General features: G+C 23.7%; 23 protein-coding genes, 1 long non-coding RNA gene, 1 other non-coding gene and 1 pseudogene across 30 annotated transcripts; 8 read left to right on the top strand and 18 right to left on the bottom strand.

The window, feature by feature from the left end:
- Positions 1–7,082: 7,082 nt before the first annotated feature.
- Positions 7,083–13,545, bottom strand: LOC127277447 (uncharacterized). Of its 2 annotated transcripts, none has more exons than XR_007842370.1 (4): positions 12,917–13,545; positions 9,552–9,631; positions 8,046–8,133; positions 7,083–7,436 (listed from the first exon to the last, which is right to left on the bottom strand). It is a non-coding gene; the product is annotated as an uncharacterized LOC127277447 (long non-coding RNA). The 2 variants fall into 2 exon arrangements; XR_007842369.1 differs by lacking the exon at positions 12,917–13,545 and adding an exon at positions 10,179–10,259.
- On the top strand, positions 11,256–16,860 carry LOC127277446 (testis-expressed protein 10). The gene is made up of 4 exons (XM_051298560.1): positions 11,256–11,596; positions 14,341–15,508; positions 15,711–16,112; positions 16,689–16,860. Exons 1-4 carry the CDS (start codon positions 11,393–11,395, stop codon positions 16,790–16,792), a joined length of 1,878 nt encoding a protein of 625 aa, XP_051154517.1. The 5' UTR covers positions 11,256–11,392; the 3' UTR covers positions 16,793–16,860.
- Positions 16,861–16,998: 138 nt separating this feature from the next.
- On the bottom strand, positions 16,999–29,516 carry LOC127277445 (polyamine-transporting ATPase 13A3-like). The gene is made up of 19 exons (XM_051298559.1): positions 29,001–29,516; positions 26,253–26,387; positions 25,766–25,824; positions 25,339–25,506; positions 24,996–25,066; positions 24,610–24,876; positions 24,269–24,473; positions 23,907–24,105; positions 23,672–23,783; positions 23,196–23,385; positions 22,398–22,598; positions 21,979–22,164; positions 21,015–21,389; positions 20,679–20,820; positions 20,399–20,547; positions 20,073–20,301; positions 19,760–19,841; positions 18,908–19,684; positions 16,999–17,337 (listed from the first exon to the last, which is right to left on the bottom strand). The coding sequence occupies exons 2-19, from the start codon at positions 26,266–26,268 to the stop codon at positions 17,049–17,051; spliced, it is 3,717 nt and encodes a 1,238-aa protein (XP_051154516.1). The 5' UTR covers positions 26,269–26,387; positions 29,001–29,516; the 3' UTR covers positions 16,999–17,048.
- An 8,130-nt stretch (positions 29,517–37,646) lies between these two features.
- On the bottom strand, positions 37,647–44,091 carry LOC127277582 (myb-like protein D). Its single transcript, XM_051298830.1, has 5 exons — positions 43,906–44,091; positions 41,475–43,191; positions 38,875–39,400; positions 38,319–38,594; positions 37,647–38,041 (listed from the first exon to the last, which is right to left on the bottom strand). Exons 1-5 carry the CDS (start codon positions 43,936–43,938, stop codon positions 37,897–37,899), a joined length of 2,697 nt encoding a protein of 898 aa, XP_051154787.1. The 5' UTR covers positions 43,939–44,091; the 3' UTR covers positions 37,647–37,896.
- A 2,125-nt stretch (positions 44,092–46,216) lies between these two features.
- LOC127277579 (transformation/transcription domain-associated protein) lies at positions 46,217–73,580 on the bottom strand. Its single transcript, XM_051298827.1, has 5 exons — positions 73,349–73,580; positions 53,839–59,578; positions 47,343–52,382; positions 47,053–47,266; positions 46,217–46,931 (listed from the first exon to the last, which is right to left on the bottom strand). The coding sequence occupies exons 2-5, from the start codon at positions 59,536–59,538 to the stop codon at positions 46,582–46,584; spliced, it is 11,304 nt and encodes a 3,767-aa protein (XP_051154784.1). The 5' UTR covers positions 59,539–59,578; positions 73,349–73,580; the 3' UTR covers positions 46,217–46,581.
- Positions 60,851–74,551, top strand: LOC127277581 (NACHT and WD repeat domain-containing protein 2). The gene is made up of 26 exons (XM_051298829.1): positions 60,851–60,966; positions 61,039–61,127; positions 61,895–62,011; positions 62,176–62,379; positions 62,483–62,627; positions 62,748–62,973; positions 63,267–63,465; positions 63,965–64,207; positions 64,280–64,477; positions 64,590–64,729; positions 64,959–65,561; positions 66,014–66,119; positions 66,219–66,391; positions 66,857–67,076; positions 67,223–67,435; positions 67,595–67,796; positions 67,937–68,060; positions 68,241–68,594; positions 68,741–68,959; positions 70,117–70,263; positions 70,397–70,602; positions 70,822–71,021; positions 71,282–71,451; positions 71,975–72,133; positions 72,866–73,055; positions 74,029–74,551. Exons 1-26 carry the CDS (start codon positions 60,864–60,866, stop codon positions 74,179–74,181), a joined length of 5,103 nt encoding a protein of 1,700 aa, XP_051154786.1. The 5' UTR covers positions 60,851–60,863; the 3' UTR covers positions 74,182–74,551.
- A 2,182-nt stretch (positions 74,552–76,733) lies between these two features.
- Positions 76,734–79,986, bottom strand: LOC127277578 (protein LSM12-like). Its single transcript, XM_051298826.1, has 3 exons — positions 79,830–79,986; positions 77,949–78,325; positions 76,734–76,965 (listed from the first exon to the last, which is right to left on the bottom strand). Exons 1-3 carry the CDS (start codon positions 79,948–79,950, stop codon positions 76,870–76,872), a joined length of 594 nt encoding a protein of 197 aa, XP_051154783.1. The 5' UTR covers positions 79,951–79,986; the 3' UTR covers positions 76,734–76,869.
- A 593-nt stretch (positions 79,987–80,579) lies between these two features.
- Positions 80,580–85,577, bottom strand: LOC127277454 (mitochondrial basic amino acids transporter). Its single transcript, XM_051298576.1, has 5 exons — positions 85,294–85,577; positions 84,154–84,890; positions 83,558–83,685; positions 82,794–83,155; positions 80,580–82,198 (listed from the first exon to the last, which is right to left on the bottom strand). Exons 2-5 carry the CDS (start codon positions 84,185–84,187, stop codon positions 81,658–81,660), a joined length of 1,065 nt encoding a protein of 354 aa, XP_051154533.1. The 5' UTR covers positions 84,188–84,890; positions 85,294–85,577; the 3' UTR covers positions 80,580–81,657.
- An 800-nt stretch (positions 85,578–86,377) lies between these two features.
- On the top strand, positions 86,378–91,845 carry LOC127277444 (kelch-like protein 10). The gene is made up of 9 exons (XM_051298558.1): positions 86,378–86,809; positions 87,668–87,987; positions 88,546–88,861; positions 89,093–89,545; positions 89,743–89,912; positions 90,025–90,194; positions 90,366–90,524; positions 90,692–90,896; positions 91,340–91,845. Exons 2-9 carry the CDS (start codon positions 87,761–87,763, stop codon positions 91,656–91,658), a joined length of 2,019 nt encoding a protein of 672 aa, XP_051154515.1. The 5' UTR covers positions 86,378–86,809; positions 87,668–87,760; the 3' UTR covers positions 91,659–91,845.
- A 534-nt stretch (positions 91,846–92,379) lies between these two features.
- Positions 92,380–101,269, top strand: LOC127277555 (vacuolar protein sorting-associated protein 54). Its single transcript, XM_051298770.1, has 13 exons — positions 92,380–92,635; positions 94,352–94,796; positions 95,343–95,463; positions 95,589–95,752; positions 96,087–96,286; positions 96,523–96,708; positions 97,202–97,328; positions 97,472–97,726; positions 97,979–98,404; positions 98,644–98,921; positions 99,132–99,349; positions 99,571–99,787; positions 100,801–101,269. Exons 1-13 carry the CDS (start codon positions 92,538–92,540, stop codon positions 101,060–101,062), a joined length of 2,997 nt encoding a protein of 998 aa, XP_051154727.1. The 5' UTR covers positions 92,380–92,537; the 3' UTR covers positions 101,063–101,269.
- A 2,647-nt stretch (positions 101,270–103,916) lies between these two features.
- Positions 103,917–106,630, top strand: LOC127277554 (cytoplasmic dynein 2 light intermediate chain 1). Of its 2 annotated transcripts, none has more exons than XM_051298769.1 (7): positions 103,917–104,111; positions 104,220–104,337; positions 104,448–104,549; positions 104,892–105,218; positions 105,521–105,678; positions 105,932–106,166; positions 106,429–106,630. In XM_051298769.1, the coding sequence occupies exons 1-7, from the start codon at positions 104,095–104,097 to the stop codon at positions 106,498–106,500; spliced, it is 1,029 nt and encodes a 342-aa protein (XP_051154726.1). In that variant the 5' UTR covers positions 103,917–104,094; the 3' UTR covers positions 106,501–106,630. The 2 variants fall into 2 exon arrangements, with proteins under 2 accessions (XP_051154726.1, XP_051154725.1); XM_051298768.1 differs by having other exon boundaries at positions 104,217–104,337.
- A 1,936-nt stretch (positions 106,631–108,566) lies between these two features.
- Positions 108,567–210,394, top strand: LOC127277519 (protein numb). 3 transcript variants are annotated; one of them, XM_051298711.1, is made up of 14 exons: positions 108,567–109,078; positions 128,066–128,127; positions 134,928–134,976; positions 140,927–140,991; positions 163,769–163,809; positions 194,665–194,829; positions 195,439–195,510; positions 196,191–196,409; positions 197,030–197,216; positions 198,345–198,599; positions 200,057–200,239; positions 201,034–201,473; positions 202,856–208,325; positions 208,556–210,394. In XM_051298711.1, the coding sequence occupies exons 6-13, from the start codon at positions 194,692–194,694 to the stop codon at positions 203,183–203,185; spliced, it is 1,824 nt and encodes a 607-aa protein (XP_051154668.1). In that variant the 5' UTR covers positions 108,567–109,078; positions 128,066–128,127; positions 134,928–134,976; positions 140,927–140,991; positions 163,769–163,809; positions 194,665–194,691; the 3' UTR covers positions 203,186–208,325; positions 208,556–210,394. The 3 variants fall into 3 exon arrangements, with proteins under 3 accessions (XP_051154668.1, XP_051154667.1, XP_051154666.1); XM_051298710.1 differs by lacking the exon at positions 134,928–134,976; XM_051298709.1 differs by lacking the exons at positions 108,567–109,078; positions 128,066–128,127; positions 134,928–134,976; positions 140,927–140,991; positions 163,769–163,809 and adding an exon at positions 177,711–177,854.
- On the top strand, positions 114,135–114,310 carry LOC127277596 (U1 spliceosomal RNA). The gene has a single exon (XR_007842382.1). It is a non-coding gene; the product is annotated as a U1 spliceosomal RNA (small nuclear RNA).
- Positions 121,239–123,910, bottom strand: LOC127277526 (proteoglycan 4-like). The gene is made up of 4 exons (XM_051298735.1): positions 123,755–123,910; positions 122,523–123,587; positions 121,902–122,159; positions 121,239–121,563 (listed from the first exon to the last, which is right to left on the bottom strand). Exons 1-4 carry the CDS (start codon positions 123,797–123,799, stop codon positions 121,354–121,356), a joined length of 1,578 nt encoding a protein of 525 aa, XP_051154692.1. The 5' UTR covers positions 123,800–123,910; the 3' UTR covers positions 121,239–121,353.
- LOC127277545 (uncharacterized) lies at positions 125,208–127,013 on the bottom strand. The gene is made up of 4 exons (XM_051298759.1): positions 126,867–127,013; positions 126,481–126,708; positions 125,899–126,156; positions 125,208–125,519 (listed from the first exon to the last, which is right to left on the bottom strand). The coding sequence occupies exons 1-4, from the start codon at positions 126,909–126,911 to the stop codon at positions 125,304–125,306; spliced, it is 747 nt and encodes a 248-aa protein (XP_051154716.1). The 5' UTR covers positions 126,912–127,013; the 3' UTR covers positions 125,208–125,303.
- LOC127277547 (uncharacterized) lies at positions 128,131–129,932 on the bottom strand. The gene is made up of 5 exons (XM_051298761.1): positions 129,825–129,932; positions 129,583–129,722; positions 129,059–129,155; positions 128,694–128,927; positions 128,131–128,456 (listed from the first exon to the last, which is right to left on the bottom strand). Exons 1-5 carry the CDS (start codon positions 129,864–129,866, stop codon positions 128,250–128,252), a joined length of 720 nt encoding a protein of 239 aa, XP_051154718.1. The 5' UTR covers positions 129,867–129,932; the 3' UTR covers positions 128,131–128,249.
- Positions 129,987–132,082, bottom strand: LOC127277550 (uncharacterized). The gene is made up of 4 exons (XM_051298764.1): positions 131,922–132,082; positions 131,649–131,852; positions 131,237–131,497; positions 129,987–130,510 (listed from the first exon to the last, which is right to left on the bottom strand). Exons 1-4 carry the CDS (start codon positions 131,964–131,966, stop codon positions 130,313–130,315), a joined length of 708 nt encoding a protein of 235 aa, XP_051154721.1. The 5' UTR covers positions 131,967–132,082; the 3' UTR covers positions 129,987–130,312.
- Positions 132,235–134,703, bottom strand: LOC127277544 (protein PF3D7_1417600-like). The gene is made up of 4 exons (XM_051298757.1): positions 134,573–134,703; positions 134,208–134,438; positions 132,698–132,973; positions 132,235–132,603 (listed from the first exon to the last, which is right to left on the bottom strand). Exons 1-4 carry the CDS (start codon positions 134,618–134,620, stop codon positions 132,391–132,393), a joined length of 768 nt encoding a protein of 255 aa, XP_051154714.1. The 5' UTR covers positions 134,621–134,703; the 3' UTR covers positions 132,235–132,390.
- LOC127277548 (uncharacterized) lies at positions 135,467–137,101 on the bottom strand. Its single transcript, XM_051298762.1, has 3 exons — positions 136,974–137,101; positions 136,457–136,648; positions 135,467–135,958 (listed from the first exon to the last, which is right to left on the bottom strand). The coding sequence occupies exons 1-3, from the start codon at positions 137,016–137,018 to the stop codon at positions 135,482–135,484; spliced, it is 714 nt and encodes a 237-aa protein (XP_051154719.1). The 5' UTR covers positions 137,019–137,101; the 3' UTR covers positions 135,467–135,481.
- On the bottom strand, positions 138,590–140,544 carry LOC127277543 (uncharacterized). The gene is made up of 4 exons (XM_051298756.1): positions 140,404–140,544; positions 139,940–140,176; positions 139,090–139,374; positions 138,590–138,971 (listed from the first exon to the last, which is right to left on the bottom strand). The coding sequence occupies exons 1-4, from the start codon at positions 140,446–140,448 to the stop codon at positions 138,768–138,770; spliced, it is 771 nt and encodes a 256-aa protein (XP_051154713.1). The 5' UTR covers positions 140,449–140,544; the 3' UTR covers positions 138,590–138,767.
- Positions 140,873–143,328, bottom strand: LOC127277538 (uncharacterized). The gene is made up of 4 exons (XM_051298751.1): positions 143,198–143,328; positions 142,655–142,855; positions 142,268–142,555; positions 140,873–141,404 (listed from the first exon to the last, which is right to left on the bottom strand). Exons 1-4 carry the CDS (start codon positions 143,243–143,245, stop codon positions 141,153–141,155), a joined length of 789 nt encoding a protein of 262 aa, XP_051154708.1. The 5' UTR covers positions 143,246–143,328; the 3' UTR covers positions 140,873–141,152.
- On the bottom strand, positions 143,840–147,121 carry LOC127277537 (uncharacterized). The gene is made up of 3 exons (XM_051298750.1): positions 146,858–147,121; positions 146,149–146,622; positions 143,840–144,180 (listed from the first exon to the last, which is right to left on the bottom strand). The coding sequence occupies exons 1-3, from the start codon at positions 146,903–146,905 to the stop codon at positions 143,911–143,913; spliced, it is 792 nt and encodes a 263-aa protein (XP_051154707.1). The 5' UTR covers positions 146,906–147,121; the 3' UTR covers positions 143,840–143,910.
- On the bottom strand, positions 147,485–151,614 carry LOC127277539 (uncharacterized). Its single transcript, XM_051298752.1, has 4 exons — positions 151,462–151,614; positions 151,063–151,284; positions 148,122–148,409; positions 147,485–147,833 (listed from the first exon to the last, which is right to left on the bottom strand). Exons 1-4 carry the CDS (start codon positions 151,504–151,506, stop codon positions 147,606–147,608), a joined length of 783 nt encoding a protein of 260 aa, XP_051154709.1. The 5' UTR covers positions 151,507–151,614; the 3' UTR covers positions 147,485–147,605.
- On the bottom strand, positions 152,288–154,709 carry LOC127277546 (uncharacterized). The gene is made up of 4 exons (XM_051298760.1): positions 154,577–154,709; positions 153,563–153,772; positions 152,873–153,154; positions 152,288–152,549 (listed from the first exon to the last, which is right to left on the bottom strand). The coding sequence occupies exons 1-4, from the start codon at positions 154,616–154,618 to the stop codon at positions 152,346–152,348; spliced, it is 738 nt and encodes a 245-aa protein (XP_051154717.1). The 5' UTR covers positions 154,619–154,709; the 3' UTR covers positions 152,288–152,345.
- Positions 160,361–186,213, bottom strand: LOC127277540 (uncharacterized). Of its 2 annotated transcripts, none has more exons than XM_051298753.1 (4): positions 161,978–162,479; positions 161,600–161,824; positions 160,918–161,211; positions 160,361–160,660 (listed from the first exon to the last, which is right to left on the bottom strand). In XM_051298753.1, the coding sequence occupies exons 1-4, from the start codon at positions 162,026–162,028 to the stop codon at positions 160,448–160,450; spliced, it is 783 nt and encodes a 260-aa protein (XP_051154710.1). In that variant the 5' UTR covers positions 162,029–162,479; the 3' UTR covers positions 160,361–160,447. The 2 variants fall into 2 exon arrangements, with proteins under 2 accessions (XP_051154710.1, XP_051154711.1); XM_051298754.1 differs by lacking the exon at positions 161,978–162,479 and adding an exon at positions 186,034–186,213 and having other exon boundaries at positions 160,364–160,660.
- Positions 162,957–166,546, top strand: LOC127277587 (probable serine/threonine-protein kinase clkA; annotated as a pseudogene).
- Positions 210,395–212,520: the final 2,126 nt, after the last annotated feature.

Genomic DNA, 212,520 nt, shown 5'->3' with positions numbered 1-212,520 from the left:
CAATAAAATATCTATCGTGATTAATTAAAATAATTATAATTAATTAAAATTTTTTTATATATATATAAATATAGTTGCAATTATTTCCTCACGTTATTATTAAAAATTCATTTGTAGATAACAGAAAACTCGTAGTATAGAAAAATTTTTTTTATTACTTTTTAAAATAAATCGACAAAAAATGTTTTATTATAAAAAAAAAAAAATGTCATTAATTATAAAAAAAATACATTTTCAAAAAATCGAATTTTTAGGTGTTTTAAAAAAAAATTTCAATTTTTTGAAAATCGAAAGACAATATATTTACGTATATAATAATTTCAATATATTTGTCTTGGTGTGTATTTTATCTTGTATATAGAACTGATTATGTATGTTTTTCAAAAAAAAGAAAATTATATTGATAATAAAATGATATTATATAATTTTATTACAAATTTTTGATTTTTACTTTTTTCGAACAATTTTTTGAAACTACTTTAATTAATTAATTATTTATTTATTGAAAATATATTTTTCTTTCAAATTTCACAAAATTTTACTTTGGAAGCGCTCATTTTTAAAATTCAAATTCTAAAGCGCTGGTAATTTTACAAAAAAAAAAAAATTTTTTGTTGAATTAAAAAAATTTAATTATAATAAAAATTAAAAACTTAAAAAAATATGTGTAATTTTCTCCTCAAAGAAAAAAGAACACACAAAAATGCAAAAAACAAAAATTCTCGTGAATAGAATTTCAGATGCTATTGAACCTAAATCCCGTTAATTGGTTTCGAAGGAGAGTCGATAAACGAGAATCACGAGGTTGGATTACTTCCGTCTCGTAGTGCTTATGCAAAATAAGGAGACACAGTCGTGAAGGCCCTTGACCCAGAAAAGCCGTTTCGAAAAAAAAAAAAAATAGAAATGCAGGACTCGAGAGAGCCCCACACACACACACACACACACACACACACTTCCCACGATATTTCCTTGGCGCACGATTCACGATTCAAATTCTATTTAGATTTTTAACGGTAATTTTTTTTTAAATTCATAAAAATTAGGGAATTTTTCTTTTTTTTTTTTAATTTAAATTTTAAATATAAAAAAGGGTTTTTTTTTAATTTTCCAATTCTAATTTTTTTTTTTCTTATAATTTTGTATCCCATATTCAAATGTTTAAAAATTGATAATTAAATTAAAAAACATTTTACAATTTATAAATTCAAATCAAATTTTCTAAACATTTCGATAAGTCACGTTATACTAGAATTTAAATTTAAAAATATAATATAATTAAAAAAAAAAAAAATTCGTAATGAAAAATTAAAAAAAAAATCGGTCAAGGGCAATTAAATGTCCGCGTCATACATAAATTTTATCAAAATGATTATTTTTAAAAAAATTATTTTCAAATATTATTATTAAACAATGTTTAAATTTCTTAACGTTTTGTTTTATATTTATATACAAAAAAAAAATGAAATTACTTTTCAAAATAATAAATTTTGCTTTGTATAAAAAAAAAGGAAAGACTTTTTTACATTTTATTAAATTGCAAGCGATATACATATAGAAGGTCGACAATAAATAATTTTTTCAATATTAAAATTTTTAAATAATTACACGCGAGTGAAAAATGAATTTATTGCTAATGTTTAATTTTTATAATTTAATTATTTTAATAAATTGCCGAAATTTTTCAGAAAATCAAAATAAGCTTTCAATTTTAAATAATAATAATAATAATAATAATAATGAAAATAATAGTAATAATAATAGTCAATATAAAAATAATCAAAAAAGAAACGATATTAATTTTCGTTTAAGTGTTAATGATGAAAAAAATATCAACGAAGAACTAAATTTGTCTAACGAGACATGGATAACAAATTCATTTCCAGAGAAGGTAATAATTTTTTATTTACAATAAAAATTTTAAAAAAAAATTGTATTTTAAATTTGAAAAAAATTGATTCGTTTCACTTTTTATTTATTAATGTTGTAAAATTTATTTATTTTTCTTTTATTTATTTATAAATATTAAAACAAGATTTACAGAAAAAATTTGTTTCAGCCAATTTTGAATGAACAAATAAAAAATACAATAACAGTTGTTATTAGAAAAAATCTAACTGAAATGGATGAAAAATCTTTTCGAAACGAACCATTGACAATAAGAAAAACAATTACAATGATTAAAAATCCAAATACAAACTTTAGTACAGAAGCAGAAGAATAAATATTTTATGAGCCAATTGTAATGGAAAATTTTACAGAAATAAGAGAAATTGGATCACAATTTGATCAGGCAAATTTTAGTACAGATGAACAAATAAATTATAAACCAATTGTAATGGAAAATTTTACAGAAATAGAAATTGTATCAGAATTGTATCAGGCAAATTTTAGTACAGATGAACAAATAAATTATAAACCAATTGTAATGGAAAATTTTACAGAAATAGAAATTGTACTAGAATTGGATCAGGCAAATTTTAGTACAGATGTACAAACAAATTATAAACCAATTGCAATAGGAAATTTTACAGAAATAGAAATTATACTAGAATTGAATCAGGCAAATTTTAGTACAGATGAACAAATAAATTATAAACCAATTGTAATGGAAAATTTTACAGAAATAGGAGAAATTGTACTAGAATTGGGTCAGGCAAATTTTAGTACAGATGTACAAACAAATTATAAACCAATTGCAATAGGAAATTTTACAGAAATAGAAATTATACTAGAATTGAATCAGGCAAATTTTAGTACAGATGAACAAATAAATTATAAACCAATTGTAATGGAAAATTTTACAGAAATAGGAGAAATTGTATCAGAATTGGATCAGGCAAATTTTAGTACAGATGAACAAGTAAATTATAAACCAATTGTAATGGAAAATTTTACAGAAATAGGAGAAATTGTATCAGAATTGGATCAGGCAAATTTTAGTACAGATGAACAAACAAATTATAAACCAATTGCAATAGAAAATTTTACAGAAATAGAAATTGTACCAGAATTGGATCAGGCAAATTTTAGTACAGATGAACAAATAAATTATAAACCAATTGTAATGGAAAATTTTACAGAAATAGGAGAAATTGTATCAGAATTGGATCAGGCAAATTTTAGTACAGATGAACAAACAAATTATAAACCAATTGCAATAGAAAATTTTACAGAAATAGAAATTGTACCAGAATTGGATCAGGCAAATTTTAGTACAGATGAACAAATAAATTATAAACCAATTGTAATGGAAAATTTTACAGAAATAGGAGAAATTGTATCAGAATTGGATCAGGCAAATTTTAGTACAGATGAACAAACAAATTATAAACCAATTGCAATAGAAAATTTTACAGAAATAGAAATTGTACCAGAATTGGATCAGGCAAATTTTAGTACAGATGAACAAATAAATTATAAACCAATTGTAATGGAAAATTTTACAGAAATAGGAGAAATTGTATCAGAATTGGATCAGGCAAATTTTAGTACAGATGAACAAACAAATTATAAACCAATTGCAATAGAAAATTTTACAGAAATAGAAATTGTACCAGAATTGGATCAGGCAAATTTTAGTACAGATGAACAAATAAATTATAAACCAATTGTAATGGAAAATTTTACAGAAATAGGAGAAATTGTATCAGAATTGGATCAGGCAAATTTTAGTACAGATGAACAAACAAATTATAAACCAATTGCAATAGAAAATTTTACAGAAATAGAAATTGTACCAGAATTGGATCAGGCAAATTTTAGTACAGATGAACAAATAAATTATAAACCAATTGTAATGGAAAATTTTACAGAAATAGGAGAAATTGTATCAGAATTGGATCAGGCAAATTTTAGTACAGATGAACAAACAAATTATAAACCAATTGCAATGGAAAATTCTACAGAAATAGAAATTGTACCAGAATTGGATCAGGCAAATTTTAGTACAGATGAACAAATAAATTATGAACCAATTGCAATAGAAAATTTTACAGAAATAAGTGAAATTAGATCAGAATTAGAAACTACCACAAGGAAACAATTATTTACAATTCAAGTACCTTTATCGACAACAACGAAAGGAATATTTACAACCTTAGGTACTTTATTTGTTACAAATGAAACGATAGAATCTTTTTTAACAACAGATTTTGATGCAGCACTAAACACTACGAAAGTTGGAATATTTTCTACAAATGATACATTAGTATCTTTTTTAACAACAGATCCTGATACAGCACTAAATACTACTACTGAAATATTTGGTACTATAGAACCTTATCCAGCATCAGTTGCCCCAACAGTAGAAGGTCAAGTTGCAACAGAATTTACATCTGATACAAATACAGAGGCAGTATCTTCTTCAACAAACGATTTTGTTGCAAATACTACCAATGATGAAATATTTGGTACAACAGAATCATTACCAGCTGCAATATTATTAGAACCAGAATTTATAGCATTCGATACAAATACAGAGATAAATTCACCAAAAAATATAACTACAATATCCAATGATAAATCAATTTTAAAAACAGATAACCCAAAATCGGAACAATCAGAAACGACAGTATCTCTAAATTCAAAACAGGAAACAAAAATTTTATCAGAATCAAGAATTAAAGAAGAGCAACTTGCAACAACCAAACTAATATTTACTAAAGAGGAATCATCAACACTAAGGGAATTTATAACTGAGATCATTTCTTTATCTCAAGGGGTTACAACATCAAAAAAAATCAAGGATAGTTCTGTTATTGTTAATTTGAGAAATGATTGGGATAATAATGACAATGTTTATGATGAAGAAATACCAATGACTTCTATTCCAAAAAGACAAACTGTTTTGATAACGACTACCGAAACAATAATAAAAGAATCATTAATTCCAAAAGAAAAATTCACAGAAACATTTAATAATTCTTCGAATACAATTTCGTGTATCAAAGAGGCTGTTAAAAATTTATTTTGCTATTTTACGAAAATTTACATTTATATTGAAAATTTTTTTGAAAAATTCTTTGATACTGTATTTAATTAACTTAATTGTTTACTCGATAATTTTTATTATTATTAATAATTACTATTAATTACTAATAATTTAATTAAAATATTAATTTATTAATTCCTAAAATGTCCGATTTTTTCATTTGACCGAAATTGCAAATATAAACATAACTAAAAAAGAAAAAAAAATTGGCGCCATTTTCAAATTTCGGACATTTGTAATTTCGGTCAAAAGAAAATTTAGGACGTTTTTTTTGGGGAATTTTTTATGAAATAACAATTTCAATATTGGAACTATATACAAATAAATCTTAATTAGAATTATTTTTCAATTATTAATAAAAAAATTTTTTGAAAAATCTTACCACTAGTTCCATTTTTTTCCGTTTGTTTCCTCCAATGTTGCCAATCTCCATTCCGTAGTGACGCTTCCAGTGTTTTCCAAATTGAAAAAAAAAATTACACACGATTTTAAAAATCACAAGTACACTTATAATAAAATTAAAATATTAAATTACTTTTTTTTAAATCGAACGAACGCGATTTTAAGAAAAATCGAACACTCCCGAAATCACGTTTTTTTTTTTAATTTAATTTTTAGAGATTGAAATCGAAAAAAAGGAATATTTAAAAACTTAGAAAATATATTCCAAATAATTGCAAATTAATAATTAAATTTTATCACTCTCTTGAAATAGAAAAAATAATTTTTTAGAATTCATTCAATTATGTTAAATAAATAAATTATATTTTTTATAATAAATCCTGAAATAAAAATTTTTTAATTAAATTATGTTAAATAAATTAATATATTTTGTATAATAAATTAAAATGGCTTATTCTCTAAATTCTTAAACGGTATAGTATATAATAAATATATTAATTAATTAATTAAGATTAATTAAAATTAAAAATATAATTAATTACACAATATTGAAAAAAAAATTATTAAAATTGAAAAGAAAATATTATTTTCTCACCACGATGATTCAACTGAAAATAATGATGAATTAAACAAAAACATTCATAAGAAACAGTTAGAAAAAAATTTACAAAAACATTTAGGAAATATTTATCAAACGTTTAAGAAATATTTACCAAACATTTAGGAAATATTTACAAAAAATTAAAATATAAGACAACATAGTGACAAAAAATAAAATATTGAAATAAAATAAATTTTCACTGGTACTCCAGTTACTTTTTTTTTTACTTACATTTTTTTTCATACCCGTTTTCCCTACCTATAGCTATATTTAAAACGAAAAAAAAATTTTTTCCTACTTTTCCCGACTATATTAAAAAAAAAAAATTTCTTTACTATTTTTCCCGAATTCTCTACCTATACAGATTCGAAGACGAAAACGATTATCGAAACGAAACTAATATCGCCCAGGTGCAAAATGACCTACACTAGGGTTAACGTCCCGGGATGCAACCGTCACCTGAGCGATTTTTTCTGAAAAGAAAACAATTAATTAGTCCCTCATTAAAAAAAAATTATCAAAAAAAACTTTTAATTTTTAATTAACTTTTTTGAAAATTAAATACAAAAATTTACTGATATGCAAAATTGAAAAATTATTAAGATTAATTAATTTAATAAATTTTATAAATTTAGTTTAAATTACTTTTTTTTATAGAAAGAAAATTACTTTAAAATTACTTTGAAATTATAAAATATTAAAAATATTAAACATACATGAAATAAATAATAATCTAAACAGTGGAAAAGAAAACATTGACAATATTATTAATTTACGTTGTATTAAGGTAGTAAAATCCACAAAACGTGTAATGTATTTTCGAATTGTAGGAAGTGTTACAAATTTTTCAGGGGCTTTTCCGAAAATATCACACGCTTTTTTTTTAGATTATATACCCCTAAAAAAAAATACTAGAAAATAATAAATTTTTGTCAATGCTGTCACTATGTTGTCAGAATTACTTCCCTGTTATTTTTCATTTTTTTAAAAAATATTTTATTTGAATCGAATTTATTATTTACTGGCTCTCAAGTCCGAAATTAAATTATTATATATTTAATTTTTTTTAGTCAAGAAAATTGGACTTAAAATATATAAAAAAAAATTAATTTTCAACTTTAGAATCTATTTAAATTTGAATTTATCAAAAAAAAAACCGTTTTAAACAGGGAAGTGGTTTGAATAAAAAACGACTCATCGATCGGCGAATCATCCCACGTCGGGGCAATAACGTCATCGCCACTTCTCGAGCGCTTCAGGCCAACTCCCAAAGATCCCTTTTTTCTTGATCGCACTTCTGCGAAAGGTTGGGAGCACAAAAAAAAAAAATAAGAAAAGAGAAAAAAAATTTTAGGAAAAAAAAATTGTATGCTGGGGCCACTTTTCTTCTTCCACATCCTTCCTAGTCTTTTTTAGATATTTGCAAAAATTGAAATGGACCTGAAAACATAAAAAAAAGAAATTAAATTAAACTAAATTTAACTCTAAACACGCAAAATAATTCTAATAAATTTATTTTTCAAATCCGCCAAAAGTGCCTGGGCTTCCGTTTCCCGTTCCTTTTGGCTTTTTCAAATAAAATCGTAACCCACCCCTATTAAATTACCCTCACTATCCTCTCCTTTCTCACTTTCACTTAAACCAATATCCCAAATAACAAAATTCATTCACCTCTTCCACCCTTCTTTCATTCATCTTCAATATTATCTCATTCTTCTTTTTTCTCTTTTTGAATCTTACAACCTTTGTTTTTTTTCCACATTCACGCTCATATCTTTCTCTCTCACATACTTTCCAAACTCATTCAACAGTAACTTCATTCCATTCACCTCTTCAGCCATAAAAACCACGTCATCCGTATACGCTAACGAAAAAACCCTCCCCCTCCCTAAAATAACCCCTTCTTTATCTCTTTTTTTCATTTTCTCTTCCAAATCCGCAATTAATAAATTGAATAACATTGGACTTAGGGAGCAGCCTTGCCTCAATCCTTTCTATTTTTTTTTCATTTATTGATATTTTTTTGAAAAATATTGGAAAAAAAATCACCTATAAGGGAAAATTTCTACGTTGTATAAAAAATACGATGACAGCATCTCTTCAAATGGAAAAATCTTTCTTCAACTGAACCAATTGCCTGAAAAAAAATAATTTTGTTAGAAAACAAAATATTTGAGATCGTAAATAATTATCAATTATTACTACTTATTAGTTTTAGGGATTGTTATTAGATATATGATAGAATTATAATGATTTACAAATAACTATAATTTTATTGAATAAATCAATATAAAATTTTTTACAAAATACATAATAAGTAGTCTATTACAATAATAATTTTAAATTATATAGTTGTTCATCTTGTAACCACATACGACACAATAACTTCCAGAAAAGTTTTTAAATACTTTTTAAACATAAAACTATATTATTCTTAATCCAAGGAATTCATCAGTTCACATCACTTCACAATGAAATTTATTACTTACAACACTAACTTACTCGCGAATTTAATACATACCTCTTCGGCAAATGCTGAAGAGCAACTGAGGATTCAAAGTCTTTTCAAAGAAAAGTTCTCAGAAAATATTTAAAATTTCGAAAAATTTTGAAAATTATCGAAACATTTTCTCTATATATTTCAAAACAAAAAAAAAATTCACAAACTTTCAATCTGGATACATCTATGAAAAAAATTAGTACCGAAAACGTCATAAAATAGTCCCTCTTACAATGGAAAACCCTTGTGACCCTTTTGTGAAAAATGTAATGCTATAATTTTTTAAAAAAGTTTTTGTAAAATTTGTTAAGATTTTTTGTATCATCTTTTTTGTTTAATGGTTTATTTTGTAAATTTATGTGAATCATTTCAGAAATCAGTCTCTTCTGCCAAACAGGTTCGTTGTCAAGAATATTAAAATTGTCGAAGTCAAAATTATGGTTAAGGGTATCTTTGTGTTTCGCAATTACAATTTTTTTGTAATTTTTTTGTAATTCTATTAATTAATAAATAATTTTTTATAGTTTCTGATGAGGACGGTCGTACCGTCGAAACGTCAAAAATGCAGTGTTTTTTTATTTTTAACACTTTGACTTGGAAGATTGATAAATTCACAACATATATAATTTGTCTCAATATTTTACCAAGTGATAAATTCTAATATATGATAATTATTATTACGATAATAAAATAAAAAAATATTACGATAAATTGTACAATAAATTAAATAAATAGAATAAAAACTATTTTTTATTGCAACTATTGAAATATTGGAAATATTTATAATATTATTTATTATTATTATTATTATTATTATTATTATTATTATTACTGGAAATATTTATACTATTTATTATTATTATTATTTATTTATTTATTTTATTATTATTTTTTAGTGATCGAACTTGATAATTTTCAAATTTTTGTTTTTTTTTTTAATGGTAGTTATTCTTATTTTTTAAATATTTAATAAAATTAATTTTGTTAATAAAAATTAATAAAATATTTTTAAATAGAAAATTTAAAGGAAAAAAAAAAATTTCTGATTAAATTACATTGAACTGCGACTCAGCAATGCAAGATCTCCTCCAGGAGCAGCTCCGCAACAAACACCCAACCTTCACATATTGAACACCTATAAATTGATTAATTAATTTTCATTATTTTTTTTTTATTGTTAATTTTATTGAAACTTTTGTCATTTTTTTTGTTTTTACGAAATTTTAATTAATTAACAATATTTAATATATTAATAAAGAAATTAATTGATTTACAAAAATTTCAGTTATTAATTACGAAATTAATTAATTCACGAATAATTAAAAAATTAATCAATTTTAAAATTTCAAATATTAATTTTAATATTTCTTTTTCTCGAAAATTGTTTAAATTACAAACTTTGTAAGCGAAAAAAAAAAAAATTTTTTTGTATAAAAAGAAGAAAAAATTGTAATAAATATTTACGAAAAAAAAAATTAAATAAACACACGATAGGAATTTTAATATATTAATATAAAAATTTTGCGTTTTAAATTTTCTTTGTAAATTATAAAGGACAAATATTCCAACAAATCTAGAATGGAAATATGAAATTGGTTGTGTGGTAATTTTAAGGTTAAATTTCAATGTCTCGGAAAATTTGACAAAAAATATTGAAATATTAAAGAAAATTTTATATTTACTGCAAGAAAAATTGGAAATCTTGAATATATTTAAATGAAACAGAAGTTAATTTTATTTCTAATAAACATGTAATTTATATTTTAGATTGATAGAATTTGTTTTTCAGAAATGTGAACAAATGTGAACTGTAGTACGCAGTGATGCCAACGTAGGCAGAAAAAATTTCCAATAACTAATTACATTCCTACCAACATAATTAGAAATTTTTATAATTATTTTTCTTTAATTGTAATAACCTTCTTTTTTATTTATTTTCAATTTTATTAATTATAAAAACTACTCGTCTAATAATAATAATTATTATTATTACTATTATATTTCTTTCCAATAAATTTTTGTTAACTTTATAAAAAAAAAATTCAAATCTGGCGAGAGAATGCAATCGATAAATATTACCTTAATTTGTTTTCTTTACGAAACTTTTTTGTATTTTCGATTATTCATATATAATTGCAAATAATTACCCGAAAAAAAATATGTAAAACTAACGTTATGATTAAAAAAAATACTATAATTAAATTTTCTCCAACTTTCTTGGCAGGCGACAACATTTGCGTAATGCCAATCCAAGATAACAAAAACTAAACTTATTTTCACTTCTACCAACATGGAAAATAATTTCCTGTTGAATATAGAGCCCTTTTTTTATCTCCAATTTTCATATTTATTATTAATCGAATAAAAAATGTATATTAATATCAATTATTTGTAATTTATACTTAATTATTTACATTAAATATTTGAATTATATATTTACCTTTATATTTTTTTGTGATTCTAATTATTTTCAGGTTATTTTTCCTGTGTCGAGTTTTATCTAAAATATACTAATTTTCCTATTGCCTGACAATAAATTTATATAATTTTATCGAAAATTTATTTAAAAACTGAATTAAATTAACATAAAATATCTATAAACAACATTATGATTCTACAAAAATTAAAGGATTAAAATTTCTTTTGACGAAAAATGTGTTTCTTCTACATTTTTGGCGACGCCATTTGCAATATTAGCAATAATGCCAACCCAAGATAATGAAAACTCAACTTTTTCATTTTTGCCAACATTAAAAAAAAAATTATTTTGACGGTCGTCATAACCTTAAAAATATCACGTGTGTGACTTTGTTTTTGTTTTAATTTCCTTTTTTTCAATGAAAAAATCAGATTAAATAACGATATTTATATAAATAGGAAATAAAAAACAGAAAAAATGGGAAAAAATAATAGGCACATAAAAAATTTAAAATCCGAAAAGGCAAAAATAAAATTGAAAACAAGTAAAAAATCCCGACAATTGCCAAAGGGACAAAATGTCACGAACACGAGTTTTAAGTCGAAAAAAATTGTTATTCAAGAACAATTAAAACAACAAGATTCATCGGAAATTGTCAGTCGACGAAAATTAAATGTCAAGGTTAGTAAAAAAAACAAAAATTATAATAACAGTTCTAATCGTTTTAATAATTATAACCTATTTTTTGCAAAATTTTTACTATTTTTATTTATTTATTTATAAAAATAAAACTTTTTTTTTATTTTTTTAAGAGAAAATAAAACAAAATTTTGATTTTTTTTTTACTAGACTAAAAATAAATAAAAATTTCAAAGTGAATTTATTATTTTTTCTTACGAAAGTTTTGTATTTTTTTTTTTTAAATACGAAACTTTATTTATTTATTTATTAACTTTCTTTGATTAATAAAAAATAATTAAAGATTTTATTAAAAAAAAAAACATTTTTTAAACTAAAAGTTTTAAATATTTAAAAATTTGAAAAATTCAAAATTTTTATTATAAATTTTTAAAAAATTGGAAAAATTCAAAATTTTTATTACGAATTTTTAAAAAATTTACAAATTAAAATTGTTTAAACACTAAAAATTTAAAAAATTTTCAATTTAATGTAAAAAATTGAAACTTACAAAAATTAAATTAAAAAAACATTAAAATTTTTAAAAGATTTTATTTAAAAATAAACATTTTTTAAACTAAAAGTTTTAAATATTTAAAAATTTTTATTTCGAGTTTTTAAATAATTTACAAATTAAAATTCTTTAAACACTAAAAATTGAAAAATTTTTCAATTTAATTTAAAAATTGAAACTTACAAAAATTAAATTAAAAAACATTAAAATTTTTTAAAGAATTTAGAATCATTGGAATTTAAAATAATAATAATAATAACAATAATAATAATAAATATTTTTCTTTAAAAAAATCCAATAAAACAAAAATATTTTTCAAGGTTTTTTTTTAATTTAAAAACTGAAAGAAATTTAAAATAAAAAATATTCAAAATAGGAAATTTTCGTAAAATTTCAATACTAGTTTTTAAAGAATTTAAAATTTTTTAAATATTTAATTAATAGATAATAATAATGTGCGATTCCAAGTGAGATTTTGACTTTTTCGGAGTAGGTTAACCGATTGCAATGAAACTTTGGAATTTTGTTATATATAGTAAGACTAATCTTTAACGTAAATTTCAGCCTAAAATATTTGTTAGTTTACGAGATTTGCAATAATAACAAAAAATTTAAAACTGCTATATCTTCCGTTCTAATAAACGGATTGAGGTCTACTTTTTTTAAAATGTCAAGGAAAATGAGAGGAATAAATCTCTTTCAGAACATTTTTTTATAATTTTACAACTAAAAAAATTATTAAATAATAATTGAATAACTTTCGCGCGACTAACTAAAATTCAATCACTTAAACGCTAAAATGATCTTACCTGTGTTTTCTTTAATGTTCCAAAGGATTTTTATTGTAAATGTAAGTTTAACTTAAGAAATTTTATTAATTTATTAGTATAAACAATTGAGATTTCTGCTAGTTGACGTGCAGACGACATTGCGCACGCAGCATTCTCACATAGCCAATTTAGTCCACGAATCACGTCAGTTGGCTATGTGAGAATGCTGCGTGCGCAATGTCGTCTGCACGTCAACTAGCAGAAATCTCAATTGTTTATACTAATAAATTAATAAAATTTCTTAAGTTAAACTTACATTTACAATAAAAATCCTTTGGAACATTAAAGAAAACACAGGTAAGATCATTTTAGCGTTTAAGTGATTGAATTTTAGTTAGTCGCGCGAAAGTTATTCAATTATTATTTAATAATTTTTTTAGTTGTAAAATTATAAAAAAATGTTCTGAAAGAGATTTATTCCTCTCATTTTCCTTGACATTTTAAAAAAAGTAGACCTCAATCCGTTTATTAGAACGGAAGATATAGCAGTTTTAAATTTTTTGTTATTATTGCAAATCTCGTAAACTAACAAATATTTTAGGCTGAAATTTACGTTAAAGATTAGTCTTACTATATATAACAAAATTCCAAAGTTTCATTGCAATCGGTTAACCTACTCCGAAAAAGTCAAAATCTCACTTGGAATCGCACTAATAATAATAATAATAATAAATTTAATTATTAAAATTTAAATTTTCAAAAAAATTCAAAAATTGAAATAATCTTTAAATTTGAAAAAAAATAAAACTTTCGAAAAACTAAATTTTTAAATGAATTGAGAATCATTGGAATTTTTTTTCCAAAAAAAAAATTAAATAATAATTTAAAACATATTTTTTTTAGAAAAAATCCAATAAAACAAAAAAATTCAAATTTTTTTTTTAAAGAATTTAAAAACTAAAAGAAATTTCCAAAAAAAAATCAAAACATAAAATTTTCGTAAAATTTTAACAAAAATTGTTTAAAAAAATTTCACATTTTTCAAATATTATTAAATTAATTAATTAATAATAATAATAATAGTAATAAAAAATTTAATTATTAAAATTAAAATTTTCAAAAAATTAAATTTTTGAAAGAATTGAGAATTATTAGAATTTTCAAAAAAAATCCAATAAAACAAAATTATTTCAATTTTTTCTTTTTTTAAATAAAAAAAATGAATGAAATTTCAAAAAAATAATTCAAATCACATTTTTTTTAAATATCAGCGCAATTTTTTTTTTTCTAAAATTTCATATTTTCAAAATATTAATTTATTGAATTATTAAATTAATAATATTATTAAATTATTAAATTATTAAATTATTAAATTATTAAACTATTAAATTATTTATTAAAAATAAAAATTTTCAAAAATAATGCAAAAATTGTTAAAAAAAAAAATAAAATTATTTTACCAGGAACTATTGACGAGGCTACAACATTACAATTCAACAGTACGTCAGGATGCAGTACGTGAATTAAAAGAAATTCTCAATCTTCATTCAAATGAAATATTACGTGTCTATTTAAATTCCCTACTACAGGGAATTTGTGCCTTAACACTTGATCGTGAACGTGCAATAAGACGTGAATCACTTAAAGTTTTATCAATAATATTAAGTCCAATTTCACGTGAACAATTAACACCATTCATTGATATTTTATTATCATATTTAAATTGTTGTATGACACATATTAATCCAAATATTAAAGAAGATTCCCTTTTATTTCTCGATGTATTAATAAAAAATTGTGGTAATTATTTAGCACAAAAATGGCGTAAAATATTACCAAATTTTTTGGAAATGATATCAAAATTAAATATTGAATCATCACCTGGCCGACAATTATTAATAAATTTAAATTCCCAAAATACAAGTTCAAAATGGCGTATAAAAGTACTTACAAGTCTTGTAAAAATACTTACTGGTTTATTGCAAAATTTACGTGCGAAAAAATTAAATTTAACAACAAATATAAAAACAATTAATGCAACTGATAAAATTAATTATGCACCAATTTATTCATTAAATTTACAAATATGTGAATTAAATTTAACAAATGAAAATAATTTTGATGAATTAAATTCATTTGATTTGGAGAAATATATTAATTCACTGTGGCCATTATTATTTGATAGTTGGTTAGAAATTTATCCAAATTGTAATGATAAATTAAAAATTAATGATTCAACAATTAATAATGAAGCGGGAGAATTGTTAAAAAATATTTTTGATATTTTTCAATTATTTATTGATATTATTGAGGAATTATTTGAATATGAAAGTAATGAGAAATTTATATTAATTAATTTTAAAATAAAAATGAAATTTTATGAGAATTTTGTGAAAAATTTCATTAAACCATTTCCATTTGAGAGAAAATTAATTAATGAATCAAGAAATATGAGACGTAGACAAAATGATTTGAATATTATGGAAAATAAATTAATTGATAATTGCAATTGTTTGGAACAAAATTTAGCAATTTGTCGTTTATTCATTTGGTTCACGACTATTCAGGAGAAAAAAAATCGTACGACAATCGATAGGGAATTGTGTGGTGAAATTTTACAATTTTTAAATGGTGAGTTGAATTTTTTTTTTTCAATTATTTAAAAAAAAAATTTTAAACTACTTTTTAAGTCAATTATTTGTAGAAATTGAAATATTTTTTAATTCAATTATTTAACAAATTTGATAGAATTAAAATTTTTGTTATTAGAAATTTGAATTTGAATTTGAATTTTAAATAAAAATGTTTTTCTCTAAATTTTTTTTTTTTGCAGAAAAAATGGATAATTGGTCAAATCGTGATACAATTGCATTATCACAATTATTGAGAACATTGAGAACATTATTTTTGCAAGCAAGCAAAATATGGTACCAAAATCGTTGCTCATTACGTGAAACATTGAAAGCATTAATTAATTTAAATGCAAGGCAAACAAATAATAATAATAATGAAATTCAATTACAATGTTTTGCATTATTAAGTGAAATTGCAATTAATCATAATTTAAAGGAATTGCATAGTGAAGTAGAATTTGTTAAATTCATTAAATCACTTCCAAGTCTTTTACTTAAGGAGACAATACAAGATAATGTTATACAAACAATTAATACAATTGTTCTTCGTTTTAGAAAATCAATTGAAAATGATTTAATTAAATATCAGAAGGAAATTATTGGTAAGATTTTTAATTTTATACACAAAAAAAAACGATTTTTTTATTTTGTTTTTTTTTCATTTTGTAACAAAAAACGATTTTTTCAATTTCGAACAATATTTTAGAATTTATTTAAATTATAAAATTAATTTGTAGAATTTACATTCCTTTTTTTGGAAAATATAGTAAAAAATTTACATTTTTGCCATTTTGTAAAATATTGTTTTTTCTTCAATTTGTAAAATATATTTTTCTTTCGTAATTAAATATTTCTTTTTTCAATTTGTAAATTGGTTCTTATCGGAATTTGTAAAATATTTTTTTTTTTCGCTCAATTCGTAAAATAATATATTATTTTCGCAATTTGTAAACTATATTTTTTTTATTCGCTATTTGTAAAATATTATTTTATTTTCTAAATTGAAATCTATTTACCTCTTTTTCTCTGAATAAAAAGAGAAATGTTAATAATTCAGTTTTTGTTTTGAATTAACAATTTCTATTTTCAAATTTTACAAATTTATTTCACTAAATATTCTAAAAATATATTTAAAAAAAAAATTTTTTTTTAATAAAAAAATACGTCTTTTGTTTCAGAAAATGCGAAAAAAATTGAAATTCATGGAACCGAAGACGAACGCACATCGCGTCTTATGATTCTCAATCTTTTCTATTTTATCGACAATGAAATTTATCATTAACAATAATAATAATTTAATTCTTACCTTTAATAATAAAAAAAAAAAAAAAAAAATTGTATATAAAATTATCTCCTCTCTTTTTTATTATAAAAAAAATACCTTTTTGGGGGCTGAGAAATTAATTTAAAAAAAAAATTAACAAAGAAAAAAAATTAATTGTTGAGAGAAGAAAAAAATTAATAGTTGAGGGAGAGAAAAAAAAACTATTTACAGTATTTAATTATAAAATATAAATAGAAAAAAAAAGAAAATATAATTAAAATTTCGTAATCATATTTTCTGAATTTGTCACTTCATCAACGAAAAATGCGACATTATCAATTCCACTATTATTCTCTTGATTATCATTTATCGACGAGTATTGTTGTCTATTATTATTATTATTATTATTCAAATTTGAATTAGACGATTTTTCCGTGAGCAATGATTTTTCGTCTTTTATTAAATTTTCCACATTTGAATTTTTAATTGATAACATTGGCAGTTCTTTACTTAATATTGGCCATTTTTCATTTTCACGTAAATTTTCTTCAATTTGTAAATATCTGCAAAAAGAAAAACAAAAAAAATGTGAAAAATTAATTTTTAACACTAAATTTTTATAAATTTATTTCTAAAATATTATTTATTTTTTAAGGGAAAAATTTTGTTTTTCGAAAATAAAATAAAGAATTTTAATAATAATAATAACAATTATTAGTATTATTATTATTTTTATTATTACTTTTTATTATTATTATTATTATTATTATTATTATTATTATTATATTCATATAAAAATTAATTATTTATAGGTATTATTTAAATTACAAAAAATAATTTTTTTCTTTATAAATTTTTGTAACTTACATGAATAATTATTATTATTTTAATTTTAAAATATTTTTAAAGTTTATTATTTGTTTAAATTCGATTTAAATTCCAAAATTTTCATTCAAAATCAACGAAAATTCAATTATTTTCAAAATTTTCAATTCAAAATCAACTAAAATTTGATTATTTTCTAAAACTTTCAATTCAAAATCAACTAAAATTCAATTAGTTTCAATATTTTTAATTCAAAATCAACTAAACTTGAATTATTTATAAAATTTTAAATTCAAAATCAAGTAAAAATCAATTATTTTCCAAAATTTTAAATTCAAAATCAACTAAAATTAAATTATTTTCCAAAATTTCGATTTAAATTTATCAAAAATTCAACAGTTTTCCAAAATTTCAATTTTCGATAAATTTAAATTGAAAATTTTGAAAACAATTCAATTTTAATTGATTTTGAATTTAAAATTTTAAAAATAATTTTGAATTGAAATTTTGGAAAATAATTGAATTTTAGTTGATTTCAAAATAAAAGTTTTGAAAATAATTAAATTTGAATTGAGTTTTTGGAAAAAAATTGAATTTTGGTTGATTTTGAATTGAAAATTTTGAAAATAATTGTATTTTAGTTTATTCTGAATTGAAATTTTGGAAAATAATTGAATTTTAGTTAATTTCAAATTGTAAATTTTGCAAATTATTAAAATGCAATTGGAATTTTGAAAAATAATTGAATATTAGTTGATTTTGAATTGTAAATTTTGAAAATAATTAAATTTCAATTGGAATTTTGGAAAATAATTGAATATTAGTTGATTTTCAATTAAAAATTTTGAAAATAATTGAATTTTAGTTGATTTTGAATTGAAAAATTTAAAAATAGTTGAATTATAGTTTATTTTGAATTGTAATTTTGGAAAATAATTGAATTTTAGTTAATTTCAAATTGTAAATTTTGAAAATAATTAAATTGCAATTGGAATTTTGAAAAATAATTGAATTTTAATTGATTTTGAATTTGAAAATTTTTGGAAAATAATTGAATTTTAATTGATTTTGAATAGAATTATATAAAAAAAAATTTTAATATAGAAAATCGTTTTTGTTGAAAATTCTACAAAATACTAATTCAAAGAAATAAAAATTCAACAAAAAATTAATTATGACAAATGAAAATTCTAATTAATGATTTTTAGAACATAATCATACAACTCAAAAATTCATAAAATCCGATGTCTGTAAATTTATAATTAAAAAAAAAAAAAATAAATAAAAAAATAAAACAAATAATCTTACCTCTTTCTTGAATTCTTGATCCGATGAAATTTTCGTTTACATCGTTTTTCAATAAGAAATTCAATAACAAATGTTTCGATAACAAAACAAATGAAAAAATTTCCAAACGCCATTGCCAACAAAATTACCCTCCAATCGTAACCAATTGGCATTACAAGTTGTAATGCATCAATAATCCATTGTGCTGGCGATAATGTTATATAAATACCAAAAATTGTCATTAAAATAATTGACAATGTAAATAAACGATTTGTATAAATTGCCATTCTATATGGTTTACCACGTGAAAATATTATTGCCATTGTTATATATTGAAACATTGATATTGAAAATACTGAATAATTCTCCCAGCATGCATAATTTAATGCCTCTTCATTTTTAAATGGTTGAAACCATGGGAATTGTTGTACGCCAAAAAATGCCGTCAATTGAAAACAAATATTAATCAACATTTGTAATGTTAATGATAATAATGGGGTAAAACTCAATATACTTGTCATTGGTGGTTTTTTTGATAATTTACCCTCATAAGCTTGTGTTTTACCAAAGAAAAAGGCAAAATTTACTATTAAACAAATGTCAATAAATAAAAATTGTAAATCAGTGACATTTGAATCAATTGAATAGAGAATTATCGCTGAGAGAAATTCGGTTAGCGAATAGGTGATCATAAATTTAAATATACCAAATGATGTAACGAGAGCGGCGCGACCCTGTTGTATTACTGTTGGAACGCATGTGATATTTGGTATTCGTGACGTAAATGGACTCGCGATACTGCAAACAAAAAAAAAAAATTAATAATTATTTTGGTAAATTTTTGAAATTTAAATTTTCTAATTAGTTTATTACCTTGATTCGGCTTCCGAGAGAGAAATTCCCACGTGAGCTGCTTTTAAAGCGCCGCAATCGTTGGCGCCGTCTCCACACATAACTGATGAACAAAAGAAAAGAAAATTATAATTCTATTTTTAAATTGAAAATATAGATTTTAATTTAGAAAAACAATTTTTCTTTTCTGAATTTGAATTAAATTAATTTAATATAAATTTATTTTTATTTAATTTTTCAGTTTTTTTGGTGAATTTTTTTAAAAATTAAATTCAATTTTAGATTCAAGAGAGAAATTTTGTTCTTCTTTTTTTTTGTAAGGAAAATTACAAACCTGCATAATAGCCAAGTTGCATTAATTGAACGACTAATTGTTGTTTTTGATCACTTGTCATTCGTGCAAAAACTGCGCCTCTCACACAAATTTTTGGCAATATTTCCGGATAATATTCATTGATAAGTTGCCACGTTTGTCCAGTGAGTGCAAATCGATAATTTTTTTCTATTTGTATTTTTTTCTCTACACTCTCGAATGCTTTTTTTATCGATTCTTCCACTTGGCTCTTGAAAGAAATTTAATTAATTTCACAAAAATGAAAATTAAATGCATTTAAAAAAAAATTCCATTGGGAGAAATGTGAAAATAAAAATTAAACTCACGAGTTTAACCGGAAGCCATTGAGCGTTGAAAAATATTTTTGGCGGTGATTTTTCATCACCTGGAATTGCAGTGACATTAATTACTGTTTCTTCATGTGAAACAATTCCACATTCTTTTGCAACACTAACGGCAGTTTGAATATTGTCACCTGGAAAAAGAAAATGAAAATTTTTCTATTTCAATTTTTTAAATTTAACAAAAAAACAATAACAAAAAAAAAATGTGAAGAAAATTTTTTTTTTTTTTTTTAACTAAAATAAATAAAAATAAATTAATTACCTGTAATCATCACTACATGTACATTGGCATCTCTCAATGTTTTTATAACTCCAATTGTTTGTTCTTTTAATCGATTATCAAAAATCACAAGACCAAGAAATTTCAAATTTTTTTCAACCTTTTCCCTCGACAATCTTTGAATCTAAAAAAAAGGAATTTCCATAAAAATTGCAAAAAAACAATTTTTCCAACTTAGAATAATAAAAACAGAAAATAAAAATAAATAAATAAAAAAATTACAATAAATAATGAAAATAATAAAAATAGTAAATGGAAACAATAAAACTAATAAATTTAAAAAACAGTAAAAATAGAATTTAAAAATCAAAAACCTACTTTGGCATAAGAATAATTGAGAGTTGCCGAACCCATGGCAATAACACGATATCCTTGTTCGGTATATTTTTTCAAATCGTCCATTAAACCCTTTGGAACTGTTTCTGGTCGACTGAGACTAAGAATCATTTCCGGTGATCCTTTTGTATAAACTTTAAAATTTTTCGATCCTAATATTCTAACTATCACAGACATTCGTTGCAAGGAACTTGAAAATTGATATTGATTTATTATTCCAATTTCGGCAATATCATTAACATTTTTCATGAAATTTTCATTATTCGATGGTTTCACTATTGTTGGCGCCAATAAATCATATTTACTAGTGTCCTCAACTTCCGGTTCCTCCAATATCCATCCGGTACTTTCAAACATCTTTAATTATAATTTTTAATTAATTTCAATTTTTTTTTTTAATATTAAAATTAATTAAATAATTTATATTATTAGACAAGAAAACAATTTTATTGTATTGACAGAAAAATAAAGAAAAAATAATTGTAATTAATTAATTTTTATTATTTCTATAATTAATTTACTATAATTTTTTTTATTATTTTATAAAAATCAAAATTGTTTTTTTTAAATTCTCTAAAAAAAATCTATTTTTCCGTATATGCATAATTTTGCAAAATTAAATTTAATTGCAACAATTAATTATATCGGAATTAAAATCTCTTTTTAGTTCTCTAAAACAGAAAAAAAAAAAAAAAGAAAAGAAAAAAAATCTATTTTGCTCTATTAAATAATGTTGTAAAAAAAATTTAATTGTAACTTTAATCGGAAATTAAAATATCTTTTTAAAATTTTCTAAAACAGCAAAAAAAAAAATATAAAATAATAAAAATTAAAATGAAACATTAAAAATAATTGAAAAATTAATTTTTATTGATATTTTACAAAATTCTACGAAAGAAAATTAATAAAAATTGAGAGTAAAAAAAAAAAAAATATATATAAATACCTTAACATCTAAAGGATCTCCACAAAGTTCACCTTCAATTAAAGTTAAACTATGGCATACGAGCATTCCCTGAAATATTTCATGATTTTTCAACTTTGGTATATTTTTTTCAACCTCTCCAAATTCATTATTTTCATTTGGAACAACTCCCCACATATCTAATCCATCTTCGGTAAGAGTTCCCGTCTATAATCAATGGAAAAAAATTCATTTAATCTAAATTTAAAAAATCCTTATTTTAAAAAAAATTCCAAAAAAGTATTTAAAAAAATAAAAATTTAGGATTTGAAAAATGTATTTAAAAAGAAGTATTCTAATTTAAAAAATAAGTATCCTAATTAAAAAATGTTTTTTTTTTTTTAAATTTGTAATAAAATAAAATATTTTCGTAATTTTATTTTAGTTGAAATAAAAATTACCTTATCGAAACAGGCACAATTAATACTGCCGGCAACATTTATGACACGATTATTAATACAATAAATTTGTCGCTTTTTTAATCTCGATTGAGCATATATTTTACCAACAGTCATTACTGCTGGAAGTGCAGGTGGAATTACTATTGTTATTAAATCTAATGATTTTACAGCTATTACCCATGCTGAAAATCCTCTTGATATCTTAAAAAAAAAGAAAAAGAAAGAAAAAAATAAGAAATAGAAAATTTTAATCGAAATTTAAAAAAAAATCTATTAAAGAACTTTTTTAAATTAAATTTTAATAAAAGAAATTAAAGAATTTTTATTCTAAAATTAAATTCTAAAACAAATTAAAAATATTAATAATTAATAATATTGAATTAATTTTTTTGTCATTAAAATAAACAATATTTATTTAAATAAAAATTAAAAAATTAAAAGAAATTTTAAATAAGGAAACAAAATTTTAATAATTAAAAAAATTAGTACAAAATTTTTAATAATTACAAAAATTTTAAATACAACATTTTTAATAATTAAAAAAATTTTAAATACAAAAATTTTAATAATTAAAAAAATTTTAAATATTACGTTTTTTAATAATTAAAAATTGATTAATAATTAATAGAAAAGTAAAAACTAACTTTTTAAATAAACAAACAAAATTTTTAATAATTTAAAAAGTTTTAAGTAAAAAATTTTTGAAGAAAGTAAAAATAATTTTTAATAATTAAAAAAGAAAAATTTTAAATATTCCATAAAATTATCCAAAAATAATAAAAAAAAATTTCAACTTACTTTACTGACTAATGCGTAAATTGAACCAAGTAATGCGATAAATGAAAGAATTCCAATAAATTTATATGAATCCTGATCAAATTTAAAATCCGCAGGCGGTGGATAAAGAATTGAAGCAACCAAACTTCCTTTACTTGTTTGCAGACCAGTTCTAATTACTCTAGCTAATACAGGTTTGTCTCTGTAATATCTAAAAAAGAAAATTTTTTTTTTTAATTTAAATTTGTTTTGTTAATTATTAATTATTAATTATAATTATTAATTAATTCAATTTAGTTTAAATATTACAAGTATTTCTGATAATTTTATAAATAAAAATAGAAAAAAATAGAAATAATAATAAAAAATAAATAAAAATAGAAAAAAATAGAAATAATAATAAACAATAAATAAAAATAGAAAAAAATAGAAATAATAATAAAAAAATAAATAAAAATCCAAAAAAATAACTAAATTAAAAAAAAAATTAAATTTACCTTGTTTGAATTATAAGTGTTCCTGAGTAAAGTGTATGATGAGCACAATCTTTAGAATTATAAAACATATGATCATTTGGTAACGGAGTTTTTGTTACTGGTACTGATTCACCTGAAAGGGAAAAAATTTATAATTTTATTAACAAAAAAATAAATTATTAATTTCTATAAATAAATAAATAAAAATATATAATTAAAAAAAAAAAAAAAATTTTTTTAAATTTAAATTTTTCACCTGTGAGCATTGATTCATTAACGATACAATTTCCAGTGAGTAACACAGCATCACAAACCACCAATCCCTGAAATCTAGGGAGTTCAATAATGTCACCAGGTACTAAATCAGAACTAGATACACTTTCAAATTCCCCATTGTCACGTAAAACACGAACAGTCTCCGTAGAAGCGACAGTATTACGAAGATTTTTTTGATTCTATGATAAAAAAAAAATTTTAATAAATTATTTTTAATAAAAAATTAATTAAATTTTAATTATTTAATTAATAATATTTTTAATTTTAATTAAATTTTTCAATTCGAAATAAATAAATAAAAAAAAAAAATTTCAATTATTTAATTAATTAATTTTCAATTACCTTACGAGTTTCAATGACAGACGTTGTGATACCACCAATTGACATAAAAAGAATTGCAGTCGCGTAATAATAATAAAATGACGAAAACCAAAGTATTAATGTGAAAATTTGAAAAATATAAAATGGATTCAAAATTTCTAAAATTATTAAAACACCAATACTTGTTACAGGTACGATTATTTCATTGTAACCATAGGTAATTCTCCTGAAAAAAATATATATATTTTTCTATTTGAAATTTTAAATTATAAGAAATTCAAATTTTCCCGCCATAAAAAAGTAGTGATAAATTTAGGGGAATCACAATTATAAATCGTGGGGGGGAAAACAATTTACAATACCTTAAAAGTTGTTCATTTTTCGATAATCCCTGTTTATTTCCTAGATGAAGTTCAGCGTTTGGGACATATTTTTCGAGGCCAATTAATTTTGAAAATTGACCAGTTTCTTCGTCCCAAATAAAACATTGTTTTTTGTACCAAAATGCTTTATATTCTACAACATTTTTTTCTATTCCATTTTCTAAATGAAAATTCAATTGTTTTCCTTCGATATTTTTTAGTAATTTTTTGTCCTCGTTTTTTAAACATTTTGCTATTGATTTATTTCTAGTAAAAAAAAAGAAAATAATAATAATAATTTTCAATAATGTGATTAATAAAAAAAAAAAATTGAAAATTCTAAAATATGAAAAAGAAACAAAAAAAATTGTTTTTTAAAAACTTACCCTAGATTTGTTGTTGAAATTGTCAGTATATTTTTCACAAAATATGTTTTATGCTTTTCTTGATAGTTACTCTAAAAGTAAAAATGAAAAAAAGAAAAATGTTAAAAAAATTTTGAAAAACGAATTCAATTTTATCGCCTTTTTTGGATTTTAATTTCCGCGGCAAATTTGAATCTTTAAACTTAATTTTTTTTTGTTTTAAACATTAAATAAAAGTAAATTTATAAATAATTTTATTTTAATAATTATTTATAAATTTTTTTTTATTATTTTAATTTTAATTATTTAAATAAATTTTAATTATCATTTTAAATAAATTAATTAATTAAAATAAAAATCTTACAACAATGAGAAGTTTTGTTGCTTCATTTAAAGGGCATTTTTTATGTGTTGCGTAAAGTTGTAAATGTGGATACCAATGAAAAATGAGTCTCAATAATCCTGCAGTAATAATGTAGGACAAATAAATGAAAAGTGTCGATAGAAAATTCTGCTTGAATCCATGTACGTACTAAAAAAAGAGAAAAAAAAATTTTTTTTTTCCTATTTTCCTTGTTTAGATTATATTATATAATTCAATAAATAATAATAATAATAATAATAATAATAATAATAATAATAATAATAACAGTAAAATTTATGAATGTTACAAAATTCATAAATATAAAAATATAAAAAAATAAATAATAATATAAGTAAAAATAAAAAAAGAAAAAAAAATTAAAACAAAATTTTTTTTTAAATAAAAATTTTTTAAATTCTCAACTTACCATAACATCATGATTGGCAAGGATTTTTTGAACTTCCGGTTTCTCTTTAAATTTTAGGCCTGGAAAAAAAAATAAAAAAAATATATTTCATTTAAAAAAAAAAACTGAAAAAAAATTAATTTCAAAATAATTATTTTTAATTAAAATTTATATATTTTCTTTTCTTAAAATTAAAAAATAATAATTAATTGTATCTAAGTAAATTATTCATTTTTTCAATAATAAAAAAGGTAATAATTATTTTTTTTTTTCTAAATTTTTAAAAAATAAAATATTGAGGAATTTGTTAAAATTAAAAATGAAAATTTATTTTCCGTCCTTCATGTCAAGTATTTTCTAGAATAATTGTTTTCTCGTCATTTAATCTTGATTCTGTGAAAATTTGTATTTTTTTTTTTTTTAAATTCATTGAAAGAATTCTACTATCTTGTGATAATTTTTTTTTTGTTTTTTTCTTTTTGTTTTCTGTTAAAATAAAACAAATTACCATTGACATCAGTCATAACTCGTGTATCTTCGATATTTTCTGACGCTGATGAATTTTTTTTTTCTTTTTCAGATGAACAATATTAGTCTTTGAGATAAACTACAAGTTGTGAATTTGTTTTCACAACTGCAAAGGCTGAAATGAAAGAAAAAAAAATTTATTCAAAAACATACACAAAATTCCACTTCTTTTTTTAATAGAAAAATTTATTCTCATTTTATAATTTTATAACAAAAAAATAAATTGTTTTTAATTTTAAAAAATTTTTATCGAATAACAATTTTTAGTTTTTAATTAATAATAAAAATTAAATTTTTAATTAAATTTTATTTAAAGATATAATAAAAATTTTAAGGTTTTATTTACTTAATAATAAAAATTAAAATTTGTATTATAAATTCAATTTAATTAACAAATAAAAATAGAAATTTAAAATTTTTATTTATAATTATACTTATAAAAATAAAAAATTTTTTTTCGGTAATTAAATTATTAAATAGAAAAAAAAATTAAATTTTAAAATGAATTTTTCAAATAAATACTAATTACTTGAAAAAAAAATCAATATTCATCATTTTTTTTTATCATTTCCATTGAAATATAAATAATTCACTAATTTTATTACGTAAATTAGAAACATATAAAAATATTGCAATCAATGTATTCTCAAAATTACCAATAATTATATGATACCTAATTATAAAAATATAATTTTCGAAAATTATTTTTCTATTTACATTAAGTCATTAAAATTTATATATATAATGACATAATTTGTAATAATTGCCAAAAAATAAAAAATCGAAAGAAAACAAAACTAATTTATTAGTTATATTTTGTGCTTTCATTAAAAAAAATTAAATACACATTAAATTCTAATTAAGATTTTTCTGTTTAATAATAATGGAATTCAATTCATTTAAATTATATGATATTAATTTTTTTTTTTTTTAATTTAAAATTGTAAATTATTCCTCCTAATGAGATTGACGACAACTTTCATTATTTGTATTGAATATCAATTTTCTCTCCACAAAATTAATTTATTTTCTTTTTTATTATCTGAATTTATCTTTTTTTGTAATAAAAAAATTTTAATTTATGAATAAATATTAAAACATTAATTTTATAAATATAAATAAAAAAAATTAAAAAAAAATAAATTATTAAAAATATTTTTAATTATCAACTCTGGGACTCATTTATTGTTTTAATCAAATAAAAAAATAGATAAATTATTAAAAATATTTTGAATTTTAAAATATAAAATTCTTTTTTAGCATTTAAATCAAATTTATTACAATTCAAAAAAAAAAATTTTTCCTTTTAATTGCCATTTACATTTTTGTCTCGTTATCATTTTTTATTTTTTCTCACTTTTTTTTGCGATAAATTTAAAAATCATTCGCAGATTAAGATTTATTGCGATTTATTTATTATTGTTATTATTATTATTTTTTTTGTTGAATAATCTACATTCATTTTACAATCGTAATAATTATTATCTTAAAAATAAAGAGAGAGAAAAAAAAAATTAATTTTCCTCTTTTTTTTTGCCCTGTATAAAAAAAATTACTTAATAATTGACAATTATAAATTATTATAAGCGTTAAATTAAAATTAATAAATTTAGTTTAAGAGAGAGAAGAGAGATGGAAATATATGATTTCATTGCATAAGTCCATTTAATCACAAATTAATTGACCTAGTTAAGATAACATTATAATAATATTATCAATTTAAAAAAAATAGATAATTAGAAATATTTGTTTTTTTTTTGTTTTCTTTGTTTGTTTGTATTTTTCTTTTTTTTGTTTGAAGTAAATTGTATTTAAAAAAAAAAAAAAATATTACAATTTCAAAAAACATAATTTATAAATATTTTTAAGAAAATCGTTCAAAATTTATGCTAAATATTTGCGATTATTGTTTATTTATTCAAATTAAAATTAAAAATAAAAGTAAAAAAAAAATAAAATATATATATAAAAAAAAATTTAATATATAAAAATTATTTTTGTCAATTTAATTATTTTTTTAATTTTAATAAATATAAATTTAATTTACATACCTACTTTGTAATTGTATTTAATTTATTTTTTACGAGGGAACTTTTTATTATTATTATTATATTATTATTTTATTAATATTATTATTATTATTTATTATTATTTTTATTACTATTTATTTTTAAATTATAATTTTTTTTAATAATACAATTTTATATAATTATTATTTTTTTTATAATTTATTTGTTATAATTGTTTTAATTTTAATTATTTATCATTTTATTATTATTATCATTATAATAAGTATAATAATAAAATAACAATAATAATAACTACATTTATTTTTCTTTTTCTTTGATTGAAAATGGGAGAGGAAATGTCATTTATATAATATTATATATTATAAAAGATTATAATAATTGCCTATATAATAAATAATATTTATTTAATGAGAAAATAATGATAAAAAAAATTATTTTTTTTTCTCCAAATATTTTAAAATTAAATTAAAATTAAAAATAAATTAAAAATAAAATAAAAATTAATTGAAAAATAAAAATAATAATTAAATTAAAAATAAAATTAAAATTAATTAAAAATAAAATTGAAAATAAAAAAAAAATAAATTAAAATACAAAAAAATAAAAGAAAATAAAAATTTTCAAATATGGAAAAAAAATTTCACACACAACATTTTGTGAAAATAATAATAAAAATTAAATATTTCAAAAACACTCACCAAAGAGAAAAATTACACAGTGGGGGGTGAAACGGATAAGGATGAGAAAAAAAAAAGTTTTTGCCTTTTTTTTTTCTTTCTTTCACAAAATTCTTCTCTTCTAAAAACAACAACACCAAAAAGGCAAATGACTTGGAGATGTGATTTTTAAGTCAATTCGCTTTCTTTTCGCCTTGTTCTTTTCATTCCCGATTATTTTTATTTTTTATTAATCACCAAAAAAAAAAAAAAAGAAAGGGAAATATTAAGAATTATCAAACACACACAAAAATATTTAAATATGGAAAAAAAGCACGATTTTTCGATAAATCTGTATATTATAATCGATGATTCAATGTAAAAATAATAATGAAAAAAAAATAAAAATGAAAAAAATAAATACAAAATGAAATAAATTTGAAAAAAAATTTTTCTTTTTTTTTCAGAAAAATATTTAACCCCCCCCAAAAAAAAGAAAAAAAATTTATACAAATAATATATATATATAGGTTTATGAAACGAAGCACCTGCGCGTCGTTTCAAGTATTGTAAGAAACTAGCAATATTTTAAAACTGAACGTGAGTTCTGTACATTCATTATAGGTTTACACAGAGAGAATTCCCCTCCAAATCATTTTTCTCTCTCTCTCTCACTCACTCTCAATATAGACACTATAATATCTTTTGGAACTGACAACGCAGCATTTAATACATTTCATGTTAATTGCCCAATACAATATAATACATATATGATGATTAATCAGTTTTCTTTTTTTTTTTTTCGTTTCGGCTTATGGGATTCCCTAATTTATTTATCTTGTTCTATTTTTAAATTTAAGGCTTAAGTACAAGGAGGAAAAAAAAAATTTTTTTTTTGTTTTTTCATTTAAATATTTTGTTTTTTTTTTAAATAATTTTCATTATCAGGTTTAACAAATTTTCAATTTTTAGACAAAAGAAAATGAAAAAAATAAATAAAGTTTAAAACGCCTTGAATTTAAAGTGATAAGAATTTTTTTTTTTTTTTTTTTGTTAGTATCAATGTTTAAATAGGTATAATAAACTTCAAAAATGATTGATATTTGCTTTTGGAATTGAAGTTGAAATTAGTTTCAATATAAAAAGTAGATTATTTTGAGTCATAGAAAAATAATTTGAGTCAAAGTAGAATAATTTGGATCAAAGTAGAATTATTTGAGTCAAAGATCAATTTAAGTCAGAAAAATAATTATTAAATCAATGTAGATAATTTTGAGTCAAAGTAGATTAATTTGAATGAGAATAACTCAAATTAATTTTTGAGTAAAAGTAGAATAATTTAAGTCAAAGTAGAATTATTTGAGTTAAAGATCAATTTCAGTCAGAATAATAATTATTAAATAAATGTAGATAATTTTGAGTCAAAGTAGATAATTTTGATTCAAAGTAGATTAATTTAAATGAGAATAACTCAAATTAATTTTTGAGTCAAAGTAGAATAATTTAAGTCAAAGTAGAATTATTTGAGTTAAAGATCAATTTCAGTCAGAATAATAATTATTAAATAAATGTAGATAATTTTGAGTCAAAGTAGATTAATTTAAATGAGAATAACTCAAATTAAATTTTGAGTCAAAGTAGAATAATTAAAGTCAAAGTAGATTAATTTAGATGAGAATAATTTAAATTAAATTTTGAGTCAAAGTAGAATAATTAAAGTCAAAGTAGAATTATTTGAGTCAAAGATCAATTTAAGTCAGAATAATAATTATTAAATCAAACTAGATAATTTTGAGTCAATGTAGATAATTTTGTGTCAAAGTAGATTAATTTAAATCAAAATAATTCATATAGGCTTAAAGCAGATTTTTTTTGAGTCAAAGTGGATTAATTTAAATGAGAATATCTCAAATTAATTTTTAAGTCAATGTAGATAATTTTGAGTATAAGTAGATTAATGTAAATGAGGATAACTCGAATTAATTTTTAAGTAAATGTAGATAATTTTGAGTCAAAGTAGATAAATGTAAGTTTAAATAACTACTATTAAATCAATTTAGATAAATTTCAGTCCAAGTAACTTTATATTAAATCGAAGTAGAAAATTTTGAGTCAAAGTAGAACAAATTAATTTTTAAAAAAACTCGTATTAAATCAATGTAGATAATTTTGAGTCAATGTAGATAATTTTTGAGTCAATGTAGATAAATTTGAGTGAATGAAAATCATTTTGAGTCAATGTAGATAGATTTAAGTTAAGAAAACTCATATTAAGTCAACGTAGATTATTTTGAGTCAATGTAGAAAATTTTTTGAATAAAAAAAGAAAAATTTTGAGTAAAAGTCTATGATTTTAAATAAAATTCAAAAAAATTATAAGTTATTTCTATTATAAGTCGTAATTAATCAATTTTAATTCAAAGTAGATTAACTGATTTATTTTCTACACCTAAGAAAATTTTTTGGTGTAAAAATTAAATTTTTTAAATCAAAATAAATTTTGCTCAAAAGCATTTTTTTTTTTTTTAGTAAACTGTAAATAATTCCAAATCTATTTAAAAAATAATTATAAAAATTAGAAATTAATTAATTAATAGTTAAAAATAATTTGTTATAGATAATAGTTTAAAAAAAAATAATAACAAAATATTATTATTTTAATACATATACATTAACCATAAAAATTACACAACATCTTATAATCAGTGAATTAAGAAGGAAAATTTACTGTGTTTTTATTTTTTTTTTTCTCTTCATTTTTCTTAATCTCCAGTGCAAGGTTAATAATTAATTAATTTTTTTTTCTTTATTTTTAGAAAAAGTCGAGGTTTGATGGCCTGTTAATAATTCTATGATATTTGCATAATTAATAGGAAAAAGAATTTTTCAAAAAAAAAAATTAAAAAAAAAAATATCGGAAAAATAAAAACTGATGATTTTAATAAACCGGTAACATTTATTAGCAAGTGGATATAATTTATTCTAAAACTCTAATCAGTTATGTAAAATTCAACGATTATTTACATTGAGAAGTCACTTTTATTCAATTGCAAAATTTTTATGTAAATTTATTTATTTGCAATGCATTTTATTTTTATTATTCTGATTATTATTATTATTACTATTTTTATATTTATATAATTATTATTCTTTTTATATTTATAATTATTCTTCTATTTATTAAAAAAATAGGTAACTTTTTTTTTACAAAATATTAATTTTTGTATGAAAAATAATTAATAAAGAATAAAATAAAATAAATAATAAATTTAAATAAATAACTGTAATGATAAAAAAAATTTTAATTAAAATAATTTGTCCAGAGTAAATTTGAATTTCGTGCCAAAAATGTATGGCGGGAAATTTAAATTAAAAGAAAAAAAATATATCAACATTGCTTTTAATTAAATTTACAATTAAAATGTCTTTTGAAAATCCTCGACACATAAATGTGGTTATTTACTTAAAACCACTCATCTTTAAATGAGATAAAAATGTGATTTTTAAAGAATATTCCTTTAGAAGAGCGCGCAAAATTGATAAAAAAAATTTTTTTTTTTAAAGTCATTACAAAATATTTGATGATAGTTTTATGTATTTATTATTTTATTACTGTGCCAATATGTATAAGGAGGAAAACACTCTTAATGTGAAAAATATAAAAATTAACATAAAACTAAATAAACAATATTAAAATGATAACTGAAAAAAAAATTGTTAAACAAATAAATAAAAGGAAAATTGTAAAAAAAAATAAAAATAAAGTAGTTTTATTTATTTATTTATAAAAAAAATATACAATTTTAATAAATAATACAAATAAAATATAAACTGCAACAAAGATAAATAAAAAATATAAATGATAAATACAAATAATAAATATAAATAATAAACATAAATAATAAATATTAATTAACAAATATAAATAATAAATAAAATATATTTTTTTTGCATTTATTTTGTATTTTATTTATTATTTTATTTATTTATAAATATACAATATCAATAATAATAACATAAATATAATTTAAAAAAAAAGAAAACAAATTTTTATATTCGCATTATTTAGAATTCAAAAGATTTGAATTCTTTTTTTTCTCTCTCCTTTTTTTTGTAAATTAATTTTTCATCATTTATTATGTGTTTAAATGGGATTAAACGCTTATCCAAGAATTATTGCATTTAAAAGAGATTTACAATTTGATGTCTATTCATATATATAGAGATAAGATAAATCTGCCGGGAAAATTTACCCATAAGAAAAGTTGTCATTTGCGGAATGTTCAAGATAATGTTAAAAGTTAAAAAAAAAAAAAAAAAAAAAAACAGAAAACAGAAAAAAAAATATTAAAATAAAATTTTTATATTAGAAAAAAAAATTTTTCCAAAATAAAAGTCTTTGGTACAAATAAAAAAAAAATTTGTTATAAAAAAATGAATTTTAATTTCAATTATTCATTTGAATTATTTTTTTTCTTTATAATTGTTATGTTTATTATTTTTATACAATAAAAATAATAATAATAAACATAATAATATTAATAATAATAATAATAATAATAATAATAATAATAATAATAATAATAATAAAAGTAACAAAAATTATTCCAACAATTACAAAAAATTTGATTAATTTTTTTAAAAATATATTAAGACTGTTCAGAAGTGTAAATGAAAAAAAATTTCAATAAAAAAAAAAATACTATATAAATATAATTATATATGAAATAAAATGAAAAAATGATAATAAATCCGTTCCTGGAGGAAAGACCTGAAGGTCAGAACTGTCTCTCTTACGCAAAACAATGTACTAGATTCCGTTTAGCCTCGTAATTAATTAATAACAGATATATATTAAATTAATCAGGTGTCATTGAGATAAATATATATAATTTACGTAATTTAATTTAATTGAAATTAGTCTTCAAATTTGGCGATAAATTAATTAATACAAGACAATTTCAATATAATTATAATTCTTCATTATTAATACTATTATTATTATTATTATTATTATTATTATTATTTTTATTTAATTTAACAGAAAAATATAATTTTTATTATAATGGTATTTTATAATTAATATTAATTATTAATTACATTATAATTATTATATTTTTATATTTATATTATATTATATTATATTCATTGTATTATAATAATTATTAATTATTGCCCTTTTAATATGTTTAGCATATTTGAATAAACCGCCAATGGCGCTGCGTGTTTGTTCCTTATACAACTACTCATTTCGTTTCTTTATTCTACTTCATCTATGGCCAAACTTTTCCCGCAGGATCTTTACGATCATGGAAGCAAATTTTTTTTTTCATTGTCAAAGAACCGAATAAGAAAATTCGGAAATATTTCCTGGGGTCTGGCTTTTGAAATCGTTACTAAGAAATTAATTAATTCATTCTTTCAAAAGAAAGAATTAGAAAAATAAAAAAAAAAAGTGGCTAAATTATTGACAAACGGCAAAATGCCACTGATGTCAATGCTTTTGTCACGTAGATTAGAACCGCGATTAGCTTTTATTTTAAAAAAACGCAGGGTAAATGTTCGTAGAGAGAAAAAAAAATGAATCAAAACTAATTTACATATATTCCTGAAAATTTTCCAACAAAAAAAACATCGCCGGCAAATGTAAAGTCAAAATTAGTTAATCATATAACCTCAAATATCAGGTCGAGAAAGATAAAATAAAGAGCAAACATAACCTTGAAATTTAGAATAAGTTATATAGGTCAATGAACAGATATAACCTCAAATTACAGATATAAAATATAAAAATTATAAAGCTAGAGTAAAAAATTAGATTAAAAATTACTTTTTATCAATATTTTACAAACATAAAAAAAAATACGTGGGAGGGGGATCACGCGTATATAATTTATGAAAAAGGACAGGAAATAATTATTTCATCTCGTCGAAATGGGTGCAAGTAATGAAATAAGTCATTGTCAAGGTTTCGCCAACGCGAGAACGCAATGTAAACTTTTTTTAAAAAAGTATGGTTATTTAATTATCGACCTGATAATATATATATATGAATAATTACAGTGACGATAAGATTTTCGATAAACATTTTTTTTTCTTCATTTAGAGAGATTTGTCTCTATTATACTGTCGTCGCAATTTTTCTTTGTTATTTCTTTTTTAAAAACACCACTTTAAAAGAATAAAAAAAAAAATTGTTACAATAATTATAACAATTTAAAAAATTTTTTTTTATTAATTACAATTATTTTTAAAATTTTCTTTTTTATAAAAAAATACTAATTTAAATTTATTATTTTTTTATATTTTTTATTTGTAAAATAAATTTTAATAAATTTTTAATCGATTTTTTGAAATAGATTTTAAAATAAATTTCACAAAAATATATTGAAAAATAGGTATTTAAAAAAATGGTTTAGCAATAATCGCAAAAATAAAGAGTAGAGATTAACGTCACTTTAAGCATACATGTAATATTTTTTTTATATTTTAAAAAATATGTCCATTGTAATCACTGTAAATTCAAGATCGTCGACTTTATGTAACAACGTATATAATAAAAAATTAAATTATTGTTGAAGGTTTTTTTTTCTAATTCCAATGGAAAAATGAATATTTCTATTCTATAAAAAGGAATAAATATTTATTTTAATATTACATAATTAAATATGTAATAATTATTATTACATCAATTATTTTTTTTAAAAAGGGATTTTTTAAAAAATTATTAATTCAAAAAATTTATTTTTGTCCTTAATGAATATTCGCAAAATAAAAATAAAAAAATAACTAAGAAACAAAAGTACACGTTACATATTATTATTTAGAAATTAAAATTATTGTTTTTAATAAGGGAATTTCAATTTAGAGAATTTAAAAAGTTTAATTAATTTTTATTAATTGGATTAATTAGTTCTTTTTTAAATAAAAAAAAAATGTAACTGGATGAAAGCAGATTTGAACGTAAGGAATTAATTAATTCGAATTGTATAAATTATTCTAAAGGCCTTCGATTCTAACGCGTTAATAATATTATTAGTACCAGCCAGGGAATGTCACTTTTTTTATCAATCAAAAAATCTACTTGTTCCTTTTTATCATATTTTTCTTTTACTCAATAATTATTTACATTTTATGTTTCAATTGATTTTTATTTTATATCGCTGTTTTTTTTTTTTTTTTTTTTTTTATTAGAGGTAAATTTTTTTATTTTATTTATGGGTAATTTTTATTTATTTTAGGAGTAAATTTTTTTTTTTATATTTATTTTAGGGGGAAAATTTTTTTTTTTTATTAGTAATTTTTTTCATTTATTTTAGAGGTAAATTTTTTTTCTATTTCTTTTTATATTTCCCTGAATTTTTTTAAACGTTTTTTTGTTAATGAGCAGAAATTTTGTTTTTTTTTTTAGTTTTTTTCTAGTCTAAGGAAAAAAGAAATTATATTCAGTTGTCATTATAATATCCGTGTTCAATGAAAAACAATTTTCCAATATGCAAAAATATTTCCGCAATAAAAGTATTGGTTTCCCATTTTTTTTTTTTTTATTCTAATTAGAGAGAGAGAGACCCAGGAATGGGGAGGGGGAGGATAGATAAGAAAAAATTATAAATTAACGTTAATTATTGATTTACCGCGGGGTAATCATCTCTTTTACGTTACGGAACGAGTTGAAGGTTAAGTTAAAAAAAGAAAGAAAAACGTTTTCATTTCAACCTTGAAGAACCAAAAAAAGAAAAAAGAGAGAAATACATAAAACAATAGAAAAAAAAAATTTATCGTGAGACTATTATTATTATTATTAATTATTATTAATTATTATTATTAATAATTATAATAAATTATAATTTTTTATGTAGCAGAATTATTTAAATAAAAAAAATAATTATAATAGAAAATTATTTTCATTATAATTATTTATAATTTTGATAAATAATAATAATAATATAGTTATAATAAAATAAATTAAATTTAGTTATTTTTTTACATGTAAAAAATTCACTGAATAAAAACTGAAATCGAGTGTAAAAATAAAGTTATTATCATTATTGTTTTAAGGCCATGTAAAAAATATCAAAAATAAAAATTAAAAAAGAATGTCAAAAAAATAGTATTATAATTAAATTAATTAATAAATTAAAATAATAGAATAGAATAAATAGAAACAATTGAATGTTTTTAATTAAAAATAAAGAGAAGAAGGAAAAAGACGATTAGTCAAATAAATTGAAAGCGATTTGAATCCATCAAATTAATTCAGGAAATTCAATGTCACAAACGTTTATTATGCTTGGAATATTAATTATTATTATTATCATGGCAATAAAAAAAAGAGAAATTTTCAATTGAAAATTTTGAATGAAACCCTTTTTATTAATATTTTAATAGTAGAAAAAAAAATAATTCAAATCAGAAAATTTTTTTTTAATATTTCAAGTTTATAGAAATTATTTAAAGATTCAAAAAAAATTCTCATTTCTTCTCGATACTGCGGGATCGTTGTGTAAATAAATAAATAAATACTATTTTTTTTCTTCCTTTTCTATGATTTCTATTTTATTAAATAATAATTAAAAATTTAATTTAATTTAATTAATAATTTTAATTTTAAAAAAATCGATTTTTAACGACAATTTGTCGAATATTTCTAAAATTAATTTTTGAAATAATTTCTATGTACAATAGAAATAACATGAAATAATTCTATTTATATTTATCAAAACTTTTTTAACATCAAAAATAATAAAAAAAAATTTCAAATCCACTTTTTGTGTGTGAATTTTCAATATGTGAAAAAAATATAAACTTCAAAAAACGAAAAATGAAAAAAAAATTGTATACAATATAAAATTCGCACCTTTTTTTTTTTTAGTGGACATTGAAAAATTCCAAATTGGCAGAATTTTTTTTTTTCCCATTTTGTTGTCCTCCACATATTTCAAAAATCATCAATATTCATTTGTGACAAAAATTCATCGTCATTGGGATCATTGAAAAAATTTCTCACCTCATCCCTTACGTTTTGTGTATTATCCTCAGATTCTTCCAGTTCATTATTTTTATTATTATCGACATTAATAACACTGAAAGCCAAAAGGAAAATCAAAACAAAGCAAAAAAACATTATTATTTATACATAATAAATATTTAATAAGAAATTTTATAGAATTTAATTTCTGCGGAAACTGAAATTTTTTTTTTTATTTATTTATAAACAAATTAATATATAATAATAATTATTATTGTATAAATTGTATAAATTTATTTATATAAATAAATAAATTTTATTTTTTTTGTTCAATTTTCAAAAATTATTCAAATTGAATCGAATTGAATTGAAAAAAAAAATAAATAAATTACCTTTCAATTTCCATGGCGTTGTTAATATTCAAAAATTCTGCATCAAATTCATCATCGGATTTAAGAAAATTGTCCAAATTTGAAATTTCTCGATTTATTATTGTTGCTTCAATATTTTTCTCCTCCAAATTATTGTCAACAATAATTTCTTCCGATTGTGTCAATTCATCGCTATGGCGAAATTGTTTTAATCGATTTTGCAAATTTGATGTATTTGGCGAATTTTTTTTTCTCTTTTTTTCAACAACATTTGTTTCACTATTTAATGTCGTGATTCTAAAAAAGAAAAAAAGAAAAAAATTTACGACTATTTTCCCACAAAATTTGTGAAAAAAATAATAATACTAAATAATATTTTAGCTTAAAAAAAAAGAAACTAAAATTAAAAAATAGAAAATTAAAAATGTTCGGTAAAAATAAAAATAAAAAAATTTATGAAAACAAAATAAAATTCTAAAGGTTTTCTTTTTTTGCTATAAAAAAATTTACCAAATGGTAAAAAGAAAAATACAAAATTATAAAGAAAAATAAATTAAAAATTTAGTTCGTTCATTACCTTTTTAAAGTCGTCAATTCCTCATTAATTGTTTCATCGTCAGAATCTAATAAATCATCAGCAAAATTTTTTCTTCTTTTTGAATTACTATCATTATTTTTATTATTATTCACATTTGTTTCTATTGCCTCTTGATTTTCACTATTACTTTGATTATTATAATTTGTAATATTCGATTGAGTGAAATTTTCCCTATGACGAAATTGTTTTAAATAATCATGTAATTTAGATGACGATGATGATTTTGATTTTTCATTAGATTCTTTTTCACAATTAGTATTTTCTCTTTCTAATTTTTTATCTTCCTCTCCACTTTTATCCTCATCAATTTGAATTTGACTACCAATTAATGTTGAACATGCAATATTTCTTGGCTCATTAAATGCGGAAATTTCATCTAAATTTAATTGCGATAATAATTCATTGTCCTCATCATTGTGAAGAATTTGCGTTGATAACATTGTTTCGCGTATGGAATTTTTTAATAATTTTTTCCTATCACCATTCGCATCAGTTTCTAAGAATTCTGTGTGAGAAAAAAAAAAGAACAAGAAAAAAAAAATTACAAAATGAATTTTAAAAAAAAAAAATAAAAATTTTATTTTTTCAAAAAAAATAAAAATTTTATTTTTTCTTTATTTGTTTGAAAATAAATAAATACAATTTTTATTAAATCAAATTAATTGTATTTACATTTGGCGAAATTTAAGTTTAATAAAAAAATTTTATTTAGCCGAATTTCAATTTAAAAAAAAAATTCAGTTTTAAACCAATTTTTATTAAATAGAATTTTCTTTTTACATAATTTTCTATTTAATCAAATTTATATTTAGCCGAATTTTTAATTATTCAAAAAATATTTTTATTAAACCAAATTTTTATTTCACACAATATTTATTTTTGGGGAAAAAAAATTTAGCATTAATAAAAAAAAATTTTATATTAAAATTTTCATTTAACAGAAATTCTGATTTGTAATATTAATTTAAATTTTTCATTTAACCGAATTTTTGATTAAATTAAATAAAAATTGCTCTGAATTTAAAATTTTGCTAAATTGTCATTCGTAAATAATAAAAAAAAATTTTGCGGAAAAGAAAATTCAATTTAATTGAAAATTATTTAAAAATTGAAAATTTTGATAAAATAAAATTTTAGTTAAATCGATAATCAGCTAAATAAAATTTCACTTAAATATCAGCTAAATGGAAATTCTATTTAATAGAAATTTCGCTAAATTGGAAATTTTTTTAAATAAAATTCTAGTTAAACATCAGCTAAATGAAAATTTTTTTTAAAAAGAAATTCTTCTACTAAAAAATTCCATTTAATGGAAATTTCGCTAAATTGGAAATTTTGCTGTATAAAATTTCAGTTAAATATCAGCTAAATGGAAATTTTAGTTTAATTATTTTGCTAGATAAAAATTCCATTTAATGGAAATTTAGCTAAATTGGAAATTTTGCTGCATAAAATTTCAGTTAAATATCAGCTAAATGAAAATTTTGTTTCAATAAAAGTTCCGCTAAATAAAAATTCCATTTAATGGAAATTTTTATAAATAAAATTTCAGTTAAATTTATAATCAGCAAAATAAAATTTCAGTTAAATTAATATTCAGCTAAATGGAAATTCCATTTAATAAAAATTTTATTAAATACAAAATTTAGCAAAATAAAAATACTTTTAAATAAAAATTCAGCTAAATAAAAATTCTGTTCAAATTAAAATGCTGCCAAATATAAATTCGATTTAATAAAAATTCCTTTTAATAGAAATTTAGCTAAATAAAAATACTTTTTAAACGAAAATTTATCTTAATACAAATTTGGTAAAATGGAAATTTCCTAAATATAAGGAAATTTTATTAAAAAAAAATTTTAAATAGAAATTTATTAAAATAAAAAGTCGGCTAAATGGAAATTTTGTTACAATGGGAAACTTTGCTAAATAAAAATTCTATTGAACTAAAATTCGGCTAAATGGAAATTTGATTTAATAAAAAATTTCTTTAAATACAAAATTTAGCAAAATAAAAATACTTTAAAATAAAAATTCTGTTGAATTAAAATTCGGCTAAATGGAAATTCCATTTAATTAAAAATTCTGCTTAATAGAAATTTATCTAAATAAAAATATTTTTTAAACAAAAATTTGGCTTAATACAAATTTGGTAAAATGAAAATTCCCTAAAAGAAGGAAATCACATTAAAAGAAATTTGTTTAAATAGAAATTTATCAAAATAAAAATTCGGCTAAATGGAAATTTCATTTCAATGGGAAAACCTGGTAAATAAAAATTCTGTTAATAAAAATAATAAAAATTCGGCTAAATGGAAATTCTATTTAGTAAAAATTTCTTTAAATACAAAATTTATTAAAATAAAAATTTAGCTTGAAATTTTCTTTCAATGGGAAACTCTGCTAAATAAAAATTCTGTTGAACTAAAATTCGGCTAAATGGAAATTCCATTTAATAAAAATTCAGAAAAATAAATTTTCTGATTAACTAAAATTCTGTTAATATTTGTTAAATTCAAAAAACATTTGTATAAAAAAATATAGAAAAAATTTAATTTTTCTAAACAAAAAAAACTCACTATTATTTCTTTCTTCTTCGGCTTCTTCTTCTTCTTCTTCTTCTTCTTCTTTTTCTTCGTCATTTTCATCATCGTTCGCCTGATTATTTTTATCATTATCATCATCATCAAGAATATAATTCGTCTCATCAAAATTATTCCCCCCCTTCTCTTGTGATTCAATTATTTTCTCCATTAATTTTGTCGTGACAATTCTTTCTTTTTCATTATAAATTGCAACAATATCACGCCAATGTATAAATGCAATAATATAAAATTTTGTCCTCTCAATTGTCACATCATTTAATAATAAAACAGAACCAACTTCAATTGAATTTGGATATTTAAAAAATATATCACGATGTATACTAGCGTCAATTTCATCGCTTGAATCTTTTAATATTATCATTGGATTAATAATTGTATTTGAATCCATTTGATGTATGAGTGCGGCAAAAAATTTTGTTCTCTTCATTTTGTATTCCCCTTTTTTTGCATTATGTTTAATTGTATGTAAATCTTGATTGGAAAAAAAATTCACAGGCAAATCATCAATCATCATTTGCCATGCTCCACTTGTAAAACGATTTTTTGTATTTTGTGAACAAAAATTTGATATTCTTGTTTCATTTAATTTTTCAATTGTTTCATTTTCTTCAAATGATGATAAATATGCCATTGGCATATTTGAAAAATCAATATTTTCCGGTAATAATCCCGCTGGTCCTGGAAAACGTCGACTTATTACTTGTTTTGATTTGGAATTATTTTTTGAATCATTACAATAACGGGAATTATTTGATTTTTTTTCCATAGCCATTTGTAATGTAATTTGTTTATAATTTTTATTTTTTTTTAATTTTTCATTATCATTATTTTCATTTTCATCATCAATAAAACTCACTTGTCTTTGTATTTTTTTCAAATTATTATTGTCATTAATTTTTGTTGTAATTTTTTTTTCATCTCTTTTTAAAATACTATTTATTAAATTATCACGATTTGATTGTTTTTTTCCCATATTTTCATTATTTACATTCAATATTGATGATTTGGAAATTATTTCTCTATTTGTACGATTTAAAATATTTTTTATTAAATTTTCACGATTATTAATGGATTTTTGAGGGGAAAATTCATTTTTTTGATTATCACTAAAATTTACATGATTTTTTTTTTGATTCTCAATAATTGAAAGAATTTCTCGATTTTCTGACGAATCGCCATTTTCCAATGAATTGTGAGGGGAAATATTTAATTCTTTTGATTTTTCCCGATTTTCCAATGAATTGCGAGGGGAAAAATTTAATTCTCGCAAATTTTCACAATTTTCCGCTAAATCACGTGGGGAAAAATTTAATTCCTGAGAATTTTCCAATGAATTAGAAATAGAAAAATTTAATTCACGATTTTCCGATGAGTCGTGAGATGAAAAATTTAATGGAGAAATTTCTGTTGTTGTTGTGGATTTTTCATTTGGAAAATTTGTCACTTTTTTACGACAAATTTGCAATAATTTTGTGAGACGTGAATTATTTTTATCATTATTCATTAATTGTTGTTCATTATCATCATCATTTTCAATTGAACGTAATGAAATTAAATAATTTTCTTCTTCTTTCGATGATGGTGATGATGTTGATGATAATGAATTATTAATATTATTATTTTTTGTTGCATTAAATGCAAATGATAATTGTAAATTTTCATCAGGTGGAATAAAATCGTCGAGAAAATCCTAAAAAAAAATTATTTCACGAAAAATTGAAAGAAGACAAATTTAAAAAATAATTCAAATATTAATATTTAATATTCAATAATAATAATAATAATAATAATAATAATAATAATAATAATAATACCTAATAATATAAATATTAATAAAATAGTTAATATTTAATTTTGTATTTTATTTGAAAAATTAAAGTCGAAAAAATAAAAAATAAAAGTTTATAATAATAACAATAATACTAATAATACTAATAATAATAAATAAATAAATAACAAAAAAATAGAAAGAAATAATAATAATAATACCTAATAATAATTTTTTCCTTTTTTACGAAATCGTAATTTTTTGAGGTTATTTTTTTTTAACACGCGCAATTTTTTGCAAATTTGTTTCTTAATAAAAAACAAAATTTTTCTATTTATTTATATTATCATAAAATTGTAATCTATGTGTAAAAAAAATTGTATATCTCTGCCCTAATTCAATTGTTCCATTTATAATTTTTTTAAGGTTATGTTCGTTACAATTTCTATACTTTATGATATTTATTTTTTTCGTTTTGCTTAATAATAATAATAATAATAATAATAATAATAATAAAAAAGAAATATTACTACATTTAAAATAATAAATAGACAAAGTACTGAAAAATAGATTTAGAAAAAAGAAATTACGAAATTGAATACAAAAAAATTATAATAAATATATATATGAATTTACCTCGGCAATATTCCAAACGTCATCTGGATCCATTTTTTTAAAACACTAATTAATCTGTGAATATTGATGAATAACGCTGTTTTTATATACAATTAATTAATTAATTACTAATAAACTTTACAAAATTGAAAACATTGCAAGCATAGACATTCACTACGCGCGAAAAACTTTTATTTGTTTACACTCGTCAATTAAAGCTAGGTTACAAAATGTCGTTGACCAATAAGATTGCAGCTGTATTAATTTGTCCAAAGGAGGTAATTTTTCATTCGTTAATGTAAATTATCAGTCAACGATGGATGGACAGAAGAACAACCAATAGTGTTGCTGAAAAATTAATTATTATTATTATTTGTCCAAAACGAAAAATTTCATTGATCGACAAATAATTATTCAAAAAATGCGGGAAGATTTAAAATTCAAAAGTATGAAAAATTAAATTTAAATTTTTATTAAATCGAAATTGTTGAAATAAAAATGGAAAAATAAAAATACTTCTATGTAAATAATAATAATAATAATAATACTTGTAAAATTTTGAAATTTATTTTATTTATTTATTCAAATTTCGTTTAATTTAAAAAGAAAAATTTCCCTTTTTGCCCTTCATTTTGAAAATAAAAAAAAATTCTAAAACATTTTCTTCTTTTTTAATTTGTCAATTCTTTTTTCTTCACAAAATAAAGTTGATAAAATGTCAAATAAAATTGTGGAATTATAAATAATGCAAAACCAGCGGTAAAATTATTTAAATTTCTTGGATTGCCAATTGGTAATGACTTGAAAATAAATCAAAAAAAAAAAAAATTAATTTTTAAATACAAAAAAATAAAAATTTTAATTATTTAATTAAAAAAATAGTTTTTAAATGCAAAACAAATTATTTAATTTTTTTTTAATACAAAAAAAAATAACTTAATATTTAGTAACAAAAATAAATTACTTAATTTTTTAATTAAAGAAAATTTTGAAATACAAAAAAATTATTGTATTTTTTTTTTAAATTTTTAACAAAAAAAACAACAACTTACTTCTAACCAACGACGATCAACATTTGGCTGATTTATTTCCCCATAATTTCTCACAACTATTCTCGAAATATGAGATTGAATAAATTTTCTCCCTGTTAAAATTCTCATCATTTTTTTTGGGGGGCTATGAGATGAAAAAAAAATCTATGAGAAAAAAAATAAAGTAAACTACTTTTTTTTGTCACTTGAAAATTTTTTTACAAAAAAAAACAAATGAATCATTTTTTTTTTAGAAAAAAAATTTTATTCTACATTTATCGTCCTTTTTTTTATAATTTACGATATATTTTTCTACAATTTATTGTACGTCTTAAAGTCTAAATTTTTTTTTTCTTAAATAAAATACAATCATCATTATCATTATAAATATACAGAATTTTCAAATTCTGTACAAAATTATTGTGAATTAATGTTTATCCTTCTTTTAATTTTTATTTTCTTTACTAAACCAATAATAATAAAAATAATAATAATTGTTATCACTTTGTTTAAAATTTAATTTATACGAAAAAAATTCTAAATTAATTTAATATTAAGATCCGCCATTTCTTTTTTTCTTTTTACACCACATGCTCTTATTCAATCTCATTATTATTTGTACATAAAAAAAAAATAAAGAAAAAAAAAAGAAATTCTATATTTACAGTTTTTTTTTTCTTGACGGATCTGTGAATTTTTTTTTTTTTTTTTTATAATGGAAAATTAAAAACGAGAAACATTACATTTTCTAAAATGTACAGTCATTACTGAAAAAAAAAAATATTGATTTGAAAAAAGAAAAAATCCAATTAATGACAAAACATACAAATATAAATATATTTTTATATTATATATGGAAAATTCATTAATTTCATCAAAAAAATTCAGTTGTTGCCGATTAATCAATTAATTATTATAAATAGAATAATAAAATTTATACAAGAATTATGAGAGGGGGAAAAAAATAAATTTTTTTTTTCTCCCACAAAATAAATAGAAAAAGTAGAAAAAGACAAAAATTCCGATAAATTTCCCAAAAAGAAAATGAAAATCAACTTTTTTTTCTTTCATTTAAAATAATTTTTCTCACTTAAAACAAATTTTTTTTCAAAAAGAAAAAAAGGTTTTCCTTCAAAAAAAAAAAATAAAATGTATGACAAAATCCAAATTTGGACTTTTTTTTTATTATTTTTCTTTTTAATTTTCTCTTTCGTTTTTAATTTAAAATATAAGGGAAATAATTTTTATGCAAAAAATTTTATATTATTTAGTAATTATTTTTTTTTTTTTTAAATTAATTATTTTTGTAATTTCTTTAATAATTATTTATTTAAATAACTTTCATTTTATTTATTTAAATTAAGTGAAAAAAAGGAAGGAAAAATTTTCTTTAAACTATTTCTTTTACCTTTTTACATTCAAAATAATTTCCTTCATTTTTTTTTTGTTTTTCGAAAGATTATTCCAGAAAAAAAATTTTTATTTTCCACCTAAAAAAAAGGGGGAAATTTTTTTTCTTCAAAAATTGAAAGAATCCAAAAAAAGGGGGAGAAATATTAGCAAAAAAACGAAGAGAAGAAAATATCTTTTTTTTTGAGAATTTTACCGGAATTATTGAAGAATTGTGTTTTTTTTTTTTTTTTTTTGTCATTTTTGGAAAAATAATTTACAACCATGGATGCCATGATGGATCCATTCGACACAAATTATCATGACTATTTGCAGCGGCAACAAGTGTACTAACTTTACTATCGGTACCATCAAAATTAGCCAATGAATTCAGTCTTGATATAATTGCCGTCACTGCTCGTGTTACCATTGTTATTAAAAGTTCACCCTTCATATCGGTTGGCGTTTGTTGTAATGTTGCATTCTCTGGATCGTCTTGTTTTTTATTATGATCAGCAATCACTTCGTCACGCAAAATTGCCCTTAAAATTGCATGCACCTTGAATGATGGTTGAACAAGACAACGTGCCGTTGCTATTGCACACGCCGTCAATGGACCTGAAACGCCTTTTTCCGGGCAAGAAAAAAAAAAAAAAATTAATTCCACTTCCCTTATTCAGCAAAAAAATTAAAATTTATTCCATTTCCTTATTTTTTTTTCCAAAAATTATAAGAGACAAAAATTTACCTGTATTTGTCAAAAATTCCAAAATATTTGGCGTCAATCTAAATGGAACCGGTCGATTTGCATCCAATTCGCCAGATGTATCGTCAACGTCAAATTTAAAGTAGGCAACGTTAATTAAACCCGAGTCCTGATGAACGTACATCATATCTGGATTGAGTCGAGTCAGATGCAAAACATATTCCGCAAAGCAAGCCAAAGAAAGTTGTAGTGTAAACTAAAATAGAAAAAAAAATAAATAAATAAAAAATTTTCCGCAAATGTAAAATTTGCAAATATAAAATGAAAATTACCATTTTTCTAAATGTCCAATAATCAGTGGCTGCTGGAAATGTTTTTAGGGCCCAATCTCTGAGCAATGTTCTTGGTACCATTGTTGTTTGTACCTCACGAAGAATATCGCGTAACACCTGATGACTCGCTTGTGTTCCACGTGCCTGAACAGTTGCTAATCTTTCATAATACCGTGCAATTGGAGCATCATGTTCAATACTCATTTTTGTACAACCCTGTTTATAAATATCAAGCAAAGAAACTGAAGCTGGATTATCCTCAACGAGACGCATTTGCGGTGAAACAGCAACAACTCGAGGTACAGTAAAATGTAAAAATCGTCTTGATGTTTCCTTTTGTCGAGTTAAATAATGATTTAACATTCTTAATAATTGTAGAACCCTTTCCTCTCGTCTAGCATCACCTAAACCAGCATCATTAACAACCAAATATGGATAAAGTCTTCCATTGTGTCCCCGAATCCTTAAACGTCTTGCCGCTGTATTATGTCGTTGAACCACTTCAACTCGAGGCATAAATCTCGCAATTCTCACATAATAATGCGAATGTTTCGGTAGTAAAAATTCTCCAGGCAATTCTACTTCCGCTGTTTTTAAACTAAAATTACTCAAAAATCTACATTTCTCCTCAATAAGAAATGATTTTGGCAATAATTTTGTTTTCGCCTCTAAAATTTTAATCCATTTCTTCAATTTATTGATAAGATTATGCAAAAGCCTTGCACCCGGTACAGTAAAATCAAAATCACTTGTAAATTGTCCCTTCATTCGTTGAAATACAGGATCCTGAACTGTCGCCTGTGCTCGTCGTGCCAATGATTCTGAAGCCGCTGATCCAAAGCTATTATTCACATTTTGCGATGATGAAATATTTTCAATACCAATACCAAATGTCGATACAAGTTTTTTAACAAAATTCAATGTATGCGGTGTTATTGTTGCCTCACTAACTGCTCCACGATTTTCAAATGCAATTGCATAACATTTTGCTAAACCCTGTCTCAATTGTCGTAAAACCTCCTCGTACCAAGTTTCACGAAACCATACCATTTGATCAACAATACCCTCTAAACTTGATAAAATTGTTGGATGAATATCACGCTGCATGTGCATAATTTTAGAACAACGCCACATTGGTGGTGTTGCTCTAATAGGTCCTGTTTCCGGTGCTCCCTGCTGTACTCGATTTTCCTCTTGTACTTTTAATTCAGCACTTTTATAACGTTCCCTTTGTTCAATTTTTAAAGTAAGATACAATGTTCTTATTGAAAAATAAACAGCCTGTGGAAACATTCGACCAACTTGGCTCAACAAATTTAAAATCACATTTCCCTCATGACGAACGAGGCACATCAATAGTTGCGGAATCCATGGTAACCATTGAATTGGAGGTACACCAACTGCATATTTATCAACAGCCTCCATTAATGATGATTTATCATCATCATAGGTAAGTAACCAAAGTACTTTAGCTAAATTTTTTCTCGATTTTGATTCATTTTGATGACGACTTGCGTGTAAAAAGCAAGTGATTGCCGATACTCCAATTTGTATTTGTCTCGCGTCCCTAGTGAATATATGCTCCAAATAATCCCCCCATAAAGCCCATGCTTTTATCGAAGTATCCGATAATTGTACCGCAGCCGAGAATGCCTTATTAGCATCGTCCGATCGTCCCAATTGTGCCAATAGCATCCCTTTTAGGGAATAGAATTCCGCAGTCATTTCTTTAGTAAAATATTTCAAATTCGTCGACTCTATCACTTCCAATCCCTCTTGTAATTCATTCTTTCCCGTTATTGACGCCATTTGCAAATAACACTTCACCTGCTGTCTTATCTTTTGAAAACAATCCACAATCGGCACACTTGGAATTGTATAAATCCGAGAAAGTGAATCCAAACAAACACCACATAAATTATGCTTTCTTGCAATTTTACCAAAATGAATTATAGCCTGCGCGGAAGCATGTACACCCAACATTGAATGATTTGTCGTTTGTTCTGGTTGTGAATCATAATGATTCGATACAAATGTATAATGATGTTGACGCCACGTAAATATATCCGACCAATGACTTAAATCATCAGCAATTACTGGTAAACGATTCCTCCAAGTTTTAACAATAGCCTTCATATCGTGCACCGAATTACTACGTCCATGAATCAAACCCTGATGAATTTGCATCGCTTCCTGTAGTTCCATAATCTGTTGAGCTGCTTGCAATAGCGGCAAATGTATATGACTAACGATATGTGGAAGTCTTCTCCATTCTCGCATACACAAACCAGATGCTAATTCCACGTATCGTTCAACAGCCGAGAGATGCTGATCGTCATTGTGGCAAATAACCAAAAAACCCCTATACAAATTAACCTTCCAAGCCATTTCCTTGGGGCAATTCTGTTCCACTTGAGCCAACGCCTCCTTCATTAGCGGCCAATTAGGAATACGCCAAGAACTCTCGAGGATTAAAAAAGGATTTTTTTCCGTCTTTCTTGTACCGTATTCCAACAATAAATCCCATTGATTCAATTCCTTAGCGCAGCGTATCCAACGTTGTTCCCAAAGTATCGCCTCTCGTTGAATTTTAAACGGAGCTGGTGTTGTGACAAAATCTTGTTTAAATTTCGTCATTGCAAGATCGTAGGCACCTTGTGCTTGTTCAAAAAATCCCTGTTGCTCCAAAGCGGTAGCCTGTAGAGTCTCTTTGTAATGAGCATGCTTTTGCCATAAACCCGACCACATATCTTCTTCGCAAAGCAAAGAATACATATCCGAAAGGGAATCCAAAATCTCCGTATGTGGACTATTATCCGGTTCAAAGTCATAACAATCCGCCTCTCTTTTAATTTTAAACTGATTATTACCATTGTCAAATGCCATTTGTTCCAAACTCAATGTCATTCTGTGCCAAAGATTGTGGGATTTTCCCAAATACTTCATAACTGCGGGTCTCATCGGCACCGGGGGATTGCAATGCGCTAGAGCCTCGACAAAAGTCGCTATTGCTGAGGGATGACAATCTTTTTGAATAACATGAGTACCACTACAGATAAATGGTACCATTTCCGCAATCAGAGTGTTTTGTTGATGCTCATCTAAAATCGCCCACAATCGTGGAAAACAGTCCAACCAAATCGCTTCCGCCAAATTTGTATCCATATGACACAATTGTGCCGCCGCGTTCAATAATTCCTCGGTCCGTATTTTTTTCGCATTCTCCAAAAATTCACCCTGCTTCGCTATCAATTGCACCAATGTCGATTTACGACTTTCAATCTCCTCAGCCACTGGATCCACATTTGATAAATCCAAATCCATCAACTCATCCTTCACATCCTCATTCATCTCCATTGGTTCCTCCTTAACCGAACTGTACATCAAAAAATTCTTCTGCTCCTCACCATCTGACATATTTATCAATGCCGTTGCACTTGGCAGCAATATATCCTGATTTGACATTTGTATATGAGTGGTACTATTCGCTGTCACTATCAACAATTCAATACACTGTTTTATCCAATAATGCGGACCCATTGCATCCCAACTTTGACTACAAATTATATACAATAATCGATCATGTAAACGCCTCTTCATCGATCCGTCAAATACTTCAAAAAATTTCGCTCTAATATGCGGCTGTATACAACGCAATCCACACAAAAATGCCGGCTCCAACTTCGATGTCAATTCACTTGATTTCAATGTATCGTCCCTATAAACAAAATTAACCAACTCCAAAAATTGACCATTCAATTCTAAATCGTCCGGAAAACGTTTCTCAACATACTGCATCATTTTAACCAACAATATTGATTTCTCCCTTAAACTCGGTGTCTGATTCATTGCTATTGGATTTTTATTCTTCATCCATTCTTCCAGCATTTTTGTTATTGCTTTCATTACTTTGATGTCTTGGGTTTTTTCAATAAGTCCCACGAGAATTGAACCGATGAATGATTTTCGCATTTCGACACCCATTACTCCTACACGATTTTTAACGAGGTCGAGACTTAGTATCAAAAGTTCGCTACCAATTTGATTTGTCTCAGTTGGTGTTGGATGAAGATGATCCTTAGCCATACGATGCAATACTTTCATAAATGGTGTAATTAATCTATCAATGTAATTTTGATTATTCGTACAAGCGGCTTTTAACATCATTAGAGTACCAAACAGAGAACTAGGAGTTGCTGTTGCATTTTTATCATAGGTGTTCAAACCATCAGCAACAAATTTACCAACAGTACTGTAAAGTGTATCAAGTTCTTCATATTTACTAGCAACTGTCGAAGCAGTTGGTTCTGTGGGAAATATTGTCATTAAACGTGACAATAAACCATGCACCAATCTTATTACTTTTGTATTTGTACTTCCAATACAAGCACCCAATCCCCTTTGCAGTGGTTTAAAACCCGATAAAACTTGTTCCCGCTTCATAACACCCAATAAAAATGTCAATAATTCCAGAGCTGTACAAATATTACCAAAATTTGGTTGTGAATTATCAACACTTGCAAATACTTTATCCAACCAAGCTAATTTTAAATCACACGATTGGGGCCAAACATCGGGTTTTAGGGCCATTTTCAATAAATTAACACAACGTCTCGATAATTGTTCTCCGGGATTTCCTTGTGTTGTTGTCGTTGTCATATCGTTAACCTGACACGCTAGACGTAGGAGAAAATTAAGTATCGCGTCCGCGTGTGCACGTTCAATTGGTTTTGTTGAGCCTGGTTCCATTTTTGGTTGAACTGTTGGTATTGGTGAATTAACACCCTGTGCCAAACGTTTTGATACACTCGCTGCATCGTCTATTGATAAACGTTTCATTGGTACAATCATTGTTCCTGTACCACCGGTTTCTTGATTTTCTGCCTCATCTTTAATTCTATGTAATTCCCATTTTATTATTACTTCCGCGAGTTCAACCGCTAGACGACGATGTTCAATTGATGCGGTGGGACTGAATCCAAGACGTTGAATTGAATTCACCATGTGTTGGAGCAAATGATGACGAACGGGATAGTAAACCTAGTGGGGGAAAGAAATTTCGATTTTTTAAAATTAGGGTTTTTTTTTAAAGGTTTTGATGGATTCAAAAGGGGAAAATTTTTAGTAAAATATAGGAATTTAGAGCTAGAAATAATCAAAATTAACAAGATTCAAAAATCCTTCAAGTTTCTCTAAAACGCTCGGTCACCAAAAATCGAGAATAGCTTTAATTGTCTCTGAATCTGGTTTTAAACCGTTTGACGATCAAATAAATTCTAAAAATGTTAATTCCGGATTAAAAATTAGGAAATTTAGGGCTTTTAACAATAAAAATTAACGCGAATCAAAAATCACCGAAGTTCGACTAAAACCCTCGGTCACCGAATATCAGTAATAGCTTTAAATGTCTCCAAATATGGTTTTAAACCGTTCGATGATCAAATAAATTCTAAAAAAGGTTAATTCCGGATTAAAAATTTATGGGCTTCCAATTATAAAAATTACCGCGATTCCAAAATCCTCCAAGTTCGGCTTTCAATTGTAAAAATTAACGAAAATTTAAACAATTCAAAGTTCCTCTAAATCCCTCGGTCTCCGAATCTGGTTTTAAATCATTTTAACTATCAAATAAATTCTAAAAACGTTAATTCCGGATTAAAAAATAAGAAATATAGTGCTTCCAATAATAAAAATTTTCTCTAATCAAAAATCCCGTAAGTTTCATTAAATTCGTCGGTCGTGGAAAATCATGAATAGCTTGAATTGTCTCCGAATCTGATTTTGAACCATTTTACTATCAAATGCATTCTAAAAACGTTAATTCTAGATTACAAAAATGAGAAATTTAGGGTTTCCAATTGTAAAAATTAACGAAAATCCAAAAACTCCGAAGTTCCTCTAAATCCCTCGGTAGCGGAAAATTATGAATAGCTTTAATTGAGGGGCTGATAGTAAAAATGGTTTAAAATAACATTGGGAGCAAAAGTGGGATAAGTGACTTGGGAGCAAAAACGGGTTAAAATGATTCGTGTAATTTATTGATAAATTCATTATATTATCGACTAAAAAATATTAACAATAGGAAAAAATGCATATTTTATTATAATTAATATTTTTTAATCGATAATATAATGAATTTATCAATAAATTATACGAATCATTTTAACCCGTTTTTGCTCCCAAGTCACTTATCCCACTTTTGCTCCCAATGTTATTTTAAATCATTTTTACTATCAGCCTCTCAATTGTCTCCGAATCTGGTTTTAAGCCATTTGATCAGTTAATAAATTCTAAAATCGTTAATTCCAGATTTAAAAATAATAAATTTAGAGTTTACAATTACAAAAATTAACGCAATTCGAAAATACTCCAAGGTCCTCTAAAATTCTCGGTCACCAAAAATCAAGAATAGCTTTAATTGTCTCCGAATCTGGTTTTAATATCATCTACCAATAAAATAGATTCCAAAAATTTTTTTCTAATAAACATCACATACCTTATAGTGTCGCACAACAAGTTGCAGTATATGAAACAGCTGCTGCATCGAATGTCCCTCCTCAACAATAATCTTCTTCGTCCAATGTGTCAGCATTGTATTCCCATCATCCATTCTCACTGGCATTGCCGGTGTTAATATTTCAAGTGCCTGCCTCACAACATTTCTCGCCTCAACAGCGTGTGCCTTCAATAAACTATGAAACACTTGCAATACAATTTTCTTATGAATTCCAAATTTCGCAATAATATGACTCAACAATAAATGACCATGATAACGCGTCGCTGGATCAACACAATTTTTTCCCAATAAACATGGCCATGCAAATGTCATTAATCTACGTAATTTATTTCCCTGTCGTTTATTTGCCTCATCATGTATATGTTGCGATGCTTGTTCAACCAATAAACATGAGAATTGTAGCAAAGAAATTCTCACACAATCAGCTGAACCAAATGGTTTAACTGGATCAATTATTTTTGTTATAAATGCCGAGACAACATTACTTGGAATATCTTGATATGGCATTGGTGCACCACCAACTAATTTTAAACCTTCACCACGTTCAAAACTTGTTGCAAAACATGGTATTATGATAAATTGCATTACTTTTGCCTTCAATTCCTGTGACATATTGTCAGTTGGAAAATGTTCAACAAAACGAAAGAATGCCTCTCTTTTCCATTCAACTGTATAGTCTTGTGCTACAGTATTTTCAAGAAAATCACGAAGAAATTGAAAATCAGGTATAAATCTTTCACAAAATGCACGTAGAAGTTGAAACAAAAGATCAATATCATTTGGATCATGTTTGAAGTAATGAAGAAGAATTTTTACAACTAATTTTGGTTCCTTCCAATGACAAAAATCAACACTGTCAACTTTTTTATGTAGTAATTGATAATCATCGTTACACCAAATTTGTTTCATTGCGGCGACCAATTGTTTTTGTGTTGGTAACCATTGTTCATCGAATTTTATCAAAATTGACACAATTCTAATAGCTTGATGTTGTAATTCACTTTTTTCGTTATTACTCAATGTTGTAATAATTTGCGACTGGGCTAAAAGCATTGTTATTAGACGATTTGTACTTCCATGAAGTACATCTCTAAATGGTTTACCCTCCTTGTGCTTGAGCAAAAATTCCAGAAATCTACTCCACTGTTGATCTTTGATATTATTATCCTGTAGAAATAGATTTAGTGTCTCCGTTGGATAGCGTAGTAAAAATCTCATTAACGGCACTCTAAATGGACTGGACGCTTCAACAAGTAGTGATTTCTCCGTTTGTAGAACAAGCCTGCACAAAACGTCAATAAATTTTGGTGTTGCCGCCGGTATTTGATGAAATATTCCAATAATTGTTGCAATTTTCTGTTCATTTTCACCCGATTTTGAAACACCCTTGTGCGCCTGTATTAAATTTTCCAAAAGTTTTTTCAAATGTTGTAAAAGTTGTTCACAAAGTGTTATACTAAATGTACTGGGAAATAATTGTGTTAGATAAGAAAGACGTTTGGCGCAATTTAAACTTAAATTTCGATGATCACCAAGGGTGAGAAGCATTGGTCGCATAATAGAATGAACCAATTCCATGTCAATTTGAAAACCAGCGATGAATTTTTGCATACATTCAAAAGCGGCGGCTTGAAGTTCTGCATTTGGTTTTTCCAATGCCTTGTAGAGGATGGAGAATATTTTTTCCCTATAGGCGCTGATGTAATGACAAGCGGCGAGGGCTCGTAAAGCAGACTTTTTTAAGGGGATAAAATTGGTCACCGATTTGTAGCAGGGAAGTTTAGAGAGTATTGTATCCTCGGCTTCGCTGAGATTATGAAGCTCCTGAAAGAAGACTTGATGTTCCCTAATGTTGAGATCAATGGTAAATAATCGAGGATTAAGTGTCGTGCAGAATGTGTTACCATCCATGAGACCGATTTGGGCATTTGCTGGTTGATGTCTGAGTAGGTGCTTTTTTGGTGGAATCATGTCGGCAAGGACTTCTTTGTGTGGTTCCATTACTTCGGTGACGGTTTTATTTTGTACATCCGCTAGGAGACGAAGAGAAGACATGGCTTGTTCCCTAACAAGAGTGTGGGGTGACGTGACTTGACGTACCAATTCGTGTGTTACTTCATAGAGACTTTTATTTTGTGCCTCCTTGAGTTCTTTGTTCAGCTCTTGAATATCCGGATTTACACAAACTCGAAGCATTTTTTCCAGATTTGCCTTTGCCATATCGATTGCTCCATTCGAGACTTCGCCGGTTAGATCCATCATAACGAACATGAGGGCTTTGAGAAAGATGAATAGATGATTTAAAACCCATTTGGTGGCCATACGTTCAAAGAGGAATTTAATGGCGATGCATCCTCCGAGTTTTGCGTACCAAGCACGTTCGTAGCAGAGGGAACACATTCTTTCGGCTAGGTATTCCATGAAAGGTAATTGACAGGCTCGTTCCTTAGAACCCAGAATGTTGGTCGCCGTTTCTAGTATTAGGATCAAAGCTAGATGACCGGGTTTACAAAGTTCCTTTTCCTCATGTCCCATTATGACCGCCAATGCATCGATCAGAACCAAAGGATCCTGTCCATGCATTCTTGCCTGCCGACCAGTAACTGCGAAAGGTCCCGCCTGTTGGGCAATAGCAATCATTGTGTAGTGCCTAACATACGAAACCATTGTCCCAAGAACCGATTGTCTTAATTCCTTAATAGCTGCCGCAACAAATAAACCCGTCAAAGCTGTCTGTTGAACATTTCTAGCTACCGCGTCACCGATTTTATAAAATGGACCCTGCTGATGTGGTATGTCTCCTTCCTTAAAACTCGGATGCATAAATAATTTATACAACGTTGTTTTGTCATCATCCAATCGTAGTGAAGCCGCCAAATAACAATTAATCACCTCCCAACACTGTTTACGATAAAACGAATCAGTTGTATTTAATTTTAAAGCTGTGAAAGCTGTCTCAATTACACGTTCGACAGGAAAATCAATAGGTTTCGATGGCTCTTGAAAATAGGCGACAACTGTCGGTGAATTTGTGTCACGATCATTGTACTCTAATTTTTGGGGTTCTATCATCATTTTTCGATTACCACCGCCAAATTTGCCGAGAACACGAAAAGCAACGTGTGCTACTTGATCGGTGGGATTACGTAGTGTTCTCCACAATGCCTGCATTAGATCAGCACGAACTGGTTGAATGTGTTCGTAGAGAAAATCCGGTTGTAAATTATCAACACACAATTCCAGGGTTCTTAAACCTTGACTCACTAAAGTATGACTTCCATTTAATGCCGAAACTAAAGGATCCATTAACATTGGTAAATACGGAAGGAGGGAACTCAAACGAACTGGCACCGTGAGACAAAGTTCAACGAATAAATCCTTCATATGCTGTTTATGTAAACCCGATTGAAGTCTATTGAGACTCTCCAATAAATTTGGAAGCAGGGGAAGAAATTCCTGATAAAGAAGATCGTGTGATCCACCGCCAATTGAACGGAAAAGTGCACGAAGAAGGAGAAAATAATTATATGGTTCCTTGGCTGACATTGCAAGTTCCATGGATCGATTGACAATTTGATGAAGATGTGGACGTAGCATGTGTTCATTCTCCGCTGGAAATAGAGAAACACTACCAAAGACAAGTTTAAATAGTCGTAGATACAAATTACTACGTTCGACATTCGAACCCATATCGTTCATTCGTTCAAGTAGATATTCCACAAGTACAGTTGCAAAAATAGGCGATGTTGTTGGATTTGCTAAAAATGAATTACCCACAACTTGTAGGGCACTATTTTTAAATATTCTCTCCACCATATAATCAATTGTCGTTGAAAATATTTCTTGAAATGTTTGTGGATTCATCATTGAAAATACACCGCTAAAATGTTCGAGAACTTCCTTTTCCTCCTTGGAGCGAACTGTTTGTGTTTGTGCAACTCTTGCTGGTTGGGCAATTGCTCCAACACCTGGTGGACCAATCATGTAGATATCTAATGCCTGAAGAGCCCATTTCACTAAACGAATAAAGACTAAAGTTTCTTTTGGTTGAAATTGTTTTGGTTGAACTGCTTCTATCGATTTACAATTAGCACAACCCCATGTGATAGTTTTTACTCCACAGACCAAAGTTTTAACGAGACTTCTATAGTCGGCGACATTATAGTTTGCTACTTGTGACGCTGGGAAGCCAAATTTCGACTTTCCACAATCTCTATCGTCTTGAAAATCAGGTTTAACATCTTCGATTTTAACTTCCAGTGTTGTCGCCGTTTTTGCTTTATTCAACAAAACGGGCATTTGTAATTTGGTGATGATTTTAAATTTCAGAACAAATACCTCGAGCATACGCATTAGAAGTTCTCGGCCTTGGATACTGTTCTCCAAATCGGAACGATGAGTAATACATTCGACGAGATTTAACAGTAATTTACAGGACATGGTTTGAATCGTTGTTGGGAGACTTTGATCGTGAACGTTTTTACTGAAAAGATGAACAGCCCTAGCAAGATCGGATAGTGGAAGTTGTTTACGAACATGATGGACTAAATCGGCAAGAGTTGAGTAAGCCAAAGGCCTTAGGGATTCGTGTGTTGTCCAACCGGAACCAAGAAGAATTTCCTCATTAAAAAGATGTTCCATGTGAGGAATGAATTTTGTTTTTAAATCCGTGGCAAGAATATGCCTCGTTGCGATAAGAAGTTCTTTTCTTAAATGTGCCACTTCCATTGGACAAAGTGTTAACAGACCAAGCATTCCTTGAACCATCATTGTACTGTGTTGTGAAACAACATCCTGATAAATTCTAATAATATAAGCAAGAAACGAAAGGGTTTTTATTTGTGCTCCCATAAAATCGACAAATACCTCTTTATTAAAACCCGGTGATGCTCGATGTTGGGGACTCGGTTGTAAAGTTATTGTTGTCATAATCAGGGGAATAAAATCCGACACATCTTGATGTACATTGAGCTTGTAAATTTGATACATTAATACAACAATAATTGGTAATTCCTGAAGAACTTTTAATGATAGTACAGCTTTTGGTATTAGATTATAAGTAACCGGTGTACCGTCAGGTCCTTTTTTCTCACTTTGTATCACAGTTATTGTAAATGTCTCCTTTAACAAAGCTTCAATATTAATTTCCGATAAATCATTAACTTTAAGCGGTGGTCGTGGTTCAAATATTTTTGGTAAATTCTCCGGTAATTCACTGTAAATTGATTTGACAAATTGAAGAAAATGTTGTATATCAGGATTAAACGTTGGCCTATATTGTTTATGTAATTCAATGATAATACGCAAACAAACAAGAATATTTTCTTCATTTTCAGTTTCAAGAAGTTTTAATACTAAACTAAGAATTTGTTTCACATATGGACGAAGGCACTCATTTGTTGGTAAACGATGAATCATTTCAAGTATTAATTTACGTACTTGTTGTATATTATATTCAGAGATAAAATGTGGTTCACCTTCTTGAAGAATTTTTAAAAAAATTTTCATCATATGATCGAGAAATGCTGGATATTGTGAGGAGCACATAATAACTTCAAAATTTTCCGATAGTTCTTGTGCGGCTTTTAATTTTAATTCATCCTTGGAATTTGGATCACCTAACATAGTCACATAGGACCTGTAGGTATTCATTTGGGCCACTGGCTCTGGCGGCGCCATTTTTCCCGTTGATTCCGATGATTTGCCGGTTAATCTCGATCTAGAATTATTTGAAATTTTTTTTTTAATGTTAAAACAATAATGCTGTGATCTACCTTATCCATAATCGATAATTTCTTAATCTACTTTACCGACAGATGATAATAATTTAAAAATACGTTAGTGATTTATTGGAAAGAGAGATAACAACACATATAACAACTAGGTGTTACCTGCAGTCGGTAAGGTAGATAGCTGTAAAATTAACGATAATCGACAGTTGGTAAGGTAGTTCGCTATTATGATTATGGTCGCTGTTGTAAGGACTTCGTTTTTAGGACAAATACCTCAAAAATGTTGATTACCGTTTGTCGATAAGGTAGATATCTGCAAAGTTATCGCTAATCGACAGTCGGTAAGGTAGTTTTCTATTATGGTTATGGTTGATATTGTGAGGATTTTGTTTTCAGGACAATTCACTTAAAATTTTCGATTACTGACTGTCGGTAAGGTAGATCCCGGTAATAATTACAGCAATTGTATTGCCCAATGCAAAATTTTAAGTTAAAAATGAAATTTTGCCAGAAAAATTGTAATTAAAATTAAAGTTTTTACATAAAGTTGCAAGTAACAAAAAAATCTTTTTTTTTTTTAAATATATTTATTCCAAATATTTGACATTGTTATTAAAAAAAAAATTTCGAGTATTTTTTTTTTAAAAAAATTATTTTGGGAGTTTTTCGGTGATAATTTTGGTAATCAATATAAAAGTACCTGGTAGCTGAGTAAACAAAGCCTTAGCAACATGATTTACCTCATTTTCACTTAATTCCTTGTTTTCGCGATATTTAACAAACAAAAATTATTGTTTTCATTATTTTTCTGTTTTTTTTAATGCCTTTTTCAATATTTTTGAACTGTTTTTAAAATGTTTTCAAAAATATGCAAATAAAGGAACGAAAACCAAATTTATTTGGAAAATGTGACTTTATATTTTAAGTGTGATGTGGACTTTACTATAGTCAAATTGAAACTATACATTTATTTGAGAAACGAAATATTGTTAATGTTTAGTATCAATGAATAACTCGTGGGAAAAGTATCGCGAAAAAATAAATATTTAAAATTTCCGACCATTTTTTTTTTCAAATGTGGGGAATTTTCAACTATTTTTGAAATTAAATTAATTAATGTCTATTTTAGTTAGGTAGTGAAATAATTTTTTTTTTAAATTAATTACTATTTAAAATAAAAATGTGTAAGAAAAAAAAGTATTTGAAAAAAATTTTTTAAATAAAAATATATTTAAAGTTATTTATTTTTTAGGGTGATATAATTTTTAAAAAATGGATGAAAAAACAATTGATTCAATTTTTGCGGGATCTTTGAAATCCTTGCCACCCGTGAGTTCGAAAATTGTTCGAATTTTCACAAGTTCAACATTTACTGGTAAATATATTACAAATTAATTTTTTTTTTAAATTTGTGTTGAAAATATTTTTGAAAAATATTTTTTTACAGACACAACAATGGAGAGAAATACATTAATGGCACAGTGTTATCCAAAATTAAAGGATTACTGTCGAGAAAAACATGGATTAGAATTTCAGGTAAAAAAAGAAAATTTAAATTTTTTTCAAAAATTTAAAAATTAATTAATACTTTTAATGAAATAAAATAAATTAATTATTACTGTTAATCAAATCAAAAAAATTAATTAATTTAAAAAAAAATTCCTTCTTTAAATTTAGTGTTCTATTTTTTAAAGGTTTTTAAAAAATCCTTATTTGGAAAATAAATAAAAATTGCAATAAATCAACTAACAATTAGATTGATTAATTTTTGCAAAGAAAAAACGAGGAAAAAAAATTTATGTGAAAAGTTTCTTCTAATAATTAGTTTGTAGCATATGTATATATATACAGAAGTTAAAAATTATGATCGAAATGACCTAGAGTTGAACTTTTGACATTCAATAGCTTATCACTATATATGCACTGACAATAAATTGATTTTTGATGGTGCCAGGTACCAAGAAATCCTAAAGTAATAACTACATATATATGTATATATATCGCAAATAACTATTACGAAACTTATTCGACTTAAGAAAAGTTGGGTCACAAAAAAAGTATAGTTAACAGTAAAATTTTTTTTTCAAGTCAATTTAAATTAATTAAGAGAAAAAAAAATGTAAAAAAAATCCCGAGGGTAAAATAAATTTAATTGAATATAAAAATTAAATTATTTTTTTCCCAAATTTTTAAAAATAAAATTTAAAATAATTTAATTTTAATTTTTAAAAATTATATTTTGCAAAATAAAAAATAAAATTAATTAAAAAGTATAAAAATTTAAAAGAAAATTTTTTCTTAAGGTTGTGGATATGAGATGGGGAGTTCGAGATGAAGCAACTGATGATCATATGACAACAGAATTGTGCATGAGAGAAATTGAAAATTGTCAACGATTATCAATGGGACCGAATTTTGTGGTAAAAAAAAATTTCAAATAAAAAATCAAATCAATAAAAAAATATTTCGAAATTTAAATTTTATAAACTCCTTTCAGTAAAAAGAATATAAATTAAAAATTTTTTTTTATTTTTTGATTATAAAAAGTTAGAATAAAAAAATAAATAAAAAACAAAAATTCCAGGTTTTTTTAGGACAAAAATATGGTTACCGTCCAATTCCAACTTATGTCCTAAGCTCGGAATTAGAAATGTTACGCACAGAATTAGATAGTCAAGGAATGGATGTTATTGTTTTGGACACGTGGTATAAAAAAGATAGCAATGCAGTTCCACCTACAAGCATTTTACAACCGATATCATCAATTTTGAAAAATTTCAACAATAAAGTATTTTTTTAATTTAATTATTAATTTTAATAACAATTAATTATTTTAGCAAAATTTAAAGCGAATTTTTATCATTTTTTTTATAAAAATATAAAATTTCTAGAGAATTCCAAAATTACAACAAGAAGATCAGGCAATTTGGTGGGACACAATGTGTAAAATGCAAAAATTATTTCGTAAAGGAGCACAATCACTTTATAATTCTGGAAAATTTGACAAAGACACAATGCACAATTATTTTATGTCCGGTTAGAAAATTTTTTATTTTAAATATATTTTAATATTCTGTTGATTTAAATTTTTTAAATTAAAAAAAAAATTGTTTAAAGATTTTTTAAAATTTTTTATTAAATAATTTTTTTTTCCAGTAACTGAACGAGAAGTGATTAATGGAGTATTGAATGTGAAAAATACGAAAAATCATTGTTTAGCCTACGTTCGTTACATTAATAATATTAATTTGCAAAATTTACGAAAAGCTGGTTTATTTTTGGATATTGCTAATCGCAGTTTGGATAATGAGGCTTCAAAATTATTAGCCGATCTCAGAGACGTTCGATTGCCAAATAAAATAGAAAGCGTTAATTTACAAAGGTTATTTCGATTATTTTATCATTATACCGACAAAGTTTTCTACATTATCGATAATAGTTTTCTACTTTATCTGTAATAGTTTTCTAAATTATCGACAGCTGTTTTCTACATTATCGATAATTGTTTTCTTCTTTATCAGCAATAGTATTTTAAATTATCGACAGCCATTTTCTTCATTACCGACATATAATGCCGTTTTAAAATTAACAATTTTTCAAATAAAATATTTATAGAAAAAAATTATTTTTTTACAGCTAAAATATAATTAAAAAATGGTTTTAAAAAATTTCTAGATACACCGTCGAATGGATTGGACGCGAGGGTTTAGACACAGAAACCCATAGTGAATACCTTCAGCATTTTATTACACATTTTTATCGAAATATGGTAAAACTTATCGACAGAGCAATGCGCAAGGAAGACAGTTCAGCTCAAGGTCAAATAATTACCGAAATTTTACAACATTTACACGCATGCAATAATTCCGTAAAGGTAATGTTTTGTAAATTTATTTATTTATTATAAGAAAAATAATTTTTTTTGATTTAATAGATAGAAAAATAAATGAAATAGCTTTTATTTTACTTATTTGGCAGTGAAAAAATTAGCTTTTTTACTTATTTGACAAAAAAAATAAAAAGGAAATCACGAAATACGGATTTATAACTAAATATAAAGGTAGAATCCCATATTACCGACAGTTACCTACTTTATCATCTGTTGATACGGATTACTGATAAAAAGGAATCTGTATTATCGACAGTAGGTAAAGAAAACGGGTTTTCTCTTCTTGTAATTAAAAAATTTAATTAAATAACTGTTTTGGGGAATCTATATTTTCTTCTATTGATCATAAAACTGCATTTATAAAAATTTTAATTTTTGTATTAAACAGTAATTTATATTTTCTTCTATTAATCATAAAACTGCGTTTATAAAATAAACTTAAAAAGTAAAATATTAATTTTTTCTCTTTTTCTAATAAAAAAAGGTGTTTTATGGTCGCGAAGATAGTTTGGAAAAAATTAAAGACTACATGTTAAATAACGAGGAGAAACCATTGGTTTTATATGGTGAAGGTGGTTGTGGAAAAACTTCACTTTTGTCAAAAAGTGCTGGACTATCAAGTAGTTCATGGCTATTGGGAAAAAAACCAATAAGTATTATTCGATTTTTGGGTACAACACCCGATAGTAGTGCACTGACACCGACATTAATTTCTATTTGTCAACAGGTAATAGATTAAAAAAAAAATTTTTACATTTAGAATCTTAAGTAATAAAATTTTAATAAATTTTATTTTTAGATTTCTTACAATTTTATGCTTCCCTTTGAGGATATTCCCGACGATCTTGTCCCACTGACAGCACATTTTAAATATTTATTAACATTAGCAACGTCCGAGCAACCAATTTTATTATTTTTGGACAGTGTCGATCAATTAACTGGCACTCAAGGAAATAAATTATCATGGTTACCGACTCGTCTTCCTTCAAATTGTAAGGTAAAAAATCACCAATAAAAAATGATTCAAAAAGAAAAAAATTAATAAATTTTATTTAATAAATTTAATTTCTTTAAATTTATAATAATTATTTTTTAATTTAATTTAACAGATGATACTTTCTTGTGCTGCTGAAGAATCAAATCCAATTATTTCTCGTGATTATCATCTTTTGAGAAGAATGATTGACACTGAGGAATGTTTTATTGAAGTAACAGCACTTGGAGAAGATTTAGCAATGGATGTTATAAGGTATTAAATTTTTAAAAAAATTGTAGATAATGCAGATTTCTACATTATCGACAAAAACTATTTTAACAATGTGTTTCCTATAATCGATAAAACAGGATTCTACCTAATCTACAATCGGTTAAAACAGTTTCCTAATCTATTCAAACCTACTTTATTTCAAATTGTCGATAAAAAAGAAATCCAAATGACCAACAGTTGATAAAGAAAATCTCTGTATTTTTTTTAACAGAATGTGGATGAAAACCGCTCATCGTGATTTAAATAATTATCAATGGCGTTTAGTGGCAAATGCAATATCAAAATGTTCATTGCCAATATTTGTAAAATTGGTATTCGCCGAAATATGCCGTTGGCGTAGCTATACAAAACCAGCTGATACACATTTGGCAAGTACAGTAATGGACAGTATAATGATGTTATTCGAAAGAATTGAAAAACAACATGGCAAAATATTAGTATTTCATGCATTAGCATATATAACAGCGGCAAAATCAGGACTCTCTGAATCAGAATTAGAAGATTTAATATCATTGGACGATAAAGTATTGGATGATGTTTATCAGTATCATTTGCCACCAGTACGTCGTATACCACCTTTACTTTGGACAAGAATACGAAATGATTTGCCAAATTATTTAAGTGAACGTGAAGCTGATGGTGTTAGTGTATTAAATTGGTATCATCGACAATTTAGAGATACGGCAAAGGAGAGATATTTTAAGAATATGAATTTAGCGACGTATTTTCATTCAATGATTGCCGATTATTATTTGGGAATATGGGGCGGTGGACGACCTAAGCCATTTAAGTATACAGAAATTCAAAGACATCGGTAATTATTAGTATTTTTATGTACAATAAATTATTACCATCAGTCGATAAATAGAAATCTACTTTACCGACTGTTGGTAACATTTTTCTACACTAAACTACCTTTTATTGTTACCATCAGTTGGCAAAATAAAATCTACTTTATCGACTATTGGTAATATTTCTCTAAATTAAACTACCATCAATTATTACCACCAGCTGGTAATAACGGGTAGGGTTTAGAAAAATGTTACCAACGGTCGTTAAAGTAGATTTCTTTTTATCAGCTGATGATAATAATTGAAGGTGGTTCGATTTGGAAATATATTACCAAAAATAAAATGTAGTTTAGTGTAGAAAAATGTTACCAACAGTCGGTAAAGTAGATTTCTATTTACCGACTGATGGTAATAATTCAAAAAACGTTAAATTTAGAGGAAAACTGTTACTGTAAAATGAAAAAAAAAATTTCAGATTCAATTTAACCGATAAAGAGGGCGTTGCCGATAGAAAAGTTCCAGAGCAACCATTGGCATTTTATTCAAAGGAGGGAAAAATTTCAAGATACAATTTAAGAAAGGTGGAATTTTTAATTTTGTGGAGCGGGGGAAAAATTTTGTTTTTATTAAAAAAGAATATTTTTTTGTACTTTATAAATTGTAAATTATTTTGATTTTAGTTTGGAGAACTTCCATATCATTTGGTGAGGGCTCATAGATTTAAGGATCTATTTGAAAATGTTTTATTTAATTATGAATGGCTACATGCAAAATTAAGTTCGTGTCCACTGCAGGCTGTACTCTCTGATTTTGAGGATGCCTGCAACAATATCGACGATCAAAATTTGGTCAGGTATATAAATACTTTTTTCTATAAGAATGAAAACATAATTTCCTAAAAAAAACAATAAAATTGCTTTTATCATTGGTGGCAAATATGGAATCCTGTATTACCGACATTAATTTTTTTTTAAGTTTAAGCAATGCCGATAAGGCAGAACAATTTCTGTCGGCAATGTAGATCGAAGTAAGGGATAATGTCGATAATATAGGACTCTATACTTCCCTCTAGTGATAAAAAAAACTTATATATTGTATTTTTCCTAAAAATTTAATTCAAATAATGTCGATAGTACAGAATTCCGTTTCTGTCGGCAATACAGATCGCAGTAATGGATAATGTCGATAATATAGGACTTTACAATTTTCTCCAATGTTAAAAAAAATTTCTAATATTGGTTTTTTTTCCTAAAAAAAAATTATTTTTCTTTAATAAATTAATGAAAAATCATATTTTTTGTTTCTCTTTTTATTCAAGGGAACTGATGTTAGTAGCTGATGCTTTAAGACTTGGTGGGGCAATTTTGGGAAATCATCCCGATATGCTAGCACCGCAATTAGTGGGAAGACTTTTACCCGAAATTGGTAATAATGTCAATGTAAGAATGTTATTAAAAGCATGTGATGCCGATGGTGTTAAAGATTGTTCCCTATTACCCCTTTATCATTGTCTCCATACCCCGGGCGGTCCCCTTAAGGTAGGAAAAATTTTTTTTTGGAAATTTTTTTTAAAAAATACATTAAAAATAATTTATAAATAATTTATCATTTTTTTATATTATTATTATTTTTATAGAATAATAATTATCGAAAAAAATATGTTATAATTAAATTAATTTCTTAGTATTCATTGGAGGGACATCAATTTGCAGTTTTTGGCTTTTGTTTAACATCGGATTATCGATATGTTGTATCGATTTCAAATAGATTTATCACTTGGGATTTAAGTACAAGTGATATGACGAGGGATGTTAATCCTGGAGTTGAGGGAATTATGCAACAATTAGTATTGAGTCCTGACAATCGTTATGCCGCTTCTTTTACAAACAATAATCAGGTTAAATTAATTTAATGAATTTCGTAAATTAATTATTGTTCATTAATAATTAATTTTCTTATTATTATTAAATAATTAAATAATAATTAGTAAATTAATTTTATTATTGAAAAATAATTATTTAATTAATATTTATTATTATTGAAAATAATTTTTTAGACCGTCGTTCTAAATACATTGACAAGTGAATTTGTTATTGTTGACAATCCACTACCAAATAATGAACCAGTTTGTGGAATTTATCTAATGAATCAATTTGTATTTATTTTTGGCAAAAGTGCATGGTGCAAATTTGATCTAAGAGGCAATTTAATAGCAAATTTCACAAGTCCCGAGGATACAAATCAATGGTCCATTTTGGGTAATTAATTATTATTATTATTATTATTATTATTACTAAATTAATATAAATCGATAATAATAGTAATAATAATTATTATTATAATTAATAAAATTTAACATATTATTTACGGTTAAGGAATTTTAATTAATTTAACACAGAAATTGAATATACAACATTGGATGAGTATAGAATTATTTTCTGGACCGGAAATCTTGACGATCCACTATTGTTGCTGCACACTTACAGAAAAAAAGGAACAATCGAATCATTTCATTGTCACAGGTTATTGTAAAATTTTCTTACTTTTTTTTTTATTTTTTTGGAAACAAATTAAATAATAAAAGGAAACTATAAATTTAATTTTTTTCAAAATTATAAAACTTAGAAATATTTTTTTTAATGTAGATGTTAAAATTTGAAAAAAAAATTCAGTAATAATTCTTTGTTTTTTTTTTTTTTTAGTGCAATGGTGATGACAAATGACAAAAAAACACTCTATGCATGTACAACAAAGGGAAATTATCGTATAACAAAATATATTATTGAAGAAACATCATCGTATTGGGAAAAAGTTTTGGATATTCCACGAACAAATAACGATGATATTGAATATATTTTACAATTAAAACTTGATAAAGAAGAGGAAATTCTTTTGGCAACAACTGGAAATGGTTTTGTTGTTTGGTTTTTGGAAAGTAAAAGTGATGCACACGTTCTTTCATTGCCAAATGGAGTGAGAAATATACGAACAAAAATGATGAATTCAAGTTCAATAATGATCAGTGGAACAAAAAATTACGCGGTTGCCGGTGTAAGGTGAATAAATAATTTTTTTTTTTAGTTTTGTAACTGAAAATCTTAAATTACAAAAATAAAAATTCATTTTATTTTTGTAAATAAATTAAAAATTTTCAGTTACAAAACTAAAAATTCCTCTTATTTTTTTTTTTTGTAAAAAACAGAAAAAATTTGTACGTCTGGAGTTTGGAGACAACGGAATTGGTGAAAATATTAGATGCTCATTTTGCAAGAATCATTCAATTGGAAGCGTTGACAATTGGCAATTGGAATAGTGTCATTACATCAAGTATTGATAGAAGTGTTAAAGTTTGGAATATTAATAATATTTTTGAGCAAGTTCACGTTATTGATCGCCATGAATTGCAAATCGATTCAATAAGGTTAGAATATTATTAGTATTATTATAATTGTGTTCTTCGTAATGAATAATATCATTTAGAGACGAAAAAATACAAATTTTTGAAAAAAAGTTGATAATCTTTATGGAATGACCCCAAAAAAATTCAAAAAAACGGTTATAACTTTGAAAGAAATTAACGGATTTTTATGAAATTTAGTAAGGATGTTCTTTGCAATGAATAACTTCTTTTAGAGGTAAAAAAGTAAAAAAAAGAAAACAAAAACGTATATTTATTACGGAATGACCCAAAAAAAAATTTTAAAACCAGTGATAACTTTTAAAAAAATTATCGGATCGTTAGGATACTTGGTAATTATGTTTTTAGCGATAAATAACATACTTTCATTGCAAAAAAATACAAAAAAAAAAAAAAATTTTTTTTCGGGACATTCCGTAATAATCATACTATTTTTTTTCGTAATTTTTATTTTTTCGCTTCTAACGGATGTTATACATTGCAAAGAACATAATTAGCAAGTTTCATTAGAATCCCATAATTTTTTTCGAAGTTATAACAGTTTTTTGAAATTTTTTGGGGTCATTCCGTAATAAATTCACGTTTTTTTTTCCTAAATTTGTGTTTTCCTGCAATAAGAAAAGTATATTTATCGCTAAGAATATAATTATCAAGTTTCATAACGATCCGTTAATTTCTTTCGAAGTTATAACCATTTTTTGGATTTTTTTTAGGGTCATTCCGTACTAATTATGTCTTTTTTTTCATAAAATTGTATTTTTTTGCAATAAAAAAAGGTTATTTATCGCTAAGAACATAATTATCAAGTTTCATAACGATCCGTTAATTTCTTTCGAAGTTATAACCGTTTTTTGGGATTTTTTGGGGTCATTCCGTAATAAATTTACGTTTTTTTCGCTAAATTTGTATTTTTCTGCAATAAGAGCATATTATTTATCGCTAAAAATATAATTACTAAGTTTTATACGCCTCTGTTAATATTTTTCACAGTTATAACAGTTTTTTGGATTTTTTTTTTTGGGTCATTCCATAAAGATTTTACAATTTTTTTCCCTAAATTTGTATTTTTTCGTTTTTAAAAGATATATAATTAACTGTAATATAATCTGTGATGTAAATTATTAATAATTTTTTTTTAAATATATTATTATGTCATGCAGTTTAGCGGAACATTCAAATTTGGCAGTAACCGTAACAAGAGGTTGCGTTGGTATTTGGGATTTACAATCAGGAAGATTAATTTCAAAATTAGCTGATAGTCCACTTGGTGCAATTGTTACACACGCAATTATTACTCCCGATGGAAGGCAATTATAAAAATTATATAAATAAAAAAAAATTTGAATTTATTTATATATTATTTAAAAAATTAATGAAAAATTTAAGTTAAAACAAAAATTTTCAAATTTTGGTTCATTTTTTTTTTTTTTTTTTTGGTAGATACATCATATCAACGGAATCTGGTAATGTTTTAATTTGGAATCGAATAACGGAACAAGTATTATTTAAAGAAGAACAATCGGGCGTAAGACAATTGTCATTTATTGAAGAAGCAACGAAATTTATTGCCGTTTCACGACCAAGTAATTTACCAGGTGTTGAAAGTACAAAAACAACAGCCACCCTCGTCACAAGAAATATTCCAGGTGAAAAAAAAAAAAAAAAATTTCCATATCAAAAGAAATTTTTTTTAAAACAATTTTTTATTATTAATAATAAATAATAATAATAAAATTAAAAATAATACTAATAATAATAATAATAATAAATAATTAATTAATTTCATTATAATAATTTTGTTCTTTTTCAAATAAAAAAAATTTAAATTATTAATTGAAATATGTAGAGAAAATATTTTTTTTCAGACGGAACTCAAATTTTTAGTTTTGAATATATTGTAAGAAGTCAAACTGGAATTCCATTTCGTAATGTTTCTGTGACTTCGGATGGGGCATTTTTTGTTGTTCCAGCAGCCGATAAAGGAAGTCGTGATTGTATTATTGTTTATAGTGCAAAAACCGGAACATTAATCAATAAAATACAAGTCAAACTTCCAGGATTTAAAGTAATTTTTCTCTAATTTAAAATTTTTAAATTCATTATTTTATTTACCCTATTAATTTTTGAAAATATTAAAAATTTTCAAAATAAAAAAATAATTTTACACTTTTATTTTAAATATTTTAAATTAAATATCTAATTTATCTATTTTTTAAAATATTTAAAACTTTTTTTAAAATAAAAAAAAAATTGTAACAATAATTTTTAATTAGATAATATAATTTAAAAAAAAAAAAATTGAAAAACAAAAATCCTTTTTTTAAGGATATTATGAGCGTTGTACCAATGCCAAACAAATCACAATGGGTGGGAATAATAGGTTCAGATAAAGGAAGTATAATGGACATTGGAAAGAAGAAAATAATTCGTACAATTCCAAAATGGAGTGGAAATATCAGCAAGGATGGAAAATATACTTTATACGCTCCATCAAGGTTTTTTGTTGTTGTTTTTTGTCATAATTAAAAAAAAATTTACAAAAACTAATTTTTTTGGAACAAAAAAAACCAAATTTTAATAATTTAATTCTTTTAGAAACAAAAAAAGAAAATTTTAGGGGGAAAAAAAATTGAAACATTAAATTAAATATTTAAAAAATTAAGTATTAATTAATAATAATTATTATTAATTACTAATTAATTAGTAATTAATAATTAATAATAATAAATTAGCAATTAATAATTAATAATAATAAATTAGTAATTAATAATTAATTTTTTAATATTTTATTTAATTTTTCAATTTTTTTTATTTCTAATAGAATTAAATTATAAAAATTTGGTTTTCTCGTTCCAAAAATTTATTTTTGTAAATTTTTATTTAATTATTAATTATTATTAATGACTAATTAATTAGTAATTAATAATAATAAATTAGTTATTAATAATAAATAATTAATAATTAATTAGTAATTAATAATAATAATTAAATTGCATTTATTTTCACTCTTTTATTTAGAGGTGGATTGGAACTTATAGAATTAAAAAAAGGGACAACTGTAAAAACTTATATATCAAAAGTTGCCGAGGGAGTTTTCACTGTAATTTCAATGTTTAATCGAACGGATGAATATGTTCTTTATTATCACAGTGGACGGAAAACAATTCGAGTTTTCAGGTAACAAAAATGAAAAATAAATAAATATAAAAAACAAACACAAAAAATTTCAAAACGAAATTGAAATAACAAAAAAATTTAATTACATTTTCCGAAGAAATTGAAATTTTCACTCGAATCGAAATTGATAAAAGAAAATAAAATTTTTAGAAACGAAAACAAAAAAAATTTATTTCATTTAAATCTTATTATTTTACTATTTTTAAATAAATATTTACTTGAAGTAAATTAATTTTTATTTTAAAATTAAATAAACTTTATTTTTGAATCAACAATTTTTGTATTTGAAAGAAATACACAATTTAATTGACTTAAATAAATAATTATTTGAACCAACAAATTTTTGAATTTGAAACAAATACACAATTTAATTGACTCAAATAAATAATTATTTGATATAAATAAATAATTATTTGATACAAATAAATTATTATTTGATATAAGTAAATAATTATTTGATAAAAATAAATATTTATTTGATAATAGTAAAAAATAAATAAATAAATAAATAAATATTTAGAAATTTAGAAAAATAATTTTTTTTAAATAAAAAATTATATTCGTTTGAAAATGAATTTAGTAAATAAATTTTATTCCAATAAAAAATTTACATACGAATGAATTTTTAACCTCCAAAAAAAACAACTAAATATTTCAAAAAAAAATTTCTTACAATAAAAATTATTTGCAAATAAAAAATTTCAAAAAAAAAAAATAAAACAATCATTACAGATCATCAGACTGTGAAATGATTGCAAATTATCGTGTACAAGCTGAATTAAGTGCAATCGACAGCACATACGATGGAAAAAGTATTGTTTTGGGTACAGTCGATGGTTGTGTATCAGTATTAGCAATTGCCGATCCAAAAAAATCCGAAATGAAAGTATATCTCAAAAATTTACCATCTCGCGATGAAACGGCAAGTATTTTTTCAATAATTATTAAAAAAAAATATATACATATATATATGTATATTAAAAACAAAAAAGAAAAACTTTGCGGAGAAAAGTGAGGTTATGTTTGACGTATATTTTTTCGCGGCGCTTCCAAATAAAAAACACATATACACATATCACAAAAATAATAGAAATTAAAACAAACATCCATTTAGAAAACATTATCAAATAATAGTGATTGAACAAAAAAGGAAATATTAATTCCAATATTTTGGGAGAAAAATAGAAAGAAAAAAAAAAAAGAAAATAAACTCACCTTTCCTTTAATTTGTGCCGCCGCGATTTTCCCTTCTTCGTCACATGGCAATTATTAATTATTGTCGATTATTTTATCACTTTTATTTTTATAAAAAAAAAAAAAAAAAATGTAAATTTCTAAATATAAAGAAAACTTGTTTTTATTTTTCACTGATTTATATATACACACAATAAATAAAAACACATACACGTTCTTGTTGGTTAATGGCAACAACACAAATGAAGTTTTTGGCGTGTCGTTCCGTCCACGTCCGTCATGTTTGCCAACGGTGAAAAAACAAAAAAATGGGTGTGTCGCGTTGCGCCTTAAAATATTGTCACCACTGTGGCGGGAAAAATTCAAATATTCAAAATTATATTTATTTCCGAAAATGGAATCGAAATAAAAAAGTAAATTTCTTTTTGTAAAAATAAAAAAAAAATTGTTCTTTTTTTAATTTTAGCGATCCTTTTCCCGTTGGTTTCGTCGTGTCCCACCAGTGGGACTTTTGCCGGGTGCGAGATTTTCCTGCCTCGTACAAAGGATCGCTAGAAATAAAAAAAATTACTACTATCCTCTACAATAATGAAAAAAAAAAAAAAAAAAAAAAAAAGAAAAAGTGAGAAATTAATTTTCTTATATATTATTTTGGGGGGGAAAAATAGAGAAAAAAAAATTAAAAAATTTTTGAATTTCAGTGGAAGAAAAAAATGGAGAAAAAACGTGCAGCAATTAAATTTAAAGCAGCCGCACGCATTGCAACTGTTACCAATGATTTGCATAATTTTCTACGTTTTGGAACTGCAATTGATGACAATTCACAAGGATCACACGACGATGACAATTCTTAATTATAAAAATTACAATAATTTAAAAAAGGATAATTCACTAAAAAATTAAAAAAAAAATATAATTTACAATTTATTTATTGAAAAATTATTTTAATTAATTAGCTAATAATTTGAATAATTAGCTAATAATTAAAATAATTAACTAATAATTTAATTAATTAGCTAAAAATTAAAATAATTGACTGATAATTTAATTAATTTGCTAAAAATTAAAATAATTGACTAATAATTTAATTAATTAGCTAAAAATTTAAATAATTAACTAAAAATTAAATTAATTAACTAACAATTTAATTTATTAGCTAAAAATTTAAATAATTAACTAATAATTGAATAAATTAGCAAAAAATTAAATTGATTTTACCTAATTGCTTATAATGAGATTTTAATGATTAAAAATTTTAAAAATAATGAAATTAAGTCATTGAAATTAAATAATTGAAAATAAAATTAAGAACCCAATTAAGTAATTAAATTAATTATTAACAGTAATTAAATTTATTTTTTTTAATTAATTTTCAGTAAATATAATTTTACACTACTTTTCTAATTATATTGTTAATTTAATTAAATTTCCATTTATTTTTATAATAAAAAGTAAAATGTAAAATAAAATATTGTAAAATGCACAAAAAATTATTATCATCGTTGTAATAATAATAAAAAATAAAAAATAATATATTGAAACTAATTTGTTAAAAAAAATTTTCATGCAACTATAAATAAGCTTTCTTTTACTTTAATTCATATCGAAATCAAAATCTCCATTCAAAATTTTTTCTTCAATTCATAAATCATATCGGAGTAATGTATTTTTTTCTGTGGGCTTTTTTGACCCTTTAAAGCTGTAAATAAATAAATAATGGGAAAATAAAAACAAAATCGTAGTAACGATTATGGAATTTATATTACATTTATTCTGTCTTTTGATGTACTTTTTAAACTTTTTTCTCCCACTTTTTTTTTCTTCCTCTCTCTCTTTTTTCTATCTATCTATTTTTCTCTTTCTTTCTTGCTCTCTTTCTCTCTCTCTCTATCTTTCTCTCTATAAGTCTCTCGTGATAATCGAATAATAAAATACACGAGGCAACTTCATTCCGCAAAAAAAAAAAAAAAAATTATCGCTCGACAATTTTCTTTTAATATTCCTTTCTACTAATTTTTTTTTTAAATTAAAAAAAAATCGTCCGGCGACTCAAAACATTTTCTTCTTCATCTTTTCTTCAAAAGAAAATTCTTTTCACGTTTCAAATTCACATCAATGACAATTTTTTTTCATTCTATTTAAATTTTCGTGAAATTGAGGATTCTTTTTTCGAGGTGTATTTTGAAAAAAAAAAAAACGGGACAATAAGATTCGCTGACACGGTTATTTTACATTTAAAAAAAAAGAAAACTAACGAACACAATAGAGAAATTTCTCTCTCGAAAAATAAAAAAATCATAAAATAGAAATTTAAGTCTTGGTTTATAAAAAAAAAATAAAAAAAAAAAAAATCCGGACACTTTTTTCGGGGGGTAAATATTTTTTCTCGCTGTTCAGTCTTTCAGATTTCAAAAATATCGAAATGAAAAAGAAGAAAGAAAAAGAAAAGTAGAATTTTTAAAACCGTTTCATACGGATCGTTTTTTTTTTTTTTTTGTTCCCGAGCTCGCGAATCATTGACCGTCTTTTTTTAACCCCCAACCCCCCCTCCTCGTAACAATGTACAACTAAAAATTGAAATTAAAAAAAAAAAAAGAAAAGAAAACCTAGCGGAAACTTCGATTTCCCAAAAAATTGTGACGTAATCACTGAAAATAGAGAGAAAAAAAAATTTCAGTGATTCTTTTTCTTTTTCTATTTGCAAGAAAAAGCTTTTTTTCGCTAATTTTTTTCACTGGCAGTCAAGCGCTTTCAGATTTGATTTATTTTTATTTAATCCCCCCCCCCCGCCCCCACTAACCCTGCGAAATTAGATTTTTTCCTTTTATTTTTCCATTCATTTGATTTTTATATATATAAAAAAAAGACACAAATTCGCTTCGATAATTATCTAATTTTTTTCCTTTTTTCTATGAAATTGAAAATAAATTTTTCATTTCCCCAAAAAAATATTTTAAAAACATTTCATTTCCAAAAAAAAATATTTTAAAAATCATTTTCAAAAAAAATATTCAATTTAAAAAAAAAAATATTTCATATTTATAATTTTCAATTTTTTTTTAAAAAAAATTTCTTTTTCGTAATCAACTATTTTAACTGAATTTTTTTTTTTGCATAATTATATTTTCTGTTAAAAATTCAATTTTTTTTTGTATTTTGAAAAAATTTTCCGATTCACAATTTTTTTTTTGAAATTTTTTTTTTCGAATTCTATATTTTTTTTTGTTCCGACTTAATTGAGATCAAGACACACACATTCTCACTCTTTCGCTCTCTCTCTCTCTCTCTCTCTCTCTCTCTCTCGCTTTCTCTCCCTTTTTTTTTGTTTAACAATTCTTTCTTATTTTTTAGGCTTCAATTATTTCGCAATTTTTATAAATCTGTTTTTTTCGCGCCCGATTATAAATTTTGTTTTTTTTTCTTCTTGACTTTGTTTTTTTATTTTGAATTTCGCTGAAGAAAAAAAAAATTTGCCAGCTGTTTTTTTTTCTTTACCCTCACAATTTTCTTTTTTTCAGCGTAAACTGCATATTTTTTTTTTTTTATTGGGCATTGCCACCTTTTTGCCCCTGTTCCTGTTGTTGTTGTTCCGGTTGTGGAATATCTGCCGCTGCCATATCCTTCATGTGTTTCTCGACCTGAGGAAAAAAATTATTTCAATTCTCTTCTTTTTTTTTGATCAAATTTTCTAAATAAATAAAAAATAAAAAAATAAATACAAATAAAATAATTAAATTTCCAAGTATCTAATTGTATCATATAATAATTGAATTTTTAATTAGTAAAATTTGTTCTAAATATAGCTAAAATTTTAAATTAAATTAATTTATTAATATTATTTAAATTTAATTGAATTATATAAAAAGTTTTAATTTAATTTTAAAAATAATTTAATTTACAAAATGCTGCTTATTTTCTTTATATAAAATCTAAAAATGTTAAATAAATTATTGAATTTATAAATAAATAAACTAATAATAATAATAATAATAATAATCATTTTCAGACAATAATAAAATTTTACAGAACTAAAAATAATTTATCAAATAATTTTCGACAACATTTTTATAAAAATAATTGAATTTCAAAGAATTTTATATGAAAATTTTTTAGAAATAATTAAATTTTCGAAGATTTTAAATTGAAATTTTTGAAAATAATTGAATTTTTTTTGCAAATAATGAAATTTTAATTGATTTTGAATTTAAAAAAATTTGTTGATAATTTTATTTGCTAATTTTTTTTTTTTTTTTAATTATAAAAAATTTTATTATGTAAATTTCATAAAAATTTTAATTTGAAAAATAATTTAAGTTTAATTGAATTTGTGAATTGAATTTCAATTAAAATTATTAATAAATAATTAATTTAGTGAAGAATTTTAGTTAAAAATTTGTTAAATAATTGAAATAAAGAAGATTTGTAGATGTGCATTATCTGGAACAAGCGATAAGTTTCACTGAAATAGCGAAAGTTTTTGCTATTCTAGAGAAACATATTGTTGTTCCAGGTAAAGATTTTTTTTCTCTGTAATAATAAAGAACTTTTAAATTCTAAAACTGGAAAGAAAGAAAAAACGGAAGAAAAAAAAAGAGAAAATTGTAAAAAAAACAATACGTACTACTTTTTTAACGTGTATATAGGCTTGATCATCGACTTTGCTGTGTACATTATCGACTTTATATGGCGGTATAATGGTGACGGTATTAAAAACAACGATATTTTGTCCACTCCAAACAATATCGTTAATTGTTTTTGAAATTGCAATAAAAAGCCTTTGGCCCTCGGGTGATACTCCGGCCTGCAGAGCTTTAACCATCCTTTTTTTCTCTTCAATTTGATTACGTACACGTGTATTTAGCCTATTTAAATTCAAACTTTGTGGTGGTTCACTCATTGTTGGACTTACTTCACGTTTTACATGTACATCTGATACTTTTGATAAATTTACTATATGCACATCATTTAACGATGCCCGATTACTCGACGATGGACATTCTATGATTTTCTTTATTAAGGAAATTTATTTTTTTATTTTTGGAAATTATAAAAAGAAATTTTCTCTACCTATTTGTTTTTTTTATATACACAGAAAATTAATTTTAAAAATTATTTTCATTTATTTTGTTTTATTAAATAAAAAATTTTAATTTTGAAAAAAAATAATTTAAATTTCTTTGGAATTTATTTTGTGAAAATTAAATAATTAATAATTCTGGAAAATAAATTTAAAAAATAATAAAAGGGGCATTAACTTAGTGTTTTTATAAAAAAAAAAAAAAATAAATAAATAATAATAATTATAAAACAAATAAATTTAATAATTAATAATAGTAATAATTGGAAAATAAATTTAAAAAATAATAAATGAGAATTTTCACTTCGTGTTTTTATAAAAAAATAAAAAAAACAAATTTAGAAATGTAAAGAAATAAATCTACAAAATGTAAATAACAAAATATTTTCTTTAAAAAATTATTTATAACGTAAAAAAAACAAAAATTATCTAAAATTTTTCCATTAGTAAATATTTGTTAATCATATCGGAATAATGTATTTTTTTCTGTGGATTTCATATCGGAATAATGTATTTTTTTCTGTAGGTTTCATTTTGGAATCAAAATTTCTTTTCAAGATTTTTTCTTCAATTCATAAATCATATCGGAATAATGTATTTTTTTCTGGCCCTTTTAAGTTCTAAATAAATATGAAAATATTTCTTTTCGATGATTTTTCTTTCAATAAATAAATTAATACTGAAAAAAGAAAATTAGTAATTAAATTTATAAACAAAAAAGTTACAAAACGAAATACAAAAAAATCACGTCTTTAAACTTTTCTTTTTAACATTTTTCCAGAAAAATATTTCAAACAAAAATTGAAAAATTAAAAAAAAACTGAAAAATTGACAAATACCGAAAAAACACTCAAAAAAAATAAATTTAGAATAAAAAAAAATCGTAAAACAATGTTACAACAATCGAAATAAGAACAACATTGACACACCTAACCTCAAAAAAAGTAAAATCAACTAAATACCGAAAAAAATAACGAAAGGTGTTTTCTTTTTTTTTTTTTGGTGGGAAAATGGAGATGCATTTTTCCCCCATTGAAGGGAAAGCGAACACTAACACACACACACACACAAACATAGATGACGAAACTTAACCTGACCAAAAAATCTCAAGAGTATTTTTAACGCGTTAATTTCACCGATTTTCACATTTGTAAAATTAATTTCAAACAATAAAAAAATGATAATAAATACAAAAGAAGAAATTTGTTTTCAAATGACAAAATTTTGTAAAAGAAAAAGAAAATTATTTACATTTTAAAATTGATGATGATGATGATGATCAAAGTAAGTGATGGGGAAAGCCAGTTGTGTTGATTGTAGGAAGGACGTGGGTGTGTGTATATACATGTGTGTGTGTGTGTGAATGTTTTTTTTACGATGAAAAAATGATTATTTAGATAAAATTTTTTTTTAAAAAAAGGATACTCAAGATGAGCATTTTTGTTTGTGGATCAAATGCAAGCACTTCGCCTTCGATATCTTTATTGTAACACGTTTTACATGCCACCGTACTACCGATGCTGAACCAGTCGTTGGCGCCGGCCATTTTTCACTGCAGAGAAAATTCATTGGACAATGAGTGCGAGTGAGATAGTTGTTGTTTGCAAACGCCATCTGTGAATTTTCCGCGGGAATATTCAAATTACCCACGTGCGTATATTTTACTTTTTTTTCTCTCTCTCTCTTTTTTATTTCAATAATTATTTATATTTTAATAATCACAGTTTTTATTTTTACTGTCATTTTTTTTTCAATTTGGATAATTAACACAAGTAATTATAGAAAAAAAAGGAAAACAATTAAAATTACTATATTATGAAGTAATAAATATTTTTTTAAAATTATTATTATTAATTAAAATATTTAACTAAAAAAAATTATTTAATATTAAAAATAATTTTTTTAGTCGAATATTTTGGTGCGTAGTTTAAATAAAGTTATATAATAATAATATACTGTATATATTTTAATTTCTGTATTACTTGAACAGGAACGTAGCTAGAAATATTTTTCGGGGGGGGGGGGGGCAAAGTGTAGAAAATTTATTTTTTAACGAATTTTTCAAATATGATAAAATATTTGTTTAAAAAGAATTAATTAACAATTACTGTTAATATTTTTTTAATTTTAATTATTCTTAATTATTAAAATGAAATTTTTTTCTTTTAAATAGGAAACTTTTTAAAAACATTTATTAAATGTTTATACATTTTTTAAAATAATTTACAGTTAAAAATGGTCATTATTAATAATTTGACAATTTTTGAAATTTTATTTTCTTTTTAACAAAACAGTAAACTTATTTTTATAATTATTATAATTACTATTAATATAATTTTATGATTATTATTATTATTATTATTATTATTATTGTCATTATTATAGTTATTATTGTAATTAACATAATTGTTTTATTTATTAACTAATTAAAGACTTAAGCAGAATAACATCCCTAATTAATTTTATTGAACGTGAAGCATGCGTGAGAAAAGGACAGATATTTGTGTCCTTTTCTTTCTCATGCATCTCGTTTGCGAATGGCCTTAGGGTTGGTTTTCATGGTCCCTACTCGCCATTTGTCATAATTTTCATCAACTACCGTACCCAGCTCTAGTGAAACTTTAGAGACTTTTATTGTTAAAATTAAAAGTTACAATTTTTATTAGAGCAGGGTGCGGTAGTTGACGAGAATTATGACAAATGGCGAATGAGGACAATGAAAATAAACCTTAACGAAGCTATTGTGCATTGGCCCTAATCGGCCAGGGACGGATCCAAACAAGACTTTTGGGTAAGGGAGGGGTTCATCTATAAAGGTACGATCACATCTCTGTTTTTTAATGCCCAATGAAATCTCTGGTGAAAATTTATTTACTTTCTACTAGGTTTCTCCAAAATTTTACTTATAAAAACTCACTCGAAAATAACTAAATTCCCACCAGATTTCATTACGAATCTCGTTTGCGAATAACTTTCACAAATTTATTGTGCATTAGCCCTAAATACTTAAGCCACGCCTACAACAAAGATCACAATATAGTGTTATTTCTTTCTCTCTCATCTAAGTCAAATCTTTCTACTCTAATGTGATGGGGGGGGGGAACTTTCCACTTTGAATCCGTCACTGACAACAACTAATTGCTAATTATTAATTAACTAAATTTCTCAATTACATTTATTATAATATTTCAAACCTCATTAAAATTAAATCATAATTAAAAATTAAAAAAAAAATTTTTTTTCCAAAAAATTGTTACTCCTCCTGACATTTCTGATTAACCAATTCATTTCCAATACCTCGAAAATTAATCGACGACGATGACAATGAACTATAATAAGACCGCGATAATTCAAATTGACGAATGACAATATTATTCAACAATAAATTCCATTCTTTAATAAATGTTTCTTTAACAGGTACTGATGACGTTACTGACAATGACGATATTCGATTAAAATTATCGCAATTATTATTATTATCAATTAATTCCTTTTCTATTTCTGGTTCCTTACTAAATAATTTTAATGTCCAAGTGACAACAGTAAATGTCACTGCATTAGTGGGAAATGCACGAATAATTGTTGAATTTAAACCACGAAAAAGTGATGTAACACCTTCGGATTTTAATGATTTTTCAAAACAATCCCAAGCACCTGTATATTTTCCCACTGTATCGGCTTGAATTCTTGATTTAACAACATCCACCGGATAGGTAAATACCCATGAAGCTGTACCTGCCAATCCCCCAGCGAGAAGCATGTACCATGTTGAAATACCAGTAGGACCTGATGATCTAAATATGAAAATTAATATTAAGGCGTGATTTTACGAAAGCCCCGCCTTAAATGAGCGGAGCTATCAAGGGTACAGCCCACTTAAGGCGTGACTTTATGAAAGCCCCGCCTTAAATGGGATAAGCCAACGAGGGTACTGTCCATTTGAGGTGTGAATTTACGAAAGTACCACCTTAAATGAGCGGAGTCAACGAAGGTACAACCCACTGGAGGCGTGACTTTACGAAAACTCCACTTTAAATAGGCAAAACCATTAAGGGTACTTCCCCTTGGAGGCGTGGCTTACTTAAGTCCCGCCTGAAATGGGCGGAGCCAACGAGGGTACTACCCACTGGAGGCGTTGCTGTACGAAAATCCTACCATCAAAGGGCAGAACCATCAATGGTACGACCTATCGGAGGTGTGACTTTACGAAAGCACCACCTTAAATGGGCGGAACCATTAAGGGCACGACCCACTGGAGGCGTGGTTGTACAAAAACCCTGCCTGAAATGGGCGGATCCACTAAAGGTACTTCCCATAGGAGGCGTGACAACAAAAAAAAATTCGAATGTTCCTCTATAAAAAAAGGTTAATTCTTGTTAATTAATTTACCTTGTCAATGCTTCGTAGGTGAGAAAATAAATTCCATAGCTGGGAATTTCACGAATGAGTGTGATTCCTAATCCATTGAAAATTCCTCTCGAACCCTCACGTTTATAAATATCTTTGAGACATTGTAGTGGTCCTGAACGATTATCAGAATTTTGTAGTTGTAAACGAGTTTTTGCTAATTCAATGGGACTGCAAACAGGTGTTTGTGCCATTCCAGCTGAAGCACCCGCTAAAAAATGTACACCCAAGTGTTCGGATTCGGCGAATGATCTGTGTGTTGTTCCATAGACACCAAAAACAATTGCATTCACTGCTGCCACGCCAGCAATTGGTGATGACATTCCTCTATAGAGTCCTGATATCTGCAATTTGAAAATTATTAAATTCTTTTTTGGATTGTTTTTTAAATATTGGACTGACTTGTGGACTGGAGTTTATGTGGGACAGGTTGCCATTTCTGCCGTCCCAACAAGAATAACCGTATCTGCATTTAGGATGAGTCACCTACTTGCCACTGCCACTGCCACCAATAAGTGACTTAACCAAAATGTAGTTACTGCTACTCTTGTTGGGACGGCAGATTTGTCTCATAATTCTCGTCAACTACCGTACCCTGCTCTAGTTAAAATTTAGTGACTTTATAGTTAAAATTAAAAGTTACTATAAAGTCATTAAATTTTCACTAGAGCAGGGTGCGGTAGTTGATGAGAATTATGAGACAAATGGCGTGTATAAATTTTTTTTTAAAAAAGATGTTTATTTACTGAATCTCTGGCCAAAATTGAACGAAAACAATGCCAAGTGCCTTTGTATTTTGGATTATTGTGATCTTGTGTTTGTATATGAACTTTTATTGTATCGAGTGGATAACCAACCAAAATACCTGCGCATCCTGAAATAAATTTGGTAAATATAATTAATTTCTTAATAATTAAGCCGAAATAATTAATTAATTTAAGAAACAAATAATAAAAAATTAATTGTGATGCTCCTCTAAAGAAATAAATCCAAGAAGGAAAAAAAATTCTAGGTTATGTTTATGATTGTTTGACCTTAATTAAAAGCGTTGATTTTAATATTGTAGAATTAGAATTACTTTTGAATGTTACAAGGAACTTAAACATCAAAGGTTAGTATTTTCACAGTTAATTCCTCTTTTGCTTTTTATTACCCCAAAACAATCATAAACATAACCTATAATTTTGTCCTTTTCTTTACTTTCCTTTCTTTAAAACGCGTCACAATTATTAAAAAATTAAATAATAATTATAATATACAATAATAATTAATCATTATGAATATATTAAATAATTTATATTATAATTTCTATATTAAAATATTATAATTAATAATAAATTACCTCCAAGGCATCCAGCGAGAAAATCAAGAGACATTTTTTTTCAAAAAAAAAAAAAAAAAAATTGAGGGAAATTCTTAAAAATAAATTTTTTTTAAATAAAAAAAAATTTCTTTGAATTAAACAAAAAAATTTTTTACTTTAATAAAACATTTTTAATTGATTTAAATAAATATTTTAATAAATTTTCTCCAAAAAACATTTATCTCGCAATCAATGAACAGAATTTTTTTTTTTATTTAAAAAAAGAAAATAATTACAAACACTTTGTTATTGTTTGACGCAAATGACATTGATCTATTTTCTTCTTCTTTTGAATTGAATTTATACGTAATGGAAAAAAATAATTTTTTTTCTCATTTATAATAATAATAACAATAACAAACGATTATGTAACATTTTTTTTTTAACCAAATGCTGTTAACCAAACGGAATTATTAAATGACCAAAATTGTTTTTCCGCTTGTTTTTTTTCTGTGACGGAAATTGATGAGATTTTGAAATTTTTACTGCATAAAAGCAGTGGTGGAAATATTTCATAAGCTCTTGAAGCTCCAATCACAAGCTCGGACTCCATGAAAGATTGACCAATTCTATTTCAGCTTACAATCCAGATTAAGAATTTTTTTTAAAAATAATTATTAAAAATAAATTTTTTTTTCTTTCTCTCTCTCTCTCTCTCTCTCTTTCTTTCACTTTAATTTGTCAATTATTGAAAATTTGCACTCTCTTCTATTTTTCTGTAATAATATTTGCGAATAATAAATTGCAATTCTATTGTTAATAAATGAAATAAATTATTTATTTAATTTTTTTGTTAAATTAATAATAAATTATATAAATTTATTTATTTATTTATTATTATAAATTATTATTTAAATTATTTAAATAAATAAAAAATTTATTAAAATTTTTTTGTTTTAATAATTATATAATTATTTATAATAATAATAATAATAATTAATAATATTTATAATAATTAAATAAATTATTTATTAAAATTTTTTTTGTTTAAATAATTAAAATTAAAAAACATTGTAATAAATTTTTTTAAATTTAAGTAATTAAAATTTTTTTAAAGAAATTAATAAACAAAATTTACAAAAATTTTATTTCAAAAAAATGTAAAAGAAATTGACTTACCTGTTATTTTTTTTCTTACATTTTAACACAATTTTTATATAATTTGTTTAAATAATTTTTACACCCCCGTCACTGATAATTATTTATATTATTCCACCCACATCCAGTTTATAAAATTTTTATTTAATTTACAAAAAAAAAAAAATATTTTTTGCATAATAAATTTAAATTTTTTTAAAAATTAATTTATTTTATTTTTTAAATAAATATTTTTAAAAAAAAATTAAAATTTTTTATTAAAAAATATCGTCTCTTCGCCTTAAACTAAACTAATGAAGAAACTAAACTTATGAACCTCGCAGTTTCTCTAACTTCAAAAAGTTCAAAGATCATATTATAAGCTTTATCTGAAATGATAAAATAAAAATAACAATAAAAAAAAAATTTATTAACACACTCTCGCTTATTATAGTTATCATTGACACATTGTTAATATACAAAATATAAATGTTTATATGTTAATAATAATAATAATAATATAATTCAAGAATATATATATATATATTGGCCAAACATATATACATTTTTTATTTAAAAGTTATTGCGGGTTAAATTGTGAGGTCAAATATGATAAGAAAATATTTATTAAATACGTTTACATGGAATATTTCCGTGTCAATCAAAACATTGCATGTGCCGCGCACGTTTTATTTAGTAAATAGATTTTTTTTTTAAACAGGACAAAATTTTATTTTTTTAATTTTAAAAATTGTTATTTAAATAAATTTTTTTTAAAATTAATTTATTATTTAATTAATTTATTAACAAATTAATTAATTAAAATTTTTTTTTAAATAAATAAATAATTAATTATTTTAAAACAATAATTTTTAATCTCCTTCCGTTTTAAATTTATTAATTTATAAATAATTTATTTATTATTTATTAAATTATTATTATTATTATTTATTTATTTATTTATTATGTTTATTATTTATTTTATTATTAATGTAAAAAATAAATTTATATATTCATAATTCCCGCCCAAAAAAAATATATCGATTATTATCGATAAATAAAAGAAGATCGTAGTTTTCAATTTTAATGAATATAGGTTTTTTTTTTGAGGTTTTTTTTTGTCGAATAAGAACTTTCGTAGTTTCTATTTTTTTTCTCAAAAAAAATTTCAGTGAAAACCAATGAGAAAAACGTGGCTTATTATTGACAATAGTATTGGCGAATTCGATAAAAAAAAAAAAAAAAAAAGTTGCTCGCTTGTTTGACAGTTTACAATTGAATGGCAGACATCTAAGATCAATGTCATTGCCTGGAAAGTTTATTTTTAAAAAAAGAACTCAACAATAACAATTAATATATACACAATTACATTTTTTTCAAAATCTCAAAAAAGAATTATAAATAAAAAATTACGCAAAGGAATAAGAAAATTTGTTGGAATTTATTTATAGTTTTCAATTTTCAAAAACTTCCGAATTTTGAAAGAAAGTAAAAATATTTTTTTTGCAACAAAACAAAAACAAGAAACTTTTATAAATTTCTCCAAAATTGTGACAAGGTTTGTGTATTAATTTTTTTTTATTGTATTTATTTTAATGTTTTTTAAATTTTTATGTAATTATTTTTGTTTACTTTTTATTTATTTAATTGAAAGGTTTTTCTTTGGAATAATTTTTTAGTTTGAGAATTTTTTATTTGATTAAATTTTGAAATGTTTATTTTTTACCAATTTTTATTTATTTATTCCTAAAAATTAAAAAATAATAATTAAATATAAGAAAAGTATTTTTTTTATTTAAATTATTTTTATTTACAAATAAATAATTGCGTAATAGATTATATTTTGTGATAAAAGTAATTTAAATAATTTAAAAAGCCCGCTCATTTTTTACCGTTATTTTAAAATCTCGACGCCTCTGGCGCCTGGTGGTGTTAAGGTGAAGCAAATCGATACCGCCAGACTGGGGACAATTTTATTTCAGGAGTGGGCCAACTACAAAAGTTACTTTAAGCTTAAGGCCCCATTTACAATACACCCAATTACATAAATAACGGTTGGTTTCCATTGTCCCCACTCGCCATTTGTCATAATTCTTGTCAACTACCGCACCATGCTCTAGTAAAAATTTAGTAACTTTATTGTTAAAATCAAAAGTTACTACAAAGTTACTAAATTTTTACTAGAGCAGGGTGCGGTAGTTGACAAGAATTATGACGTCATTTTCAAAAGTCGTGACACTTCTACTGTTCTACAATAATTTTATTAGTTAATGGCGAATGAATTGTACACCATAGACTAATAAAATTATTATTGAAGTGCCACAACTTTTTAAAATGCCGTCAAACCGTAAGGACAGTATTTATGTAATTGGTTATATTAAAATAGCAAAAAAAATAATAATTAATATATATTTAGATTAATTGAAGAAACTGGAGTCGACATCTCGTAACCGTGGCGAGGGCCGCACAGATTGGGAACCTGGGGAGTGAAAATACCAGGGTTCTTGCTATGGAAGTTGACACATCGAATGACAGTGCAAATGATGAAAATTCCGCCATTAATACACAACGTTTGGTGATTGAAAATGGAGGGCGTTGCATGAGTACTCAGGCAATGCAATCACTTTATGATTTACGACAAAATAAACTTCTTTGCGATGCTGTCATTCGACTTGAAGATGGAGGTGTATTTCATATTCATAGAGCCATTTTGTCAGCTTGCAGCACATATTTTAGGTTATTGTTTGCTTTTCGTTGCATTGTAGAGAGAGCTTTATAGTCCTTTCTAATCTAGGGGAAAGATGGTAATGTCCGCACTAAAGTTCCTATTTATCATAATTCTCCGTTAACTATCGCACGCTGCTCTAGTTTCAGTTAAAAATTAAAAATTACTAAATTTTTACTAGAACAGGGTGCGGTAGTTAACCGATAATTATGACAAATGGGAACTTAGTGGGGACATTGACATCTTTCCCTAGCGCATATTCTAGTACCCTTCGTACTTTAAAGTGTCACATTTCGGATGTTCCTCTATTAAACCTTGTGTATTGAACCTAACATCGTAAGGAGGAACATCCAAATAGCGACACTTCCCCTAGTACTTCTCTATATCGTAAACTGTAACATTTTGGAGTTTCCTACCACCAGTCGGTAAAGAAGATACCCACTTTTTCGACTGATGGTAAATTCTTCTTTTTACCTATAAAATACGACTTGTCAAAGATAACTCACTATTGAAAAATAAAAAAAAATTACTTTTCAATTTTCTTTTTTTGGTTCATAAATCCAATGTAGGGCTCTTTTTACAACAACTCTTCACTCATACGAGCAGACAGACGTTCTTCTTCCTGGTGTCAGTAGTTATACAATGAATCTTCTTCTTGAATACGCTTATTTACGAACATTGGAAATTAATTGTGAGAACGTTTGTCAATTATTGATTACGGCTGATTATCTCAATATTATTGGAGTTCTTGATCTTTGTTGTAATTATTTAACCGAAAATTTGGTACCTGAAAATTGTATTGGAATTCTACGATTTGCAAGAGAACACTTTTGTCAAGGTTTAGAGAACGATACCTATCGATATGTGATGCGAAATTTCGTACAAGTATTGTAAAAATTATAATTAATTTACGATTTCCACTTATTACCATCGATCGGTAAAGAAAAAATCTACTTTATCGACCGATGGTAACAATATTTAAATCTCTATTGCCAGCGCTTTTTTACTACATTCCAACTTATTATCATCGGTCGATAAAGAAGAAATCTACTTTATCGACTGATTTTTTTTTACCATTACAATTATTACATAGACATTATTTTTGCATCTATGTAGATTGCACAGAGAAGCATTGAAGTATTGGCATTACCGATCGAGGAATTAAAAACATTAGTTGGCGCCGATGAGCTTAATGTTAAAAATGAGGATATCGTTTGGGAATTAGTTTTACGATGGATTGATTATGATCCAATTGGAAGAAAAGGACATATTGTTGATTTAATGAAAAATATTCGTTTGGGCCTATTGGATACACAATTTTTTCTCGAAAATGTCAAAGATCATCCGTATGTGGCTGGCAATGAAGCATGTCGGCCAATTATCATTGAGACACTGAAATTTCTCTATGATTTGGAAATGATTGCACAAAGAGATGGTGAAGTGCCAACACCGGAAATTGCAAGACCACGTGTGCCACATGAGATTTTATTTGCTATTGGCGGTTGGAGTGGTGGAAGTCCAACTAATTATATTGAAACTTATGATACTCGAGCTGATCGTTGGGTTCAGGTTTTGTTTCTTTTCGTTTTTAGCCTATTTTGATAAAAGAGAGACCTTCTTTACCATCTGTTGGTAAAGAAGTTATCTACTTTACCGACTGTTGGTAAAGAAGATATCTACTTTACCGACTGCTGATAAAGAAGATATCTACTTTACCGACTGTTGGTTTTTATCGACGACACTTGCTTTACATTACCTTTCTTTAGGTAGATCAAGTCGATCCGACTGGTCCACGCGCCTATCATGGAACGGCAGTTGTTGGATTTAATATTTATGTGATTGGCGGTTTCGATGGAATTGATTATTTTAATAGTTGTCGTTGTTTTAATGCAGTGACTAAAGTTTGGAGAGAAGTGGCACCAATGAACGCGAGAAGGTTTTGTTTATTTAATTTTAATTGACAGTTTAAAAAAAATTTTGTCGGAAAAAGTTACGTAATAGTAGATAACGGTTACCACAGCAATGGTTTTTTTTACCATTTTTTACAGATGTTACGTAAGTGTTGCTGTTTTAAACGATATGGTTTATGCAATGGGCGGTTATGATGGCTATAATCGACAAAATTCAGCAGAACGTTATAATTACAAGAGAAATCAATGGTCCTATATTGCTCCAATGTATTATCAAAGATCTGACGCTAGTGCTACCACTCTAAATGGTTTTTGCATTAATATTTTATTTATTCTACTTAAAAAAGTTTAATTAACAATGATTTAAAAAATAACAATTACCATCAGTCGGTAAAGAAAATACCTACTTTACCGACTGATGGTAAAACAGTTTAATTTAAACCAAAACACGAGTTTATTCAGCAGAATTTGTTTAACAGATAAAATTTACATCACTGGCGGTTTTAATGGACAAGAATGCATGAATACAGCTGAAGTTTATGATCCAGACACTAATCAATGGACAATGATTGCACCACTTAGATCACGTAGAAGTGGTGTCTCATGTATTTCATATCACAATTATGTTTACGTTATTGGTAATATAATCTCTTCCTCCGAATCAGAGTTAAAAATTTAGTATTTAATAAATTTTATATCATCAGTTGGTAAAGTAAATATCTTCCTTACCGACCGATGGTAAAAAAATTATTAGCGTTTCCAAACGACAAAGTTTTTTTTATCCTTTTTTTTCTTGTTGTAAAAGGTGGATTTAATGGAGTTTCACGAATGTGTAGTGGAGAAAAATATAATCCCGAAACAGATAGTTGGACTCCAATACCTGATATGTATCATCCGCGAAGTAATTTTGCAATTGAAGTAATTGACGATATGATTTTTGTTATTGGCGGATTTAATGGTGTCACTACAATTTTTCGTGTTGAATGTTACGATGGAAAACACAATGAATGGTAAATGAATAATTCTATTTTTTTTTTTTTGATTATCGATTTTACTCGCATCGTGTAAATGCGCAGTAGATCTTTCTACATTTTACCGATGCGCAATAGATCTCTATGCGATTTGTAGCTGCACAGTAGATCTATGTGCAATGTACCGATGCGCAATAGATCTCTATGCAATTTTTAGCTGCGCAGTAGATCTAAATGCGATCTACCGATGCGCAATAGATCTCTATGCGATTTATAGGTGCGCAGTAGATCTTTATGCGTTCTACCGATGCGCAATAGATTTCTATGCGTTTAATAGTTGCGCAATAGATCTTTATACACTCTACAGATGCGCAATAGATCATTTTGCAATTTATAGCTGCGCAGTAGATCTGTCTACAATCTATCGATGGGCAATAATTTTTAACTCTCTTTTCTTGCAAAATAAATCATTTTTCTAATAGGTACGAAGCAACAGACATGAATATTTATCGTTCTGCATTATCGGCTTGTGTAATAATGGGTTTACCAAATGTTGAAGATTATATTCATAAGCATCGTGAACGATTAATGGAGGAGAAACGACAAAAATTACTTGCCCTTGAAATGACACGCGTACAACAACTTCAAATACAAAGACAACATCAGGGAAATACTAATAATAATAATAATACAACTACTACTAATGTTAATAATAATATTAATAATAATAATAATATCAATAGTGTCGTTAATCTACAAACGACGCAAAATAATCAAAATCAATCGACCCAACAGCGTTAAAAAAATTTTTTCGCACTTGTGAATTTTTAATATTTTAAATTATCATTCAAGTTTTGCATTATTGTCAAAAAAAAAAAATTGAAAAATGAAAAAAAAATCGAAACTATACACGATACACTTTTGATATGAATATTTTATAATATATTTTTTTTCGAAGATTTTTTTCTGATTTTTTTCGTTTTTGGTGGTTGGGTAAGAAAAAGTAAATTTTATTTTATTTTTGGAAAAAAAGAAAATTCGATTTCGAAAAATTTTATTTTTTTTTATTAGAAATAAACAAATTATTAAAATTATTTTTTATATAAAAATTTTTTTTTTTGGTGGTAAAAGAAAATTATTTTTAAATTTTGAGAATTGTAAAATACGAAAGAACGGAAAAGGGAATTAAATTTTTATAAATTGTTAATAAAATTATTGTATTTTATAATTAATTAATTTATTAACATTGTAGTTACAATTTTTTTTAATATTTATAAATAATTTTTTACTCGCATTTAAATTATTTTTCTTTATAATTATTAAATTTAATAAAATTATTAAATAATTATTCAAATAAATTATAATTAATTGTCTTTTATTTAAAAAAAAAAATTTCTCTTTAAAATAAAATTTGTCTCAATTTTAAATTTGAATTTAGCGCTTATTTCCCGCCTCGCAAACAATCACCAATGACGTCTGCGCAATATCCGGAACCTGCTGTCACATATTTTACTCACGTCTTTGGTGGTGAATGACATTTTTCGTATGTGTGTTAAATTTTTTTTTGATAAATGTGTTGTTCTTATCAAGTCGAAAGTTCAATGGTTTTTTAATTACACAAAAAAAAAATATATATGAAATCAACTAAACAAATATTGTATTAAAACTAATTGTGAAAAAATGTCAAAAAACGTAAAAAGTGTCGAATCCACTGGAACAATATTACTTTGCGAATATTGTACTAACCTCAAATTTAAACAAGTTCAAGATTTTGTTCGGTAAGTCCTTATTATATTATATATATTTCTCCATATAGTATATTATATCTTCTGTTACTTTTTTTCTTTATCAGAGAAAAATCTCGCCTATCTTTTTCTATTCACGTGATTATAATATTGTTCAAAAAAAAAAAAAAAAAAATAGGCCTGAAATTTTAATTTGTATAAAAAAATTATTTAATTTTAGGTTAGTTTATTCCTCGTATGTAAATTTTTAATTTTTTTAATTTTATTATTTTAATCTTATTTCGAGAAATTACGAGGTTCAGTTTTTTTTTCGAAATATATTTAAAAAATATATTTTTTTGGTTAATAAAAAATTATTTAGTTCATATAATTTTATTACGATTTTTTTTTTAAGGAAAAATTTTTCTTATATGTAAAATTAGAAAAGGAAATGAAATAATTTTACATAAAATAACATTCTTGTACTTATATTTCGTGACTACATTTTTTTTTTATTTAAATATTGCACAATCATTGAATAATATACGATTGTTATTTAAATCAGAAAAAAGAAAAAGTTAATGAATATTTTATTCCGTCATTTGTTATTATCACTTGCAGAGAAAATAATTTTAAAACAAAAATTATTGTTAAAAAAAAAGAAATTAAATATTTCAATTGTTTTTCTATTTTTAAATGATTTATTTTTTAAAGTTAATTATTTTCAAAAAAATCAATTATTTCGTAATTTACTGAAAACGAATATTTTTTTTGCTCCTTTTTCATTTTTTTTATATTCGTTTTTTCGAAAAATTTAGTATGAAAAAAAAATTAATAAATATCGTTTAAATATTTTTTTTTTTAATTAATAATTTAATGTTTAATTGAAAATTAATAAATTAAAATAAATAAATAATAAAAAATAATAATTAAAATAATAAATAAATTAGAAAATTAATTAATTAATTTTTATTTTTTTTTTTTAATTAGTTATAATTTTTTTAACTACTTATTTTTTCTATTATTATTATTATTATTTATTCTATTTTTTTATTATTTATTTATTTACACTTAAACGGGCCTTAAGCCCTTTTGTAATAATAATAATATTAATTATTATTACAATATTATAATAATAATAATATTAATTATTATTATCATTATTGTTATTTAATGAAGCGAATTTGTTATTCTATTTTTATATTTCGTATTTTTTTTCCTTTAATATTTATTAGAAAATTAAAATTATTTTAATAGTAATTTTTATTTATTTTCATATTTTTATTATTTTTTTATTCTCGTTTTTTTTATTATTTTTTTTATTGTCATTATTATTATTATTATTCAATGAAGCGAATTTTTTGTTCTATTTTTATAATTCGTATTTTTTTTTTTTTTTTGCTTTAAATATTTTTAATAGAAAATTAAAATTATTTAATTTTTATTTATTTTAATTTTTTTTTTTTTATTAATTTTTATTCTCGTTTCTTTAATTATTTTTTATTGTCATTATTATTATTATTATTATTTATTTATTTATTTCAAACATAAACGGATTTGAAATAAAATAATAATAATTATTATTATTATTTAATGAAATGAATTTTTTTGTTCTATTTTCTTTTTGGTTCGATTTTTTTTTTCTTTTAAAAGTTTGTGCGTAAAAAAAAATTATTAAAATACAGTTTGACATTTTTTTTTAATTAATTTTTCAATTATTAATTATTATAAAAAAATAATTTAAAAAAAAAAAAATTGCATTCTTTACAGTCATCTTCGTGATCAACATTGTTCACGTGAAGGTGGATCATTTGTTTGTCGTTATGGTTATAATGGTGTTTGTTCGAGTCTTCCGGTTGAAGGTGTTTCCGATAAAGATTATTTTGTTCATGCAACAAAACACGTGACAATGCAACAACAACAACAACAACAATATCAAAATAAAAAAACAAATGGCCAATTAATGGAAATTAAATCATTATCATCATCCTCGTCATCATCATTATCGTCAACATCATCGTCAACATGGTCAATTTATTCGGCAGCACAAAATTTACCTGCCGTATTAAATGATCCAAATCGTGGTAAACAGAGTAATTTTCTCACAAAAACATGGGGCGATTCGTTTATTGAAAAAATTGATATTCCAAAAAGTCCATTTTTACCCGATGTTACGATGCAACATTTTGAGCTTTATTTGAAAAAAATTGCACGGGTAAGTTAATTAATTAATTAATTAATTAATTATTTAATTAATTAAGTAATTAATTTTATATTAAATGTGAAATTCAATTTAAAAAAAAAATGATTTCATTCTTAAAATTATATTTTTTCCATCACTTTATTTTTAATACTTTGTATTCCATTTTTTTTTTACAATTCAAATTTTATTTATTTTTTATTTATATAAATAAATAAATTTTATATTTTATACAAATTTCCCCGTAAATTACAAATAAACGAATATTTATTATTTCTAATAAAATAATAAAATAAAGAAGCAAACAAATTTATAATCAAGAAATACTGAGTTTTATATATTATTATTATTATTATTATTATTATTTAACGGTGTGAGTGATTGCTTTCAATAATTGTCAAGAGAGTTAATTGTTCGTTTTGATAAAAAAAGGAGGCGAAAAGAAAAATATTGTTTCGCTGTTAAAAGTGAAAAAAAAAAAATAAAGAAAGGGAAATGAGAAAATTTATTGTTTTCTTTTTAAAAATAATTTTTTTCAATGAAATTATTAATATTTTTCAGCGATATAGAAAACATTCGCGTATGAATTCAAATCTCAATCGTTCAACATCACCAAATGAATTGTTGCAAAATTTTCCCAATTTACGAAAAACGAAAGGTCTCGCCAATAATGGACCAACAGGTAAGTTTCTATAAAAAAAAAAAAAAAAAAAAAATTTGACTATTAAATAATCCTTTTTTTTTATTTATTTATAAATTATTTTTTTTTTTAAGTAGAATAATAATATTTACATGTTTTTTTTCCAGAGCGAACGCAATTTGACGTTGCGAATATTCCAAAAATATTTTTAAGTCCACATCTTGATTTGTCGAAACGAGAAAATTTCGACGCAGTATTTTCATTTGCAAAAGATGGTTTATTTGATCAAAGTGGAAACGTCAGCAATCAGGCTAAAGTAATACAAGAACAGGTGTGTTTAGAAATCAAATTTTTAGTTTAAAAAAAAATAGTATTTTCTATTTTTTTCAATTTTTTTCATTTATGTAATTTTTTAAAATTATAATTTATTTTTATTTATTTTTAATTTGTTTTTCTTTTGGAATTTCTAATCTTTTAATTTAAATTTCTAATTTATTTCTTTCAATTTTATAATTTATTTATAATAATTTCATTTGAAAAATAATTATTTTGTTTATTAAAATAATAATAATTATAATACTATTTAATGGAAATAGAATAATATTTGCTTTTTGTTTTTGATAATTTTACAAAAATAATAATTTTCTTTTTTTTCGAATTCACAGTTGACACAATATTTAGACACAGTTGAAGTGAGAATAGCCGAACAAGTTGCATCGAAATCGCAGGCATTTTTTCATGCAATGACCTCACACGATGCACTAATGGAACAATTAACACAAACAATAACTGTTTTAAAAGCGTTAAGAAAAAATATTCATCAAATTGATGATAATTTGGTGAAAAGTTCCTTTCAAATTTTAAGGTAAAATAGAAATTTTTTTTCTCTTTTTCTATTCTTTACTTATTATTATTATTATCATAGTTTGCAAAAAAAAAAAAATAATAATTCTTCCTTTTTCGATTTTTTCATTCCTTTTTCCTTTGGGAAGAATAAAAATAGTTTAAAAAAATAAAAATAAATAAAAAATAATAAAAAATAAAGGAAAAAAAAGAAAAATTGAGGGTAATTTTGAATAAAAAAATAGAAAACTTTTACAGATTAGAACAGGCGCGATCAAATCATCAGCAAGTGCAGGAAAAATTGAAATTAATGGCAACTGTTCATCAAAGTCAACCAATGATACAATTATTACTTTCAACGCCTGATTACGTGGCTGCTCTTGATCTCATTACAACAACTCAGGAAATTTTATTACAGGAATTGAATGGCGTTCATAGTTTCAGGTAATAAAAAAACAAAAGACAGTAAAAAATAATTATTACTATTTTTAATATAATTTTATCGATAATTCTTTGTGTTTTATTTTCCAAAAAGAAAAAAATTTAATTTAACAGAAGAAAAAAGAAAAGAAAAAAAAACACTAATAAAAATTAATAATACCTAATAATAATTAATTTTAATTAATAATAATTATTATTCATTTTGTTTTATTTCCAAAATAAAATATTAATTCTTTAACTGAAGTATAAATATAAAGTAAATTATAAATAATTCTAAAAATAATGAAATAAAAACTATTTTTATAATATTTAAATAAAAAAAAATAGCCATAATTTTCTGTAATATAATTTAGAAAAAAAAATTAATTTTTATAATGTAATTTGAATAGAAAAAATGGCTATTTTTTGTAATATAATTTAAATAAAAAGAAATATCAATTAAGATAATATTTTTTTGATAATATAAAATTAATGTTAAATTTTCATTTTTCTATAGACATTTAGGATCACAATTAAGTGAAATGGAAAAATTAGTCGATAAAATGTTGTCAACTGAATTTGAACGATATGCAACGGCGGATTTAAATAGACCTTTAGGAGGAGATAATACCGTCTTAGATGGGGTAATTTTTCATTTTTTTTTTCAATATAAATATTTAAAAAAAAAAAAAAGATTTTTATATTTCTTAATGAAAAAGAATAGAAAAATTAAAATTTATAAAAAATAGAAATATTAAAATTTTATTTATTTCCTTTTTGCTTCTAGGACAAACTTGTTTCAATTATTTCGGGTTTATTGCGTCAAAAACATTTGCAATTTGTCGATACTTATAAAGAAGAATCAGTGACTGCAGTGAGAGCAGTGACAAAACAAAGAATTATTGAGGCATTAGCGGCAAGTGATTGTTGCAGTGATCAACAAGCAGCAGCATTGGAAGTTGGTGGTTTATCTCTTGCCGAGAGACTTACACTTTTATATAATACAATTCAATCTCTCACATATCTTCTTCATCGAATCAAGGTAGAATTTTTTTTCCTTTTTTTCCCTTTTCTTTATTATTTTTTGCATTTCTCCATTTTTTTCCCAAAATTATATTATATTATATATTATTATATTATATTAAATTTCCTCCTCCAATAAGTAAATTTAATTAATTATTATTAATAAATAAATAATTTTTTTTTCTATTGAATAAAAAATAATTTACAATGAGGAAAGAAAAAAATAGAAAATAAATAAAAAATTTTTTATTCATTAAAAATTTCTTTTAAGGCCGTACACAGTGTAATGCAAGAAACGGCGGATTTATCATCGGGACGATTACCCGATGGTTCAATGGATAATTCGTTAACTGATTATTTATTATCCGAGGAGGAATATAATCGAATTACTAATAAATTAACCGATATGTTAACGTCAATTTGTGATTATTGTCATGAGCGTTTGGGAAATTTATTATCGGCAAGTCCAATTGAAAAGGAAATAACAACAACAACAACAAGTAATAATAATGGTGATAATATAATGACAAAATTATCCGAAAAAGAAAGTCCATCATGGGGTGAAAAATCATCGTGGTTGGGCGATCGTGCAACGGCCGCTCAAGTTTGTCGTCTTGCAAATATGGTCGATGGATTTACTGAAACTTGTGAGAAAATTTGCGGTAAACAATCGACGGCACTGCGCTCTGCATTTCGCGTGAGTTTTTGATTTTTATTTAAAAATTTTTTCTATTTCAATTTTTGTCCTTTCCCTTTTTTTTCCTTTTCTTCGTTTTTTCTTCAAGTGATTAAAAAATTGAATTTATTTATTAAAATTTCAATTTTATTTTTCAAAACAAATTTAATGAAAATTTTATTGCTAATAAATTAGAAAAAATAAATAAAGTATTTTTTTGTTATTGAAATTAATTTTTTTTTTTTTTTCTCAAAAAATAGGCACAAGCAAGTAAATTTGTTCAACGTTTTCACAATGAGAGAAAAACAAAATTAAACCTTCTACTTGAAACCGAAAGATGGAAACACGCCGATGTACCAATTGAATTTCAATCACTCATCACATTTATTTATGAGAATAAATATTTTCCCGATAATTTTAAAATAGAAAAAAAAATGTCCAATGAAAATTCAACAAATTTCATTTTAATTGGAGATGAAAAATTTGCTGTCGTTGGCGCTGCACTTATTCTCATTCAAATAATTCACGAATATTGCAGGTAATTAGAAAAAAAAAAAGAAAAGAAAATTTTCTTACTAAATTTTGATTTATAAAGACAAAAATATTTTCTCTTTTTAAATTATATTTTAATTATATTAATAATAAATAATAATATTTAATTTTTTTTTTCGTAAATATTTGAAAAATTAAAAAAAAAATAGTTTTTTTTTCTTTTTGGTAAATTTAAAGAATATTTGAAAATTTTTAGAACCGCGAGTGAATTGACGACTCTTTCGGGAACAATTGGACGACAATTGGCGGAATTATTGCGGCATTATAATTCACGTTGTTGTCAATTGGTTTTGGGAGCTGGTGCAATGAAAGTCGCTGGATTGAAAACAATTACGAGTACAATTCTCGTTCTTGCTGCACGAAGTTTGCGTCTCATTATTTGGATAATGCCATTTGTCAAGGCACATTTTCAAGGTACTTTTATTAAAATTTTTCTTTTTTCATATATTCAATTTAATATAATTAAAAAATAATTACAATAGATAATTTATAATAATAATAATAATTACAATTTTGTTATTTTTTTCGAAATGTAATTTTTAACGTTAATATTCAAAATTTTAATACATTTTTAAAAATTTTATTTTCCTTCTGTAATTTTTTTTTTAAATCTATTTTTTAAAAAATTCAAATAGGTTTGGCGGAATTGAGTACAAATCGTTCGATTGTTGGAATTTCCGGTGTTACTGGCGGTGTTGCATTATTGGACACTGTCGAACGCGATATTCGATCACACGTCCATGAAATTGATACGAAAATTCTTACAATTGTGGATAATCTTCTTACAAGTCATATTTCAAATTGGACAGCAAAACCTCCAGTTCCATCGCAATCATTTAGAACCATTTCCAAGTAAGAGAATATTTTTCTTTCTTTCTTTCACAAAAATTTACGAAAAAAAAAGAAATTTAATTTACAACAAAAAAATTTTATTCACAACAAAAAAATTTTATTTATAACAAAAAAAAAAAAAAAAAAAATTGATTTACAACAAAAAATCGAACACCTAAAATTTTGGATAAAATTAAATTTTAGGCGAATTCAAAATCGAAACGATTATAAATTTCTAAATTTATATTTTGGATAAAAATTCCAAATTGAATTATTGAAAATCGAACGCTTTCAAATTTGGAAAAATCTAAATTTTTTGGACAAATTCAAAATCTAACGCTTCCAAATTTGTAAAAATCAAAATTTTGGATAAAATTAAATTTTAGGCGAATTCAAAATCGAAACGATTATAAATTTCTAAATTTATATTTTGGACAAAAATTCAAAATTGAACGGTTCAAAATCGAACGCTTCGAAATTTGGAAAAATTAAAATTTTTGACAAATTCAAATTCGAACGCTTCCAAAATTTGGAAAAATCAAAATTTTTGACAAATTCAAAATCGAACACTTCCAAATTTGGAAAAATCAAAATTTTGGACAAAATAAAAGTTGGGCGAATTCAAAATCGAACGATTCTAAATTTCTAAATTTATATTTTGGACTAAAATTCCAAATTAAATTATTCAAAATCGAAGGCTTCGAAATTTGGAAAAATCTAAATTTTGAACAAATTTGAAATCGAACGCTTCCAAATTTGGAAAAATCTAAATTTGGGACAAATTCAAAATCGAACGCTTCAAAATTTGGAAAAATTAAAATTTTTTACAAATTCAAATTCGAACGCTTCAAAATTTGGAAAAATTTAAATTTTGGACAAATTCAAATTCGAACGCTTCCAAATTTGGAATCATAAATTTTGAAAAGGCAAAATTGAACGCTTTCAAATTTGGAAACATAAATTTTGGAAAGACAAAATTGAATAAAAAAAAAAAAAAAAAAATTTCGAATAAATAAATAAATAATTATTTTCAGACATTTGGCGAAATTACATGAAGCTGTTTCCGGTATTTTGCCACCAGCTGAAGTTCAATTATTATATCGTACAGTTAATATTTCATTTAAGGAGAAATTACGTGAACAACTTATAAAAATGAATATTGTCAATAATGGTGGTCCGCAACATGGTGTTGTAACATCTGAATTGACATTTTATTTAGAGGCATTGAGAAATCTTAAAGTTTTACCAATTGAGGAATTAAATGACACATGGTTAAATGATATTTGGTCGAGATAACATGCAGAGCGTGTGGTTTATTGTATTTTAGAAGCGGTCAAATTTTATCGAAAAAGATGACTAAAATTTTTTTCGTATTAATGGAAAAAAATTATTGTAATAATACATGATTTTTCTTTTTTTCTATAATAATATAGGAAAATTATTATGGTTATTAGGTAATTTTTACGCTTTCTTAAATTGAAAATAAAAATTTAGTTAAAGAAACGATGAGAAAAAGAAATATAAAAAATGAAAAAAAAAGAAAAATAAGAAAGAAAAATACAAAAAAAATAAGAAAAACGAAAAAAGGAGGAAAAACAAAATAGTTTAAAATAATTTTTTGTTCAATGGCCTATGAAAAAAAATAATTATTTAAGAAAATATTCATAATTTCAATTTTAGTTTCATTTCTATTTTCTTCATCGAAAATTTTCTTTTATTTTCGTTTTTCTTTCTTTCTTTTTTTTCAAATTTTGTTCTGATTTTTTTTTGTTTTTCTTTTACATAAAACAAGGAAGTGTTTTTTTATCTTTGTAAATTTTAATCTAAAAGAACAAATTATTGTTCTTTTAAAAAAAAAATTTTTTTTTTTAGTTCACATGAATTATTTTTTGAAAAAGAAAATAATTTTGATTTTGGAATTTTCTTCGGTAATTTTGAAATATTTACGAAAGCCGAATTTTACAAATAGATAAAAAATTTTTAATTCTTTTATTCAATAAATTTAATTTATAATTTTTTTTTCTTTTACTAATTATTCAATATCAAAGAAATTTTATTTAAATAAATTTTTAATTTAGTGAAAAATTTTCAATTTTAATTGAAGTTAAAAATTTTTTTTTTCAATTTATTTTTTTAATTTGTTTTTTTAATTTTCTATTTATCGATTTTTTTTCCTTATTTAAGAGGAAAAGAAAAACTATAAATTATAAATATAAATATTATAAATTATAAATATCTAATTAATTAACTAGTTAATTAATTTATTAACTAATTATCTAATTTATTTAATAATTAATTAACTAATTTTCTAATTAATTAATTAATTTACAAATATTATTTACTTATTTTCTTTTTTTTTTATTGTTAATTTTTTTGTCAATTTCTCTCGACGGGGAAAAAAATAGACTGATTAAAATTACATTCGTGTACGAAAAAAGAACGAAAAAAAAGTATTCTAAAAAAAAAAATTAGAAATTTTAGATCAAAATAGTTTTTTTTTCTTTCTTTTTTTTAATACAAAGAAAAATAACAAAAATTAAATTCTAAATTTTTTTCTCCTTTTTTTGGATTAAAAAACAATTCCACTGCCAGGAAAAATAAATATTTCTACTTTACCAAAAAAAAAAAAAATAAAGCAAAAAAATAAAAAAAAATTCATAAATAGTTAGGCTATATTAATTTTTTTCATTGTATATAATTTTATATTATAAATATTATAATAATTATAAAATTATTTATCAATTTTAATTTCTAATTTATAAATAATTATTTATAAATTCTTAATTTATAAAATAATTAAAATAAATAATTATTTATCAATTATAATTTGTAAATAATAATAAGAAAATTTTTCGTCTAAATGGAAAAAATTTCAAATTTTTACTAAAAAATAGAAAAATGGATATAAAAAAAGAATAAAATCTCTCATTTAAAAAAAAGGTAACATTTTTTTCTTTTTTTTTTTTTTTTTGAAATGAATTATTGTACAATTTTTTATATAAAGAAAAAAAGTACAATTTTTGTTATCACTTTTATTTTTATTAATGTACATATTGATATTAGTGATGATTGATAACTGCATTGAATATTCGATAAATGTGTGGATATTATTTGTATTATATTGAAAAAAGAGGAGAGGGGGCTAGGAAAGAAAAAGAAAAAAAAAAGAGAAAAGAAAGCCTGTGTGTCTCTATCGTATATTGTGTTTCCTATTTGTCAAAGGTCATGGACCTAAACATTCCATTGTCTAGTCTGCTTTGTAAATAGAAATATAATCATGTATAAATAATTGTTATTATTATACAGGCTCTTCAGTAGTTTTTTTTTTGTATTTTTTTTTTTTTTTGGAGACTTTGCAATTTTTTTTTGTTATTTACAAAAATTGCGAAAAAAATTTTTCCTGTTTCATTTTAAGAAATATTTGTTTATAATTAGATTAAAAAAAAAAAAATAAAATAAACTATAGTTTTCAAATATTTTTTCTCTGGAAAAATTTGCAATGTATTTTATATGAAATATTTAATTTTTAAAAAATTATTTTGAATTAATTAATTTAATAAGCTTAAATTTGAATTTTTACTTCTAATGACGAAGCCATATGGAACGGGAAACGGAAATAAATATAATAATAATAATTACAATTGAAATAATTATTAAATACTTAAAATAATTATTAAAAAATTCAAATTATAATAAAATAATTAAATAGTTATTAAAGAATTAAAAAATTGTTAAAGTATTTAAATTAATTATGTGATTTTTATTTTCATATTGCGATTAAAGTGAAAAATAAAATAAATTATTCAAAAAAAAAAGAAAATTGGTGAATATAAACAAAATTTCAAAGTCTTCAAAAATTCGTTTTATTAAAAGTGAATTTTTTTCGAATTCACTGCTTTGTTTGTTTTATTTTTCGTCATCAGTCATTTTTAATTATAAGAATATTATTATAATTGTTAATTTTAGGTGGTTGAAATATTTTTATTATTATTAATTATTATTATATAAATAAATTATAAATATATATATTAAAGAAAATTATTGCCTGAAAGAAAAAGAATATTTTTTTTTGCACTTTGTAATATTAAAAAAATGAAAAGATAATATTTATTTCTATATAAAAGTGAAAAATGAATTGAATTTACGACGACGCGTTTCCATGGTAACGGGCAAGTGATGCTTTTAAAAACATTGAAAATCATTGCAGTTTGCTGGACATTTTTTTTTCCTTACAATCCACTTCGAAAAAAGGAATTTTTCACAATATCTCAAGAATTTTTTTTTGTATTTTTTTTTCCATTCTTCTTCAATAATTAACGGGGAGAAAAATGTCTGAGGAATATCCGTAAGTTTTTTCAATTTTTTTTTTTTTAATAATACTTTTTTTGTTTTTCTTTTGTTTTACAATTTTTGTTTTTTTTTTAATAATATTAAATTTCCTTTTTTTCAGTAGTTTAGAAAATACAAGAGAATTAGCGTTACGATTATCATTGGAAGAGGAAAATAAAAGGAAAAATGATGGAATTGAAACACACGAACGATCAATTATTCTTCTTGGTAGTCAAGGAGTCGTGAGTTTTTTTTTCATCTAATTTTCCCTCCACCTTCAAAAAAAAAAAAAGAAAAATTTTCTTTAAAAATTTTCTATTTTATTTTTTACTTTTTTCTCTCACACACAAAGGGCAAAACAACAATGATTTATCGATTTTTGGATAAAGACGATACGCCAAAATCAACAATTGCCATGGATTATTCTTTTGGAAGGAAAGCGGGAAAAAGTTTGGTGAGTTTAGACAAAAAAAAATAATTATTATTTTTAATAAACTTAAAATAAATTTAAATTATTTAGAAATATATACTTCATTGTAATATTATTTAAACAAATAAAAATTATTATTTAAAATAATAATAAAGAAATTACGAATTGGAAATAATATAAAAAATCACTTATAAATAATTAATATTAAATTAATTTTTTTTATTATTTTTTTTCCATGATTAAAAAATTTTAATATTTTTTTTATAATTTTTTTTTATAAAGAATTTTTTGTAATTTTTTTTCATAAAGAATTTTTGTAATTTTTTTTCTATAAATTTTTTTTTCTTTTTTGTTATTTCAATTCAGATAAAAGACGTGATTCACGTTTGGGAAGTGGGTCATTTATCATCGTCATTAATATCGGCGGCAATGATTGGATCAACGTTAATTCATTCTCCACATCATGTGACAATTATGATAATGTTAGATTTATCAAAACCCGAAATGATTTGGTCCTCATTGGAGGAAAGTCTTTCTGTTGTACGAAGTGCAATGAAAATGAGTTACAATGAAAAATTAATTGAATCAATGAATAATCGACGAATTAGAGAAAAACGAAAGGACACAGAAAAAAGTGTCGATCCATTTCCAATGAGACTTTGTATTATTGGTGGGAAATACGATGAATTTAAAGTAATTTAATATTTATTAAATTTTTTTTAAATTAAAAAAAATTCTTTTTCACAACAATTTTTTATTAATTTATTAAATTTATTTTATTAATTTTTTATTTAAATTATAAAATAAATAATTAAATAAAATAAATTTAATAATGAATAAAATATAATTTTTTTAAATTTTTAATTACTGTTTATTCTATTATAAAAAAAAAGAATTGCTTAGAAAAATTTGAGGAAGAAATTTTTTAAAAATTAAATTATTAAAAATGATGAAATTTTTTTTTTTTTTTTTATAAAAAGAATTAAAATTTATAGGAATTTGATTCGACGAAAAAAGGATTAATTGGTCGAATTTTGAGAGCCACGGCTCACGCTCTCGGTGCAACACTTCATTTTCATTCATCAAAAGATTCTGCACTCGTTCGAAGGACAAAAGATTTATTGTCCTTTTATGGATTTGGTTCTCAAACATTGTAAGAATAATTTTTTTTGCGTTATAATTATTATTATTTTTTCTGTTTATAAAAATAGTTTTAAATTATTTTTAAAAAATTATTTAAAATTGTTTTAAAAATTTCTTTAAATTGTTTTAAAAATATTTTAAAATTAATAATTATTTTTTTAAAATAATATTTAAAAATTATTTTTAAAAATTTGAAATAATTCTTTTTGCCCCCCCCCCAAAAAAAAATTTATTTAAAAAAAAAATCATTGAAATAATTTTAGAAAAGGAAATTGTGCCGATTACGAGAAGCCATTAACAATTATTGGTGGTACAGATTCTTTTATGGCAATTGAACTCGATCTTCCGGGACGATTATTGAATCTTGAGAAAATAAAGCAAATTTTTATAAGTCGTATACCCCAGGGTACGAGGGAGGAAATAAAATTAGATGATCCTGCCAATCATCCAAGTTTTAGTGAGCCAATAATTGATCGACTCAAAAATCAACGAGAAGAGGTAAAAAAATATTTTTTTTTTAAATTTAAAAAATATTTTATTAAAAATTTTAATTTTTCAAAAAAAATAATTTTTCATTTATTAATTATTATTCATTATTTATTATTATTATTATTTATTTGTTTATTTCATTTATTATTTTATTTTTATTTAAAAAAATTATTTCATAAATATTAATATATTAATATAGATATTTTTTATTAATAATAATATATTCTTTATACCCAATACTTATATTAATAAAATATTTTTTCTTCATTAGGAAATTAGTTTTCTTCTAAACGAAATGCTAGAAGGAAGATCGACAAAAATTCCAGTACCAGATCCAATTTAAAATTTTCTTTTTTGAATTTTCCCGCCAATATTTAAAAGAAAAAAATTTTTCTACAACTTTCAAATATATTTATTAACAATAATTAGAAAATATTTATTATCAATAAAAAAATAATTTTTGAATTATTAAATATTATTAATTAACTGTTAATTATTATTAATTTATTATTTTTTTATTATTAAATTAATTAAAAGAATTAATTGATAGAGAAAAAGAGAGCGAGAGAGAAAGAGAGCGATTGGGTCAATGATCCATAGTACAAACATTACCATGTGCAAGGTTCACGTGACTATATTTCAATGCCGGAGTTATTTTTGTTCGAGTCTGATCTCATAATAGAGAACACGAGGAACGATTAAGCAGATTAATACGCTCGCATCTTTCTCACTTTCTTATATATAAATACGCGTGAGTGTTTGTGTGACAAAAAAAATTGGAATTTTCCCGCGCAATTCAAGGGTATGACACAACATAACCACATTTTTTTCGTTTTAATCTCTATAATATATAAAATCCCAATATCAATAAGAAAATCGATTTCAACATCATGGAGAATATATAATGTAAGAAAAATAATTTTTTTTGTTTAATTTCGATATATCGCAATTCTTAATCGATTAATCGAAATTTCAAAGCGATATATCGAAATTTATAATCGATGAATCAAAATACTTAATATCACAACTTTTTAATCGATTAATCGAAATTTCAAAGCGATATATCGAAATTTATAATCGATGAATCAAAATACTTAATATCACAACTTTTAAATCGATTAATCGAAATTTCAAAGCGATATATCGAAATTAAAAATCGATAAATCAAAATTCTTTATTCGATATATCGTAACTAATGGAAACTCCCTTGTCACCGTTACGTTTTTTATTGAAACGTACTTTTTGTAAAATTGTCTTTTGAGGTTTTCTAAAAATCCTTGGTTCCAGGTTCAAATGTGATTTGAATTTAAGGTTTCTTGAAAACTCCCTGGTCACCGATACGTTTTTTTTGAAACGTACTTTTTGTAAAATTGTCTTTTGAGGTTTTCTAAAAATCATTGTTTTTAGGTTCAAATGTGATTTGAGTTCAAGGTTTTCTGAAAACTCCCTGGTCACCTATACGTTTTTTTCTTAAACGTACTTTTTTGGAAAATTGTCTTTTGAGGTTTTCTAACAATCCTTGGTTCCAGGTTGAAATGTGATTTGAGTTTGAAGGTTTTATGAAAACTCCCTGGTTACCGATACGTTTTTTTTGAAACGTACTTTTTGTAAAATTGTCTTTTGAGGTTTTCTAAAAACTATTGTTTATGTATTTCCAATAATGCAAAGTGACAAAAATTTTTTACCGTAGCTGTAAATGTATTTTAATATTATTGAAAGTTTCTATAAATACAGCCAGTTGTCATGACAACACGTGTGTTAGAAAAGGACAAAAAAGTGTATGCAAATTGTGTATACACTGTACATCACGAACTAAGAAAATTATTATAGAAATGTCACGAATTTTTATAAGAAATATCGATATATTTATACAGATGGCTTGTGTATCGAAATTTTTTTCGATTATCAATAATTTTCTTCCTCTCTATTTTGGGGGAAAAATTTCTTCAACGGGGCACTTGTATTTCTTCGTCCCGAGTGAATATTCTTGGGATTGATTCGATCCTTGTTGTTTAAAGAGCGCATGCTCAGTTCTTCCTACGAGCGTCCTTTCTCCCCTACCACGAACTATTTTCTTTCTTTCTCTCTCTATTTCCATCTTTCTCCTCAACTCCCACTATTTTCGTTCTATCTCTCTCATCACCCTCTCTCTCTTTCTCTCTTATACTTTCCCCCAACCTCTTCTTTTTCACATTTTCTATTTCTCTCCCTCACTCTCATTGATCATCTTTCTCACTTTTTCCCCCGCAAAGTAAACAAGTATAGGGGTTTTCTCGTCGTGCGGCTGATAAGAAACACACACACACACAAATATTTTTTGTATGTGTGAGTAGAAACGCGTGCGCAAGGTACAATTTTCTCGCGCATGCGCTTTATCAATTCACCGATAGGAGCGTTCAGTATTCAAGTTATATACGAATTACGAAAAGCAAAAATTGCGTCTAGTGAAAAATGCCGCTTTGATCATGACACGCGGTTCCTCGTGATAGACGTGTGTGTGTGTGTTTTATTTGTTTGTGTATATATTAAAAAAAATATATATATATATTTATGTGTACATATATATAAAAGTGTTGGTGGTCCTCTTTTATCGCATTGCCCTTGATTTTTTTTTCTCTTCAAAAATAATAATAATATTTCGCAGGTAATTTATTAAAAAAATGGTTTTTTACTCTCTCGGTTAAAAATAATTCACGGAAAAAAAAGAAATGACATCTTAAAATCCAAATATTGTTTAATAATAATTAATAATTTTCGCGTGTTTTTTTATTTATTTTTTTTTAAATTTATTGTTCGTTTATAATTAATATATATTTGTGACAAAGTGCAGTGATTTAATTAATATAGAAAACAAAAAGGAAACATTTTCATCGTGTGACTAATACTTTTTTTGCAAAAAAAGAAAGGACCTACTTTTTGGGGTGAGTTTTTTATAATTTTCTTTTTATTATTTATTTTTACACTTTTATACAAAAAACAAATATATACACTACAATTTATAAATATTTAGTAATATTTATTTCATTTTATTTAATAATTTATAAATACTGGACAAAATTTGTTGCGAAATTTTTTTTTAGAATAATTTATTCATATTATTATTATTGTTATTTTTATTAATTGTACCATTATTTAATTATATTATTTACATGATAATCCTGTAATTGGTCTTAGTAACAGTTGGATTTATATCAATAAACTAAATTATTATTAGCATAAATATTCTGTGGAAACACCCATAAAGTATGGGTACAATAATTTTAGAAGGATAATATTTTTTTAATACAAAAAATTCTTTCTGGGTTTCAGTATTTTTTTGATATTTTATATTATAAATAATAATAATTATTATTATAGTCATTATTAAAATAATAATAATTATAATAATAAGATAAAAATAATTGTAATAAGAATATGAAATTTTTGATGAATTTGACAAATCTATATGAGCGACACCTATGGTGAACGAGAATAGGGACTAAAAAACGGATGACATAAAAAAATAATGAGTGGAGAATTGATAAACCCAACTATATAATACGATACACCCAATTGTATTAATTGATGTCCTTTTGATACGTTTTTTTAAACGTACTTTTGTAAAATTGTCTTTTGAGGTTTTCTAAGAACCATTGGTTCCAGGTTCAAATGTGATTTGAGTTTAAGGTTTTCTACTGAAAACTCCCTGGTCACCGATGCGTTTTTTTAAACGTAATTTTTGTAAAATTGTCTTTTGAGGTTTTCTAAAAATCCCTGGTCACTGGTCCTATTTTGTCAACTGTTACACTCCCACCAAACTAGTCGTTATGATACTTCTATATGATAATTTTATTAGTTTTAAAGCGTAAGGTATCCGAACGAATGTAAACACCATAGACCAAGAACTAATGAAATTATTATAGAAGTATCACGACTTTTCAAAAAATATTGTCAAACCGGAAGTACACCATTTGTGCAATTGGATGTACATTTTTTAAAAAATTGATCTTTGAAACTTGTTATCTGGGGGTTTTCTGGGTCTCTGATTACGAATCCGTGTATTAGTTTTTCAAAAAACAAAATGACGGATCCAAAGTGGGGAAAATTTTTTTTTTTAAATTGATCAAATTCGCTTGAAAATCATTACTCGGGGGTTTTCAGGGTCGCTGATTACGAATTTGATATTGAAATTTCAAAAAACAAAATGGCGGATCCAATATGGCGGAAGTCTTTTGGAAAAATTTATCAAATTCGCTTGAAAATCATTACTCGGGGGTTTTTGGGGTCGCTGATTACGAATTTGACATTCGAATTTCAAAAAACAAAATGTCGGATGCAATAGGGCGAAAAAATTTAGTTAAAATTGACCATTCAGCTTAAATTTCATTACTAGAGGATTTTCACGAGCGCTGATTACGAATCCAATGTCAGTTTTTCAAAATTCGAAATGACGAATCAAAGATAGCAAATCGAAAATTCTATGTGGATGAAATACGGATGGGATTAATTAATATTTCTTTTTTTTTTTAATTAAAAAAAAGATTAGTTTCCTTTTTTTTATTTTGAAATAAAGGGTCTTGTAAATATTATTTAATTTTTGCTTTTTTTAATGTGAACATTTTTTATCTTATCGATTGTTGGCGGATTATATAATTTTAATGCGACCGATTTTAGATGCTGGTCAAGTGCGGGGGTCAACACACACATATATATATATTTTGCGAGTATACGAACCTCTTTTTCAGCCCGTTATCGATTCCCTCCTTTTGATACACCTCTCCCCGCGACTCCCCTTTAACACCCCCCCCCCCCCCGCCCCACTTCTAATGCTCCACTATATGACGTGATCTCATTTCATTCGCAATTTTACGCGATTCGTTATAGTAAAAAGAAACTTAGGGGGGAAGAAAGAAAGATGAAGAAGAAGAAGGAATAATTAAAAATAGAGAGTTTAATTAAACAATTTTAGAAAATTTTTTATAATATATATTTACTATAATATATTATATAATAATTATAATATTATATATTAATTTTGAAAATAATTTTTTTCGTTAGTCAATTATAATTTTTTTTTTCTTCTTTTATTTTTTCATCTGTGATAAATTTCCATTTTCAACGGAAGTGTCTGAGAATTATTACCATTCCGGTTTCTTGCGAAAATTGTATAGTGGGCGTCCTAAGGGTTGTATTACTAGTTTAGCTCGGGGGCGTGTGGGGGCGGGGGTCAATCATGAAATAGGGGAGGAAAAGTTCAAATGTAATTCCCTGCAGATGTATATATATATATATATTTTTTTTTTATATATGTGTAAATTCTTAACTGATACCGCATTGGCGTGCAATTGGTCCCTTGGTTCCGACAGGCACCACAAAATCACTATTTTTACTATATTATATATATGTAATATTGCCAAACTGTATTATATCTTAAAGTACAACAAAAAAATTATAGTAATATAAATCTTCCAAACTCGGTTAATATTCAGAAACATTTCCTTAGAATATTCTATATATTTAAAATATTTCTATAATATTTAGTCAATTTTAAATATTTAGTAAATTTTTTGGAATATCTTATTTTGGAATATTTAGTAATATTTTTGGAATATCTTTTTTTTTGTGTATTTAGAAAATATTTGGAATTTTTGATAAATTAATATTTTAGTAAATTTTTGGAATATCTTATTTTGGAGTATTTTGGAAGTATTGTGGAATATTTAATTTTGTGTAATATTTATGGAATATATCGAATATTTAAATTTCAATAATAAATTTTATTTCAAATATTAAAAATTGTTTGACGTAAATTTATTTATTTTTCTTTTTTTTTAAATATATTATTCTTTTATAGTAAAGTAAGATTTAAGACGCGATTTTATTAGTGCAAACACACACACATACAGACACACACACACATGCAGGAAACTCGTGAGGTACACACCGGAAATAAGATTGAAAGACGAGCTTTGACCGTGACGAATGGAGTTCAAGTCTTGGAAAACTTTGCAAGAGACCAAAAAAATATACAATATTATTACTAATTAATTAAGAAAAAAAATTTTAAACATTCAAAAAAATATATTTTTTCCACACTTATGAGTTTGGAATATTCCTAAAATATTACAGTGGAATATTCCTAAAATATTTCTGAAATGTTACATTGGAATATTCCTATAATTTTTTTTTTAAATTATTAATCTAAAATATTTCTAGTTTCTAAAATGTTTCTTAAAATATTTCATAAAATATTTCTTTGGAATATTGCTGAAATATTTTTTAAATAATCCAATAAAATATAACTAATATTCCTTATAAAATATTCCTTAAATATTTTTAAATATTATTAGTCTAAAATAATTTTTAAAATATTTAAATTTCCAAATTTAAAATTTCTTTTTTTTTATTGGAATATATTTTTAACGAACTATAGATATAATGAAAACCCTTTTCATTGCGATAATTGCGTGTGGAGAGTTGAGCACGTGGCAGATTTAATAGTATATATGTAGTCAATCTATATATATATATATATATATAACGAGACGTGTGCAGTCATTACTTATCCCGATGATGGTTTTTATTGTCCTTCTGCACGTTTTGTGAGTCACTTTCTACCCCGCAATCAGCTCTTTGAAAGACAATAATTTTTTTTTTGAAATACTCTTTTTTTTAAAACAAAACGGAAATTTTTTTTCTTTTTTAATGAAAAAAGAAAAAAAAATTTTAAATGAAAAATTAAATAAATTTTTTTATATTAGAAAAATAATATTGAATATTAAAAAAAGTACGTTTAAAAAAAAAAAAAAACGTATCGGTGACCAGGGAGTTTTCGCAAAAAACCTTAAACTCAAATCACATTTGAACCTGGAACCAAGTATTTTTAGAAAACCTCAAAAGACAATTTTACAAAAAGTACGTTAAAAAAAATAAATAAATATTAAAAATTATTTTTCAATAATAATAAAAAATAGTAAGAATAATTAAAATAAAAAAATTAATTTATAAGAATTAATAAATTTATTTATTAAATAAGAATAAATAATTTATTTGTTAAATAATAAAGAGTAATAAATTTATTTCTTTTATTTTTTGAATTTAAAACTTTAATATGAAAATAATTTTTTTATATAAAAACATTTTTATAAAAAATAATATTTTTTCCCATAAAAAAAAATTATTAATAAAAAAATTTCGAAAAAAAATAAATGAAAAATGATAAGACAATATAATATGTAGAGTAAATAGAATTGGCTTCTGGTGGTAAAATAACGACAATGTAACTCATTACGAAATGTGTTCTTGCATTGCCATGATCGTAAAAGCGTAACGAAAAATGAACTAACAAGATAGGAGAGGTTCAATTTTATTCTTCTCCACACAATATTTATTAAGTTTCAACCACTGCGTAATACAATCCTTCTTCACTCTCTTTTTTTAAGTACAAAAAAAAGGTAACGAGAAAAATAATATATGTATTTATTTTTTAAATTAAATATTTTATTAAAAAAAAACAAATTGAAAATGTAATTTAAAAAATTTTTTTTTTTAATTTAAAAAAAATTGTTTTTATAATTTTATTTTTTTATTTAAACAAATTTTTATTAATATTTTTTTAATTTAACAAATTTATTTTAATTAATTTTTTGCAATGTAATTTTTTATTTATATATTTTTTATTTTTATTTGTACCAAGAATAAATATTTTTTTTATTTATATTTATATTTAGAAACAATAGAAAAATAAAAAAAATTAATAAAATGTAAAAGAACTAATAAATAATTTAATAATAATAATAAAATTAATTTTTTTTATTTTTATGAAAGAAAAAAAATTATTGAGTTTCGTTTGTTTTTTTTTCGCGAATTTTCTCGCAGTGTATGTGATTAATTAATTTTTTAACCGCCAGAGTGCGTTATTGTTAATTTAACAAATCCACAATCGAAATGAATTTGTCGTGCCTATAAATACTGCTACATTGAACATTTAAATTTTCATAACTTACTTGGCGTGAAGGATATCCATGATCAACAAGGTGGTTCCTTCTGGGTGAGGCTTGTTCATTGCACCATATTAATCGAACAATGCTGAACCTTTCGAGTACTCCTATTGTGAGTATATCGAGCGCAAAATTTTTTGATTTATTCGGGATCTGCGTTCGCGCTGTCCCGTGATTAATATTTAAAAAAATAATTAATTAATTAATTAATAAAAACTAAAAAATATATAATGGGTAAAAATTTTAAATAACCTCCAAAAATTATTTTTCTTTTTTTTATTTTTGTCACTTTTTATAATTTTTTTGAAAATAAAAATATTTTTTTTGAAAATAAAAAAAATATTTATTTTGATGTTTTTTTATTGAGATTAAATTAATTAAAATAAATTTAAGGCGCTATTAATTAATTAAAATGTCATTAAGGAATTTTTATATTAATTAGTAGGTATACATTAGGTAAATTTTTAATTAATTACCTATTAATTACCAATTAACTAATTATTAATTAGCGAATTGTTAGTTAAATAATTAATAATTGGAAAATTATTAATTATGTAATTATAAATTTATTTATTATTAAATAATTAATTAGTTAATTATTGACTAATTACTAATTATTTAATTATTTAACAGAATTTCTCTATTAATTAAATAATAAAAAGGAGATTAATTAATTTTAAAAGAAAGTGTAAAACAAATTTTTTTTAAAAAGAAAATTGTTTTGAGTAAATTTTTTCTTTTTTTATACACAACAAAAGTGAAAGAAATTTTTAATCAGCTTTATAATGAAAACGAGACAGCGTAAATTAATGACAATTATTATTGTGGGAATACGACTCCTGGAGGCAATTAAAATATATATGTATAATATTGAAATAACCGGAAACCAAGAAAAAAAATTTAACCACAAAAATGAAATTAAAAACAATCAAGTTAAAAAAAATTGAATTACAGAATTAAAAAGTTGTGGGTGAAATTTTTTTTTCTTAAAAAAAGGAATTAATTACAAAAAACAAGAAATTTTTTTGTAAAATTACAAAAATTATATTTAAAAAAAAAAATTGTATTTATTTATTTTATTAAAATTATAAAAAAATTTATTTATAAAATGAATAGTGTTAAATATTTTTTTTTAAATTTATCGTAATTTATATATTAATTAAGATAAATAATTTTTGTTTATAATTTTATAAAAATTTTCTACATTTATTTATTATTATTTTTATTTAAATTTTTGAAAAATTATTTTATCAGATTAAAATTTAAAAAAAAATATATGAAAAAAAATCAATTAAAAATAGTGAATGCAGTATTGTTAATTATCTTTTGTAATTTATGCAGCATATAATTAAAGGGTAAACTCTGGAAGGAGAGGAAGGGAGGGGGGGGGAAGGTTGATGAAACGAAAGGGGGATATTGAATTTTTGATGAGTCTTATGTGAATGTTAAATTTATTTATAAAGTGAAACTTTGGTGATTTTCACTGAAATACTGCGAATTCAATTGTAGAGAAACGTTTTGCATAAATAGAAATACAGTTAACAAAAAGACATTTGAGATTTATGAACGTTCTATATTTTCATCATCTCAAGGTTCTTTTTGTTAATTTGATAAAATTAAATTAAATAACAAACAAAAAAAAAATTATAAACAATGAATTTTAAAAAATAAAATTATTCATTTTTTTATTTAAACAACAATTTTGGTCAAATTTTGATTTTTTTGCGGTTTTATTCAAATTTTGACATTTTTTAAAGTTTTATGTCATTTTGGACAGAAACTTTGTAAATTTTAAGCCAATTTTGCCCTAATTTTCATTATTTTTACTCTTTTAGGTCAATTTGGTAAAAAGAATGGGACAACATTGGACATTTGACCATTTTAGGTCATTTTTGGGTCAAAAAATTGAAAGTTTTAAACCAGTTTTGTCCTAATTTTCAATATTTTTACGCTTTTAGGTCAAATTTGTAAAAATAATTGGACTTTGGACATTTGACCATTTTTGGTCATTTTTGGTCAGAAACATTGAAAATTTTAAGCCAATTTTGCCCTACTTTTAATTATTTTTACACTTTTAGGTCAATTTTTTAGAAAGAATGGAACAAAATTGGACATTTGACCATGAGGTCATTTCTGGGTCAAAAAATTGAAAGTTTTAAACCAGTTTTGTCCTAATATTCAATAGTTTTACGCTTTTAGGTCAAATTGGTAAAAATAATTGGACAAATTTGGACATTCGACCATTTTGGGTCATTTTTGGTCAGAAAGATTGAAAATTTTAAGCCAATTTTGCCCTAATTTTAATTATTTTTACACTTTTAGGTCAAATTGGTAAAAAGAATTCGATAAATTTGGACATTCGACCATTTTAGGTCATTTTTGGTCAGAAACATTGAAAATTTTAAGCCAATTTTGCCCTAATTTTCATTATTTTTACCCTTGTAGGTCATTTTGGTTAAAAAAATATACAATTTGGACATTTGACCATTTTAGGTCATTATATTTAAAATTTAATGAAGTTTTTGCCCACTTTTGCTAAATATAGACACTTTTACCAAAAAAAAAAAAAAATTTTGGGTCATTTTAGACCAATTTTTTTTTCTTTCTTTAATAAGAAAAAAATAATATTTTTAATTAAAAAAAAAATTTTTTTTAATATGAAAAGTAGATTTATTTTAAATTAAAGATTGTCAGGGAAGTAGTGAAAAAAGTTCCAAGTCGAAAGACAAAGTGTCGACTGTAATTAACTAATTGTCTGAGAACTATGAGAGAGTGAGCTTCTTTTTTTTTCTTCCTTGTATTTTGGAAAAGCGTGTCTGGATGTATATAATATTTCTCTAAAGTTTGTGCTTGCCTTGGCTACTTGAGGTTTGTCGACAGTCTCTTTTCGCTCTCCAGACGTTCGCCAAGCATCACAAGGGAGTATCCCAATTAAATTTCACTCAGACGAAAGAAAAAAAAATAATTTTTTTTTTGTTTTTCAAAACAAATTACTTTTTAAGTAGTACAACGTCTTCTCTTCTTTTCATATTATGAATAAATATATCATTATTTTCTCTTCATAACAAAAAATAGAAAATAATAATAATAATAATAAATAATATAAATAAATAATAATAATACAAAAAAAATAAATTTTTTTTAAGCAAAAAGTACACGTTTTTGACACTAGGGCGGCGCTACAATAATTATTTCTCGCAAGCTGTGAATTTTTATCTATAAATTTATAGATATTAAAAAAAATTAATTATTATTATTATGTTTTATCTATATTTCGATTTTTTTTCTCCTCAAGTCATTAGAAACAAAATTGCGATAGAATTTGATAAAAAATAAAATATTTTAGTAAAAAAAAAATTACTGCTTGTGAGAGAAAATTACCGCAGAGCCGCTCTGGTGGCAAAATTTGACACTTTTTAGTCAAAAAATATTTTTTTGGTAAAATTTTGCCGGAAAAAAAAGTGAAATTTATAAGTAAAAATTAACCGCTTGCGAGAATTAATTATCGTAGCGCCGCCCTGGTATCAAAAACGTGTACTTTTTACTTAAATTTTTTTTGTCCATTCAAATTTTGACGATAATTAAAAAGAAAAATAACAGAAATAGTAAAAATTAAATATTCCAATCTCTTTTTTTGCGTAATGAATATTGCACTTGTAAAAATAATGATAATAATAATTATGTATATCTGAAGAAGAAATCGACATATTTCACTTGACAATCACGAATAATGAGATCTCAAGTCTAATCGAAAGTTCTGCTTGAAAAAACCCCCCCTCCACCACCACTTTCAGTGAATATAACAGCAAAAGTAGAATGAAAAAAAAAATAAAAGTGAAGTTTGGGGAAATTGATTTTATCTTATTTGTTCACTTCCTTAATAAATCGTAACACGTTAATTGAGTTAAAAGAAGAAAAAAAAGGCAAATTAATTAGTGAAAATAATAATCAAAAAGAGAAAAATAAAAAATATGAAAAAATAAAAATTTAATATTTATAAAAAATTAAATAATAATTAAAGGTATAACAAAATTTTTTGTTTTTTAAAAATTTTGCTATATACTTATTATTTAATTTTTTAAAAATATTAAATTTTTATTTTAATAATAATAATAATAATATTATATTATTTATAATATATTATAATATAATATTTTCAAAATAAGTAATACCAATTTTTTTTTTGAAATGAATAAGATTTTCCATTTTGGTTTTCTGGCACCTGAAAAAGTTGAGAGTGTAACACACGCTTGCCGATATTGATCCACAGGTAGCGCAATGTCAGATACGGATGCTGCGTTATCGTCTTCGACCAGTGGTGGGGGGGGGGATAAGAGGAAAAAGAGCTTTAAGTCTTTGTTGAAACGTGATTCTTTTTATTTTCTTTTTTTCAACTTCGTTTTTGTTACTTTTTTTTTTATTGCCACCAGACGCCAAATTTATTCATAATAAAAAAGTAAATAAAAAAAAAAATATATATAATATCCAATAAAATATTCGAAAATAGTTAGAAATAAAAAAATTTATTTTCCAAATTTAAATAATTTTTTTCAATTGTTGTTTATTATTATTATTTATTAAAATATTTAATTTTACTTGTTAATTTTTTTTTTAATTTGAAAAAAATACTATACTTTTTTTTCTTTTGCGATAAAAAAAAATCTCTAATGGTCTACTATATCATTTGTGAGAAATAAAAAGCCAATATTGTGAGACCTTTTTTTTCTTTTTAAAGTGGAAATCGAATGAACGAAGTGACGAGTTGGCACTGACGCGAAGAAGAAATTTAATTTGCTGACTAACTGGCTCTTTTTGCGATATGAAAAGGAATTCTGCAAACTTAAACATTTTTTTTTCTCATTTTATTTTCTATTTTTTTTTACAATTTGATTTGAATTTAATTTCATAATTTTGCCTTTCTCGTTAAAGTGCCACTTTTCATATTTGTTTGCATGAAATTTGAAATTTAATTTAAAATTTCGAAAAAATTAATAATAATAATTCACAAATAAAGTTTTAATGAGATTGAATATTTTTTTTATTTTAAAAAAAACTTTAAAAAAATATCACAGTTCGTATCTTGTCTAAATAACGTCAGTCGGTAATACCAATTTCTACTTTACCATTCGTAGGTAATACCGAAAAAAATATTCTCTGACATTTTAAAGTACATTTTTATTTTAAAAACTTCAAAAGTCACATGAGTTTAATCTCGGCTAATTTACCGTCAGTTGGTAATATAGATTTCTACTTTACCATACGTAGGTAAAACAGAAAGTAATGTAAAACATAATTTATTGACAGTTTTGTATGATTTGAAATTTAATTTTCTTTAATTTAAAAACTTAAAAAAATAAGTTTTTTTAATAAATTTTGAAATTTTTATAATTAGGGAATTTTTCAAATTTATTCTTTTAAAAAAATGGAAAATATATTTCTTTTTATTATCGTCCAAATTTTTTTGGCACAGTTGAAGAATTTTTAAGTTTTCTACTCTGTGCGCCTGAAAAAGATCTTTTATACATACCGTCGTGATAGTTATAAGACACGTCCGACAGGCTTGGTGAATTGCTTAATTAAACCAAGTTATCTTTAATTAGATGATAAAAAATCCAATTGCGTTCTCAACGTTCCTCGACAGAGAACTAAATTTTTTTTCTTTCCTCTATTCAAAAAAAAGTGAAAAAAATTTCTATCTTTAAAAAAATAAATTTTCTACATTTTCCCGTTGAAATTTTAAGAATTTATTTTGCTAATTATTATTATTATTGTATTATAAATATTGTCGTTTGTTTTTATTTTTAATTATTTTTTAATAATTTTTATTATTATTATTATTATATTTTTTAAAATTATTTTTTAATAAAAAAGTATTTAATTTTGTTTATTAAAAAAACGACTTTAATTAATCTAAAAATAAAAAAATATATATAATATATTTTTGTATATTTGTGACTAAACTTAATATTGTTGGTGAGCGTTTGGAAAAATGTTGGTTTCGCATATTCGTTAAAATGTAAAACGTCGCCACGACGATCGATGGCGATTGGATGATCGTACAACCTCGTTTGGTGTTGCTACTGCCTCGGCATCTTTCGCTATACGTATTATAACATACAATACGTTTTACTATATATATATATATATATATAAAGTTGGTCAGAAAATCGATCCGCGACTTGTTATACTTGACCTACCGCAACGAGTGATTGACTCGATTCCCTTTTTCAGAATTCCCATTCATTTAAATATATAGATCAATATTAAAGTAATTTAAAAATTAAAAAAAAAATTTCTTTCAAAAATTTTTTTTTTATATTTTACTGAATTTCTCGTAAATTAGAAGTATAGTTTTAAAAATTTTTATGCCACTCTATTCTTTAATGCTTAAACTAGGTGCCACATGTATTTTTTTCGAATTTAATTAAAAAAAGTTTCAGTAGAATTTGACATTACCGACTGTCGGTATAGTAGATGTCCTTTTAAACCTTTTAACCTTCTTTAATGTTTAAACTAGGGGCACATGTATTTTTTTCGAATTTAGTTTAAAAAAGTTTAGGTAGAATTAGACATTACTGACTGTCGGTATAGTAGATGTTTTTTGAACTTCAAGATTCAGGTGTTATTTTTTTTACTTAGGTTCTGGTTTAAATGTTACAGCTATTTTATTCCAAATTTGATTATGCAAAAAAGGTAGAATTTGACATTACCGACTGCCGATGTTGTAGATATATTTTTTTACCTTTAAGATTCAGGTCTTTTTCGTTTTCTTAGGTTCTAAACTGAATGCTACAATTATTTTGTTGATTAGAAATTTAGTTCAAATTTGACATTACCGACTGTTGAAATAGAAATTTTGTTTAATTTTCAATATATTCATGTTGTCATTTTAATTTATTTTTAGAATTCCCACAAAAAAAAGAATTTTTTTTTCAATTTAAGTACCTATGAAATTTTTTTAAATCAGATTTCTGAATTACCGACACACGAATAAGTAGATTTCGGCATTATCTACCGTCGGTAAATTAGATTTTATATATATTTAAAAAAAATTTTTTTGTTATTAAGGTTTTGAAATGGATTTTGAAATTAACAGTCACTATTGTTATTTTTAAATATTTTTTTATTTTTATTAATTAGTATTATAATTATTATTGTTCATTTTTAAATTATAATATATATTTTCTACATAGAAAAAAATTTTTTTTTTCTTTCTATTATCCACTTCTTTTTATTTTGTTGTTTACACAAATTTTGAACTTCATAATTGTTTTATTTGGTGATTCAAAAAATAATTTTGTATTATCAATAACTGAACAGTATTTCAATTTTGGATAATAGTAAGCTGATTTTACAGTGAATTTCACAATTTCTGCATTCATCACAATTACTGTTCTTCTTACTTTTTTCCTTGCAACATTTGATACCTACAAAAAAACAAAAAAATTAAAAATTAATTAATTAAATATTAATAAAAAATTTTCTAAATTAATTAAAATTAATTTTCGAATTTTTAAAATTATTTAAAATTAATTTTCAAATTAATTTGCAAATTTTGAAAATGGTTAAAAATTAATTTTTGAATTTTGAAAATTATTTAAAATTAATTTAAAAATTTTGAAAATTATTTAAAATTTTTTTTAGAATTATAAAAATTAAATAAAAATTTTTAAATAGTTAATTAAAAAAAATAATTAAAAAAGTAACTTACATAAATGTTTAAAAATTTTTTTGGAAAAAAAAATTAACTAAAATTTTTACTCACTTGTGTGACACATTTTTTGTCTTGACCGCATTCATTGGCTGATGTGTTGGACAATTCTAACATACTTAAGATGGAATCACTCTTTTTTTGAATATTTTGAATAAAATCATTAATTGATTTTTGTACTGAATTAATGCAATTATTTACTGATCCAACGGCTTCAGAAACTTTTCTCTCAAAATCTAATACATAATTGTAACAGAATGATACATCAACACCTTGAGCAGCATCTGACAATTTTTGTGCTTCGTCTTGTACCTGTTTTTTTTTAAAGAGAAAATTATATTAAAATTATACTAAAAAAATTTTAATTTCGATATTTGATTTTGTAATGCAAAATTTTTAAATAAATAAATTAATTTATTAATTAAATGTATTTATTTAATTAATTATTTATTAATTAATTTCTTAATTTTGCATTTATTTAGAAAATATTGTGATAAAATATTAAATTTTCGACAAGTAGTACAAAAAAATGGAGCGTTGGTGGCGATGGCTTAGTTGGTTAGAGTTAGTCAATATTTCAAAAAAGGTCTGTGGCAGAAGGATCGATGTTCAATTCCCGGTGGGGGTGAATTTTTTTTTTTTTTTTTGCAAAAATTAGTGGATATTTGCACTTACTTTTTTCACTTCAGCTGTATATTTGTCTTCAGTTGATTTTTTTATTTTTTCACCATCTAATTGAAGTCTTCTTGTCATATTGATGACGGTTGTTTTTTTCTTCATTATCGTTGTCTTAGCATCGGCGACAATTTTTGCAATTTCTTCATTTTGTACAATTTCCACTGGTTTTTCAGTTTCGGGTTCAGGTGTTTCAGGTGCGACAGTTTCAGTTTCAACAGGTGCAGGTGTTTCAGGTTCAGGCGTTTCAGGCACAACAGGTGCAGGTGTTTCAGGTTCTGGTGTTTCAGGTACAACAGGTGCAGGTGTATCAGGTTTTGGTGTTTCAGGTGCAACAGTTTCGGTTTCAGGGGTTTCAGGCTCAACAGGTGCAGGTGTTTCAGGTACAACCGGTTCTGGTTCAGGTGTTTCAGGCACAACAGGGGCAGGTGTTTCAGGTGAAACAGGTTCAGGTTCAGGTGTTTCAGGCACAACAGGTGCAGGTGTTTCAGGTGCAACAGGTTCAGGTGTTTCAGGCACAACAGGTGCAGGTGTTTCAGGTTCTGGTGTTTCAGGCACAGCAGGTGCTACTGTTTCAGGTTCAGGTGTTTCAGGTGCAAAAGTTACCGTATCAGGGGTTTCAGGCTCAACAGGTGCAGGTGTTTCAGGTGCAACAGGTTCAGGTTCAGGTGTTTCAGGCACAACAGGTTCAGGTGTTTCAGGCGCAACAGGTTCAGGTTCAGGTGTTTCAGGCACAACAGGTGCAACAGGTTCAGGTTCAGGTGTTTCAGGCACAACAGGTTCAGGTGTTTCAGGTGCAACAGGTTCAGTTTCCGGTGTTTCAAACACAACCGGTTCAGATTCAGGTGTTTCAGGTTCTACCGTTTCACGTTCAGGTGTTTCAGGCTCAACAGGTACAGGTGCTTCAGGTGCTACCACTTCAGATTCAGATGTATCGGGCACAACAGGTTCAAGTGTTTCAGCTTCTACCGTTTCAGTTTCCCTTTTTGCACGCGCAACAATAGGTGCAGTACTTTTAAGCACAGGCTTTACATCTTCACGTTGAATGACAAACGCACTAACAGTCTAAAAAAAATTAATACCACTAATTAATAAAAAATAGTAAAAATTAATAATCCACTATAAAATTTTTTTTACTATTATTAAAAAAAAAAAAAAAAAATTTTTTCTACCCCTTTTGTTACAATAAAAAATAAAATTCAATAAACAAAAATTAATTTTTTTCTACTTACGCTGACCAGCACGAGTGCAAGAAGTAAATTTAGAATCTTCGACATCTTTTTCTCTACTTTACAATTTGTTGAAAAATCATATGCCTGACGGTATTTTATATGCCAACAAAAATGCAAAAAAAAATTTTTTTTTTGCCAAATGAAAAGAAATTTAGTCTTTAAATTTACATATAAAAAAAATTATCATTTCAATGATGCCATTGATTGGAAATAATAGATTTCTATTTGCAAATTATCTAGAATTTATTCATATGTTATTGTGTGTATTTTTTTTGTTAAAACGTAATGTTTTCTTTTAATGATCCACCAAAAAAAAAACCATCTGTATTTACTGAAGAAAGTTTCGTGATTGGCTGTTAGATTTTTGTTGTATGAACTTAATTAAACACAAGTGGCTGTGATGAAATATTTAGATTAAGGTTTTTTTTACTACTTCTGGAAGTAAAAGAGGAATAAAAAAAATAATAATAATTGTGTTAAATGAGGAAAAATTTTCATTTTTGAATTGTAAATAAGATAATGTGTGATTATTAATTATAGGAATAATTATCATTGAAATTGTTTCTTATTATTATTATTATTTTTTAACCATTTTGGATTTGGAATTTTTAAAAAATTTTTAAAATAAGGATTTACAATTTTTTTTTATTATTTTTTTTTTAAATTAAAACTTTTATGTTAAATTAAAAAAAATAATAAAAAAGTAATCTTATAAGTTAAGTTAAACAAAAAAATAGTAATGAAAAAGTAACTTTTGCAAATAAATTAAAAAAATAAATATAAAAGAAAGTAGGTTCGATAGCCGCGGTCGTTAAAGCGCTTCAGGTTAGCTCTAAGATTAGGCCAAGTGTTGGGGTTCGATCCCTGTTGGGTTCAAATTTTTATTTAACTCTCGGAGTTTAATTTAAAACGTGAATTCGTATTGAGTCTTATAATAATAATAAAAAACAATAATAACCATAAATAAATAATTAAATAAAATAAAAAAAAGTTAAAATAATATTAAAAATAATAATACCAAAGTAAAATCTCAAGTTAAATTAAAAAAAAATAATAAAAAAGTAACCTCACAAAAATTATAAAAAAGTCACCTCATTCTAGTATAATTTGAAAAATATAGGAAAGTAACCTCAAAAAAATAAAGAATACCTATTTCTAGTTATAATTAAAAAAGAAAAAAAAATTAACCTTTAAGTTAAATTTAATAAAATAAAAAATTTAACTCACTGCAAATAAATAAATAAAAATAGTAAAAAAATTACCAATTTTCAAGTGAAATTAAAATTATAAATAAAAAAAGTAACATCTCAAGTTAAATAAACAAAAAATGAAATTTATAAAAAAGTATTAAAATTTTAAGACAATTCAAAAATATAGTTAAAAATAATTTTAAAAATAAACTTTTTCATTAAGGAAAGGATTTAGGTAATTGAAAAAAAGATTTAAAATCGAATTATAATTTTAAAAATTATTTTTCTTTATTTATTTTATTTATTTACACAATTTAAAAGTTTTTTGAAAAAATTGCAAAAACATTTTTTTTTAATTCTCATTGTTTTTTTGCTTCTTTTATCTTGGCACGAACGCACAATCTTACTTTATGAACAGGATAACCAGGTACTTGTAACCATAATTTAAAATCATCAATAGCAGGGCAGAATTTTAATTTTAAACTATAGTAAATTGATTTTAATTTAAACATTCGAATTTCCGAATTTATTTCACTATTTGTATCCTTGAATATTTTAAATGCCGTTTCTTTAACCTAAAAAAAAGTTGTCAAATTTTATATTATTTATATAAAAAAGAAAAAAATATTAAGAAAATAAAAAATTTTTATTTAATAATTTAAAAAAATTAAAAAAACTAACAAAAATATATTGAAAAATTAAAAAACATACAAAAATATTTTCAAAAATTAAAAAAACATACAAAAATATATTCAAAAATTTAAAAAAATAAATATTTAAAAAATTAAAAAAAATATAAAAATAAATATTTAAAAAAATAAAAAAACATACAAAAATATTTTAAAAGCTATAAAAAATATTTTAAAAAATGTAAAAATTATTTTTATAAATTTAAAATAATGTAAAAAAGTATTTTTTTAAATATTTAAAAATTATAAAAGATGAAAAACGGACCTTCGTTCTGCATTCTTTACTATCACAATTTTTTTCTAATGAAAACATAGCAATTAACACATTATCGTCAATAAATTTGCATTTTCGATCAATATTTTCAATAAAATTATCAACAGATTCAATTGTTGAATCGACGCATTCATTAACTTTTACAATTGCATTAGCAACAGCATTTTCATAATTTTCCACATATTTATGACATTCTTGAACATCTATTCCTTTTGCAGTGTTCATCCAGGCTTTTGACATTTCTGTAACCTAGTATTGCATTTGTAGAAAAAAATTTTTTTTTTCATTATTTTGTTTTAGCTCAATTGGTAAGAGCGAGTTAATGCGTCAAAAGAGAGACACAGCGGAATGAGATTTGAGTTCGAATCTCAGTGGTGTTGGAATTTTTTTTTTCATCAAAATAAAAAAAAATAATTTTTCAAATTGAATTAAAACAAAAAATAATAATTAGTAAAGTAATATTTCAAATTATAAATTTAAAAAAAAATTGTTTTAAACCTTTTGAATTAAGTTATAAATTTTTTTTTCTTTTTGAAAATGTTTTGAAATAAAAAAAAATATATATATATTTACCCATTTTTTTTGCTTAGCATGATACTCTTTAGTTGAATTTTTTATTTTTCCTCCATCTTTTTTATAACTTTCGGTTAATCTTAAAACTTCGCTCTTTGCTTTTTCTTGTACTTCATTGGCGCGATCAAAAATTGCTTTAGATTCCACTTCATGCGTCGCTTCATTTTCTTCTTTTTTAGTTTGAGATTCTTCAGATGTTGTTGCTAAAGTTTCATTTGCACTCACAGCCTTTGGTAAATAAAATTAATAATATAATTAAAAATATAAAAAAATATAGAATAAAAATATAATAATAAAATTAATAGTAATAATAATAATAGTAAAATAAATAAAAGTAAACAAATAAAAACAAAAAAAAAGTTATAATAGAAAAAAATGATACTTACGCTAAATAAAACGAGAGCAGAAAGTAAAAATACAATTTTCCTCATGATAATTATAATAATGAGTTCAAAATTTTTTTTTATTTTTATATACAAAACGTTTTATATTATGCAAAATAATAGTTATAAAAAGATATCTACGAAATGCACTAAAATTAATACAAAAAAAATTTGCAATGAAAAGAAAAAAATTATCATTACAATAAATATTTTACATATTAAAGGGAGAAATGTTAATATTTTTTTATATTGGCTTATTTTACGATTCAAAAAAAAACATCTGTATTGACTGAGAGAAATTTTAATAAAAATGTATTTACAATTGCAATTTTTTTCTAATTATCTATTCTTTAAAAAATGGAACACAATTAAGGAAACATGATTTTATTTTTGTTTGATAAAATTAACTGTGTAATATCGCACATTTTGTTGTGGAATTTATAATTTTTATCTTTTATTGCTTTCGAAATAAATTTAAATATATATTATTAATGGAGGAAATCCCCTATTTGATTGGTTTAAAAATAGATAAAATTTTATTTGTGGATTTTTATTAATAAATAAATTTTTATTTTCGTATTTTTATTATTAAAAAAAAATAAAATTTTTTTTTGTATTTTTATATATTAATAAAAAAAAATTTTTATTTTTTTTATTTATTAACAGTTTTTTTTTATTTTATTACAAGCTGCAACGTTATATATATTCAGTTACGATTTATCTTAATAAGAATCACCTTTTCTTCTTTAATTTTTAACCTCTTGATGCTCGGACATTATTTGAATGAATGAGCCGTATATGTGATAATGGCTCTGTATTTATAGTGTCCTTGCCTCATGAAACTCGTTCGCTATTGGCTTCGCGCGCCAAGAGTGGGGGAAGTCGAGTTTGCGCAGTGTTTCTAAATGCGCATGACTCATTAAACTCGTGCAAAAAGTAGCGCGCGTTAATTTAAAATTATTTAATCACTATACTCAAACATTTTAATTTCAATAAAAAAATTAAAATTTATATATATATATATTAAAAAGAAAGGAATATATACTTATAATATATTTCTTAAAAAGAATTTAATTTGTTTAATTTTAAATACGATAAAATCTAAAAATATATATAGTTAAAAAAAGGACTTTTTTAAAAAAATGGTTTTATAATTTATTATAAACAGAGATAATAACAACTATTAATTTTTTTTGTTACAGATTTTCGATTACAAAGCGGAATTGTTGTTTGGAAATTTGTAAACATCAAATTAAAAATGCAGGTATGTGGTAAAATTGATTAAAAATTATTTATTTTAATTATTTTATTATTATTATTATATTGTTATTATTGTTAAAAATTATAATTTTTTATAATTATTTATTTGCAATTATTTAAATATTGTTACAAATAAATTTCCAAATTTGATTTAAAATCCATTGTTATTTTACATTCTCTTTCTAAATGTGCTCTAAATTCCGGAATTTTTGGCATCCAAAAATTATGATAAAATTTTCGAAAGCAGTCTTGATTGATACAAGTCGACATACAATTTCGAAAACCATGTGATATGTACAAACACTGTATATAATTTTCTTTCTTTTTATGAGCCTGAAAATGTAAAAAATATTATTTTTTATTTTAATTTTAAAAAAAATTTTTTTTTTATTTTATTTTCTTTTTTAATTTTATTTATATTTATTTTGTTTCTAACTTTTTATTTTTGTTTTTTTTTAATATTTTTATTTTATGCTAAAATAATTTATTTTTTTTAATTTGTTTAATTTATTTATTCAAATAGAAAAAATTTTCATTTAATTAATATACAAAAAATATATTTTGACAAACCTCGTTTATGCAAACATCAGTTTCGTTTTTCTGACATTCTTTAGCCTTTAGTAATTCTATTCTAATATTATTAATATTGTCCCGATAAAACTGATCAAATTGATCTTCTATTAATTTAATACCATATTTTTTCTCATCCAAACATTTGGTATAATTTGTGAATGCTATTCTTCTTCTTAATCTCAATATATCAAGACAATTCTTTTTACATTTATTTCCATAGTCCGAAGTTATCTGCATAAAAAAATAATTATACTCTAAAAAATTTATTTTTTATTTATTTATATATGAACTATAAATAAATAAATATAAAAAAATATATAAATAAATAATAATAATAATAATAAATAAAAATAAATACACACTTGATTCAATTCATTCTCAATCCAATCTGACGTTTCCTTTACCATATCTCTAAGATTTTCATTTAAAACGTCTTGATAAGTCGGACCACCATTTGGGCTGAAATAAAATTTTAAAAAAATATTATTAAATTTTATTACCTATATTATTTCATTTTTAATATAAAATTTAATTTTTATTAACTATAATATGATAGTAAAAAAGTAACATTAAAAGGATAATTTAAAAAAATAACCTCTCTAGTTAAATTATTTTTTTTTAAATTTCTTTACTTATTAATTAATCTACTAATTTTTTTGCTTTTCTAACATTTTCTATCGATAGAATAAAATATATTTATGCTACATTTTTGATAACTGAAAGAAATATTGAACGTTAGTTTCGATAGCTCAATTGGTTAGAACGAGTCAATGTGACGAAAGAGCGACAGCGGAAAGAGATTCAAGTTCAAATCTCGGTGGGAGTAATTTTTTTTTTTTTTAATTCTTTTGTATAAAAAAAATTTTAGATTGTCATGAAAGATTACTTCATTTGTTTGATGCTAATTGCAGATACCGTTTCAGATACAGTTTTGAAATAAGATAAATCTTTAATTGCGTTCATCAAAAAACTATGCCAATCAAGTCCCAGCAATTTATTTATATAATCATCATTAGCATAGTTACTCTAAAACAGAAATTAATTCAATTTTAAATTAAAATTCATAAAAAAAATGCAGAAAAAATTTTATTGTATGAAAATGATTAAATAAAAATTTTGAATACTTACAGCAATAAATTGTGTAATACAAAAAAATAAAACTAATTTCATTTTTTTTTTTTATTAATCAAATTCTAAATGACAGTAACTAACAATTCTATTGGTGTTAATGTTATTTATACTTACATTTTATTTACACAATTGTAAAAAAAATTTAAATAATAACAGAAGTAGTATTTAAATATTTATTGAGTTACACAATATATACTTGAAAAAAGTATTGTTTAAAAATAATTTCTCTATAATATAATATTCAATTTTTTTGCCTCGAAATATATATATTTTTTTTATCGATTTGTTTAAATATATGTTTTAATTTAAAAATTCAAATAACCTAATTTATTTATTGAAAATGGAAATATTTTAATTATCTATTTTTGAATTTAGAAAAATTTTCTTAAGAGAAAAAATTAAAACCTAAAATATTTTTATGAAAAGTAATTTTTATATTACATAAATTGAAAAAAAAATTTTATTTTATTTTCTTGTAATTATTTTTATGACAAATCTTCAATTCTGTCATCAACAAGACATGAATGAACTTGATTCACAATAGTGGTACTATCTTTTATTGAAATTGAACAAAGTGTTGGTAAGCGATTGTAAGTTTCGATGTAAGAATTTCTGTATAATGTTTTTTTTATTGGAACAGAGGATTTATACCAATATTCCAATTGCTCTGTGTCATCAAGAATCTGAAACAATAAATAAATAAATAATTAATTAAATATGAAGAAAAATAAAAAAAATTGTGTGAATTAGTAATACTAAAATAATTTCAAAATTAATTTACGTAAAAAAATAGAAAAAAATATAAAACAAAGTTGTATTAACTAGTAAAAATAAAATAATCTCGAAGTTAACATAGATAAAAATAAAAAAAAATTTTAATTAAAAAAAAAAACAAAAAAAATTATAAAACAAAAAAAATTTTTAAAAACAAAAAAAAATTGCTTTAACTAGTAATTGTAAAATAATCTCAAAGTTAACATACATAAAAAATTTTTAAAAAATTAAAAAAAAATTAAAAATTTAAAAAAACAATGCATACAAAAAAAATAACTAGTAATACTAAATATTAAAAAATAAAAAAAAATTATTAAAATTAAAAAAAAATATTAAAAAATAAAAAAAAATTATTAAAATTTAAAAAAATATATTAAAAAATAAAAAAAAATTATTAAAATTAAAAAAAAATATTAAAAAATAAAAAAAAATTGTTTTAACTAGTAATACTAAAATAATCTCAAAGTTAACATATATAAAAATTTAAAAAAATTTTTAAAAATGAAAAAAATCAAATAAAAATTTGCTTTAACTATAGTAATACTTAAATAATCCTAAAGTTAACATATATTTAAAATTTTTGAAAATTTTTTTTAAATTTAATAAACTAAAAGAACTTTTTTTTTAACACAAACCTTGTTAAGACAAGTCCCACTGCCTAATGCAGAATAATCATTTTTTGAGTCACGCACACAAATTGTCGCTTCCACATGAATTTTATTTATTTGTTCTAAAATCGTATTTAAACTGTAATTAACATATTGAATAGTAATCTCATGAAGTTTATTTAATCCTTTTAAACAAGTGGAATATTCATTTAATTCATTAGGTATTTCTTTTTCAATAATATCTGTTAATTTTGCACAATCTTCAAAATGTGAAGTTTGATATTTTACCTATAAAATGAAGAAATGAAAAAAAAATTCTTACTTGAATATTAATTTGGTTTAAAAAAATTACATCTCAATTTATTATTATTATTAATATTATAATTTCTTTTTATTATTATTATTATTATTATTATTATTATTATTATATTTTTATTACCTCTTCTATTATTTTAGTATATTGATTATTTGCTAATTTAAATTTACGATTTATTCCCTCTTCAAGTTCTAATTTATTTTTACCAATTTCTTCATTTAATTCATTCTTTGCTTCATCAAACTTTTGTATAACTCTTTCTAATTTTGAAAATGAATCATTTTTCAATTTTTTTATTTGTTCCTCAACTGATTTTCCATAAATAGACTGAAAATTAATTTTATTGTTAAACTGCATTAATTTTTTTTTTTATAATAATTTAAAATTTTAACTCACACTGATGAAAAAAGTTGCACACAAAAAAAGAATTAGTCTTGTCATAATTTTGTTTCTTTTTTTTATACTTTAGACAATTATCAGTTAAATCTTATGTTAGAAGAAAAAAAATTGAATCTTACGTTTTTATATCAAACTTCTATACTATAATCATCATAGTTTGGTAAATAAATATTTGAAAGAAAAAAAAATTGAACAATTTATATCATATTTCCGTGTTAGAAAAAAAAAAAATTAAATTTATAAATAGGTACAATTGAATTTTTTTTTATTGTAAAAATATTTATTTAATGTATGATAAGGTGATAAAAATTTTGACATATGACAATAATAGACAATTATATTGCAATACGAACATTAATTACATCATATTTTTAATAATCTTCAGTTTGGTTTTAAAATTATTATTATTATTATTATTATCATTATTATTAATATTATTTTAAAATTACATTTAATTAATTATTTCTCATTTCATTTGATTTTTTTTATTAATTTTTATGCACTCGTCAATTTTATCAATGACATTGTTAGAATCGTCTTCAAGTTTCAATACGCCTTCACCTGCAGTGCATAATATCAATTTTGTAAAAAACCGATTAAAATTCAATTTAAAATTTTCTAAACGCACATGTAAATTTTTAACAATTTCTTTTGCTGCCACAATTTCATTATCAGCCACCTGTGTGTGTGTGTGTAATAATTTATTTAATTATTAAATGTTAATTAAATAATTAATTTAAAAAAAAAAGTTAAAAATAGAAAATATTACTAACCATATTAGAACAAGCTAATGCATTTTTAGATGATGTAAATTTATTGTTATATTTTAAACAATTTTCAGCTGTATTTTTTAAATTTGTCAAATATTTTACAGCATTGTTATAGTTATTTTTAATTTTTGTCATATAATAATTAATATTCTTTAATTTATAATTGATACAAGTTGATAATTCACTGCGTGCTTTGAGAACGATTTCGTTAAAATTATATTCAATATCATTGCATTCTTTTATATTGTATTTGTTTGCCAATTGAATGTAGCGATTAACCTGAAATTATTAGAAAAAATGGGAAATTATTTTTTATTTAAAAAAAAAATTAATAACAGATTCGTAAACACCAAACCCAAAAATCCCCTGGATTATGAATTTCAAGCGAATTTGATCAATTTTTATAAAATTGTGCCGCCATATTGGATCCGCCATTTTGTTTTTTGAAAAAATAATATCAGATTCGTAATCAGCAACCCCAAAAACCCCTGACTAATGATTTTCAAGCGAATTTGATCAATTTTTATAAAATTGTGCCACCATATTGGATCCGCCATTTTGTTTTTTGAAAAACTAATATCAAATTTGTAATCAGCGACCCCAAAAACCTCTTAGTAATGAGTTTCAAACGAATTTAATCAAATTTTACCAAATTCTGCCGCCATAGTGGATCCACCATTTTGTTTTTTGAAAAACTATTGCCTGATTCGTAATCAGCGACCCCAGAAACCCCCGAGTAATGAGTTTCAAATGAATTTAAGCAAATTTTACAAAATTGTGCCGCCATATTGGATCCGCCATTTTGTTTTTCAAAAAACTGACATCGGATTCGTAATCAGCGACCCCGAAAACCCCCGAGTAACAAATTTCATATCATATTAACAAACTATAGCAGCACTAGTAACTTTTTGAAAATTTTCAAGGTCATTGTTTCAGTCATGTTGGTCCGCCATTGTGAATTTTGAAAATCTGATGTCTGATTTTCATTCAGTGACCTTGATAACTTTGAAAAGTGGACAATGATGCTCTTGGACATTTATATGAATTGAAACTTGTTACTCGGGGGTTTTTGGGGTCGCTGATTACGAATTCGGTGTTAGTTTTTCAAAAAAACAAAATGGCTTATCAAATATGGCGGATAATTTTTAAAAATTCATCCAATTTTTTTTTAAAACTTGTTACTCGGGGGTTTTTGGGGTCGCTGATTACGAATTCGGTGTTAGTTTTTCAAAAAAACAAAATGGCTTATCAAATATGGCGGATAATTTTTAAAAATTCATCCAATTTTTTTTTAAAACTTATTACTAGGGGGTTTTTGGGGTCGCTGATTACGAATCCGGTATTAGTTTTTGAATATAAAAATTAACAAATCCAATATGATGATACATTTTTATAAAAATTGATCAAATTTTATTTAATTGTACAAAATTAAATAAAATTAAAAGATAATTAATATAATATTTTCTAATTATTAATAGTTATGAGAGATTTTTTAAAATAATTCTATACTCACTTCAATTCGTTTAGCAATAGTACGATTAGACAAATTTTGCTTGAAATTTTGAGCAGCTATTTTAATATTATAATTTTTGTTTTCTAATATTTTTTCAATTTTATTAAAATAATTCACAACTTCTGTTAATTCATTATTGACATTGTCAATAATATTTGTAAATTTTCCCTCTGTATTTGATGATATTTTTTGTTCATCGATTTCCATCTCAATTTCTTTTGTAAATACATTCTAAATCAGAAATTAAATTTTTTTTAACTTTTGTTAATTGAAAAATTTTTATAAAAAAATTATTTTTATTTTTTATTATTTTATTATTAAAAATTAAAAGAAAGAAAAATTAATTAATAAATTATTTAACTTACCCCTGCCAATAATAGAGCACAAAGGAAAAAATTAATTTTTGTTGTCATGTTTTTATAAATGTTTCTAAATTTCAAATAATAGTAAATACACGATTGTTTTCACTTTTTATATCAAAATTCCATCTATCATGTGATTAATTTAAAATTAGGCCTATAGGTATATATATCTTTAATTTTATTGCACATAAGCACTTGTGTCAATTGACAATAAAAAATTTTATAATTACGATAATAAAATAATAAAAAAAAAATAATAAAATTGTGAATTAGAAAAAAATTATAAGGAAAATAATTAAATATCAAAATTTTTCAAAAAACAAACATTATTTATTTATTTTTATTTATTTTGTTACAGGATGCAATTTTTTATTCACAATTATTACAACTTCCAATGGAATTCCCAGGTTCGTGCAAAATTATAAAAAATTATAATTAATTTTTTTTTGTAATTTTTCATTGAAATAATTTTTATTATACTTTTTCAAAAATTTTTTTTTTATTAAAAGAGGTGAAATAAGGTAAAAATACAAAAAAATTTCCCCCTCCCTGTTGAATTTTTCGAGAAAAAAATTCTGATTCTTTTTTTTCTAGATAAAATTTAGAAAAAATTTCTAGTTGAATAATTTTATTCTAATCTTCAGGTGTTTTTTTTAATCAAACGAATGACGTCAATAAAAAAGAAAAATATTTTAACAGTAATAATAATAATTTGAAATTAGAAAAAAATTAAATGAAAACAAATTTTTTTTAATTAAAAAAAATGTTTAAAATATTTTAATAATTAATATTAATTATTGAAATTTATTTAATTAATAATTAAAATTAATTTATTTAATAATTAATTTCATTAATAAAATTAATAATTTAATTAATTATTAAAATTTATTTAATTAATAATTAAAAAAAAAATTATTTCAATTTTACATATTCTGACAATTCTTTTTTGATTTTAATACAACCCTTGACATCGTTAACAACATGCAACGATCTTTCATTGAAAAAATGAATTTCTTTTAATTGATGACAAATTTCTGATTTCGTCAATAATTGCGTTATACTGAAAACAGTATCTCCTATTTTTTTGCTGAAAAATGAAAGTTGTGCCCCTATAAACGTCGAAAAATGATCGAGAGACGAGCCAAGAAAATTCTTACTGTCAATAAATTGAGTTTTTAAATTAATTAAATTTCTAAGAAAAGAAATATAATTATTTTTCAATTCTCGAGTTTTATTTTCGGCAATATGAATAAAATTCTCATTCATACAACTCCCGAATTTTTCCACAGCCTCCCATTTTGTTTCATCATAATTTAATTTCATTAATAAACATTCACCAATAGTGTAATTACTTTCCTCCTCTAGTGCAATTGAAATTTCATTCCACACCTAACGGAAAATAAAATTTAATAATTAAAAAATTTTTTTTGCTAATTATTTGATTAATTTAAAAAAAATTAATTAGAGATGTATGAAGTAATATTTATTTAAAAGAAATATTAATTAATATTAATATGTAAAAAATTATTAAGGAAATAATTAAAAAAATAATTACAAATATTAATTAAATAATAAAAACATTAATTAAATAATAAAAAAAAATAGCACAGGAGCAATGCGTCCGCCTGCTTGACTGCGGGCAGACTGCGAGCCAGGCAAGCGAGCGTGGGGATTATATACTGAGTCAGAGAGAGTGGTGGGGGAAGCGCAAAGCAGTGTGCGCGCCAGGCATGAGTGGAGAGACGCGTAGCACGTTACTCTCTAGTACCCCACGAAATAAATTGTACAAAGCGGTAGTAATTCCAAGAATAAATCATAAAAAAAATTAACAACTTTAAAAAATATTAATTAAATAATTATTTTAAAAGATAAAAGAAAAATAATCACCGAGCTTCTTATGGGAAAATATTTTTCATGAAGTTGATAATCAAAATTCGTTATTTGCAATTTGAAGTCTCCAATATTGGTATCTGCTAAATTTTCAGCTTCATGTAATACTTCAATGCCACTACTTAATGCTTCATTAACAATTTTCCAAGCTTGCAATTTTATTCCAGTACTATTTTCATTGCCAACAACCTTAAGAAATAAATTAAATATATTTTTTTATTTATTAAAATTTAAATTTAAAAATATTATTACAGTAAAATAGTAAACAATTTTTTTATTAAAAAAAATATATAAATTTTTTATTATAAAAAAGAGATAAAAATGTTTTATTATAAAAAGAAATATAAAAATTTTTTTATTACAAAAAGAAATTTTTTGTAAATGTAAAAAGTATATTTTTAAAAAAATTTTTTTAATTTGAAAACGTAAAAATGAATTAATAATTATATATAGTGAAATAAAATATTTATTAGAAATAATAAATTTTGAAAATTTAAAAAAAAATGATGCTTACCCCTGAAAAGAAAATGGCACCAATGAAAAATATAAATTTCAACATCTTGTTTCAGTTTTTCTCGTAACTTAATGTAATATATAAAAAAAATTTGACTTTTTATATAAAAAAAAATTTCTCATTAAAATAAGATTAGTGTAAATGGAAATTTTTTTTTAAACACTGGACAATTGTGTCAATTAAAATTAACATTTTTTTCTTTCTAATACGCAAAAAAATTAAATAATGTAAATGGTTATTAAACATAAATAAATTTGTTTTTCCATTGTTCAATATTATAATTTTACTTGCCTAGACGAAAAATGTTAAATAAACACATATTTGCAAATTATGTTTTATGAAAGTATAATTTATTTCTATTCTGATAAAGAAAAAAATGGCACGTGTTATAATATATATTCAAATTTTTAATTTAAAAAAATGTAATAAATTAATTAAATTTTCAAAAAATTTTTTTTATAAGAAATAATTTATTAAAAACATGTAAAAAAATATTTTACATTACATTTTTTATTTAGTTTTTATATTAACAGTCGGTAACTGTTTGGTCGGTAATGCAGATTTCTACATTGATAAGAGTGGGTAAAGTATAGCCTATATTATCAGTAGTCAGTAAAACACAAACATATCCCGACTATTCTGTCGATAAGGTAGAAAACAGATTTTACCTTCTGTTGATAAGGTAGGGATCTACATTAACAGCAGTAGGTAAAACAGAAGCCTACATTATTAATAAGGTAGGAAACGAATTTTTCCTGTTGGTAAGGTAGGGATCTATATTACCGATATGAAGAGAATGTTTAGAAAAAAGTATAAAGATGATTGATATTGACAAAAAGGATCGGAGGGAAGAAAAATAAAATGGTTCTTTAAAAATAATATTTTTTTGTAAATATTTATTTATTTCTTTTAAAATACTATTAAATACAATTTTTTATTTTCTTGTAAAATATAATTTGAAAAAATAAATTATTATTTAATCAATAAAAAATGGAAATAAATTTTCAAACCCTAGATGATTTGTAATGTGTACGGAAGGAACCATTTTTTATTTCTTTATATTTTTTTATAAAAAAATTTTCAATTTCACGTATTTCTTTCCAAATAGTTTTTCTTATTTCAGTAAAAGTAAAAGAAACAGTAGTGATAAAATTAAATGTATTTTCTTTTTCCTCAGTTTGTGTTCCAACATCTTCGGCAATTATTGTCATCTTTAATTAATAAATGAAAAAAAATATGTTAAAAGATTAAAATAACGTAAATGAAAATTTGAAAAATTAATTATTTTAATATTAGTATTAAAAAATAAAATTTTTGATAAATTAAATTACAATTTTACTTACCAATGACAAAATTAAAGTAAAAAGAAGAAATATTAATTTTGACATAATTTTTTCAAATTGAAAATTTTTTGTACAATGGAGAGAAGGAAGAAAAATTCGTTTTTTATATCAGATACATTTTTGTTAATTAAAACAGTTTTAAAATTTAATACAAAATTTTTTTTTACCTATTTGTTAAAAATAAATATTAACACACTTGTGTTATAGTTGAAAATAAAATTTTCTTTAGGAAATATGTAAAGACAAATATTGTGAAAAAAATAGAACATAATGTACATTATCAAATTGTGTAATTTTTTAATTTACATTTTAGAGCAAATAAATTTTTTTTTACAAAACATATGTGGACGAAAAAAAATTTTCCATAAATAGCAAAAAATTATATTAAATATTTAAATTTAAAAAAAAATTCCTTAATGGAATTTTTAGAAAAGAAAATTTTATTTTGTTTTCAATTATTATTGTGATTTTTAATACAAGTCTTGACATCATAAGCAAGATGTGTAGATTGTTCAATGAATTTGCGATTTTCTGTCAATTGAGTACAATTTTCTGATTCTGATAATAATTGTCCAATTTTCGCATTAATATCATCTGTGACGTTGGAGAAATTTGGCACACCTTTTTCTATATTATTTTTCGCTTTTAAATTCACCTACAAAAAAAAATTATTACACAATATTGTGAAAAAAAATTAAACTACAATTATTTAAATTAGAAAAAAAAAATTATTTATAAATTCAATTTTTTTATATTAATCGTAAAAAACTAACCGTGTTGAGACAAGTGACAACATTTTCAAATGTTGTTGAATTGTCATTATTATTTTTTACACAATTTTGAGCTTCATTTTTTATATTAATTAAAATACTTTCAAAATTATCAAAATTGTATTCAACTTCTTGTGTATAATTAACAGCAATATTAATTAAATTATTCATACAATTCATCGATTCATTGGTAGCTTGTTGTTTAGTTTTTTCATAATATGTTTCTAATGATAAACATTCAGTGTAATTCTTTTGGTCTGATGTCATCATGATATAATTAATACTGGCCTAATATAAAATAAAAAAGAATTATTTAATTTTGAAAAAATTATATAAATTATTTATCAAATTGGAAATAGTTATTGGTATTTTTAAAAAATAAAAAAAAATTATTACTGTACAATTATTTTATTCATTAGAAATATAATAATTAATATTTAATTTACAAAAATAATAATTGAGCAATAAATAATTTTAAAAAAGAAATATAACGCAGGAGCGATGTGTCCGCCTGCTTGGCTACGGGCAGACTCCGAGGCAGGCGAGCGAGCGCAGGGCTTATATACTAACTCAGCGAGAGTGGTGGGGGAAGCGCAAAGGAGTGTGCGCGGCAGGAGAGAGTGCGGCGACGCTTAGCTATAGTGCCACACGAAATAAATCGTACAAAGCTTAGTGGGACGACTGATGTTAATATTTTACAAACAAATTGAAAAAAAATATTTATTAAATAATTAAAAAAATTATTTATAAATTTTTATTAATTAATAAGTTATTTCAAATTATATATAAATTTTTTTTTTAATTTTAATAAATATTTTTTTAATTCATTCAATAATTTAAAAAAAGTACTCACCTGAAGACGTGTACTAAAAAAAAGTTGATGAATATTATTTCTAATTTCTCTTAAATTTGTTCTTAATTTTTTAATATTTTCATTTGCCACATGTCCAGCTGCTTTAAATGCTTCATCAACATTTTTTATTGCATCATTAATAGTTGTATCAATTTTATTCTTAATTATATCGAGTGACTGTTGGTTTTCTTCTTTTTTATCCTCAATTTTTGTCGCATTATTTTCATTGCATTGAACCTTAATAAATAATTTTAAAATAATAATAAAAATTAACTTTTAATTAATTGAAATATTTAAAATTTAATTTTTAATTAATTGAAATATTTTTAATTTAATTTTTAATTAATTGAAATATTTTTAATTTAATTTTTAATTAATTTCTATTTAATTCAAATATTTTAATTTCAATTGAAATATTTTAATTTTTAATGAATTTAAATATTTTTAATTAATCATAAACTTACCACTGCCAAAAGAAGGGCACCAAAAAGTAATAAAAATTTAAACATGATTTTGTCAAACTATTTTTAATTTGATAAAATAGAAAAAAAATTCAGTTTTTATAGCAACTTTGTCACTAAAATAACTTTCATATGAATAATTTTTTTTGACAATTGTGTTAATTAAAATTTATCTCTATTTTTTGTAAATACGACGCAATAGAATAGTATATTATTAAAATTTTGAAAAATTTACATTCCTCTTGTTAAATAAAAAATATATTATTGGTTTACGAAAAAAAAATGGTTAAATAAACACATGTGCAAAGTTATATTATATATAAAAAAAATAAATTGTATTGTAGAAAAAAATTAATTATTTTTCAAAATTTCATTAAAAAATTGATAATATTTTTTTTAAATTAAAAATTACATGCTAATTAAAAATAATTAAAATTAAAAAAATAATAAATTAAACGCACATATATATATATATTTTTTTTTAAAAAATATTTATTTATCATTCAATTTATTTCTTCTGTTACAGAATTCGAATCGACTCTTCCAAAGGGGATTTTAAGTCACAATTTTAACGTTCAATGGAATTCTCAGGTACGTGTACCTAAATTATTTACAAAATTGTCTCTTTCAAATTAAAAATTAAATTCATCACAATTTTTATTAGAAAATTCTTTTTAAATTCTCTAAAAATAATTTAAAGAATTTTTTTTTTTAAAGTAGACAATTTAAAAAATGCTTTCAAATATTTTTTTTTACCATGATATCAATGACCTTACCCACGATTTTTCTGATTTTCCTGTTTTTTCGGATATTTTCGCTTTAACGCAAGTGACAACATTTTTAAGAACACCCTCACTAGTTTCTTTGACTTTTTGAACACCTTTTTGTACAGCACAAGCTTTTAATTGTGGTGCAAATGTTTGAATTTGCCAATACAAATTGGTAATTTCTAAAATAATAGCCGGAACATTTGTTACTGTTTCCCATGTTCCAACTGCTGCAACCTGAAAAATAATTACAGAATAGGAAAATGTTAATTTATCCGAATTATTTTATTTATTTATTTTCTAAATATTTAGTTGGTTCAAATAAATATTTTTTTTAGTTCAGTTAAATATTTTGTTGATTCAGGTAAATATTTAGTTGATTCAAGTAAATATTTATTTAATTCAGGTAAATATTTAATTGTTTTAAGTAATTTTTTTTTTTTTTTTTTGGTTAACGTAAATATTTATTTAATTCAAATAAATTGATTAATTAATCCGGGTAAATATTTAGTTGTTTCAGGTATATATTTACTTGGTTGAAGTAAATTTTTTTTTTTGTTAAGGTAACTATTTAATTGGTTCAAATAAATAGTTAGTTGGTTCAACTAAATGTTTATTTAGTTCAGTTAAATATTTTGTTGGTTCAAGTAAATGATTATTTAATTCAGGTAAATATTTAGTTGATTCAATTATATAATTAGTTGGTTCAAGTAAATATTTTTTTTTTGGTTGAGGTAACTATTTATTTGATTTAAGTAAATATTTAGTTGGTTCAAATAAATATTTAGTTGGTTTAAGTAAATGATTATTTAATCCAGGTGAATATTTAGTTTGCTCAGGTATATATTTGTTTGGTTCAAGTAAATTTATTTTTTGTTAAGGTAACTATTTAATTGGTTCAAATAAATATTTAGTTGGTTCAAGTAAATGTTTATTTAGTTCAGGTAAACATTTAGTTGGTTCAAGTTAATGATTATTTAATCCAGGTAAATATTTAGTTGATTTAAGTAAATATTTAGTTGGTTCAAGTAAATATTTATTTGGTTCAAGTAAATATTTTTTTGATTCAAATAAATTTTTTTTTTCATTGAATATCTGACCTTAGTGACACAATAGGAGGCGCTGGTGGCACTTTGCCAAGTATCAATATTTTTCACACAAACTGTGGCTTCTTTTTTCACTTGGAACAAATTATCCAAAGCCTCTTGCGATTCTTTAAAAATATTATTCCAAGTATTGACAGCTTTATCGACAAGATCTGTCATACATTGAGTTGATTCCTTGAATGTTTCGCTTGCAATTGGCTTAACAGATGTTGCCATTTTTTTGCATTCCTCTACATCAGAGCCAGCAGCGTCTGATATTACTTTATCAATTTTTGGCAACACCTTAATATGAAAAAAAATTTTTTTTTTTTAATTTCTTTTAGAAAATAATTTTATTTAAAAAAAAAAAAAAATTTTTTTTTTTGGAAGAATTACACTAACCTCTTGTTCCACGTTGACAATTTGATTGTAAACACTACTACGAAGATTAGTTGCTTTAGTTTGTAATGTCGAAATTAATTTTTTAATTGGTTCTGAATATTCATTTAATTTTGTTTCAAGATTTTTTATTGCAGTTTCAGCTGCATCCACTACCTCATTTTTCATTTGCATTACTTTACCAACTTCTTCGCCATATACTGACTAATTAATAAAAATAATAATAATAATAATTTTTTAAATTTTATAATTTAAATTTTATTTATTACAAAAAAATTATATATTTATTAAAAAAAATTATTTTCAATTTAAAAACAAATTGAATTTTTTTTTCAATTAAAAAATTATTAATTAAAGAATTAAATTTCATTTAAAAATAAAAATATATAATTTTATTTACTAGAAAACAATTTTATTTATTGTAAAACATATTGTTTATTAATAAAAAAATAATTTTATTAGAAAAATTTATTTTTCTAAAAGAAAATTAAATTTTTTTTAATTAAAATATTAAAAATATATTTTATTAATTATTTTTATACTTACACCTGCCGCCAAAAGGAAGGCACAAAAAATGAATAAAAATTTAGACATGATTTTTTTTTCTAATTTGTCTTCTCAATTGTAATGATAGCATATTTGAAAATTTTTACCCTATTTATATGGGGAAAAAAAACAATTTAAAAAAAAAAAATTATAATAAAATGAAGATAGACAACAAATATTGATTTAATATTTGACGCTAATTATCGATTAATACGGAAATCTAAACAATATATTTGATATCATTATAATAATTTATTCATTTTCTATTTGATTTTAATTATAAAAAAAAATTTCAAGTCTCACATAGAATATTATATTATTTTTTAATATTCAAATAATATATTTTTGTTTCTTTTAAAAGTATAGGAAAAAAAATTTGTTATTTTCTTGTAAATTGAAAAATAGTCATATTTTATAAAGGTAAATAATATTATTATTTTTGAATAGATGTCAATAAATGTATTAGAGTCAAAAATTATTATTTGTCTTGAATATAATTAAATGTAGGAAATTAAATTTTTTTCTTTTATATTCGATAAAATTATATTATGTGAAAATAGTTTCAAATATAACTTTAAATAATATTTATCATAATTTGAAAATTTAATAAAAAATTTCATCAATTTTTTTTTTATTTTTATATTTTTTATTAACATTTTTTTTTCAAATTACAACATAAAATAATAAAAATTTTATTTTTATTCATATTTTTATCATTTTTTTTTCCAATCTATTTTATTAACTTCATCATTTGAAGAAGATTGCGATGTATTTCCAAATTCTAACGATTTTTGATCATCAATGCAAATTTTCACATTTTTTTTAATAATTTTAACAGATTTCCTAAGTTCAATAAAAGCTTTTTTTGCGGCGCAAACTTTCAATTTCAATGTAATTGTAGCAAAATGAAAACTTAATTTAGTAGTTTCATAGATAATATTTGGCACAGTTTTAACACTTTCCCGTGATCCCAATAATAACATCTGTAAAAAAAACAAAAAAATTTCTCATTAATAAATTTCTAAATTTTTTTTATGTCAAATTCGTAATCAACGACCCCGAAAACCCCCTAACAATGAGTTTCATGCGAATTTGATAAAAATTTTACGAAATAATTCCTCCATATTGGATCCGCTATTTAGAATTTTAAAAAACAAATGTCAAATTCGTCATCAGCGACCACAAAAACCCCCTAGTAATGAATTTTAAGCGAATTTGATTAATTTTTACGAAATTATTCCGCCATATTGAATCCGCTATTTGGAATTTTAAAAAACAAATGTCAAATTCGTAATCAGCGACCCCAAAAACCCCCGGGTGTTGAGTTTGAAACGAATTTGATGCTATTTTATTTAGAAATTCCTCCATATTAGATCCGCTATTTTGAATTTAAAAAATTCGGCGTCAAATTCGAAATCAGCGACCCTGAAAACCCCCGAGTAGTGAATTTCAAGCGAATTTGATCATTTTTTACGAAATTATTCTACCACATTGGATCCGCTATTTTTTATTTTAAACATCCAATATCAAATTCGTCATCAGCAACCCAAAAAAAATCCCCAGGAATGAATTTTAAGCGAATTTGATTAACTTTTAAGAAATAATCACGCCATATTGGTTCCGCTATTATTTATTTTGGGAATTAATTTTGGGGATTAATTTATACGATATTATTCCACCATATTAGATCCGCTAGTGTTTTTTTGATATTCCAATGTCAAATTCGTAATCAGCGACAGCGGAAAATCTGACATTCTCGAATTATAATAAAAGGTGTTTATAACATTCGAAATCAGCGACTCGAAAATTTTCTTAAAAAAAAAAAAACATAAAAAAGTTTATGTAAATTCAAGAAAAAAAAAAATTCCTCAAAACTTTAGGAGACGCTTAATAACGAATTTGATAATATATTTTCAAAATAAAAATAGGGTATCTAATATGGTGGAATTATTTCATAAAATATTATTAAAATCGCTTGAAAGTCATAACACGGGGGTTTTCGAGGTCGCTGATTACGAATTTGATGTTTCTATTATGAAAATAAAAAAAACCTATTCCAATATGGTGGAATAATTTCGTAAAATTTTATCAAATTCGCTTGAAATTCATTACTCGAGGGTTTTCGGGTTTGCTGATAACGAATTTGCCATTGGATTTTCAGAACAAAAAATAGCGGACCTAATATTGCGGAATAATTTCTTAAAAATTGATCACATTCGTTTATAAATCACAACTCGGGGGTTTTCGGGGTCGCTGATTACGAATTTGATATTGGATTCCCAAAATAAATAATAGCGGATTCAATATGGTGGAATAATTTAGTAAAATATCATCAAATTCGTTTGTTAGTTACTACCCAGTGGTTTTCGGGATCGTAGATTACGAATTTGGCATTTGATTTTCAAAATAAAAAATAGCGGATCGAACAGACTAGAATAATTTTGCAAAATTTCATCAACTTTGCTTAAAACATTTAACTCGGGGGTTTTCAGGGTCGCTGATTACGAATTTGACATTGGATTTTTAAAACAAATAATAGCGGACCTAATATGGTGGAATAATTTCGTAAAATTTCATCAAATTCACTTGAAATTCATTACTAGGGGTGTTTTCGGGGTCGCTGATTACGAATTTCACATTTGATTTTCAAAATAAGAAATAGCGGATCAAATAGACTTGAATAATTTTGCAAAATTTCATCAACTTTGCTTAAAACTTTTAACTCGGGGGTTTTCAGGGTCGCTGATTACGAATTTGATATTGGATTTTCAAAACAAAAAATAGCTGACCTAAAATGGTGAAATAATTCTGTAAAAATTGATCAAATTCATTTGTAAATCACTACTCGAGGGTTTTCGGGGTCACTGATTACGAATTTAACAATTTTTATTTGAAATTAAATAATAGCGGATCTAATGTAGTGAAAGAATTTTATTTTATAATGAACCAACGTTATTGACACATTGTGCAATTAATTTTCTTGATGTCTTGTTGTCATTTCCACAAAGTGAAACATTTTTTTTTATATTCACTAAAACATCCCATGTCTTTTCTGCTTTTGTAAATAATTTAATCCATGCATTATTAAGATTATCAATTATTTTTCTTGTACAATTTTTTGTCTTCTCAATTGTCTCAGTAAAAATTGGTTTAATATTATCGGCTATTTCTGAACATTCCCTTATATCGTATCCAATTGTTTTTTCTATTAATTTATCAATTTTTGGCATTACTTCTTTTTCTATTTCATCAATATTATTTGAAGCAATTTTTCTTATAAATAATGTCTTTAATTTTAATTTTGATTGATATATTTTCACTTTTTTAGAATATTTATTTATAACTTTCTTAAGTTTATTCATTGTTTCATCTACTGTTTCTCTTACTTTGGCTTTCATTTTTATTATTTTTTCATCATTTTCAGCCTAATAAAAAAAAAATTTTTTTCTTATATTATAAAAAAAAATAATTATTAGAAAAAAATAATTTTTTTTTCTTAAAGTTTAATTAAAAATATTTTTTAATTTAAATAATATATATTTTTTTTATTGTAATTAAAAAAGAAACAAAATTTTTAAATTAGAAACGACTAATTAATTAATTAATAACTAATTATTAATTATAATTATTAATAAATAATTGATAAATTATTTTTCTTACATTTGCAATAATGATGAAGGCACAAAAGATGATTACAACTTTCAACATAATTTTTTTTTTTTTTGCAAATTGTTCAATTCAATTAAATTACAATTTGAAATTTTTTCCACCTTTTTTCTAATTAAAATAAAATATTTTTTTTATTTTTTTTTATTGGAAAAATTCTTAAATCGAAATTTGTTTTAGAATTTTTTTTTTTTATTTTAATCATACATTTAAAAAAATGCACAGAAACATATTTGTAAGTTGTTTAAAATTTACAAATTAAAAGAAAATATATTTCTAAATGCAATGATTTTTGTTTTTCAAATTATCAACCGGGTAATAAAATTTTTTACATAACATAGAGAGTAGATTGTAACTTCCTTTATCATTGAAAAAAAAAAATTATGTTTCTTTGATAAATAAAAAAAAGTTTCACTTAATTCTTTTAAAATTTTGAAAAAAAATAATTATTATTTTAGAGAATTTTTTTATTTTTTTAGAAAATATTTTCTATAAAAAATTATACAAAATTAAAAAAAATTTCTTTATTGAATTTCTATTTTTTTTTTGGTAATTTTTATTTTCTAAAAAAAATTTTCGAACAATATTTTTTTTTAATTTAAATAATAAGAAAGAAACTAATTATTTTATTTGATAAAAATATTTTTATTTACTTAAAAATTATATTAATTACAAATTAATTATTTATTATAAATCATACATGTGAGATTCTAAAAGAAAAAAGAAAAAAATATTTTTTTTTTTATTCTCCTTTTTTCTTTGATTCAGCAAGTGCTTTTCGTGCTTTAATGCATTCTTGAACTTTTTCAACAACAATTTGTGAACCAGTATTAATTTTTTTAATTCCCTTAACTGTCGAACAATATCCCAATTCAGGCAATAGTGTTGTTATTTTCCATGTGAGTTTACCCAAATCACCCAATAAGGCCGGTACATTTTTTGTTGCTGCCCATGTTCCTTTGGCAGCAGCCTAGAAGAAACAAAAAATAGAAGAAAAAAAAAATTATTTTACCAAATTTTTTTTTTTAAACAAAAAAAAATTAATAGTCTAATTAGAAAGAAAAATTTTTAATTAACAATTTTTATATTAACTAAAATTGAATAATTTTTTTAAATTTTATTTATTTATTATTATTATATTTATTATTATTATTATTATTAATTTTATTTATTAATTATGTATTATTATTATTATTATTATGATGATTATTATTATTATTATCAGTAAAATTTATTATTGATGAAAAAATTTACTAACCATATTGACACATAAAAATGCTTTGGCAGCTGATCCGATATTTTTGACATTTTCCACACAATGCTCGGCCTCCTCTTTGATGGAAGTTAAATTTTTCAAAACAATATCAGCGCTGTGTTGCATATTTTCCGTGTAACCATCAGCGTCCTCTAATACATCGGTAACACAACGTGAAACTTCGGCAATTGCCTGAACACCAGTCTCATCAAATGCTTCAGCCATTTGAGCGCATTCTGTTACATTATAATTAATTGCCTCCTTTATTGCCTTATCAACTTCGGCTTTAATCTGTAAGAAAATTTTTTTTTTCAAATTTCCCACAAAAAAATAAAATAAAAAAAAATACATTAGAATTAAATGTAATCAATTGTAAATTATATCAAATAGAGAAAAAATTAAAAATAAAATTAAATTCAAATTTTAAATTTATTTGAAGCATTTTTTTTAAAAATTAATTATGAAACTAATGTTAAATTTGTAATCAGCGACCCCAAAAACCCCCGAGTAATGAGTTTCAAGCGAATTTGATGAATTTTCACCAAATTCTTCCTCCACATTTAATCCGCTATTTTTTAATTCTAAAATCCAATATCAAATTCGTAATCAGCGACCCCAAAAACTCCCAAGTAATAAATTTTAAGCGAATTTGATAAATTTTTACGAAATTATTCCGCTAGATTGGATCCGCTATTTTTTTTTACTTAAAAATCCATTATTAAATTCGTAATCAGCGGCATCAAAAACCCTCGAGTAGTGAGTTTCAAACGAATTTGATGAAATTTTACAAAATAATTCCGCCATGCTGGATCCGCTAATTTTTATTTTGAAAATCTATTGTCAAATTCGTAATCAGCGACCTCGAAAACCCCCGATGAATGAATTTCCAGCAAAATTTTTGAATTTTAACAAAATTCTTCCACCATATAAGATCCGCTATTTTTTGTTTTGAAAATCGAATATCAAATTCGTAATCAGCGACACTTAAAACCTCCATGGAGTGAGTTTCAAACGAATTTGATGAAATTTTACAAAATAATTCCTCCATGCTGGAGCCGCTAATTTTTATTTTGAAAATCTATGGTCAAATTCGTAATCAGCGACCCCGAAAACCCCCGATTAATGAATTTCCAGCAAAATTATTGAATTTTAACAAAATTCTTCCACCATATAAGATCCGCTATTTTATGTTTTGAAAATCCAATATCAAATTCGTAATCAGCGATACTTAAAACCCCCATATAGTGAGTTTCAAACGAATTTGATGAAATTTTACAAACTAGTTCGTTAATATTAAATCAGCTATTTTTTATTTTCAAAATCTATTGTCAAATTCGTCATCAGCGACCCCAAAAACCTCCGGGTAATAAATTTCAAGCGAATTTGATCAATTTTTACAAAATAATTCCGCCATATTATATTCGCTATTTTTTATTTTGAAAATCCATTGTCAAATTCGTAATCAGCGGCATCGAGAACCCCCGAGTAATGAATTTCAAGCGAATTTGATGAAATTTTACTAAATTATTTCACCACATAGAATCCGCTATTTCCTATTTTGAAAATCCATTATCAAATTCGTAATCAGCGGCATCGAAAACCTCAGAGTAATGCATTTCATGCGAATTTAATTTTTTTTAAATAAAATTATTCCGCCATATTGGATCCTCTATTTTCTATTCTCAAAATATAATATCAAATTCGTAATCAGCGACCCTGAAAACCCGCAAGTAGTGTGTTTCAAACGAATTGGATGAAATTTTACAAAATAATACCGCCCTATTACAACCGCTATTTTTTATTTTCAAAATCTATTGTCAATTTGGTAATCAGCGACCCCGAAAACCCCAGAGTAATGAATCATACGGTTTTTCCGCGGTCGCTTATAACTAATTTGACATTAGATTTTCGGAACAAAAAATAGCGGATTCCGTATTTGTGAAGAATTTTTTGAAAATTGATCTACTTCGCCTGAAATTAATTACTGGGGAGTTTTAGTGGTCTCTGATTGCGAATTTGAGAATGGATTTTCAAAACAAAAAATATACAATATAGCGGAATAAATTTGTAAAAATTGATCCAATTCCGCTAGAAATTTACTACTCAGAGATTTTTCGGGGTCGCTGATTACGAATTTGATATTGTATTTTCGAAATAAAAAATAGCGGATTTAAATGGGCGGAATTATTTTATAATATTTTATCAAATTCGTTTCAAATATACTACCCAGGAGTTTTTAGGGTCGCTGATAGCGAATTTGACATTAGATTTTCAAAATAAAAAATAGCGGATCTAATATTGTGGAATAATATGGTGAAATATTATTAAAATCGCTTGAAATTCATTACACGGGGGTTTTCGATGCCGCTGATTACGAATTTGACATTGGATTTTGAAAATAAAAAATAGCGGATGTAATATGGTTGAGTAATTTTGCAGAATTTCACCAAAATCACTTGAATCTCATTACTCGGGAGTTTTTGGGGTCGCTGATTACGAATTTGACATTGGATTTTGAAAATAAAAAATAGCGGATGTAATATGGTGGAGTAATTTTGCAGAATTTTACCAAAATCACTTGAAACTCATTACTCGGGAGTTTTTGGGATCGCTGATTACGAATTTGACATTGAATTTTCAATATAAAAAATAGCGGATCTGATATGGTGGAAGATTTCAGTGAAAATTAATAAAATACGCTTGAAACTCATTACTCGGGGGTTTTTGGGGTCGCTGATTATGAATTTAGAATCAGTTTTCAAAAATTCAAAATAATGCATCCAGCAATGTGAATTTTTTATTTTTAATTCATTAGATTTGCTTTAAAATCATTAATCGGGGGTTTTTTTTTTTTTTTGGGACGCTGATTGTAAATTTAATAATAAATTTCCATTTTTTTTTTCTAATTCGAATTTAAATAAACAAACAATTAAAGTATACTTACAGTTTGTTGTGCCTCGACAATTTTATCATAAACAGATTTTGTAACTTTTAATGCTTCATCTTTGAGTTTTTGAATTGTTGTTTTTGTTGCTTCCTGTAGTTGTTGAACATATTCTGTAACTTGTTTAATTGCTTCATTGACAATATCTACAACTTTATTTTTTATTTCATCAACTGCACTATGTTTCTCTTCTTGTGGCTCCGTATTATCAGCAAATACCGCCTAAATTATTTATTTATTATTATTAATAAAAACAGTAAAAATAAAATAAAATTAATAAATAAAAAAAATATTTAAAAAAATAGTAAAAAAAAAATAAATAAAAAAATTAATGAAAAAAATAATAATAATTAATGAAGTTTAACCAAAAAAAAAAGAAATTTAATTTTTTTTTCTTACCCCAGCCAAAAGGATGGCACAAAAAAGAAATACAAATTTCGACATATTTTTTCCAAGTAAATCTTATAAAAAATGGAAAAATATAAAATTAATGATTCAAAAAATTTTTATTTTACCTTTTTATATAAAAAAATTTGTCATTTTAATAATTTATAAAATGAATTAATTCCTTTTTTTCTTTTGACAAATCAAACACTTGTGTCAATTGAAATTATAAGTTTTTTTTTAATTTAACTTTTCATATATATATATATATATATATACGCGGAAATAATATTAAATTTTATCTCAATACAATAATAATTTATTTGATTTTAATTTTGTTCTAGAAAAAAAAATGCAGACGTTTTTAACAGACGTGATCAAAATTCGTTTTTAAAATTGAATAAATAATTATATTAAAAAAAAAAGAACGTAAACGTCTGTGTCTGTTATTTCGTTTTTTTATATTTTTTTTTGTAATAAAAATTCCATTCTCAGTAAAAATAGGTTTTTTTTTTTTTTTTTTTTGATAAATTATTAAATAATTTAATAAATAAATTAGATTTTTTTTTTTTTTTTTAATAAAAACTGTTAATTAATTTAATAAACAATTATTGTTTATTAATTAATTTATTAAACAAATTAATAATTTTAATAATAATGTTTAGTTAATAAATTTTTAATTTAATGAAAAAAAAATTAATAATTAATAATTATGTTTTGTCAATAAATAGTTAATTAATTAATAAAGGTAAATAAATAATTTTTTTCTATTTTTTTTTTTTTTTTTTTTTTTAATATTATTTATTAGTTAAATATAATTTTAAATATTATTCCACTTTTATTCCGGCAGGAATAATGTACATAAATATATATATAAATATTTTTTTTTCTTTTTCGAATCACAATAATTGATGTCGACATTGCACGCATTGTTTAATTTCTTGAACAATTTCACTATTATTCAATTCAATATAATCTGTTGAATTTAAACATTGATTCATTTCTTCATCGCGTATATTCACAAGTTTTTCATTCGTTTTAAAAATTTCACGGTAACCATTATTCATTTCATTGAGCATAAAATATGTTGACTTGATTGAAACCTGAAAGAATATTTTTTTTTTTCAAAATATTAAAGAAGATAAATGAAAATTTAAAAAATTTATTAAAATCAAATTAATTAGGTATATTAATTAATTAAATAATTAGGTACACAAAAATAAATAAATAAATTAATAAATTAATAATTTAAAATTAATTTATTAATAAATTCAAATTATTTAATGAATTAATTATTATTAATTTTTTAATTCATTATAATTAAGAGAAGGAAAATTTAATTTTTTTTTAATTTGAAAATAATTAATTAATTAATTAATTATTAATTGAATATATAATTAAATTTTAAAAAAAATATATAACTTACATTCTTAAGGCATTTTAATTTTTCATTATTATTCGAATCTTCATTTTTTAAACAGTTATCAGCTTCAGTTTTGAATGAAAAGTATGTTGTCAAAAGTGTTGTAGATGTTGTTTTAACACTAATAGAAATATTATAGGCTGTATTTGTTTTTGATACCAAACAACCACGTGTTTCTTGCAATGTTGCAAAACCTTTTTCCTCAAAATTAACAAACTTGTCGAAACAGTCAGTTAAATTAACTTCAATATTTTTCGACAATCCCTTTTGAAGTTCATATCCTGACTGTTTTTATTAAATAATTAATAATTAACAATAATTTATCAAAAATAAAAAAATATATTATTATAAATAATAGAATATTATAAATAAATAAAATTAAATGTTATTATTGAAAAATAAATAAATAAAATTATTATAAATAACATAAATAAATTAATTAATTAAATAATATATTATATTATATTATAATATATAATTATATATAATAATAAAATGAAAATATATTGACTTTTAAAATTAAAAAATAAAAAAAAATTTTTTTTAATGTATAGCAAAATGGGACACTCATCAGGTTTACTATTCATAAATTGGTTTGCTTAACTTGAAAAAAAAAAATTTTCATTCTTTATAACAAATAAAACAAAAAAAAAAATTTTTTTTAATTTAATTTAAAAATTTTTTTTTACTTACATCATTTATATTTTTAAAAAATTTCTGATACATTATTTCTCCTCTTACTCCAACATTAATAAATGTTTCTATAGTAGTCTCAAGAATTGTAATTGTTTCATTAAAACGATTACCATAGCAATCAATAAATGCATCTAAATGTTTTAATTCTGCATTTATATCATCTTCTGTTACAATTTTTTCTAATTGTAGACTGCTAACAATGTTGACCTTAAAGAATTTTTTTTTTTTAATTAACAATTTTTTATATGAAAAAAAATTTTTTTTTCTTATTATTTATTTATTTATTAGTTTTTTTAACTGAAAAAAGGAAATTTAAAAATAAATTAACAAATTTTTCATGAAAAAAATAATTTTTTTTTTTATTTATTTATTAGCTTTTTTTTTTTGAAATTGAAATAAGAAATTTAAAAAATAAACAAAAAATAAAAGAAACTATTTTTTGAAATTAAATTTTAAAAAAATGTAAATAAATTTTTTTTTATTAAAAATGTTAATTAGAATTGTTTTTTGTAATTAAAAAATGAAAAAAAAAATTAATTGTGTCAATATTAATATTTTTTATTATTACTATTTTAATAAATACACAAATAAATAAAAAATGAAAGAAATAAATAATTATTATTTCAATAAATAATTATTGATATTTAATTAATAAAATTGCTATTTTAATAAATAAAAAAAAATTATTATTTATATTATTGAATTAAAAAAAAATTATTATTCAAATATATAAATAAATTATTATTATTATTATTTGATAAATTACTAGTATTATTTGTTAATAAATAAATAAATTATTATTATTATTTGTTACATAAATAAATTACTATTATTATTATTTAATTAATAAATGAAAAAAATTATTAATATTCCAATAAATAAATAATTATTGTTATTTAATTAATAAATAAAAAAAAATATTTTTAATAATATTTAATTCTTTTTTTAAATTAAATTTTTTTATCAAAAAAAAATTGTGTATAATAATAATTTTTTTTTTTGACAACTTACAGTCAGAAGAATAATGGAAAGTAAAAAGTAGAAAATCTTCATTTTTTATTTTTTTTTTCACTTCTTTTTTACTGGACACAATTTGAAAAACTGATGGGAAATCATTTTTTTCTTCAACTTTTATTCAAAAAATTCATGTGACTATTGTTGAAATCCATATATAAACAATAGAATTCACCTTTCATGTAAATCTATATGTTCTAATCAAGAGGCCCTATCTTTATTGGAGCTTAAAGAAATTTTAGTGATATATAGTTTTTCTCGTTCAATGTCGTTAAAAATTTTTATGATTTTTAAATATAACCAATAGGGCCAATGAAGAAAAAAATTAGTTTTACCAATAATAATAATAAAAAAAAAAATAATAATATATAAAAAAATTTGGGTTAGTACAATAAAACAAAAGAAAAAAGAAACAATAAAAAAAATTTATGTCATGGAAAAATTAATATTTTCTTACAAAATACAATTTTTTTAGTTTTTTTTTTTATTCATTTTTTTATTATTTTTTAATATTATTATTTTTAAACAAAAAAAAATTTTTTTTAAAACTTTAATTTAATAATTTTTTAATTTAATAAATAATTTAAATTAATTAATTAAAGGGGCTTGTCTTGTCTTTATAAATAAATAAATAAATTTTTAATTTAATTATTTAAATAAACATTTTAATTTATATTTCAAAAAAAAAAAATTAGAAAAAAATAAAGTTTACCAACTATATTTATTTATTTAAAATTTATTATTAAAAAAAAATTAAATAATTAATTAATTTATTTTAATTTATAATTAAACATTAAAATTAAATAAAATAATTAAAAATTTTAATTTAATTAAATTAATATACAATTGTTGTTAATAATTACAAATTAAAATAAAATGTAATTTAAAATAATTGACAAACAATTTGGTACACCATTAAGTTACTAATTTGGTCTGGGTTTGCTTAACTTGTAAAAAAATTTTTTTTTTTTTAAATTCCATTTATTAGTTGGAGGAAAAAAGAATACAATAAATGTGATATAAAATAAATTTATTTATTTATTTATTTATTTACATGTAAACGGGCTTACAAAGAAAGAAGAATTAGCCCTTTCGTACTTATTAATAAATAATAGGAAAAAAATGTAAATTAAAAACGAAAAATTTTTCTAAAATTTTCTTCTTTTTCATTAACACATTTTTGAATTTTCGACATTAAATTCAAATAATTTTCCTTTATATTTTGATATTTATTTAATTCAGGACAAATTGATTCATTTTTCTGAAATTTTTCAAAATTTTTTTTCAAATTATCATTTTCTTCTTTCATAAATGCCAAAAAAGATCCTCTTGATTTTTTTAAATTTTTTAACGACTGAAAAATATAAAAATTAATTAATTAATTTAATTATAATAATATAAAATATAAAATAAAAAATTTTTTTTCAGTATTAAATATAAAAATAAAAAAAAAAAACTAAATAAAATTATTGTGTTAAATAAAAAACAAATTAAATAAAAAATTAAATAGTTTTACTAAAAATTTATATATGAAATATATTATTAAAAAAAAAAATAAAAAAAATTTTCATAATTTAAAAAATAATACCTATAATTAAAAATTATTTTTTTAAAATTATTTAAATTTTTATAATTACTTTTTTAATGCAATTATTAGCTTTATTAACTTTTCTTGTTTCCATGTTCTGAAGACAATTTTCTGAATTGTTTTTCGTAATATTTAAATTTGTGAGAAAATTTTCAAATTTAGTTTCAAATTTTTCCAATGAAATTTTTTGAAATTGTTGTTTTTTATCCAATAAACATTTTTTTATATCCAAAAATATATATAAACTATCTCGATGTAATTCTCTTGACATTTCACTGCATTTTGTCAAATTCAAGTGCATATTTTCAATTAAAATTGTTTCCAATTCCTTGTTTATCTATATAGTATATATATATATATATTTTTTTTTTTCAAGAATAATAATAAAATTAATTAGTAAATAATTTTTTTTAATTTTCATGGTTAAAAAAAATTTATTTAAAAATAATCTATAAATAGAATCTATCTAGAATCTATCTATCTATCTAGATCTATCTAATCTAATCTATCTATCTATAAATTAATTTAAAAATATTTTTAAAAAATTAAGTTTAAAAAAATTAGAAAAATTAAAAAATTAAAATAAAAAAAATTTATTTTTTAAAAATATTTTTTAAATTATAATTATAAAAAATTTAGTATTTAAAAAAATACTTTTAAAATTAAATAAAAATAATGTAGATAAAAAAAAATTTTAATTAAAAATTAATTTTTTTTTATTTAAATAAATATATATATGTATATTGAGGTAAAAATTAAATAATAATTACCGTTTCTTGATTGTTGAGTATTTCTTGAAAAATTGATAAGACATATTTTTGAACATCAACACTTATAGTTTCAGAATATTCAGAATAATTTTCTAAATATTTTTCCTTATTTTTTTTAAATTCATTGGAATAATTAATAAATGTTTCTTCAATTTCATTTTTGACTTTATTAATTTTTGTTACTTTTCTTTGATTATATCCCTTACCTTCAATGATATTGATAATCTATTCATAATTTTTTTTTTTAATTTTAAAATGATTTTTTAAAAAATAAAAGTGAATAAATAAATAAATAATTAAATAAACAAACAAATAAATAAACAAATAAATAAATAATTAATTAATTAAATAAATAATTAAATAAACAAATAATTAACTAAATTATTATTATTATTATTATTATTATTATTATTATTATTATTATTATTTAATAAATAAATTTTTTTTTCTTAATTTAGTAACAATAATTAGAACAATTTTTTATTTTTAAAAAAATAATTAGCAAATAATATATTAAATAAATTATTGACAATAATAATTTGAAAATTGTTAATTAATTAATTAATTAATTAATTAATTTATTAAAAAACATTTTTAACTAGTTTTATTTTTAATTAAAAATTTTTTGTACTGTAGATTATTTATTGTTAACTTACTGATATCAGAAGAAAAATATAAAACAAAATTTTTAATTTATACATGGTTACTCTTTTCCAGCTTCTATTATTGTAATTAAAAATAAAACTAGATGAGTAGAGTTTTTATTCTTTCAATTTTTTTTTATCTATTGTGACAAAAAAAAATTATAGCACACTTTGTCAATAATGAAATCATCAACGAGGAAATGATTTACAAAAATTTTGATTCGAAAATTTATTTGATATTATAAATTTAAGATCATATATATATTTTTAAATAGAAACGAGATATATATGGGACGTTCTTTGTCAACCGGACCACCCCATCTCTCCATAATTGGTTTAATTTAAAAAAATTTTATCATATTGGAAAAATTAGCTTGGAATGTCTACTTTTTAATCCCGTTGGGCGCTTTTTGAAATTCAAAATGGCGACTTAAATATGGCGCCTAAACGACATAAAAAACACAAAAAATCCACTAATATGATCTATATTATTGTTTAAAGCTTCACATATGACGATAAAAATAACCACAACATAGTTTACTTACAAACTGATAACGTATCTCCATTCAAAATTTCAAAATGGCGGATTAAATATGGCGGATAAAATTAAAAATTGAGCTAGACTCGTGAAAATTACTACTTGGGGGTTTTCGAGGTCGTTGATTACGAATCCGGTGTTAGTTTTCAAAAATTCAAAATGGCGGATCCAATATGGCGGACAAAAATTGAAAAATCGTGTAGATTCGATTGAAACTTGTTACATGGGGGTTTTTGGGGTCGCTGATGACGAATCCGGTGTTAGTTTTCAAAAATTCAAAATGGCGGATCCAATATGACGGACAAAAAAAATTGAAAAATCGTGTAGATTCGATTGAAACTTGTTACACGGGGGTTTTTGGGGTCGCTGATTACGAATCCGGTATTAGTTTCCAAAAATTCAAAATGGCGGATCCAATATGATGGACAAAAATTAAAAAATCGTTTAGATTCGCCTGAAACTTGTTACTCGGGGGTTTTTGGGGTCGCTGATTACAAATCCGTTGTTAGATTTAAAAAATTTTAAATGGCAGACTTAAAATAGTAGCCCAAAATTTAAATAATTAAGTTAAACCCGTGAAATTGTTTACTCGGGTGTTTTCGGGGTCACTGATTACGAATCTGCGGTTACTTTTTAATAATTCTAAATGGCTGACCACAAATCCAAAAAATTGAGCTAAACTCGTTAAAATGTCTACCTAAGGGTTTTTCAGGACAATCTTTATGAATTCATCGTTACTTTTTAAAAAATCAAATTGTGAATATAAACTGGTGGACCAAAATATGAAAAATTGATCTAACTTTTTTATATTGAACGTAAAAAGGTGCCATTTGAACTTATCAAATACAACGCCAGATAACTTTTTATGGAAATCACGTGAGGATTATTTAATTAATAATCACAAGACTAGCTTAATTTTTTAATTCTATCCGCCATTTTGAATTTTAAATAGAGATTTGTCATCAACCATTTAAAATTTTTTTAAAACTGACATCGGATTTGTAATCAGCGACCAAAAAAATCCCTATGTAGACATTTTTACGAAATTAGCTCCATTTGTTCAATTTTTGTCCGCCATATTGGATCCGCCATTTTGAATTTTTGAAAACTAACACCGGATTCGTAATCAGCGACCTCAAAAACCCCCAAGTAGTAATTTTCACGAGTCTAGCTCAATTTTTAATTTTATCCGCCATATTTAATCCGCCATTTTGAAATTTTGAATGGAGATACGTTATCAGTTTGTAAGTAAACTATGTTGTGGTTATTTTTATCGTCATATGTGAAGCTTTAAACAATAATATAGATCATATTAGTGGATTTTTTGTGTTTTTTATGTCGTTTAGGCGCCATATTTAAGTCGCCATTTTGAATTTCAAAAAGCGCCCAACGGGATTAAAAAGTAGACATTCCAAGCTAATTTTTCCAATATGATAAAATTTTTTTAAATTAAACCAATTATGGAGAGATGGGGTGGTCCGGTTGACAAAGAACGTCCCATATATTTTTTTAAGTTCATTTGAAAAAAAAATTTAATCATTAATATAATTAATTATTATTATTATTTATAATAAAATCATTATTTAATTTTATTATTTATTTATTTGAACAACAATGAGTTTCAAATAAAACTCATTTATTTATTTAAAAAGTAATTAAATAATTATTAATAATTATAAATTATTGTTATTTTAAATTACAAAAAATAAAAGAATTTATTAAATTCTATAAATAATTATCACCTAAACTAAGTTTTAATTAAATTAATAATTTTTAAGAAAGAATTATTTATAAAAAAATAAAAAAATCAACAACAACAAATTTTAACTAATTTTTTAAAAACTTAATTAAAATTTTAATTATTAACTAATTAAAATTTTAATCAATTTACTAATGAAATGTTTAATTAATTAAAAATAATTAGAAATAAAAATAAAGAAAAAAAAGTAATTATTAAAAAAAAATACAAATAAATGAAAAATCGAAGAAAAAATGAAAAAAAAATATAGTCAAATAAATAAAATCATTTAAAAAAATTATGGAAAATCATCGAAATACATAAAAGTAAGACGGGTTGCATATTGCTTCCAATAGCGTTGAGTTAAGTAACGTTATACATAGGATTTAAAAAAGAAATACAATTTTTTTTTTTTAATATTAATTTAATAATACACATTTACATTTACACTTAATATTAATTTTTATACTTAAAATTATTTTTTTTCCCTTATATTTGCAAAAATAATAATAATAATATATAATAATAATAATTAATAAAATAATTAATTATTCATTTTCTTCTCCATATATATTTTTTTTTTGCATTTTTTAGCGTTTTTTTATAATTTTTTGATTAATACAATTTTGAATATTTTCAATAAAATTTGAAAAATATTTTTCAGGATCTTCAATTGAATTTTTACAATTTTTTAATTGTCCATTGAAATTTGAAGCTTTGTAGGTTCGTCGATAATTATTAACTTTAAGTAATATTTTTTGATGAATTGTAAAAATTTGAAGATGTTGACTTTTTTTTGTAAGCTAAAAAATATAGAAAAATTTTTCATTAATAATTAGTTCATAATTAATAAATAAATAATTAAAAAAAAAATTAATAACTAATCAATAAATAATTAATAAATAATTCATAAATAATTATTAATTAATTAATAAATAATTAATAAATAATTATTAATTATTATTAAATAAATAATTAATTAATTTTTAACTAATAATTAAATAAATAGAAAAAAAATAAAAAAATTTTTTCAAGTTTTTATTTATTTTTGAAAACAAACCTCTTTGATGCATTGGATTTTTTCTGATGTTAATTTTTGATTATTATTTTGATTTTCAACACAATTTTCCGCTTCTTCTATTAATGTTATTAAATTTTTTTCGCCAATTTTAAAATTTTCATTAATATTCGTCAAATTTGGTTTTTTATTGTAAACAGTGTCAAATAAACAAGTACGATAATTTTCTAATGTAACAAAAGCATTTTCAGTATAAATTAATGACATATTTTCACATTTTGACATTTCTCTATTTAGAAAATTGTCTTTTAATCCATTTTCAATTTCCTGCATAATCTGTTTAAAATTAAAAAAAAAAAGCAAAATATTAAATTCACAAAAATTTTTTTTTAATAATTTCTTTTCTCACTTCATTGTTTATTTTTTTTTATTGTAAATTTAATTAATTTTTTAATTTTGATAAAAAAAAAAAATAGATTTTTTAAAATTATAAAAAAAATAACAAAAAATTATTTCAAATTCAAATTTAAAAAAATAATTTTAAATGAAATTAAATAATTGTCAGTTAAAATTAAAATGTTTATTTAAAAAAAAGAATAAAAATAATAAATAATAATAATGAGAAATATAAAATAAAATATATAAACATTGATATTTATAAGAAATTAAATTAATAATAATAAAAAAAAGTGAATTAAATATATAATATATTATAAACACTCACTTTTTGATTAAAGGAAAATATTTGTTCATTCATTGTATTAGATAAATTAATAGCCTCATCTAAAATTATTTTATGTGTTTGTGATATTTCCAATGAGAAATTAGATTCCAATTTATTAATTATCATTTTTTGTTGATTAAGAAATTTAATTAAATCATCTTTTCGTTTTAAAATATCAATTGATGATAAATCCGATGAAAATTGTTTTCCCTCACTTCTATTTACCTAAATAATAAAAAAAATAATAATAACATTTTTCACCAATTAATAACAATAATAAAAAAAAAATTTCATTTTTAAAAAAAAACTTTATTGTTGTTTAAATAAGAATTTTTTTTTTGTTTATTTTATAAAAAAAAAATTAATAAAAAAACTTACTCCAAAAATAATGAGAATTAATAAATAAAAAAAATGATGATAATTTGACATGTTTCACACTTAGACGAGCGAAAAAAATAACTTTAAACATAAGAAAAAATTTCACTTTTTATAACAAAAGTATGTCGTGTTCCAAATACGATCACAGTGTAAATAACCAAAAAAAAAATAGTTTCAGTCATTCTAAATAAACTGGGCACATTTATCAGGGGAGCTTAATGCTATTTGATTTATTTTTTTTTTATCAACAATTACTAAACTATAACCTTGAAATTTTTTTAATGACACAAATTCATTTTGCAATGTGAGAAAAAACTATTAAAAAAAATTATATTTAATTACAAGAAGCAAGAAACAATAACAAATAAAAATAATGACAATAATGACAAAAACAATAACAGAAACAAAGATAATAACAATAATAACAATTATAACAAACAATAAAAAGAAATAACAAAAATAACAATGACAAGAAATAACAAAAAATAACATTAACAATAGAAATAAACAATTACAACAACAATAACAATAGTAATAAACAATAACAACAATAATCATAAACAATATCAACAACAATAGGAACAATAACAATAGCAATAATAACAATAATAAACAAAAACAATTATAAACAATGTCAACAATAACGATAATAATAATAAACAATAACAATAACAACAATAGTAACAATAATATACAAAAATAATTATAAACAATGTCAACAATAACAAAAATAAACAATAGCAATTACAACAATAATAACAGTAACAACAATAATAGCAACAATAAACAGTAACAAGAAATAACAATAAGAACAACTATAATTACAAAAACAATAGTAATAAACAATAACAACAATAATAATAAACAATAACAACAATAATAAACAATAACAACAATAATAATTGACAATAACAACAACAATAGTAACAATAATAAACAAAAATAATTATAAACAATGTGAACAATAACAAAAATAAACAATAGCAATTACAACAACAATAACAGTAACAACAATAATAGCAACAATAAACAATAACAATAAGAACAACTATAATTACAAAAACAGTAGTAATAAACAATAACAACAATAATAATAAACAATAACAACAACAAGAGTAACAATAACAACAACAATAATAATAATAAACAGTAACAGAAAAAAAAATAAACAATAAAAAATAATAATAATAAAAAATTACAAGAAATTTATAATAGTAACGGTAATAATAAGGTTGACCGTAACAAAATAATATTAGTGTTAACAAAAAATTTAAGGATCAAAAACAAACAAAAAATTAAAGTTGTAACAACTGTATATTACGAGTTAGATGTAAAATTAATAGGATGAATAATAAAATTAAAGAGAAATGATGCGAATAAAAAAAATGTTAACATCAATCGGATCATAATCCACTTATTATGTAATAAAGAATATGAAGAAGTAGTGAGAGCATGTAAATATTCAGTCATAGAGTATTTTATATGAAAGTTCACCCCAATATAAAGCTTTCCCATAGAATTGGTGCACGGGGTGTCGTGGGAACCGTCTCGCTCAATATAATGAATTTTTTTTTTTTTTCATTAAGGGTGTCAACTACTGCGGCAAGTAGTTATAGAGATTCCTTTATAACTCATCAATTTTTTTCTTCATCTAAGAAATCCATGATATTAAACAAAAAATTAATTTTTTTTAAAAAAATTTTATATAATGTGAAAAATAATTATTTAAATAATCAAAATAATTATTAATGAATTATATTTATAAATTTATTGTACTTTTTTTTGTTTCAGGAAGTGTTTGAGAATTACGTCGAATTCTAAGGAAATTGTCGGTGAGTCATAATAATAATTTGCCTTAGTCATTTTTTGTTATAAGTATACATGATTAAATAAATAAACATAATTTTCATAAAATCAGATAAGTTTAAACAATCGGAACATTTTTCCATTGGTTGGTACATTATAAAAAAATGTTATTGCAATTTGTCCGGTTCAAAATTAATAGGAAATAACCGAATAGTTATACATACTTTTGATTCCGTAACTGAAAAAAACAAATTTTTTGTTCAATACACGATTTTTGATCAAACAGGTGATTTTTAATAATCGGTACTTTTTTTTATCTGCCATGGCATTGCAAAAAAAAGAGAATGCAATTTATCCCGTTCAAATTTATCCAGAAATAACCGAATAGTAACAAATTTTTGATTCCGTAAGTGCGGATTTTTCAATAAATAAACGATTTTTGACCAATTAGGTTAATTTAAACAATAGAGAATTTTTTCCCCTACTTTTAGCATTGCAAAAAGAAAAGAATACAATTTGTCCGATTCAAATTCATCCAGAAATAATCGAATAGTACAAATTTTTGATTCCGTAACTAATAGAAATAGATTTTTTCAATAAATACACGATTTTTGACCAATCAGGTGATTTTTAATAATCCGGACCTTTTTTCTTACTGGTAGCACTGCGAAAAAAGAGAATGCAATTTGTTCCGTTCAAATTTATCCAGAAATAACCGAATAGTAAGAAATTTTTGATTCCGTAACTGCGGATTTTTCCATAAATACACAATTTTTCATCAATCAGGTAATTTTTAAAATTATGGACTTTTTTTTACTACTAAAGGCATTGCAAAAATAAGCAATTGCTAAAGGTCCAGTCGAAATTTATCCGGAAACAAATAGGAAATAACAAACTTTTGTTTCCGTAACGGATGATTAGGCAAAAAGCAATAAAAAGACAATTAAAAACGTGGGGTTTTTTTTCTGTAAACAATTTTTTCTCTTTTAATTTATAAAAAGGATGTAAATCAACCTTTTTTTTGCCACCAGATAAAAGAAAACGATAGGAAAAACAAATTGTAAAAATGGTATTACACAAACAAAAATACATTGTCCATGTTTGGACAAATAAACAATTTTTTGAGTAACTAAATTATTTTTTTAACAATCGAGACCTTATTCACGACTTTAGGCATTGGAAAAAGAAGAGATTACAATTTGTCCGATAAAAATTTATCAATAATTAACATAACACTAATAGACATTGATTTCCTTAACGGATTTTTGAGCATACAAAGTACACATAAAAATTATCTAAAATAATAGAGAAAAAAAAGAAACGTGTGAAATTTTTTTTGGTTCATTTTTAGATTTATTTTTTCTTTGCATATATACACTTAAAAAATATAAGTATTTAACATACATATACATAATATACAGAAATCAGGGAGGAATGTCACGTTTGCCCTCCACAATAACGGAAGTATCGTATCGATTGCACTCTCTCTCCCTTCTTCTAGCAAATGTTCTCTCTCTCTCTCGCTCTCTCTCCTTCTGCCCCACCACCCCCGACCTCTTCCGGCTTTTTCGTCATACATATATAACCATCCCTTCATCATAAAATATGCTGTTATACCTTTCGGTTTGAAATGTGATGATCAATCATATACTCACCGGAAAAAAAAGAAAATAGTGCGCTGACTAATGTCTCGCATTTTTTTCAGAAACAAAACAAAAATTTGCAAATTTATAAAATTTCTCATTTTTTATTTGATAATCAATAACAATTAATAACAATAACAGTAACAACAACAGGAATAAAAATAATAACAACAACAATAGCAACAAAAACAGTAATAAAAATAACAACGGTAGCCATAACAATTATAATAACAACAAAAACAATAGCAATAATAGAAATAACAACAATAACAATAGCATTAAGAACAATAACAACAACAATAATAATAATAATAATAATAATAATAATAATAATAATTATAATAATAATTATAATAATAATAACAAGAGCAATAACATTAACAATAATAAAAATAACAACAATAACAGTAATAACTACAACAATAGCAACAACAACAATAGCAATAACAATAACAATAGCAATAACAATAGCAACAACAACAATAGCAATAACAATATCAATAACAATAGCAATAACGATAGCAGTAACCATAGCAATAACAATAGCAATAACAATAGCAATAACAATAGCAATAACAATAGCAATAACAATAACAATAGCAATAACAATAACAATAACAATAACAATAACAATAACAATAACAATAACAATAACAATAACAATAACAATAACAATAACAATAACAATAACAATAACAATAACAATAACAATAGCAATAACAATAGTAATAACAATAGCAATAACAATAACAATAGCAATAATAAAAACAGTAATAGAAATAACAACAATAGCAATAAGAACAATAACAACAACAAAAGCAATAACGAAAATAGTAATTAAAATAAATATAATAGCAATAACAACAATAATACTAATAGTAATAACAATAACAACAACAATCATAATAATTATAATTATAATGATAAGCATAACAATAATGATACTAATAATTATAATGATAAGCATAACAATAATGATACTAATAATTATAATTAAAATTATTTTAAAAATAAATTTGTTAATGAGAAAATTGACAAAAGTTGGAAGGGTTTTTGTTTTTTCTAAATTATCAACATGAAAAAGATAGTGTGAGACCTTGATAATTTTTTTTACCCTTCTACCTTTTTTTTCAGAAAAACGCGCTCTTTGACAAGATTCTTTTATGCGTGTAAATTGCAACCTTGGTATTCTATTGGTTCATATAATTTATTGAGTGTCACACACTCTCGTATATAGATACGAGGCATTTGTAAAAATGGAAAGAAGAAAAAAAAGCAGTTGAAATGTTACTTATTATATTTACCAAAGGTTATGTACATATAGAGTATGGCAATTGTAATTATTATTAATTTTTTTTTTTAATATTATTATTGATATTGCTATACAGGTGACTATTATGTATGATAATAAGAAACAAGTTGAGTGAAGAAAAATTGTATATTTCCATGAAACGATAAAATTGAATTGGAGGGGAGGAAAAATAATTTTTCCCGTTTTTTTTTATAGTTAATAATATAATTGGAAAAAGGAAAATTAAAAAAAGAGATCTAGAAATTAAATGTATAATTATTAGGAAAAGAAAAACAAAGTTTATGATGCAAAAAAAATTAAATTATGTTTAAAAAAATGTACAATTATGATACAAAGAGTAAAATTCATATGATACAAGAAAAATGGTAAAATAATGTTAGAAAAATTGTAAAAGTATGATACAAAAAAAGTAAAATTTATGATAAAGAAATTCGGTAAAATTTTGTTAATAAATAGGTAACATTATGATACAAAGTGTAAAATTTATGATAAAGAAACTCGGTAAATATTTTTCCCAAATAACGAAAAAATAAGATACAAAATGTAAAATTTATGATACAAAGAGTAAAACTTATGATACAGCAACTCAGTAAAATTATGATACACAGTGTAAAATTTATAATACAGTAACTCGGTAAAATTTCCTTTACTAGAAATGTAAAATTATGATACAAAGTGTAAAATTTATGATACAGAAAGTAGATAAAAATTTTGTTGTACTAAGGTAAAATTATGATATAAATTTTAAAATTTATGATACAAAGAGTAAAATTTATAGCAAAGAAATTAGTAAAATTTATGATACAGTAACTCAGTAAAATTTCCTTTATTAATAAAAAGGTAAGATTATGATACAAATAGTAAAATTTATGATACAGAAAGTAGGTCAAATTCTATTAGCAAAAAGGTAAAATTATGATTCAAAGTGTAAAATTTGATACAAAAAAGATTTTTAAAAAAACCAATAAAAATAATACACAAAATAAATTTTTTTTGAAGGATAAAACGTAAAATTATAGTAAAAATTAAAATTCAATGGGAAAAATTATCCACTGGCAAACAATATAATACACTGTAAAAAATTTTTATGGTAAATTTCCCATACATGTATTGGACGTAATTAACCCATACAGTAATGGATTTTTTCCATACAATTGTATGGGAAAAAACCCATACATTGTATGGCAAAATTAATATACACAATGGTAATTTTACCCTACAATCGTATGGAAAAAAACCCATAAAGCGTGTGGGAATATTAATATACACGATGGTAATTTTACCCTACAATCGTATGGAAAAAACCCATAAAGAGTATGGGAAAATTAATATACACAATAGTAATTTTGCTATACATTTGTATGGGAAAAAACCCATACAGTGTATAGGAAACTTAATATACACAATGGTAATTTTTCCCTAAATTTGTATGGAAAAAAACCATACTTTGTATGGCAGTATTAGTAAACTAAATGGTAATTTTTCCATAAAATTGTATGGAAATAACTAAATGTGGTGTACAGTAATATTAATATATACTGCACTTTAATTTTTCCATGCAAATTTTATAGAATATATTTTTCGGTATTTGGAATTTTTGGTACAATAAACTGTAGAGTATATTTGTTTTTTAAATATTGAAAGTTATTTTTTATTTCATTAAGATACAATTACCATTTAACAAATGAATCTTATACTTTGAAATTGTGATATAAATTAGATACTTGTTGCTAACTTTCCAGTCACTAATTCAACTTCTTCGTTTTGCGTTTTTTCCTCTATTGTGTCCATTATTCGTGTTTATTTTTTTTGGAAGACTCTAGAAAAATCAAGAAAAAATAATTAAGGTTGACATAATTTCTTGTTATGTATTATAAATAAATATACATATTAATATAACATATAAAATAAGATATTTACCTTAACGTCTTTATTCTTCTTCGTTAAACAAAGATTTTCCTGCAATGAAAATAATAATTACTTAAATTTTCTGAAGTTTTATCACACTGAATATAAAATTGATAATTTAATTATTTATTTTTAATTGTTTTAAGTATGAAATTTGTTATAAAAATATTTATTAACTAATGTAGTTAATGTTTCTCTAGATATTATTTCTAAAAAAAATATTTACTTCAGATATTTTTAAATTCTTTATACGCTTTACGTTTTTCTCTTATCCAAAATTATTAATACAATTAAAAATATATTTTGAAACATACCACAAATAGGTAATGTAAATGTAATCCTTGAATATTCCTCATATTATATATTTTAAAAAAACTTTTAACACAAACGGTTTTATTTTCTCGTAGTATGTTTCCCAGACTATTGCTTGAGAGCAACTGACGCTTGAAAGGGCTTTTTTCGAGAATTTCATGGGGAACATTTAAAACATTCTAAAATTTCCTATATTTTCATTTAAAAAATCTCACAAACTTTCTGTCTACAAAAAACTATGAAAAAAATGGTCAAGGAAAACTCATAAAATTATCTCTCTTGAAATAAGAAACCCTTAGCCGGTCATCCTAAACCATACCAGATGTGACAAACATTTCAAAATAAGAAAATATGTATTACAAAAGATAAAAAAATTTCTATCGTTACTTTAGAATAAAAATATTTAAGAGTATATAACAAATCTTTTATAAAACTATTATTGTATTTAACAATAATTGTATTTAACTTTTTGTTAAATAACGTAAGTTGTTTTCACAATTTTATAATATTCATTTAACTTTTAAATACTTATATTTCATAATTTACACAGTAAATAAAAATATTTTTTATTTATACAACAACAATGTTTACAACTAATTAATTAACATTTTTAAACTATTATAAATGAAATAAACTTACCTTACTTTTTACAACACTTTTGTTAAAAAATAAGACACATAAACTAAAATATTGTTGTTATTATTATGAATTAATAAAAAGAATTTAATAAATTATATTATATAACAAAATGTTCATTATACAATAATGTTTGTAAATTGTCCATACATGATTGAAAATATTCCATAATGTTATGTAATATTTCTATACATGTGTATGGAAAAGCATTTTTCCATACATAAATTTTATACGTATAGGAATTTTTCCATACAGGGATTTGGAATTTTACCATAAAATGGAAAATATTCCATAACGTTTTGAAATTTTTCCATACTTGTGTATGGTAAAGAATATTTCCATACAAAGTATTGAAAAAAATCCTTACATTTGTATGGGAAATTTTCCATTATTTTTTACAGTGTAATTCAATATATATATATATATGTGAATGAGTGAAAGTGCAGTTTCTAATTAAAACTCGCATATGTTTTAAAAATAGACTCAGTGTCATATATCTAATGAGTAATCACATAAAACTAAATAAATTTTAACAGCAGGGATTATAATACTATTATATAGTAATTGAAATTTATTGAAAAAATTTTTAGTGTCACGTTTTTTTCCCCAATTTTCTATTATAATTTTATATGTATCATATTTTTTACAAATTGTATCATAATTTTACATTTTGAATCGTAATTTTAATTATAGCATCATAATTTTACATTTCTATAATAATTTTTGTACATTGAATCATATTGTAAAATTTTGTATCATATTTTACATTTGTATCATAATTTTACCTTATAAAGTATAGTTTTACTTAATTTATCATACTTTTACATCATATTTTACATTTGTATAATAATTTTTGTATTTTTTTAATCTTAGTTTACAATTTATATCGTAATTTTACATTTTGTAGCATAATTTTACATTATTAATCATAGTTTCACTTACTATGTCATAATTTTATATCACATTTTCCATTTTTTGATAATTTTACCTTATGAATCATATTTTTTTACTGTATCATAATTTTACATCATATTTTTCATTTGTATAATAATTTCTGTATTTTGCATCATATATTTTACAATTTGTATCATAATTTTACATTTTGTATCATAACTTTGCAATTTGTATTATAATTTTACAATTTGTATCATAACTTTGCAATTTGTATAATAATTTTACATTTTGTATCATAATTTTACAATTAGTATCATAATTTTACATTTTAGCTTACATGTTGTATCATAATTTTTACATTTTTAATCACAATTTTACTTACTGTATCATAATTTTTTTGCATTTTCTATCATACTGTAAAATTATGATACAGAAAAAGTAAAATTATGGTAAGAAAAGGCAAAAAAAAAATTTAATTTACAAGGAAAACTATATATAGAAAAAATATAATATCAAATGTAAAATATAAATTCATTTCTATTTTAAAAAAAAAAATTTTTTTTGTAATAGTGTAAATAATGCTTTTATAATTATTTCGATATATATATATGTGTATATATATATAGGAGGACAGTGACACGGTTGGATAATTGCCATAACCCGATTTCATGTCGCGATTAATTCTACGTGATTCCCTCAACTATCAACAATGTGAAAACCTCATTGTATTATTATATTACACTCTGAACTCTGCCGACAACTCTATACACACTGTACACATAATCACATATACATATGTATATGCTTTTGTTCGAATAATTTTTTATTCAGGGGCCTTGAATATTTATTATATATATGTAAACGTATACAGACCAAAAATTCTCAAGCCTGGTCTATTTTTGTCGTTTAAAAAAAAAGAAAAAAAATATTACTAAACAGCAACAGTAATATTTATGCTTTGACTTCAGAAATAATGCTGAACACTATATATTGTATAAATATATAACACACACGGTGTATAAACTATGTTATTGAAAAGAAACTTAGTTTCTACATTTCATTGAGTCGCGAACGTGACGAAAGTGAAGGAAAAAAATTTTATTTTTATTATTTTTATATAATAGTAATTGAAACTCAGTATTTTTTTGTTGGAACTTTTTCCCCTGTCAGAGCATTGCAAGAAAAAGTGAATGCAATTTGTCCGGTTTAAATTTATTCAAAAATAACCGAATAGTAACAAATTTTTGATTCCGTAACTACGGATTTTTCAATAAATAAACGATTTTTGATCAATTAGGTGAATTTAAACAATCGGGAATTTTTTTTACCAGTCAGAGTATTGCCAAAAAAAAGAATGTAATTTGTCCGGTTCAAATTTATCCACAAATAACCGAATAGTAACAAAGTTTTGATTCCCTAACTGATAAAAATGGATTTTTTCTAATAAATACATGATTTTTGACCAATCAGGTAATTTTTAATAATCAGGACCTTCTTTCTCACTGGTGGCATTTCGAAAGTAAGAGAATGCAATTTGTCCCGTTCAAATTTATCCAGAAATAACCGAATAGTAACAAATTTTTGATTCCGTAACTACGGATTTTTCAATAAATAAACGATTTTTGATCAATTAGGTGAATTTAAACAATTGGGACTTTCTTTCACAACTTTGGATTCTGTAACTGAAAGCAATGGATTTTTTTTTCAATAAATACACAATTTCTGACCAATCAGATGATTTTGAAAAATATGGACTATTTTTTACTATACTCAAGGCATTGCAAAAATAAGTGATTGCTAAAGGTTCTGTTGAAATTTATCCAGAAACAAAATGGAAATGACAAAAATTCGTTTCCTTAATTAATTATGCAAAAAAAATTTCAAAAAGTGGTATTTAAAATAATATAATTTTTTTTTTTTTGATTCGGGACCTTTTCCTTACTTTCAGGCATTGAAAAAATAATCAATTGCTGAAGGTCCCATTAAGAATTATCAAAAAAACAATTCAAAATTAACAAGACATTTGTTTTTATAACAAACGATTTTGAAAAATCAATTATTTTTTTTCTTCAAAATCGTTTATTATGTAATTTCAAATTAATTTCTAATTATTATAATTTGTTTGCGAAAATTATTTTTCACCCCTTTAGGAAAAAAATTACTTTATAAATGCTTGTTAATTTGTTTTGCACAACCTGTTTAGGAATAAAAAAAAGAAGAAGAGGAGTCTCACCCTCTTTTGAATAATAATTAATAAAACACCCCTTCAGTCAAGTGCGACGATTTTGAGTGTCCAACAAAACCTGCATTTGGGGTAAGTTCAATTCTCGAACCCCCCCCCCCCCCACCACTCCTCCTCTCCTTGTTCTCTCACGTTTTCTGCCCTTCTTTATATACCTGCCAACTATTGACCCACAATTATATATTTTGTGAGGGTAACTATTATAAAATGAGATTCTTTAACACATGAACCACATCGAATATTTATTGATTTTCACGTGAATTTCCCCCCTCCCCCCGTCTTTTTTTTATTTCTTTTCCAACCTGAATAAAATGATTCAATGACAAAATAAATTTTTAATTACAAAAAAAAAAATTATCCAATGACGAAAAAAATGTTGTTAAATACAAAAAAAATTATTCAATGGGAAAATAAATTTTTAATTACAAAAAAAATTATTTAATGACAAAAAAAAATTTTCTAATACAAAAAATAATACAAAGACAAAAAAAATTTGTAATTACCAAAAAAAGGTAGTAAAAATAAAAAAAAGGGAAAAAAATAGTAAAAGCAGTAAAAATAAAAAATTCCTAGAGGGAGAAATAAAAAAAATTTTTTTTTTAATAAATGGTTTAATTTTTGGGGATTAAATTAACAGTATTCTTTAAAAAAAAAAAAAAAAACCGAAAAAGGATGAGAAAAAGTTTTTTGGAGATTAAAACTAATTTCGTGGTCCACCCTCGTTCACTTCCTGAGAGACCGCAGATCCTAAATCAAAAAGTTGTTCATCTTCTCTCTCTCTCTCTCTCTCTCTCTCTCTTTACTTCCCTCTTGGTATATAGTATTGCTGCTTCAGCAGATGTACAAGCATTTGCTGTGGCAGCTGTTCTCCCCTCTGACAATCGTTTTGCGACGTGCCAACGATTGACCTGGGCCCACGACACTCTTTCCTACTCTCTCTCTCTCTTATTGATAAATTTTCAAAAAATTAAAAAAAATTTTTAAAAAACTTAAAAATCTTATTTTTAAATTCACCCCTTATGCCCCCTTTAAATTTCGCCCCTGAAAAATATAAATTACCAAATTTATCCTAAAAAAATTAGCCCCCTCTTTACCCCCTCTTTTTATGGGGCCCCAAAATCACAATTTACAGCCCTGCAAGGGCGTCGAGTCATTCTCGCCGATCAGAAACTCTGGGCCCAATACACAGCATTCACGTTTACATTGTTGGGGGGGTTCTATCTCTCAGTTTGTTTATTTTCTTCTTTCATTTTTTCAATTCGCCCACCAGTGAAAAAAAAAAAAATTAACCGGTTTTTTTTTTTGATTTTTAAAAAGTGTTGTTTAAAAAAAAAAGGAAACAGAAACAATAGTGACAGTTGAACATTTTTTAGTTCGGACAATCGCCGATAGATGGTACTGCAAGTGTGGGTTATTTTTTTCCAATACAAACTTGACCTTGATTTGCAGAGAACAGATTTTTTTTTTTTTTCTTATTCTTTGAATCATTAAATCTTCGAATCTTTGAAGATTGTGGAGCAAAAAAAAAAATTAAGGGGTGTAAAAAAAACAAGATTAAACGTATTTCTAGTTCCGGTGGGGTCACCGGAAGTCATTGAGCGTGACGGTGCCTAACGGAAAAACGTGGGAACCTCTATTTCTCTCTGTGTGTACATTTCAGAGGTCATCGATTTGATAATCCCGGGAAAATTGAGTTGAATAAAAATGATTAAACAGTGAAATAAGCTAAATAATTAATTTTCCCTAACAATAAACCCAAAAAAATCAACAAAAACATCATTTTTTTGACGATTTGGATGCATTTAAATAATCCGGACCTTTTACACTGTTTTTGGCACTCCAACAGAAGATAAATGCAAAAGGTCCGATTGAATTTTATCAAGAAATAAGAATTTAACACCCAACATTGATTTCCGTAACGAATGATTCATCAGAAAAACAAGGATTTTTGATTGGAATTTTTTTAATTCTTTGTGTATATAGAAAAAATTATCATCTAAAGGAGGATAAAGAGAAGATAAAAAAAACGGCAGAAGAAGGCAAAAAAAAAGGAGAAAAGATAAAAAAAAAAAGAGAATGATTATCAAAAAGCAAATAAAAATAGCAGATAAAGAAGAAAACGAAGAGATTTTAAATAAAGGAATATTGAGAAGGATGTTTAAACTGCTACTTGAAGAAGAAAAAGGTCTGTATTAGTGTGGAGAAAAATATATATGATACAAGACCAGTTGGACATCCCACTCTCTCTCTGTATTGAGAGAGGCAAAAGCCTGTTGTGTGACGTCAGGTTTGCCAACAAGCTGGTATGACCAGTTTCTGTTTAAACGAGCTACGAGAAGGGCACACACGAAGCAAAATTGTTTGCTTCCAGCATAGAGCGAGCTGCCGGCCGGCTCTGCTGATGAATTTTTTTTTTTTTTTTTTTTATAATTTTTTTTAATTTTTAAAAATTTTAGTGAAATCTGCACACTTTGGATTAGTGCCTTGTGCTTTTGGATCGAAAAATTAGTGGTTTTTTTTTTTGTTATTCGAAAAGCGAGTGTTGACTCATTTTGTCAGAAAGTTTTAGTGTTTTGTATTTGCATTTTTGTGAACAAAAGAGGATTATAGTGATGAGGATATTTTTCTTAATGGATGACAATATTCAGGTACAGATTTTCTTTTGAGGAAAAATTGATAATTTTTTTAATATTCTGAGTATAGGGAAATTTTCTGCCAAGTTTTCTTTTTAGTTTTTTTTTATGCTTCTTATACAAAAGCGATCCTAAATTATTATTTATAATTTTTTTTTTTACAAAAAAGAATAATTTTTGGCAAAGAAAATTTTTTGCTTTGTTATGCAAATGTTTTTGTTTTTCTAAAATACTTAAAAAAAAATTTTCTTTTATTTTTTTCTTTTACGTAAAGAATTTTTTGTAATTATTTCTATTGTATATAAATATACAAAATATCATTTACAGAATATAATAAGAAATTTTTAAGAAATGCTGATAAGATATATAAGCCTTATTATCTTTCTTGGCAAAATCAGATTTCATGACAACGGTAATTAGAACAATATATATTATTAAATTACTGATATTTATCTCCTCCTTTTTTTTACCAAAAAAAATTTAAAACATAAATTAATAAACTGTTACATTAATTATAGTTTTCATAGGCTTCAATTTGGAAAAAAAACAGAAATCATTGGCAGAAAATTTTCGAATTTTTTCATTAATTTTTTGGATATGTTTCCTAAAACGATCGTTTTAGAATAATTTGAAAAATTCCTAATTTTTATTTTTACGTTTTTTTTATTATCAAATAATTTTTTATACAAAATAAACGGATGGAATTTGAAGATATTTAAAAGCTCTACAAGTTTTGTTCAAGAAATATTTTCCAAAAATCAATATTTTTCAAGATATTTGAATTTTAATTCTGTCGGAATTCATAGCCGCCGAATTAGTTTGTAGTTGCGCAGTAGAATTTTTTTCGGATATTTTTCTGCGCAGTAAATTCTTTTCCTTCAGTAGTTAAATTCTAATTGCACTTTCATTTCTGGAAAAATATTTTTTAGGCATCCAAATCTGCGCAGTGTGTTTTTATATCACAAACTATGTTTCTATAGAATCCAAATCTATGGAATTACTTTCTATAAGCCCCAAAATATTGGGAAAAAATTTATTTATAAACTTCAGTAAATTTCTGTGGATTACTTTATTCAAAAACGTTCCAAAATCTGTGCAAGTAGATCCTATGGACCCAAAATTTAAGCAATAAGATTCTTTACGTGAAAAATTAATAGTAAAATTTTTTGCAGTACGTAGTTCTAAGAAACTAAAATTTGCGCAATTAGATTTTTTTGACGAAAAACTCAGGTTCTACGAGGCCCAAAATCTGCGCAGTTATTTTTTATAGGTTCCAAATCTGCGCAGTAAGATTCTATGCCATCTAGCTATGCGCAGTAAGTTTCTGGGCATCCGAAATCTGCGCAGTGAAGTTTTTTGCACCAAAAATCAGCCAATGAAGGTTCTATAACTTGCGCAGTATGTTTCTAAACACCACAAATCTGCGCAATCGATTTCAATGGGTTTAAAATCTGCGCAGTTAGTTTCTACAGTTTCCAAATGTGCGCAATAAGTTTCTATGGCTCCTAAATCTACGCAGTAACATTCTGTACCATTCAGCTATGCGCAGTAAGTTTCTAGGCATTGAAAATCTGCGCACTCGTGTTCTATGGGCCCATAACCTGCGCAGTAATATTCTACCTTATCTAGACATGCGCAGTAAAGTTTTTCGTGTCTAAAATCATCAAATTAAGATCCAGAAATCTTTCGAAAAGAATTTTTTTCTAATTTTTCAATAATCGACTGTCGGAAACATATCCAGAGGAAAAAAAAAGTAGAAAAAAAATTGAAAATCGTTTAACGAGAAATTTCCTTTATTTTTTTTTTGCAGATTGTGAAGAAACCCTTCTATCCAACAATACACGCCTGTCGAGAAATAGGTGTGCAATGTTGAAATGTTGTGTGTGTCATAAGGAGATTGGTGTCGATCGGGAAGCCTACTCAGTTTCTTGGTGCCGACTTGAAAATTATATTGTTTTCATGTGTATATCAAAGGTGCATAACTTGGGAATGCGAAGGACGTGAAAGCGCGTTCTAAATAATAATAATAATAATAATTGACGGTTATTTGTTATTGTTTTGTTAATAATTAAAGAAAAAAAATATATATATATTGATTAGTGTTGGTGCAAGTATTTCGATACTAGTGCAAGTGCAACCGGATATTGTGGTTTGGAGTAAAAAAAAAATATATATATAAAACCGGCCACACCTGCAAACAGGAAGGTCGCCCAATGGTTTTTACATGATCGTGTCTGGTGAACCCTGGTTTTGAGACCGTTGTCTTCTTCAGGCTAGCCGCCACGTTATGTGAGTGTTTGTGTGTGTGTACGTGGTTGTGCTACGTTACATTCATATACTGACCAATCGAAAAACATCAACTCGCAAGCAAAACGTTTTGAAAAAAAAGGAAATATTACAAGAGGAACGCAAAATGGGGAATCACCCATCCGCCCACCAACCGCTCGAAAGAGCCACTACCACCCATCATGGAAATGGTATTCGACTATCGGTACGTTTTTTTTTTTCACGAAAAATTTTTTTCCTATTTTTACTATGTACATACCCTTAATTTCTATTTTTTTTTTTTTAAAGAAAATGTTTTTCCATTCAATGAGAGAAATTTGCCATTTATTTTTGAGCCGAATTTTTTCATTTGTCCGAAATTGCAAATGACCGAAGCAACAATTGATTTTGGCGCGATTTTTAAATTATCAATCAATCACAATTTTATGGATAATTTTTTGATTGATTGATTATTGAAAATCGCGTCAAAATCGATTATTGCTTATCGGTCATTTGCAATTTCGGATAAATGAAAATTCAAATCAATTAGAAATTCTGAATTATTAATAATTAATTATTACAAATTATTAAAAATTTGTTAATAATTATTAAACATTATTAAAAATTTGTTAATAATTAATTATAAATTATTAATAATTATAATTAATTACTATAAATTGTTAATAATTGTAATTTAATATTTTGAAAATAATAATAATTGTTATTTTCAATTAATAATAATAATCGTAAATCTAAAAAAAAATCTTTATCTAAAACAGCGAAATATTTCTCTGGATTAACGAAAAAATTTCGTTGTTTTAGTAAAACATATCGTTATTTTAGCGAAACATATTGCTGTTCCAGTGAAAATAATTCCTGTTCCAAGTAAACATTTTTTTTTACCATTGAATTACTATAAATTGTTAATATTTGTAATTCAATTTTTTTCAAAAAATAATAATTGTAAATCTTGAAAACAAATCTTTATCTGAACGAAATATTTCTCTAGAATAGCGAAAAAACTTTTGTTGTTTTAGTGAAACATATCGCTGTTCCAGTGAAACTTATCGTTGTTTCAAGTAAAGATTTTTTTTTCCCTTTAATTACTATAAATTACTATTTCCTAATTATTATAAATTAACGTAACAATTAAATAATAATAAATTAATAATAATAATAATAATAAATAATAATAATAATAATAATAATTTTTTTTTGAGAGAGAGAGGAGGAGGTAAAAATGCTTAATAATAATTTAATAAAAATAATTAAAAATAAATTAATAACGAATAATTTTTTTTTTCGTATTAAAAAATGATTTATGGTTTTTAAAAAAAAAAGAAATGGGGAAAAATTCTCATTAAAATATTTCGAGAGAGATAGAGAGAAAGAAAGAAATAGAGATTTTTCACTGCTGATCAAGGAATTAACTGATGTTGAGGATGGACCAGCTGTCAGTATGGTGTTTCATTCTTGGAAAAAAGGTTTCACGCTCACTATTCAAGTTTTTGATTTGCAGCTGTTCCTTTTTTTTTATTTTCTTCGCACGAGTCCTTTTTTTCATTTTTCTCTTGTATGGAATTTCCCGTTATTTTTTTCTTTTTTTTTTTGTCATTATATTCTGCTTTTCTCTATTTATTTTCATTTTTTCTTTATTAACATTATTACTTTTTTATCAATTTTATTAAAAATGTTGAATTTTTATTATTTTTTAATAAATTTTATTTTGTTATTATTTTTGTTATTATTTATTAACTATTTTATTATTATTATTATAAATTATTATTAATAATAATTTAATAAATAATTTTTCGATGCCTTTCACAGTGGGAATAATTTTACAATTATTATTATTATTTTTTTTTTATTTATTTTGGTTAATAAACAAATAGAAAAGGTAAAAAATAATTATTAGAAAATTATAGTTATCATTATAATTTTATTATTATTAATAAAATTCGAAAAAAAAATTTTTGTCAAATTTAATAGAATTTGATTGGGAAGTTTAATGATTTTTTTTTCGAACAAATATTACGAGCAATTAATGCGTTCATCTGAGCGAAGAACGATAACGATCATTATCTTCCGGATTCCAAAGATTTTGAGATTCGATTGTATTTCATTTAATTAATGCACTCTTGACAATATTGTTATTTTGATGAATTTTTTTTTTTTTTTTTTTGAATTTTAAAAAAATTATTCTTTGTAAATTATAAAAAAATTATATTTTACAATTTATAAAAAATATAAAAATATATTTTATAATTTATAAAGATATAAAAATATATTTTATAAATTTATAAAAAATATAAAAATATATTTTATAAATTTATAAAAAATATAAAAATATATTTTATAAATTTATAAAAAAAAATATTAATATATAAAAAAATATATAATTAAAATAATTTTTTAAATAATATAATATTAAATATAATAAAAAAAAAAAATTGAAAAAATTTTAAATTTCTTTAAAGGTTTCTAAATAGAAAACCAGAAAAATCCATTGTACGCGCAATCCTTTGTGAAACTGACGTTGCATTTTATTTAGTTTTTTTTTTTTCAAGAAATATAAAAAGTTGTCACCGTCAAAGGTATTGAAATAAATTTTTTTGTATTCTTATTATTATAAATATAAAACGAAAATTTCTCTCTTGATATTTAAAAAATTTTTTTTTTCTTCTATTTAACAATTTGACAAACACAAAAAAAAATAAAATAAAAATTAAAAAAATAAATAAAATTTATTTTATTATTATTTGTTATTATATTCGATAATAAGAAAAATAATAAACAAATTAATTATTTTTAATAATAAATAGTTAAATATTTTTTTAAAAAAATAATAAAATTATTAATTTTGTATTAATAATAAAAATTTTTGCTAAAATTTGCATAAATTGAATTTTGCCAACTAAGTTTTATCTTTTTAAATAAGCATTGAGGAATTTTTTTTCTATTTAAAAAAAAGAAAAATATATATATATATATATATGTATATATACATACATTGTTTGTGCGTTTTTGTGTGTTGTCTATATATTTACGGTATATATTGTTTGCGTAACGCTCACTTGACAGTAAAATGACGTACTCCACCGAGTGACGCCTCTGTGTATGTAAAATAATAATCATTTATTCAGAATTTTTTTTTTCTTTTTTTTTATTCCCAACAGTCAGTTATATGACTTTTAATTATTTTCAAATTATACTGCTTCCTTTATTTTTATTTTATTTTCTGAAAAATTGATTTTTTTTCATAAAATATGAATTAATTTTAATTTTAGAATTAAATTAACAAAATTGAAAAATAAAAAATAATTTTTGATTTCAAGTAAAATAAATAAATATAAATAAAAATATTAAAAATATATTTAAAAAAATATTTAAAGTAAATTAATACATATAGATAAATAATAATAATAATAATAAATGGAAAAAAATATTAACTAAATATAATATAAATAATAAATAATAAATAATAATTAATAAAAATTAATAATTAATTAATAAATAGGTAAAGAATAAATAATAAATAAATACAAATTGCAAATAAATATAAAAATTTCTCTTATTTGAATCGAACAAAAAATATTTAATTTTTTTTTGATTAGAGAAGGAAATTTTCTATATAGAGTGAAAGGCACTCTTTGCAAACTGGATGCGTGTACATATTAAGTTACTCTTTCTAATAAAACGAGATAAACGAGTTTTTTGCGTCTTTTTCTTTTTTTTTCTTCTCTTTCTTTCTTTCTTTGGTTTTTTTTTATTTGCAGAATGGCCTGAAAGGGTCATCCACCTTGTTTTCTTTCAAAAAAAAAAAATTTTTTGTAAATATTTATTTCCCTCGAAATATGAAAAAAAAATTTTTAAATATTTAAATATATTTAAATGCAATTTTTATAAATGTATATCAAAAATAAATAATAATAATAAATTATATTTTTTAATAAATAATAATAAAAAAATACTAACAATAATAATAAATAGAAAAAGAATTATAAACGAAAAAATTTAAAATTTTAAAAATAGTTAGGTATAATATTATAATAATTATTATAAATATTATTACAACAATTGTAAAAATAAATAAAACAACAATAGAAATGAATTTATTTATTTTACTTTTCATTATTTAGAAATTATTTATAAAGAAAAAGAAAATAATAATAAATACAAAAGTGAAATATTTTGAAATTTGAAAAAGGGCGCGAAAATTTTGGACAGTCACGTGACTTCCAAAATGTCGGACTTCGAACAGCTGATTCACATCAAGAATTGTTGAAGCGATATTTAAAAATTGTAATAATGAATCGACGCTGGTAGAACGCATTTTTAAAAATAAACTCTGATTCAATATGGGGAATGTGATTTCATATATTATCGTGAAAAGTAAAGTAAATTTTTAGTTCGTCATCTAAAACAACATTTATATGCTTACTAAACGTTTTGCCATTATTTAAAATTTTTCTTTATTTATACTATTATTATTATTATTATTATTATTATTATTATTATTATTCTTTTATTTATATATATTTTTAATTAAATTTGTTTATCAAAAAAATTAGAATAAAAAAAATAGGAAAACAAAAAAATTTTCAAAAATTAATGCGCATTAAAATACGAATGGTTATACAAACGTATATATATAAATTCATGAAAGTATAAATATAAATATTGCATGACACAAAATGGTCTAAGCCCACTATATATATATATTGGCAGTTCTCTGGAATCAAGAGGAATTTGCCATATTCATTTTAAATAATTTGGTATTCAAATTTTGATTCATCTCTCAATAGCAAATTTGCTCACCGTTATTCTTTGGATTTTCAAAAAAAAAAAAAATTTTTAATATTTTTAATATTTTTAAAAAAATTTTTCTGTAATTCTTTTTATTTTTATTGATTTCAATAAATATTATTTATTTATTTTAAATAAATTTTTTTTCATAATTTATACTTTAAATAAATAAATAAAAAAAATTTGTTTAGACACAAAAATAAAGTATTGGAAAAAAATGTTAAAAATTAAAATTAAGCTAAAAAAAAACAAAGATAATTGTAAATAGAATTTTTTTTTCCAATTTTTAAAACAAGTATTTAAACAAAGGATATAGTTCCGAATAGCACATACCTCCGATTTCAATAAAACTTAGTATCCCTACGTAATTTGGTGCGCTGATTACCAAAATCATAGTGAAAATTGGCGGAAATTTAATTATCATGGTAAAAACCATAAAAAACACCATAAAATCATGGTTTTTTTCGATTATCTCGTAAAAAACAAAAAACTTCGAAAAAAGTTTTAGACGAAAGTTGTAGATCTCTAAAAAACACACATTTCATGTTTTATGCATTTTTTACCAAAAGTCATTATTTTTCGAGAAAAACGCAAAATAGTAAACACGGCCTTCGGCCGCGTAAGGTACTGCTCGCTTCTCTTTTTAAGAAATCTTGGCGAGAGGGGGTGGATGTGTCCGAAAGTAATTTGCAGAAATTGTGGGGTGGAGTCTACAGCAGCGGTAAACGCAAAATAGTAAACACGGCCTTCGGCCGCGTAAGGTACTGCTCGCTTTTCTTTTTAAAAAAACCTTGGCGAGAGGGGGTGGATATGGCCGAAAGTATTTTGCGGAATTCGTTGGATCCTGAGTAATGGTGAATATGATAATTTCTGCAAATTACTTTCGGACACATCCACCCCCTCTCGCCAAGATTTCTTAAAAAGAGAAGCGAGCAGTACCTTACGCGGCCGAAGGCCGTGTTTACTATTTTGCGTTTTTCTCGAAAAATAATGACTTTTGGTAAAAAATGCATAAAACATGAAATGTGTGTTTTTTAGAGATCTACAACTTTCGTCTAAAACTTTTTTCGAAGTTTTTTGTTTTTTACGAGATAATCGAAAAAAACCATGATTTTATGGTGTTTTTTATGGTTTTTACCATGATAATTAAATTTCCGCCAATTTTCACTATGATTTTCGTAATCAGCGCACCAAATTACGTAGGGATACCAAGTTTTATCGAAATCAGAGGTATGTGCTATTCGGAACTGCACCCAAAAAGACTTTGTATAAATATTCAAATTTAATTAAGCCTTGAATTATTTACAACTCGTTGATTTTCAATATAGAGATTCAATAAATTTTTTTTTTGCAAAATTCATAATAATATAAATTTTGATCGTCTTTTCTTTTTTTTTTTATTTTTTTACATATATAATATTTGTGTCTTTTTCCTGAGTGGTGAAAAAAATTTTTTTTTTAATCAAATGATAAAACAACAATGCTCATGATATATATTCTTAACAAAAGAAAAAAAAATAATTATTATTATTACCATTATTATTATTATTATTATTATTATTATTATTAAAAAATTCCATAAAAACTTTATTTAAAATTAAAAAATATAAAAAAAATAATAAATTATTATTATTATTAATTATTAATTGTTATTATTAATAATAATAAGAATCTAATATTAATAAATAGTGTTCAATTAAATTCGAATCAAGGATGGTTGTGATTAGATCATCTCTCGTGGCTTTCACCTGAAATTTGAGCAACAAATATAAAAGGTAGTAGAAATTTATTCTCAGAGATCTAGACTCGAGAGCAAGGGGATCGGTATACTCAAGGATAACTGGTCGAGAAGAAATCTGTCGGGTTTTTCAAAGTACAGTCTTCTCTTTATATATATTATAAAATAATGCCAATCTTGTATGGAATCTCATCTTAAAAAAAAAAAAAAAAATCTGAAAATATTCATATCTTTTGTATAAATTAACAAAAAAAAAAAAAAAAAAAACCAAAAATTAATCCAAATCTCTTTAAAAATAGAAACCAATTTTATGGAATTTCATTTGTCAATAATTATTTTTTAATCCGAATTTTTATTCATTCGAATTAGTATTTTTGCAGAATTTTCTCCAAAACAATTTTCTATATTACAAAAATTAAAAAAAAACGGAAAATTCACTTCACAGAATTTTTAATTTGTTCGAATTTTTATTTGATATAATTTTTCATAAAAACCGGTTTTTTTCGGTCATTTGCAATTTTGGACAAATGAAAATAAGAAATTTTTTGTTAAATGATTTTTCGATAAAAAATTCAGCAGAAAAATCAGTTTTTTTTTATGGAAAATTATATCAAATAATAATTCGAACAAATTAAAAAAATTCATTTGAATGAATAAAAATGAAAATTCAATTGCAATAAAATTCTATAGCCAATAAAAATTCTTTAAAATGCGTCTATTATGTTAAATTGAAAATTCAAGAGTAAATAAAAATTTTGACAAATAAAAATTCGAACAAATTAAAAATTTTGTGAAGTAAATTTTTTGGTTTTTTTGAAAAATTTTTGTAATATAGAATATTGTTTTTTAGGGAAAATTCTACAAAAAAAAAAAAAATTAATTCGAACAAATAAAAATTTGGCTCAAAAATAATTATAAATAATGAAATTACATAAAATGAAAATTGTTACTGATTTTTTTTTTATCTGATAATTTTTGGGCTCTGTGTTGGTATTTTGTACATTAATTATTAATATTTTTATTTATTATTATTATTATTATTATTATTTTATTATTTTATTATTTTATTGTAATCGCTTACGGTATAAAAAATTATTAAAAAAAAAATTATTAAAATTAAAAAATTATTTAAATTATTTGAAATTAAATAAATAGAAAAAAAAAATTTATATAAATGTTAGGATAAATATAGTAACAATGGGCAATTTTGCTATCGCCACACACGGTAGCCATTCATATATAGCCTTCAACAAAAATGGCTATGTAGTTCTTTTTTTTTTATTTTTTCTTACACCGATCAGGAAAGTGCATGCACCTGTATTCTTGTACTCCTATTTCTAGAGGATGTTAAGGACACTGGCCTCCAGGGACGTATTTATCATTTTTCTTAATTATAATTTCTTTATTTTATTATTATTATTATTTTTATTATAAATTATTTTTATAATTTTTTTTTTATTATTTTTTTTATAAATTATTATTATTACTAAAATTAAAATTAATTTAGTAATTTATTTATTAATTTTTCTTTTAAAAAAATTAATACATTATTATTAATAATTAATAATTAATTATTTTTTTAAATTTATTTAATTTATTTCTATACACTATTATTACTTTGATTTTTAATTAGAAAATTTCATATGAATAAAACAATTGATTTTTATTTAGTTTCATTTGGCAATTAATTTGAAAAAAATATAATTATGTATAAAAATAGAAGAAAATAAGTAAAAATTAAATAAATGCAAAAAAAAAAAAATTTTAGAAAAATTTGAAATATTTTTTTTTTTTTTTAAATTTCTCGTTTTCTTTTTGGAAAAAAAAAATCGTAACTATATATAATAAAGTGTCGTATTACCAACAATATTTAAGAAGAAAATGAAAGATTTAACGGACAGTTTGTTGTGTAACATTGCAGAAATTTTTGCAAAAGCAAAATATATATACCCAACTGTAAGTGGCACGTCTGAGAGACTAGTATTACGAGTATATACACTCTACGACCAGTTTTAATCCTTTCACCGACAAGGCAGGTGCAATGCATGTGGGAAAGTTAGTACAATAATGCCACCAAACCTTCTCACTAATGCTTTTATAAATAATAATTTACTCAACAAATTTTTCACGTATATTTAGAAAAAATAACAAAAAAAATTTTATTAGTGTCAAAAGAGAAAATTTTTTTTTATTATTCGTAAATTTTGCCAAATTTTCATTTTTTTTTTATTTTCATTAGGAAAATTTGAATGAATGAATTTTTTCCTTTCCCGAATTTTCCACATTTACAGCTTTTCTTTTCGGAATTTATTTATTTATAACGTATTTTTCCCGAATTTTCCATTTTAATTAACAAATTTTTCAGGTTTATAAATTTCCTTTCCCGAATTTTTTTTTATTTTTTATCTCCCGAATTTTTACTACTTACTGCTTTTCTTTACCGAATTTCCTAGTAAACTATTTTTCCTTCCCGAATTTTCCATGTTTTTTAAATTTTCTTTCCCGAATTTCCTTACTTGTAATTAATATTTCCTGAATTTTTCTATATTAATAGTTTGTATTTCCCGAATTTTCCAAGTATATAGCTTTTCTTTCCCGAATTTATTTATAACATATATTTCCCGAATTTTCCATTTTTATGACTTTTTATTACCGAATATTTCAGGATTATAAATTTCCATTCCCGAATTTTCCCTTCTTTTTTTTTTTTTCCAAAATTTATAGATTTTCTTTCCCCATTTTTTCTATACTAAAGTTTTCTTTTCCGAATTGCCTTATTTATGAATTTACTTTCCCGAATTTTTATTTATAATAGTTTTTCTTTCCCGAATTTCCAGATTAAGTATTCTTCCTTCGAGAATTATTAAAATTTATAGATTTCCTATTCCCGATTTTCTTTATTTCTAACTTCTCTTTCTCGTATTTTTATTTATAATAGTTTTCTTTCACGAATTTCTTTATTTATCGTTTTTCTTTCCCGAATTTTCCTATGAAAACGGAAATGTAGGAAAAATAAAATAGAAAAATGAAAAATTCGGGAAAAGGGAAATTACGTAAATAAAAAAAAATGAAAAATTCTGGAATAAGAAAATAAAGGAAATATTGAAGATTGGAAAAAGGGAAATTCTGGGGAAAATGAAATACAAAAATGCAAAAATTCGGCGAAAAGGAAAATTAAGGAAATAAAGAAATAGAAAAATAATTTAATAGAGAAGGGAAATATTTGACAAAAAGAAAATAAGGGAAATATTACAGATTGAAAAATTTGGAAAAAGGGAAATTTTAGGAAAAATAAAATACAAAAATGGAAAATTAATAAAATAGAAAAAAAGAAAAATTCTGGAAATGGAAAATATTAAACATTGGAAAATTCGGTAAAAGGGAAATACTAAATATTAGAAAATTCGGGAAAGGAATTATATAAATATTGGACTATTCGGGAAAGGAAAAAGAGACATATATAAATATTGGAAAATTCGGAAAATGGAAAAGGGAAATACTAAATATTAGGAAATTCGGGAAAGGAAATATATTAATATTGGAAAAATCGGGAAAGGGGAAAAGGAAAATATTAAATATAGAAAAATTCGGGAAAGGAAAAAAAATATTATTTTAAGAATATCGTAGTAAAAAACAAATTTATTTTTGTTAAAAAAATTTAATACAAATAAAATTGTAATAAAAAACAATTTTTTTTTTTTTTGATGAAGGTCATCGAACTTCATTTCACGTTACAAATAAGGGTGAAATTAGTTTTGCTCTGAAATGTATAACTTTCTTTCTTCAGATATCTTTTGTATTTCACAAATAACCTGTCAGGGGGAGAGTTCAAATATTCTCTCTTAAAAAAAAAAAAATATTGCCATGGGGGCCTCCAATGATGTGTTTCGTTTCTTCCCCCTCTCCCCCCCTTTCGTCTCGACGATGTCAAATTTCCAAAAATAAATTATTCTTCCCCCCCCTTTTATTTTTATAAAAATTTGTAATTCTCATTTTTTTTAAATCAACAGAAAAATTATTTCTATTTTTATTTTTTTAATAAAAATTTTAATATAAAAAAAATTTGTTATATTAAAAAATTTGTACTATTAAAAAAATTAATACAAACAAAATTTGTAATAAAAAAATTAATATAAAAAAAAATTTTAATTAAATTTTTATTATTTTGTTATGTATTTTTTTTTTAAATATTGTTAATAAGTAAAAAAGAAAAGAAGATACACGTACTATAACAGGGGATTTTTGCATTTTTCTGTGAGTCATTTATGAGACGTCATTTAAAAAAAAAAAATTGCTACGAAGGAAAAGAAAGTCAGTCGATTCTTTATTATTATAATAATATTATATGAATATATATATATATATAAGTATGTCTGAAAATAGCGGACATTCTCAACAGGCCAAGGAGATGATTCAGTCATAAAGTGCCGTTGGACTTGTTTATCTTTTTCATAAAATTACCTCATTGTTCTCTTCGAACAAGGTCACGTTGTCCCAGAATCATTAAATTGGTTTCCTGTCATCAGGAAAAAATCATTTTCTATATCTATGTATAATAATTGACGACAATTTCAATAAACAATAAAAATAAAAAATCTCCGTTAATTACTTTTTCGAGTAATTTTTTTAAATTAAAAGAAAAAAATTGACTTTGGGTCTATTGGACCCAAGAGTGATAGATTAAGGTCAAAAAAAATTTTTTTTTTTTACTTTTATCTATTTTTCTATTTTTTATGTATTGACAAATTATTTATTTTTATATAAGAAATAAAATTTTTTGTTAAAGAAAAGAAAAATTGTCCTTGGGTCCATTAGACCCCAATGTGATAAATATGTACCAAAAAATGTTTTTTTTTCATTTTTCTCTTTTTTTACTTATATATTATTACTTTAATAAATAAAAAAATATTTTGATAAATAAAAGAAAAACGGCCCTTGGGTCCATTGGACCTTAGTGTGATAAATAAGTGCCAAAAAATCTTTTTTATTTTTATCCGTTTTTTCTATTTCTTTTACTCCTATAATATTTACGTTGATAAAAAATTTTTTTTGATAAATAAACGAAAAATTGTCCCTGGGTCCAATAGACCCCAGTGTGATAAATAAGTACCAAAAAATATTTTTTTTACTTTTATCTGTTTTTCTATTTTTTATTTATATATTATTTATTTTGATACATAGAAAAAAAATATTGTAATAAATAAAAGAAATATTGGTCTTAGGTCCATTGGACCCAAGTGTGATAAATAAAGGTCAAAAACAAATTTTCTTCTATCCCGTTTAATTTTTTTATTTTCTTATATATTATTTTCTTTGATAAATAAAAAAAGTATTTTGATAAAAAATTGGCCTTGGGTCTATTAGACCCAAGTGTGATAAATAAGGGTCAAAAAATTTTTTTTTACCTTTTATATCTATTTTTCTAATTTTTATTTATTTTATTATTATTTTTTTTTATTTGAATAAAAACGTATTTTGAATTTTTTGAATAAATAGAGAGGGGGTAAAGAGGATAAAGAGTTACATAACAATAAAGGGTCAATAATGCGGGTCGTCGGAAATTTTCGAATGAAAATGTATCACACAGATGGAATTGAATCAAGTGGCCAAATGGCAAAGCTCGCATTTTTATTAACGTCCGGGTGAAAGAATAAGGGGGGAAGATTATCATTATAGAATCGTTAAGAGAATTTAATTTAATTGACCCAAGTGTGTTATAAAGTGATATCAATTTTATTATGTCACCTTTTTAATTGACAATTTGACATTGTAACACTTATCATTTGCGATAGAAAATAATAAAAAAAAATAATAATAATAAATAATAAATAATAATAATAAATAAATCGTTTTTTTGATTTTTATAAAAACTATTTTTTGGAGTTGAAAAAAATTTTAAATCCAAAATATTTTTGGAATTTTTAAAAATTATAGGTCAGAAATACTTTTGGAGACATAAAAAATATAAGTGAGAAATACTTTTTTACTTTTAGAAAGTATAAGTCAGAAATACTTTCTGACCTATATAAAATGTCAGTAATAAATTTTCGACCTGTAAAAATAGAAGTCAGCCATAGTTTCGGACCTATGAAAAATGGCAGAAATACTTTTGGACTTAAAACTATTTAAGTCAGAAATACTTTTGGACTTTCAGAATGTATAAGTCAGAAATACTTTTCGGCTTTTAGAAAATATAAGCCAGAAATAATTTAAGACTTGTAAAAATTACAAGTCAGAAATACTTTTGGACCAATAAAAACTGTCAGAAATACTTTAGGAGCTATAGAATATATGTCAGAATTACTTTTGGCCTTTCAGAAAGTATAAGTCAGAAATACTTTTGAACATATAAAAATAAAAGTCAGAAATACTTTCGGACCTTTAAAAAAGGTCAGGAATACTTTTGGACTATCAGAAAGTAGAAGTCAGAAATACTTTTGGACCTGTTAAACTAGAAGTCAGAAATAATTTCGGACCTACAAAAAAATTGGTCAGAAATACTTTTGGACTTTTAGAAAATAAGTCAGAAATAGTTAAATTCTTGTAAAAATTATAAGTATCAAATAATTTCGGACCTACAAAAAAATTGGTCAGAAATACTTTTGGACTTTTAGAAAATAAGTCAGAAACAGTTAAATTCTTGTAAAAATTATAAGTAACAAATAATTTCGGACCTACAAAAAAATTGGTCAAAAATACTTTTGGACTTAAAAAAATGTGTCAGAAATACTTTTGGAATTTGGTTTTTACTTACACAGAAACAAGAAATGAGAAATTATTATATAAATAATTATTTTTACATTAAATCCTCCCCCTTCGGATGCAGAATTTTTTTTTTTTTTTTATCATCACCAGAACAGACGTGCTTATTTGCATCGGGCTCAATGATAAGGTCTTTTGTAATTGAAGTGGAGCAGATTGTGTGTGCTCTCGTTCACGTTTATAGAAGTGTATATGTTTCACACTCTCGTAATACACACGCGACTATTTTTATTTCTAAACTCAAAGAATGGTTTAAGCCTATTACTTTGCTAAGTAAACATGCTAATCCGATTTCATTGAGAGTGCTTACTTTCGCACGTTTTAACCATTAGGGCAATTGTCATTGATATTCCTATTTTTTTTTTGTTTTGTTTATTTTTGAAAGCTGTGAAAAAAAACATTTTCTGTCCACCATTTTTTCAGAGAGATGAGAAGAAAACGTATTCCAAACACATGCTGTCGATTAAATTTCATTTAATTATCATCGAGTTATCTGAGATTAAGTGAAAGGTAAAAAAAAAAAATTCCAATAACTCGGTCATTATTGTAAGGAGCGTTTTAAATATGTCTTTGTCGAAGTAATTTATTTATAGAATCACATCGACAATCTTATAAAAGGAGATTAAATAATGGAAGATAAAAATAAACGAGCCGTATAGGAAAAAAGGTCTTGAATTCTTTTTTTCTTTTTCTTTTTTTATCCTGATTTGTTCGCGCCTCAATGATTTCATATGTCATTAAATTGTATATATATAAATAACAATAGTGTGAGAATTTAATTATTTATTTGTAATTTTTTTTTCTTTAACGAGACTTGTTAATAGACAAAAAAAAGAAAATGAGTTCATGTAGAAATTATCTGGAACCTTGAAATCAACATGGTTATTATTTCGTAAGATGTTATTAAACTTTTCTCATTATTGTTTTTGCTAATTTTCCCGTTTTTATACTTACATAACCTCAAAATTTTCGAGTTTTTTCATTGTATCTTTTTTTGTGAATGAGTAAATTTTTTTTTCCATTTTGGCATCTATTCTTGCCATTTTACTGATTCTATTGAGACCAAGGCGATGTATTTTCATCAAGATTTGTGTAAATTATCGCAAATTTAAAACTCGAGGTGGGAGAATTTTGGTTAAAATTGGATTTTTTTTTAAAAATACGAGTTTTTGAAAGTTACTGCCAGAAATTATTTATTTATTTACTTAAATTGAACCGTTTTCCTCCTGTTTTGTCACAATTTCCCATTTCTATACGAACATAACCTTAAAATTTGCAAATTACTAATTGATAATATTAATTTTCCATTACTATTTACTATTGAAATTATTTATTTTTCTAAATTTAACTGTTTTGTTCCAATTTATCATTTCTATATGTACATAACCTCAAAATTTACGAGTTTTTCCATAATATTTTTATTTAGAAATAAGAAAATTAAATTCTGCAAATTGTAATAATTTCTTGCCACTACGTAGAATTCACAAATTTCAAGACAGTAAATTTTCATTTAGTTTTGTGTAAATTATCGCAATTTTAAATCTCGAGGTTGGGGGAATTTTTGCCAAAATTTGTCAATTTTCGTAACTTTACGAAATTATTATCGGGTAAAATCAATTAGAACATCAAAATTTCAAGTTCCATTCCTTCCTAACCTCAAAATCCATAACTTTTCATACGAAATTTTTCATTTAGAAATGAATAAAAACAAATTCTCCAAAACGTTACTTACTCTTGCCATCTTCTAGAATGTATCAAATTGATGATAAAATATTTTTAATAATTTTTCTCAGATTTATTAAAAATTTAAATTTCGAGATGAGAGAAAACCATTTTCAATGATTTTATGATATTGATGACTTATCTTATATTGAAAAAAGAAAAAAAAAGGGATTTAATATTAACTCGTCTCACAGCGGGCAATAGAAAAGAAATTCTCAATCCTATGTGTATATTGTATTGGATTGAGCGTCTCGACCCGACGGTTAAGCGCGAGGGGTGCCTATTAGAGGGGTAGATCCGTGGTTACGAATTAGGGGAGAGACCTTGGAGGGGTTCTGATATAAAAGAATCTTTGGGAACCGGCTTCAAGATTCGATCACAGGCTTTGAGTTGGACGTTATGAGACAACGGTCCGTCTCCCTTCGGTACTTATATAAACTTCTCTCTCAAAAAATGGACATTAGTGATTCGTCGGGGTCGTGAACCTTATGGGAACCTGTAAAAATACCTGGCATTATATAATTTAACAATAAATCTTTAATCACAAGATTGACAAACTTCCCCCTTTAAAAATTATCGATTTTTTTTAAACCTAACCTCACTTTTTTTAAATTTCTTATTTAATTTGTGTATAAAAATATTTTTTTTCTCTTGCAATATTGTAAGATATATATTTAAAAAAAAAAGTTTTGAATAAACATTGTCGAAATGGCTCCACCTCAAAAGTTTACATGGCTGCCAATTTGATAAAAATTAATATTGAGTGATGAAATTCGGGGAGGTGAAAATTGGCGTGTGAACCATGAAAATTCTGCATTGTTTATCAAAATTCAATTAACAATTTTCAAAATGGCTCCACCTGAGAAGTTTACATGCCTGACAATTTGATAAAAATTAATATTCAATGCTAATATTTCCGGAGGGGAAAATTGACGTATGAACCATGAAAATTCTGTAATGTTTAACAAAATTCGATAAAAATTGTTAAAATGGCTTCACCTCAGAATTTTACATGGCTGCCAATTTGACAAAAATTAATATTAAGTGCTAACATTTGGAGAGGCGAAAATTGACGACTGAACCATGAAGATTCTACATTGTTTATCAATATTGGTAAATACTGTAATTAATAAATGCAAAAAAAAAAAATGAAAATTAGGTTATGTTAATTTTTCAAAAAAATTAATTTTAAAATATACTTCTATGTTAAGAGTCACGTTATTGGAAGTTATATATGTGTGGCATTCAAGAGATTTTAATTCCCAACGGAGGAATCGATACGTGGCATGTGACTGAAAGACACGTGATCTATTTAATATTATATCGTATGCGGAGAGATAAAGAGGGGGGGGGAAACGAGGTGTCAGATACATACGAGAGATATGACCATAGGAGTAGCGTAAACTGCATCTCGTCATTTTCACCACCACTTTCATCGTGTTCACCAACCCTCCACTTCTCCCTCTCCCTTTTGTGAAACTAATCGTTCACCCACGTAATTAACCAGCCTCGTTATAACGACGTTTGCAGTTGTCAACCATTACATAACCTCATTTTAATTGCTCTAATTACCAACCAATTCGCTAATTATCATTAAAAATAATCAATTTCACTTGTGCTATCGTCAAAATTAATTTACATCATCAAAAAATCATTATTATTATTATTTTATCATTATTATTATTATTTCGTCACTAATTAGTCTCGAGATGGTGGTAAAATAATTTTTTTTCCCCACTCTATATTATAATTACTTTCTTTTGAAATTTGAGAGTTTTGTTGACATAACCTAAAAAAAATCTCCACCTCGAGTTTTCTTTTGAGGGTAAAATTCACGGTTATTGGAATTATTTAATTATTTTTTTTTTTTGAGATTATGTATTCTTCTCGATGGCAAGAATTTTTGAAAAAAATTGTAAGGTTTTAAAAAATTAATTTTACTATTAAAATTACTATTTGTTTATTATTTAATAAAATTGATGACTAATTTTGGTTTTTTTTTTTGCAGAAAAGGGAGAGATCTCCGGGTAAAAGAATGGAGCGTCTTAGGAGAAGTTTTCGTGAGAGTTTTCGAAGACGAAAAGATCCACATGTTCCGGAATCGAGTAAACCACATCAGTGGCAAGCTGATGAAAGTGCCGTTAGATCGGCAACTTGTCAATTTCACGTTAAGGCAAGGAATAATAATTTTTTAATTATTTTATTTTAATTTTTTGATTTTCAATTATTTTATCTTATTTTTTTAATTTTCAATTTTTTTAGTGTCCTTTTTTTAAATTTTGCAAAACCTAACCTCACTTTTTTCGATTTTTGCATATTTTAATTATTTTTAATTACTTGTAATTTTTTTCTTATATTCAAAACAACTTTTGCCATTGTAAGTTAATAATTTTTGCAAATTTTAACCTCTATTTTTGACTTTTATGGTAGTTATTTGATATTTAACTTTCGAGGTGGCACCACCTGAGATGTTTACATGTCTGCCAATTGAATAAAAATTAATATTAAGTGATAGAATTCGGGGAGGTGAAAATTGACGTGTGAACCATAAAAATTCTGCATTATTTATCAAAATTCGATAAAAATTTTCAAAATGGCTCCACCTCAGAAGTTTACATGGCTGACAATTTGACAAAAATTAATATTAAGTGATAATATTTGGAGAAGTGAAAATTTACAAGTGAACAATTAAAAAGAAATAATTTATTATTATTATTAATAATAATAATAATTTTTTTTTATTAAATTTTGAGGTTAATTTTAATATTTTCTTTTTTTACAGTACTTAGGTTGTGTAGAAGTTTTCGAATCGAGGGGAATGCAAGTTTGCGAGGAAGCCTTAAAGGTTCTTAGGGTAAGTGAGGAAAAAAAATTGTTCTTACGTCAAGAAAAAATATTTTTTTTACATTAATTAATTTTGTTTCTATTTTTAAAATTTTTACTGTTTTTACTAAAAAATAAATTTTCTTTCTATTTTCATAATTTTTATTTTCTTTTTAACTAAAAAAAAAAATTAATTAAAATTACCTAATTGAAAAATATTTCCTGATTGTTTCATTTTTCTTGGCCTTTCAAATGTTCCCCTTTGTGTAAATTGACTTTCATTTTTAGAACGACTCCCACAAAGTTATATACGTGAATTTAAATAGCCGTGAAAAATTACAAATTTAAACGCATCGTGCGTCATTCTTCATTTTAAATTCTTCATCTTGAAAAATTTTATATAATTATTCTCTTTACAGTTAAAATTACTTTGAAACTAAAAATTAGAAAATAGAATCAAAAAATTTAATTAAAAAAAAAAAAATTAAATTATAATAAATTTTTAATTAACTAAAAATTAATAAATTTCCTTTTTTTTGTTAAATGTAAAATTTTTTTATTAATATTCATAAATTTTTTGTTTATTAATATTTTTAATATTTATTACATTTTTTTCAATAATTTTTATTTTATTTTTCATAAAATTTTGTTGAATTTTATTTTGCAGAAAAAAGAATGAAAAAAAAGTCTGATTGAATATTGATTTTGCAGAATTCGAGACGGAAACCCATCAGGGCCACCCTTCATGTTTCCGGCGATGGTTTAAGGGTAGTCGAGGATGAAACAAAAGGTCTACTCGTCGATCAAACGATAGAAAAAGTCTCGTTTTGTGCTCCAGATCGAAATCATGAAAAGGGTTTCAGTTATATATGTCGAGATGGCACCACCAGACGGTGGATGTGTCATGGATTTCTCGCTCTCAAGGAGTCGGTAAGTCAGATTTTTTTTTCATAATTTTTAATTTTTTTTAAATACTATTTTATTCATTATTAGTTTTTATTTATTTCTATTTTTAATTAATATTATTTTTTTTATAAATTGAATATTATTTTTGCCATTTTTTTCTATTACAATTTTTTTAATATCACTTAATTTCTTTTTATACAGAAAATAAGTGAATAAACACGATTTAAACAATTTTGTTTAATCTAACCTCAAAATATTTGTCCACCTCAAAATTTAAATTTGCTGTAAAATTCTCGAAAATCGATATTTTTAGTTTCTGTTGGTTCTATTGGGTTCTACATAATGGCAAAAATCGATAAACCACTGTGTCGTTCTCACAAGTAAACCTAACCTCATTTTTCTCCACCTCGAATTTTTTTTACCCTCAAAAATCGACTAATATTGATAATTTTCGTTTTTTTCTTTTTAATTAAATTCTATTCAGTGGCAAGAATCGATAGTATATATTTGCCTCACCTCGAATTGTAAAATATAATGTGAATAATTGAAATTTCCCAATCGATCGACAATATATGGATTGTTCTAAATGGCACGATTGTTTTCTTTTCTTTATCATTGCAATTAATTATCGATTCCTTTCACAGGGTGAAAGACTGAGTCACGCAGTGGGATGTGCGTTTGCAGCCTGTTTAGAAAGGAAACAACGTCGAGACAAAGAATGTGGAGTTACAATGACCTTCGACTCTAAGACGTCGACTTTTACAAGAAGTGGCAGCTTCAGGCAACCGAGCCTTACCGAAAGGCTACAAGATTCACGAGAACGGGCCGTTGGTCAGTAAAATTTTATCTCATTTCATTTTTTTTGAAACTAACCTCAAAAAATTATTTCTTTTTTCGATATTACAACAAAAAAAACCCACAGTAATAGTCCATATTCGATCAATAAAAAAGTGAACAAAAATTTATTTTAATACAATGCAAATTTCGTACATTTTTTTCTAGAGTAAAAATTTGGTACAATTCAATTCTGGTACAAACCATAAATTAATTTGATCTAATTTTGGTACTAAAAGAAATTTGGTACAAACCAAGATTGGCGCAAACTAAATTTGGTATGATCGCATTTTGGTTCTGAAGCAAATTGGTACGTTTCGATTTTGGTACAGAACAGAATTTGGTACAGAACCAAGTTAGGTTCAAACTAAATTTGGTACGATCCAATTTTAGTACAGAACCAAATTTGGTACAAAACCAATTTTGTTACAGGCCCAATTTTTTTACAGAACCAAATTTGGTACGATCCGATTTTGGCACAGAACCAAATATGGTACGGCCCGATTTTTGTACAGAACCAAAACTGGTACAGAATAAAATCTGGTACAGAACCAAATCTAGTAAATAACAATATCTGGTACAGTATCAAATCTAGTACAAAAGAAATCTGGTACAGCAACAAATCTGGCAAAGAAAAAAATCTGGCACAGAACCAAATTTGGAACGGCCCGATTTTTGTACAGAACAGAATCTGGTACAGAACCAAATCTGGTACAGAATAAAATCTGGTACATGACAAAATCTGGTATATAACAAAATCTGGTACAAAAAAAATCTGGTATAAAATAATTCTGGTACAAAATAAATCTGGTACAGAGTCAAATCTGCTACAAAACCAAATCTGGTACATAACAAAATCTGGTACAGTATCAAATCTGTTACAAAAGAAATCTGGTACAGTATTAAATCTGGCACAGAAAAAAAATCTGATACAGAATCAAATCTGGTACGGTCCTATTTTGGTACAAAAGTAATTTTGAAATATTCAAAAATTTGTACAACCAAAGTTTTGGCATAAAATCTATGTTTTTATTATTTAAATTCTGATACAACCAATTTTTTGGCACAAAACTAATTTTTCTGAAATTTTTTGTTTCTATATTAATATTTTTTTTTTCTTTTTAGATGTACCTCCAGTGAAACCCGTCTATAATCCATTTGCAATTGAAAGGCCCCACGCAACACCATCAATGTTAGAGAGACAAGGATCGTTTCGCGGATTTAATCAATTAAATCAAGCCTCACCATTTAAGCGACAGCTAAGTTTACGTATTAGTGATCTTCCTAGTAATTTAGAACGCACGCGAAGTCACAGTTTAGAGCCAACGGATCTTTCACGAATGCCAGCATTGTCACATCTTTTACCACTGAAACCACCAGGTGAGAATTTTTTTTATTTTTAATTTTTTAAATTAAAAGGAAAAAAAAATTTTTTTTTTTTAAATATAAATATAGAAAAAATTACTATAATTAGGAAATAAATATTTATAATTTTTTTTAAATATAAAAATTAGGGAAAATTTTTGAAAATAATTATTAATAATATAAAATTTTTTTTGTTTGTTTTTGTTTCCGTTGACAAAACAGAATTCGATGGATATGACGAAGGTCATTACCTAATTTCTTTCGTCAATATTAATTGCCTGCTTGCCACCCTTAAATTTGATGTTTTATGATTTTTTTTTAAAATTTTTTTTTAAACTTATTAAAATAGTAATAACTATTGGGATCGATTTTGTCAAATAAACAAAAATTTTTCTAAATAAAAAAGATAAATAAATTTTTTTTTTTAAATACAATTTTTCAATTATAGGAATTTCAATAATTAATAATAATAATAATAATTATTATTATTTTATAAAATCGTTCCCGAATTTTAATATTACTGTAGGTCCAAGTAGTTAAAAAAGTAGTAGTAAAGATTACTTTGAAAAAGAAACAAACTTTTCACAAAATCGATTATATCGATGAATGTACAGATCTTGCAACTCACGAATTCGATATTGATAGTCAAGACAAAGTTTTGATATAACGATATTTGTTCGATATATCGATACTATTTCGATGTTTCTATACTTGTTCGATTATTCAATACTATTTCGATAAATCGATTCTTGTTCGATATATCGATACTATTTCGATATATCGATACTATTTCGATATATCGATACTATTTCGATATATCGATACTATTTTGATATATCGATACTATTTCGATAAATTGATACTTGTTCGATATATCAATACTTGTTCGATATATCGATACTATTTCGATATATCGATACTATTTTGATATATCGATACTTTTTCGATATATCGATACTTCTTCAATATGTCAATACTATTTCGATAAATCGTTATTTCTTCGATATATCGAAAGTATCTCAAAAAATCGATACTTTTGCTATATATCGATATTTCGATAATATCGAGACTATTTCGATATATCAATACTATTTCGACTTATCGAAAATATCTCGATAAATCGATACTATTCCTTTGTTTTTGTCATAAAAACATCATTATACGACATGATAAATACAATAATTGTTTTTTAAATTAAAAACAAACAATATATTCTCTGTTTATTGTAAAAGAAAGAATTATATTTTTTTTTATCACCAGCACTCTATGTCGTGAAGCATGTTGTTTGTAGGCATATCAGCACTCTGCAGCACAATTATTATTAATATTAAAAATATTAATAATAATAAAAAAAGAAGAGAATAATAATGATAATTATTATTATTATATATTTAAAGAAATAGTTTTTTTTATTTTGCATGAATTACATTGGGCAAAAATTTTGGAATAATATTTTTCAAAAATATTTTTAGTGAGCCCTATACCGGAGATATCGCCAAGTGGCCATGAAAGTTTGTCAGCCATGTGTCAACAAGTCACACAAGGTCTTAGTCTTCTATCGAGTAACGATGATTATGGACCAACAACTATGATTGCTGTCACGAGCACTGTTGCAAAACAACTTTTCACAAGCACTACGACTTCCTCGCTTCAAGGTTGGTTTACCTGCCTTTTTTCGGGTTTTAGTTTGGTTAAGGTGTTGTTTTTTTACTGCGGTCTAATTTCAATTTCACACGCTTGGAATTTTTTTTTTCTGTAGAAATTGAGATTTATCATTTTTATTTAACTTTGATATAGCTTTTACACATCAAGGCGTGAGAACAAGGATTTTTTTTTATTTTAGGCATTCTAACCTTAAATTTCATCACCTCGAATTTTATTTTGCTTGTTAAAACCAGAGATATTTTTATATTTCTTTGGTTGTTAATGTTTTACATTCTAATGGATGGCAAGGATCGGGAAATAATTGTACTTTGAATTAAAAACGTCATAACCTCAAATTTCTTCACCTCGAAATTTATTTTGCCTGTAAAAGGCAGAGATATTTTTATATTTCTTTGGTTTTTGATTTTTCGGCTTCTAATCAATGGCAAGAATCGAGAAACAAAAGAAATTCCCCATAAATGATTCTAACCTCAAAATTTCTCCAATCTCGAAATTTTTTTTGCTTGTAAAAACCAGAGATATTTTTATATATCATTGGTTCTTGATTTTTCGGCTTTTACTAAATGGCAAGAATCAAAAGAAATTCCCCATAAAATCATTCTAACCTAAAATTTACCCACCTCGAATTTTATTTTGCTTCTTAAATTTTCAATTGTCAATATTTTTCATTTATTTTTTAATAAATCAATTATTCTCAATGGCAAAAATCAATATCATTATCAATTATTTTTCCTCTCTTTCTTCTTTTTAAAAAATTCATGAAAAAAAATCCATTTTTTTTCAGTAACGAACAGCAACTCATTGGATGACATAAAACTGCAAAATGGTTCCGAACAAACCGCAGACGTTTGGCAAGAATCATCATCACCAATTCTCGCCACAAACAATAGACTCACGCCAATTTTAAATAGAAGTTGCAATTTGAGTCCAGTGCTTCCGCGTACAAATATCACATCAGTTGTCATGAGTACACCATCACAAACAACGGTGACATCCATATTTGGTACATCGGCAGCAAGTCCCGCATTTAGTACTGCGTCAACATCATCATTGAGCAGTGGTGCGCCACATATTTTAAATCGATCTCCAGTTCCTGTGAATCCAATCACAGCATCTGTGACGAGTTCACCAAATGCAAGTGTCACATCCGTATCGTCAGCACAGTCATCGACTGCATGTGAAGTCAGTCAAATCACCACTAAAGCAAGTCAATCGCTCGCCAATGTAAGTTTTGAAACTAAACCAAATTTGGTACAAACAAAAGATTTCCATGATCCAATTTTGGTAAAGAACAAATTTTGGGACAACTGAAATTAGTACAGTCCGATTTTGGTACAGTACCAAATTTGGTACAGAACCAATTTGAATAATATCCAATTTTGGTACAGTACCGAATTTGGTACGAACAAAATTTGGTACAATAACAAATCTGGTACTGAAGCAAAATGTGGTACAGAACCAAATTTGGTATAGTACCACAATCTAGTAATAAACCAAATCTAGTAAAAAACCAAATCTGGTACAGTACCTTATCTGGTACAGAACTAACATTTTGTACAGAACCAAATATAGTATAGTGCCAAATCTGGTACAGAACCAAAAATTTAGTACAGTACCAAATCTGGTACAGGACCAAAATTTTGTACAGATCCAAATCTGGTACAGTACCAAATCTGGTACAGTACCAAATCAGGTACAATACCAAATCGAGTAAACTACCAAATTTGGTTCAGTACCAAATCTGGCACAGAACAAAATTTGGTACAGTACCAAATCTGGCACAGAACCAAAATTTGGTACAGTACCAAATCTGGTACTGAAGCAAAATCTGGTACAGAACCAAAATTTGGTACAGTACAAAATCTGGTACAGAAACAAAATCTATTAGGGAACCATATCTGATACAGGACCAAAATTTTGTACAGATTCAAATTTGATATACAGGCAAATTTTGTACAGTACCAAATCGGGTACACTACCAAATTTGATACAGTACAAAATATGGTACAGAACCAAATTTGGTACAGTACTAAATCTGGCACTAAACCAACATTTGGTACAGTACTAAATCTGGCACTGAACCAACATTTGGTACAGTACCAAATCTGGTACTGAAGTAAAATCTGGTACAGAACCAAAATTTGGTACAGTACAAAATCTGGTACAAAAACAAAATCTAGTAGGGAACTAAATCTGATATAGGACTAAAATTTTGTACAGATCCAAATCTGGTATAGAGCCAAATTTTGTACAGTACCAAATCTGGCACAGAACCAAAATTTGGTACAGAACCAAATTTGGTACAGTACCAAATCTGGCAAAGAACCAAAATTTGGTTCAGTACCAAATCTGGTACTGAAGCAAAATCTGGTACAGAACAAAAATTTGGTATAGTACAAAATGTGGTACAGAAGCAAAATCTAATAGGGAACCAAATCTGGTACTGAATGAAATCTGGTACAGAACTATTCCTAAATCTGCTTTATCCTACTAAACTTGGTTGGTACGAAAAGTTTGGCACAAACTTAAATTCTGGTACAAACAAAAAATTACATGTTCTAAAAGAAATATTTTGTTTTTATTAACATTTTTTTTTATTATTAAAGGTGGAACAAGTTCAGGCGTCAGGTGACTTACCAAAACCAGAACAGTGGTTGGGCAGTGTCACGGGCTCAGTACCCCCACCACCACCGCCAACAGTGCAATCAGTACCGCCATGTCCATCGAATCAACGTCGTGCACCGCCACTTCATTCGCGTGCACTCTCATTGGGTTCGGCAGGACTTCATCAACAACAACCACAATCAACGCGCGGTCCCACAGACCCATTTGACGCTGAATGGGCAGAAATTGCTGCGCGCAATTTACGTCAAGCAGCACAAACAAATCCATTTATTATGCCCAATGCAACGCAAGCATTTCAGGTGCAATTATAGCGTCAGGAGTTTGTCAACAGTATTGCCAATTTTTATCGAACAAATACACAATGATTATGATATAATGACGTTTGCGCACAATTAAACACACACGTCAATCGCGGATAAATAATAATAATAAAAATAATTGTCGACGTTTTTTTTTTGTCATCAACGAAACGGGAATCTCTTTTTTTTATTATTTCGTGAAGATATTAATTAATTAGTTAATTAATTTAGTGTCGAAAATTTTTATTATTGACAATACAGTTGGACCTGTTTTATTGTCGGTATATATATTTTTTTTGTAAATACAGTAGAACCTGTGTAGGTACAGTGGAAACTTGTGAATAATTCTTTTGTTTATTTTTACTACAAAACAATTTTGTTTTTGTACAAAAAAAGAAATTCTGCGAGTACAGTGAAAGTTTTGCAATAATACTGTCTCGAGAATTTGTGTCAATACAGTAAAAAAAAAATACCGTGATACTGTCAATACAGTAGTACCTGTGAAATTATAGTTACAGTCAAATCTGTAATACGGTAGAACCTGTGAAATTAACAAATACAGTAGAACCTCGTGCAGTGAAATCTGTATTAATTGTCAATACAGTAGAACCTGTAATAATTGTCAAAGCAGTAGAATCTGTAATAATTGCAGTGCAGTAGAACCTGTATTATTGTCAATACAGTAGAACCTGTGAAATTGTAATTACAGTTAAATCTACAATATTGACAATACAATAGGAGTGAAATTTTTTCATTGCAGTAGAACCTGTATAGTTGCAGTTAAACCTGTAATACTGCAAATACAGTAGAACCTGTGAAACTGTAAATACAATGAAATTTGCAAATACTGTTCATTCAAAACTGTTTAAATACAGTAAAACTTACGAAAAATGGTAAATGCAGTAAAACCTGTGAAAATGGCAAAAGCATTAAAACCAACGAAAATGGTGAATACAGTAAAACCTACGAAAATGGTAAATACAGTAAAACCTACGAAAAATGGTAAATAGAGTAAAATATGCAAAAAAAAAAGGTAAATACAGTAAAACCTGCGAAAGTGGCAAGTGCAGTAAAACCTGTGAAACTGGCAAATGCAGTAAATTCTTTTCAACTGTTAATGTACAGTAAATAAGAGACAAAAAATTTCTTTGCTATATTGTCATCCAGTAGAACAAATACAGTAGAACCTGTGAAATTGTTAATACAATGTAGAAATTTAACGTTTTTTCTTTTGTTACGAAAAAAGTAGAGCCTTTTTTATTTGTGTTTAATACAAGTGGAATTTTAATTATTTTTTTTTTGTAATTTATGCAATACAGTAGAACCTCGTTTATTGTCTCATGTGCAGTAAAAAAACAGTTCTTTCAACGAATTTTAATAAAATCAACGATAAAAATAATAAATTACACGGAAATAAAAAATTTACCTTGAACAACGAAACGTTTCAAAAAGTTTTAATTGTTTCAGTCGAAATCCTTTCGCTATTCCAGTGAAATTTTTCGCTGTTTCAGGTAAATTTTTTTTTATCGTGTAGAAATTTTAAAAATTAATGAAAGAAAAAAACTGCTCAGGCCTTCGAGGAACTTTTTTCAATTTACGCATTTGTTTTTCTCTTCGATAAAAAAACGAAATTGTTTCAATTTTTATTTCGAATTTTGTGCAAAAAAAAAAAAAACAAAAATTTCTTTGTGCTCAATTTTTAATTTCTCTCGCTGTTAAAAAAATTGTTTTATTTTGCCGAGAAGGAAAAAAAACATTTTTTCGTCTGACTAATTTTTGTACAAATTAAATTACAAAAAAGTTTTTGTGTTAAGGAAAAAAATTTTTTTTTTAAATTACAAAATATAATTTATTTTATTATTCTTTATTTATTATTGTATTTATTATTATAATTATCATTATTATTATTATTTCTATTATAATTATTATTATTATTATTATTATTATTATGATTATTATTATTATTACTATTATTTAAATTGTTAAATAATCGTTGAATTTTTTTTTCAGCGAAAGAAAAATGAAAATAAATTTTTATTTCCCAAAAAAAACAAAATTTATTTCCAAACAAATTACTTAAAAATAAAATTCAATTTCAATAAACAACGTAGATCTCCTAATATTATTCGAATCACTTTAAAGATTTTGAATAAAATTTCTATATATGAACAAAAAAATAATATAACTAAATAAAGTGAAGGCGCACAAAAATAGTAGAAAAAAAAATCTAGTTATTGTAATTCACCATCACGTTAAAAAAAAAAAATAAAATCTTATACGCACCATACAAAAAAAAACGATCAACGCAGCACTAAATTTACAAATACTTAAAAAAAAAATATAAAATAATGTAAAAATTTTACACAACATTAAAAAGTTTCGCAAAAAAAAACAAAATTAATTCAAATTTTCAACGAAAATACAAAACAAAAAAAAATTTAATAAAAACAAGAAAAAAATCCAAATGCACAAGAATTATATATTGTCGAAGAACAAGAACTGTGATAAGAATAAATAAAAAAAAGCGAAGGCCAGTACTTAAAACAAAAAAAAAAGGCGAAAAAAAACTGATAAAATGAAACACAAAAAAACGAGTCAAAAATATTTGCTCAAATTCGTCAGTGAAGAAAATATTAGCGATTTGTTTTAATCGTCATAATTATTATTGTGAGAGAGAAAGAGAGAGAGAGACAAAAAGATAGAAATAGCGAAATGGTTAACTGGATGCAAATCTATTAATTAAAAAAAAAAAGAAAAAAAAAGTTAGATGTTCAACATAGCAAAAAGAAAAAAAAACCTTATACTCTGTCGTTGTCTAGTATTTAACACAAAAAAAAGTCGAAGAAAACTGATTAGTTTCTTTTTCTTAAAATATAAAATATAAAATATTTTTACCATATTTTTTAAAAAAACAGAAATTTTTTTTTCTGTACCAGATTTTCGTACGATTCGATTTTGGTAGAAAACCAAATTTGTTACGGTCCGATTTTGGTACAGAACCAAATTTGGTACGATCCGATTATGGTACAGAATCAAATTTGGTACGACCCTATTTTGGTACAGAACCAAATTTGGTACGATCCGATTATGGTACAGAATCAAATTTGGTACGACCCTATTTTGGTACAGAACCGATTTTGGTACAAAACCAAATCTGGTACAGAACCAAATTTGGTACAAAACCAAATTTGAAACGGCCCTGTTTTGGTAGAGAATCAAATCTGGTACAGAAACAAATTTGGTACGGCCCTATTTTGGTAGAGAATCAAATTTGGTACAGAATCAAATCTGGTACAGAATCAAATCTGGTACAGAATCAAATCTGGTACAGAACCAAATTTGGTACGACCCCATTTTGGTATAGAACCAAATTTAATACGATCCGATTTTGGTACAAATCCAATTTTGGTACGGATTAATATTTTTTTTTGTATAAAATTCGCTTTGCACAATATATTTGTCTAAAATTTTTATTTTTTTACACAATTTAAAAAAAAAAAACTGAAAAAGAAAATGAAACTAATCAAATTTCTATTTTTGACTTTTTAAATTACACTAAAACACAATTTTGCATTTAATTTTCTATAAAAGGGTCGAGGAATTTTTTTGCGGAAAAATTCCACAAAGCCTCGCAAGAAAAATCAAAAAAGCAAAAAAAAAAATTATTGTTATTAGCAAACTTGTAGTTTTTTGACTAGAATCCAAAAAAAAAAAAAAAAAAATTTCTTTCTCCTTCAAGCCAAGAGCATATCGTTAGTTGACTAGAAAATAAAAAAAAATTTTCCCTCGACCAATTATATTGCACCTTGGGCACTTTTAAGCCCTTTTCCTTAACTCCTCACTGAACCCCACTATTCCCTCAAAAAAAATAAATAAATAAATAAATCACTATCGATAAATTTATCGCTAAAGAGTTCAATAAAAATAATAATAAAATAATGATATATAAATAAATATAAATATATATAAAAAGAAGAAAACGTAAAATAAAAAAAAATTCTATCAGTATTGACACAATTTATAAACGCTCGGCTTAAAAAAAATAATAAACAAAAAAAAATGAGAAAAAAAACGAAAAGGAAAGGTCAAAATTTGTATAAAAAAAAATAAGAAATTGGAAGAAAAAAAATTTTTTTACCCAAGATTTCCGTCTGTAAATAATGATAAAAAAAAATTCATGGGAAAAAATTTATTTTTTTCATTTTCTTAATGATGATGATCTTTTTCATTTTGACAAAAAAAATGTGGCGAGAAAAAAAGGAAAAAAATTATTAAAAAAAAAAATTATAAAAATTCTCGCACAGCCAGTGTCTCGCCTTATGTATGCAATGTATATAAAGTAGTGATTATTATATTTAATAATAAAAATGAAATTAAAAAAAAAATTGTAAGGGAAGAAAATGAAAAAATAAACACAGAGAAGCGAGAGTAGAAAAAAAAATATATTGAGTTTTCCGAGCCAGCAAAATTCGAATCGCATATCAAAAAGATAGAAAGAAAGAAAGAAAGAAAATAGTATTACATTCCTATGAAGGAAAACTTTTTTTTCATGATAAGAATAATAATTGTTAGAAGAAAAAAAAACAAATTTTCCATTCAATTAATTAAAAAAAATTTTATAAAAAAAATAAAATTATTTCTTCTTTTTTTTAATTAATTGAATCAAATTGAAAAGTGTTGGCGTTTTGTCGATTTTGTATGTGAGAGAAATAGAGAGAAATTGAGAATAAACGACAGTGGAAACTTAAATGATGCAAATGGAGTAAATTGTCTTCTGCAAGTACTTAACTTTGTTAAAATGGAATAATTTTGTCGATAGGAATTGCTTTAGCTCTGAGAAAAACAAAATCTTCGATTCTCTCTTCCGTCCCGAAGTCGAAGAAAGTTTTTTGCAAGCACAAGTCGGTTATCTCAAGAATAAAAAGAAAAATAATGAAAAATAAATTAAGAGATACCAAAATTATTCAGTGTACTTAAGCATTATAACCTAGCTCGTTTAGCCAATCAATGTTGAGAAATTTTTCATTTAAGAAAAAATTTTTTCGAACAGTTTATTCAATGAATTTTAAAAATTTGGAAATTTCAGAAATTTTGGTCATTTTGCCCATTTCGGTCATTTTAGGTCAATTTTGGTCAATTTTGCCCAATTCAGGTCAGGTTTAGATTATTTTGTTAATTCAGGTACTTGTGACAAGTACTTAATTTTGCCCATTTAGGTACTTTGTGGTCAATATAGGTCAATTTTGCCCAATTTATGACATTTTTGGCCTTTTTTGTTCTTTTCTATTATTTGGACAAGTTTTTTTTTTAATTTGGATTATTTTGTTAGTTCAGGTAATTGTAAAAATTTAGGTCATTTTTGGTCAATTTTGCCTAATTCAGATCCTTTTTGGCATTTTTTGTCCATTTCTGTCATTTGCACAAGTATTTTTAATTTGATAATTTTCTTAATTAAGATAATTTTTTTCAGTTAGGTCAATTTTGTCCAATTCAGGTCTTTTTTTGGTCAATTGAGGTCAATTTTGCCAAATATAATTCGTTTGTGGTCCTATTTATTCACTTCTTTCACTCTGGCAAGTGTTTATAATTGAGACTATTTTGCTAAGTTGAGGTAATTTTTACAATTAGGTCAATTTTGCCCATTTGAGTCAGTTGTAGGCAAATTTGACCATTTAGAAAAGTAGGACATATGCTTAATTTAGATTATTTTGTAAATATACTTCATTTTTGGCAATTAGATCAACTTTGTCAATTTAATACAGCTGCAAACAGGACAAAACCGACCTAATTGGTCAAAAAATGTCCTAAATGTAAAAAAGACCTATTGGCTAAAAACAAACACTTTGTAAAAATAATCATACCATAAAAATGACCTTATTGATCAAATGACCAAAAATTGACCTAATTGTCCAAAAAATGACCTATTTGTCCAAAAATGATCCAAATTTGAAAAAATTTGCTAAATTAAAAAAAGTTGAAAAACTTGACATTTTCTGTAAATATTCATTTTTCAGAAAAAAAAAATTCATTGAATATTAAATGTTAGAAAAATTTTCTCAACTGCAAGTTATAAATTTTTAATTTCCATTTGTTGGAAAAAGCTTTAACGGCAAACTGTACATAAAGCAACAAATAATACGTTCTAGCATTATTATTATTATTATTATTATTATTATTATTATTAATATTTTATTATTTTATAATTTTTAAAATAACGATTTGAGTGGAAATACCTCGAAAAAATGGAAAAACCTATTTTTTTTTGTTAAATTTTAACTCAAATCGAAATTTAAGAAAATGAATTTTAATAACAAATAAGATTTAGAGATCTGTGAACGTTGCACGCTATATATAAATATATATATATATATATATATATATATATATATATATATATATTTAATGTATATTCTCATTCGGCGAACGATTTCTGTAATTATGAATTACTGAGATTGGCAAGTGGATTTGATAAATAGCGAGATGATTTTTCCTGCTTAAAAAGCAGTTGAAATAAAAAAAAGATGGTGAAATTTATGTGAAAAAAAAAAAAATTTTTATTGTCAATTAAACTAAAGAAAATGAATTGAATAAAAAATTGACAATTTTACCCCATTGTTATGATGTAATATTACCCCATCATGCGGGGTAATTTTGACCATTGAATAAACATTGAAAAAAAAATTTTTTTCACCAATTTTTGTTTTGAGTCATATTACCCCGTTAGTATGGTGTAATAATCATGCGGGGTAATTTTGACAATCGAATAAAAATTGAAGGAAAATTTGACAATTTTACTAATTTTTTGTTTATATGTGTCCTATTACCCCATTATCATTGTGTAATTTTACCCCATAGTGCGGGGTAATTTTGACAGAATATTAGTAAAAATTCAATTGAAATTAACAAAAAATGATTATAATTCGAATTGTTATTTTTTTTTAAAGTTGATTAAAAATTAAATAAATTATAAATATATTTTTTTTCTCACATAAATTTTGAGTGAACAAAAAAAGATGGATTATTGGAAAAAAAGGTGGAAATTTGGAGGAAATTTCTTAAATATTTGTAAATAGTAGGGATGGTGATGCCGATCGATTTCTCTGAATCATCGTACGAATTAAACGCGTGTATATTTCGAAAACAATATCTTTGTTTATTTTGCAATGTATTAGCCTCTGTAAAGATACGATTTATTATATAATATCTGTTGTGATTATGAAAGTGTCTTGTTAATTTTTTTCTCAAATTACCTTTTCCTCATAAAAAAATCGTTTTTTTTATTTATTAAAAAAAAAAAATTTTTTTTCTTTTTAAATTTGTTTTTGAAAAATAAAATATATTCAAAAAATAAAAATTTCAATGCTAAGCATTAAATATTAGTATTATAATTAAATATAATTAAATATAATAAAATAAAATTGTAAAATAAAAAATTATATATTATTTTTGAAATAAAAATTAATAATAAGTAAAGTTACTTATTATTTGCAAAAAAATAAATATTAAAAATTAAATTATTAACAATAGCCAATGACAAAATAGAAAAAAAAGTTTTTTGCAATGTAAATTATTAATTTTGATTAAAATACATGTCCTATTTGAATCGCGCGAATATTTAATTGACTGTTCTTTTTATAGACAAAAAAAAGTAAGAAACTTGTAAATTACTATCTATAGAACTTACAAATAAAATTATTAATTCACGATAGTTTAACTTATAAATGAACTGTGTTATTTGCCAGTTTTACATCCACGTGTCTCTTAACCTATTTCACGACACAATTAGATTTCTTATTTTTTGCAATAAAATTAATTATTTCAGAAAAATAATTTCTGCAAAAAAAAATTTCTTTTCCCATTTGTAATTATAAAAAAATATTTGTTTTAAAAATTGAAAAAAAAATTTAATTTTTAAAAATTTAATAATAATTAAAAAATTTTTTTTTTAATTTTCTTACAAAAAAAGGAAAATTTTTCTTTTTACAAAATGTTGACAAATAAAAAAAAATAAGAGACAATAATTAAATGGAATAAAGAAGAGTTTTCTTGTAAAACGTAATGAGTACTTGAAGCACGAAGAAATCTCAAACTAAAAGATAAACTAAGTAACCCGTATGTGTAAGTTAAAAACTTTTTCCTAAATATCCAATGAGGTCGCAAAAGGGATAAAAGAATAAACTACAAAACTTGGTGTGGAAAAATCTAACAGAACATTCCATCCAAAACTTTTTCCAAACGAGACAATCTTCTTACGTTTTCTAAGTGGGAGTTTATATCGAAAATTTGAAATTACGAATTTTTTTTACCCCAAATTGGTTAATCGTTGCTTCTAATGCTGTTGGTCCAATCAAAAACAACATTTAAAAAAACCCCGATATTCGAATAATTTATACATTAAACTAAAGAATTAGATTTTTTCGTACTTAGGCCAATTTTGCTCATTTAGGTCATTTTTGGTCATTTTAGGTCAAATTTGCCCAATTTTTATCAGTTTAGGTTAATTTTGGTCACTTTAGTTCCTTTTTGTCGTACGAATAATTATGTTAATTTAGATTAATTGTTAATTCAAGTCAATTTTTTATAATTAGGTCAATTTTGCCCATTTAGGTCAGTTTTAATCGATTTGTACCATTTAGAACAAGTAGGATAATTTTTTTATTTAAATTATTTCGTTGCTTCAGTTCTATTTGACAATTAGATTATTTGTGCCCATTTAGGTCTGCTACGAAAAAGCCAAAAAAAGACCTATATGGTCATGGCATGACCTAACTAAAACAAAAAATATACAATTTTCATCCATTTATCATATGGAAAAAATTTTTTAATTTATAATGTTTTGATAGAATAGTTTACTTTTTAAATTTAGATCAATTTTGCCCACTTAAGTTATTTTTAGGACATTTTGATCATTTAGAACAGTGGAATACTTTTTTAATTAAGATTATAACTTTCATTCAGTTCTGTTTAACTATTAGATCATCTTTGCCCATTTAGATCAACTATAAAAAGGTCAAAAACGACCTAATTTGTCAAAGAACGATCTAAATGTACCAAAAATTGTACCATTTTTGTCCATTTATTATTTGGATAAGTTTTTCAATTCTGATTGTTTTATTACCTCGTGCCATTTTTTAAAATTAGGTCCATTTTGCCCATTTAGGTCAGTTTTAGGCCATTTGGAATATATAAAATAGTAAGATAATTATTTACTATAGATTATTTTATTAAATCAGTTTTATTTGACAAATAGATCATCTTTGCCCATTTAAAAAATTACCAAAAGGTCAAAAACGACCTAAATGGTCAAAGATTGACCTAAAAAATATATTATTTTTGTTTATTTATTA

This window comes from Leptopilina boulardi, unplaced genomic scaffold (assembly GCF_019393585.1).
Source record: "Leptopilina boulardi isolate dan_hultmark-lab unplaced genomic scaffold, ZJU_Lbou_2.1 LbouV2_169, whole genome shotgun sequence".
Taxonomy (NCBI): domain Eukaryota; kingdom Metazoa; phylum Arthropoda; class Insecta; order Hymenoptera; family Figitidae; genus Leptopilina; species Leptopilina boulardi.
The sequence above is the reverse complement of the archived record's forward strand: the minus strand, read 5'-3'. Positions and strand labels throughout refer to the sequence as shown.

What these genes read in the sequence shown, in the direction of transcription:
- LOC127277526 (XM_051298735.1), bottom strand. Translation starts at nt 123,799, where the DNA reads ATGTCGAAGATTCTAAATTTACTTCTTGCACTCGTGCTGGTCAGC. An exon ending in TTGCACTCGTGCTGGTCAGC is followed by an intron (nt 123,588 to 123,754) that starts GTAAGTAGAAAA and finishes AATTTTTTTTAG; the next exon opens with ACTGTTAGTGCGTTTGTCAT. An exon ending in ACAAAAAATGTGTCACACAA is followed by an intron (nt 121,564 to 121,901) that starts GTGAGTAAAAAT and finishes GTTTTTTTGTAG; the next exon opens with GTATCAAATGTTGCAAGGAA.
- LOC127277547 (XM_051298761.1), bottom strand. Translation starts at nt 129,866, where the DNA reads ATGAAATTAGTTTTATTTTTTTGTATTACACAATTTATTGCT. An exon ending in GTATTACACAATTTATTGCT is followed by an intron (nt 129,723 to 129,824) that starts GTAAGTATTCAA and finishes TTTCTGTTTTAG; the next exon opens with AGTAACTATGCTAATGATGA. An exon ending in ATTAGCATCAAACAAATGAA is followed by an intron (nt 129,156 to 129,582) that starts GTAATCTTTCAT and finishes ATTTTATTTCAG; the next exon opens with CCCAAATGGTGGTCCGACTT.
- LOC127277550 (XM_051298764.1), bottom strand. Translation starts at nt 131,966, where the DNA reads ATGACAAGACTAATTCTTTTTTTGTGTGCAACTTTTTTCATCAGT. An exon ending in ATACTAAAATAATAGAAGAG is followed by an intron (nt 131,498 to 131,648) that starts GTAATAAAAATA and finishes TTCATTTTATAG; the next exon opens with GTAAAATATCAAACTTCACA. An exon ending in GTGGGACTTGTCTTAACAAG is followed by an intron (nt 130,511 to 131,236) that starts GTTTGTGTTAAA and finishes TTATTGTTTCAG; the next exon opens with ATTCTTGATGACACAGAGCA.
- LOC127277519 (XM_051298709.1), top strand. Translation starts at nt 177,777, where the DNA reads ATGGGGAATCACCCATCCGCCCACCAACCGCTCGAAAGAGCCACTACC. An exon ending in CTTGTCAATTTCACGTTAAG is followed by an intron (nt 194,830 to 195,438) that starts GCAAGGAATAAT and finishes CTTTTTTTACAG; the next exon opens with TACTTAGGTTGTGTAGAAGT. An exon ending in TTCTCGCTCTCAAGGAGTCG is followed by an intron (nt 196,410 to 197,029) that starts GTAAGTCAGATT and finishes TTCCTTTCACAG; the next exon opens with GGTGAAAGACTGAGTCACGC.
- LOC127277444 (XM_051298558.1), top strand. Translation starts at nt 87,761, where the DNA reads ATGGAAGTTGACACATCGAATGACAGTGCAAATGATGAAAATTCCGCC. An exon ending in GAGCTGATCGTTGGGTTCAG is followed by an intron (nt 89,546 to 89,742) that starts GTTTTGTTTCTT and finishes ACCTTTCTTTAG; the next exon opens with GTAGATCAAGTCGATCCGAC. An exon ending in TAGTGCTACCACTCTAAATG is followed by an intron (nt 90,195 to 90,365) that starts GTTTTTGCATTA and finishes TTTGTTTAACAG; the next exon opens with ATAAAATTTACATCACTGGC.
- LOC127277546 (XM_051298760.1), bottom strand. Translation starts at nt 154,618, where the DNA reads ATGAAGATTTTCTACTTTTTACTTTCCATTATTCTTCTGACT. An exon ending in TTTCCATTATTCTTCTGACT is followed by an intron (nt 153,773 to 154,576) that starts GTAAGTTGTCAA and finishes AAATTCTTTAAG; the next exon opens with GTCAACATTGTTAGCAGTCT. An exon ending in AATTAAAATGCCTTAAGAAT is followed by an intron (nt 152,550 to 152,872) that starts GTAAGTTATATA and finishes ATATTCTTTCAG; the next exon opens with GTTTCAATCAAGTCAACATA.
- LOC127277581 (XM_051298829.1), top strand. Translation starts at nt 60,864, where the DNA reads ATGGATGAAAAAACAATTGATTCAATTTTTGCGGGATCTTTGAAATCC. An exon ending in ATTATTACTCCCGATGGAAG is followed by an intron (nt 70,264 to 70,396) that starts GCAATTATAAAA and finishes TTTTTTTGGTAG; the next exon opens with ATACATCATATCAACGGAAT. An exon ending in TCAAACTTCCAGGATTTAAA is followed by an intron (nt 71,022 to 71,281) that starts GTAATTTTTCTC and finishes CCTTTTTTTAAG; the next exon opens with GATATTATGAGCGTTGTACC.
- LOC127277537 (XM_051298750.1), bottom strand. Translation starts at nt 146,905, where the DNA reads ATGTTGAAAGTTGTAATCATCTTTTGTGCCTTCATCATTATTGCAAAT. An exon ending in CCTTCATCATTATTGCAAAT is followed by an intron (nt 146,623 to 146,857) that starts GTAAGAAAAATA and finishes TTTTTTTATTAG; the next exon opens with GCTGAAAATGATGAAAAAAT. An exon ending in TTGCACAATGTGTCAATAAC is followed by an intron (nt 144,181 to 146,148) that starts GTTGGTTCATTA and finishes TTTTTTTTACAG; the next exon opens with ATGTTATTATTGGGATCACG.
- LOC127277579 (XM_051298827.1), bottom strand. Translation starts at nt 59,538, where the DNA reads ATGGCGCCGCCAGAGCCAGTGGCCCAAATGAATACCTACAGGTCCTAT. An exon ending in ATTGGACATTTAGAAAAATG is followed by an intron (nt 47,267 to 47,342) that starts GTAATTTTCATT and finishes TTTCTATTTTAG; the next exon opens with TTTACACTACAACTTTCTTT. An exon ending in GGAATTTTTGACAAATACAG is followed by an intron (nt 46,932 to 47,052) that starts GTAAATTTTTGT and finishes GCCCGGAAAAAG; the next exon opens with GCGTTTCAGGTCCATTGACG.
- LOC127277540 (XM_051298753.1), bottom strand. Translation starts at nt 162,028, where the DNA reads ATGTCAAATTATCATCATTTTTTTTATTTATTAATTCTCATTATTTTT. An exon ending in TAATTCTCATTATTTTTGGA is followed by an intron (nt 161,825 to 161,977) that starts GTAAGTTTTTTT and finishes TTTATTATTTAG; the next exon opens with GTAAATAGAAGTGAGGGAAA. An exon ending in TATTTTCCTTTAATCAAAAA is followed by an intron (nt 161,212 to 161,599) that starts GTGAGTGTTTAT and finishes AATTTTAAACAG; the next exon opens with ATTATGCAGGAAATTGAAAA.
- LOC127277582 (XM_051298830.1), bottom strand. Translation starts at nt 43,938, where the DNA reads ATGGATCCAGATGACGTTTGGAATATTGCCGAG. An exon ending in ACGTTTGGAATATTGCCGAG is followed by an intron (nt 43,192 to 43,905) that starts GTAAATTCATAT and finishes ATTTTTTTTTAG; the next exon opens with GATTTTCTCGACGATTTTAT. An exon ending in CGAAGAAGAAAGAAATAATA is followed by an intron (nt 39,401 to 41,474) that starts GTGAGTTTTTTT and finishes TTTCTCACACAG; the next exon opens with AATTCTTAGAAACTGATGCG.
- LOC127277446 (XM_051298560.1), top strand. Translation starts at nt 11,393, where the DNA reads ATGGGAAAAAATAATAGGCACATAAAAAATTTAAAATCCGAAAAGGCA. An exon ending in AATTTTACAATTTTTAAATG is followed by an intron (nt 15,509 to 15,710) that starts GTGAGTTGAATT and finishes TTTTTTTTGCAG; the next exon opens with AAAAAATGGATAATTGGTCA. An exon ending in ATATCAGAAGGAAATTATTG is followed by an intron (nt 16,113 to 16,688) that starts GTAAGATTTTTA and finishes CTTTTGTTTCAG; the next exon opens with AAAATGCGAAAAAAATTGAA.
- LOC127277539 (XM_051298752.1), bottom strand. Translation starts at nt 151,506, where the DNA reads ATGTCGAAATTTGTATTTCTTTTTTGTGCCATCCTTTTGGCTGGG. An exon ending in TTGTCGAGGCACAACAAACT is followed by an intron (nt 148,410 to 151,062) that starts GTAAGTATACTT and finishes ATTTTCTTACAG; the next exon opens with ATTAAAGCCGAAGTTGATAA. An exon ending in CATTTTTATGTGTCAATATG is followed by an intron (nt 147,834 to 148,121) that starts GTTAGTAAATTT and finishes TGTTTCTTCTAG; the next exon opens with GCTGCTGCCAAAGGAACATG.
- LOC127277454 (XM_051298576.1), bottom strand. Translation starts at nt 84,187, where the DNA reads ATGTCTCTTGATTTTCTCGCTGGATGCCTTGGAG. An exon ending in TCTCGCTGGATGCCTTGGAG is followed by an intron (nt 83,686 to 84,153) that starts GTAATTTATTAT and finishes AATTTATTTCAG; the next exon opens with GATGCGCAGGTATTTTGGTT. An exon ending in CAATTTTGGCCAGAGATTCA is followed by an intron (nt 83,156 to 83,557) that starts GTAAATAAACAT and finishes TTCAAATTGCAG; the next exon opens with ATATCAGGACTCTATAGAGG.
- LOC127277548 (XM_051298762.1), bottom strand. Translation starts at nt 137,018, where the DNA reads ATGTTGAAATTTATATTTTTCATTGGTGCCATTTTCTTTTCAGGG. An exon ending in GTGCCATTTTCTTTTCAGGG is followed by an intron (nt 136,649 to 136,973) that starts GTAAGCATCATT and finishes TTATTTCTTAAG; the next exon opens with GTTGTTGGCAATGAAAATAG. An exon ending in ATTTTCCCATAAGAAGCTCG is followed by an intron (nt 135,959 to 136,456) that starts GTGATTATTTTT and finishes ATTTTCCGTTAG; the next exon opens with GTGTGGAATGAAATTTCAAT.
- LOC127277544 (XM_051298757.1), bottom strand. Translation starts at nt 134,620, where the DNA reads ATGACAACAAAAATTAATTTTTTCCTTTGTGCTCTATTATTGGCAGGG. An exon ending in GTGCTCTATTATTGGCAGGG is followed by an intron (nt 134,439 to 134,572) that starts GTAAGTTAAATA and finishes TTTCTGATTTAG; the next exon opens with AATGTATTTACAAAAGAAAT. An exon ending in CATTAGCTTGTTCTAATATG is followed by an intron (nt 132,604 to 132,697) that starts GTTAGTAATATT and finishes ACACACACACAG; the next exon opens with GTGGCTGATAATGAAATTGT.
- LOC127277578 (XM_051298826.1), bottom strand. Translation starts at nt 79,950, where the DNA reads ATGGCCGGCGCCAACGACTGGTTCAGCATCGGTAGTACGGTGGCATGT. An exon ending in AACAAAAATGCTCATCTTGA is followed by an intron (nt 78,326 to 79,829) that starts GTATCCTTTTTT and finishes AGAAAATCATAG; the next exon opens with AATGTCCATCGTCGAGTAAT. An exon ending in ATATACACGTTAAAAAAGTA is followed by an intron (nt 76,966 to 77,948) that starts GTACGTATTGTT and finishes TTTTTTCCTCAG; the next exon opens with GTCGAGAAACACATGAAGGA.
- LOC127277554 (XM_051298768.1), top strand. An exon ending in GGAAAGCGGGAAAAAGTTTG is followed by an intron (nt 104,550 to 104,891) that starts GTGAGTTTAGAC and finishes ATTTCAATTCAG; the next exon opens with ATAAAAGACGTGATTCACGT. An exon ending in GGAAATACGATGAATTTAAA is followed by an intron (nt 105,219 to 105,520) that starts GTAATTTAATAT and finishes TAAAATTTATAG; the next exon opens with GAATTTGATTCGACGAAAAA.
- LOC127277555 (XM_051298770.1), top strand. Translation starts at nt 92,538, where the DNA reads ATGTCAAAAAACGTAAAAAGTGTCGAATCCACTGGAACAATATTACTT. An exon ending in CAAGTTCAAGATTTTGTTCG is followed by an intron (nt 92,636 to 94,351) that starts GTAAGTCCTTAT and finishes CATTCTTTACAG; the next exon opens with TCATCTTCGTGATCAACATT. An exon ending in AATGGCGTTCATAGTTTCAG is followed by an intron (nt 96,709 to 97,201) that starts GTAATAAAAAAA and finishes ATTTTTCTATAG; the next exon opens with ACATTTAGGATCACAATTAA.
- LOC127277445 (XM_051298559.1), bottom strand. An exon ending in TTGCCAATCATGATGTTATG is followed by an intron (nt 25,507 to 25,765) that starts GTAAGTTGAGAA and finishes CTCTTTTTTTAG; the next exon opens with TACGTACATGGATTCAAGCA. An exon ending in TCAATTATTCTTATGCCAAA is followed by an intron (nt 20,821 to 21,014) that starts GTAGGTTTTTGA and finishes CCTTTTTTTTAG; the next exon opens with ATTCAAAGATTGTCGAGGGA.
- LOC127277543 (XM_051298756.1), bottom strand. Translation starts at nt 140,448, where the DNA reads ATGTTTAAATTTTTATTACTTTTTGGTGCCCTTCTTTTGGCAGTG. An exon ending in GTGCCCTTCTTTTGGCAGTG is followed by an intron (nt 140,177 to 140,403) that starts GTAAGTTTATGA and finishes TTATTTATTAAG; the next exon opens with GTTCAATGCAATGAAAATAA. An exon ending in TTGTCACTTGTCTCAACACG is followed by an intron (nt 138,972 to 139,089) that starts GTTAGTTTTTTA and finishes TTTTTTTTGTAG; the next exon opens with GTGAATTTAAAAGCGAAAAA.
- LOC127277538 (XM_051298751.1), bottom strand. Translation starts at nt 143,245, where the DNA reads ATGTCTAAATTTTTATTCATTTTTTGTGCCTTCCTTTTGGCGGCAGGT. An exon ending in CCTTCCTTTTGGCGGCAGGT is followed by an intron (nt 142,856 to 143,197) that starts GTAAGTATAAAA and finishes TTTATTAATTAG; the next exon opens with TCAGTATATGGCGAAGAAGT. An exon ending in CCTCCTATTGTGTCACTAAG is followed by an intron (nt 141,405 to 142,267) that starts GTCAGATATTCA and finishes ATTATTTTTCAG; the next exon opens with GTTGCAGCAGTTGGAACATG.
- LOC127277545 (XM_051298759.1), bottom strand. Translation starts at nt 126,911, where the DNA reads ATGAGGAAAATTGTATTTTTACTTTCTGCTCTCGTTTTATTTAGC. An exon ending in ATGCTAAGCAAAAAAAATGG is followed by an intron (nt 126,157 to 126,480) that starts GTAAATATATAT and finishes ATGCAATACTAG; the next exon opens with GTTACAGAAATGTCAAAAGC. An exon ending in GTAAAGAATGCAGAACGAAG is followed by an intron (nt 125,520 to 125,898) that starts GTCCGTTTTTCA and finishes ACTTTTTTTTAG; the next exon opens with GTTAAAGAAACGGCATTTAA.